Genomic DNA, 282,388 nt, shown 5'->3' with positions numbered 1-282,388 from the left:
TCATTCTTCTTAACGCAGCGACTCGTTTCAGCTTACCGCGGCCCATTCAGCCCGTTTCACAGCCGACCCACCAACTTGCCCGGTTCTTTCGATGGCCAGTCCCTGATCGGCCCCAAAGTGCGTCGCCCACCGGAAAATGCCCGGTATTCCAGATTACCAATCCAGCACTGGAAGTCATAGAGGGTTCATCTCTTTAGTGTTTTTTTTTTTTGTTGTTTTGTTTTTTTGCAGTTTGTTGGAAATAGACCATCAGCATGATCACATTAGGATGATCTTTGTCCCCTTTGGTCAAGTTGGACCCTGTTGACACTCAATTCTCCTCAAGCATGTGTAATTGAAGTACAGGTGTCTTTTTGTGGAGAAATACGTTTATCTAATAATTTACCTAGAATCAGTAATAATCTTTAATTAAATTGTGTTATTTTATAACCTAAATAGTCCATTCCATTGAAAATGAGCTTTTACATCAACAGTTAAATAGCAAATCTGAGTTAAGTCTACTTGCATCTAGTTAGCTTAACTTAAATAGTTGCATTCATTCTATATAAATCACCAAGTTAAGTGAACTTGATTACACAAGTTTTGGAGACACCATTACTCAATTCAGTTGAGGGAATGAGTTTACTCAATTAACAAAGTAAAGTCATCTTATTAGGATTTTAGTATAAAGTGTAAAATGACTGTTAAATTATGTCATGTAACAGGCATCTGCCTGGCCACATTCCTAGCTTAATTTCTGCCTTTTCTCCTCCTCAGTCATTAGATTAACATTTTACAATTGCATTTACTTATAAGTTCCATTCATCCACCTCCTAAACCTGTATTTAAATTCATCAGGGAAGCTCACTTAACTCCAGCCACCCAACCACTATTTACAGCTGTGGCCAAAATTTGGTGTTTTGCAAAGTTTGCTGCTTCAGTATTTGTTGATTATTTTTTCACATGTTTCTATGGTATACTGGAAAACAATGATAAGCATTTCATAAGTTTGAAAGGCTTTTGTTGGCAAAAACATTCAATATATATAAAGTGTTAATATTTACAGTGTTGACCCTTGTTCTTCATAACCTCTGCAATTCGCTCTGGCATGCTGGATATCAGCTTCTGAGCGAAATCCTGACTAATGGCGATCCATTCTTGACTTATTAGTGCTCGGAGTTGATCACAATTTGTGGGCTTCTGCTTGTCCACTCGCCTTTTGAGCATTGACCACGGGTTCTCAATGGGATTAAGATCCGGGGAGTTGCCTGGCCACGGATCCAAAATGTCAATGTAATGATCTCCGAGCCACTTCATTATCACTCTTGCCTTGTGACATGGTGCTCCATCATGCTGGAAAATGCACAGATCATCACCAAATTTCTCCTGGGTTGTTTGGAGAAGTTGCTCTTGCAGGACGTTTTGATACCATTCTTTATTCATAGCAGTGATTTTGGGCAGAACTGTGAGAGAACCAACTCCATTGGAGGAAAAACAACCCCACACATGGATGGTCTCAGGATGCTTCACTGTTGGCACGACACAGGACTCATGGTAGTGTTCACCTTTTCTTCTCCAGACAATCGATTTTCCAGATGTCCCAAACAGGGGACAAGGGGGCTTCATCAGAGAAAATAACTTAGCTCCAGTCTCCTGCTGTCCAATCCAATACTTCCTGCAAAATTTCAGTCTGTCATTGATGTTTTTCTTGGAGAGAAATGGCTTCTTTGCTGCCCTTCTTGACACCAGGCCAAAAGTCTTCATCTCACTGTGTGTGCAGATGCACTCACACCAACCTGCTGCCAATAGTGTGTGACACGATTCCGTAGCTGACTCCTCAGGAGGAGATGGTCCTGGCACATCCCGAAGCCTTCTTCATTGCAGTTGAACCTCTCTCCTTGAAGTTCTTGATGATCCAGTAAATGGTTCTTTCAGGTGCAATATTCTTTGCAGCCATTTTGATGCAAAGCAATGATGGCTGCAAGTCCTTCTTTACCAATATCCATTGCTAACAAGAACACAATGATTGGAAGCACTTCTTCCCTTCTTTTATAGCTATCAGTCTGCACTTATAATCTAATCAGAATGATAGAATGATTTCACCTGACTAGTACTCATTCACACTTTCCCAGGTGTTGCTGATTTGATTAGTAAAATTATGTTAGCTGGTAGCTGTTTGCCATCGTGTAAATATGCTGTGAGTATAGGAATGTCATCGGAGGAAAACTAAAAGGGCAAAACTAAAAGGGACTGATAATCAGAGTTTACCACAACAAAGGTACAAAAGGATTACAGATGGGGCAAATCTACAAGACAGACTGGATGTGGAGTGGGTTGAGTACGGAGCCTACCGACCTGATATAGTTCTCTGCAACCAAGTTGAACTTGAGCCAGCATCGGAAGCTAAGGTGATCTGATCTGCCCGGATTCCAATGTTAACCTCTCCCTCTGCATTCCTGCAGCAGTGCCTCACACACATTCAAGGTACATGCAAGCATGCCCCTCACCCAGCGCGCTCTCATTTCTGCACCCCAGGGTGCCTGAAATTTCTCTCTTACACCCACACCCATTTACACCCTATACACATGCATACAAACTATAACTTTTTGAGTGTTTAATGTTTCATTTATTTAAATTTGATTCCTTTATTGAATTGTTGATTCACGTTTTTGTTTAAAATAAATGTACTAAAGAGTTTGTTTCACAGACACTTATGTTTTCTGGTTTATGGACAATATTTCTTCCTACAAATGCCTATTATTGCTGTGACTGGTGGCTTTATGTGTTTTTGTGAATTTGATTTTATTGACTGGTGTCAGGCTGAGTTCCAACTGAAGAAAATGCATGTTTATCCCTAGATGTCAGCTTATAGGCCTTATGTTAGTTAAGTTGGCCCTAATAATGTTTGATACTGCAAATAAATTACAGTTAATTAGAGGTCATTTAAAAGGTCTGAAAATGTAGCAAATTTGTTTTGACTCAATTGATTCAATCAATTAGGCACTCACCCATAAAAACCTTTTAAATGTATTTTTCAACAGCTCTTTGGACATTAAATTATCACCCATTATTCTTCAACTGATTATTTAAAATAAAATGATTATTTTTTGCTATACATTTTTAAAACAGCTTTTACAAACATGACACAAATGTTTTATTCCATCTATAACTTTTTTGCTTAAAAACTTTATGAAAAAAGTCAGATTAAAGTTTGAATATTTCCAATGACAGAATGTTCAGCTTTCCAATTCAAACTGCCAGTGATATTGCCACAATCAACTTTGGCAGGTGATGATGTCAAGATTTTGTGAATAAGGACTTTTGGACCATATTTTGGTCTGTTTCTCACCCAAAGTGATTATATCACTTCAGATGACATGGATTAAACTACTGGAGTTACATTAGATGGATAAAAAAACACATCCTTTAAAAAAAGTTACATTGAAATTGACATTGATGTCACATAGGATTTCATGTTACTTATGTTGATGTGACATTGTCCACTGTGCTCTCTGATAACCCGGAGACAAACATCTTCTTTGAAAAATATTGCAGATTTCCTTTCTTTGGAGAAATCTTTGAGAAAGTACAGTAAATAATGTAGTCAGCTCAACTGCATCAAGCACAGGTCAGAGTCCAGGACTATTCTAATTCAATTCAACTGAACATCCCTGTAAGGCTTCCAAAGGCATAACATTCAACAGAACATTCAACAGTTGTAGTGTGGTGTGCTTTTCTGCTCATAGTTATCTTGTGTTTAAATACCATACAAGGGGAAGGTAATGTTTCGCTGTCATGAACATAAGAGAAATAAAAAAAATAAAGACGATACGATTTTCGGGTTTTTTTTAAGGTCATAAATAGAGAAACACTGAAATATTTACATGTAGTGCATGCTAAATAATGAATTAATATATTGTCTAACCATAAGTGAGAAAGCACTCTGTCGATCTCATGGAGGTTTTTGTTTTTTTTGGTCTCTTGTAGCACAAGATGAATACACCTGCCAATCCAATAACTCCATACACAAAGAATGTTCCAGACAGACTTACTATCACATCTGTGTATGAAAATGAAAAGTAATTCAAAAATAATTGTTCAAATGATAAATTACATATATTTTCATATAATGGTTAACTTTGTATTTTCATTGTATAGATGTGTTTGACCTTGGTTGTGCATGCCGATTATATTCAAGAAATGAAAAGGTCACAATGAGGTTGGCCCCCAAATTGAAGCTGTTGATGAAAGCAAATGCTCTTCCCTGCACTTTCTTTGGAAATATCTCACATAGCACAAGCCATGTCACTGTAAAGCAAGCTCAGCTCAAATATTGGTAACGCATGTTAAATAACTGTAAACTCATAGAGACAACACTTACTTGGTCCAAAGCTCACTGAGAAAGCACAGACAACTGTCATCATGCAGATAAAACTAAATGCTCATACGTATCATGTGTTTCATGTCCATTCGATAGAGTACTCTGGCTCTTACTATTTGAGTTGTTGTGCAGTTTCTCTTGATTTTCATCTAGTGACGAGAGATTTGATTATGGCTTCAAAGAGTTGCAGTGTCTTGTATCAATTACTGATTGCCCACTTAAGAAACCAGTAGGCATCAATCCTACGGCCATCACTGAGTAATCACCAATCAGCAGTGATCTTCTGCCAACCTTGTCTGAACAAATCATTGCTACTACAGTAGCAATGACTTTGTCTAAACCTAAACCCACCGAGCCAAGAACTGCAGATGCATTGCTCTGGAATCCAACAAAGTAAAGGATGGTAGAAGTGTAGAATAGGACATTTGGGTTACCTGTAAGCTGTTGACTGAGCACCAGCTCAAGACCACTGGCAGTTCTTTCACATTGTCTGGTTGGTTGTGGTTTGAAGTTCCCTCTGCTAATCTGTAGGGTTGCTGGCATTCATCCTCGGTCGTACTGCATGAGGGAAGGTATAGTAGCAATTCCAAACATGTATCTCAATCCTGCTTGGGCACCAGATAAGATTTAGTTAAAAGCATAGGCCAAAAAGATCCCAACAGTAATGTCAACTTCATGGAGGGTCACAATCAAATCTCTGTGTGTTGGAGCAACCATCTCTGAGATGAAGATACAGCAGCTCATGGAAGATATGCTCATAGCAAAGCCAATGACAATCCTACCAAACACTAATGACAGAAAATATGCTCTTGTAGTCAGGATAAGGGTTTCCCCTAAGATTGAGGAAATTGCTCTGCAAAATAGATGCCCTTCTGCCATGACGGTCAATTATCCAGCTACCAACCACAGAGGCCAACAATGCTCCGATCAGAAGAGCGCTAATCACAGCTTCCTGGTGAACACAATCCAGATGAAACTAAGCTCGAAGAGGTGGTAGAGCTCCAGATATTATTGCAAGTTCATAGCCAAACATCAGACCACCAAAAGGGTGGACACAATGATAGTGAGTGCCAGGATGGGGAAACCCAAGAAAAGAAAAACAGTTTAATAATAGAACACATCACAGTATTTGAGTAGTTCACAAATTCCATGGGCATTCATTTTTTTCAAAATCAGGATTTCTATTTCAATTGACAGTATATTGATTTTATAAAGAAAAAGGTATATTTTAGATGCTGTAAATGGTCACTACGCAAACAAGTAGAAGGATCGCGATCTCGGGCCCACTCCCGAGAGTTACTATGTGCCCCCAGGGACCAGGTGCTCAGGCACCTCAGCCGCCTCAGGCTTCAGTTCAACTGGGAAAAGAGCAAGCTCGCTCCGGTTCAGAGCATCTCTTTTCTTGACATGGAGTTAGACTCAGTCTCAATGGTAGTGCGCCTCACCAATGAGCGCACGCAGTCAGTGCTGAAATGCCTCACCTTGTACAGCCAGGCACGGCGGTTCCTCTAAAAACATTTCAAGAGGCTCCTGGTTCCAATGTCGAAGTGAGCAACAGAAGGGTAACGTCTAGGTTACTATTGTAACCTCCATTCCCTGATCGAGGGAACGAGACATTGTGTCCTCCCAGCCACGTTGCTGAACCGAGCCACTGTTACGGCCAAACCTCATTCTCGGTTCCTCATGGCAAAATCCTGAATGGACAGGCGCATTTCCCTCCCTTTATACCTGTATGTCCAGGGCAGGACATGCTAATTCTGTCTGCCAATTTCTCATTGGTCTTTTCTCAAGTTCAGAGATGTGCAAGGCTCTCAAGAGAGACACCTAGTGTCGCTTCTTCGACACAACGTCTCATTCCCTCCTTCAGGGAACGGAGGTTACAATAGTGTCCTAGACGTTTTAAAGGGAAAACGTTCCTTAATTTTCATGTAAATATGTCCTGACGTCTACAAAGGACATCAAAAATAATTTGTTTCAGGGGAATTATATCTTCATAAATTAAAATGAGAGCTTTTTCGTTTGTGTGTATTTTTTTTTAATTCATATGGAGAAAATTAATGTGGAATATCTCGTTCTTTTCCGTGAATGCTCAGTCATTCCCATTGGTGTTCGAGCTGGTATGTCCGGAGCGTTCTTTGCCTTGATTCACTCATTCAGTACTCTTGAGCCTACATTAATAAAAAGTCACGCCAGGACTTAATTTATGAGCAAATTAGCCAACAATGCTGTTTCATAGTTTGTTAATAAAGAAGCCACAACTGCACGATTACACTTTTTAACTTTAATAATAGCCTACTACACATACATTTCTAAATCAGCTACTGCGATAATCAAACATGGACTAGTTGGAGGATACAATTGAAGCATATGAAGTTAAATGAAGGTAAGAAAAATGCAAACGTGTTAAAAAGTGTCTTCACACGTAGACAACATTTTGGAAAGATGATCGGTTACTCCCACCTCCGATCAGATGCCATAAGTACACATTAGCAATGCTTAAGTATGTGTAGGAACGTTTTACATATGATTTTATAAAAAAATATCTCTAATTTCATTTTGGCTCATTGTGTGTTTGTGGCCGACATGAAAATTAACGAACGTAATTTAGGATTTAAGATCATTTATAATATTAAGAATACTTTATTCCGGGGGACTTCCAGGGAGAGGATGTGACAAGTCGCATAGCTCGGTCTCTCTGCCAAATTTAAGCGAAACATAAACGTTAAACCCAAATACAAAGAAAATAGACGCGGTGAAAGATGTCCAAACAGTCAAAGAACTCCGGCTCGGGCAAATCCTCGACAAGTAAGCAATCTAAAATAACGGATTGTGCCTCTCCCGGGAACGTGGCGGCCCAAGCTAGCGCTGCTAGGCTGACGAGGGCAGAGACTGAGGACGCCCGAAAAGACAACACACTCGAAAGGGTGATTGAGAAGCTGGATGATGTGTGCCGTAGTGTGGAGAGATGGAGAGCTGAAATGAGGGCTGAGATTGTCGCTTTGAGGACTGACCTGGGAGGAGTAGAGAGACGTATCCAGACCGCAGAAGCCCGCATCAGCGATACAGAAGACGAACTCCCTGAGTTAAGAGAGCTAAAGGCCTTGAAAGCTGAGGTGGCTCAGATACGCGAGGAAAACGCTCAGTTGAGGGCTGAAAGTGCAACTATAAAAAGAAAGCTCATTGATCTCGAGTCACGGGGATGCAGAAAGACTCTCAGGCTCGTGGGAATTCCGGAGGGAGAAGAACCAACAGAGGTAGAGGGTTTCCTCGAATCGTTGATCCAGGAGCTGGTAGAGGTTCCACAGGTGACAATAGAACGGGCGCACAGGCTTGGCGTGAGAAGAGGAGACGCGGATCCCCCGCGCGGCTTCATAATGAGATTCCTGAATTTCCAGGATAAGGAGCGAGTCATACGCGCCGCCAAGCTTAAGAAAAACATCCAGTACAAGGGGACGAAGATCTACTTTGCCCAGGATTTACCGTATCCCATTCGTCAACAGCGAGCAGAATTCCAACAGGCCTGCGAGGAATTAAGAAGAAGGAAACTAAGGCATGGTTTCGCCTTCCCCACGACATTGCTGCTGACATACGAAGGAAAGAAATACTTGTTTAAATCGCCAACGGAAGCTGAGAGCCTCCTGAAATAAAATGCAACAAAGCAACGCAAAGGACTGAGCAGGTGGACTGAAAGAGATCCGCCAATGGGGGGTATGTGAGTTTGGGTCTACCAGACTTTTTTTGGATCTGGTCACTTATAATCTAACACCCTGTTATTGGCTCAGTAATTATAATTCTTTCGCCGGGCTATGTGTCAACAAATACACTCACCTAAAGGATTATTAGGAACACCTGTTCAATTTCTCATTAATGCAATTATCTAATCAACCAATCACATGGCAGTTGCTTCAATGCATTTAGGGGTGTGGTCCTGGTCAAGACAATCTCCTGAACTCCAAACTGAATGTCAGAATGGGAAAGAAAGGTGATTTAAGCAATTTTGAGCGTGGCATGGTTGTTGGTGCCAGGCGGGCGGTCTGAGTATTTCACAATCTGCTCAGTTACTGGGATTTTCACGCACAACCATTTCTAGGGTTTACAAAGAATGGTATGAAAAGGGAAAAACATCCAGTATGCGGCAGTCCTGTGGGCGCAAATGCCTTGTTGATGCTAGAGGTCAGAGGAGATTGGGCTGACTGATTCAAGCTGATAGAAGAGCAACTTTGCCTGAAATAACCACTCATTACAACCGAGGTATGCAGCAAAGCATTTGTGAAGCCACAACACGCACAAACTTGAGGCGGATGGGCTACAACAGCAGAAGACCCAACCGGGTACCACTCATCTCCACTACAAATAGGAAAAAGAGGCTACAATTTGCAAGAGCTCACCAAAATTGGACAGTTGAAGACTGGAAAAATGTTGCCTGGTCTGATGAGTCTCGATTTCTGTTGAGACATTCAGATGGTAGAGTCAGAATTTGGCGTAAACAGAATGAGAACATGGATCCATCATGCCTTGTTACCACTGTGCAGGCTGGTGGTGGTGGTGTAATGGTGTGGGGGATGTTTTCTTGGCACGCTTTAGGCCCCTTAGTGCCAATTGGGCATCGTTTAAATGCCACGGCCTACCTGAGCATTGTTTCTGACCATGTCCATCCCTTTATGGCCACCATGTACCAATCCTCTGATGGCTACTTCCAGCAGGATAATGCACCATGTCACAAAGCTCGAATCATTTCAAATTGGTTTCTTGAACATGACAATGAGTTCACTGTACTAAAATGGCCCCCACAGTCACCAGATCTCAACCCAATAGAGCATCTTTGGGATGTGGTGGAACGGGAGCTTCGTGTCCTGGATGCGCATCCCACAAATATCTATCAACTGCAAGATGCTATCCTATCAATATGGGCCAACATTTCTAAAGAATGCTTTCAGCACCTTGTTGAATCAATGCCACATAGAATTAAGGCAGTTCTGAAGGTGAAAGGGGGTCAAACACAGTATTAGTATGGTGTTCCTAATAATCCTGTAGGTGAGTGTATATACGGGTTATATACATAAAAGTGGGTTGGGCTTGAGGAAATGTAATATATTACTAATGAAGGCAGCAGAGCATAGAGGCATACTTATGTTATCATGGACTGGATGAACACCAGAAGTCCGGGTATGGAGGGCCCTCATTTAGAGATGGCTCCGCCTCCAAGTTCTGATCTTTTAGTTGATCAGGTTTTGGAATCGTCACCTTTTTTTTGTACGAATCCTTTTTTTTTTTGCTGTTTTTCTTTTACTATGTTAACTGTTATTGCTGTTCTTGTTCTATTGTGTTCTGTTTGACCAGAGAGCTTTACCATATCATTGTTTTAATGGTGGTGAATTCAAATCAAGGGAAACAATGACATCTGATAAGTTAAGAGTAGCATCTTTTAATGTTAACGGCATATTAAACCCAATCAAACGGACAAGAATACTAACGAAAATGAGGAAAGAAAAAATAGACATTATATACTTGCAAGAAACCCATTTAAATGATTCAGAACATCAAAAACTAACTAAACTCGGTTATAATAAACTTTATTTTTCCTCGTTCAAGGGTAGACATAAGAGGGGAGTTGCAATATTGATTTCAAGCCGAATAACTTTCGAACAGAGCCTTGAGTATAAAGATAAAGAGGGCAGATTAATACTCGTTAAGGGTGCTATTAACAGAGAGGTGTTTACTTTTCTAAATGCATATGCTCCTCCTATGAGCGATTTCATTTTCTATACTCATATTATAGACTTGATTGTAAACCACTCAGAGGGAACTCTTATCTGTGTTGGAGTTTGGAATCTTCACCTCCAGCCTACACTGGATGTGTCAAATTCAAAAAACTTAGGAAAAACGATAAACAACAAATTCCGCAAATTGATAAAAAACATAGGACTAATTGACATCTGGAGAGAGATGAATCCCAATGTCCGCCAATACACCCACTTTTCTAACCCACATACAATATATACTAGAATAGACTACTTTTTTGTTTTCAATAAGGACAGATAAAAAATGTATGAGGTGGACATAGGTACAATAGACCTGAGTGACCACGCCCCCATCTACATTACTATAGAATTGGAGGAAAAACGTAAAAATACTCTCTGGCGGTTTAATACTAGTCTGCTTAATGATCCTCAGATGAAGAAAAAACTATCAGATGACGTCAAAATTTACTTAGAGGAAAATGATAATGGTGAAACTTCTCCACCCATCCTCTGGGATGCGGCTAAGTCAGTTTTGAGGGGTAAAATTATCGCCATCGCCTCATCCAAGAAGAAACAAAGACAGAAAAAACTGAATGATCTGCAGGACAGACTAAAACAATTAGAGATCAATCATGCAAAGAATAGAAATCCCCAGTTGCTACAGGAAATTAAAAAGATAAGAGACGACATTAATGAGCTGACCACACAGGAAATAATCAAGAAAATGCTCTTTACCAAACAAAGATATTATGAATCTGGATAAAAATTTACTAAACTACTAGCATGGAAAATTAGAAAACAACAAGCTGAAAGAGCAATCTTTAAAATACGAGAAGGTCAGAATGGTGTAATTTTAACAAAACAAGACCAAATTCAATCAATATTTGAATCTTTCTATAAAAAGCTTTTCTCTAGAATTTTAATAGATAAGGAAGATGAAATAGATTCCTTTCTGGAAACTCTTAAACTGCCTGTTATGACGGAAAAACAAAATAAAAAACTGGGGTCTGAAATTACTGCTCTGGAAATACAGAATGCAATCAAGAGATTAAAAAACAATAAGTCCCCGGGGAGTGATGGGTTCACCTCCGAATGGTATAAAGCATTAAAAGAAACACTTACTCCCCTGCTTTTAACAACTTTTAATTGGGCACTTAAGAAAGCCCAGATCCCCCCAAGTTGGAAAGAAGCCATCGTTTCTCTAATACCCAAAGAAGGGAAAGACCGACTCGACTGTGGATTATCGTATATACACCTCAATTATGTCCAAAAGAATGGAACAAATACTCCTAACTTTAATACATAACGATCAAACAGGGTTTATTAACAATAGACAAACTCAGGACAACATAAGACGATCTCTGCACATAATGAACTATGTACAAAAACAACAAAATGAAGCTGTCATAATCAGTTTGGATGCTGAGAAAGCCTTTGACTCCGTTAACTGGCTCTATCTATTCAAAGTATTAAACAAATTCCAAATGGATGACCAAATAATTAGAAATATAGAGGCTCTCTACGAGGGTCAAACTTCAAGAATCAAAATTAACGGCCACTTAACGGATTCGATGTATCTGGAAAGAGGGGTGAGGCAGGGCTGTACCTGGTCCCCCTACTGTTTGCCTTATACTTGGAACCATTGGCCCAATATTTTAGACAATCAAACACTATCCATGGTGTTACAATCGAACATAAAATTGCATGCTATGCAGATGATGTCCTATTGTTCTTGACTAAACAGGAAATTTCTATACCTAATGTGATGAATTTCCTCAATGATATTGGTCCAATGTCTGGATACAAATTGAATATGCAGAAGACTGAAATTATTTCCTACTGGAGACCTCCGCTGATTTTTAGAAAGACTTATCCATTTAAATGGCAAGCAGAATCTCTCAAATATTTAGGTGTAATTCTCCATAAAGATTTATCAAAAATTCTAAAGAAAAACTATACCCCTCTTTTTTCCAATATTAAGAAAGACCTTGAAAAATGGAATCTTATTCCATACTTAAATCTAAGTCAAAGGATTGAAACAATTAAAATGAATGTTTTGCCCAGATTCCTCTATTTGTTCCAGACTCTCCTAGTTTCCATTCCCAATCGCTTATTTGATGAGTGGAATAAAACAATCTCAAGGTTTATATGGCAAGGCAAAAAACCTTGCATCCGATTTAAAACTGTACAACTTACAAAATAAAAAGGTGGATGGGGTTTACCTTGCCTGAAAGATTACTTTATCTCAGCCCAAATCAGAGCATTGCTGTACTGGTGTGATTCAAAATACGAAGCTCAATGGAAAAACATTGAGTGTAGTGTTTTGCAGGAGGTCCCTGTTCAGGCCTTATTGGCAGATGATAAACGGTTGAGTCATTTGGATGAAATTGAGAACCCATGGGTAAAATCGGTACTTACAACCTGGAAAGAGCTGATCAAAACATACCATCTAAACAAAGATGTTAAAATCTTAAACTGGTTGGCTTATGACCAAGGTTTTGTACCGAACAGAACTGACCGGAGATTTAAGGTCTGGGTCACAAAGGGTATAAAGATTTTTTACCAAATTGAAAAAGAAAACCAAATGAAAAGCTTTGATGAGCTGAGGGAATCCTTTGGCTTGGAAAAACAGGACTTTTACAGGTACTTACAGACAAGGAGTTACTATAACCAAGAAATTAAACAAAAGGATGACCATTATAATCCTCTGATCGAAATCTTTATTAAGGCATATAAATCAGAACTTTCAAGGGGAATAATATCACAAATATATAAATGTCTTAACAATTTGGGAAAACATTTGTCTCGATATATTAAAAATAAATGGGAAAGAGAAGGCAATTTCACTTTGACTGATGAGGAATGGGAGAATATAAGTATAACACAGTGGAGAACTACAAAATCACATGTCTGGAAAGAATTTTGTTGGAAATGTCTATCTCGTTTCTTCATAACACCTTGTCAAAGCGCTCATTTTGCACAGGGAAGTCCTGAGTGTTGGAGAAAGTGTGGTTGTCAGGAGGCGCATCATTATCATGTGTTCTGGGACTGTTTGGTGATTCAAAAATACTGGTTCGAAATCAACAAAGCGCTGCAAATTGTATTTGATGTCCCCATCCTACTGGATTTCAGAACTATGTACCTGGGCCTTAAAACTCCTGCCATGGACACAGCCAATGGATATCTCTGGAGTATACTCCTGGCTGCAGGGAAAAAGGCCATTACAAAAAAATGGATGACTCAAACTGGCCCGACAATCAAGGAATGGGTAGACCTTATTATGGACATAAGGAAAATGGAAAAAATCACATTCGGACTACATTTACAACTTGACAAATTTGAAAGACTTTGGAATAAGTGGGATACGTATACTGATTTACATCCGTCTTAATATTCTTTTGATATGTTGTTCTTGCTGTCTGGTCATGTTTTGTTCTGTTTTGTAAAAAAGAAAAAAACCAAAAAAAAAAGAATACTTTATTCCACAATTTAATTTTAAGGTTTAATATTACAAAGTTTAGCCTGTCTATGCACACAGTCTATATATTATCTATTATCAGTCTATTATATATTATTTATTTCTTTACTTAATTTTGTTTACGTACCATTTTCCTTCAATTCATTCACACACAGCCTATGTAAATCCTATTGACGAAGATGCCATGCACAGTATTCAATGATATGTGTTACATCCCCGGGCTATGTTTAATATTACTGTTTGTTATATTTGTGGTTGTGTTATGGGTATTGTGTTGGTATCTGTTTTGTTGTTTTTGTCTCCCGGTGCTCTATTCTTTGTTTTTTCGCTTCTCCTATTCACTAGCAGGTAAATGACTACCTGTTATTAATTCCTTCTCATCTGCTTTGCGTGGTCCTGTAGAGGAAAAGTGGAGTGTAAGAGACAATCAGTTCCTTCACTCGGGGAGAGCCTGAGGATTTTTCTTTCCACACAAGCTGTCCTTTCTTCTGCACCAGATGGTTGCTTGCCACTCTAAAAGTCCTTTAGTGCAGTGTTGTAAGAGTTGTATTGTTATCTTGGAGTTTTAGTAACTTAAAGTGCTACTTCTAGTACTATGAATTATGTTTTGTGGGATTATTCGTATGGAAGTGAATGCCATTTTGTTTGCGATTGTGAATGAATATCGTCTCCTGTTTCTTGGACCGAAAGGGAGTTAGGGAAGAACATTGTTCATTTTGGTTTCTTTTTGTTTACTGCCATCCCTTTTTTAGGAAGGTTAACTTTTTGTTTTGTTTCTCCTAAAGTTTAATTTTATGTAAATCCCACTGTTTATGAAATAAAAGTTAATTGCTAAACTGTTGTGGACCTTTGTTGCAGTGATTGGACCAGAGACAGGAGAACTCCTGAGATCTCTCCATTCTGTTTGTTACCCTTTCCAATTAAGCCCCTGGACTCGGAACATATGCTCAGAATATGAAAACATGATAGGCAGTGAAAATGCATGTTAGGTCCAGTGTTCAAGACCTCTCTCTCCGTCAGAGGATATTCATATATCAGAGTTCCATTCAAAATCACTAAGATGTGTATCTCAGGATCAGAATGTTGTAGAAACTTCCAGGTTGACTTAATGCTACCAAGTAGCATTGGTAAATATAACCCTCGTAACTGCATAGAAACCAGATGAGTTACCCTAGCAACCAAGTATCAAATCACATATCTCTCCACCAGAAAATCGTAGAGACTTCCGGGTTGATTTATTTCACTCAGGATGACAATGAGCCTTATTGGCTGTCACCTTGGTAATTGCCTAGAAACAAGATGGTGTTACCCTAGCAAACAATTATCAAATCACATATCTCTGCACCAGAAAATTGTACAGAGTTCTGAGTTGACTTATTTCACTCAGGATGGCAAGGAGCTTTGATAAGTATCACACTGTAATCTGCCTAGCAACCAGATGGGGTTACCCTAGCAACCAAGTAACACATCACATATCTCTTCACCAGAAAAATCATAGATACTTCCGGGTTGAGTTATTTCACTCAGGATTGCGAGGAGCCTTGTTGGCTGTCACCTTGGTAACTGCCTAGCAACCAGATGGGGTTACCCTAACAACCAAGTAGCAAATCACATATCTATGCACTAGAAAATCATAGAGAATTCCAGGTTGACTTATTTCACTCAGGATGGCAAGTAGCATTGGAAAGTATCACCCTTGTAACTGCATAGCAACCAGATGGGGTTACCCTAGCAACCAAGTAACAAATCAAATATCTATGCACCAGAAAATCGTAGAGAATTCCGGGTTGACTTAATTTCACTCAGGATGGCAAGTAGCATTGGTAAGTATAACCCTCGTAACTGCATAGAAACCAGATGAGTTACCCTAGCAACCAAGTATCAAATCACATATCTCTGCACCAGAAAATCGTAGAGACTTCCGGGTTGATTTATTTCACTCAGGATGACAATGAGCCTTATTGGCTGTCACCTTGGTAATTGCCTAGAAACAAGATGGTGTTACCCTAGCAACCAATTATCAAATCACATATCTCTGCACCAGAAAATCGTACAGAGTTCTAAGTTGACTTATTTCACTCAGGATGGCAAGGAGCTTTGATAAGTATCACACTGTAATCTGCCTAGCAACCAGATGGGGTTACCCTAGCAACCAAGTAACACATCACATATCACATATAACTGCACTAGAAAATCATAGACATTCAGGTTGACTTATTTCACTCAAGATGGAAAGTAGCCTTGATAAGTATCACCCTGGTAACTGCCTAGCAACCAGATGCAATTATCCTAGCAACCAAGTAATAAATCAAATATCTCTGCACCAGAAAATCATACAGAGTTCTGGGTTGATTTATTTCACTCAGGATGGAACTTTTCCTTGATAACTATCACCCTGAAAACTGCCTAGCAACCAGATGGGGTTACCATAGCAAACTAGTAACAAATCGCATATCTCTTCACCAGAAAATCGTAGAGACTTCCGGGTTGACTTATTTCACTCAGGATGGCGAGGATTCTTGTTGGCTGTCACCTTGGTAACTGCCTAGCAACCAGATGGGGTTACCCTAACAACCAAGTAGCAAATCACATATCTTTGCAACAGAGCATCGTAGAGAATTCCGGGTTGAATTATTTCACTCAGAATGGCAAGTAGCATTGGTAAGTATACTTGTAACTGCATAGCAACCAGATGTGGTTACCCTAGCAACCAAGTAAGAAATCAAATATCTATGCACCAGAAAATCGTAGAGAATTCCAGGTTGACTTATTTCACTCAGGATGGCAAGTAGCATTGGTAAGTATCACGCACGTAACTGATTAGCAACCAGATGGGGTTACCCTAGCAACCAAGTAACAAATCACATATCTCGGAGATATAACATTGTAGAGACTTCAGGATTGAATCATTTCACTCAGGATGGAAAGTAGCATTGGTAAGTATCACTCTGGTATCTGCCTAGCCTGTGGTGGCACCAAAATGGGGGGACCAGGCTTCTGTCATGCCCACCCTCTAGAACAGCCACTGGTCAGTTGGCCTATATTTACCTCAAATTAATTGCAGTCATTGCCATTTGATAAAATACAAAGTTTATCTTCGGTGATTAGATTTGTTGTTAAAGTTAGCAACACTTAGTCATCATAGTAAAAAGAAAGTATAACTGCAGATAGCTAATTACTTTACATATTTTTCTGTTGAAGAGCTGATATGTGAAACCATGGGAGACTGACTTTGATAACCTAGTAAGCCAATTACCTACAAATGATCCAAAAATCAATAAGGTAATTGTCAGAAACAGCTCTCTGTATCCACGAAAATAATCATGAAGTTGAATCAACACCTCTAAACAAGAAAAATGGAATATTATATCCTTCATAAAAATAGGATTTATTGCAGGACTGTTAGACTCTTGTTTTAGCTCAGTGTACCTAATAAACTGGCAGCTGTATATGCATATAGGAATAAATTGAAATACCAAAATTTTATTTAGTAAGAGTAGTGGAGTTCAAATAACTTCGTCATACATACAATAACATTTATAAACTCTCCCCACCCTCAACATTGAACATTCAGGGTAAAGAAAATATATAAATATAAGAATAATATATAATAGTAAGAGTTAAAGTATTATTTTTTATAGGCACTGTCATTTTATTTATCAATTTCACTCATTCATTTAAGCCAAACCACTTTCCAGGAATTTCATAAAGGTGTCCCATATTTGACTGAATTTATCTAATTTCCCTCTGACATAGGTTAATTTCTCCAAAGCAAGGCAGATCGATCTATAAAGTTAGATGTTATGAATACTACTTCAGTTTCCAGAGGAGGTATGCCAATTAACCCCTGCCTGCCTTACAGTAATTGTAGGGTGAGTTTTTCCTTAAATCCTCATGCTAAAATTAACTGTAAATCCATATTATAAAACTGATATTTAAAAAAGTAAAAAAAAAGATGACCCCAGACCCCTAATGAGTTTGCACTCCTGAAAATGAATTGTTTCTGTGTTGTTACTTTTGTTATTAGGGAAATTGCTTGTCACCAGGGACTTCCGCATAGAGGGAACTGTTGAAATGATTCCTGATGGTGAGGAACACACCCCATGTCCACAAAATCTGAACCCTTGTATTTGTATGAATGAGACGTTTAGGTGTTGGGCTAGCCTACAGGTGTAAGGTTGGTTTGGGATTTATACAGATTGATCAATGTATTTGGATAATGACAAAATTGTTGGTTATTTTGGCTCTGTCCTTCAGCACATTGGATTTGAAATGAAACAATGATTAGAAGTTTAAATTGCAGACTTTAGTAAGAGAGTATTATTTGGTCATCAAATTCAAAGAATCTGCAACCAAGTTCTAAATATGATCATTTATTTAGACTTATTGGAACTTGTGCAAAAACTTTTTGTCCTCTGAAATTGTCAGTCTGTCAAATGGCTATAATTACATGGTTCACTTGATACATCTGAAAATACCCATACATTTAAGATGAGAGTTTACTCTTGAAGTCCATAGTCATTATTTAATTTCAGATTCAATGTACTGGACAGAAATCATGCCAATGTCCAAATAAATATGGACCTAACCGTAGCTGTGTACTCTCACTTTAGTAATCCCTATCTCATTAAAATCTTTGGGAAACGTTGGCTTTCAATGTGTATTTAATCCATGTCCTTCAATGTATTAACCTTAACACAGTTTCCTCTATCTTTACTACTCACATTTCTCTCCAGCAGCAACAGGCTCGACTCAACTCAAGACCCGGTCTCCTCTGGGGCCAATTACATGGTCTGCTTCCAATGGTGGAATGTACCTTAAGTACATTCACTCGGGTACTGTAGTTAAGTACAAATTGAGGTACTTGTAATTTACTTGAGTATTTCAATTTAATGCAACTTTAAACTTTTACTCCACTAAATCTCAGAGGGAAATATTGTAGGCTACTTTTACTCCACTACATTTGTCTGACAGCTTTAGTTACTACAGTAGTTACTTTTCAGTTTACAGTTTTTCATACCCTTCCTGTCCAGTGAAAACCATGTAATCTCTGTATACTGTATGATTTTGAATGTTTGTGTTAAACTGAAAGATTAAGCATTCCTTTATGGATTGAGAAAATTCTCTTAAACTAAATAAACCATTTTAAACCCCCCTTGGATTAGCTAGAAAATGCATTGTCACAAAGATGAAAACAGGGCTGTTTTTCTAAGATCATGAAATGTTGACTTTTTAGATATGTGGTTCTCACAGGACAGCGATGCTTCAAATATATGATGATATAATATGTTGCTAGAATGTGATGCATTGCTGTTGATTAAACTACCCAACCAAATATAACGTAGTTCAAATGAATTCAATCTTAAACATTGACAGCAGTAAATTGCAACATACACATTAATGCAGCAGTAATATTAATCTAAGTACATCATATAAAATAGTAAAACACTGACAGGGAAAATCTTTCTGCAGCGTAAGTACTTTTACTTTTTGTACTTTAAGTACATTTTGCTGATAATATTTACATGCTTTTGCTTAAGTAAGGTTTTGAATGCAGGACTTTCACTTGTAGTGGAGTATTTTCACAGTGTGGTATTAGTACTTTAGTACTTAAGTAAAAGATCTGAATACAAATTCGACCACTGCATTACATGTGGCATGGAGTTTTAATGTTTTTGCCATCATTGTATGGATAAGAATTTGACTCTGGTTCTGGCATGTATGTCTGGAGATGTTTTGAGCTGTCATCATTCAGTGAAGTTTATTGTACGCTCATGCCCATGTGTCCAGATCTCCTTTTCTTCCTATTGTTGCAGTGAAAGAAAGAATACAATGGCTATTTGAACACAATTATGCTTTTCCTGGCCTGCTTTCTGCCATCATTCTCTCCCTGTAAGAGGTTGAATGAATTTCTATGAAGACTGCCCATTCAAAGAAAAACGTATCTACCCTCTACCTGAATATATTATATAATAAATTGTTTCGTTGAATGCAATTGGTTGTCTTGTTTATATTGCACTATTCACCAAACTTCTTTCTTGGGTTAAACTGAGCAGTTGCTTGCATTCAATGATATTCAACTGTTGTGCATGCTTATGTGAATGTCTTAATATTTATGATAACATTAGGATGTAAGTAATTATGACCATAGAAGCACGAGAAAAATATGAATACATACTATAAATGTATTCTACGTAATGAGAGCAATAGCCCTTCACTCCAATATTAAACAGAAAAACTGATTAATGCAGTCTCAACATCACTCCCAAGAAAAAAATACAACTATAAATTTAGTCAACGTAGTAATCAATTCACATTATGTGTTAATATTTACCGAAAATTACTGCAAATATATTCGCTGATGTTGTCTGTCCCACTTAAACCCATTTAAATTGGTTGACAGCGTGGATATGTTTGGAACTATTGAGAGCTACATGAACCACGTGGTTAGTTCAAAAAGTGTAGCAACCACTGGTCTATATAACTGGATTGCTCATGATGTCACAGCAGTGAAGCTACTGCCCCGCCATCTTGGTATTCCCTAACATTCTGTATTCCTATGGGTCTCAATGGGAAATCGTCTGTTTTGGTGAGTAATTTTTACCTATCCAGTCACATTAAAAAAAAAATGTATGTCTGAATACACTGCACCACAATGCAATCTTCCTAAATATGTAATTCATTATTTATTTTGACTTTCATTTTTCCCCCCTGTTTATTCTAAGTGTGAGCGTGTTATGTTACTCTTTATTGCAGCAGCATTACGTTTAGTGGCGCACGTGTTACTTCAATAGAAACAAGTTTAAGAAACTGAGGTAAGATATCAGTAGACATTTTCAAACATATTTTTTGCAGGCTTTAAAGTTTTTATTCTGAATACATAATTATGCTTAGTAGCTTTTTTTTTTTACATTGAACGTGCATTGTGGTTATTTTCTTAGGATAAATTAATAACCACAATGAATAACAGTATAACTCACCAAGTTAGCTTTTTTGGTCAAGTTGAATATCTAATTGCAGATCAACACCAGTTACATATGATGAATATAATGTGGGCTTGCATTAATTCTCTGTGTGTGATTTGTACTTTTTGCAGTGCATGCCTGAATACGGCCCAGCTCACGGGCATCATTTATAAAGTGATCATTTGGAATAGACGATGAGCAGGGCATGACTGGTAATCTGGCCTACCGGACATTTTTCCGGTGGACCGACGCACTTTGGGGTCGATCAGGGTGGACTGGCCATCGGGAGAACCGAGCGGGACGCTGTGTCGGCTGCGATAATCTAAAACGAGCCGCCACGTTAGCGAACACTCTCCCCCCAACAACTTTTGGGCCAGTTATGTAAAATCCCGGGCCGATTTCTCTTTCCAGTCCAGCCCTGACAAGGAGCACATGGATATTGTTGAAGTTAAACAAGGTAAGTTTGCTGTTTGAATTTCAATAAACATCCCACTGAATGTTAGATAAAACTGGAATTGGTTTGCAACAGGAGGAAAAGACTGCGGTCAAGCCAGCCGCCACTTCGAAATGAGCGGTCAAACTAGCCGCACCTATATTTCGCGGTGCGCGTATACACTGGTTATTGCGGTATGACCGTCAGAACTAAAACAGGTTAAATTCCTGCGAAGGCAATTTCACATGCATTCATTTATTCTGTCTGTCTGTCAGAAAGAAAGACAGAACGAAAGAAAGAAAGATTTTAGCACACCTCACAACCTGTCACTGCATGATATATTGAATTCCAAAATAAGAACCCCCCCAAAACTCATATATTACCTTTTTTGTCCATACATTCAGAAATCATACAAAATAAAAGTCCTAGCTTCCACAGACCAATTTCACCTCAGGTGGGGAGGACACCTTCTCAAGGTGTGAACTACAATGTTTCAGGACATTCTGATGTTGTCTTGCAAAATAAGAGCCCCCCAAAACTCGAATATTAGATGTTTTGTTTACACTTTCAGAAAATCATAAAAATAAAAGTCCTAGCTTCCACAGACCAATTTCACCTCAGATGGGGAGGACACCTTCTCAAGGTGTGAACTACAGTGTTTCAGGACATTCTGATGTTGTCTTCCAAAATAAGAGCCCCCCAAAACTCATATATTACCTTTTTTGTCCATACATTCAGAAAATCATAAAACTAAAAGTCCTAGCTTCCACAGACCAATTTCACCTCATATGGGGAGGACACCTTCTCAAGGTGTTAACTACAATGTTTCAGGACATTCTGATGTTGTATTCCAAAATAAGAGCCCCCCCCAAAACTCATATATTACCTTTTTTGTCCATACATTCAGAAAATCATAAAAATAAAAGTCCTAGCTTCCACAGACCAATTTCACCTCAGGTGGGGAGGACACCTTCTCAAGGTGTGAACTACAATGTTTCAGGACATTCTGATGTTGTCTTCCAAAATAAGAGCCCCCCAAATCTTAAATATTAGATGTTTTGTTTACACATTCAGAAAATCATAAAAATAAAAGTCCTAGCTTCCACAGACCAATTTCACCTCAGGAGGGGAGCACACCTTCTCAAGGTGTGAACTACAATGTTTCAGGACATTCTGATGTTGTCTTCCAAAATAAGAGCCCCCCAAAACTTAAATATTAGATGTTTTGTTTACACATTCAGAAAATCATAAAAATAAAAGTCCTAGCTTCCACAGACCAATTTCACCTCAGGTGGGGAGGACACCTTCTCAAGGTGTCAACTACAATGTTTCAGGACATTCTGATGTTGAATTACAAAATAAGAGCCCCCCAAATCTTAAATATTAGATGTTTTGTGTACACATTCAGAAAATCATAAAAATGAAAGTCCTAGCTTCCACAGACCAATTTCACCTCAGGAGGGGAGCAACCTTCTCAAGGTGTGAACTACAATGTTTCAGGACATTCTGATGTTGTATTCCAAAATAAGAGCCCCCCAAAACTTAAATATTAGATGTTTTGTTTACACATTCAGAAAATCATAAAAATAAAAGTCCTAGCTTCCACAGACCAATTTCACCTCAGATGGGGAGGACACCTTCTCAAGGTGTGAACTACAATGTTTCAGGACATTCTGATGTTGTCTTCCAAAATAGGAGCCCCCCAAATCTCGAATATTAGATGTTTTGTGTACACATTCAGAAAATCATAAAAATAGAAGTCCTAGCTTCCACAGACCAATTTCACCTCAGGTGAGGAGGACACCTTCTCAAGGTGTGAACTACAATGTTTCAGGACATTCTGATTTTGTCTTCCAAAATAAGAGCCCCCCCAAATCTCGAATATTAGATGTTTTGTTTACACATTCAGAAAATCATAAAAATAAAAGTCCTAGCTTCCACAGACCAATTTCACCTCAGATGGGGAGGACACCTTCTCAAGGTGTCAACTACAACGTTTCAGGACATTCTGATGTTGTCTTCCAAAATAAGAGCCCCCCCCCCCAAAACTCATATATTACCTTTTTTGTCCATACATTCAGAAAATCATAAAAATAAAAGTCCTAGCTTCCACAGACCAATTTCACCTCATTTGGGGAGGACACCTTCTCAAGGTGTTAACTACAATGTTTCAGGACATTCTGATGTTGTATTTTAAAATAAGAGCCCCCCAAAGCTCATATATTACCTTTTTTGTCCATACATTCAGAAAATCATAAAAATAAAAGTCCTAGCTTCCACAGACCAATTTCACCTCAGATGGGGAGGACACCTTCTCAAGGTGTGAACTACAATGTTTCAGGACATTCTGATGTTGAATTCCAAAATAAGAGCCCCCCAAACTCAAATATTAGATGTTTTGTGTACACATTCAGAAAATCATAAAAATAAAAGTCCTAGCTTCCACAGACCAATTACACCTCAGGTGGGGAGGACACCTTCTCAAGGTGTCAACTGCAATGTTTCAGGACATTCTGATTTTGTCTTCCAAAATAAGAGCCCCCCCAAATCTCGAATATTAGATGTTTTGTGTACACATTCAGAAAATCATAAAAATAAAAGTCCTAGCTTCCACAGACCAATTTCACCTCAGATGGAGACGACACCTTCTCAAGGTGTCAACTACAATGTTTCAGGACATTCTGATGTTGTCTTCCAAAATAAGAGCCCCCAAAACTCGAATATTAGATGTTCCCCTTCTGTCGCTCTCTCCACGTTGTGTCAGAGAAGCAAAACTAGGGATCTCTCTTGAGCGCCGATATCCACCTCTGATCTATTAAAAAAGGCCAATGAGAGTTGGCAGCCAGTATTTGCATGTCCCGCCCCCGGACATACGGGTATTTAAGCAGCGCAAATACGGGAGTTCATTCAGAAAATTTCTTCGGAGCCGATGGTCGTGTCTGCAATTGCTGCGTGTTACACACCAAGTTCCTGTCATTCCTCTGCTGCATGCTGTTGGATTCTACGGCGCACGACAGCGGCTTTCTCCTGTTTGCACAGCTGTGCATTTCCTGCCCCTGAGTGCTTCGACAGTGCAGATTATAAAGAACTCTCACGAGTCCTTTTCTTTCATAAAAGAGTGATTTTATTTAAAAGAGTAATTTCCTCTAAAAGAGCAATACACAGCGGCATTGAACGTCCTTTTAAGGACGCGTCTTTATAAAGATGCCTTTCCGCACCTGTGTTGTTCCTGGATGCGGTAGAGTACTCTCCGCTTCCGACAGCCACAGGTGTTGTCTCGTGTGTCTGGGTAGCGATCACACCGAGGCTGCGTTTGTGGATGGTTCATGTTCTCACTGCGAGAACATGACCATGACAACGTTGCGGTCGCGGCTTGCTTACAACCGTAAGCAAGCCACTCCAGCCGCCCCCCGCGTCGCTCCTTCTTCCCATGGGATTGAGGACGATGCGGCTGGCGGTGGAGGCGATTCGGGGTTGTAGCGGGTGCAGCTCCGCAGGGTACGCCCCCTCGGACCACCCGCGCCCCGTCACGCTCATTGACTCCCGTCCCCGCTCGAGGCAGTCACAGCCAGTCTGCCTACCCTCTTGCGATGGAAGCAGACGAGTTCGCCGCGGAATCGTAGGGCGTGGTATCTGATGCTGAGGACTCCTCTGGGCTGCCGCCTTTGGGCCTGCGTGCCCAGGAAGAGGCCGATGCACAGATATCCGATATGCTTTCCCGGGCAGCCAACAGCGTGGGCTTGGATTGGAACCCTCCATCCTCCCCACAGCCATCACGGCTGGACGACTGGTTCCTGGGTGCTGGACGCCGCTCGCAGCCTCGCCCCCCCGGTCCCGTTCTTCCCGGAGGTGCATGATGAGCTGACGTCTTCGTGGAGAGCACCCATCTCCACTCGTCGCACCGCCACCTGCTCATCCGCCCTCGCCAACCTCGATGGCGGAACGCGCCACGGGTACACGGCGATTCCCCAGGTGGATAGGGCTGTTGCGCTCCATCTATGCCTCGGAAGCCATACCACCTGGCGGGGCCGCCCTGTACTCCCTTCCCGGACCTGTAGAGCAACATCCTCGCTGACCGCGAAGGCCTACCAGCCTCTAAGCTCCGTGCTAGGGGCACCAAGGGGACGAGTATTCTCTTGCCCCACTCCGAGGAGCTGGCATACGCACCTCGACGACTGGCTCATTCTGGCCCCCTCGCGAGAGTTACTATGCGCCCACAGAGACCAGGTGCTCAAGCACATCAGCCGTTTGGGGTTTCAGGTCAACTGGGAGAAGAGCAAGCTCACCCCGGTCCAGAGCATCGCTTTTCTCGGTTTGGAGTTAGACTCAGTCTCAATGACAGCACGTCTCTCCAACGAGCGTGCTCAGTCAGTGCTGAAATGCCTCGCTTCCTTCAATCCAGGCACCGTGGTCCCTCTAAAACGTTTCCAACAGCTCCTGGGGCATATGGCATCCTCCGCACAACGTGAAAGTTACCACTGCCTGCCACCAAGCCTTCAAACCCTGGACAGACCTCTGCTTTCGGGCAGGAGTACCCTTGCAGCAGGTGTCCCGACGCGTTCTGGTTACAACTGACGCCTCCAAACTAGGTTGGGGCACCGTGCGCAACGGGCGTGCAGCCGCGGGCCGGTGGAACCGAGGCCCGCTGCGCTGGCACATCAACTGCCTAGAGCTGCTGGCTGTTTTTCTTGCCCTGAAGAGGTTTCTCCCGTTAATTCGGGGCAAGCACGTCCTAGTCAGGACAGACAACACCACAGTGGTAGCCAACATAAACCGCCAAGGCGGAGTACGCTCCCTCCACATGTCACAGCTCGTCTCCTCCTTTGGAGCCAGCAGCGACTCAAGTCACTGCGCGCCACTCACATCCCCGGCAACCTCAATGCGGTAGCAGACGCGCTGTCAAGACAAAGCTTGCCTGGCGGAGAGTGGAGGCTCCACCCCAGTCGGTTCAGCTGATTTGGGACAGGTTCGGCAAGGCCCAGGTAGACCTGTTTGCCTCCCAGGAAACCTCCCACTGCCCGCTCTGGTATGCAAGATGCTCTTGCGCACAGCTGGCCCGCGGGGCTGCGCAAGTACGCATTTCCCCCAGTGAGCCTTCTTGCACAGGTGCTATGCAAGGTCAGGGAGGACGAAGAGCAAGTCACTCTGGTGGCCCCCTACTGGCCCACCCGGGCTTGGTTCTCGGACCTCATGCTCCTCACGACAGCCCCTCCCTGGCGAATTCCCCTGAGGAAGGATCTTCTTTCTCAGGGATGGGGCACGCTCTGGCACCCGCACCCAGACCTCTGGAACCTCCATGTCTGGCCCCTGGACGGGACGCGGAAGATCTAGCCGGCTTACCACCGACCGTCATAGATACTATCAACCAAGCCAGAGCCCCCTCGACCAGGCATCTTTACGCCCTAAAGTGGCGTCTGTTCGCATACTGGTGTTCTTCCCGAGCTGAAGACCCACAGAAGTGCGCGGTTAGGTCAGTGCTCATGTATCTACAGGAGAGGCTGGAGAGGAGGCTGTCCCCCTCCACCCTCAAGGTGTATGTCGCCGCCATCGCGGCTCACCATGACACGGTAGACGGCAAGTCTCTTGGTAAGCACGACTTCATTGTCAGGTTCCTAAAAGGTGCCCGGAGGCTGACTCCCTCCCGGCCTAACCTGTTCCCCTCCTGGGATCTCTCGGTCGTCCTCATGGGCCTCCAGAGACCCCCCTTCGAGCCGCTAGATTCAGCTGGACTCAGGGCCCTCTCTCTCAAGACGCCTCCATCAAGAGGGTCGGGGACCTGCAAGCGTTCTCTGTTAGCGACACTTGCCTGGAGTTCGATCCGGCAGACACTTACGTGATCCTAAGACCGCGACCGGGCTATGTGCCCAAGGTTCCTACCACACCCTTCAGGGATCAGGTAGTGAACCTGCAAGTGCTGCTCCGGGAGGAGGCAGACCCAGCCCTTTCGTTGCTGTGTCCAGTATGTGCTTTGCGTATCTATCTGGACTGCACACAGAGCACTAGATGCTCTGAGCAGCTCTTTGTTTGCTTTGGGGGACAGCGGAAAGGGAACGCTGTCTCCAAACAGAGGTTCACCCACTGTGTTGTCGACGCCATTTCAGTGGCATATCACACCCAGGCCGTGCCCCCCCCTTGCAGGTTCGAGCTCACTCCACCAGGGGTGTTGCGTCCTCGTGGGCACTGGCCAGGGGCACCTCCCTAGCAGACATCTGTAGAGCAGCGGGCTGGGCAACACCTAACACTTTTTCGAGATTCTGCAATCTCTGAGTTGAGTCAGTATCGTCCCGTGTTTTCTCAGGTCCGAGCCCGTAGAACTCGGTAGCACGCTGACGATCTGACCGGGTGAATCGCTTGTGCCTAGCGCCCTTTCCCTCAACCGAGGGAAAACAGTGCGCCTCCGTTCCCAGGAGATCCCATCTTCGGGTCGCTGGTTGACTCCTCCCTAGCCCTCGTGGGTCCGCAGTTCAGCGGAGGAACTCGCCAACCCAAGCCACTGTGGGTACCTCAAGTTACCCTGTACTGGTATAGGTGCTCCACAGGTAAGGCCTCCTGTTCGGACTCCCCCTGTGTGTAATGCCACGGTACTGTCCCCTCACGAGCGGACCCCCGTGTCTCCCTTAGGCAGTTACAGCTGCCTCGGTCGCCATGCTGTTTGCTACCCCCCTACGAGGTTGGGTCTACCACCGCACTAACTTTTCCACATAGGTCCTAAGTTAGGCCATCTGATGTATTTGCCAATTTTTGCCTCCCCTGCCGGGTAGGTGTGGCCTCCGGAGTGTCTTCTCTGCCCTGAAAGAAGGGCTAATACCCCTTCCCTCAATGCGTGTAAGGGCCCCGGCCGTAGTTGCTCTATGCGAGAAACATAGAGAGAAAAGAGGCCCAGCCAGGCTGGCCCATTCCCAGGTTGGGGGCCATCACCTTGTTCCCCCCTCCAGGGTAACGATAAGGAGTCTGATGGCTTGAATGGGGCATTGGAGAAGGGTACGTGCAGCCTGATACAGTTGGTCGTCCTGCACGTAAGAATACCTGCTCGCTCCTGTATCAGCAGTTCACGTACACGGCTCAGCGCATGGCACTTTATAAGTGGACCCCTAGTGTCGCTTCTCTGACACAACGTGGAGAGTGCGACAGAAGGGGAACGTCTAGGTTATGTAGAGTATCCAGGTCAGGTTTGGGGAATGTACAAGTAATTTTAAATGATCGTAATCAATGATTAATCATACGGTTTGAACCAGATAACAATACATAAAAAAACGCCCCAAAAAGGGCTTATATAGTCCAAGAGTCTGCTTCAAATATATATAGATAATTAAACACAACAAATTATAATTAATTAGGAATATACATTATATGCAGACAGGCTATATTAATTTTAATAACACCTTAATGGAATTGACCCGTAGGCTACCGCAATCAGTCAGTTCGTCCAGCAAACCGCTTTGCTAAATACTCCTGATCAATTCTCTTGAAGGTTTATTCTTAGTTATAAGCTAACTCATCAAAGCACGTTAATTTACTTTGATAATATCAGCTCGTAGCTTTAGATCGCACATTAAAGAGGCTTTGTTTTATGACCAACAAACACAGACAATCAAGCGTATAACTGATTTTAATACAAGACACTAGGATATATCACTACACTTGACAACACAAACATTTAACATAGAATAAACATAAAATACGCAAAATAAACACAGTAAGGGAAAGTAAAGAATTATTAGAGGTATGGCAAACTTATTTCAACAATTAACCCTTTGGAGCCAGCGAGGAAATTACACACTGTGATGCATTTGAATTTCAATGGAATAATACTTGCACAATGGACCTATGTGTGGCTGAGCAAGGCTGCGTGGATGTCGCGTCTCCGTGGCGTCCTTGAGATGGGCTTTCCTGTCGGTGTTTCCAGAGTGTGGATTTGAAACTCACTTGAAGAGAGAGTTGAAGGGTTGTTCCGAGAAGTTCGAAGCGTCTTAGAGGGTAACTGTTGAATAGTTGACGGGTGTTCCGGAGGGTTGCAGAAGATTGGGGGAAGAGGGCAGAAGTGTAAGATGGCTTGAAGGGATCCAGAAGAAGTCCAAGGTGAAGAGGTAAGAGAGAGGAAGTGGGGGCAGCAAAAAAGAGAGAGAGTCAATTTTGGATCTGACTTTTAAAGTAGAGAGGTCACACCTCCTTTGGGAGAACTGACCCAATGAGATCCCTCCATTTTGGGCGCGAGATGATTCCTTTGTCCGTCAAGGCTCATTTGCATGTTTTATTGAGCGGGTCCGGCTTTGGCTTGAATAACTCAAAAGATGGTAAAAACATAGCAGAATGCAATTCTAAGGTGATCTTATATTTATATTCAGCTAGGACAAATCGTAAGGTTTAATTTGATACCAAGAAACGTGTATTTGGTACACTTAAAAGTGGATATACACTCTTAGGCTATTAAATATAAGGCCTCAGAGTTTAAACTACACAACTAAGCAGTCTTACTAGTTTGATCTAACAGCAGACATACACAAACATACGGGATTGAACATATTTACTTAAAAATAAACATTTCTGGGTTTTACATGAAAGACACAACTTTTTGTCAACTTTTTCACGTGCCTGGCTCACATGGTACAGCATGGGTTTGGAGTGTAGATTTGAGTCACATGGAAAAGGGGGTTTGTCAATAGCGCATTATACTTCCCAGACTAGCTGGTGCCATTCCAATGGTTAGAGGAGTTTTAACAGTGGGTTCTTTGTATTCCGAATCCATGAGTTAATGATTCGCATTCAGACTCTACAGTTACGTATGTAACCTCCGTTCCCTGATGGAGGGAATGAGACGTTATGTCTCCCCTGCCACGTCACTGAGCCGAGCCACTGTTGTGGCCAGACCATTTCCAGCTTCTCAGAAAAATCCTGAATGAACTCCTGTATTTGCGCCGCTTAAATACCCATATGTCCGGGGGCGGGACATGCAAATACTGACTGCCAACTCTCATTGGCCTTTTTTCATAGATCAGAGGTGGATATCGGCACTCAAGAGAGACCCCTAGTGTCGCTCTGACACAACGTGGAGAGAGCGACAGAAGGGGAACATCTAATATTCGAGTTTTGGGGGCTCTTATTTTGGAAGACAACATCAGAATGTCCTGAAACATTGTAGTTGACACCTTGAGAAGGTGTCTTCTCCATCTGAGGTGAAATTGGTCTGTGGAAGCTAGGACTTTTATTTTTATGATTACTGAATGTGTAAACAAAACATCAAATATTCGAGTTTGGGGGGCTCTTATTTTGGAATTCAACATCAGAATGTCCTGAAACATTGTAGTTGACACCTTGAGAAGGTGTCCTCTCCATCTGAGGTGAAATTGGTCTGTGGAAGCTAGGACTTTTATTTTTATGATTTTCTGAATGTGTAAACAAAACATCTAATATTCGAGTTTGGGGGGGCTCTTATTTTGGAATTCAACATCAGAATGTCCTGAAACATTGTAGTTCACACCTTGAGAAGGTGTCCTCCCCATCTGAGGTGAAATTGGTCTGTGGAAGCTAGGACTTTTATTTTTATGATTTTCTGAATCTATGGACAAAAAAGGTAATATATGAGTTTTGGGGGGCTCTTATTTTGGAAGACAACATCAGAATGTCCTGAGACATTGTAGTTCACACCTTGAGAAGGTGTCCTCACCACCTGAGGTGAAATTGGCCTGTGGAAGCTAGGACGTTTATTTTTATGATTTTCTGAATGTGTACACAAAACATCTAATATTCGAGTTTTGGGGGTCTCTTATTTTGGAAGACAACATCAGAATGTCCTGAAATATTGTAGTTGACACCTTGAGAAGGTGTCCTCTCCACCTGAGGTGAAATTGGTCTGTGGAAGCAAGGACTTTTATTTTTATGATTTTCTGAACGTGTACACAAAACATCTAATATTCGAGTTTTGGTGGGCTCTTATTTTGGAATTCAATATATCATGCAGTGACAGGTTGTGAGGTGTGCTAAAATCTTTCTTTCTTTCGTTCTGTCTTTCTTTCTGACAGACAGACAGAATAAATGAATGCATGTGAAATTGCCTTAACCTGTTTTAGTTCTGACGGTCATACCGCAATAACCAGTGTATACGCGCACCGCGAAATATAGGTGCGGCTAGTTTGACCGCTCATTTCGAAGTGGCGGCTGGCTTGACCGCAGTAGGAAACGCTGTATGAGGAGTCAGCCTGGCTTCACTGAAGAGCTGTTTTAACTGAGTAAAAAAATATTATACTATCTGTTTTTATTTGCAATGAAGATACTTTTGCAAAATGCAGTATAAGTCTCATAAAATTACTGTGTTTCAGATAGTTATAACATTTAATAATAATAGAAAAGTTGACCCAAATATGTAAATTCTGTCATCATATGGTATATATGTATATATACTCAACCTCATGTCCTTCCAAATCCATGTGACTTTCTTTTGCAGAACCCCAAAAATGTATTTTGTATTCCATATAATGAAAGTAAATGGTGAGAAAAATAGCTTGTTTTGGTCACAACGACTTTCATTATATGGACAAAAACATTTTTTAAAATGTCATCTTTTGTGATCCACAGAAAAAGTCATACAGGTTTGGAAGGACATGAGGTTGAGTAAATAGCTGTGCGTAAGGTCTTAAGTTGGGGTATAAAGTTCAAGGCTTCGTAACTACTAGTTAGTTTGCAACTAAGTCGGTGCTTAATTTGGTTGCTCCACCTGGGGCCGGTTGCATAAAACTGTTTTAGACTAGTCTGACTAGTTAGTCGTCTAAAATGTTGGTCTTAATTTTTTCAGTCAGTTGCATAAATACTTAGATCAGTCTAATTAAAGACCAAAATGTAAGATGGCACACCTCAGGCTAACGTTTGTTTACATTCAGCTGAGCCAGTGGGGGCTGAAAGGGGCTTGAGTTGAGACTTGGTTGAAGACTTCATAAATGGTAACAAAATGTTGTTTTTAATTATTTGGTTTAAAATCACTAAATGTGTTCATTAAAATACATTTTGAAGCATTGTAGTCCTCTAATAAGCAAATATTCTCAGCGAATAAAAAATTTATTGAGCGTCCACTGTCGGCCATTTTTTTTAAGCTGTTCAGTGTCTTATTTTTCCCACAATGCAATGCAAATTAGACTGTCTTACTAAAGACAACTGTGAGCTTGTTTTATGCAACAGGCTTTCTATGGCGTCTTTAGCTAGTCAAACTAATTGTTAGATGCAGTCTTAAGTTAATGGCTATGTTTATGCAACCGGCCCAGTAAGTTGTAAACTCTCCATAAAGTGATGCGTAGTCACATAATATGACGTTTACCTGCATTGATCTATTAAGCAGCCTTCATATTTGTACACAGAAGTATTAAAAAGCAATGAACTTCAATTTGATTTTGTTACGGTTGATGTACAAACCTTGTTTGCTCACGTAACTGTCACTGTGGACGTCACAAGAGCAGCTCTCTTGAGAGACATATTTTGATAATTAAGATATTATTTTAATTATTTAACATTTTATACTTTTATATTTATAGTCGCGACCTGACTTCGGATAAGCGGTTGAAGATGGATGGATGGACTTTTATATTTGACTGTCATTCATATGTTTTTGAAGCCTGAAAAGGAAATCATACTCTTATTTTATTATATGACTCAAGCTTGTAAAAATTTGTATAAATGAATTTGTGAGTTTGTATGGTAATTAATCATCATATTTATGAAACACCTAAAACAGGCAATTAATTGTCATAATCACAATTATTTGATTGATGCCTGTCATGCAAAACATGAGCTTATTGATGTCATAAAATATCAGTCTGCTTTTTTATTCCATCAGTTACATCTGCTCTGAGTCTTCCGTAAATATTTAGTTTATACGTAGGGTTACGTTCTACCGAAGTTTAATATTTAGTAGTGCGTAAATTGTGACTCCGTGCCCATTTACGCCACAACTAGGCTAAGTTTAAACTTTCGCATAGCTGGTGCAACCGGCCCCTGATCTTTATATCAAACTTTTCTTTTTTCTTCTATTTTGCAGTACAAGCTTGCCCAGAGTTTTCTTAAGCCGTTTGGAGTGTGATGCAGCACATGTTTCCTTGGCAATGAAGTGGAGGCTGATGTTTGTGCAGCCTTCTGCAATGCACTTTGAGTATGAAGAAGTGATTGTTGTATGGTTCTAGGTTGAACATGTTTGCCTCAAGTTCCTTGAATGCAGAACCACCATGGAGATCCAGAACCTTTGTGGGGACAGAGATGGGCCTTGTGAGTGTGTGCTATTGAAGAAATCTCTCAGCTGTCTTACAGACTTTCAGGACACTGTCTGACGGTCTTATAAATCCACCTCAGGACTTCATGTTGATTAGTGTGTTCATCTTGGGAAGAGCTCTCGACACTGAGTGCTGATAAACAGGTAGTGCACAGAATCATCTTCATAGTTGTTTTAACTTCAAAGCCTGCTATGTACCCCACCACAGCCTCTTTGAACATGGACAAGCTGGGAAGACATACAGTGATGTTTTTCTCTGTGTCTTCTGTTTCAGGCTGAACGTCACTGCCTGAAATGCCAGCATATCAGTAGATGTTGCATCCAGTGTCACTGTGCTATCCAGTGGAGAACTGTTGCCACTAGCTCTGATGGCATGTCTTGCTACCATTCTTTTGAAAGCTGAATAATGTGGGATTGTTGTTATATCCATTAGCAGATTTGTCCCCACATATCTGCAAATTTTTATTGTATTGTTCAGTTTAAGTAAATTTTTTTATGTACTTGGAAGCTTTTGTAATTGAACAAATAAATAGGCCTATGTATGATTTCCTTGAGTGTGCATATGTCAATAAACTTATTTCAAATTATGATTTAAAAGATCAGGGGATTGTTGAAATAATTAAATGCTGGTATGTACATATTCCAGAAATGAATGCAAATGGATAATTCCATTAAGTAAAGGTACCTTTACTTAATGGAATTATCCATTTGCATTCATTTCTGAATATGTACATATATATATATATATATATATATATATATATATATATATATACATGCATACACACACACATAATGCATATGAACTTGTGTGTGTATACTATACAACATTTTTATATTTGGTTCTTCTGGATTTATTCTTAAGAGGTTACAATATCAACACAAAGCTAGTCGTTTTTATTAACAACTTTAAAATGTGTTGATGTGCATGCCCCCCAAATTAGTTCATATTTACTATTTAATCTAGTCAAAAAATGGTTAATAATGTTGGAAAATTATGCAGATGTATAATTTGTCAACATTATGAACAATGAGCATCAACAGATTTAAACTATGAAGGCAGAGAAACATTGCATCCTGTAACAATTTGCAGATGGATAACTTTGCTTTAAAAAGAGGTATTAATACACTTTAGTGTTGTATTTTTACTGTTGATTATTAAAGATTATGATCGTTATGCCCACTCTACATGGGGATGACGACTAATGTGTGCTTAATATATACATAGTCATAAATTACAACCGTAAAGCTGAGGGACTGTCAAGATTAGTATATGCTGCCACTTCACTCGATGTTTCTAAAGAGATGAGTAAAGTCATTGATCCTGCTTTATTTAATTTTCTTTGGAGAAACAAAACACATTATATTAGGAAATCTATAATAATGAATACTTATGAATCAGGTGGATTAAACTTCCTTGATTTTTGTACTCTAAATAATATTTTTAAAATTAATTTTGGAAAGATTTGACCAGATTTATAATTGATAACATTGAACCCACTTTTTCTTTGTTTAGATAACGTTATATTTGGTTTTACTAATATCCCCTCAAATAAAAGGAAAGAATACTATATGATACATTTAATTTAAATTTTTGCTAAATTTCATATACATAAATATAAGTAGGCTACAGTAAATCCCAACCTTTGTTTATGGTTCTTGAAAAAGAAATTCAAATATATATCAAGACTATTTTTAATTCAAATAATAAGAAAGCAATTAAAACTGTTTCTATATGTGAGTCCTTCAATATATTTACATGATATTTAGCCTTCCCCCCTGGCTGTATTTTTCTCTTTATTATATGTTTATTGTAGTTTTGACTGTACATTGACTTTGTTTGTATGAATCTTAATAAAGAAAATAAAAAATTAGAAAAAAAAAAAAAAGTCATAAATTACAACCTGTGGGCACTTTAGACTCATCCTTAATTGAGTGTTGTTTCGCAGCAAACGCCGCACATGCGACAGAGGGCACTCTGTCGGTAGTGTCACTACTCGATCCGTACCGGAAACACGATTGGTACTGCGCATGTGTGAAAATGCGTCTACTTCCTGTCTGAAGTATTTTTTTTATTTTCTTTTTTATTCAAATTTCATAAAAGCTTACAATGACATTTAACATCAAACATAAGACAAACAGATATTGGGGGAAACATAAAACAGATCTTACATTATACAGAGTAAAACATTAAATTCTACAGACAATTTTTTTTCAAAATATGAGATGTTTTTATGCGCTTCTTATTTGTAGTGATTGACTTCAATGAGTCATAAAATATTTTAAGATCTTTACAAAAGAAATTAAATGAGGGTGTTATAGACATTACTTTAGCTTTATGTATATGAAACTTCCCGAGAAGAATTATTAACTTTAATGTGTTATCAATTATATCTGAGCCAGTATTACAATCCAAGAAGAAGATCATAGCCTCATCTATTCTGATAATTTTGTAGAATGCATCAAAAACCATCACAGATACCTGCTTCCAAAAGTCTTCAGAGTATTTACAATTACAAAATAAATGAATGAGAGTTTCAGATTCAAGATTACAAAAACAAAATTGTGATGAGAAGTCTTTTTTAAACGTATTAAGAAATGCATTACAGGGATAATACCTGTGTAGTATTTTGAAATGAGTTTCCTTGACCTTATTTGGCAGTAAAAATGTATTACTTGCGGACCAGATTATCTCAGAAGAGGGTATAGAAGAAAAAAATTGTTTCCATTTCAGAATTGCTTTAGGGTAGCATCTGATATCTTGATTAAGACACTTTCTGATGTAAGAATTATTACACTTCATATCCAAAATATTAACACCTCCAATAACAAGTTTAGGAGTCTGCCGCAACACTGAGTTGTAACTGAGATGGGCTTTCACAAGCTGAAGCAATTTTATGGAAATGTTTTTAACAACCATATGGTAATCTCTACATGTAGATTCAATCCCTGAAAGAGCAAGAAATTGTTGATAATTATAGATCTCACCATTACAATGTAATAAGTCGGAAATAAAAATAATTCCCTTATCAAACCATTCTTTTTTATATATACTTTTTCTATTAGATAATATATGTTGGTTATTCCATATTATACATGTGTGAGGGGAGAAATTATGTTTAAAGGCTATTTTCCATGCATCTAGTGATTACTTGTGAAAGTTAGATAATTTTATGGGAAGTTTACTACATTTAAAGTCACATAATAATAAAAAGTTTAACCCACCACACTTTTCAAAAAACAAATTGGGGATATAAAACCATATAGAATTATTATGGGCCAAGCAATGTTTTATCCAGTTGATTTTAAAAATGGTGTTAAGAGTACTGAAATCAAGAACGTTGAGCCCACCCTCCGAAATAGTTCTAATAATTGTTTTTCGCTTTATATATTCTGTCCTGTTTTTCCAAATGAACTTAAATATGGCCCTGTCAATATCTGTGCACATTTTAGGGTTAACATACAAGGAGAGAGCAGGATATACCAGCCTCGAAATTCCCTCAGCTTTGGAAAGCAGAACACGTCCATGGATAGACAGGTTTCTCTGAGACCAGCAATTAAAAAGTTAAGTTAAGTATGCGAGAAGGAACAAAGTGCAAAACTAATCTCTTTAACCTTCCATATCAAGCATCAAATGGCTTAGAGAATATAAAACTAACGTTAATAGGCCATCATTCAAAAGGAGATGCCATGAGAGAACAAAAAGGACACCATCTTTGCAGAGGTTACATCCACAGGCCTACTTGTAGATAAGGTTCAATGTCACTTTTTTGGTCCATAAAAGGATAGAGGGCAAACGTTAATATGATTCACATATTATCCGCTGTAATCTTCTTTCCATCAATAATGGCAACCGATCCCTTGAACCCAGCTCGTTTTCCATCTTTCCTGGCTTGACTTACCAGCGGCCACAGTTTATTCTGTGCCTCCCTCGCCCGTTGTGTCAGATCTTCTGTTATTTTGATGCCTTTCTGTTTGAGGACTTCAGAGTTTTTCGCGTCCATCCAGATGCGATCCCGATGAGTGCGTGACAAAAACTGCACAATAATCCGCCGTGTACTCGCGCCTTCTGCTCTCGGACCGATTCTGTGTGCAACATCAATGGAAGTCTGAAGAACGTCTCTCAATCCCGGTGAGATTCGAGAATCAATATCCATTGCGATCATTTTCACGTTTTCTCCTGCCTCCTCCGGAATACCATACATTTTCAAATTCCACCGTGTTTTATATGCCTCCAGTTCGTCGATTTTTTCCCACAGTTGTTTGTTTTCAGTGACCTACTTGAACACCTAGTTCGTTAGTTTTAGCTACAGCCCTCTCCGTTTTGTCGGCAACTGAATCAACTTTGGTGGCGAGTTGGGATATCAGGGTCGAACTGGATGTAACAGACCTTTCAATTTCCAGTAGCTTCTCCATGAAATCATCTTGCTTTTTTCCCAACCTCTCAATCGCCTTCAGTATATCATTTAGTATTTCCGTATTTAAGGGCTCAGATACCTGCCGTCGTATCTTCGGAAGAGGGCTGTTAATTGGGGTGTCTGAAGATGGTAAACAATCCATACTTAAATCCTCTTCGACTTCGGGGGTGAGTTTAGCATAACTATGCACACGCTTCACACTTTCCGCCATTCCTTCCATTTATCTCAGGTTATGTTTCAGTCAACGCACTCGACAGGCCGCAACTGTTCAATTCTAACAGTCCCAAAAGGCAAATATTCTCAATTCCAGCTTAAAAATGTTGTAGCATCATTCAAAACATAAAGACATTTGTAGAAGTAACGCAAAAATCAAGGAAGGAAAAAATACACTAAGTTTTGCACAAAAGTTTATGCGAGACAGAAACGGTTCAGCTATGCAGACGCCATCTTGGCGCTCATTTCCTGTCTGAAGTATGTCGAAACAATTTAAAGCTTTTTTTAAAAATTTTTTATTTTTATTAATGCTTAACACAATACACAAATAATAACAGATAACAGAATACAAAAACAACACCAAAAAAATTTAATAAAAAAATAAATAAAAAAAATTAAAATAAATAACAATGGGGGAATGATATAAATTAAACATATTGATACATTATAAGAATTACATGACACTGAAAAAAGGAAAAGAATTACAAACAGATAATGTTTTTAAGGCTTTTTTGTTCTCAGACAACTTAATTGAAAATAGATATTTTTCAAGTTCTTTAATAAATATAAGAAAGAGAGGTTTGGCATTTAGATATTTAGATTTATGAATATGGAATTTTGCTAGTAATAAGATCATATTAATTACGTAAAAATGACCTTTTTTAGATTTATCATAATCAATAAAGCCTAGGACCACATCCTTCCAATACAACACACATTCATTATAGATTTCAGACCTAATAAATCCAAAAACATCTTGCCAAAACATTTTCGTAAATGGACAATACCAAAAAAGATGAACTACAGTTTCGTCAGAGTTGTCACAAAAAGAGCAACTGGAGGAAATATCCTTTTTGAACTTTTTGATTTGCAGGGTAGCTTTTATGAATTATTTTAAAAGAAATCTCTTTTACTTTATTGGTTAAAAAAAGAGATGTGGAAGCATCCATACTTTTTTCCAACAGATATTACCAACTAAACTACTCCAATAAGCGGTCACAGGCGGTAAAGTAACAATGTCTTGCTGAAATAGTGAACGGACTGATCTATTATTGTTTTTATTGGGAGAAGCAAAGCACAATTTGCCAACAGGAGTATTGACCAAACTAAGAGAGACTGGAAGAAGAGAATGAGTTCCTCTCAATAAAGCAAGAGCACCTGATGGGATTGAACCCATAACTATGGAACATTCTTTGGGAGAAACAGGAAATTGAAAATGATCTAGAAATTCTTTATATGAAAACAACAGCCCTTGAGAATTGATTAATTGACTGACTAACAAGATATCTTTATCAAACCAATTCTGAAAAAATATAGATTTATTCTTGTATAAAATATTACAGTTATTCCAAATAAAATATTTATGAGGTGAAAAGTTGTGCTTAAATATCAAAGACCAAGCCAAAAGTGACTGCTTATGAAAAGCAGATAATATTGCTGGTAATTTTTCAATTTTGTAGTTACATAACAGAAGAAAATCCAGACCGCCAAACTGAGAAAAAACATAATTAGGAATAAAGTTCCATAAAGACACTGGGTTCTTTTTAAACTGTTTTATCCAATTCATTTTAAAGGTATAATTTAAAGTACTAAAATCCAAAATATTTAGACCACCCTTTTCACTAATATTCATCACAACGGATTTTCTAATATAATGAATTGAGTTTTTCCACAAAAACTTAAAGAGTATCTGGTCAATCATTTTACCGGGCTTTGACTCCAAATGAACAGATTGAGCAGCATAGATGAGCCTTGAGAGGCCTTCAGCCTTCGTAAGAAGTACCCTGCCTCTCAGAGAGAGATCTCTTTGTAGCCACTGGTTAAATCTCTTCTGAATTTTATCCGTAAGGGGTTGAAAATTAAAAATGCATCTTTCTTTTTGGTCCTTCACTATATAAACTCCTAGATAACAAACCCTTTCTTTCACAGGAATACCGTGAATAAAGGAGTCATTGCAGTTTTTTATGGCCAAAAGCTCACATTTTTGAACATTTTTTTTCAAGACACTGAAAAATAAACCCATGCTCTATAGTGTCGAAAGCTTTGCAAAAATCCAAAAAAAGAACAAAACTATCATCAGAAACTAGACTAGAATAATCTAAGATATCTAAAACTAAACGTATATTATTTGATATGTGTCTATTACTGATGAATCCAGATTGAGCCTCATCTATTATAGAACAGAGCACATGTTTTATTCTTTTGGAAAGTATTTGAGCCAAAATCTTATAATCATTATTTAATAAACTTATTGGGCGCCAATTGTCAATAAAGAGTGTATCTTTGTTCTGTTTAGGAATGAGGGAAATTATTCCTTGAGTCATACTGGGAGGAAGTTTGTGATTTTTAATACTATCGATAAACACTTCCAAGAGAAAAGGGGCAAGAATATCTGAGAATTGTTGGTAGAATTCTGCTGTAATGCCGTCATTGCCAGGTGACTTGTTACATTTGAGATGTTTTATGGCATCAGCTACCTCTTCTAATATTATATCCTGATCACAAAAATCTTTTTCTATAGCACTTATTGAATTTAGACTTTCTAAGGAGTTTAAGAAGAGAGTGGCAGTATCAGCACAATAGCTGGATTTGTAAAGGTTGGCAAAAAGTTATGACAAAAGTGGGAAATAGTTTGACAATCATCCGTAACATGACCATTGATGCTCAGGTGGTGAATTGTGTGAAACAATTTACAGCTGTCACTACTCGATCCGTACCGGAAACACGATTGGTACTGCGCATGTGCGAAAACTCAGATTTGATGTCACTTCCTGTCATCGCCAACGTTTTTACGACAGTCTGCCACGATTTGTACTGCGCATGAGTCGCGGTGGAGAGTGACTGATTTAAATATGGATTATTTTGTGTTGTATGTACATATTCAAGAATTTCTTTTAAAAGGAGAAATTCCCGACAATCCCACAGAGCATCGGAAGGTGAAACGGGCGTCTACGAATTTTACTATTAAAGGTAACTATATACCTAGAGATTTTATAATGAAAAAAGAGAAATGACTGTATGGAACAACCAGGGTCATGTGCTTAATTCACAAATTGTGTTTAAAATATCTTATTAAGCTAATATATTAAGCTATGTTAACTGTACTTGTTCAGCACACGTATCTGGGTATTATAAAGAAAAGTGAATATAATGTAGTTTATAATGTAGTCTTTTTTCTCAAATAACTACTGTCTACCGTTGTCACTACTCGATCCGTACCTGAAACACGATTGGTACTGCGCATGTGCGAAAATGCGTCTACTTCCTGTCTGAACTATGTCGAAACAATTTACGGCAATTGTAGACAGTAGTTATTTGAGAAAATTGTTATGTATATTTTGATAAGTCACTTGTGATTTGTATCCTTTTTTTGGCAATAAAGATGACTTTATTAAGCTTTAAAAAAAAAAAGAAAAAAAAAAAAAGACAGTAGTTATTTGACACTACCCGATCAGTACCGGAGATAGCTTAACTAGTGATTCTCTTGATATAAAGACAATAATTGTATTGTTCTTATTGATGCATATTTCTTATTTCTCCCCTACGAGAGTTTTGTATGTTTTTTCTTGTTAATAATTAAATTAATAAATAAATTAAATTAAATTGATAAAATAAAATATATGGAAATATATATATATATATATATATATATATATATTGTATTGCTTAATGTGAACATTCAGTTCACAGTGTGTTACAACAAAGTTAATACACAACAATAAATATAAAGAATAACAGCAATAAGAATAGTTAAGGAAACTACTTTACCAACACCATAACTCAAAACAGAAACAAAACTAAAATAATAAACAATAAAGAAAAAGAAAATAAGTGGGAATTATTTAAATTAAAAGAAAATTACACATTAATTAAATAAAAATGTTTGTAGGCCGTGCAAATTGTACATGTTCTGAGTGCTTTTTTGTTAAGTGAAGATGAATTTGTAATCAAATACTATTTAGAAATAGGTTTCCAATTAAAAATATTTACATTTATGAATATAAAATCTACATAGAAAAATAATAAAATTTATTATAAAGCAGGCATTTGGATCTGCTTCAACAAATTCAAAAATAACAGTTTTAGGATTCTTTGAAAAACTTCGATTTTTAGATAAACAAACTAACATCTTCCCAAAGTTGCAAAGAATAAATGCAAGACCAAAACAAATGAAGAGAGGTTTCAGTGTCATTCTGACAAAAAGAGCAATTAGTGTCAAAATCAGATCTAAAATGTTTCTTTAAGACATTTTTGACAGGGTAAATATTATGAATTAATTAAAAAGATATTTCTTTTACTTTGTTTGTGAGGAAAAAGCTTTTTTGCAATTTAAATGATCAAAGAGTCCATTCCAATATGAGATTATAGAAGGGCAGAGACAATGTTCTCAAGGAATAGAGCTCTTATTTTATGATTCCTTCCTTTTTTTCAGAGAAACATATCTCACCAATAGGTGTGCTTACAGGTTCAGGAGAGGGTAATGAACCCATAAGAGAGAGTATTATTTTTGAAAATCATGTGTAAGCCAGATGGAATAGCATCCATAACTGTTACATTCTGAAAGAAATTCAGTATACCTAAAAAGCAAACCTTCATTATTAAAGAGCTGTCTTACATGAAATATTCCATTACTGAACCAGTAATTATAGAACAAAGATTTATTCTTAAATAGAATGTTCCTATTGTTCCATATGTAACACAGATGAGGAGAAAAGTTTAGTGCCAAAAGTCCATGCCAAAAGAACTTTTTGGTGAAAGTTAGATAGCTTGACAGGGACTTATTGAATACCACAAATTACAATTGTGAGAAGGCAAGCTGAGGGAAAATATTCCAAATACAGGTGGGATTAAGGAATCTATTATGCCAGTTTTTTTTAATTGTGTTATTTAGTGAGCTGAAATCAATGAAGTTTAAGCCACCCTTTTTGTGAGAATTTAGTATCACTGACTTTTTCAAATAATGGTATTTGTTTTTCCATTAAAATGTAATTAATAACCCATTGATTACTTTACACATGGGCTTATCAATGTACAATGCCTGAGTGGCATAAATTAGGTGAGACAGACCCTCTGATTTAACAAGCAAATCTCTGCCTTTCAACGATAGGTCTCTCTGCAGCCCCGCAATTAAGCCGTTTCATTGTTTATGTAACAATTGTGTTCAAATTAGCAGTGCATATAGAGTTATATTTGGTTATTTGTATACCCAAATATGTAACAGTTTCTAACTGAAATACCACAAATTGTATCGTACTGTTTTTAATCTGAAGTAATTCACATGTATTGAGATTAAGAGGTAAAAGCCTCAGGCTTTAGAAATGACATGAAGAGTACATAGGGCTGCTGTTAAACTAAATAGTTTACATTTGTTAGAACCCATATGGGAAATACAGTTGTGTATATAAGTGTGTGTGCATTTCTTTACATTTAATATTTTATTTTCTAAAGATATGTTCTACTTATTTCAGTATACTTTAACAAATGTCTGCATTTAAGAAACACACAGGATAAAGTTATTTATTCATTCAATTATTTAATAAATTAATGAATTGCTTCCATCCCTCACTCCCTCACTGGAACATGGCATTGACCTTCAGGCCTTGTTCATCAACACAGTATGACAAAAATGTTTCCATGTCCTCTTTACACTGAAATATAAACAAAAAGTTATCCTTTGTATTGGAGAATTCACCCCCCAGAACCTTCCTGAGGGCATTTTGTTGTTCATCACTGTTCATTTGCAGAAACGCAGGCTCTCTCACATCCTCATGGAATACATCTCTGTGATTGTGAACCCAGTGCCAAGCTGTATGAAGGTCTTTTACAATTAGTTTTTTACAAATACCTCACAGCTGTGTAAGTCTTTTTTTGCTGAGGTCATGTAATAAAATCGTATAAGTACTACAGACATTGTTTCCAACTTTGTTGTTTGCACATTTGACGCAAAATGTCCTTACAAACTCTTACTTTTTTAAACCGGCAAATAAGCAGGAGTACTAATCATAACGAAAACCTCCCGTTTCCTTGACAACCAATGTAAATCATGAACACGGATGACCAGGAAGCTGCGTTCTTGAAATTACAATTTTGCTGTTAATCATTAAAAATGTAAATTTAGTTCTGTAGTTCAGTAATACGGAGGTAAAAATGAGGTGTTTTATCCATTTAGCCTCAAATGTAAAAAGCCCTGTAACCCCCCCTTTCCCAGACAAGTTGGGCAAAGATTGTTCAATGTACAAATTTATCGGTGAACCTGCAAACCACAGAGAGTACAGTAGCTGAAAAAGCCGTATTGGCATTTAACTTAAATTTGGCAAGTGATGCATTCATGACATCCCCAAAATAAAAAGGTTGCTGCTCAGAAGTCATTCTGAATATACACATAACCAACATATATTTAGAAAGCCAACCCTTGAGAGTTTACATTTCAAGACTCAATTAACCAGACTGTTATTAATATTGAGATATATAAGCTCAAACATAGAAACAAAAAATATTAAGAATATATTTATAAAATGTATAAAAATATTATGTGAATTTAGGATTGCAAGTCATAACCACAACTAAAACATGGGGATTTTTTAAAGACAATCATCCCGCACATCCTAGTCAATATTATATAATAAAATCAACTAATCGAATATTCGAAAATCGTGACTCATCCCTAATTAATATAGTATTTCAGTGCAAGTGGATGACATGACAAGTAGCAAGAGGCAGTGCAATATGCGTGTAAGTGGGGTCAAATGTTCATAGCAAATTTAAAAATAAAAAAAATAAACCAATGTAGCAGCATCATAGTGTAAACTACCAGTGTATTTGTGCAAGAGTCAATCAGCTGCCCTTAGGTTATTGGAGGGTGGGGGTGGAAGGAAGAGGCTCTCTATGATTCCCCTATAGAAAGTTAAGAGGATGGATTTGTTGGAGATGAGCCTTCCTCAACTGTGGGAGGAAGTGCAGAGGTTTTTGGACTTTCTTGGCCAGGTTCTGTTGGTGGTGTCGATAGATCAAGATGGGTCATCTGTGATGTGGATACTAAGCAACTCCGTGATCTTGACCTGCTCCATTCATGGTGCTGTTGACGTGATGATTGTCAACGATCACCTCTGTAGTCATTTGGGTGTGGAGAGATATGATGTTGTCCTGTCCGTGTCTGTGTGTTAGATAAACAACTGAATTATATTCAGATAAATAAACAGAAAGCACACATTACTAGATAATTTAAATCACATTTTTCATCTTGACATTTGTATTAAGATGCTAACCATCTTAAACGAGCTTGACAAGACTACTGCAGTTCTGACCACAAATAACTGTTAAATAGCTCAAAAACAGCCATCTTTAAATAAAATATTTTTCCACCATATGTGCATAGCTACCATGCACAGAATTGTGTCATTGTATAAACTGTGACAATCAACCATAAATGGCTTATATAACTCCATGACTACCACTATAAAGTTGATTTGAAATAATTTCTTTGTTTTGCTTTGCACTCTTTTTAGCTGATAATTAGTCTAGCTTACTTGTAGCCTAGATAGCTTGCTATAAACCAATCCAACCTTGACATACCTGTCAAATTATTTCCTACGGTCTTCCCGTTTAAATATTTACCTGTAATTATCCCGTATTTGAATAATCTTTGCTTAGTTCATTGTGTATGTACCAAATGATTTGGATAAGCAACATACCTGTTACGAATGGAGGCAGCGAAGCAGACGAGGAGATGCGGATCCAATCGCAGTTCAACTTTATTAAGTAAACAAGCAAGAAAAAACACAAGGAAAACCCTCAATGGGGAAATAAACAAAACTAGAAAACACAGGCAGGGAACACACACACACCAGGCTAACAACATTCAACGAACGACAAGGTGTGAACAAAAAGCAGGGCTTAAATACACAGTGAGTGATGACAGAATGAGACAGGTGAAAACAATGAACAAAATGGCAGTGATAATGGCAGGTGGATTCTGGGAAGTGTAGTTCTAAACAATGACAAGTGAGACAGTGGAGCTAAACAAGGGACAAAAGTGAAAACTATGGAATGCAAAGGTGACAAAAACGGCAGACAGAGGGCAACAGTGAAACAAGACAAGGAATTCCTAACATAGCCCCCCCTCAAGGATCGGATTCCAGACGATCAACATAAAACAAAAAAATGTCCATTGACTGGGGGGGGAGCTTGTGGTGGGCAGACAGACCAAGGGGGGCAACGACGGGCAGACAGGCAGTCCAGGGGGCAACGAAGGGTAGACAGGAAGTCCAAGGGGGCACAAAGGGCAGGCAGGAAGTCCAAGGGGGCACAGATGGCAGGCAGGAAGTCCAAGGGGGCACAGATGGCAGGCAGGAAGTCCAAGGGGGCACAAAGGGCAAGGACAGGTTCAGGTGGTCTGGGAGCTGGCCACCGGGCAAGGACAGGTTTGGGGAACCTGGGAGGAGGCCACTGGACAGGGACTGGGTCTGGGGGCCTGGGAAGAGGCCACAGGACGGGAACAGGGTCAGGAGGCCTGGGAGGAGGCCACAGGACGGGGACCAGGTCAGGAGGCCTTGGGGAAGGCCACAGGACGGGAACAGGGTCAGGAGGCCTGGGAGGAGGCCACAAAAGGCGGTGACCTGGAAGGCTCTGGCGGCGAAGCCGTAGGAGGCTCGGGAGGCGGAGCCGCAGGAGCCGCAGGAGGCTCGGGAGGCGGAGCCGCAGGAGGCTCGGGAGGCGGAGCCGCGGGAGGCTCGGGAGGCGGAGCCGCGGGAATCTCGGGAGGAGGAGCCCTGGCAGACTCGAGAGACTTGAGAGATGGAGCCCTGGGAGGCGGAGCCCTAGGAGGCTTGGGAGGAGGAGCCCTGGGTGGCTCGGGAGACTTGAGAGGCGGAGCCCTGGAAGGCTCGAGAGGCTTGAGAGGCGGAGCCCTGGGAGGCTCAAGAGACTTGAGGGGTGGAGCGCTGGGAGGCTCGAGAGACTTGAGGGGTGGAGCCCTGGGAGGCTCGAGAGACTTGAGGGGTGGAGCCCTGGGAGGCTCGAGAGGCTTGAGAGGCGGAGCACTGGGAGGTTCGAGAGGAGCCCTGGGAGGCTCGGGAGACTTGAGAGGCGGAGCCCTGGGAGGCTCGGGAGACTTGAGAGGCGGAGCCCTGGAAGGCTCGAGAGGAGCCCTGGAAGACTCGAGAGGAGCCCTGGAAGACTCGAGAGGAGCCCTGGAAGACTCGAGAGGAGCCCTGGAAGACTCGAGAGGAGCCCTGGAAGACTCGAGAGGCTCGAGAGGCTTGAGAGGCGGAGCCCTGGGAGGCTTGAGAGGCGGAGCCCTGGGAGGCTTGAGAGGCGGAGCTCTGGAAAGCTCGGGAGGCTCGGAAGGCGGAGCTCTGGAACGCTCGGGAGGCGGAGCTCTGGAAAGCTCGGGAGGCGGAGCTCTGGAAAGCTCGGGAGGCGGAGCTCTGGAAAGCTCGGGAGGCTTGAGGGGCGCAGGCTCTATGACGGGCATGACCATTGGCGCTGGCTTTTGGTCAGTCCAGGCTATTGGCATTAGCCCGTGAACGGTCGAGGCTACAGGCGCTGGCTCAGGGACGGTCGAGGCGACAGGCGCTGGCTCAGGGACGGTCGAGGCGACAGGCGCTGGCTCAGGGACGGTCGAGGCGACAGGCGCTGGCTCAGGGACGGTCGAGGCGACAGGCGCTGGCTCAGGGACCTGAGGTGACAGGCGCTGGCTCAGGGACCTGAGGTGACAGGCGCTGGCTCACTGACTGTGGTATGCGCTGGCTCACTGACTTCTGAGGCGACAGGTACTGGCTCACTGACCTCTGAGGCGACAGGTACTGGCTCACTGACCTCTGAGGCGACAGGCTCTGGCTGGGTGACTGTGGTATGCGCTGGCTTGGGTTCGCTGACCAGGGCTCTGGCTCGCAGACCGGGGCAGGTGAGGGCTCTGGCTCGCTGACCGTAGCTGACGAGGGCTCTGGCTCGCAGACCGGGGCAGGCGTGGGCTCTGGCTCGCTGACCGTGGCAGGCGGAGACTGGGGAGCAGAAGCCTTTCCTCTTCTCCTCCTCCGCCGGGCGGACGAAGCTGGCAACGCTGGCTCGTTGGCCGTGGTAGGCGTGAAGGGACGAACCACGGGCGAAGGGAGAGTTACCACTGTGGGAGGAGTGGCATGGTTCTCCTCGATGATGCCCACAGTAAACGGTGAACCGCAGGCCAGCAGAGTCTCCTCCACGAACACGTGGAGCGTCCAGCCGCGCGTTGCCTGTGGCAACCGCTCCTTGAGCGCACTGTTCAGGCTCGCCCGGAAAAACCCCACCAGGTCGGAGTCAGGGAATTCGGTGGCACTCGCAATCGCGAGGAAATCGCGGATGTGGTCCTCCACTGGACGATTTCCCTGACTAAGGCTGAGCAGCTGACAGCTCGCTTTTCGAACCGCTGGATCCATGTTTGGTCGTTCGTTCTGTTACGAATGGAGGCAGCGAAGCAGACGAGGAGATGCGGATCCAATCGCAGTTCAACTTTATTAAGTAAACAAGCAAGAAAAAACACAAAGGAAAACCCTCAATGGGGAAATAAACATAAAACTAGAAAACACAGGCAGGGAACACACACCAGGCTAACAACATTCAACGAACAACAAGAAGTGAACAAAAAGCAGGGCTTAAATACACAGTGAGTGATGACAGAATGAGACACAGGTGAAAACAATGAACAAAATGGCAGTGATGACGGCAGGTGGATTCTGGGAAGTGTAGTTCTAAACAATGACAAGTGAGACAGTGGAGCTAAACAAGGGACAAAAGTGAAAACTATGGAATGCAAAGGTGACAAAAATGGCAGACAGAGGGCAACAGTGAAACAAGACAAGGAATTCCTAACAATACCGTTAGACCTAGCTTTACTGCTCCACTACCAACATTCTTTCGTGGCTACTGTTCTCATCAACGACAACGCATATATTCACAACGAAGTATAGCTTGCAGTCTTAAATACAACTTATATGAAAAGCATTAAGATATAGGGGTGTATAATCATTGTAAAACAAATCTTACCTTGACGTTGTCTTGCCGAGACACACCGGTCTCTCCAGGTTGGGTTGTAGACTCATTTGGCTTCAGACTGGCCGCGAGTCACGCGACGCCGGTTCAACGAATAGCGTGATTGGCCAAATCAATTCAACAAGGTAACAACACAAGCGTTGATTGGATCTCACTCCGACCAGCGTTTGTGATCAGCTAGCGAAATTAAATCTATTTTTATACTTTAATGTGCAACAATTGGCGTTGGAAACAATCGGTAATCTTTTTGTGAATTATTCATACAGACAAATAAAAAAATGAGCCAGACAGCTGCTGGGTAACTATCAAATCAAAAACTAAGCGAGATAGACGGACTTCGGCCCACCGCCTAAATGGTCGGCTGTTGCACCTGGTGAAATATATATATATATATATATATATATATATATATATATATATATATATATATATAAATGGCATGTAAACTAATTAAACTATTTATCCAGCATGCATGCAACTGCTTGATATATGACCACTAAAATAATTTACCTTATCAGTGTCCTCTTCAACCACAGCTCTTTTGCTGGGCAACAGTTTTGTGGTGGTGGATTTTGACACCCTAAAGACAGGCTCAAGGGTTCCCTGAAGGATTTGGGATGCTTCTTCTGTCCAGTATGCAAATCTCTGTCCATAACTTTGGTAAATATGTAAATGTATATGCACTCTATTTGTAAAACAACTTTCTAGTATGACTTGGCCAACAGTGACTTAATATAGCCAAGATACTGAAATTTTATCTGTAGAGTCTGTCATAACCTTCCTGGCAAAACCTCTCCATCAACCACCACTGGTGAATCAATGGCACCTCCTCCTAAAAACACAAAAATACAAATAAAAAAATGGACATATACCAGTAGTTTGATGGCATACTTGTGTGAAAATCCAACTTACCTCTGTGAATGTTAATGGACATGATGTACAGGTGCTGAGAGCATACTGTGAAATGCAAATAACACTGTAAGACTTTGATTTTATTATCTAACAGCTTTGACAAATTAAACATTCTTACCATCAGCATGTAGACACCACAGGAATTCCCTGAATGGTGATGCTATCTACTGAGGTAGAGAATGCTAAAGTGATAGTGACACTCTGGGCACACATAGACACACACAGTCCCAGAAACATTACATTATCCACATCTCTAAATATACAATGTAACAGTGACATAACAAGAGCTCAGAGAATCAGAATCATAGCAAAGAAAATACATCAGCCTATGCCTAGGTCTAATTCCGATAGTATGTCACTACTTAATTTACCTTTATTATTCAAATACAAACTGTTTCATTAAGAAGTTTCATCATATTGACTCTGGTGTCGATGTCATCTTCCGGGTCAGCAACTTCAAAATCATCTCCCATGGGACAGGCATTCATGACCTCTGGCAGACGTGGGTGTCGATGGAAGAGGAGGAAGTAGGGACTGTGTCTAGTGGAGTACTGATCATATAGGAAGCTTCCCATTAACTATTACATTTGTATTGAAGGGAAAAACTCCACCCTTGACATTACATATTAAATAAATTTATCAATTAAGTTTTACCACTGACAACTAACTGTAGATATTATAAATATAATAAGTAAGCATGTTAAAACACAACCTGCTTTGCAGTGTTGATTCCATACACCACAGCAGGAAGGTGGAGATCCCAGTCATTATGGTTGTCATTCACATACTTCCTGAGAGCACGCTTGATATTCTGATTGGTCCTTTCATCCTGTACATATCAATGCATATATAAAGTTGACGAATAACCACAAGACAACAATAGATCTTACAGAACAGATATCCAAAGAGTTACCTGTCCGTTGGTCTGGGGATGGTAAGCACTGGAGACAGCATGTTTGATTTTCAGCGTACTGAAAATGCTGTTGTTGAGCTGTAGAGGGATTATCAGTTAAATTTGCAAGACTGGAGTAATTGTAGACAACAACATACATGTAGAGACTAAAGTAGGGGGAAAAAACATAATAAACCTTTACAAAACTTCACCTTGTTGACAAACTCCTTCCCTTGGTCTGTAATGATTTTCCTATCCATGCCGAACAAGTACAACTTTGTGGTTATTATTGCAGACACCTCAGCTGCTTTCTTAGATTGCATTGGTTCTGCAATAACCCACTTGGTGTACAGGTCTGTCATGTAAGGACATACTTGTTGTTGCGTGCTGTTTCTGGCAGTGGTCCAATCAAATCCAAACCAAGCACTTCCCAAGATTCTTTTACCTGCATGGCACAAAATTAGCATCAGCCAAATGCTGGGAAAACTGTACACAAGCTTGAGACTAGCTTGTTAGTCTAATCAGTATGCTAAATTATTGTAAGTAGTACCTTAATGGAATGCAAGACTGGCACAACAGTCTTGATGGGGTCATTCAACTGGCAGCGGTGACAAGATCTGACCTAAAAAGCAAAAAAAATGTTTTAACAATGTCTAGAAAATATCCAGTTGATACAAGTTGGTGATGACAATAAATATAACTTCTAAATCAAGGAGGTATTGAACAATCAGAGGTGGCAAAAATAGATACATTCTTAAGTATAGATACTTGTAAAGAAAAAAACTGGAAAAAGTAGAAGTAAAAGAAAAAGAAGAAAGTAAAAGTAAAGTACCACCAATGTAGTACATTACCCATTCTTTCACATCCTGGATAATTGTAGGCCAATAGTAGCCAGCAATAACCCTGTTGAGTGCCTCTGACACCACTGTGATGGCCAGTCCAGGGTTATTGTGGCACTCCATAAGAACAGACCTCTTCTCTTCCTCTGACAGGAAGAGGAAGAGAAGAGTTTTTGTCTTTAGAAAATTTGAGAAAATTGTTATGTATATTTTGATAAGTCACTTGTGATTTGTATCCTTTTTTTTTGGCAATAAAGATGACTTTATTAAGCTTTAAAAAAAAAAAAAGACAGTAGTTATCAGTACCGGAGATAGCTTAACTAGTGATTCTCTTGATATAAAGACAATAATTGTATTGTTCCTATTGATGCATATTTCTTATTTCTCCCCTACGAGAGTTTTGTATGTTTTTTCTTGTTAATAATAAAAAAAAAGAAATTTTTTTTTAAGGTTAATATGTGGCACAAATTAAATTGATAAAATAAAATATATATATATATATATATATATATATATATATATATATATATATATATATATATATATATATATATATTTATTTATTTATTTTTTGTATTGCTTAATGTGAACATTCAGTTCACAGTGTGTTACAACAAAGTTAATACGCAACAATAAATATAAAGAATAACAGCAATAAGATTAGTTAAGGAAACTACTTTACCAACACCATAACTCAAAACAGAAACAAAACTAAAAAGTAACTAAAATAATAAACAAGAAAGAATAAGAAAATAAGTGGGAATTACTTAAATTAAAAGAAAATTACACATTAATTAAATAAAAATGTTTGTAGGCCGTGCAAATTGTACATGTTCTGAGTGCTTTTTTGTTAAGTGAAGATGAATTTGTAATCAAATACTGTTTTATCTCTTGTAAGAATACCAAAGAAATAGGTTTCCAATTAAAACTATTTACATTTATGAATATAAAATCTACATAGGAAAATAATTAAATTTATTATAAAGCAGGCATTTGGATCTGCTTCAACAAATTCAAAAATAACAGTTTTAGGATTCTTTGAAAAATTTCGATTTTTAGATAAACAAACTAACATCTTCCCAAAGTTGCAAAGAATAAATGCAAGACCAAAACAAATGAAGAGAGGTTTCAGTGTCATTCTGACAAAAAGAGCAATTAGTGTCAAAATCAGATCTAAAATGTTTCTTTAAGACATTTTTGACAGGGTAAATATTATGAATTAATTAAAAAGATATTTCTTTTACTTTGTTTGTGAGGAAAAAGCTTTTTTGCAATTTAAATGATCAAAGAGTCCATTCCAATATGAGATTATAGAAGGGGCAGAGACAATGTTCTCAAGGAATAGAGTGTGTAAGCCAGATGGAATAGCATCCATAACTGTTATATTCTGAAAGAAATTCAGTATACCTAAAAAGCAAACCTTCGTTATTAAATAGCTGTCTTACATGAAATATTCCATTACTGAACCAGTAATTATAGAACAAAGATTTATTCTTAAATAGAATGTTCCTATTGTTCCATATGTAACACAGATGAGGAGAAAAGTTTAGTGCCAAAAGTCCATGCCAAAAGAACTTTTTGGTGAAAGTTAGATAGCTTGACAGGGACTTATTGAATACCATAATTACATAAAAAATAAAATTGCACCACCAAGTTGTGAGAAGGCAAGCTGAGGGAAAATATTCCAAATAGAGGTGGGGTTTTTAAGGAATCGATTAAGCCAGTTTTTTTTTAATTGTGTTATTTAGTGAGCTGAAATCAATGACGATAGGTCTTTCTGCAGCCCCGCAATTAAGCCATTTCATTGTTTATGTAACAATTGTGTTCAAATTAGCAGTGCATATAGAATTATATTTGGTTACTTGTATACCCAAATATGTAACAGTTTCTAACTGAAATACCACAAATTGTTTCGTACGGTTTTTAATCTGAAGTAATTCACATGTATTGAGATTAAGAGGTAAAAGCCTCTTTACATTTGTTAGAACCCATTTGGGAAATACAGATGTGTATATAAGTGTGTGTGCATTTCTTTACATTTAATATTTTATTTTCTAAAGATATGTTCTACTTATTTCAGCATACTTTAACAAATGTCTGCATTTAAGAAACACACAGGATAAAGTTATTAATTCATTCAATTTATTTAATAATTTATTTAATTGCTGAAGTAAAAGAAAAATGAGAAAGTAAAAGTAAAGTCCCACCAATGTAGTACATTACCCATTCTTTCACATCCTGGATAATTGTAGACCAATAGTAGCCAGCAATAACCCTGTGGAGTGCCTCTGACACCACTGTGATGGCCAGTCCAGGGTTATTGTGGCACTCCATAAAAAAAAAAAAGTTGGAAAAAGTAAAAAGACTACATTATAAACTACATTATATTCACTTTTCTTTATAATACCCAGATACGTGTGCTGAACAAGTACAGTTAACGTAGCTTAATATATTAGCTTAATAAGATATTTTAAACACAATTTGTGAATTAAGCACATGACCCTGGTTGTTCCATACAGTCATTTCTCTTTTTTCATTATAAAATCTCTAGGTATATAGTTACCTTTAATAGTAAAATTCGTAGACGCCCGTTTCACCTTCCGACGCTCTGTGGGATTGTCGGGAATTTCTCCTTTTAAAAGAAATTCTTGAATTTGTACATACAACACAAAATAATCCATATTTAAATCAGTCACTCTCCACCGGGACTCATGCGCAGTACAAATCGTGGCAGACTGTCGTAAAAACGTTGGCGATGACAGGAAGTGACATCAAATCTGAGTTTTCGCACATGCGCAGTACCAATCGTGTTTCCGGTACGGATCGAGTCTACTCGAATAGTAAGTAGGGAATAGTAAAATGGCTGCCAGAGCACTTCCGGTAGCTTCACCTACTGCTGACAGTTTAGAATTCTATGAGCAATCCAGTTATATATATAGATCAGTGGTAGCAACTCTCTTTTTCAACGGTGCTGCTCCGTTAAAACAATCAACAGACGGTCGGAAAGTGAAATTAAGGAATACTTATGACTAATTTTAGCTATCCTTGCTAACGTGATTTTTATGTGGGTCTTAACTCTAAATGCTTCTTTAAATTATATGCCGGGTCCTTCGAAAATCACTGCATCTTCACAGCTGGAAGGTAAATGACAACTGAACTCTGATCACTGAAATGTTGTTTCACTTTTCTCCATTGAAAAGACAAGAATGTCGGAATTTCCACAAAAATGATAATAGTCTTCCAGTGGCCATTGTGATGAAACCGTACTTTTAAGTGTTTGAACATGTTTGCTTGGAGAGTGCAGTGTTGATGTGAGACAGGTGTTATTTACACATGTGACAGTAAGTGGCGCCAGATTCACGTGAGTCACGAGAGAGAACCAGAAGAGATCTCTAGCCCGCATCTGATCATATATGTACCATTCTCACCTAAAGGATTATTAGGAACACCATACTAATACTGTGTTTGACTCCCTTTCGCCTTCAGAACTGCCTTAATTCTACGTGGCATTGATTCAACAAGGTGCTGAAAGCATTCTTTAGAAATGTTGGCCCATATTGATAGGATAGCATCTTGCAGTTGATGGAGATTTGTGGGATGCACATCCAGGGCACGAAGCTCCCGTTCCACCACATCCCAAAGATGCTCTATTGGGTTGAGATCTGGTGACTGTGGGGGCCATTTTAGTACAGTGAACTCATTGTCATGTTCAAGAAACCAATTTGAAATGATTTGAGCTTTGAGACATGGTGCATTATCCTGCTGGAAGTAGCCATCAGAGGATGGGTACATGGTGGCCATAAAGGGATGGACATGGTCAGAAACAATGCTCAGGTAGGCCGTGGCATTTAAACGATGCCCAATTGGCATTAAGGGGCCTAAAGTGTGCCAAGAAAACATCCCCCACACCATTACACCACCACCACCAGCCTGCATAGTGGTAAGAAGGCATGATGGATCCATGTTCTCATTCTGTTTACGCCAAATTCTGACTCTACCATCTGAATGTCTCAACAGAAATCGAGACTCATCAGACCAGGCAACATTTTTCCAGTCTTCAACTGTCCAATTTTGGTGAGCTCTTGCAAATTGTAGCCTCTTTTTCCTATTTGTAGTGGAGATGAGTGGTACCCGGTGGGGTCTTCTGCTGTTGTAGCCCATCCGCCTCAAGGTTGTGCGTGTTGTGGCTTCACAAATGCTTTGCTGCATACCTCGGTTGTAACGAGTGGTTATTTCAGGCAAAGTTGCTCTTCTATCAGCTTGAATCAGTCGGCCCATTCTCCTCTGACCTCTAGCATCAACAAGGCATTTTCGCCCACAGGACTGCCGCGATACTGGATGTTTTTCCCTTTTCACACCATTCTTTGTAAACCCTAGAAATGGTTGTGCGTGAAAATCCCAGTAACTGAGCAGATTGTGAAATACTCAGACCGGCCCGTCTGGCACCAACAACCATGCCACGCTCAAAATTGCTTAAATCACCTTTCTTTCCCATTTTGACATTCAGTTTGGAGTTCAGGAGATTGTCTTGACCAGGACCACACCCCTAAATGCATTGAAGCAACTGCCATGTGATTGGTTGATTAGATAATTTTATTAATGAGAAATTGAACAGGTGTTCCTAATAATCCTTTAGGTGAGTGTATAGCAAGCAGCGGTCATCACTTTATGTCAGGATCTTTTTTTTCTGTCTTTAAAAAAAAAAAAAATTAACATTGTAATCCTGCTATTAATCCCAATTCTTACCAAATGTAACTGTTATCTGAATGGGTTGAGATTTTATGTAACTGTAATGGATTACAGTTACATATTTTTGTATCCTTATTATGTAACACCACTACTCAGTTATACAGTTACTCCCCATGCCTGACACCTTTGTAATGGCATACTACTATACTACTCTTAATTCTCGAATCGCTTTCACTGTACTTTGATGGTGGTGCTGTCTAAAATCGGACAAAATTTCTAACTGTCATGCGTTGCTTCAAGTCTGGCGCCGATTGAACACACCTATAATTTATGCCATTTGGAACACAGGCTTGGCAGTGATCTTTATATACTGAGATCATTTTTACCATAGGAGAGAGCCTAACAGTCAACTAGCTTGTTACGAATGTAAGGCCCTGTCCCAAATGGCACACTTGATGTTGACTTGCAGTATCAGGGCCTTAATTTGAGAATTCCTGTTAAGTCCACGAGACCGTAGGGTGCCCCATTTTACATTTTAGCACTCAGAAGGGTGCTCATGAGTGCCCCCTTTGCACCCTTCGGCAGAGCCAGGATCGGTGCAAGCTCCTCAGTGGTCCACTATCCAACAGTCCCTGCTGCTGATCCTCTCGACCAATCACAGCGAACTTGAGCTTCCATGCCAGAGGAAACAATATGGCGGACATGGCAGGTTAAATATTGATTTCAGTAATAATTTTTCCCTGATTGTCAATAACGGATCACATTCTTATCTTGTGCATAAAGTATCACTTCTTAGTGTAAAACATTGTTTTATTCAGATTTCTATAGATGGAATTACACCTATTCAGTTTTTATTTAATAGTTTTCTTAAGGAAGTTTTACGTTCTTAAAAGTAACCCAACACTAAACCTTTGTCGTTGTGTCAGAGGAATTTAATATTACTGTGTGTCTCTAAAATGTTAAGGCATGAGAGATTATTGTCCTGTACATAGCTATAGCTTATAAGAATGCATATACAGTATTTATTGATATAGCAACATTCATTCTACTGGCAATACGCCTGCAAAATTGTGGCTGTGTCTAAATATAATGATTTTTGCCATCTATGGCAGTGTGTGAGATCTATGTTCATCTATGTTATACTTTCTATATGTGTTCCTTTACCCTTTCTATCAATGCCATTAATTTTAAAATAATAATTTGTAAAACTGCATGTATACAAAAACATAACTTAAAAATTTTTTTGAATGAAGTCTTGTAGTCTGTCCCAAATTTTTATCACTCTCATGCACCTGCTGACTATCGCCCCATCGGCCCGCATTCTGCTTGACGCAAAAATGCACTCCCGTCTTTGTTGGTTTTGGAAAATTTTATTTTCTTGAGAAGAAAAAGGCATATTACAAAAAGATCAACAGCTTTGAGGAGCGCGTTGTTGGCTCATCTATGCCACCCGTAGGTAAGAAGTTATTAAGACAATATATATTTAGCTGTTACCTAAATAAATGAAGAATAGATCCATTGATCTCCTGGATAATATCTTACAGGATATTTAAAATTCTAGACTTCAGTTTTTAATTTACAGTTGAATGTATTTTGTCTACATAAGATAAACTAATAAAATATAGTGTTCAAAGTTGGTGTTAATAATACACTGACATCAGTAGATAATTTGTGTATCTTATGTTTATATAAATAACTTTTTTTTTAAATGCGCAGAAGAATGGTTCACACATTACCGTACACTATATTATATATATAAAAAATACAAATAACTTTTCAGATCTTTATTGTACAGGGTTTAAACAATGTTTTCCATGCTTGTTCAATGAACCATAAACAAATAATGAACATGCACCTGTGGAACGGGCGTTAAGACACTAACAGCTTATTGACAGACGATTAAGGTAACAGTTATAAAAACTTAGGACACTAAAGAGACCTTTCTACTGACTCTGAAAAACACTAAAGGAAAGATGCCCAGGGTCCCTGCTCATATGCGTGAACGTGCCTGGGGCATTCTGCATGGAGGCATGAGGACTGCAGATGTGGCCAGGGCAATAAATTGCAATGTTCGTACTGAGACGCCAAATACAGCGCTACAGAGAGACAGGGAGGACAGCTGATCGTCCTCGCAGTGGCAGACCACTTGTTACAACGCCTGCACAGGATTGGCACATCCGAATATCATACCTGCGGGACAGATACAGGATGGCAACAACAACTGCCAAAGTTACACAAGGAACGCACAATCTCTCCATCAGTGCTCAGACTGTCCGCAAAAGGCTGAGAGAGACTGGACTGAGGGCTTGTAGGCCTGTTGTAAGGCAAGTCCTCACCAGACATCACCGGCAACAACGTAGCCTATGCGCACAAACCCAACTTCGCTGGACCAGACAGGACTGGCAAAAAGTGGTGTTCACTGACGAGTTGAGGTTTTGTCTCACCAGGGTTGATGGTCGGACTCGCTTTTATCATTGAAGGACATGAGCGTTACACCGAGGCCTGTACTCTGGAGCAGGATCGAATTGGAGGGTCTATCATGGTCTGGGGTGGTGTGTCACAGCATCATCGGACTGAGCTTGCTGTCATTGCAGGCAATCTCAATGCTGTGCGTTACAGGGAAGACATCCTCCTCCCTCATGTGGTACCCTTCCTGCAGGCTCATTCTGACATGACCCTCCTGCATGACAATGCCACCAGCCATACTGCTCGTTCTGTGCATGATTTCCTGAAAGACAGGAATGTCAGTGTTCTGCCATGGCCAGCTAAGAGCCCGGATCTCAATCCCATTGAGCACGTCTGGGACCTGTTGGATGGGAGGGTGAGGGCTAGGGCCAATCCCCCCAGAAGCGCCTTGGAGGAAGAGTGGGGTAACATCTCACAGCAAGAACTGGCAAATCTGGTGCAGTCCATGAGGAGGGTGGGTGGCTTCCTTGGCTCCTAAAAATTATTTAGAAGAGAATGGTATATCTAACAGAAATACATGACATTTTCATATAAAAAGGCTCTGACAGCATAAAGTCATTCAGTATGGTTTTAAAGGAACAGCTCATTCAATAATTATAATTGACTCTTCATTTACTCAACCTTAAGTGTTCTCAAACTTGTATGACTTTCTTCCACGGAGCACAAATAAAATATTTTAGAGATATGATCTGTTTACCTCCATACAATGCAAGGCATAAAGGCGGCAAAAGGTTATGTGTAAGACTAATAGATTTTTTATTACAACAGACAAAACATATTTTTGTTTTACTCCCTTTTCACTATAAATCTTGACATAAGCAGTCTCCTAGCCCTAGATTTCATGCTCAGTTCTCCAAGATTTCAAGTTGTATTACACTTCCTGGGACCATCTACCGTTCTGGCATGCATTAAGCACTATGAAGTGTAATTGAGCTTGAAATCACGATTGGCTAGGAGAATACTGATGTCAAGATAGATAGCGAAAAAGGAGTTACAGTTTGGTCTGTTCTCACACAAAACTGATTGGATCGCTTCAGAAGACAATCATATGTATTACCTTAATGCTGCCTTTATGTCCTTTTTGGAGTGAAAATATTTGGTCACCATTCGCCTGCATTGTGTGAACAAACAGATGTCATATTTCCATTAAAATATCTTTGTTTGAATTCTGTGGAAGAAAATTGTAGGAGTTTGAGATGACATAAGGGTGAGGAAATGATGAGAGAATTACCAAAGATTATCATTTTTGGGTGATCTTTCTGTAATTCAATGCATGATAGTGAGTATACTACTATATTATAATTAAAACTCTAAGCAGAATAAAATATCTTGTCTTAAGGCAAATAGCTGTGCTCAAAGTTTACACCCCCCTTGTATGTTTTTCTTAAAAATGAGCAAAAACAAAAATGTTTTTTTTTTTTTTTTTTTTTATTCAGTATTGTATAACAGATATTAAAGTGCACTCATTTTAAGAAAATAATAATTTATTATTAATAATATTTTAAAAACTATTCATCATTTGTAGCCTTTTGTAATAGTCGATTATGAGCCCCTCAATTGTCCTGAGTGCCAAAGCTGTATCAGCCACTGTGGTTGAGCGATCAAATGAGAAGTTCTATGCACAAACATCACAAAAGGCCACAGTCATTGACCATGAAGGAGGACACATGACATTAAGAACCAATGGCTTGTCAACTTTTTAAAAGGATAATTTGTAAATTTAGATATGATCTAGATCTAAGTTTGTACATATCTGTAATATCAAATAGCTACATTAATGCAGTAAGCTACTTTTATGCATCATTAAAAAAAACATCTTGCAGATGCTGCAAATTATGTAAATTTACAAGCAGAACTGTATATAATATTAAAATGTATTTACCTTGTAGGTTCTTCAATTTTTCCCACTTTTTGGCAGCTTTGGCAGGGGTTCCCACACCAAGCAACCCCATCTCTTTCAGTACAGTTCTGTAGTGCTTGTAATGTAATGATTTAAACATTACTAATTACACATATCAAATGAAACTGATTTCTGAGGAAAAGTAATCTACAAACTGGGCGTTCCTGCTACCAGAGAAGAGATGGCCATTGGCCATCCTGCTCATTATGAGACGCGTTACGTCTACATCCATGCCTAAAACAATAGAAAATCTTCAGTACATTATTTTCTAAGGTGTATGCAAATACAGTAGTTACATATGATAAATAATAAATGTAAAAATCCAACAAGCTGCTGCGTGAAATCTTGACCGTAAAAATTACCTTTGCTAGTTTAGTCAAAAATTGCATTTGGAATTAGTGGACAATTATATAATTATAATCCATCAATATGTATAATTTTACTTAGTTATAGCTTGATACAGATTTATTTGTATTAATAAAATAGTTACTTTTTTTGCACTCTGCCAACGTCTCCGCGTTTGATTATGGGAAATAGGGGTCGGAGAGTGTACATCGTATGTTCCCTCGAAATCAGATTGCATTGTGGGAAATAATGAGTGAACAAATGTAGGGAACGAGTGGCCACCACTACAAAATGGCCGACACCCGAAATAGTGCACTATTTAGTGGATATGGGGCGGTTGCGGACACAAGAAGATGTATGAAGAAGGTATGAAGAAGAGCCGTAAACTGATTCGGTTTCAACGGCAACAACATAAACAAACGTTACTGCGCATGCGCGCTTTAGTGGCCCAAAACTTAACTTCCGGTAGAATCAATAACAACAGAGTTCATCTGTAGAAACCATAGACAGTAAAAGAAACAAAATCCAGATGGGTCACCAAAAACGCTTTTTAAAGCCCTGAAAGTAAGTTATAGTTCATATATCTCTAACAAATCAACTAGTCTAATGTAAAAGATTCAGTACACACACATATATATATATATATATATATATATATGGCAGTGTAGGTAAGGTCTTCTCACCATTTACAGGTGAAACTAGAAAAATTCATGAAAAAAAAGTTCATGTACTTCAGTAATTCAAATTAAAAGGTGAAATTAATATATTTAGTATATATAACTATATACATATGCATGATTATACTTATCAGAGGGCCGACATTTATGTATTTAAAATCCTTTTTGTTATTGATTTCATGTAATATTCAAATTTTCTGAGATTTTGAATTTGGGGTTTTCATAAGCTGTAAGCCATAATCATCAAAATTATAACTTTTGCACGATATTCTAATTTTTTGACTTTCACCTGTATTTTAGGAAGTTGTGCCAGGCTGTGCTCTCTTTTCTGTCATGTGTGACAGCAGTGGGACAGACACAGCCTCTGAGTCAGGTAGTCAGGATTTCACCAGCAGTCAGGGAGAGCATGATGCTCAGGGAGAGGAACTCTACATGTTCAGCAGCTTAGCTCAGCCCCACAGTGAGCATGGTAGTGTTCTGATCTGTCCAAAGTGCACAACATTTTATGATGCCTTCATTAAACTGAACCCAGATCAAGTGGTGGAACTAGAGAGAAACACTAGAAAACAGAGCATAGAACCACTCTGGCATGATGCGCATAACAGCAAGCACAGCCAGCAAGGTGCCTCAGCGTGAGACAACTGACCCGGCTAAGTTTCTCACTGAACACCTCTACCCAAAGTTCCAGGGGAGTGTGGCCACAAGGTTTGGGAAGGAAAGCGAGGGACTTGCTAAGGAGCAGATTAGGGAGAGGAGCTGCATAGTGATGGACAAAGGGTTGGTAGTGTGTGCAAGAGACCCATGGCTGGCAGCAAGCCCTGATGGTATCATTGATGACAAGCTGCTAGAAGTAAAATGCCCTATCACACTCAGTGCTTGCACATCCCTTAATGATGCACTCACTGCCACAAACCAAGACATCAGAGTGGAGGGTGGGCAGTACATTGTGAACCCAAAAGGCCCCAGAGGTTACTACAGGCAGATACAGTTAGGGATGCACTGTCTCAGGCTGAAAACATCCTGTCTTGTTATTTGGACCCCAGTATAGCACCTGGAACTTGATGTGCCTTATGACAATGGTTTTGTCTCCAAATATATGCAAAGGCTACGTAGCTTTTACTTTAAACACATGCTGACAAAAGTTGTGGATGCATTTGTAGAGGGAAGACTGCAGTTGAGTGACAGCTACATGAACATTGTCTCAAAAGCAACTTAATAGTGCTGATCTGAAATCAGTTTTACAAGAAAAATAGTTATGTTTCTTAAAGCATAGGTTGTTCCTGCCTTTTTGAGCAGCAAGCTTTTTCACTTTTTACATCAAATACATAAATACATTAAAAACGGAAATCATAGTCTACAGTACTTTATTCATCAGTCAATAAATCAGTTACTCAATAGTTGGTGTTCATTACTGAATATATCATTGCATTTTATAATTACAATCCATGTGAAACATTGTGATACAAGTGCAACACTACAAATATCAATGCATGTGTTTGGTATTTTAATATATTTAATAATAAAAAAAGTAATTAATTTCTCTCCCTCATTTCGTTCCAAACCTGTAAGACCTTTGATCATCTTCAGAACACATTTTTGATGAAATCCGAGAGCTTTCTGTCCCTCCATTGACAGCCTAAGTAATTAAAAATAGCTTAATTTGTGTTCCAAAGATGAACAAAGGTCTTGCAGGTTTGGAACGGCATGAGGGTTATTAGGTGAACTATCCCTTTAAGTTGTGGTTAAGTCCTGCTTTATTTTGGTACAAGTGGTTTCCCCAGATTTGAAAGTGCTGCACAAACAATTAATATTTAATCTATTGTGCAAAGACTGTTATCATTTCTCCGTTTGACCATACTGACTGGCAGGGTGTTCCGCAGAATTCTGAATGTCTTCAGTTTTCCTATGGCCCTTTCCACGTGGATTCTCACTCGGGACATTTTTCTAGAGTGTGTCACCTCTAATCCTGTCAATTGTTTTCTTCCCTTTGTAGATGCTGGTACAAGAAGACGAACACATTTGGTGGCAAAATATTCAGCAAAATTGAAGCCTCGATCAGCCATTACATGGTCTCCTTGTTCAAGAAGGTCAATTAACCCTGAATTTTTTGTTATAACCTTGTCACTAGCACGACCACCCCAGACTTTTGATAAAAATGTAATAGCTCCTGTTGGACTAATACCAACAAGGAACTTCACAGTATTATGTGATTTGTAGTGGGAGTATGTGACTGCCCGTGTTTGCAAACTAGTTGGCCTCTCAATGAACACTTCAGTACAGTCTATTATACATCTAACTTGTTGGAAACCTGTAGTCTTGAAGAGGGTGGGGAGATTTCTTCTGATATCTTTCCTGGATGGCCACCGGACAAGGCATTGTAACTCTTTAGCCATTACATCGAGCCATTCATAAAAAATGTTTGAGACAGTTCCACAACTCACTCTGAAGCGAAAAGCGAGGTCTTGATGAGTTAAGCCTAGGCGAAGCTTCATCAGGACCACAAGAAACTGCTAGAGAAATAAAATCGGACGAACTGCCAAACATATGATCTTGTAGTCATTTTCTTGAGATTCCAGTTTCTTCTCCAGTGAAGCCATTTTTCTTTTTAATTCAACATTTTCATTTTGTAGCTGGTCAATGTCTGCCATTGACAGATCTGTACCCACAGCAGTGCATCCTTCTTCAGGGTCAGCATGGGTGACCTCTAAGGAAGGTGAATCCGTAGACTCAACCACAGATGGTCTCCTGTGTCTCCTCTGGTATCGCTCCAACTTCTGTGAACCATCAATGGTGTTTTTATGAGCGAAAATTGATGGAACATAATCTGGATGGCATGGGTCCACTGATGGCGCACCTAAAATAAAGACAGAAACAGTTTGTGTTGACAGTATTGCACCTTGCCAAGCATCATACATACATGCTTGGCATAATCCATAACTTTTCTGGTTTCATGTGCATTTCTATGATATTGATTACAACTTATTGATTTAAAAAAATATTAGTAGCCTACTAGTACAATGAAATTAGGTCAAAGTCAAATTTATTTCACAATGCACATCGTTTTAAAGCTGCTTAACAGATAAAATATATCAGTGAAAATGTAGTAAAAGTCCATATTTAGTACTTCATTTAAAGCTTCATTAGAAGAGCTTTATTCAGCATTATTGTATTTATGTCCCCAGGGAACAAGCCAAAGGCGACTGTTAGTTAAATAATGTAGGTTATTTGTAAAGCATTGATGGAAAAACATTGTGGCTCTTATATTTGATAGATATCAGGTATCATAACGCTAGTTTAAATCATAACTAAAGCGTATCAACTACAACATTGGGCTAACGTTACTGTGTAAAATTAATGTATACAATGTTAGCTACGTGTGTAGTAATCAATTTAGTTAATACATAACTATCGCAGGCTTGTTACTGGTCAGCTAGCTATTATCTGTTGCTTATCGTGAGTTTGTTACCTGTGAGTGCTACAGATCCTTGAATTCTTGCCTGGCTGCCAAGCCTCTCTTCGCACAGCGGTGATCCATGCTCGCCGTCTCCCTTCGTTTTTAGGAAACGAAGGTATTTGTTCCAGAGGTCAGGTTGCATCCCACAGCACAACAACCTGAGCCCAACTTCAGTCTACTCATCACCTTAATTTTAACTGCGTTTGTAGTCGGCGCCATACTTTGTTACCGATAAACAAACACAGACCGGAAGTTAACTTCGGGCCAGCGCGTAACCCTGGCAATGCGCGTGCGTCCAGATAAGACAGTTGTCGAACAGCAATTATATCGTAGTACACTCCACACATAGTACAGTCCAAATGGATTGTTTAGTGTCAAACATGTTGAAGATTAGCGGGCAGGCGGTCAGTTCATATTAACTGTTTCCTAACAAAAGCAGTTTATTCAGCACACTGAAGCATCTCCTACCTAGACATCGATCCAAGAAACGGCTTCTGTCTGTTGTCTCACCGCCCACGCATTTTGTTGCTAACCTTGTAGGATCCAATAGTTTTTTTTTTTTTTTTTTTTATTGAATTTTAAGAATTACAATGTCAGTCAGGGGTACAATGAATAAACTAAATAAACAAACATAAAAAGACAAACAAAGCAGTGACAAACTTAAAAGTTAAACAAAAATGTGAAAATGCTTACATATAGATACGCACTTTGCAGCTTACTTATTTTTCAAACCCAGTATTGTTTTTAGGTATTGTTGAATTTCTGCTCTCAAAATTAAAAACAAAGGCTTGTTTCCTCCACATTTACATTTATGAATACTAAATTTAGCTAACAGAAGAAGCAGATTAATTAAGTAGTATTCCTTATGACAAGATTGTAGGATCCAATAGTACAAGGGCTCTGTTGCGACCGTATAGCGTCATCACGTTGGTGATGCTGGTGACGTCATCTCGTTTGTTGGTAACGCTGTGTGTGACGGAGCCGTTAAATCTAAACGCATAGGCCTTCAGGAAGAGAACACATCAAAGACAAACACTTTCCCAGCTTATGGTAACAAATTCTACTTTATTGTTGAATAATGATAAGAAATAATATGTTTGATGATCAGATTTATAAGTACAGTTGACGCAAAGAGTGAGAAAGAGCAAAAAGCGCGTAATACGTTAGCAAATAGATTCAAACACGAGTCACAATCAGACAGTGTGAAAATTAATCAGATAAATTGAAACAATTCATTAAACTCTTGAATCTGACTGAATCTTTATATATAATTCGTGTCGTCAATATGAGTTAATCTTAATCACGACCTCAAATGTATCGCCCTTCATATCTTCAATACACAGAAATAGTAACGTCAAGTTTGTAGTTAAACAACTCATTTTGTTGGCCCGGGGCCAGTGTATGTAAGTTGTCGGAAATGCCCATTACACTGTCGGGCCAGTGCTTTCACAACATCTTATGTAATTTTTTGATAATGTCCATTTGGATTTTGATACATTCAAATTGTTGCTAATTTAAATATGTCACTAAGGAAACAGTATCTAGCTGGCAAGTATAGCGCAGTGAAAAGATTAAGGGCCGTTACATAGTCAACGCGAGCGACGCGCTCCCTTTCATAGTCTAAACAGTGGACGCAAGCAGACGCACGCGTCACGGGCGATGCGTGAAATGCAATACACCGCTCCCGCAACAGGGGGTAGTAGAGTCTGGTGATATTAGTAGAGTCCGTTTTCACCTTATCTACGGGCTTTCCGATCGCGGTTGCAACCTCCCTCCAGGCATTTTCCAACGCTATTTTATTGGAGTGTAATTGCGACGAACTGTCATATAAATGCGGATGTATGCGTATAAGCTCGCATAATTTTTCCTCTTCGCCCGCCATTGTATTCAAATCTTCTTCTGTAAACATAATATACTTGAATTAATGTACAATACTTGCAATGTCGCCCCCACCGACAACGCATAGTATTGCTTGCATCGGTGCGTCGCGTATCAAAAACTAGGACGACACATTTGGCTACGCATCGACGCATAATGGCGGCCGAAGCGTAGCGACGCGTAGCCTTTCAGACGCGTTCGCGTACCGATGCGTTGACTATGTAAGGGCCCTACTAAGACCTTTGCACCCTACGTCGTATCATTTTCCAGCGTGTGAGTTCATAGCTTGTTGTTACATAAATTGTTAACATGAGTTGCATTTGTAGTTGTACAATTTCCAGTTATTTTTGTAATTGTGTGACCATAGGCTTATGTGACCATAAACATGCCGGTGTTATGGATCAACTGGGGATCGTGTTAACAGGGGATGTGCGCATGCAAGTGAATAGATTTACTTGCCTTTTCAACAGATTTGTTTAATGTAAATTGTCAAGGAGCAAAGAAAAGACGTTTTGCACATTATAAAAATTTTTGGTATCAGTATTAACCTTCTTTGTTTCATCAATGTCTGTTCCAATGAATCTGAATACATTTTAAGTGCGATTTTAATGGTTTCACAGGGTAACATGGTTGCCTATGTTAATGTGGGACATTGATTTGAATGGGAACTGACGATTACACTTGTCAGAGCAGTAAATAGCAAGTGGAACTCTTTAATTTGCAACACTAAAGCATCATAGGCTGAAATGTGTCAATAATAGGCATATACTGTAGCAGTAAACATACAAATAGAACCGGGTTCAATTCCCCAGTAAAAATCTGTCAATTTAATAAAATTGATATAATAATATCCTTTACTTTTCAAAGGTTCTGTGCATGATAATGTCATATTTATGATTAGCCATGACACTGCCAAAAGATGATCTTTCAGAAGTGCAATTTTGTTTTAGTGTGGAGACTGGAGAGCATGTACAGAGGCGAAACTGACCAATGATAAATGGTACTCTGAGAAAGCATGAGAAAGTTCTTCAGAAACAATAATTTCATTTCTTTGGAAAAATCTTAAGATTTTATCTTAAATGGATTGTTTGACAATTTATAAAAAGCCTGTAAATTATAGACAGCATAGTTCATAATTTTCTTCTCAGTAATTCAACCATTCTCAGAAAATTCTGTAGGTTATACTGTGTTTACAGGCTGATTCGGTTGAACTTTTGATAGATTTGTTTAAAACAATATAATAAATTGTGTCTGTGTTTTACAAAAAAGTTTTCAATAAACCTATTAAAAGTACATCATAACATGCAGCAAAGATAAAATTGCACTTGATGAACCTGGATTTGAACCCGGGTCGCTGAGTGGTGTATCAGCGTGACTTAACACTGAACTAACGATCCAGTTCTAACTAGAAGATCACTTTAATTTTCAATGGTAGGAGAAAGTTACTTAAACTATCATGGTTAATTTAGCCATTATTCATTATAAAGAAAAAAAAGCACTTGAAAGTATATTATTGACACATCAGCCTATGATGCTTGAGTATTGTATTTAAAAGAATTCCACTTGTGATTTACTGCTCTGACAAGTGTAATCGCAACCAGATGTTACCCTGTGAAACCATGTTAAAATCACTTTAAACTTTGTCAAATTCATTGGAACAGACATCAATAGTACAAAGCGGGTTAATAATGATACCAACATTTCTATATTATGTTTAAAATGCCTTTTCCTGGCTCCTTGGCAATTCACATTGATCGAATCTGATGAAAATGCAAGTTAAATTATTCACGTGCACATCATGAACACCAGTTGATCCATTACACTATAACTACGAAAAATCTGTTTATCCAGAAAATCAGATGACTGTAGATGTTTACATGTCACTTGAAATTATCTGGTTATTATCTGCTTTTGATATCATAACTAAAATAGTCATGCACGCAATACCTGTTCACATTGGATAACCCTGTAAAAACCGCAGTAGGCCTACATTTATTTTCCATGCAACGCAAAATCAGTGTAATGGGCACAAATCTAGATGTGGTGATTGTTTTTTCTCAAGCTGTTTATGACCATAGCCCGATAAAGTATAGCCGTTTAAAGACCATGTTATAGGCTACTTTTGCGATGAACCTATGCAATAGCAGGGTTTCCCGCAGAAAATGTGTTAGTTAAGGTGGTGGTGTTGGGGGGATTTGGAATTGAATAACTCCTGACACAAATTAAGACAAATACTGAAACTTGAGTCATATCTTTTTAAACATGTTCTTTTAACAGAAAAGCTCTGATTTGGGGTTTAAATTATTGAATTCTGGCATTAAACTGAAACGTTCCCACTTCAGACGACAAACTACGCTTGGCTACTATCTTGTTCTGCAATTCACTTGCCTAGTAACCATAGTAACGGTGTGCACGCTTTCGCGCTTTCTGCTTTGACGTGGAGTGCGGGATGCACTCAACGTTGCATGAATTTTTAATTAGCCTGCATTAGTAACAGTTAATTTTGTTATGGTATGAACTTAATCCTAGTAAAGGCAAAAAATATATAATACCTTTGTAACGAAATCCAAGACTTTGTATACCAAATCCAAGGCTTTTAAGGCCTTAATTTGAGATTATTTTTCAATGCTTTTAAGATCCTGCGGGTACCCTGGTTAATGTGTCTTGTCCCCTCACAATGACAGTAAATTAATTATTAGGCTACATTACATCAGTCACGTCACATAGTGGTCTATTTTCAGTTCAAAATGGCGAAAATAGACAAAAGTTTATTAATTTGCCTGATTATTTTTGTGATTCGTTTAACATTTATGACCTAAAAAAACATTTATGTTTAGTTTAGCAACTTACATCTTATCTCGCACTTGACCGACCGTAAACTAAAGCGCGTCGAGTCGCTCCTTTAAGGTGCGTACACACTGCCAGCGACTTTATCGCTGCAGGTCGCCAGTGGCTGGCGGTGAAGTCGCTAGTGGGTGTTCCCACTACTGGTTGCCTAGTAACGTTTATAAATGACATTCACGGATGCCATTCCATTGCTGTTGACAGCGAATCTCTTTTCTTGCCACTAAAAACAAACATTTTGGAGGGAAAAGACTAAATATAAATGGAATCAGTACATAAAATGCTTTATATCAAAGATGAATGAGAAACAAGGCGTGCTGTTTGACATAGCGGCTGTTTATCTGCAGCGAAAATGGAAATGCCGGTCTGTCTGGGTCCATAAAATCCCCACGATCTCAGATACACCTTTCCACGCAGTATTTTTCTTAAAAATGTCCTTGTACGTGGGAAGAGACATATCATAGAGCACTGGAAAATTTCTAACAGCAAGAATTAGCCTTTCATCCATCTTTCCGTTACTGCAGGAGCTGAGAGAGAGCAGGATCACGTGAGCTCTCCCGTCTTCTCTCCTATTGGCTGTCGCTTCCGTTAGTCGCTCCAAAGTTGAACTTTTCTCAACTTTGTCGCGTCGCTGGATACGCCCACATCTAGCGCCAACGGTCGCGACCGCTCGTGTCACCGGAAGTCGCTGTGCTCGCATTGAAAATGAATGGTATTGAGTCGCTGTCGCGCGTGATGTCGCTGGCAGTGTGTATGCACCTTTACTGTGGAGTTGCTCTGCTAAAATTCGCGCTGTGAACATAAAGCCCACCTACTTTGATTTGATTGGTCATCTCAAATATTCTGACATTGACGAGCAGTGACAGACCAATGAGGCTCAGATGAACATACACACACACACGCTCGGCGCCGCTGCGGAAGAACACGCTGATAACAAGACTGAAGCGAACACGAAGGCTTATCACATATTTAAAGATGGAAAGGGAGAAAACAGGACAGGGTAACTCGGCGAATATCGCTCATATATATATTTTTTGACGATGTAGTTAAGGAGGCAGGCGTGTGTTGCTTAGGTGGCCGCCTTAGTTTCAAAGTGCTGCGGGAAACCCTGCAATAGGCTCCGTGTTGAGCCCTACACAGTGATTTTGTATTTATAGTGTTGATGTGCCTGCTTCGTTCTGCGAGAACACAGCAAAAATGTTAGTGTACTAATAGAAAATGCCTTAATATTCATTTCATAAATAAATAAATGCAATTTATTTTGTGGGTTCAAAAGTACTGTATTTGTTAAATTATTGTATCTTAAAACAATTCATCAAAGTATTTGAGCATGTTGAGATTTTGTACATATTATTATTCTATATGTTGTCTGCTATACAGAGAGAAAATACATCAGGCATATACTGTATGCTTGCTCTTGAGTCGCTTAATAATAAATAATTGTTGTGGTATACCTTTGACAGCACTTGCTGAAGAAAAAAAAAAATCATAGGGTTAATTAATAACTACTCGCTTGACTAACACAAAATGGATGTCATTTCAAAGCTCCAAATCTGGACTTTATAAATGCATATAAGCAATATAACCAACTCTGAAAAGGTGCTTTTTAATTTTCTGAAAAAATAGAAGTGTTCCATTTTGATAACTTCTGAAATATCATTATAAACTGTAGGGCTGGATATTGATACAGATTTCCTGATTCGATTCATATTCACAAGCTCTCGATTCAATTCCGACCTCGATTCGATTCTGTATTTTATTAGGTCCCCTGGGGTAGGACACAACAAAAGTAAAAGGAACGAATCCTGCTCAGCCATTAATATTAAAATATTAGAGGACACAAAATATAAATTCAATAACAATGTATTATTGTGTACAGAAATTTGAAAAGCAGCAGGGGAAAAGCCCAAAATAACAAACTACACTCTAATAAAAGAAAGATAAATAATTAACCTAGAAATGTGAAAATAAAGATACAGAAAAACTTACCTACTCTAACAAAAACAGAAGTAAGCTAAATACAACAAAACAGGCAGGTCATCCCTACAAACATGACTGCTTTAAAGGCAGAACACTAGTTGTTATTTCAAGTGTTAAATCCCAAACTGCACATGATGTTACTGCTCTCAGAACTAACATGGCAGAGAACACACTGGATTTTGGTCTGGTGGTTGGCGGAGAGTCGGGAACAGCATGGCCAGTCCAGAGTCTTGACAGCTCGCATCTGAGAGGCGGTGCAGGGATTTTATAAAGCAAACCATCAGGAACTACATATGGACCCTTTTTACAGACCTGTTATGATGCGTTTCCGCCTTCTTTAACAATGTAAATGTAGCAAACGTTTTTTATATTTCCAATTAAATAAAATATTTTGTGTAAATTTATAACATTGTATTATATTACCCTGAAATAAGTTTAAATAAATCAGTTACCATAGCAGTGATGAGGCTTCTAACACTAACACGATTATGCTTCTAGCATTTATTCTTTTGCTGTTGGAACAAACTGTTAAGAGAAAAAAAATTGCTATGGTCCTCCATTCAAGTTTATCCAGCTATGACAACTTCAGCTTTGCGTTCGTGGATGTGTGAAAAGGGTCCATCACCATCTTTGTGGTGGAGCAAACAATTAGCAAATCGGTGGCACCTGGAGCACAAACGAAACACTCAGACAGAGAAAAATAGTCCACAAAACACGGGATGTCACCAATTCAAATGGGTTCATTTCTGTTACATGTCCTTATTGCTTACACACAAAATAAATTATCTCTCAGCTAATGCTCTTAATTATAAAGGAACCTTCTAGGCAACCCTTCTAGCAGCAATTTTATATTTTATTATTAGTTTTTCATCATCTTGGTGAAGTTTTAGCTTATGAAAATTTTTCAAATTCAGTCTATTCCATCAATGAATGTCTTGAAATTACATATTTTATGTTGCATATATATTTTTGTTACATTTGTATTGTTTACTTTCAAAATTGTTACTATTTACAAGTATTTACATTGATATGTAGAATGGTGTTTCCCAACCACTGTGTGCCGTGAAAAATTGTCAGGTGTGCTGTGGAAAATTATAAAATTCCACAAAATAAATAAATGCATGAAAATAAATAATAATTTCAGGGATCCAAACTCCTCAGCTTTCGGAGAAATTCAACATTTTGAAACCATTATCGGTCACTTTTGTGATCGTGAAGAGCAATGATTAATGTGCAAAAGTGACTGGTGTAAAGTGCCATCACTTTGTATATAAATATCAAAGTGTTTTTCAAACACACGTTTTTGCTTCACCGACAACACACTAATGAGAGTACTAACTAACAAGAAATATTTAAAAACTGTCCAAATTTGTGAAGAGACATTGAATGTCTCATAATGTCTTTTAATAAAATATTATCTTATCGTTTATTAATTGTTTTATATCAGAGACCCCATTTATTGAACTAATTTAAATTAATCAAGAAAATGCTTCGACCTGAACATAACATCGAGTCCTTTTATTACTTTCTGCTATCAAAGCAACTGCAAGATTTTGTTCTCTCTTCTAAATACATGTTTTCAATGTTTATTGTGCACACCTCCCCAATTTGTTTTTTTTAGATGGCAAACTCGTAAAATCGCCCCTCGCTGTCTCTCTTTCTGCAACTCTTGTCATGTGGAGGGCAATGAGGCACTTAGCGCTGGGTTCAGCCTCCAGAACCAAATTAAAACTACCACGAGATGTCCGAGGCAAAGATGCAAAATCTAATGACAGTTGCCTTGGAATCAGTCTCCCTTGATGCGTTTGATTACGCACAGGCGAGTTTAAGTCGATGCGGAAAAGGAGGAAGGTTTGAGTTGTCGATTGAGTTCTGTTCATTTTGTACATGTTTGGTTCATATTTTAATCGTATTTGTTTTTTGTAATATTGCGTTGTTCATATTTTAGTGGCCTCTAGTGTCACTGCGGGGAAAAAACATTAATCTGCTTTGTGTGGTGTCTCTGTTGTTCATCTGTTCTGTTCATAATTAAATAAATGCATAATCTGCCATATGCTCATCCTGTGAATTCATGATTAAAAAATGAAAATAACGGTAATAATAGATTATAACAGAATTGTAATGACCCTGTCCGTCAAAACGACGGATGATGAGAGAGTTTGTGACTTTTTTTTTTTTTTTTTGCATTGTCGAATTTCAAACAGTACAAGTAAACACGCTACTAAGATGGACCGATAACATGGACAAGTTCTTGAAGAGTACAAATATTGACGATGGTTCGCCTATGTGGGATAGTGGTGTGCCGTAGAATGTTTTGGTTGTAAAAAGTGTGCCGTGGCAGAACATTTTTGGTAAACACTGATGTAGAACACATGCTTAATCAGTACTGTCTCTTTAAGACTAGCGCATTAGCCAGTTAGCGCATATATTGAGAGAAGTCTTGTGTGGTTTTTTAACGCATCCATGTGGGATTAGAATTACATTTTTCTTTTTAATCAACAACTGACTGTAAAAAAAAAGAGAAAGGATATTCAATTTTAATATCCTTTCAATAATCCTTCAATAATTAAATGATGGTATGTAAAAATGAAAAGAAAATCACTCAACTTTCAGTAAGTTTTTTGAGCTTCATTGAGATTGTTCTTGTCTTCATTTTACAAAATGTCTCCTTTTCTCTGTGTGTTTTTGTAGGTGGTTTCCTGTGAGCAAGATCATTAAAGCAGAAGAAAAATGAATGTGTTTGATAGCAACATAAACTTTGACGCACTCTTTAAGTTCTCTCAAATGTAAGTGTGTCATGCAAGGTTAATTTCCTTTTTTTCTGTCTTATTTTCAATTCGGTTTTGTTTTCATTAATCTCCACTCTGTGGTCATTATTTTCATGACTGGGCTATGCGTAGTGCTACGTGCAGTGACCATGCACCATGTCATCCAATTTTCATGCCAGCGCATGGGTGGGAGTTTTTGTGCTATCTGTGTGCATGTGCGCAAACTGTGGGGTGAATGGAGTGGTACAAAGCACAGTTTGCTACTTTCCTGAGAAATTGGTCATTGCGCTATAACTTCTGAAAACCATGTCTATTCTCAGCGCAAAATCAAAACTCAGTTCCTGGATTTGCAGTTTGGAGATTCCACTAATTCCAAATAAGTTCATGTCCAAACTCTGAAAATATTGTGGAGCATTTAATGATGTCCCTGACAATCACTAGCCATGATTTGCATGTCTGTAGATCAATATGATTAATAGTAATAATATTTTGTATAGCGCTTTTCCAAAGCTCAAGGACACTGTACTGAAATTAGTTGATGCCCAAAAGAACCTAAGACACAAATTATCCATATTTTCTGATGCATTACAGCTCATTTACACTACCAAATTCTTATGAATATGCTGTCTTTATTAATATTGATTTTGCTTGACAGGAACTAGAGTATATAATAGGACACAGTTGGTGCAATAACTGGAAAACAACCTCCAAATTCAATTGCACTTGACAGCCAATTAGCGTTTTGTGCATGCAATTACGCCTTCCTACTTGCACCTAGATTTAGCGCGTGCTTTCACACAAATATCAAAACTTCATTGTGATGCCCACTGACTATGCACGTATGACGTATCGCATAGCACTGAGCTTAAGACTTAACGCTATTAAAGTAGGGCCCCCTATGACTGTTTGTTATATATTAGTTAAATTATTTCAGTATATTTAGTTATTTTTTGTTTTAGTTTAAGCATAAACAGCATTTAGTTAATCTGTTTAAAGGGATGGTTCAGCCAAAAATGAAAATTGTCATTATTTACTCTCCATGTCATTCCATAACTGTTTGACAAAATAAAGGTTTTTGTACACCAAATATGAATTTTCAAATCTATTCACACCTAGAGTGAACATTTGCGAAACAACAAAGCAAGTTTTTTTTACAGTGTGTAAGGTTTTTCTTTTTCTGGCCAGCAATGACATGCCAAGGGCCTCTGGAGTTATCAAAACCTTGTTATATTTTAGGTCCAGCGACTGTAGTAATTACTTCATTTATTATCGTAAATGAAAATGTTTTAATCTCTAAATGGCCTGATGTTTTGTAATTACTGTAAAAAGTATTTTTCTTTCTGAATAATAAAATATGTCTCTCTTACTCTCAATAGCTCTCGCTCGACCCAGCAACACTTGAAGAATGTGTACGCCAGTCTGGCTGTGAGTCTGTTGGTGGCGGCCGCCGGCTCGTACATCTATGTTATCACAAGACTGTTTCAGGTGAGAAAGAAAACTTGGTCTCCTATATATCTTCACAACAGATCTGTAGCAATTCTAAAGTACTGGACAGTCACCTCCTTAACATCATGCATATGGTGTAACTGTGCTGTGCTTTCATGGTAGATGGCTTCATTAGGGGCCAAGCACTGAAGGTACGGACCCCTATTCTATTTGTTAGTGTTCTTCTTTTTCTTTAGGGTTTCAAGCTTTTAGTGCTGAAACCCTATTGTAATTGTAGGGTTTCACTTTTATTAGGGGTTCAAGTCCTAAGGGCTGAAACCCTATTGTAACTGTCAGAATTTTTAGGGGTTCAAGCCCGAAGGGCTGAAACCCTATTGTAATTGTCAGGATTTTTAGGGGTCCAAGCACCGAAGGTGCAGGAACCCTATTGTATTTGTTCTGATTTTCTTATTATTAGGGGTCAAGCCCCGAAGCGGTGAAAGACCCCTATTGTTTTTGTTAGTTTTCTTTTTCTTCCTCCACTCTTGAGTCTATCGCAGCCCATGTAACCGCTTGTGGGAAAGTTATGAAATTTGGCACACAAATAGAGGACAGTCTGATATGTTAGCACATCAAATTTGGCGTCTCTACCTCAAACCCTCTAGTGTCACCAACTGCCCAAACTTGCACACATGTTTATTTTAATAACTTTTGGACCGTGAGTCCTAGAAATTAAATTTTTCCTCTGCTCAAGATGATTCGATTGGACCCTATGACGTAATTTCCATCATGAAAATGATTCTACCATTTGGAATTTTCTGAAAAACATTCTTTTTCAAACTCGTCCTAGGCCATTTGTCTGATTTGCACGAATCTACATAATCTAGGGGCACTCACAACAAAGCATTATTCACAGCATTTTGAAAAACCATACCATTTTTGAATGACGAAGATCTCCGCAATGCTTTGAGGGATTGGAATGAAATTTTGTACGTGTCATCACCATTAAGTCCTGAGGTTACCTGCAGCGTTTTGGCACACTGTCCCCTACTGGTCAGGTGATAGAAAAATTGCCATTTTGGCTTATAACTCTTGAACGCTTTCTTGCATGATAACCATGCAACCAAACTCAGCAGTTTCAGAAAAGTGAACTAGTTATTTTTTTAAATAAATGTTTTTTTTTAATGATTGAAAGTTTACTTTTTCTGACTCCTCATACACTGTTCATTGGACTCTAACCAAACACATGTCACAGCTTCTTTTGCTGCTCATGCGGCCGATAATTGGCTTGACCCCGGTATCGGTGTTTGCAGCTATATTTATTATTTTTATTAACAGGGTCATTTAGAAAACAGGCATGGCAATATGCTCAAGCTTATAAATCCTAAACGAAAAGTCAAAACGTCACAAAAGTAGGTGAGCACATGCAACGTGTAATTCTAAAGAAGCATACATTCTTTTATGGAGATTTGACAATAGGTGGTGCTATAATTGGTCATGCGTTTTAAAAAAACATATATTCCTTAGTAAATTGCCTGTGTTGCATGTAAATTGTCTTTTCCATTTATGATCTAGGTGGTTACATGCTTGCTAAATAAAACAATACATTTTTATGCATGTGCTTAAAGGACTTGAGCTGCTTGAACCCTGTTAATTTCTGCTTGCAGCTATATTTATTATTATTATTCTGCCCCAAAACGGATCATGCTGACCAAACCGTAAGTCGTAGAGAGCTGAAATTTTGTGGGAAGTTAGTCCCCAGAATACTACAGCATATCAAATTTGGGCCCGATCGGCCTCAAGGTGGCAATATAGTCATCATTTTTAAGGTTTTGGCTCATTACTCCTGAACCTTTTGTCGCTCACCAAAGTGTCTTACATTGTTGAATTCCTTGGCTCAAGACAAAAAAACGTATATCTCCCATTTCATTTCCATCATGAAAATTTTCGCCTATACCAGATGTCCAATTTGCACGATAATCTGTGTTTGTCTATTATGGAACCTCCTGACAAAAAGATGTTTGATTCGCCAAAGCGTTACAAAGCTATAAGCCAACAAATTGGTCTGGCGTCGTCCATTTTGTACGTATTGACCAACATCTACCAAACGAAAAGTCCAAATGTTACGAAACTTTATACACACATGCATCTTGTAGAGGCCAATGACTAACATATCCTATAATATAAGTCAGACAAATTAAAAACATGGCAGCCAGTAAAATTAAGCAGCTAGTAACATAAAATCTGAATGGCCGACCATTACGAAACGTGAGATATTTGTACACCATGTCAGAATATGGCTTTTTACAAAGTTTTATAAAAATTGGCCTCAAGGTGCACTATAACAAGGACATTTAAATTTTCACCAATAACGGAGTTAATTAATCTTAAAATAATTTTTTCCTCTAATTTCTTGCACCAAGACTAAAGATATACTAAATGTATATCTTTGTTATATTGCATTTGATAAAATGGTTCCGCTATTCTAATTTTCTAAAAAATAAACTTTTTTTGAACAACTCCTAGGCCGTATATATCCGATTTTCACAAATATTTATGTGTCTACTATGAAGCCTCCTGTCAAAAATATATCAAAGGAATTTTGATTTGTCAAAGCATTGTGAATATATAAGCCAATGAATTGGTCATGCTTCCATTTTGTATGTATTGACCAATATCTATCAAAGGAAAAGGCCAAATGTTATGAAACTTGATACACGTATACAACAGCACATTTTGAGTCTGCATGCAAAATCGTGGAAAAACTAGCCTATAGGGTGCGCTACAGCAAAAAATGCTCATAACGCCGCAATTGTATTATCAATGAAGTTGAAAATTGGTTTGCTTTTTGTAGGGGCCAAATTAGGGTTGTGCCGATGGACGATATCATCGTCCATCGTGATGGCTGACCAACATCACGATGTAGAGCCACCATCGTGATGCCACGCCCCCTTTTGCGAGTCTTGCTAGTGTGACTCACTAATCCTAGTCTCTTCTATAGTTAACCTAAAAACTTTGCAGGGATTGCTCTGTAAATTAAATTGAGAATATAGCTAATGCATATATGCTATTTTAAATACTGTAGTATATGCCAGAGATGTGACGTGTTAGTCTGTGAAAATACCGTGTCAGGCAGGCTATACAAATATTGATCTTGACATTGTTAGCTTCTTGTCTTTTTTTTACATGTCTTACACTGTACATTTAGATTAAAATATGTTATGTTGTAGGCTACAAGAAAATAGCCTTTATTAATTAATTATTAGTAGTTGTTGTGTCTCAGAAAATCTTGCTCATTGTCACATAGCTCTTGTATACACTGAAGCGGCAGTTTAAGATAAACCCAGACCAGCGAACGTCAAATAACTTTTGTCTGGTTAATACTTTTAAAGAAAAATTTCCTTGGCCATAAATCCATAATGTCAAATCAAATGAAAGAAACAAGTTGAATATGAATAACACACATTTATTAAAACATAGAAGAACAACAAATAAAGAACAAGAAAACGGGAACAACACTCAGACCGAAACTTCGGCATTAACATTTCACTTATAATTAGCAGCACAATTAACTTCAGCACAGGCTACAAAATAAATTATGTTATTGAAATATTGTAAAGTGGTCATATGAACTACACAAATGAACGTTTAAAAAATAACATGCAAAATCGAATAGCTCCGCAACGGATGGCGAAAAATGCGTAAAGAAGTCTACTATCTTTCACCATAGACCATGTTTAAATTTCGATGTTTCTGGCCAGAAATACCAACATATTCACTTTATCTGGTTTTAATAAGCTGCGGATTGGAGTAACTACACTGCCCGCTGTGCTGAAGACCCGCTCTGATGGAGTACTGGTAGCACATATGCACAGATATTTCCGTGCTAATCTTGCCATGAACGGAAACCTTTTGTCGTTCATTTTCCACCAAGTCAGCGGGTCCTCTTCCCCATCAATGGTCATTTCTGCCTCGACCTTTTGCTCATCAGTGAGCGTGGCTGTGGCTGCTCTCTTCGCAAGAAGGCTGCCCAAAGACGACTTTTTTTTCTTAGGCGCAATATATTAAAAAAACCCGGATGAGTAGGCTACTAATTAATTGGGCTAGTAAAATAACGGAATTATAGTTTTTCAGTAGAAAAAAAATATATATGTAAAGAGATATATTAAAATAAAAAGTGCACAACTCTTCTTAAGTGGAAGAAATATTTTTCCCCCTTACGTGCAACCTATTGGAAAGCACGGATGAGTCAGTTGGGATAGTAAAATAACGAAATTATAGTTTTTAAGTGGAAAATAGTATTTATGTAAAGAGATGTATTAAAATAAAAAGTGCACAACTCTTCTTAAGTGAAAGCTAAAAAAAAAAGCTTCACGTGTCGTGCAACCTACTGATAAAGCGCCGACGAGTCATTAGTTCGGTTAGTAAAATAACGAAATTATAATTTGTCATATAATTTTTGAAAATTATATGAAATTATATAACCCCCCCCCCCCACCCTGCCCCACCGACGATATCATCGTCCATCGCAATGTTTTACTGTCAACATCGTCAACTGCCAATTTAGGGGACATCGCCCAACCTTAGGCCAAATGCTAACACATTCTACAATATGACTCAGACAAATGAAAAAACGTGGCTGCCAGCAGCCAATCAAGTTTCAGCAAAATTACTGTATAAATGGTGTGTAAATTATTGTATATTATCCAATGTTACCTGCTATGTGAACTACATCTATGACTCCCTAGGTCAATAATTATCAAAGAAAAGTTGACATTTATTTAATTATTTAGGGATTGTATTTATCATGGTGGTTTGACCCAAGTGTATCCAAAAGCCTATAATTCCTAAAATAAATATTCAAACTTTAAAACCTGTTTGGTGATTGAGTGCTTTGTGGATTTATAACAGTTAAAAAGTTAATAAATATTACCACCATATCAAATTAATTGGTAATACGAACATTTTTAAAATACAGAGCATTTTGTGGAATACAAATTGCAGATAAAAAGAACACCGCAATGAAGGGGTTCAACTCATAGACTGTAAAAAAAGATGGACAACGCCCCTTCGCTCTTTTCCATTGGTGAGAACTGAAGCCGCCAGTGTTCCGATATGGCGCTAACATCTTGGGACATGAGTCTGCACAATTGCGATTTCGGGACCAGTGCACTTTTGACTTATGCTGGTGTGAAATAATTCTAGAAATTTAGATATTAAATTTGAAGCTCCAATCTCCTCAGTCCTCCGAAGATCCCGAAAAAAAGTCAGTTGGTGCTTCAGTGACTACTTCGCTCAGAGAACCTGTCAATCACAGCTGTCAATCATGATGTCACCGCACCGTTTTTATAGCATCAAATAACTAACTAAAAACAAACTTATTTTGAAAACAAACACTTGAAATTACATCAACGTGACAGTTTCTGTCATTTACAGTAGTTTCTATCTTTGGGGAAAAAAGATATGTGAAGTGTAATTTAATTGTTTAGTTGGTCTCACGTCCTGTTGAATAAAATGGGGAGGCGGGGTTTATGACCTATACTAGGTCCAGTCACTGGTGGGCGATCGAGATGTTTTGGCTTCACTTTTGAGGGCTTGCGCGGCACACTTGGTTCAACTCTAAAACATCAAGACTGTGTGTTCATGCTTGACTGTAATCTTAATCTAAAAATGCTGCTTAAAATAATAAAAAATAAATAAACTTTAACAAGTAGTTTGATAATGTCTAAATATACATCTAACATAATACAAGTAAATACTATGCCTGAAAAAACTTAAATCAGCAATGTTTGCACAAATCTGTTTACAGTGTATTTATATTGAGCTTTACAAGCTTCTAGAGGCCACACTATAGTATTACATATCATTTTCACAGATGGCACTAATCTGCCTTCATTGGATTTTAAATGCCATTGCTCTATTTTTTTTATTTAAATACAGCATTATTGAAAAATAAACAAATGCGTTTTCCTAATATTTTTAAAATATTAAAAACTTTATGCAAAAAATATATCGTATATAAAAAAAATACTCTAATTGCATTGTCTGTTTTGAATGGCTAACAGTATGTAGGTGTGGCCCAAACCCACTCATACATACACTTTGTCCAAGATACCATCAAGGTCTATGAGCACAGTCGCATATGTTTAAAAACATCTTTGATTGGCTGCCGCCTGCATATAACAGCTTATAACATAAAATCTGAATGGCTGGCCATTATGAAATTTGAGATATTCTTACACTGTATCAAAATGAGGCTGTGTACCAAGTTTTGTGAGAATCAGCCACAAGGTGGCACTATAACAAAAACATTTATATTTTTGCTAATTTGCATCCGAGCGAATTAAAATCAAAATGCTTTTTTACCTCTAAATCCTTGCATCAAATCCTACAAAATGTATATCTCAGTTTTATTTCATTTTATACAAATTTTCTACCATTCTAATTTACTGAAAACCCTACTTCTAACTCCTAGGGCGTTAATCAGATCTTCACCAAACTTGGCCCATGTCAGCGCTAGACCATGCAGGCAAAAAGTTGTCAAAAGAATTTTGATTAAATCATCTAGAAGAAACAATCCGATATATTTGACTAGTGTGGCCCATTATGACTAATATTCCTTTATCTTGTGTGCACAAATGGTAAATTTCACAAAACTATGTAAATATGGAAAACAGGACATTCTGAGGAATCATACTAAATGTCATGGATTTATGATGAATGGGGAGCTAACAGCAATTTTTCAATTATCGGTCTTTTAGCTTTTAACTTATGAAAGCATTTAAGTCCATGGGTTTAATGAGTATATGAATGCATTTAAATTTATTTAAAGAAATGTTGTATACAGACAATATCTTCTGGCTTGTATAATATTAGTTTGCAAATAAATCTGTGATTTCCAAAATTATTATAGATATTAAAATATCACCTTAATTTGTACATATCCTAAAAATATTAAAAACATGTTTGTCAAGTTGCCAGTCTTGATTAACTGTCACATTGTTTTAGGGATCTGTTTGTATGTCTGGAGTTATATTATGTGTTTATTTTTCCATTATCCCCATTTCTGTCAAATGCTGCCTTAAAACCAGCTCAAAAGTGCCCTATGGGCATACTATGGCAATGCTCTTGCCAATGAAAGCAATTGTTTCCTACAATGACAAGACAATACATTTTGAGGGATCATATCTTCCTATCAGAATGTCATAGAGACATAAGGGAAGGCCAATTTCACTTGGGCTACCAATCAGTCTTTAAGTATAATCTTGGAAATGGCCCTAGCTGCCACCCCCATAGACTTCCATTCAAAATGGCTCAGAATGGTATATTCAGAACATAATGTTGTAGACACTTGGCGATTGGATCTTGCAAACTCCATTGACTTCCGTTCAAAATGGCTGAGTGTGATATCTTTGGATCAGAATGTCCTAGAAAAATGACAGTTTGCTTGTTTTACTTGGGTGAGCAATCAGACTTTAGGTATCATCATAGACACTACTTAGCCACACCCTAGCAACCATTTAGAGCTCTCTAGCAAGCAAACCCAATTAACTTTCATTCAAAATGCTTAGATGGTATCTCAGGATCAAAATGTCGTAGATACTTCTGTTTTCATTTATTTAACTCAGGGAAGCAAGGAGCCTTTTGAGTATCACCTTAGTAACTGCCAAGCAACCAGATGGGGTTACCCTAGCAACCGTGTAACACATATCTCTGTACCAGAACATTGTAGACACTTCCGGTTTCTTTAATTTGACTCAGGGTAGCAAGGAGCCTTTTGAATATCACCTTAGTAACTGCCAAGCAACCAGATGGGGTTACCCTAGCAACCGTGTAACACATATCTCTGTACCAGAACATTGTAGACACTTCCGGTTTCTTTAATTTGACTCAGGGTAGCAAGGAGCCTTTTGAATATCACCTTGGTACCTTCCTAGCAACCAGATGGGGTTATCCTGGCAATCATGTAAATAATCACATATCTCTGCACCAGAACATCGTAGACACTTTCGGTTTCTTTAATTTGACTCAGGGTAGCAAGGAGCCTTTGGAATATCACCTTGGTACCTTCCTAGCAACCAGATGGGGTTACCTTAGCAACCAAGTAACAAATCACATTTCCCCCAATTTTCAACAAATTTAGTTTAGGCAGGATCCTTTCTGTATATTTGTATTTGTCATCCACTGAATCATTTTTGTCAATTCTGATTGTTTTGGTTATTTCTTCACATGTGCTTGGACCCCGACGATTGCCACTTGCAGCTATTTTTTTACTTGAAGTAAATCCCCCCCTGAAAGTGCCAAATACCAGTCCATTTTGGCACAAGAACGTTGAAAGCGGAAGCAGAAGCTGAAGACTAATTTCATCTTGTCACAATAATGACCCCAAACAAATGTCTAAGGGCTGTGTAGAGGAAATCCCCTCGCAAAAAATCTAGATCGATCAAATTGAAAGAAAGAGTGGGAAAAATTGACAAATCAAGATGTTTTAAGTTGATAGAATGTTATTCAAAAAGAATGGCTGCTGTATTAAAAGCTAAATGTGCTTCAACCAAGTATTGAGGGGTGTGCACACCAGGTTATTGACTTTTCTATTTTTTTTTTGTGTTAAAGAGTTTCTATTTGTTGTTCACTTGAATTTGGTTGATTGCATTATCACATTAAAGGTGGAAAAAAATATTTGACATTTATCTTAGATTCATGTTTTACATTTCAAAAACCAAAACTTTTTAGACTTTTTATAGCAACTGTATTTCCATTTTATAAGTTGGATTCATGTTTGGGAAAAATATATTTTGTCAGAATACACAACAACTTTGGAATGGCTGTCACAATTGTGCTGTCACAGCATCTACAGAGGCTAACTGGACCAACTCCTGATTCTTTTGAAGGATCTCTCTCATAGCCACTATTATGATAATGTGTTTCAGGGTGGGCTAACCTTGCTGGGCTCTTTGGCCATGATGGGCTGGCTTGCAATGACCCCGCACAGCCCTCAGACTGAGAAGAAGAGGTTGGCCATACTGGTTGCGTTTGCTTTCTTCACAGGTGAGATTTTCATACCATCGGCCCATTCTAGAGCACTTTCTTTGTCAGATCATGTGTACAGTAACACATTACTCTGTGTGTTGAGCAGGTCTTGGACTTGGCCCACTCATGGACTACATCATTACCATCAACCCAAGGTAATATTCCCTCATCATAGGGTCTCACAAACATTCTATTGAACTGATTTAAAAAACAATCAGTTTGATGCTAAAACAGTTGTGCTGGAAACCTGTTAGACATTTAACCGTATAAGACAAATTTTTTAAAATAATGCATTTTAAAACGGGTTACTGTATGTGAGCGGATCAAAGCATTGTGCAATTTCTCTGCTCCATTTCCATTCTGGGTTGTTGACTCGCTCATTGGTCACTGTTGAGAGAAACAAATATACATGTAGTTACCACTCCACTGTAAAGTTGTTTCAATATGGTTTTTGTATATTGTGAACAAAAGATGTATGATATTTACATTGGCTGTGTCTCGTTTGGAAGGATGCATCCTCCAGAGGTCGCATTTGTTGGCCGCATACGTCATCGAGGCTATCTCGTTTCAGTTTTATGTTTTTTACTGGGAATGGAAAAAAGGTTAACCTGTTGATATGCATTTGTTCACACTCGGGAGTGACGTCACTCTGCTTACATATGTCATTTACCGTCTATATATGTAATTAATGTTAACAAATTATACATCTTTTCAAAGGTCTAAGGGTTCAACATTGATATCCGATCTCTATTTCACGATAGCAATGCTCCAGAAACAGCAATTTGTTTATTTGTGCCAGGAGTACAAATGAAAACATGCAATATCAAAACGGGATTTCATACCTTTGTTATGGAATCGCGATCGCCAGATGAATCCTATTCGCCACACTTAGGTCAATTGTGACAAGGGTTCATTGTATAACATCCAATAGCACTTTATTGTCCATAAAATTGATACATCTGAGAAATTGATAATTCTCCATTGTTTACATGAGATCTCGCCTGGATGAATTACCCTTCGTCAAATTCTTCAACAAACTATGCAAGCGGAGCAGCATTCATGTTGTAAAACTGTATATTATCTTATATATTAGAGTGTTATAAACAAAACAAGCCCATCTCCAAAGTCTATTTTTTAAAAATGCGGTGTAGTTTAATTCATAATAGCTGAGCAGTGCCGTAGGAGTTTGTGTTTAGTTTGAGAGGCGGAGCCTTAATTTTACTCTGTATGCTTCCAGTGATTTTACAGAGAAAAAAGATTGCAGGAGCCTCATTTTTTGTTAGATCATTTTCAAATTTGAAACATAACTTCTTTAGACTTGTGGCTTTGAGAACATTGTATTTTTGGGTTGCCTTGGCACTTTTATTATTGTTATTTTTTAATTATAAAAACATATTCAGCACAAAATATTTCATTTACTATAAAATTCATAGTTCTCTAACTTTAAAAAATAACAACATATATTAATTCTGATCATTTCAAAAGATGCTACAACTGTGTCCATACTCCAAAGCAGGGGTGCCCACACTTTTTTGTGTGATGATCTACTTTTAAATGACCAACTCAATAAGATCTACCAACTAAAAAAAACACAGTTTCATTTAAAATAAGAAAATGCTTGTTGGGACTACTGCATGTATCCCTACATGGAATTCATCTTCTAATTAATAAAAAAATATATAATAATGTTCAATGTTGATATCATTCAGTTTTAAAATTAAACCCAAAACACCTACAGCACAATAGATTACAATAGCCAGAGCATTTACCTTATTCTGATGACGAGTCAATATTGACCAGGCGAGGTTTTGTTTATTCAGTTGACATGACAACTCGCGCCTTCCAAGGACTTTTGAAACAGAGCGCGTAATTGCGATGCTACTGCCCGGATTAGGCAAAACTGTCTGATCGACGTATTGGGCACACCTGCTCCAAAGGGTCCAGTAAATACAACCATTTAAGTTCAGGTATGTCATTTTCATGGTTTGTGCTCAAAAAGGGGGCACACATCAACAGGTTAAGGATTGTGTAAATGTAAGTGCATATACATAAAAGGCATTTACAATAGATTAATAATAAGAAAAAGAGAGACGGGAAAAAAAAAGAAACGAAACATCATCGATGACATGTGGCCAAATAGCAAGCAATTTGTCATACAAAGTTCAACAACATTTACAGTGTTGTACTGCCAAGCTCTCATGGTACAACACTTGGTCAGTTGTGAGGGTGATGCATTAGCTTGTTGATATGATTCTTTGAAATTATTTAGAAGTGGAGATAGTGATTTTTGAGTGCATTATTTAATTTGTGAAAGGAACGCTACATAATGTTTTCTCTACATAAGTCTTTAAAATCCACAACAACTCGTTGGTTGCACACACACACTCGCATCTGTTTGACATTAATTTTCACTAAACATTTTGCATTTTTGATCATTGTTGATCTGATAATATTTCACAAATGCTTGGTAATTGGTTCAATTGTATTATTAATTGGAGATTTAGATTCTCTTTGATAAAAGAGGTTGTAGGTAACGTTTTATGTGGAGTACAGTACCCTGATCTGTTGTTTGTTTACAGTATCATTGTGATGGCTTTTCTGGGCACCTCGGTCATCTTCACCTGCTTCACGTTGAGTGCCCTCTATGCCCAGCGCAGGACTTATCTTTTCTTGGGAGGTAAATATAAAGACAATAGTTGGCTCATTTTTCATGTACAGTCGCTGTATGTTTCTTCGGCCTAGGGATGTCAAAAGTACTGGTACTTCTGTAACAAGTCAATGCTTAAAAAAAAAAAAAAAAAAAAAGGAAAGAATACCATTCTGTCTACTGAATCAGAAGCACAGAGTGCTGACTTAATTCGGTACCTATTACACTGTCCGACTGATGCTCACATTTATATTTGCATCCATGCTCCATGAAGAGCAATCAGGCTTTGCAGCTGTGCTTGGCAAAAATGCTCGTCTTGAAGAGGTTTTATGTAAAAAGTAAATTTAAGTGAAATTTACAGGTGAGAATTTTTTTTAATAAAAAATAGTGAAATTTACAGGTGAGAATTTTTTTTTATAAAAAATTATTCAGAGTGCTGAATAAAAATTTCCAATTTAATTTATCAAATGCTTTTTAATTTAAGCATTTAATAATACAATTATAGTTCTGGTTTGTTTTTGATGGGCAAGACTAATTAGGTTGAATAATCTATGGATATTATCTGAAGCATTCCTGTTTTTAATAAAAACCTGTTTGATCATGGTGGATTAACATCGGAATAACTGTTTCGATTCTAGTACCTAGAGTTTTGGTAATGATTTTTAAATCTGTGTTTTCAATAACAGAGGGCGGTAACTAGAAGGATGAATTGGGTCCATGTTTGCTTTTAGTAAGAGTGTCATGGCAGCTGTGTCGGTATATGTGTCGGTATTGTGGATGTAATTTTTATTTCTATAATTTCTCTCTGAAATATTGCGGATAACATTTGCCAAAAGTGTTTATAAAATTTGGCTGGTAGTCCATCAGGTTCAGGTGATTTGTTATTAGGTATTTTATCTAGTTGATAGATACATGAAGGTTTCTATGGGGGGGTGAGCAAGAGACAGACACAGTGGGTGTGGCGTCAGGTCTCGGAGAGGTGTTTATTTTAAATAACAGAATAACAGAAAAAAGTCCAAAAAGGGGGAATAAAGTGTCTAAGGAGAATTGCTGTCGGTCCATCAAGTCAATTTTATTTGTATAGCGCCTTTCACAACACACATAGTTTCAAACAGCTTTACAAAAAATCATGCATTAACAGAAAATTAAACTGTTATATCTATAATTTCTTAATCATCCTTGTGTAGTTTCATAAAATACAATTTTGATTTGTTTAAAAATAAGTAATTCATTGTGTTTAGAAACCCAGTGAGCAAGCAGAAGGAGACTGTGGCAAGCTGCAAAATGACAGCTGAAAAATTATGTAATAATTTTTAATGTAATATTTATTTTTAAATATATTTATTTAATTTTATAAATAGCATTTATTTAATGTTTATACATATTTATATTAATATGTGACTTTAATATTTGAGTGTTCAATGGAATACACTACATGGCCTAAAACTTCTGAGCATCTTCTTCTAATTAACAGTTTTGACTATTCCATTAATTCCAGTGACAAGACAGATGTGACTTTCTAGGGAATTGGGTGCTCCTAATTTTGTTGCAACCGTTTTAGTGACCCTGTGCCCAATCATGGTGAATCATGAAACTTCAAAGGTATTGGTATTGGAACTGTGACAACCCTAATTTATATTGTAATATTTTCTCTTCAAGGCACTCTGATGTCAGGACTGTTTGTTCTTCTGCTGGTGTCATTCTTCAACATGTTCTTCTCCTCAGTTGTGCTTTTTAAGGTATGTTACATGACTGTATAAAAGTAGTTGTTTATGTTATGTGAATGTGTGCATGTAACAGTGTTATGTGAGTGTTTGTGCAATAGTGGAGTGCGGGTGTTTATGTGAGAGTGTTGCATGAGTGTTTGTTTGAATGTGTGCTTTAGTGTCCTCCAGTGTGTCCATAAAGAATCGCCATTGACTTATAAATTTTTGTGGTAACACTTTACATTAAGATTCTATTTATTAGCATTAGTAAATGCATTAGGTATCATGAACTAACAGTGAACACAATTATTTTACCGTATTTATTAATTTAACATAACTAAAGATCAACAGCTTTTTATTTAAAAAATGTATATGTTGGAATTAAGATTAACCAAAATTAATAAACGCTGTAAAATATTGTTTATTGTTTGTTCATGTTAACTAATATAAGCTAATGTTAACTAGATTAAAATGTTTGTAAACAAACTTTGATGTTGGCTTGACAAAGCCAAAAAAAAAAAGTTTAAGAGCTTGGGGTAGGTAGATAGGTAGAGTGTTCTGTATGGTCATTAGGGTGTTGCTAGGTAAGGTAGATGCTATGGTGTTCTGGGTGGTTGCAAGGTGGATGCCAGAGTATTCTAGGTGGTCATTAGGGTTTCTGGGTGGTTTCTAGGCAGTTACTACAGTATTCTGGGTGGTTGTTTGGTGTTTGCGAGTGTGGTCTTGGTGGTTGCTAGGGTATTTCTAGGCAGTTTCTAGGGTGTTAAATATAAAACTTCACTGATCTTCAGGCTCGCATAGAAGAATGTCAACACCCCATACATAAAAATGAATTTACATCATTGATGAAGCTGTAATAGGCATATTCCATCATTAATCTCTTCTTTATAAAACCTCTCAGGGTCTACTCCTTCCCTCCCTTCTACTTATTTTATAGTGCTAACTTTACTGCACCATATAAGAAATTGAATAAAAGCACTTTAGATGTATTTTTTGTTGAATATTTGGCCATACATATACAATGCTTGATTAAAACTTCCTATAAACTGTACACTCCAAATATCTATTAAACTTAAAAATCGACACAAATATGTAAAAACCATTTCAAAACCCTCATCATCTGAAATATTAAAGCATGCTTTGTTCATGTTCGTAGCTAAAATCCCATGTAAAATTCTCCACTGAAGGTCTCCCACCTTTTCAATGGGTCTACCCAATCTTAGTACATCCATAATAAAATAGGGTAAAACGGTAGAAAAGAAAACCGTAGTGTGAGAAGGTAGCCAAAAAATAGACCGAAAACCATTGTGTACTTATTTTAGTTTACCTTTCACATCCCGGCATTTAGCCCTGACCGGTTTTATTTGGTTCAACACTTAACCTTTGTTTCATTAGTCTGCTATACTTTATACAAATAACTTCCACTGTTTGCCACATCAGCACATGAATCGTCATCTCTAAAACTCTCTTCTGTTGCCTCTGACATTTTATCAATTTCGTCACGTTGTCCTACATCCACCTCATTTTCTTATATTAATGCACTACAATAGGTGCCACTAGCATTTTTACTTACACTTTTACTAAAAATAAAAACAGAGAACAAAAGCATCTTTTAAAAATACCTCTAAATATCCTTTACTGAATTTCATGGAAATAAGTTTAAAAAATGTAACTTGAAACTTGTTATTGAGTGTTTTTGTGTTGTTTTAAAAATATCTAAAACCCCTTAAAACAAGATGCATTTACCTGAGAATCAACATAAGATATTTAGACCTGCTTTCAGAGAATATATCATGAATATAAGGGTATTTTGTATAAGTGTATCTTCTCACTTGTTTATGCTTCAAGACAATATACACATACAGTATATTCAAGATTATATTCAACATTCTCAAAGCAAATTTTTATATTTTCTTTTTAGATTTGGTTTTAGATATGTATACAGGAAAACATGCCAAAAAAACTTTTGTTCACTTCAATTTCGATCCAGCTTTAGCTCACAAAAAACAAACTCGCTCTTCTTTATAGAGGTGTGTATCGTAATTTCTTTACGAAATGTTACAAACCGTAACACACACATTATGATTCAGTATTTTGCGAGCCAGCCCGTGTGAGTCCATGAGTCCAAACAGAATTCTGAATAAATCAAAGTTTAAAAATGTATATGCCAGTTAGGAATTCATTCTTTGGATCATATATAATCAATAAAAGCCAATTTGCAAAGATCAGAATTCAACTCAAAGATTCATAAATAGAATACTAGAGGAACATTAGGACTGCACTGGCAATTAGGGCTGCACCTAACACTTATTTTTTTTATCGATTAATCTAACGACTAATTTGCTGGGTTTTTTTATTTGTTTTTTTTTTATTTAATTTTGTATTATTATTTCTTGATTAATATAACAATTAATTAACCCAAAATAAATATAAAAACTTGTCTCATTAATATTTTAATAAATTATCTTCTCTTAAACACAAACAAATGTACAAGAAACAAAGTGTGCACTGCAGGGCATTATACTGCAACAAAAATAGCCCTGTTTTAACTGGTAATCTCCATTTTAAAATCCAACATTTTATTTTGGATATATTTTATGTTGGACTGCTAAACTCGAGGTTGCACAATGTTTTGATATTCCTGCTGAAAGTGACTTGAATTTTAAATTTTTTTCATTTATTTTGTTGTTGGATTGCTAAATGTAGATTCATTTTATTTTATTTTGGAGCGATTTTAATTAAGAACTTGTTCAATTAGAGTAAAAGGAAAGTGCAATCTACATTTTAAAACAAAATAAATTAAACAAAATGTAAAATTCAAGTCACTTTCAGGGGGAATATCAAAACATTGTGCAACCTCGAGTTTAGCAGTCCAACATAAAATTATTTTACAGTAAAATTGGAGCAATTTGAGTAATACTTAAATGTTTTTCTAACAGGAATAACTAAAACTTGTGCATTCTTAATCAACTCTCAGTAAAAGAAACATTTGTAACAAAATTCAAAAGGTAGGAACCTAATAATGAAAAATAGGGGTCACGATTGTGAAATTTCGCTGACAATTAATTGTCAAACAAATAATTGTTATTATGACTACGATTACTGTTTTAGGACTATGATGATTAATTGTCTGTTTTAGGTGTTTCACGAATATGATTAAATACCATACAAACTCACTATGTGTGCTTCATGCACACAACAAAGTCATTTATACAAATTTAGATTGGTCATATAATAAAATAAGGGTATATGATTTCCTTTTCAGGCTTCAAAATTGTATGAATGACTTTATAAAATAATTAAAATAATATTTTAATTATCAAAATATGTCTAAATAACTGAAATATATCTCTTATTTGTCCGATTTACTTTTGATCCATTGGACTTTCAATATTTTGTTTTCTTTTGCTGCTTTTGTAACCCAGCCAACCTGTATAGCAATTATATTATAAAATATTTCTGCCTTAAATTCTTCACTTTCACACATTATTTTAAGGCTCTCTGGTTAACTCACAAGCCCTTATTTCTCATGAAGGAAGACTTTGAGATTCTGTTTCTTGCATTTGATCATCTCCACAGAATTAGAGCAGGGCATCTCCTCTGTCTCACTGCATGTTATAACACTGCATGAATAAACCCACAATGACCACGGATATTTGACATTACATGGCCGTAAAGTGAAACTGGATCGCTTTGCGTTCACAAAACGAATCCGTTTATATTTTCGCGGGAGTTTTGTGCACGCCTCTGTAGATGGCGTGCTCATCCGAGCGCTTGAAGTGGTTCATCTTCACACACTCAAGAGAACTGCTCTTGTGACGTCCGTGGTGCCGTTCCCTGAGATGTTTGGAGTTCAAGTGAATGAGACACAAGTGCTTTTTCCTCTGCGCTCACTGGCGAGTGAAATGTTACATTTTACTTTCCAGTGGCTAATAACAGACGTTTTTGTTCGCATAGTGAGAAATTTACTCGCATATGCGAGTGAGTTACTCGCAATGTAGAGGACTGCATGGCCGTTAAAGTCAACAGAAAATATAAAACGGCCAAATGGTGTAAAGTTACAATAGCAGCAGTGTAGAAATTACTTTTAACGTGGGGCGATGAGGAAAAATTTAGAAAATATATTTTAAGTGACTACTACTAACAGAAACGCATGTTGTAATACTATATCATGTTTGGGTGGGTACAAAAAGTAAACAGGACTTGCGGTGCTGCTGTCTTTACGAGCGTATAGTGTGTGTGTGTGTGTGTATATACATATACACACAGTTTTTACTGGTTGATTTGTAATCAACTGTTGAGAACTGAATGGTTCTTTCATTTCAAATGTTTTTCCATTCAAATGCATTGCATGGATCTCGTTTTTGGATACACATTACAACTAACGATTATTTTGTTAATTGATTAATCTAACAAGTATTAGAATGATTATTTGACTATTCTGCGATTTATTGCAACGATTGATCATTAACTGATTATTCTGCTTGTGTCCCGACTTAAAAGGTTCTAATGTGCTTACTAACAATAAAGACGACAAAATAATTTTTAAAAATACCTCTAAATGACATTCACTGAATTAAAGGTGGGGAAAAAATACTTTTTACAAGTTTAATACAGTAAAAAAAGCAGTGCATTGTTTTCCATTTAAATTTGTCTAATAATCCTTAAAACAAGATACATTTACTTGAGAAGCAACATTTAGACTTGTTTTAAGAGGATGTATCTAATAAATGTAAGCGTATTTTGTATATACAAGTATTTTTTTCACTTGGTTATACTTCTGCGAGTGCAGTAAAGACAAAATATACTTATATTCAAGATCTATTCTCTAAAATGTCTTGCTTCTATCCTGCTTCTCAGGTGAAAGCATCTTTTTTTAAATGATTTTTAAATATTTGTATTTTTTTAAATATTATATTCAGCATTCTCAGATAACATTGCAGTATAGTTCCTAAAGTAAATGGACATTTGTTTTAAATGAGTTTTAGATATTTTTATAGGAAAAAAAGCCAAAACAAATCATAAATATGTTTTGTTGCAGTGTATAATAGAAAATTGCCAATTTTCTTTATGCTAATAAATGCACAGTGACATATATTATGATTCAAGATGTCGCTTGCCATCGCGTTATATTCTAGGTGCATTAAGCATGTGTGCTTGAGGGACGAGCATCCGCGCCCGTGTTCATCACCTGAAGCTGTTTGGAAAGTTTAGAGTGCCTCCAGACTGGGAGCTGTGTAATTCTTCCTCTCCTCTCTGTCAGGCGCGAACTGCAGTGCTGCTCCCACGTGTCATTATTCGAGTTTCATATGATCTCATGTTACGTTAAATGAGATCAAACGACTATTCGACAATGACAATACAAAATTGCTGATAACATTTTTCAAAGTTGTTGATAACGTAGACTTACCGTTTCAGCCCTAATCGCTAGCGAGTGAAATCTGAACATTTACATGGCAATGCCTAATAGCATACATATTTTTAGTTGCATAGTGCAAAAATGTATCACATGTACGAGTGATTTACTGCCATTGTAGAGGGCTGTGTTGCATGAGTGTTTGTAACAGTGTTGTTTGTTTGTGTAACCATGTTGCAAGAGTGGTGTGTGTGTGTGTGTGTGTGTGTGTGTGTGTGTGTGTGTGTGTGTGTGTGTGTGTGTGTGTGTGTGTGTGTGTGTGTGTGTGTGTGTGTGTGTGTGTGTGTGTGTTTCTAACAGTGTTCTGGTTTGTTACAGGCTCATATTTATCTGGGTCTGGTCATCATGTGTGGATTTGTGCTGTTTGACACTCAGCTCATCATTGAGAAGGCAGAGATGGGAGACAAAGATTATATCTGGTAAGACATTTTAGGCATTTGACTGACGCTCTCAAATTAAACAATGGCATTATAAATCTATACTGTTTTGTATACCATCTTACACCCTGATCTGCCCGTTATTGCTTCAAGTGAAAATGTTTTTTAATTATTTAATAACTGCTTGCTTGATAACCACAAAATACTATAGGTGTAAATTAAAAGTTTAGAATATTGACTTTACAATTCATAGTGCTGACCAATTCTTAAGCACTGCTTTTTTAATTTGCTGACAACTCAATGTTTTCATAATTTGAAAATGTGATCACAACAACCATTATTCAGAATTGGTAAAAATATCAAAAAGTGTGTATGTGTGTGTGTGTGTATGTTGTGGATATAGTGATTAATCTCATGTATAAATAGGATGCGTGATGTGAGGTAATTCATTCATTCGGTTTTTTTTGTCAGTGTTTAGCTCTTTCTGTTCACACACCTCAAGTGGGGAAGTACCAAAAATTCTGACTGACTTTCTTCAGCAGAACACGAATGGAGATTTTTAGAAGAATTTCTCAGCTCTTTTGGTTCATACAATGGGTACCAAAATGTTTAAGCTCCAAAAATCACATAGGTCAGCATAAAAGTAATCCATATGACTCCAGTGGTTAAATCGGATGTCTTCAGAAGGGATTTGATAGGTGTGGGTGAGAAACAGATCAATATTCTTATTCTTGTGTTTTTGGTGATTCACATTCTTCATGCATATGAACCTACTAGGCAGGGAGAATACAGTGGGTACGGAAAGTATTCAGACCCCCTTAAATTTTTCACTCTTTGTTATATTGCAGCCATTTGCTAAAATCATTTAAGTTCATTTTTTTCCTCATTATTGTACACACAGCACCCCATATTGACAGAAAAACACAGAATTGTTGACATTTTTGCACATTTATTAAAAAAGAAAAACAGAAATATCACATGGTCCTAAGTATTCAGACCCTTTGCTGTGACACTCATATATTTAACTCAGGTGCTGTCCATTTCTTCTGATCATCCTTGAGATGGTTCTACACCTTCAATTGAGTCCAGCTGTGTTTGATTATACTGATTGGACTTGATTAGGAAAGCCACACACCTGTCTATATAAGACCTTACAGCTCACAGTGCATGTCAGAGCAAATGAGATTCATGAGGTCAAAGGAACTGCCTGAAGAGCTCAGAGACAGAATTGTGGCAAGGCACAGATCTGGCTAAGGTTACAAAACAAATTCTGCTGCCCTTAAGGTTCATAAGAGCACAGTGGCCTCCATAATCCTTAAATGGAAGACGTTTGGGATGACCAGAACCCTTCCTAGTGCTGGCCGTCCGGCCAAACTGAGCTATCGGGGGAGAAGAGCCTTGGTGAGAGAGGTAAAGAGGAGCCCAAATATCACTGGCTGAGCTCCAGAGATGCAGTCGGGAGATGGGAGAAAGTTGTAGTAAGTCAACCATCACTGCAGCCATCCACCAGTCGGGGCTTTATGGCAGAGTGGCCCGACGGAAGCCTCTCCTCAGTGCAAGACACATGAAAGCCCGCATGGAGTTTGCTAAAAAACACCTGAAGAACTCCAAGATGGTGATAAATAAGATTCTCTGGTCTGATGAGACCAAGATAGAACTTTTTGGCCTTAATTCTAAGCGGTATGTGTGGAGAAAACCAGGCACTGCTCATCACCTGTCCAATACAGTCTCAACAGTGAAGCATGGTGGTGGCAGCATCATGCTGTGGGGGTGTTTTTCAGCTGCAGGGACAGGACGACTGGTTGCAATCGAGGGAAAGATGAATGCGGCCAAGTACAGGGATATCCTGGACGAAAACCTTCTCCAGAGTGCTCTGGACCTCAGACTGGGCCGAAAGTTCACCTTCCAACAAGACAATGACCCTAAGCACACCGCTAAAATAACGAAGGAGTGGCTTCACAACAACTCCGTTACTGTTCTTGAATGGCCCAGCCAGAGCCCTGACTTAAACCCAATTGAGCATCTCTGGAGAGACCTGAACATGGCTGTCCACCAACCTTTACCATCCAACCTGACAGAACTGGAGAGGATCTGCAAGGAGGAATGGCAGAGGAAACCCAAATCCAGATGTGAAAAACTTGTTGCATCTTTCCCAAAAAGACTCATGGCTGTATTAGATCAAAAGGGTGCTTCTACTAAATACTGAACAAAGGGTCTGAATACTTAGGACCATGTGATATTTCAGTTTTTCTTTTTTAATAAATGTGCAAAAATGTCAACAATTCTGTGTTTTTCTGTCAATATGGGGTGCTGTGTGTACAATAATGAGGAAAAAAAATGAACTTAAATGATTTTAGCAAATGGCTGCAATATAACAAAGAGTGAAAAATTTAAGGGGGTCTGAATACTTTCCGTACCCACTGTAATTTCTAACAACAATTGACTTAAATATTGATCTGTTTTTCACCATATCATATCACTTCTGAAGATAAGGATTTTACTACTGTCTTATGGATTACTTTTATGCTGCCTTCATGTGCTTTTTGGAGCGTCAACATTTTGGCACCCATTAACTTGCATTGTATGGCCCTACAGAGCTGAAATATTATTCTAATAATCTTAATTTGTGTTCTTCAGAAGAAAAAGTCATACACATTTGGAATGGCATAAGGGTGAGTAAATAAAGAGAATTTTTTTTTTTTTTGGTGAACTTTTCCTTTGATGACAGTAGAGCATAGCAGAGAGCAACATAGATGGATACTGGCATCTTTCACTGAAACACTGCAGAAAATAAGAATTAAGCAAAGTGAAGCAATCTTCAGGTTTGTGTCGGGACCATTTATTGTGGTTCAAGAGCACCTTTGGTCTATACATTTTTTTTTCCTTTATTTCCTTTATTTGTAAAAATGAAATAAAGTTGCCATCATCTCTGGCATGGATGGCAACCAAAACTTCGAAAATACGAGTTCTCTGTTTATGATGAGAACATCTGTCAAGGAGTGGGATACAGTGCATCCAGAAAGTATTCAGAGCGCTTCACTTATTCCACATTTTGTTATGTTACAGCCTTATTCCAAAATGGATTAAGTTAATTATTTTCCAAAAAATTCTACAAACAATACTCCATAATGACAATGTAAAGTAGTTTGTTTGAAATCTTTGCAAATGTATAAAAAATGTAAAAAAAATCACATGTGTATCCTTGAGATGTTTCTACAACTTGATTGGAGTCCACCTGTGGTAAATTCAGTTGATTTGGACATGATTTGGAAAGGCACACACCTGTCTATATAAGGTCCCACAGTTAACCGTGCATGTCAGAGCACAAACCAAGCCATGAAGTCCAAGGAATTGTCTGTAGACCTCCAAGACAGGATTGCATCGAGGCACAGATCTGGGGAAGGGTACAGAAACATTTCTGCAGCATCGAAGGTTCCAACGAGCACAGTGGCCTCCATCATCCGTAAATGGAAGTTGGAACCACCAGGACTCTTCCTAGAGCTGGCCGCCCGGCCAAACTGAGCGATCGGAGGAGAAGGGCCTTAGTCAGGGAGGTGACCAAGAACCCGATGGTCACTCTGAAAGAGCTCCAGCTTTTCTCTGTGGAGAGAGGAGAACCTTCCAGACGAAAAACCGTCTCTGCAGCACTCCACCAATCAGGCCTGTATGGTAGAGTGGCCAGACGGAAGCCACTCCTCAGTAAAAGGCACATGACAGCCCGCCTGGTGTTTGCCAAAAGGCACCTGAAGGAATCTCGGACCATGATAAACAAAATTCTCTGGTCTGATGAAACAATGATTGAACACTTTGGCCTGAATGGCAAGCGTGGATGGAGGAAACCAGGCACCACTCATCACCTGGCCAATACCATCCCTACAGTGAAGCATGGTGGTGGCAGCGTCATGCTGTGGGGACATTTTTCAGCGACAGGAACTGGGAGACTAGTCAGGATCGAGGGAAAGATGAATGCAACAATGTACAGAGACATCCTTGACGAAAACATGCTCCAGAGTGCTCTGGACCTCAGACTGGGATGAAGGTTCATCTTCCAACAGGACAACGACCCCAAGCACACAGCCAAGATAACAAAGGAGTGGCTATGGGACAACTCTGTGAATGTTCTTGAGTGGCCCAGCCAGAGCCCAGACTTGAACCCGATTGAACAAAAAGACTTAAGGCTGTAATTAGTGCCAAAGGTGCTTCAACTAAGTATTGAGCAAAGGCTGTGAAAACAATGTACATGTGATTTTTGTTTTGTTGTTTTTTGTTGTTGTTTTTTTTAATACATTTGCAAAGATTTCAAACAAACTTCCTTCACATTGTCATTAATGGGGTATTGTTTGTAGAATTTTGAGGAAAATAGAAAATATTTTGAGGCTTCTCCGGTACCATTCTCAATGCATGTTATAAGCAAACAATACTATCAAGCATCTGAGATGGAGTTTGTGTGGAGCACTCCCATATTGTGCAGTTCTCGGAGACCTGAAAACAGCAGCGTATCATGAGCTCTGCGCATGCTGTTCTGTGTGATATCTGGATCTGTATCTGCTCCGATTACCAGTTTGGGTATTGGTCCGATGAGATTGATCCAAGTCCGATACTATGTGTTGGTCATTGTCGTGACTGTCAAGCTCCAAATGATTACTTAAAAGAACAATGAAAGCACCATTGAAGTAGTCCAAGTGACATATGCAGTATGTGAGCGCTACACATGAACAACATCTCAGATCTAGATTCGCAATAGTTCGCTTATAACATGCATCGAAAATTGCACATCTGATTTCACCAGATTTTTCATAAGAACCATATGAAACTACTGTGAACTAGGCTACATACACTTTAAAAGACAGGTTTTAAAGTTAAGAAGGCACAATGTATTATAAGGTTGGCTTGAGAAAGCGAATGTACAGAAATCCTATTTAAACTTATTAGTGGTGCTTGCAGAGCAAATCAGCACTATTGTAATCTCATATACTTATTTTTAGTTGTGCGCGTAAAGCATCACTATTGTAATCTCACTTATTATTATTATTAGTGGTGCTTGCGGAGCAAAGCATCACTATTGTAATCTCACATACTTATTATTAGGTTTGCTTGAGAAAGCCAACATACTGAAATTCTATTTAAACTTATTATTATTATGTTGGCTTGAGAATGCCAACTTACTGAAATCCTATTTAAACTTACTATTATTAGGTTGGCTTGAGAAAGCCAACTTCCTGAAATTCTATATAAATTTATTATTAGGTTGGCTTGAAAGAGCCAACCTTCTGATTTTATTTAAACTTTATTATTATGTTGGCTTGAGAGAGCCAACTTTCTGAAATCCTATTTAAACTTATTATTATTATTAGGTTGGCTTGAGAAAGCCAACTTACTGATATTCTATTTAAACTTATTATTATTATTGAAGACATTCCCTTGCTCTCTTATCCTGGTTCCTGCTCCGTTGATGATTCCACAAGTTCTTCTCTGCCTTAGTTTAGTTTTTTTTGTTCTCAATAAACGCAACCTCCGGGTTCTACGCTATCTACGAGTCTGGGTGTCTGTTACAGAAAACCAGACCTACTAAAATCATGAACGTAGCTGGGTCTGACCCCATTCAGGAGCTGGTTGATGCATTCCGGCGTGCAATCACTCACAGTTTGGATCCCCCCACACCACCGATAACCGCCAGCACTTCCACAATTCCTTCTCCGGTCTATTCCGCCAGTCCCGTGGTCAACTCAGCACCCTACTCTGGATCGGCGGAGGACTGCAGCACTAGAAATGCAGCCACAACGATTTCCCACAGAATGAACTAAGGTGGTTTATATAATCTCTTTGTTAACTGGACAAGCCCTGCAATGGGTACAACCTCTCTGGGATCAAAATAGCACAGTAACTCAATCCCTTGATAGTTATACCCAACATTTCCGAGAGGTTTTTGGATGCCCGGTTGGAGATATTTCGGTCTGTGCACAACTATATAACCTCCGTCAGGGTAAGAGCACAATCAACGAGTACACCCTTAAATTCTGCACCCTAGCCGCTTCCAGCGGATGGAATGAACCATCACTCCTAACCATTTACCGCCTGGGATTTGAGCCAAGATTGCGGTTGCATTTTCTTCCTTTATTGATGCCATGGGGCTCGAGCGCTCCATCCAGCTCTCCATCAGAGTGGCAAATAGAATGATGTCCTGCCTCGATGAGTTGCCCGCTTCACAGCTCCCGCCTGTCTCCTCGCAACACCCCTCGACACATACCCCAGAACCAGACAGTGAAGTAATCTAGTTGGATGCTTTCCGTCTGTCCCCTACAGGGCGCCAATGCCGGCTGACCCAGAGGTTGTGTTTGTACTGTGGTAAAAAGGGTCACGTCATCTCTGCGTGTCCCATTCAACCTCCTCACCCACTGGTGAGTCACTTACACACACCTAGGATTTGTTCCTCCCCTCTTTTAACTAATGTGTCGCTTACTGCTTCTGTTTTTTCATTCGTAGTACCCGCACTTCTCGACTCCGGGTCAGCCGGTAACTTAATTTCCTACGCGCTCTGTAACTAGCTCCATCTCCAAAGATGGCCATGTGAACCCAACTTCCATATCCAAACCATAAACGGCAAACCTTTAGGTAGGGGGGTACATCCGTCACTGGGCAGGTCCAGTCAAATTACAAGTTGGATGCTTGCACACTGAAGAAATCACCTTACTGGTTTTAGAAAGCTCACCAGCCGATAAAATGTTGGGGTGTCCTTGGCTCATCCGTCATTCCCTGGTCATCTGCTGGTCAACAGGTGAAGTCCTGAAGTGGGGATTATAATGCTTTCCAACCTGTTTCCCTAACTTGCCTACTCCTAACCACCTTAATTTATTCAAGTAACCTCTTCCCTTCAATCTCAATACCACCACAATTGAAAGCCCAACCAGCTCTCCTGTTGAAATCCCTTCATGCTACTCCAACTTCCAAGATGTTTTCTGCCCCCTACATGCCTCACCGACCATGGGACTGCACAATTGACTACATTGAGGAGGCCCTTTCCCAGGTTTACATCAGTCCGTCCACTTCCCCTGCTGCTTCTAGCTTTTTCTTTGTAGCGAAGAAGATGGAGACCTCCGTCCCTGCGTAGATTACCGCTCCCTCAACAAAATAACCGTGAATTTCCGGTATCCTCTCCCCCTCATTTCTGCTGCCTTAGAATTGTTGAGAGGAGCAACTATTTTCACCAAGCTTGACCTGCGCAGCGCCTATAACCTCATTCGAATCAGGAGGGGAGACGAATGGAAGATTGCCTTTGTGACACCTACAGGTCACTACGAATACAGGGTGATGCCGTACAGCCTGGTCAATGCCCCCTCTTTGTTCCAGGGCTTCATGAATGAGGTTTTCCGTGAGTACCTCCATCGATTCGGCATCGTATATATAGATGACATTCTGGTGTACTCCCAGAACGAGACTGACCATCGCCAACATGTCAAGCTTGTGTTGGAGAAGCTGAGGGAATACCACCTATACCTCAAGGCAGAGAAATGTTCAGTGTAATGTCACAGATCTACCGGACACTCCCAGCACTAATACTCTACAATCCCTCTCCCATGTGTACTGATCATCTGCACCTGTCCCTCGTAACTACATCAATCAGCTCCGCGACATAAAAGCCCAATCCTCCTTTCACTCTTTGTCTGATCTCTACTAAGAATACAGACTTAATACCTGCTACCGCCAATAGTATCCAGCTGCAGACCCGCAGCACCACCAGTTTCAGAACCCCAGTTTCAGAACCCCAGCGCCAGAACCTGAAGTGAGGGGCGGAGCTTACGTTCGAAACAGAGTAGCGCCACCTAACGTTTTGGAGAGTACTTTGCTTTTATTACAAACGAAACATCATACTTTATACGTATGTTATAATGATTCTTTAAGGTACAGTACAATAAGCACTTTAAAACATTGATCTTGTGTAATATAATTGTATATAGTTATCCGTTTCATTGTATTATGAGAGTTACTTCCTGATCATGATGGTGAAAAAAAATGCTTGAAACTTATGGGCATTTTATATAAAATATACTTTATTTCACAAGATTATGTGCAGCATGCATTTTTCTTTATGTAAAATAAAACATGTCAAAAAACTAAAAAGAGAGAAAATTCAGCATAATTTTAAAAGAAACAATAAAAATATATACAACAAATGACCAATTCACCCCTAGGCCCATTTTATCATGACAATCCTGTATAAATTAAACTTAAAATGTATCAAATGAGGAATTCACTCTCAGGCCCATTTTGTCCTTACATTCTTGCTAAAATAAGTCCATGTCATCCCTGAACACAAAATGAAATAGAAAGGGCTCTCTGGAAGCTTCTGACTGTTCCAGGAGATTGTTGCGGGCCTTTTCCTTGTGGTCTTCATTCATTCGAAATGCCTCTACAAGAGATGAAAGCACCACACAATAATCTCAACGTAAAAAAAAACCCATCAACTATAAGGTAACATTAACTCACAAACAATGCATATAACAGAGGAACGTGGAACAAACACTTTAACACCTTCACAAGATGTCTTCAAAACGTCACCGCAAGGCTCATTTACAACACGCAAAAATTTATCGAACCATCCGTAGAATTTTTTTTTTTAATACAGTAAAGTATGACAACATATTCAAGCTTCATTAAGATGATAAAGTTATGCACAAATTAAATATTTAGCAGATAAACGCTGAACTTAATATATGCGATAATTTTTCACAACATGTCAAAAACGTTACACAACTCACCATGCTCTCCGCCATGCTTGTCTCATTGTCAATAACTCCGCCCCTCACTTCAGGTTCTGGCGCTGGGGTTCTGAAACTGGGGTTCTGAAACTGGTGGTGCTGCGGGTCTGCAGCTGGATTTGTCTCGCTACCGCTGGTTACTCCCTGAAGACATTCCCTCACTCTATTCTATGGTTCTATGCTATCTACGAGTCTGGGTGTCTGTTACACTTACTGATATTCTATTTAAACTTATTATTATTATTAGGTTGGCTTGAGAAAGCCAACTTACTGATATAAGGACTTCTCAAGCTCTGCTGCACTGTGCTTCACAGTGCTTCACAGAAACCTGGCTGAGTGAAGCCATTCCGGACAGCGCATTACATCTGCCGGGCTTCCAGCTGTTCAGAGCGGGGAAAACGAGAGGTGATGGAACATGCTTTTACATCAACGAAAGTTGGTGTACAGATGTAACAACGTTAAAGAGGATGTGCTGTCCTAATTTGGAAGTGCTCTTTATTAACTGTAAGCCGTTCTACTCGCCGCGGTAGTTTTCTTAGTTAATTCTGGTGTTTACATTCCTCCAAACGCATCTGGGAACATAGCGCTGCAACAGCTGGCTGATCAAATCACAAACACAGAACAACAATACCCGGACTTGGTTATTATTATTATTTGGGACTTTAACAAAGCAAATCTCACACATGAACTGCCCAAATACAGACCGCACATTACATGCCCCACCAGAGACAGGAATATATTGGATCACTGCTACACAACAATAAAGGATGCATATCGCTCTGTCCCACGTACAGCTTTGGGACTCACTGTTTGGTTCATCACCTTCCAAACTACAGGCAGAAATTAAAATCAACAAAGCCAGTTGTAAGGACTGTAAAGAGGCGGACCAATGAAGCAGAGCTGGAACTACAAGCCTGCTTTGACTGCACTGATTGGAGTGTTTTTGAAGCTGCAGCTACAGACCTGGACGAGCTCACAGATACTGTTACATCATACATCAGTTTCTGCGAGGGCATGTGCATCCCAACTAGGACATTTTTATCATTCAATAATGATAAACCATGGTTCACAGGAAAACTCTGACAGCTTCGTCATGCCAAAGAAGATGCGTACAGGGGTGGGGATAAAGTCTTGTATAATCAGGCCAGGAACAAACTGAATAAGGAAATCTGAGTGGCTAAAAGAAGCTATTCTGAGAAGCTGAAAAACAAGTTTTCAGCTAATGAACCTACATCAGTGTGGAGTGGCCTGAAACAACTTACTAATTACAGGACTCCTACTCCCAACCCTGTGGTGGACCAACGACTGGCTGACGACCTGAATGTGTTCTACTGCAGATTCGAAAGGCCTAATTTCACACCCCACACGCACTCAGACCTTCATTTCACACAAACATTAACACCTCCTTCAACACCCCTCCTGCTACACAACCTGCACTCAAAATCTGTGAAGATGATGTGTGCCATGTCTTTCGGAAGCAAAGGTCAAGGAAGGCTTCAGGCCCAGATGGCGTCCCACCAGCGTGCCTTCGTTCCTGTGCTAACCAACTGGCCCCCATCTTCACACAGATCTTCAATAGATCACTGGAGCAGTGTGAAGACCCATGCTGCTTCAAACGCTCAATTATTATCCCTGTCCCTAAGAAACCAAAAACCACAGGACTTAATGAACTGTTGCCCTGACATCTGTGGTCATGAAGTCATTTGAGAGACTGGTGTTGGCCCACCTGAAGGACATTACTGGACTCTTTCTAGATCCCCTTCAATTTGCTTATTGAGCGAACAGGTCTGTGGATGATGCGGTCAACATGGGATTGTATCATGTCCTGCAACATCTGGACAGACCGCAAGGATCCTTTTTGTGGACTTCAGCTCTGCTTTCAACACAATCATCCCAGCTATTCTCCGGACTAAGTTAAACCAACTGCCTGTTCCCATATCTATCTGTCAGTGGATTACCAGCTTTCTGACAGACAGGCAGCAGCTTGTGAGGCAGGGAAAATTCACTTCCACCACCTGTACTATCAGCACTGATGCCCCCCAGGGATGTGTGCTCTCCCCACTACTCTTCTCCCTCTACACCAATGACTGCACCACCAAGGATGCCTCTGTCAAGCTCCTGAAGTTTGCAGATGAAACCATTGTCATCGGCCTCATCCTAGATGACGATGAGTCTGCATATAGAAAGGAGGTTGAATGGCTGGCTGTCTGGTGCGGTCAAAACAACCTGGAGCTGAACACGCTCAAAATGGTGGATATGATTGGAGTCATCCAGGTTACTGGGCACTACCATCTCACAGGACCTTAAGTGGGAGACACACATTGACTCCATTGTGAAAAAGGCCCAGCAGAGGTTGTATTTCCTTCGCCAGCTGAGGTAGTTCAACCTGCCACAGGCGCTGCTGATACAGTTCTACACAGCAGTCACCCCCCCACCCCCCCCCTCCCCCCCTCCCCCTTCAAGAACTATACACTTCCAGAGTGAGGAAAAAGGCTGGTAAAATCACTCTGGATCAAACTCACCCTGCCCACTACCTTTTTGAACTGTTGCCTTCTGGCCGATGCTCTGGATCAAACTCACCCTGCCCCACTACCTTTTTGAACTGTTGCCTTCTGGCCGACGCTTCAGAGCTCTGAGCACCAGAACCGTCAGGAACAGGAACAGATTTTTAAGCACATAACTGGTAATCTGGTAATCAGAAGGATGCTGGTTCGAGCCCCACAGCCACCACCATTGTGTCCTTGAGCAAGGCACTTAACTCCAGGTTGCTCCAGGGGGATTGTCCCTGCAATAAGGGCTCTGTAAGTCGCTTTGGATGAAAGCGTCTGCCAAATGCATAAATTTAAATTTAAATAATGATATTCTATTTAAACTTTTTATTATTATTATTATTATTCTGAGACTTTATTTTTATTCACCGACCTTCAGACCTTCCCGAATAGTGTGCTATATCTTTTCTAACTGATCAGACTTACGTTTTTCCCACAGCGGATGAATACAGGAAAAATCCCATTTACTTACATTGATGGAATGTTCAGATGAGCCAACTCCAACTGTCAAAATTCAAATATGAGCCATCAACAGAAGGCAATAACATGCTTTTGGCTGCTGCTCTATCAAATCTCTATTTCTATCTGTCTCTTCAAATGCTTAGGGCCACTCTACTGAATCTTTATTTCTATCAAATTCAATCAAACTTTATTTGAATGACTGTTTTTACAATATTGCCATGTCAATACAATATTTCTCTCTATCTGTTTCTTTCCATTTATCCTTTTTCCTCCCTCTATTTGTCATATCCTACTATCCGTCTGACTCAGGATAGCAAGGCGCCTCTTTAAGTATTATCCTGGTAACTGCCTAGCAACCAAGAAATAAATCATATATCTCTGCACCAGAACATCGTAGAGACTTCTGGGTTGACTTATTTCACTCAGGATGGTAAGGAGTCTTGAAAAGTATCACCCTGGTAACTGCCTAGCAACCAGATGGGGTTACACTAGCAACCAAGTAACAAATCGCATATCTTTGCTCCAGAACATCGCAGAGACTTCTGGGTTGACTTATTTAACTCCGTATGGCAAGGAGTCTTGAAAAGTATCACACTGGTAACTGCCTAGCAACCAGATGGGGTTACCCTAGTAACCAAGTATCAACTCGTATCTCTGCACCAGAAAAATGTAGTGACTTCAGGGTTGACTTATTTCACTCAGGATGGCAAGGAGCCTTTTGAGTATAACTTTGGTAACTGCCTAGCAACCAGATGGAGTTACCCTAGCAACCATGTAACAAATCACATATCTCTGCACCAGAAAAATGTAGTGACTTCAGGGTTGACTTATTTCACTCAGGATGGCGAGGAACCTTTTGAGTATCACATATGTAACTGCCTAGCAACCAGATGGGGTTACCCTAGCAACCAAGTAACAATTCATATCTCTGAAACAGAACATTGTGGAGACTTCCGGTTGATTTATTTTGCTCAGGATGGCAAGTAGCCTTGATAAGTTTCACCCTGGTAACTGCCTAGCAACCAGATGTGGTTACCCTTAGCAACCAAGTAACAATTCACATATCTCTGCACCAGAATGTCATGTGAATTATTATTGCTAAAATTCTAGTAAAGTCTAGCGAAGTGCTAAAACATGCTAGCATCATACTAACACTTGCTTGCAATGCCCAGCGAAGTGCTAAAACATGCTAGCATCATACTAACACTTGCTTGCAATGCCTAGCGAAGTGCTAAAACATGCTAGCATCATACTAACACTTGCTTGCAATGCCTAGCGAAGTGTTAAAACGTGCTAAAAACATGCTAGCATAATGTCAACACATGTTAGCAACGACTTGCTAAGTGCTAAAACCTGCTAGCATAATGCCAAAACATGTTTGCAACAAAGTAAAAAAATAACATATCTCTGCACCAGAACAACATAATGACTTCTGGTTTCATTCATTGGACTCATGGTATCAAGGAGTATTTTGAGTATCACGTTTGTTACTGCCTAGCAACCAAATGATCTATCTATCTAATCTGATTGACTGAATGGTCCTATACTCTTTAAACTTTGAACTTTTAAAACTAGTACTTAAACTTGTAACACCTTCAGACTTTTACAACTACTTCAATCTTTCAAGCTAGGCTTTCTCAAGCCAACATCAATGTTTGTCTTGACAAATATTTTTTTTTTTCTAGTTTTTATTCTAATATTTTCTACTGAAGACTTCACTGAAATTACTTTTAATTTTGCTGCTGCATTATCCTGTTGACTAGTTAACAAAGTTTTTCTCAATAGGTTGCACATTTATATTAAAATAATGTGCAGTTAGAGGCTTGTGCTTATATTCATATAAAAGAGTACTCCCAATCAGTTCCACACAGTGAGGTATCTGTATTCTAAACTGATCAAGAAGAAAACAACTCTGGGATTGGATCAAGATCGGTATTGTTCGATACCGAGTGTTCAGATATCAGAATCAAATCATAAGTGATATTTAGTACTGTGTGAAAGGTAAATTCACTTGGAAACTCACCTAATGCTGTTTTTTTTTTTTTTTTTTTTTTTTTTTTAATGAAGGCATAGTGTCAATCTCTTCATGGATTTTGTGACCATCTTCAGAAAGCTTGTCATCATCCTCGCTATGAATGAGAAGGTATTTGAAACCTCATAATTCTGGCAGGATAACAACATACTTTTTCTTTTATTCAGTATTTAATTCTATTTTATTTCTTGTAGGATAAGAAGAAGGAGAAGAAGTAGTTTTCAACAGCATGGAGGGCATCTGTGAGCTGAATTTGGGATGTCATGTCAGCAGCTTCATTAAAAATCTGATTACTTCATTAATTATATGTAATGGGATTTGGTTTGTTGTCTTAATTTTATTAGATTTTTTCTAAGCTTTAAATATGTTGTTTGATAGAGGCTAGTGACCTAATGTTATTTGATTCTACATTTTGAAAGCTCATTTACAAGCTTAAGCTGAACTTCAGTTTCTTTTGTTTTCTGTATCTCAAAAGAGAGGCATAATTTAGAGGTATGTAGAAAAGAAAGATTTCGAAGTCTGTTCATAAAACCTTTTTCACTAATACATTTGGAGCTGATTAAATCTTGTACATAAAATAGGTTTTCGTGTCATTAGGTTGTTAATCATCCAGATAACGTTCTTACCCGATAACAAACATTATATCATAATTAAACAAAATTCCTAATGACAGTTTTACTCAGTAAAACTGCTATAGTTGGGGTCATTGCGTTTAACAATATTTCATTTATCTTTTTGCTGCCAATGTCACATTATATTGTAGCTGCTGTTATTTGCAATTTTATATAGGTTTGCTTGGACTACCATTATTCATTTGACATCACAGATTCATTTTTTATTTTATTCATGAATTTTGTGCTTCTTGATAATTCAATAAATGGTGCCACAGATGGTGTTTGGATTCATGTGGTCCTGCTGCTGTTAGTTTATTTTATAGTGAGCAAGTGACATTTTCAAAGTGTAAATCAATTATGGTCATTACGTTATTTCATGATTTTAAAGTTTTTCTTTTTTCGGTTTGATTAAAAGGAAAACTCTGGGATGTTAAAAAGCAAAAATAAATTTTAGACTGTGGCGGTGTGAAACTGCTCTTTCTTTAAGAGACTCTGCATCCGAAATCACGTACTGTCAATAATATGTACTCCACTTGATCAAGGAAGCACTTTTTGACCAGTAAAAAAAATGGTTCTTTAGGTATGCAGGTGAATACATTCCAGACAAATTTCATGGTCATTGTCCTGTGACTCGAATGAGCCATGAAAATAATCTGCTCTGGTCTTGTTAAACAAGTTTAACTTCAGCACAAGGAACAACCTTCTTGATACAAACACATATCAGCCACAACATTAAAACCATCTGCCTATTATTGTGTAGATCCCCCGCATGCTGCCAAAACAGCACCAACCTGCATCTCAGAATGTTATTCCCCTCAACACAATTGTAGTGGTTATCTGATTTACCGTAGACTTTGTCAGTTCAAACTTAGTCTGGTCTTTCTCTGTTGACTTCTCTCATCAACAAGGTGTTTCTGTCCACAGAACTGCTGCTCACAGGATGTGTTTTGTTTTGGGCACAATTCGGAGTAAATTCTAGAGACTGTTGTGCTTGAATATCCCAGGAGATCAGCAGTTACAGAAATATTCAAATCAGCCCTTTGGCCCTTTCACCCTCTTTTTTTTTTTCCATGGTATCCCTACCTACTACCCCATGTATTACCCCATAACATCCATATGTGCTCCACCCCCCCCCCCCCCCCATGTAAAAATGACACCATGAAAACATGAGAATTTATTTGAACCCTAACAGTAACATACAGCTTTATATGAACTAGCAAAAAGTGGCACGAACAAATGCAAAAAAAAAAAAATACAAAACCTCAGGACCCTCAATTAAGTATACCCTAAAAGAGAGGCTGATTGACAGAAAGAGGGAAATTACATATGGTTAGTTAGTCAGATAGATCTCAGATTGAAGACGTGAATGGTAAAAACATTTGGAACATATGAAAAGAATTTGCTTGGCCCACTCTCTTCTTCCCCCATCATTGTCAGATGCAAGCTGCAGACATCTTTTTATGAAGTTTTCAATGTCTCCATCTGATGCAATGGCAGTACTTGCATTTCTTCACAAAGATTCTTAAAAAAAGAAAGAAAAAATAATTGAACAATCAAGGTGAATATGGCACAAGTTTGCCTGTTCAAACATGCTGCTGATTATCCTAACTTAGCATAAAGACTGGAAAAGATGGGAAAAAACTACGGGGTTATATAGTCGTTTGAAAAAGTATTCAGACCCCTTCTCTTTTTGCAGAATTTATTGTGTTGTAGATTTAATTTTAAATGAATACAATTTACATTTTAAAGTTTCAAAATGACAAAAAAGAAAAAGGCTCAACAAAAGTTTGGGCACCCTGCATGGTCAGTACTTTGACAAGTATAACAGCCTGTAAATTGGTACAGCTTACAGGTATTTTAATAATCAAGTATTCTACCGATTATTATTTTGACTAACCGAGTAATCTGATAAGAAATAGTTTTACTTTAGTAAAGAGCTGTGTATATTGTTAGAATTTTATTCTGTCATGTGAGGTGTATACATGTGAAAGGCAAGCTCTGTGCACTTTGCTAGTTTTAATACTTTTTATGTCATAAACCGGTGAGATTTGTTACATCCTGTTCCATAACTGTTCTAGGAAGACAATATCAAAGAATTAAAAATCCTCAGAATCTGGAGACACTAAAAGACACTTACGTGCTCAAGCTGACGCCCCTGAGGCCCCAAGCGATTTGCTCGCTTTGTGTTTATTCCGCCTATTGGTTGTAGTTTGTTTTATAGATTATCTGTAGTTGTGTAACTCTGTCTCGCAAAATTTGTATAGCAACCCCAGACTTGAACAATCCTATGGCAAATTTGTTGCGGGTGCTCTCGTAGGTGTACATGTACTGTTTGAGTTTAGAGAGATTGACACCAGTCGGCGCTGTTGTACACGTTTTTCTTTTTTCTGTTTGTTTGGTTTTGGTGGAAGTTCAGGGTTTCAATGTTACACTAATGTTGGAATGTGGTCCTTATCATTTGGTTTTTGACACACAATCAATTTTTTCTCATATGTCAAAATGTCAAATGTTAGTATGAGCGGTTTGTCTCTCTCCACGTGAAATGTGAATGGGTTGGGGCACCCCTTAAAAAGAAGGAAGGTTATTTCTCTTCTTAAGCGTAAGAAATATAATATAGAGTTTCTTCTGGAAATGCATCTTTCCCCGTAGGAAGTTGAAAATTTGGGAAGATATGGGAAAGACATGTTTTCTTTAGTGCTGGCTCATGTAAGAGCAGGGGAGTCATTACACTGATAAGTAAGCATCTACAATTCAAATGTCTCAAACAAATTAAGGATAAATTAGGAAGGGTCATTATTGTTTTAGCAGAAATTCAGGGGCAAATTCTTATTATGGCTAATATTTACGCACCTAAGTTGATGATCAGGGCTTTTTTATAGATCTGGAAAGGATGTTGCAAGCTGCTGGCACCCCTCATGATATAATATTGGGAGGAGACTTTAATCATTTGATGGACCCAGTCCTCGATCATAGTGAAGCCCACTAGAGCAACACTGACACTTCACAGGATGTGTAAAAATCTTGGTCTTACAGATATTTGGAGACTTTTGAACCCATCTGGTAGGGACTATACATTTTTTCATCAGTCCATTTCATCTGTTGTTGATTGCTCAATTGGAAACATTTTAGTCTCAGATCATGCTCTGGTGAGTTTAGAGGTGTTGCCACAGTTGGTGCTTTAACGTATCCCTTTTGCAAAATCTCGAATTCCAACAAATAAAGAAATAATTTTTTATATGGAGACCAACTGGTCCTCAGTATCGTCTATGGGCATGGCTTGGGAGGCAATTAAAGCAGTTCTTGCTACAGTCTCTTCCTATAGATGTCCCCCTCTCTTATTTTAAGCAATTTGATAGCATAGAGAAGTCCTTCATTTGGATTGGTAAATGTCCCAGATTACATTTTAATAAATTACATAGGCCGATTGACAAATGTGGTTTGGCCTACCCAAGATTTTGTTTTATTATTATGCATTCGGTCTCAGACATTTGGCTCATTGGTCACTTCCCCTGAGAGAGCTCCTGCCTGGTTTTGTATTGAACAGGAAGTTCTTGCCCCTATTTCGCCTTTGCAAAGGCTTTCTATCAAACGCCCCCCTGTCTCACGGAACCCCTCGAGGACCCGGAAGGCTCCCAGGCGCTCCTGAGACGGACAACCCAGAGCCCAAGACGTTAGCTCCGGAGATGGTAAGACCACTCCATCCCCCGGTGGAGGGCCGGGAGGAGAATCTTTCTTTGAATACTTTTAATTTGCCGCTTCCCTTAACCGGGGCAGCGGTACACAAATTCTCAATAAAAGAGCTATTTCCTTTGTCTCTGGGTCATCTGGCCTCAAATGCCGTTCTCACGGCACTCTGCCACCAGATCTCAACAGTCCCGGCACGCTGGATGCTGTCCCAGATCCGCCTTCAGCCCCACGACTGTTCCCCGGCCGGCCAGTTCTGACGAGTCCAGAGGACGCCATTACAAGACCACCTCCTCAGTCACTAACCCGGCCCCTGCCGGGTGTGCGGAGCAAGGTAAGTGCTTCGAGTCTTTTCTCAGCACCAGAGCCTCGGGATGCGTCCTTGCCTCCCGACGGCATACTACCTGCTCCGCCCCACTGCGAAGCCCCGCCGGGTACGTCAAAAATACCCGTCCCTTTGGTCCCCCTAGCACGGAGATTGGATGCGTGGCTCTCACTTCCCAACCTGTCTCGCTGGCTGGCCCGGACCATCCGACTCCGTTACGCAATTCAGTTTGCCAGGCACCCGCCCCCCTTCGCGGGCTTTACCGCAGTGCATGGCCAACATGCCAAACTCCTGCGCGGAGATTGCTACTCTTCTACTCAAAGACGCGATAGAGCCTGTCCCTCCAACCGAAATGAAGAAGGGTTTCTACCACCCTTACTTCATTGTACCCAAGAAAGGTGGCGGCTTACGACCGATCTTGAACCTGCGAGTTTTCAGTGGAGCGATGCACAAACTCCCGTTCAAAATGCTCACGCACAAGTGTATCTTGACATGCCTCCAGCACCTAGATTGGTTCGCAGCGGTAGACCTGAAGGACGCGTACTTCCACGTCTCAATTCTGCCGCGACACCGACCCTTCCTACGGTTTGCGTTCGACAGCCAGGCTTTCCAGTACAAAGTCCTCCCCTTCGGCATGTCTCTGTCCCCTCGCGTCTTCACGAAAGTCGCAGAGGCAGCTCTTGCCCCGCTCCGAGAAGCCGGCATCCGCATACTCAATTACCTCGACGACTGGCTCATACTGGCCCACTCCCGAGAGTTACTATGCGCTCACAGAGACCAGGTGCTCAGGCACCTCAGCCGCTTGGGGCTTCAGGTCAACCCGAGAAAAGAGCAAGCTCACCCCAGTTCAGAGCATCTCCTTTCTCGGCATGGAGTTAGACTCAGTCTCAATGTGCGCACGTCTCACCAACGAGCGTGCGCTGTCGGTGCTGAGATGCCTCACCAAATTCAGGCTGGGCACAACGGTCCCTCTAAAACCCTTCCAGAGGCTCCTGGGGCATATAGCACCACGCTGCTGGGGTTGATGGATATGAGACCGCTTCAGCACTGGCTTCAGACTCGAGCATGGCGCCGCGGCACGCACCATGTGACAGTCACCCCTGCCTGCCGAAAAGCACTAAAACCCTGGACAGACCTCTGCTTTCTACTGGCAGGTGTGCCCCTGCAGCAGGGGTCCCGACGCGTCCTGGTCACTACCGACACCTCCAGATTGGGTTGGGGCGCTGTGTGCAGCGGGCCTTTGGAGAGGCATATCAATCTGGCATATCAATTGCCTAGAGTTGTTGACTGTTTTCTTTGCCCTGCGGAAGTTTCTCCCGTTAATTCGAGACAAACATGTCCTAATCAGGTCAGACAGCACAACTGCGGTAGCGTACATAAATCGCCAAGGCAGTGAGTCTTCTTGCACAGGTGCTGTGCAAGGTCAGGGAGGATGAGGAACAAGTCACACTAGTGGCTCCCTGTTGTGTGAATGCATAATAATAAAACAAAATCTTGGGTAGGCCTAGCCCACCTTTATCAATCATCCTATGTAACTTATTAAAATGTAATCTAGGATGCTTATCATTCCAAATGATGGACTTCACTATGCTATCAAATTGATTGAAATAATGTAGGGGGACATCTACAGGAAGAGATTGTAGCAGGTAGTTACATTTTGGAATACAATTAATTTTAATAACATTAAGCTTCCCAATCATAGATAAATATTACGAAGCCCACCTGCCCACTAGTGATGGGCATTTTGGTCATTTTGTCTACTCAAGTACTAATTACTTGAGTACTTGCCAAGTACTCAAGGGGTAATTACATGCTCATAACTGTATATATACTGTAGTAACATGTCTGACAAACATCTATGGTTGCTGCATTACGTCTTGTTGTTCCAGTGTATCATCTATTTATTATTATAGGCTGTTATAAAATAGTAGGTTATAAAATGTACAAAAGATTGCATAATCAAAATATAATGCATCATATTTTGTCAATATGTGAAGATTCACTTCCCAAATCTGAAAGAATGTGCACAACGCATGTCTGTCTGTTCTTTCCTTCAGGTTACCATAATAATCTTAGTGAGTACCAGTTTTTTCAGTGACTGTCTGAACAGTATATTTTCAAATAACAGGAGATGCCATAACCAGTGCGTTTTAATATGTGTGTTCATTTGAAGTTCAGTTTTGAAGATGCTGCATTGTGTTCCATTTAACTGCGCTCTGTCTAGCTGTTTGAAACACTTGCCTGCTGTACACTGCCACACGCGCCTGGTGTGTGTGTGTGTGTGTGTGTGTGTGTGTGTGTGTGTGTGTGTGTCCAAAGGTTCACTCATGTGAGGAAAGCCACTATGCTCTGTATTGTTGTTGCTGTGATTCATGAAGCATTCCATTCAACTAGGAGAGTCTGAATTTCCACCTTTCAGCTGAGGATAGTGCAACGGAATGACACTTTATATTGGATATCTTTCTTGGAAACTCATGCGGAAATCTTCATTCATTTTATTGAGATGCAGGTTTGTGTTATATCACACAGGGCAGGGAGGTAACATACATTCACTTTTATTAAATAATATCCATTAACGAGTCAAAGTTCTTACATTAAATGAAAATAAAGCATGTTTAGGAAATGTTTTACAGAGACAGGTTTTCAAAACATAGTTAATTACACTCTCTTTGTTTTGATTATTGTAATGATAGCATTGCAGCATCGTATCAGTTTGTTTGCCATGAGAAGTCTCTGATAATCAGTGTACCCCTCAAAGTCACTACGTAATCAATCTCAAAATTAAAAATAAACTCCCTCTTTGACACATTTGTGTTTAGTTGTCAGGTAATTGTCACTGGATTACGAATTAAGTGAAAAGTCACATCATGTGTGATCACTATCGATCATAATTTTCATGATCGATCATTGCTGCCACATCCGAGTACCCATGTCCTCGGGTACTCGTGCCCATCTCTACTGCCCACATCACTCGAAAAACTTTTGATTAAAAGGTCAAAATTAACTAACTAAATCACACAAATTTTCTGGGAATAAAATGCCCAAATACTTAATGCCCTGTTTGGGCCACTGGAAGGTGCCCGGCTAAAAGCCATGACTGGACAGTACACTGTCAAGAGCCAAAGCTTTGGATTTTGACCAATTAACTCTGTATCCTGAAAATGTAGAAAAGGAATTATCAATTCTGTGGAGGCAAGGCATAGACCTAGTAGGGTAGTAGACGAATAATAAAAAGCAAATGCTTATGACTGTCTTGCCCTAAATAGCCAAAACTCCACCTTCCTCGACAAAATAGTATTATGTCTGTATTTCTATCGTGTCTATTCTCTGAGGCCATCAGACAACATTCAGTGCTTCAGCTCTGCCTCGGCACTTTTAATATTCCCTTCCAACTCAAGTTCTCTTGCTTTTAATTTTTTGGTGAATGAATCATCCTGTATGATCCGGCCCCTAAGAACCACCTTAAGTGTCTCCCAAGCCATGCCCACAGAGGATACTGAAGACCAGTTGGTCTCCATATAAACATTGATTTCAGCCTTTAACATTTGTTGGAATTCAGGATTTTGCAAAAGGGATACATTAAAGCGCCAACTATACGATTTCCTTTTCTCCATATGTGGCAACATTTCTAAACTCACCAGGGCGTGATCTGAGACTAAAATGTTTCCAATTGAGCAATCAACAACAGATGACACGAGGGACTGAGATATATATATAAAAAAAATATATATTCTAGATTAAAAATATGTATAAAATATATATAAATAATATATAAAATGTGTAGCCCCTACCAGATGGGTTCAAAAGTCTCCAAATGTCTGTAAGACCAAGATTTTTACACATCTTGTGAAGCGTCAATGTTGCTCTAGGGGGCTTGCACATTTTTGCTTCATTATGATCAAGGACTGAGTCCATCAAAAGTTTAAAGTCATCCTTCCAATATTATATCATTGCAACATCTCTTGAGGATCTATAAAAAGCCCTGATCATCAATGGTAGGTGCATAAATCTTAGCCAAAATCAACCTTTGCCCCTGAATTTCTGCTAAAACAATAATGACTTGCTAATTTATCATTAATCTGTTTGAGACATTGAATTGTAGATGTTTACTTATCAATTTAATGACTCCCCTACTCTTACTTGAAGCAGCCATAAAGAAAACATGTCCACCCCATATCTTCCCAAAATGTTCTTGAAGAAACACAATATCATAATTCTTATATTTAAGAAAAAATTGGGTTTTTATGGGGTTCCCCAACCCATTCACATTCCACGTGGAGAGAGACAATCCACTCATATTAACATTTGACATTTTTACATAAAATAGATTGTGTCAAAAATAACATTATAAAGACCACCTTCCAACATTATTGTAACTATGAAACACCAAACCACATACCAAACAAACAGGAAAAAGAAAAACGTGCGCATTAACCCCGCGCAAGACAGTGCCAACCGGCCTCCATCCCTCTAAACTCAAACAGTCCATGTACGCCTACAAGAGCCCCCGCAACAACTCTGCCGTCAGATTGCTCAAGTCCAGTGCTTCTGTACAAATTTTGTGAGAGAATTACACAACAGAAAATAATCCATAAAACAAACTCCAGCCAATAGGCAGAATAAACACAAAGAATGTGTAGATTCATCCACATAACTGTCCCGATAGTGTGTTATTCCACAAAACAAACTCCAGCCGCTAGGCGGAACCAGCACAAAAACAACAAGAAAAAAGGCGCTCAATTCCTCGGACAGTCAAAGGAATGTTCAGTGAGCTGGCCCATTCGGCTGCTACATGAGACAAATGACCTAATCACTCCAATGTCTTGCAAGAAATAGTCCACAAAACAAACTCCAGCCAATAGAAGGCATAAGCATAAAAAACATGAAGATTCAGCCACAAAACAGTCCCGAAGAAGTGTTACTCTACAAAACAAACTCCAGCCACTAGGCAAAACCAGCACAAAAAGAAACAAAAAAGATGCTCAGTTTCCTTGAACAGTCAAGTGAATGTTCAGTGAGTCAGTCCACTCAGCCTCAGTTTGAGTAACACAAAATAAATTACTCCATTGACTTTATGAAGGACATCACTTGCTGTGGGGATGTGAATGTTTTATGGCCATTCTTAGCATCTATTCTCCATTTGGCTAGGAACATCAGTGCAAAAGCGACCTTCCGTTGATGTAAGAGTTTCTTGCACTTCTTCAATCGATATAATTTCTCTCTTGTTGAATTCGAAAAGTCTGGAAACAAGAAAATGCTGTGGTTCTTCCAAAAAAGCCTACCTTTACTCTTTGCCTTGTGTAACACAATATCTTTATTGGATGATCTCAGAAATTTGGCCAGAATTAATCTGGGCCTGTCTCCCTCAGTGGATCACTGAGCCGGAAACCTGTGAACTTGCTCTATTTCCAGTTTATGGCCTGTTATGTCAAGCAAATTTGGAAAGAGTCCATCCAGGAATTTCAACATATCCTGACCCTCTTTGGTTTCAAGAATTCCTACGATTCGGACATTATTCTGCAGGCTACGGTACTTTATGTCCTCCAACTTCTCCTAGACATGCTCCAAATCCAACTTTGTCGCTTGTGGATTAGCAGATGATTCCCTCTCCGATGACTCCAGATAATCGATCAGTTTCTCAACATTTCCCACTCTTGTAACCACCTCAGAGAATTTTGTCTCCATGGCAATGATCAATCGACATATTACAGCAAGATCCTCCAAGTCAGCAAGGACCTTCATCAGCATTGCCAAAATGTACAACATCTCTCGCCGAATTTCCCTAATTTCTCCGACCAAATCGACTACCTGGCTCGGGCCTTCTCGGGGGTGTCAGCTTGAGCACATAAGTGTCTTTTAATGCCTCCAAAGCCTGAGGACATGGAATTCTTTGACATATTGTCCTCCTAGAACAGTTATGGAACAGAGGGTATCGAATCTCACCAGTTTATGTCATTAATAGTGTTAAAATTAGAAAAGTGTGCAGAGCTCGCCGTTCAAATGTCCGAACTTCGCATGGCATCACGTGACTCTGCTAAGTGGTATTTTTAAAGTTTGTAAATGAAATTGTAAGGATCAAATGTGCTCTGTTCATTCCACTCTTCCACGATGTTGCACCGGTGTTGTGCTGAAATCTGACTAACCACCATATTCTTACTCCCCACTACCTGACTTGTCCCTATCTCTAAACGATCTCTGAAGCCTGTATGGAATAATAGCAATCTTATTGGCAGATGGTGTTTGACACCACCCCTATTTTCACATATCATTGCAGGCATATAAACCAGAGCACAGTGCTGTCAACATTTTAATTCTTCAGGGTCGCAAATATGTCTCTCTTGCTTTGCAAGCTAGACTCATTGCTTCATCGTTCTGTTGTGTTTCCAACGATAAGTTTATCCTTTTTGCTTCCTGCTTCGCTACTTCCTGGAACAATTTTGCTCACTGATCCATGCTTTGCTACCTTGCTTTTGCAGTTTAATCTTTTTATTTTCATATCAACATTTCAGCACAGAGCTCAAACAACCTAGTTCGGAACCCACACTAAAAACATAGACTTTTGGGACTGAAATGTTACAACAAAAAGTGGATTTTCTGTCAAAGCGGTGTACCAGAATCCTACTACCGACAGTTTACATTCTTTAAATGAGACAACACAGTTGCCTTCACACAGACTGATGAGGAAGAATATACCTTCTTTCGATTCAAATTGCCACAAGCTTCTACAAAAGATTGCCATTCTTGAAACAAAAATACTTGTGGTACTGCCACCCATGAAGGAATATACAGGAGAGTGTCACCGTGGACCCCCACAGCCTACAGCCGGTGAGTCCTGTGAATCCAACTTTCTTCGAAAGGCTAATCTGAGCCTAGATTAACCAGCAGTACGGGTGCTAAAAGTAACTGGTGAAAGTGAGAGCACAAACCGATGGAATAAATGGAGCTAGACACAAAGGTGCTCGAGACATCAGACTGTCAGGAGTATCACATATTGCAGCATTAGCATCATCCACCCCAGACACGACTATGACCTGATCAGCCAATACTGGTGTTCTTCCACCCCGATACGTCTTGAAAATAGATTTTAACCGCTAATGAATGCGTACAAAGAAACCCAGAATGTCATCGGACAAAGATCCCATCAGTCAGCAGATAACATTGCAGCTGGCAGGTGCTCAAGGTTGAGCAGACAGCGGTGTTCTGTTGAGACAGCCAAGCCCAGCACTCTGATATTGGGTGACACCATTATCAGAAACATTGGTAACAGGGCTACCACTACTTGCTGCCTTCCTCGAACAATGGCTTCTGATGTGAATAAGGAACTTTGGTTTTATTATTGCTGGGGATTTCAGCATTCATATAGCTAATCCTGAGCACAGCATTGCAAAAGAATTCACAACAGTTTTAAACACTTTTGATCTGAATCAGTGTGTAGATGGACCCACAAACCATCATGGACACAATCTTGATCTGCTCATTACTAAGTATCTTAACATTTCTTCCACTCTTACTAGGATGTATAGCGCTATTAGACCAATTCTGTATTTTCTTTGAAATATAGATTTGTCCTGCTACGGAAGTTGCATCTGTCTCTGTCAAAAAGAAGAACATAAATGCTAGTGTGCAATTTATGAAGGCTATATCTATAACACCAAGTATAACCGCAAACTGTGTTGATGTTCTCCTCGATAACCTAAACTCAAAAGTTTAAAATTAAATTGATGGCATTGCTCTTGTAAAGGTCAGGAAGATTACTGAAGCATAATGCACCTTAGAGAAATACAACAGCAGTACAAATCTTGAAAAAGAAAATGCAGTAAAGCACAATGAATGTGGCCAAAAACATTATAGTCCATTATAATATCTATCAGACAGCCTTCATGCTTTCAATAAACAATATGTATAATAAAAATAATAATCTATGTAATAAATAATAATAAAAATGAGGTCTTTTCAGTAAATAATAATAATATTAATAATAATATTATTATTATCTTTTTTTTCTTACCAGATGAAGCTGAATATGTAGGATACATTAACTGAGTAATATGTTGTTAATGTCTCGGTTACTGTCGTAACCTCCATTCCCTGATGGAGTCAAATTTGAATTTGAATGCCACTCCCGGGTATAAAATGGAGCTGGAAAGCAGAGTTCATTCAGCATTCAGACATTCCAGCAGGTAGTACAGCCTGTGGCAAGAGGGACACAGTGGGGTTACAACAGTAAACAAGACATTCCCCTTCAGTCACTCACTCAAAGTTGTGTCGATGTAGTGACACTAGGGGTCCCTATATGAAACGCCACAATGGCTGAACTGTGTTACGTGAACTGCCGATGCAAGTGTTAGCAGGTTACCGCGAGTGTCGGAACAGATGTACTCCGACTGCATGTAGCCTTCCCAGATGCCCCAAAAAACGTTGTTTAGTTCCCCATAGCATAATGAAACTTACCTGTTCATACCTGAAAGAACACAGGATGAAACCGTCTCAACACAGAGATTGTAGAATCTCCCGAAGATATTGGGTGTTGCCCAGCCCGCTGCTCTGCAGATGTCTGCTAGAGAGGTGCCATTGGCCAGTGCCCACGAGGATGCCACACTCCTTGTAGAGTGTGCTCAAACCCACGAGGGGGCGGGCACGGCCTGGGTCTGGTAGGCCAATGCAATGGCGTTCCTGATCCAGTGGGCAAGCCTCTGTTTAGAGACAGTGTTCCCTTTCTGCTGTCCACCACACAGGCAAAGAGCTGCTCAGAGAATCTAAAGCTCTGCGTGTGATCCAAGTAGATGTGCAAAGCATGCCTCTAACTCTGGCTAGGTGACTGTGGCGTATATGACCCCCCAATGCATTCCATTTCAAGATCGTAGTCCATCAATAGACCGAGGTGATGCAGGCAGAGATCAGGGATGTGAAACGCAGTTCAACCTGGCCGGTAATTTTGGTGAGGTTCGGTGTGGTCCATCCTAATTCCAAGGTTCAGACAATGGCATATGAAGTATCCCATGTCTTATGGTTGGAGTTGGCATCAGTTCATCCTCCGAAGTCCATCATAATAGACTGAAGTGATGTTTGGCTGGCACCGGCTGCATTTAGTCATCATCATTCAGTGACACGTAGCAGTGGAGTCCAACACAAAGCAGGAATGGTGCTGGATCCAGCCGGTTCTGGTGACCTCAGAATAGGAGTCCCGAGGATGAGACAGGGAAACAAATAAAATAATATAAGCATAGATGCCATTCAATTTATTGCAGTTATAAATCATGATCAATGTTTCTGGTTTCTGGTTCCGGCAGACCCAACTAAAACAGCCTAATTGTGGGTTGGAGGATAAATTTGGTGTATGCCTGGCATAAATAGATGAGTCTTTAGTCTAGACTTAAACTGAGAGAGTGTGTCTGCATCTCGAACAGTGTTAGGGAGACTATTCCATAGTTTAGGAGCCAAATATGAAAAGGATCTTCCTCCTTTTGTGGATTTTGATATTCAAGGAACTATTAACTGGCCAGAATTTTGCGATCGTAATGAACGTGGTGGAATATAGCATGTAGAAGGTCACTTGAGTACTGCGGAGCTAGACCATTCAAAGCTTTGTACATAGTTAACAGAATTTAAAATTAATACGGAATTTAACAGGTAGCCAATGTAACGATGATAAAATGGGGCATATTTCTTGGTTCTCGTTAGCACTCTGGCTGCTTTGCAGATATGGATATACACATGGCCAAAGTTAAAAGACTGACAGATGAGCTCTAATGTGAAATCATCAAGTCAGTTCAGGAATTCAACATAACGCTCAGGTTGGTTTATGGATGCATGCATGGGAATCCTTATGTGTGAATCATGTGAAACATTAACAGACATGGAAAATGTGTATGATATAATATCTTAGTTAATTATTCTTGACAAGCTTTGATTTCTGAGATGCGCATAATAAATGGAGACTGCAACGCAGCCATCTGATCTGAACTTGAAATCACTCCGTGCACATTTTTATTCTTAAAGTTTATACTTTAGTCATATTGTCTTTACAGACTCACCATTTCATTGTCATTTTAGATGTTAAATTTAAAAGTCTATATCCCTGTGTTTGATGTTGGATAATCAGTCTAACAAATAATTTTTCTATAATTCAAAATAATTTGTTACCTGTTTTGACGTCATTAAATGTGCCTTTCCGAATAAGGTATTCGGTTTCGGGCACATCCCTAGTTGCCGGCATTTCTGAAAACTGCCATGTCACAACATGGCAGTGGTTTCTTCACCATGTCGTCTAGCTGTCGTGAGCCATTATTAGTTTGTGGTGTGAGACAGGTAATTTTATTGCCTGTCTGTGCTGATCTTAGTGACATGCCAGAAGACTGCCATTTCGCAACACAGTGATTTAAAACATACAGTGTTTTCTTCCAGAGGCTGGGGGGAAAACACATCTGTGACTTCAATGTTTCCCTCAAATTTGTGACATGACTCAGGTCACTTTGGTGGCAGTTTTTACTGTTGTTAGCAACGTGCCAGATGACTGCCATGTTTAAGAGCATATGCAGTTTTCCAAGCCTCGAGAAGGCCTGAAAAACCACCACTGTGTTTCCATGAGCGGCCCTCTCACTTTCCCCGCTGTCACTTCGATGCCTGTTTTAGCATTATGGGCAGAGTGCCACGCGGCATCTGCCAATAGCGTTGCTGTGATTCCACACGGGCTTCTGAGATTTTCCCTCCTGGGAGAAGTTCCCATAGCGTCAGCCACTGACACAGCATCTCGTTCCCTACTTTCAGTGAACCAAGGTTACAGTTTATAAGCCTTAATACAAATCAACCAGCTTTGAAATGAATCACTTTAAATGATTGAATTCAAAGCAAAAATATTTGAAAATAGAAATAATAGCCTACAAAACTGTCTACTTAGCTTGTTTAAAGTGAGAATTAATTATAGGCTATGCATATAGGTTTAATTGCATAAAGAATTGCAAATGATGTAGGCTAATATACTGTATATACACAATATACAGTACACTCACTGAGCCCTTTATTAGGAACACCAGTACACCTACTTATACATGTTATTATCTAATCAGCCAATCGTGTGGCAGCAGTGCACTGAATAAAATCATGACCTTCAGTTAATATTCACATCAATCAGCAGAATTTAATCTCAGTGATTTCGACCGTGGAATGATTGTTGGTTTGAGTATTTCAGTAACTGTTCATTTCCTGGGATTTTCATGCACAACAGTCTCTAGAGTTTACTCTAAAAACATCCAGTGAGCAGCAGTTCTGTGGACGGAAACATCTTGTTGATGAGAGAGGTCATCGGAGAATGGCCAGACTGGTTTGAGCTAAAAAGGCTATGGTAACTCAGATAACCACACTTGTAATGCAAGTCGAACTTTGAGGTGGATTGGCTACATCAGCAGAAGACCACGTCAAGATCTTTATTAGGACCATTGTGTTCCTAATAAATCCTAATAAAGTGTTCAGTGAGCGTATGTGTATCATATTATCATAGTATTTTCACTTTATAATAATTTTCCTAACTATTCTTATTTGTTACTGACTTAACTAGGAGGAATGACACACTTGAGGTTTCTTTATGGCCTGTCTTTGCTCAAAAAGCATACGTTTATTTATCCCTTGTGTGAATGCAGAAAAATAAAATAAATATACCTGAAGGACTGCTTTGTGCCAAAATTTAGTAATGGCATGCAAAGTCATTAAGCATGTCATAAGTGTAAAGAGCGGAAATGGTGAGTCCCCACCCTCTCTACAAAATGTGTGTCAGTGTTGGTTTCATTTCTGCTTGATGTCTAAAGACCACACTGTTGAAACGTTTCACTGTGGATCAGATCATTTGGATAGGAGTCATGGCTTACCAATTCAAACTGGCTGAGAAACTAGTTATACTCAATGACAGGGGTCAAGGAGTGCTAGTAAGGATGAACCATATTAAAAAGGTAAGAAGAATATGTTTTGTTTAAATATTCACAAACTAGTGGAAAAGTGTAATATAGGGAAGGCTATAATTTTTTCTTTTTAAAAATGCAATCAATATGCAATTCATTTTCAATCGATTGAAGCCGAATTAGTTTCTTTGCATTTTTGTAACATTCTATGTAAACAAGAATAAAAACAAAATGCACAAATTTTATGCTGCATTTTTTAAATGTATTTATTGATCAGCTTTAGGTCTGTATTGTATTTCTGGTTATAAATAGGGTTTGAAGTATTTGTATTTATTATTTTTATTTATATACTTTTTATTTGATAGTTTTTTTCTTAATTTTGTCACATTTATAAGAAGAAAGTATGTTCTGTCTGAATTTTGAAGATAAAGAGGAAGTTCATACAGGAAACGAACAGGCTTTGTCAGCTCTCTCTGTAAACCACATCTCTCTCACACAGTTAAGCATTTCCTCATTTCCTCTTTGTCTGAGAACATAATGTAACACATAGTCACACTGCAGGGTAGTGGTGGACGAATTATACTTAAGTATCAAAATTAAAAGTACTATTTTAGGACTATTTAGGAATTATAATTTTTTGCTCTGCACTAGCTCACTGCAAATAATGTCTACAGTTTTTGGTTACTGGCATCCGAAACCAAAAAGTATTGTTTTGCATGATGCAGCATCCACATTACTACTGTTTCCAAGTCGACTGCCATCTGCCAGCGTAACATAAGCAAAAAATTACTGAGCGACCTTTTTACTTAATTTACAGTTGTGTACCAAACGTACCCCGACCAGACAGTAAGGTCACACAATTAATAGTATTTTAACCACGATCACAGTTTCTGCCTCTCATGGCTATTAAAGCATAACCGTCTTTAATTAGTGAGCTAGCAAGCAGAAATGATAAGCCAGGTAAATATTCAAATTGTTGTTAATTTTCATTATATGCTGTCTACGGATGATCACAAGCTCTTTCGAAGTCCATTTTCACCTAGACCGAGCCATCACGCTCTCTTCAGATGTTCACCACTAACCAATCTCTGTTCACTTTCGAGCACGCTCTAAAATATCTTGTCGCAGAAGTTTATGGGTGCTTCTCAATACCCTAATGTTTCCATGTTTCCTCACTCCTCCGTTCTCAAGCTCATGACCCAGAAGCTGATCAGAGTCCACCATTATGATGGATGTATCTATTTCCTAAATGTTCAGAGAAGAGGAAACATGTTGAGGAAGCTTGAACAAGAATAAACTTGTGGATCTTGTTTAGTCTTTTTTGGTGAAACACCTGAAACACATAATTTATCCTCCTCCTTCACATCTGGCACAACAGTTTTAATTCATGTTTCACCTTTGTGGTTTTGTAGGACATTTTTAGAATTAGCCCCTAAGTATTAAGTCAGGTCTGCAGTCGCTGTCTCATCCGGATACTCATGAGGGGAGAAAGAATTGACACCAGAACATATCAGATCATTCTCCAATTAGTAACATAACAAATTACAAGAGGTAATCCAGAGCTATACGATTCTGTTTAGTCATTTCACTTGCGCCATTTAATTGTTCTTTTACCAAATCGAAGGCCCGTTTAGTTTTATTAAAGAAACTTTACTGATTATAATATAAGTAATTGATCCACTCAGTGTTTTTATTTGGGGATATCCATAAAAAAATTGATTCAAAATCACTAGCAATTTCGTTTCGGGCTTTGAACTGGTTTTGAATACCTCTAGGCTGTCCAACACTGTCTAGCTATACTTCAGGGTCACTTGAGGTGTCACAAAAGACACAAACACACACACACATGATGGTCAGCTGCCCGTAAACGTTCTCTCTCTCTCTCCTGCGCCACCACCATCCACAGGCTTAATTAGCCTGATAAGGGACCAGGTGTGTAAAATCACGACCCAGCCCCCCCTCCACCCTGTCACATTCTTCCCTCGTTCTCTCAGGCCGGGGAGCCCCTGGCATGATGTACATCCCCCCCTCTTTCCCTGGGGGAGGGCATGCCCTAAGCCCCATCTGCCGGCAGAGGTTCTCCCGCTCCAGGCGGTCGGCAGTGAGCCCCTCCCTGCTCGTGGTCGGCGGTCACTCAGTGGTGGGGCCACTTTTCAGCGGTTGGTAGGGGTCTCCTCTGCCCCTGACCGCTCCTGGCCCAGCTAGGAGCCCCTTCTCCCCTCGTGGTCGGTGACCAATTCCTCCGCTTCCGAGTTCCTCTGTCCCCCGGAAGATGGCCGCGGCTGCTCCGTTGGGGTTGTTGGTAGTGGCGAGAACTACAGTATGGCGTATCCCTCCTCCTTCCTGGGTTTCGGCACCAGTGTAAAGGGAGTTCAATGGAAAAAAGGAGGCGAGAACCGGCTTGACAATATAAATAATATTTTAAAGAAAAACTTGAACAAAAGACACAAACACACCATAGCGGTCAGCTGCCCGTAAACATTCTCTCTCGCTCCTGCACCACGATCTGCCGTCAGCCTTTATCCCTCTCGGAGGCTTAATTAGGCTGATAAGGGACCGGGAGTGTAAAATCACAACCCGGCCCCGCCCTCCGCCCTGTCCCAGAATGATAGAGTGATTTCACCTGACTACATTTACATTTACATTTATGCATTTGGCAGACGCTTTTATCCAAAGTGACTTACAGTGCACTTATTACAGGGACAATTCTCCCACAGCAACCTGGAGTTAAGTGCCTTGCTTAAGGACACAATGGTGGTGGCCGAACCTGCAACCTTCTGATTACCAGTTATGTGCTTTAGCCCAATACGCCACCACCACTCCACTGACTAGTACTCGTTCACACTTTCCCAGGTGCTGCTGATATGATTAGTGAAATTATGTTAGCTGGTAATTTTGTGCCAGGGCCAAAAAACTGTGAAATTTGGGTTTTTGTGATAAAGTTCATTTTTTTGGCAAATTAAGCTTTTTGCAATTATTTAAAATGCATCTGATCACTCTGCACAATAATCTAGAAACAATGTGAATCAACACCAAAACAACTGAAGCAGAAAACTTTGCGAAACACAACATTTATAGTAGGTCACTGCCAATACTTTTGGCCACGGCTGTAGACCAAACAGCTCAAAAGTTAGAAGCAAAAGGAAAGTTATTGGTTTTGTTCTGGTTGTGGTGCTATAGAGTTTGGCCTAGAGACCCAAACCTGTTCTGGGGGCTATTCATAACAACCCCTATCAGCGTGCCAAACATGATCATTTTCCTACGTGTGCTTCATAGTTCTGCCTTTAACTTCCATTAAGGAGGAGAGTTCTAGAAGAAGAACAATAAGAAAGCAGCAGCAACTACTGGGCCAAGCAAATATGCCAACCTCTGCACAACACATAGAACGCATATGATATACAAAGCAAGCACACACCACATGATAAGTTGCCCCAGGACAGATTCAAACTACTGGAACAATCCACTGGACTACAGAGCCATAACTTTGTCAGTCACAAAAGGGCCAAACGAAGCTTAGAACAACAAAGCCAAATGTACAGTCATTAAAATCAACTTTGTATTCATGTAACGTTTCAATAAAGATGATAATCACAATTGTTTGGGGAAATCCCTGCAACCATTCAGTAAGCACAATACAAAAATGTGCCACTCAGTCAACATCTTATCCAAGGCAAAGAGAGATGCCGATTTTAAAGTCAGAAGTAAATTTAAATAATGTGCTAACAAGCTATACGTGGTCATAATATGCACCGATTACACTCTGTTATTTATTTATTGACACTGATACTACTGCAAAGATGGGTGTATAAAAGAGTGTTAATCTGTAGTATAAAGACAAACAATTAGTTACATATCTTACTATGGGCAGATGGCACATGAGTGCACCAGCACCAGAACCAGTTTTTAAGTGGCTAGTTGTGACTTAATCACAACAACATTCCACATCAATATGCAGATTGTGTTTTATACCCAATTTATACCAGACCAGCTTCCAAGATTGTCAAAATCATGGTGACTGTGTAGTGATTTATCTACATAAACATTTGTCAAAAAATGTCTCCTTGAATGTTGACATAATCAAACTAAAGAGATTAAAATATGCTTCCTCACCAGCACAGAGAGAGACTGGCACAGGGTTCCAAACAGGATAAATCACCCTACGAAAGGCACTTTGAAGGGTAACAATTATGATAGTCATGCTGTAAGATCGCTTGAAAAAGGATTTTCAATAAATTTACTTAAATTGCATTGCGAATGACACTTATTTTTGAGCCCCACCCCACAACTTTTACCATGAAAGTTGATGTTAAAGTCTTCAAAGGAAATAGAGCATGGTGATGATCACTTCTGATTGGATCACACCCTGGGTATGCACAGTTCACAAAAAAGTTCAACAACATGTTTATTTTGTGTAGCAAACATTAACTATACTTAACATACTTACACTACACTAAGAGAGAAATTGTTTATGAGGATGCATTTAATCATAGCCTTTTTTCATAGCAGTACAAAAAACTTACTATGGGGCACATGCAGGGTAGGCATATTTAGAACGCAAGTGAAAAATGCTTGTGCCATGTTTGTTAACTTCATTTTACACCACAGAAGGGAGGCACATCACGCTTGAAGACGGGACTATTCGGACAGGATTAGATTTCCGGACATATGTTCATAAAGTAATTATTACAGTGGACGTCTTTAATATTTACCGTTGATTCGTACGGGATACGCAATGTCTGTAAAAATCGCAGAGATGGGTGTGTCTACAGTATTTACACACTGCTGTCACGTGTAACTGACCTACAGTGCTGGGCGGATTACTTGTGAATTGTAATAAGGTACTGATTACAAATTACATGACAAAAATACAACCAGTAATGCAATCTCATAGATTACATTTTTGGTGTAATCTAACCTAATTCTATTTTATTTTATGTCACATGCATTTAAGTACAGTAGGTTAATCATTTTAACATATAAGTACAAAAGAGGAAGAAAACTTATTTCATTCTTTATAACTAACAAAAAGAGCCTCACAAAAAGAGCTCCTAAAGATATTTTTAAATAGTGCATTAAACATTACATGAATTAAATAAACATTAAATCTAAAAGCAATTACAGTGCATGGCCAAAGTTTATAATTAAAACTGAGACATAAAGTTAATTTTAAATGCATGAAACAATAGCAGCATTACAAAAATGACCAAAAAAATCAACAACTACAATGTTGGCTAAGTCAAAGCTTTCACCTAAAAACACAGAAACACTTTTAACCCTTACTGCTTACTGATAGTCCATCACCTATTCCAAAGCTGAGGTGCGGCCGGTAGGCGACTCCTGCGCCCCTGGCAGCGACCCTGACCGCTGCAGGCGGTCGGTTAGGAGCCCCCTCTCCCCTCGCGGTCGGCGGCCATTGTCCTCTTCCAGGTGGCTGGGCTCCTCGTCCCCCGGATGATGGCCACGGCTGTTCCAGTGGGGGGGACGGTAGTGGCGAGAACTCTACTACGGCGAATCCCTCCTCCTTCCTGGGTTTCAGCACCAGTGTAAAGTATTAAATGGAAGGGAGGAGGCGAGAACCGGCTTGATGATATAAATAATGGTTTAATATGAAACTTAAACAAAAGGCAAACACACATATGACAGACATGTCCGTAAACTATCTCTCTCTCCCGCACGATCCCCTGCAGTCGACCTTTATCCCTCTCGAAGGCTTGATTAGCCTAATACGGGACCGGGTGTGTAGGATCACGGCCCGGCCCCGCCCTCTGCCCTGCCACAAATATATATATATATATATATATATATATATATATATATATATATATATATATATATATATACACTCACCTAAAGGATTATTAGGAACACCTGTTCAATTTCTCATTAATGCAATTATCTAATCAACCAATCACATGGCAGTTGCTTCAATGCATTTAGGGGTGTGGTCCTGGTCAAGACAATCTCCTGAACTCCAAACTGAATGTCAGAATGGGAAAGAAAGGTGATTTAAGCAATTTTGAGCGTGGCATGGTTGTTGGTGCCAGACGGGCCGGTCTGAGTATTTCACAATCTGCTCAGTTACTGAGATTTTCACGCACAACCATTTCTAGGGTTTACAAAGAATGGTGTGAAAAGGGAAAAACATCCAGTATGCGGCAGTCCTGTGGGTGAAAATGCCTTGTTGATGCTAGAGGTCAGAGGAGAATGGGCCGACTGATTCAAGCTGATAGAAGAGCAACTTTGCCTGAAATAACCACTCGTTACAACCGAGGTATGCAGCAAAGCATTTGTGAAGCCACAACATGCACAACCTTGAGGCGGATGGGCTACAACAGCAGAAGACCCCACCGGGTACCACTCATCTCCACTACGAATAGGAAAAAGAGGCTACAATTTGCAAGAGCTCACCAAAATTGGACAGTTTAAGACTGGAAAAATGCTGTCTGCTCTGATGAGTCTCAATTTCTGTTGAGACATTCAGATGGTAGAGCCAGAATTTGGCGTAAACAGAATGAGAACATGGATCCATCATGGCTTGTTACCACTGTGCAGGCTGGTGGTGGTGGTGTAATGGTGTGGGGGATGTTTTCTTGGCACAGTTTAGGCCCCTTAGTGCCAATTGGGCATCGTTTAAATGCCACGGCCTACCTGAGCATTGTTTCTGACCATGTCCATCCCTTTATGGCCACCATGTACCCATCCTCTGATGGCTACTTCCAGCAGGATAAGGCACCATGTCACAAAGCTCGAATCATTTCAAATTGGTTTCTTGAACATGACAATGAGTTCACTGTACTAAAATGGCCCCCACAGTCACCAGATCTCAACCCAATATAGCATCTTTGGGATGTGGTGGAACGGGAGCTTCGTGCCCTGGATGTGCATCCCACAAATCTCCATCAACTGCAAGATGTTATCCTATCAATATGTGCCAACATTTCTAAAGAATGCTTTCAGCACCTTGTTGAATCAATGCCATGTAGAATTAAGGCAGTTCTGAAGGCGAAAGGTGGTCAAACACAGTATTAGTATGGTGTTCCTAATAATCCTTTAGGTGAGTGTGTTTAAGTAATATCAAGAGTGCGATATGGCCCTACATCAGCAATGCTGTGATTCGGCCGCAGGCCAAGTGCCATAGGTAATTACAGCAATGCTGATGTAGGTATATATATATATATATATATATATATATATATTTTTTTTCTTTTGTTTTTTTTTCTTTCTTTTTAAACCATACAGTATCTAGTTCATTTTAAGTGCATAAAACAATAGAAACATTACATGAACAAACAGTACTGAACCTAAAATAAACAGCAATGATTCTGATAGGTCAAAGATAACAGCTAAAAAATCTATCTGAGGTGCATATCTTAATGTTGTTACATAAAAGGAGCATGTTCTTAAAATGTTCATCTGTGAGACTATTACTCTTTGAGGCAAGAATATGATGATGCTGATATGAAAATGAGCAATTATATACAATTTACTGCTGTTGCCTTGTTAATATGTAATCATGTAATCTATAAAAAGGTAACTGTAGTCCAATTGCGAGTATTATAAAATGTAATTTAATCCGATTACAAGTACTTGTTTTTGTATCCTGATTACATAATCCATTTAACATGTAATCTGTTACTACCCAGCACTGCTGACCTATTACTATGTTGATTAAGTCTGTGATTATTAGAAATTGATCTTAATGTCTGTCTAAATACAACAGTCTGTGATTATTAGAAATTGATCTTAATGTCTGTCTAAATACAACAGGACTACAATCTTATATTACACTCTTGAATTAAAAACATGGACAATGTCTTCACATTGTGTAATTTTATTTGTCCCTCTGGAATATATGTTCAGAAACACAGAGCTCAACACAATTTCCCACACTCAGTGTTCCTTCTAATTTTCCTAACCTAAAGAAAACACACTTGTTTCTTTCTTTTTTTCTTACATGGGTAAATAAAAACTTGACAGCATAAAATGCTTGAGAAGAACATGCATCAGTCCAAATGAAACAGCCAGCGTTATCTGACGTTGTGACGCACATCTTACATTTTCTGGTGTCTTCTCTTGACAACATCTACTTCAGACACTCAGAGAATTTATGAAACAATATTTAAAGGGCTCAAGGGCTGGAAAGTGCAGATTTACAGGCTTTTTTACCAACATGTCAATTCACGTGGGATTAATATTACCATGGGTTATTTGTACATTGCGTTTTATAGTAGGTAAAAAACATTTTTAAAAAACCCATCCGAATAGGGGGACTATGGAGATTTGAGGAGGATTTGTCACCGGTTCAGCGTCTCATTTGGTGGAGATTGTGGTGAGGAGGGGGCGTGTAATGCTGATGATTATCCCTGCCAGGCACACGTCGCTCATTGAGATCAATTGCTTTTGTGGAAGTTGACGCCGATCCCCTCTCCTCCCTATCTAGCAAGGATAGGATACAGAGTAAGGAGAATATTAGGGTGATTACCGCCGGCTTGAGCCCACATCGCTTCTCTTCTCAAGAATATACTTTTATTGAAAGGCACAAGAAGCACATATTTAAACGTCAGCCGAAGTTCAGTTGAGATTTGTGAATTCAAGTGACATCATCCTCCACTCCATAATCGGTTGTTTTAACATTGTGACTCTTTATTTTATAATGCAAATATCTCCATAAGTTGAACACCTAGAAGACTGAAACCTGTAATGTGTGTTATGTTTCCCTAAGTGCTGGCCACTAGATGGCGTCATTACTCACCTTGTGTTTTTCCTTTGGTCTGTGATTGATTGGTTAATTGTTTTGCTTCCCTTATTTAAAGCCTGTCATTTGTTCAGTCATTACTCAGTCTTGGTTGATTTAGAGATTATCCTGTTTTAAGTTTCCCCTCGCGACTGCTAAGTAGCTCATTTTGCAACTGGTTTTTCTGCTTTTTTGACTGTTTTATTTAATGAACTTTTGAAGCTGACTTTTGTGTCTGGAAGACTTCTTTTTCAAGTAAAAACGTTTTTGTGTGCTGTTTTTTGTATCCCATGTCTCGTTTTAGAGGAATCTCTGCAACTCTAGTCCAAACAAAGACTTAATTTATTGGTGGTTTAGTGGTTAATTTGCCTATCCATTGACAACAGAGACCTTGGTTCGAATCTGGGGTTCACCATGTGTCAGAAACCACTCTCATCTTGACCAGTGAAATTTGTGAATTTTTTCACAGCAGTTTTTTGTCTGTCATCCCTTGTTATGTCCACGAGTCAATAAGGTGAAAATAAGCAATTCCTATTAAATATGCATTCTGGTTTCATGAAAATGAACTTGTTTTAGATAGAGCCTGATTTGTGAAAACTTCCACAATTTGCATTTGATTTGAGATTTACTGCTTTATCCCCTTTGCCTTGTGTAACAGGATTTATGGAAAGGAGGAGGCGAGAACCGACTTGACAATATAAATGATATTTAATTAAGAACATACACCAAAAGACACAAACACACACATATGATGGACAGCTGCCTGTAAACGCACTCTCTCTGTTTGTTATGATTGTGGGAATGCAGGAGAAGCAGTTGGTCTTTATCACTCTCGGATGCTTGATTAGCCTGATAAGAGGCTGGGTGTGTAGAATCACTACCCGGCCTCGCACTCCTCCCTGTCACACCTTGTTTAATAACATCATATAAGCTCAATTGATAACAGTCAAAACCATTAGATAAAATCACAAGTTTCAGAAGAAACTAGATTTGTGAAAACTTTTACAGATTGATTTTACTAATTTTGATGGCTTCATACATATTGGCATTATGAAATATTAAGTATATGAGACATAAAAGTAAATAAAGCTGCAAGCAGCAATTACCAGGCTGAGCACTTAAGCAGCAGAATTAGCATCTTAGCAAGCATAACCGGCTCATCCAATGAGGTCAAAATCATAATTTTAGATCAAGCAGTATAAAGGCAGATTGCACATAGAACCATTTATGATAACTTCTGATCACTAGATTAATTGATTCACAGTGAAGTTTTTGTTTCTTAACCCTTGATGAAGCTCTCAATAAATATATGTCGACCCTCATTTAGGTTTCTGAGTCAACAGCTCATAAGCAGAGAAAAACGTCTAGGTTACGTATGTAACCTTCGTTCCCCGATGGAGGGAATGAGACATTGTGTCAGAGAAGCGACACTAGGGGTCTCTCTTGAGCGCCGATATTCACCTCTGAACTATGAAAAAAGGCCAATGAGAGTTGGCACCCAGTATTTGCATGTCCCGCCCCCGGACATACGGGTATTTAAGCGGCGCAAATATGGGAGTTCATTCAGGATTTTTCTGAGGAGCCGGAAATGGTCCGGCCACAACAGTGGCTCGGCTCAGCGACGTGGCAGGGGAGACACAAAGTCTCGTTCCCTCCATCGGGGAACGGAGGTTACATACATAACCTAGATGTTCCCCTTCTGTCACTCTCTCCACGTTGTGTCAGAGAAGCGACACTAGGGGTCCACTTATAAAAGTGCCATGCGCTGAGCCGTGTACGTGAACTGCTGATACAGGAGCGAGCAGGTATTCTTACGTGCAGGACTGTATCAGGCTGCACGTACCCTTCCCCAATGCCCCATTTAAGCCATCAGGATTTCTTATCGTTACCCTAGAGGTGGGAACAAGGTGCTGGCCGCCAACCTGGGAACGGTCCAAGCCTGGCCGGGCCTCTTTTCTCTCTATGTTTCCCGCATAGAGCAACTAAGGCCGGGGCCCTTACACGCATTGAGGGAAGGGGGTCTTAGTCCTTATTCAGGGTGGAGAAGACCCTGCGGAGGCCACGCCTACCCGAGAGGGGAGGCAAGTTTAAGTGGCAAAACCATCAGAGGCCTGACTTAGGGCCTATGTGGAAAAGTTGGTGTGGTGGTGGATCCAGCCTCATAGAGGGGGGAACATACAGCACGGCAACCGAGGCAGCCGTGACTGCCTAAGGGAAACACGGGAGTCCGCTCGCCAGAGGGGACAGAACCGTGGTGTTACACACAGGGGGAGTCCGAAGGAGGCCTTACCTGTGGAGCACCTATACCACTACAGGTAGCTTGCGGTACCCGCAGTGGCTTGGGTCGGCGAGTTCCTCCGCTGAACTGCGACCCACGAGGGCTAGGGAGGAATCAACCAGTGTCCCACGCCTGGGATCTCCTGGGAATGAAGGCGCACTGTTTCCCCTGGTTAGGGGGAAAGGCGCTAGGTGCAAGCGATTCACCCGGTCAGATCGTGGGCGTGCTACCGAGTTCTACGGGCTCGGTACCTGAGAAAACACGGGATGATACTGACTCAACTCGGAGATTGTAGAATCTCGCGAAAGTGTTAGGTGTTGCCCAGCCCGCTGCTCTACAAATGTCTGCTAGGGCAGTGCCCCTAGCCAGTGCCCATGAGGACGCTACACTCCCGGTGGAGTGGACTTGGACCCGCAAGGGGGGGGGCACGGCCTGGGTGTGATAAGCCAGGGAAATGACGTCGACAACCCAGTGGGCGAGTCTCTGCTTGGAGACAGCATTCCCTTTCTGCTGTCCCCCAAAGCAGACGAAGAGCTGCTCACAGCGTCTGGTGCTCTGTGTGCGGTCCAGATAAATCCGTAAAGCACGTACTGGACACAGCAGTGAAAGGGCTGGATCTGCCTCCTCCAGGGCAGCGCTTGCAGGTTCACCACCTGATTCCTGAAGGGTGTGGTAGGAACCTTGGGCACATAGCCCGGTCGCGGTCTTAGGATCACGAAAGTGTCTGCCGGACCGAACTCCAGGCAAGCGTCGCTAACAGAGAACGCATGCAGGTCCCCAACCCTCTTGATGGAAGCGAGCGCGATCAGCAGGGCAGTCTTGCTTTAGAGAGGGCCCTGAGTCCAACTGAGTCAAGCGGCTCAGGGGGGTCTCTGGAGTCCCGTAAGGATGACCGAGAGATCCCAGGAGGGGAACAGGTTAGGCCGGGAGGGAGTTATCCTCCGGGCACCTTTTAGGAACCTGACGATTAAGTCGTGCTTACCAAGAGACTTGCCGTCTACCATGTCGTGGTGGGCCGCGATAGCGGCGACATACACCTTGAGGGTGGAGGGGGACAGCCTCCTCTCCAGCCTCTCCTGAAGAAACACGAGCACTGACCTAACTGCGCACTTCTGCGGGTCTTCGGCTCGGGAAGAACACCAGTCCGCGAACAGATGCCGCTTCAGAGCGTAAAGATGCCTGGTAGAGGGGGCTCTGACTTGATTGATTGTATCTATGACGGTCGATGGTAGGCCGGCTAGATCTTCCGCATCCCGTCCAAGGGCCAGACGTGGAGGTTAAAAACTCACAGGTCCAAGATCGGTCGTAAGCCGCCGCCTTTCTTGGGTACAACGAAGTAAGGGCTGTAGACACCCTTCTTCGTTTCGGTTGGAGGGACAGGCTCTATCGTGTCCTTTAATAGAAGGGAGGCAATTTCTTCGCGCAGGAAATGGGCATGTTGGCCGTGTACTGCGGAAAAATTTATGCCCACGAAGGGGGGCGGAGACCTGGCAAACTGAATTGCGTAACCGAGTCGAATGGTCCGGTGCAGCCAGCGTGACGGGTTGGGCAGTGAAGGCCACGCCTCTAAGCTCCGTGCTAGGGGCACTAAGGGGACGAGTTTTTTGGACGTACTCGGCGGGGCTTCGCAGCGGTGCGGAACAGGTAACGCGGCGTCGGGAGGCAACATGGCGTCCCGAGGCTCTGGTGCTGAGAATAAACTCAAAGCACTTACCTTGCTCCGCGCACCCGGCAGGGGGCGGGTTCGTGACTGAGGAGGAGGTCTGATGCTGGCGTCCTCTGAACTCGTCTGAACTGGCCGGCCAGGGAACAGTCGTAGGGCTGAGGGCGGGGATACCGCGTCTGGGAAGCCGGGACCGTTGAGGCCTGAAAGCAGAGTGCCGTGAGAACGGCATTTGCGGGCCAGGTGACCCCAGAGACAACAAGGAAATAGCTCTATAGAGTGTAAAGAATTTAACCAAAAATTCTCCTCCCGGCCCTCCACCGGGGAATGGAGTGGTCTTACCAGCTCCGGAGCTAACGTCTCGGTCTCTGGGTCTGTCATCTCAGGAGCGCCTGGGAGCCTTCTGGGTCCTCAAGGGGATCCGTGAGACGATGGGCGTCCAACTTCTGCAGGGAGCTCAACGCTGGGGCTGAGAGCTGGGCCCACTCACTTGTTAGTTGAGGCGGAGCACCACTTTCTTTCTTTCTTGAAAGCTGCAGGAGGACGCCCTCGGCGAGCAGACAGGGCATGGCCTGTGGCGGCAGGTTTGCGGCAGGGCAGGATGCTTTTTTTTTTTTTGCTTGAAAATAGCCTTCGTCTGTTTCTTCACCACTGAGGACTGCTGGGCGAAGTCGTCAAGTGGTGTCGCCGAATGGACGGAGCTGGGAGATGGGGGCGTTTGAGAAAGCGTGCTTTGTCTGCCTCCCGTACTGCCTGTCCATCATTGCGTTTCTGGACCACGGAGTGGCCATCGCCTGTTTGAGTGCAGTTCCTGCAGCACGTCAATAACAGGACCACCCAAGTGCAGATTTTGAAGTGCCCTGGCCCGGTGGACTTGCAGGAGGGGGCCATGGCGTGCAGGGGGGAGCGGTCTGGGAGCGTTCTACCACCGAGGGTAGCGAGAGCGGAGGAGCGAGGAAGCTGGGCTTGCTCAGCTCGTCATGCAAGTCCGGCAAGGAATCTGGGGGGGGGTGCGGCTGTGAGCGGCGCACATGCCCGCGGAACCAATTAAGCCCGGGGAAGCATAGCGGACCTTCTTGCGTCAGGCTCAGACTGGGCGGAGACCCGAAGGTGGCGGCCCAGGCGAGTTATCCGCATCCGACGCCGCTGTTACACTCTCCGATGCAGCGGTGATGTCATCATCCAATGCCGGGGAGCTCGAGGGACCGGACGGTAGGCTGTTAAGTGGACCGCACTAATCCCGAGCTTGGGGGAAGCAGGCAAGCGTGCCGGGGAGGCGGGAGGTTTTCGAGGGGATTTACCCGGCGAAAGCATCCCGTTATTCTCCCCAGATCGTTCTCCATCGCCCGCAGCGCCTGCCTCAATCCCGTAGGAAGGGCGTGGGGGGCGGCTGAAATGGCTCTTTCTCACTACAAGAGAAAGCAGAGATCGCAACGCTGCCGCTGTTATGTTCTCACACTGAAAACATAACCCATTGGAGAGAATGCTCATCCCGAGCTTGGACGGAAACAAGCAAGCGTGCCGGGGAGGCGGGGGGTTTCGAGGGGGTTCACCCGGCGAAACGGAGCCCGTCACTGTCCCCAGATCGTTTTCATCGCCATGCGCCTGCCTCAATCCCGTAGAAAGGAGGCGGGCTGAAGCGGCTTTTTCTCACTACAAGAAAAAGCCTACGACCACAATGCTGTCATGGCTATGTTCTCGTACTGAAAACATAGACCATTCATAAAAACGCTGCCTGCCTGTGATCGCAACCCAGGAATGCAAGGCAGCTTTTATGGCCATCAGAGGTGGGGAGAATCAACGCATACAGAAACTACACAGAGGCGGAAAATCGTCTTTAAAAAGACGCGTCCTGAGAAGGACGTTCAACGCCGCTGTGTTTTGCTCTTTTAGAGCGAAATTCACTCTTTTAGAATAACTCTTTCGAGTTGTCTGCGCTGTCGAAGAGCCCAGGGGCAAGAGGCCCAGGGGCACAGCCATGCACGAATGAGAAAGCCACTGTTATGCGCCGTCAGGTCCAACAACATGCAGAGCGTCAGAGGATTAAACAGGAATTGGGTGTGTAACTCGCAGCAGACTGCATGCACGACCATCGGCTCCGAAGAAATGTTCTGAATGAACTCCCGTATTTGCGCCGCTTAAATACCCGTATGTCCGGGGGCGGGACATGCAAATACTGGGTGCCAACTCTCATTGGCCTTTTTTCATAGTTCAGAGGTGAATATCGGCGCTCAAGAGAGACCCCTAGTGTCGCTTCTCTGACACAACGTGGAGAGAGCGACAGAAGGGGAACCCTAGTTTCAGACAAAACTGAATTTGTGAAAACTTTCAAAAATGTATTTTTCTCATTTACTCATGGTATCATACTTATTTGCATTGTGAAATATGAATAAACTAAGCCATAAATATAAAAATAAATGTCTTATAATTCTACAAAATGACCACCAAGCTGGGTCACACTTAAATAGACCATCCTAATCTGTGAATTATTTTACAGTACAGTTTTTGTCATTTAACCCTTATTTGATTGTTCAGTTAAACTGTTCAAACTGATTCAAGAACTCAAACAAGAGTTAAATTACAAAAATGGTACAGTGATAGCCATAAAAATGAGTAAAAATCAAATTGTGAACGTTTTCACAAATCCAGTTTTGTCATTGTTATAGGTAGTGTTCCTCATGAATATGGCTTCCTAAAAGTCACACTGATTTTTTTTTTTTTCTGGAAGCTTATTGACAGGGATTTAAACAAGGATTAATAGCTATTACCTGAACTGTGAAACATTTCACAGATCATGAAGGTCTAATTGAGCCTGCTATGTGTGGCTGGTTGCACTACTTTTATGGCATGGATCTTTCAACCTGCCAATATGTATGAAGCCATCAAACAGAGTAAAATAAATCTGTGAAAGTTTTCACAAATCCAGTTTTGTCTTTTGTCACAAATCAAAAGACAAAACAGTTCACAAATCAGACTGGTCAAGATGAGAGTGGTTTCATTCTGCTAGGTGATCAACATATGGAGATATTTGCATTATACTCTAAAATAAAGAGTCACAATGTTTATCAACCGATTGTGGAGCACAGGGTGATGTCACAAATCTGAATTTCAAACTATCTTTACTGTGGCTTTATTTGGAGTTTTGAAAGTCATGTGACTTAGCCAGAAATACTGAGCTCCAAGTGTATCTCAGAAATGAAGAGCACTCTGAATTTATTATTTACCCTTCACCCCTATCTGCTGACCATTTGAGACTTAGTGATTCAGAATAATCAACGTTATGTCTCTAAATAACAGCTTTTATGTAAAGTTCACCAGGTTTGGATAGTTTCCATAAATATCTGTATTGTTAACCTATCAGAAGCTGTAAAGATGAGGTCAATTTGTTTGCACATGCCTTTAATTTCTGTTGTTTCGGTAATCTAAGTTAGTTTGAGGTTAGAGCCTCAGCTCATTTTCAGTTTCTGTCTTCTGCCTTTGGAAATGTGGTGAACTTTGTCTTCGGTAAACTCTCCCTCAAATGATTGAAACTCAATTTTGACTCCTGGTATTCATTAGTCATACTTTTCTCTCTAATGGGTCTAGCTGTATTGCCCTACACTTATTATGTGATTTTGCAGTCTTGTGTCTTATTTCAGATTTGTACAGATTCAAAACGAAGACCATTCTACCTTACTGACAAAAGCATGGAGTCTGCCATAAAATACATAAACAGAAAATTTCCCAACATCGACTTCAGGGGAAGCAGTGTGAGTATTTAAAATATTCATTATTTATGGATTTGAAATTGGGCTAGTGTTGTTTCTCAAATGCTGAATAATTATTTGACTTATTGCATCACAAAATATTTCTGCAGCAACATCTGAGTGGCATTCAGAAGCAGAAATCTGCTGTTGTGGATGGTCTCCACAGTTACTATGAGTCCTTCATTGATGTCATGGAGTTCAGGGTGAGAATTTGAACTACTGTCACCAATTGTCCTTTTCAAAGCAAATCAGTTAAATTGGTTGCCAACTCAGTAAGGCCCCTGGGCAACTATTTTCTCATACAGCTCCCATTTACTTGCGTAATGTATATGGCAAATGCTTTTATCCAAAGCGACTTAAAGTGCATTCAATGTATACATTTTATCAGTTTGTGTAATCCTTGGTAATCAAACCGATGTTCCTTGCATCGCTAGCGCCATGCTCTACCAGTGTTCTACAGGAACCCTTGAATGGATAAAGGATATCTTCAAAGCTGTTGGTCAAGTTATGTTTCAGAAACATGGGTTACCAATAAAGTCTGACAACAATGGTATAATAAATAATGCATTTTATTTGCCTGTTTCACGTTGATCCAGCTAATGTGAATATATTTCATGCTTAAAAAAAAAAATAAAAAATTTAAATAGCTAGAATGCTGGTTTGCTGGTCTCAGCTGTTTTTAAAGGGGTTTTTAGTACTTGTCAGCTGGTTAGGCTCAGTGACCAGCTAAAAAGAGGCATGCCAGCTTGTCCAGGCTGAGAGACGATCAAACCATCCGAGGTATCCTAGCGTTTTTGTTTGTTTGTTTTTTCAAACAAGTTGGGAGTAAGGATTGTCGTAATGCCTAAAATGTGATTGGCTCTATTGAACTTCCTGTCCTACAGTGCCAAATTAAGCATTTAGATTTCTCCCATTTATTTCTCAACAAATGGTCTGTCTCCTCTTTATATTGTCTTGGACTAGTATGAGTAGATCACGAATATGAGCTATATTGAACTGATGTCATAATGCACCTGTGAAAATTCCTGGAACTTAGTCTTAATGAACTGATTCACATCTTAGGGAACTTTCACACCGGCAGGAACAACTGTACTCTGATTCGGACAGCAAAAAACATGCCCAGTATGAAAACCTTCTCAGACTAACCAAAATTCACCACATCTGCACCTTTATACTTCCTTTAGAGAGAGGCTGAGGACAATTGTCACTTTCACAGTACCACCAAATACCCCTGTGCAGGGTGGTTCTGCATATGGGATAATCTTTAGATGAAATATATATATATATATATATATATATATATATATATATATATATATATATATATATATATATATTACTAGAGCTATAACCTCAAATACAAGGTTTTGCATTTTATCACTCTATGTATTTTAAACTGCAGTAATAATAATAATAATAATAATAATAAAAAAACATGAAGTTGAGTAAATGATGACATAATTTTCATTATATGTGAACCATCCATTTATATTTTTTACAGATCCATTCTTTCTTCTGTGGAACACAAAAGGAGATCTTGGGCAGCATGTTAGACTCGTTCACCATTTACTTTCACCATGTCTTTTTTCATACAATGAAAGTGAATTGTGACTGAAGCTGCCATTTTACCAAACATCTCCTTTCACAGAAGAAAGAAAGTCATACAGGTTTGGAACAAGATCAGGGTGACAAAATTAAAAAATAGGATATAAAAAATAGATTGGGAAATAATGGTATAAAACATTTTTATCATTATACAATTTTTTTGTTTTCAGGATCATGTTTATGAGTTGCTCAACACAATAGACGCATGCCAGTGCTTCTTTAACATTGTAAGTATTACACTTGAAGACAAGATTGGAATTAAAAAGAAGGCAGAAGAGTTTTCTATGTTTGTTCATCTGTGTACATGATTTCTTTCAGGCTGTGAATTTTGACCTCACCAAGAACTACCTGGATCTTATCATCACTTACGCCTCAGTCATATACATGTTGTCTCGTATTGACGACAAGAAAGCTATTGTGGGAATGTATAACTGTGCATATGAACTGTCCAAAGGAAACAGGTAATGTGATGACATTTTGAAAAACAAAATTTCACAATGACAATTACAAATGTCACACATTTACTCGTAATCTTCTAAAAATATTTATACAATAGATAGCAAGGATCAAAATTTATATTTTAATACAAACAGATGAGACATTTTGACAGACTGTTCCTTGCAGAAAAAATCTGTACATATACAGTATATATATATATATATATATATATATATATATATATATATATATATATATATATGCACACACACACAGGTGCTGGTCATATAATTAGAATATCATAAAAAAGTTGATTTATTTCAGTAATTCCATTCAAAAAGTGAAACTTGGATATTATATTCATTCATTACACACAGACTGATATATTTCAAATGTTTATTTCATTTAATTGTGATGATTAATACTGACAACTAATGCAAATCCCAAATTCAGTATCTCCGAAAATTAGAACAATGCGGCGTGGCATGGAGTTGATCAATCTGTGGCACTGCTCGGGTGTTATGAGAGCCCAGGTTGCTCTGATAGTGGCCTTCAGCTCTTCTGCATTGTTGGGTCTGGCGTATCGCATCTTCCTCTTCACAATACCCCATCGATTTTCTATAGGGTTAATGTCAGGCTTGCTGGCCAATTAAGAACAGGGATACCATGTTCCTTAAACCAGGTACTGGTAGCTTTGGCACTGTGTGCAGGTGCCAAGTCCTGTTGGAAAATGAAATCTGCATCTCCATAAAGTTGGTCATCAGCAGGAAGCATGAAGTGCTCTAAAACTTCCTGGTAGACGGCTGCGTTGACCTTGGACCTCAGAAAACACAGTGGACCAACACCAGCAGATGACATGGCACCCCAAACCATCACTGACTGTGGAAACTTTACACTGGACTTCAAGCAACGTGGATTCTGTGCCTCTCCTCTCTTCCTCCAGACTCTGGGACCTTGATTTCCAAAGGAAATGCAAAATTTACTTTCATCAGAGAACATAACTTTGGACCACTCAGCAGCAGTCCAGTCCTTTTTGTCTTTAGCCCAGGCGAGACGCTTCTGACACTGTGTCTTGTTCAAGAGTGGCTTGACACAAGGAATGCGACAGCTGAAACCCATGTCTTGCATACGCCTGTGCATGGTGGTTCTTGAAGCACTGACTCCAGCTGCAGTCCACTCTTTGTGAATCTCCCCCACATTTTTGAATGGGTTTTGTTTCACAATCCTCTCCAGGGTGCGGTTATCCCTATTGCTTGTACACTTTTTTCCTACCACATCTTTTCCTTCCCTTCGCCTCTCTATTAATGTGCTTGGACACAGAGCTCTGTGAACAGCCAGCCTCTTTAGCAATGACCTTTTGTGTCTTGCCCTCCTTGTGCAAGGTGTCAATGGTCGTCTTTTGGACAGCTGTCAAGTCAGCAGTATTCCCCATGATTGTGTAACCTACAGAACTAGACTGAGAGACCATTTAAAGGCCTTTGCAGGTGTTTTGAGTTAATTAGCTGATTACAGTGTAGCACCCGGTGTCTTCAATATTGAACCTTTTCACAATACTCTAATTTTCTGAGATACTGATTTTGGGGTTTTTTATTAGTTGTCAGTTATAATCATCAAAATTAAAAGGAATGAACACTCGAAATATATCAGTCTGTGTGGAATGAATGTATACATTATCCAAGTTTCACTTTTTGAATGGAATTACTGAAATAAATAAACTTTTTGATGATATTCTAATTATATGACCAGCACCTGTATATACAGGGTTGGGAGGGTTACTTTTGAAATGTATTCCACTACAGATTACAGAATACATGCAATACAAAATGTACTTTGTAATGTATTTTGTTAGATTACTCAAGGTCAGTAATGTATTCTAAATACTTTAATTAATTCTTCAGAACTGGTAGATTTTTTCACTTGTTTTGACTACAGAAATTCTGCCAGTATGGTAAGACAAAATACACATGTTAAAAATGCATTTTCTGGAAAACGTCTCTATTACTGTCGTAACCTCCGTTCCCTAATGGAGGGAACGAGACGTTGTGTCGATGTAGAGACACTAGGGGTCTCTCTTGAGAGCCTCGGTTACCTCTTATCTGTGAGAAAATGCCAATGAGAATTGGCGTACAGAATTTGCCTTCATTAGTTTATTAGTCTTTATTCTCTGCTGAGCATTACTTGTCTTGACAGCGCGTACGCTGTGGTGTTTAGGTTTTCCGGGATATGAGTGGCATGCAACGACCTTAGCCGCTGCTGACTCCAAAGGAGGAGATGGTGGGCGAGTTGCAACATGCGACTAGAGGGAACACCACCCTGGTGATTTATATACACTTCTGTCGCTGTGTTGTCTGAGAGAATCAACATGTGCTTACCGCGGATCAATGGCGGAAATCTGTGCAGTGCAAGAATTACAGCCAGCAACTCTAGACAATTGATGTGCCAACCCAGCTTGGGCCCCATCCAGAAGCAAGCGGCTGTGTTCCCATTGCACACGACGCACCAGCCCAACTGGGAGGCATCCGTAATAACTATGACATGTCTGAACACCTGCTGTAGGGGGACTCTTGTCCAAGGGCAGAATGAGTGACGGCAGGAAGGGGTGAGGGTCACACAGTATGTGCCGTGGCACCATGCCATCTCAGGACTCGAGTCTGAAGCCAGTGCTGAAGTGGTCTCATATGCCTCAACCCGAGCGGCACGACCGTTGCTGAGGATGCCATATGACCCAGGAGCCTCTGAAATTGTTTCAGTGGAACCGCTGTTCCTGGTCTGAACGTACTCCACCAACGTACTCGCTTGTGAGGCGCGCTGTCATTGAGACTGAGTCAAACTCCATGCCAAGAAAAGAGATGCTCTGAACCTGGAAGAGCTTGCTCTTTTCCCAATTGCCCCAAAGCCCTAAATGGCTGAGGTGCATGAGCACCAGGTCCCTGTGTGCACAGAGCAACTGTCGAGAATGTGCTAAGATTAGCCAGTCGTCGAGGTAGTTGAGTAAGCGAATGCCCACTTCCCTTGGGCAAGTGCTGCCTCTTCGGATTTCGTGAAGACGCGAGGGGACAGGGAAAGACCGAAGGGTTGACCTTGTTCTGATATGCCTGGCCGTCGAAAGTGAACCGTAGAAAGGGTCTGTGACGGGGTAATATTGAGACGTGAAAATATGTGTCCTTCATGTCTACTGCCACAAACCAATCTTGATGCTGGACGCATGTCAGAATACGTTTCTGCATCAGCATCTTGAACGGGAGCTTGTGTAAGGCCCGGTTCAGAACTCGCAGGTCCAAGATTGGCCGTAACCCACTGCCTTTCTTGGGTATGGTGAAGTAAGGACTGTAGAATCCCTTCTCCATCTTGGCTTGAGGGACAGGCTCTATTGCGTCCTTGCGCAGAAGGGTTGTGATCTCCGCATGCAGGGAGGAGGCATTTTCGCCCTGCAGTGAGGACGCTACTGAAGCGTGGCGAGTGCCTGGCGAACTTAATTGTGTAGCCGAGTCGGATGGTCCTGGCTAGCCACCGCGACAGTTGGAATACGAAAGCCATGCGTCCAAGCTCCGGGCTAGGGACACCAAGGGCAGGTGGGGGGGAGCAGGCGATGTCACGTCGGGGAGCGTTGCTACATCCCTAGGTGGTCGTGCTGAGGAGAATCTGGAAGCACTTACCTTGCTCCGCGTACACAGCCTGGGGTGGGTAGGCGACTGAGGAGGAGGTTCTGTAGAGATGACCTCTAGACTCGTCACCACCTGCCGGCCTGAAGTACGAGTGTGGTGCAGTTGGGCATGTGAAGGCGGAAGGTTTGCGTTCACGGGAGCCTGACTGCAAGTGCTCGGTGTCTGATCGCCGTGAAAACGCCGGTTGTGGGCACTGGCTAATTGACCCAGGGAGTGAGGAAACTGCTTCCTTTGTGACAACGTGGGTATTGCAGCCCGTTGGGGGGGTGCAGCAAACAAAAAATTCTCAGGGGGATGGAGTGGTCTGGATAACAGCTCCGTGGCAGACTTCTCTCTCCCTGGGTTGCCTGTCTCCAGAGTGCTTGGGAGCCTTCTGGGTCTGGGAGGTGGTTTGTGAGACAGGGGGCAACCGCTTCCTGCGGGGACTGGGGTGGAGCTGCCTGGGGTTTCACTGCCACAGGGGGACGCCCTCGGCAAGCAAACGGAACATGGGATCTTGAGCCACGGCGGGGCAAGAAGTGTTGAATGGCCTCCGTCTGTTTCTTCACTGCCGAGAACTGCTGGGTTAAGTCCTCAATGGTGTCACTGAATAGGCCGATCTGGGAGATGGGGGCATCGAGAAAGCGAGTCTTGTCGAAGTCCCTCAACTTGACCAAATTCATCCACAGGTGGCGTTCCTGGACCACGAGGGTGGCCATCACTTGTCTGAGTGCACGTGCTGTGACCTTCGTGACCCGGAGGGCAAGGTCGGTCGCCGAGCGCAGTTCCTGCAGCACATCAGGATCACGACTACCCAGGGGCAGATCTTTTGGTGCCTTGGCCTGGTGGACTTGCAGGGGGACCATGGCATGCAGGGCGGAGGCGGCCTGTCCAGTGGCGTATGTGCACCATAACTACCTTATCCACCTGGTGGAGTTCTGTGTACCCATGGACCACACCGCCATCAAGGGTAGTGAGAGCGGACGAGCGAGGAAGTCGGTTTCGAGCCGTGAAATGTGCCCTCCATGACTTCATCAGATCTTCATGCACCTCCACGAAGAAAGGAACTGACGCCCCAAATCCAGGAACCAGTCGTCTAGCCATGAAGGCTGAGGGAAGGATGGAGGGTTCCAGTCAGGCCATCACTCACGTAAGGTAAGCATAGCAGACAGCTCAGCGTCGGCCTCAGACTGGGCCTGAACACCCGAAGGCGCTATCTCAGTCAAGTCCTAAGTGTTGGAGTCCACCAAGACAATCTCCGATGCAGCGGTGAAACTCTCATCCAACTTGGGGGCTCCGAAAGAGATATCAGGCCGTAAGGTGAGCCGGTCTCATCTCGGAACCGGACGGGGGCAAACGAGCATGCTGGGGAACGGGTGGTCCGTGGGGATTTACCTGCCGAAACCGCACCCGCTAAATTCCCAAAATAACCTCCAGCGCCAGCCGCACTGGCCCTATACCCATGGGTAGAAGGGGCGCCACGGGGGCTAGAGGGGCTTTCCCAGAAAAGCAACGTTGTCATGGTCATGTTCTCGCAGTGAGAACATGAGCCGTCCACAAACACTGCCTCTGTGTGATCTCTGCCCAGACACAAGAGGCAGCGCCCGTGGCCGTCAGAAGCGGTAATGACCGCATCCAGGAATGATACAAAGACGGAAGGGCATTTTAAAAAAGTTGCGTCTTTAAAAAGACGTTCAGCGTCAACGTGTTAACTCTTTTAGAGAAATATTTATATATACAATTTTAGAGGGCTGTCGAAATGCACAGGGGCGTAGACTGCACTGGCGTGCAGAAGAAGAGAAAAGCCGCTGAAATGCGCCCTATTTCCAACAGCGTATGCTCTTTAGAGGTGAGTGGAACAGCAGTGGGTTTTACTCAGCTCACTGAAACACAACCGCTCGGCTCCGAAGGAAAAATCTGTTTGAACAGACCTTCCCTCCTTTTATACTCCTTTGTCCGGGGGAGGGGCATGCAAATTCTGTTTGCCGTTTCTCATTGGCCTTTTCTCAAAAATAAGAGGTAATCGTGGCTCTTTCTCAAGACCCCTAGTGTCACTACATCGACACAATGTCGAGTGAGTGACAGAAGGGGATCCTAAATATCTTACGCAGTGTTGTTTCTAAAACAAAATAAATCAAAATGATCTTGTTTTAAGGAATTTTAGATATTTTTACAGGAAAACAATTAAAAAATTATTATCAAGAATACAATTTGTGCCCTAATATCAAAGGTCTTACTTGAAAACATAAATTATGATCTAGCATGAATTTTCTTGATAAAAAAAAATATGATCCTGCCTGGTATCATGTGCATGTAAAATGGCTAGAAAATGCATTTTAACTTAGAGTAAAGCTGACAATTTAAACAAGGTGCAATTTCTTCTGCTTCAAACGTACTTCTCTGTCTGCCCATATGAATGTAACACATCATAAGTGTTTCACCGCCGCTCAAATGCTCTTTGGATCTTATCATTTGTATGTATAAATGTTTTCCATCTGAAAGGACTAAATATTAAATGAAACAAATGACAATAAAATGCAAAGTAATCTCTTCAGTTACAATGTACAAAGGACCAATGATTAGGGGTTCAAGCCTGAAGGGCTGAAACCCTATTGTTTTTGCTAACATTTTTTATTATTATTAGGGGTTCAAGCACGAAGTGTTAGAAACCTATTGTTTTTGCTAGGATTTTTAGGGTTCAAAGAAAATTGCTAGAAACCTATTGTTTTTGCTAAGATTTTTATTATTATTATTCTGCCATAAAACTGACCGGGCAGAGCAAACCGTAAGACCTAGAGACTTGAAACTTGGTCAGATGGTAGTAGTATTGCTCGCTACTCAGAAACTCAGATGCTTTATATTATTGGAATCCTTGGCTCAATCCAAACAACATGTATATCTCCGATTTGATTTCCATCTATAAAAACTTTCTGCCATCTTGTATTTTTCGTAAAACCTACTTTTGCAAACTAGTCCTAGGTTTTTCGTCTGATCGGGACCAAAGCAGTGCCAAACGATTCTATGGAGTCTCTTTATCAAAAGTTATCGAAAAATGTTTTGACTCGAGATGGCTACGGTATGTGTGAGTGGTCAATTTTACATAAAGAGCTATAACTCTTGAAGGAAATTAGATATCTTCACCAAACTTGGCATGCTTATGTAAGAGGTTAATGTTTGGTCGCCCAGAAAGGTTGTTACCACATGGTGGCCTATAACACAAAAAAACTTTAAATTGGCTGTAACTACGCAACCGTTAGTCTGATTGAGTTGAAATCATGCAGTGTCTTAGTCCAAGGTGCCATGACTGTCTATGAGGACATTGGCGTATCTAAAAAAACATGGCCGCCATCGGCCAATGAAGTTTGAGCACCTATTAAACAAGGTTAACAGAGTCCGATTGGCACAAAACTCTTTTCCTCAAGTAGCACTGCTGTCAATCAAATCGTTCATTAAAATTCACGATTATGAAAAAATATACTTTTGCGAACTAGTCCTAGGTTTTTAGCTCAAACTCAATAAAACTTATGCAGTAAAATTCTCTGGACTCTCTACGTCAATAGTTATAAAAAAAAATTAAACTTTACCCATTGGATAGCTATAACAGGGTCATTTAGAAAATGGGCGTGGCAAAAAAATACTCAAAAGCCTTTAAATCCTAAAGGAAAAGTCAAAACTTCACGAAAGTAGGTGAGCACATGCAACACATTTCTAAAGAAGCATATACACTTTTTTGGAAATTGGACAATAGGTGGCGCTATTACTGTTAAAAAAACTTTAAAAACCATATATTTCCATAGTAAATTACTTGTATTTGCTGTAAATTGTCTTTTCCATCTATGATCTAGGTGATTACATGCTTGCTAAGTAAAACAAATACCTTTTTACGCATGTGTGTAAAGGCCTTAAACCGCTTGAACCCCATAAAACTGCTGTTTGCAGCTATATTTATTATTATTATTTTGTATTATTCTGTCCTAAAGCTAATCGTGCAGACCAAACCTTAAGTCGTAGAGAGCTGAAACTTTCAGGGAAGGTAGTCCCCATAGTACTACAGCATATTTTCCAGCCCGATCGGCCTCAAGGTGGCGCTATAGTGATCATGTTTACGTTATGGCCCATAAATCCTAAACCGTTTGTCACACACTCAAGTGTCTTATGTTCCTTAGCTCAAGACACACAAAACGTATATCTCCGATTTCCTTTCTGTCATGAAAATGTTCATGCTAATTTGCATAATTCGAAAAAAGTATTTTTTCGAACTCCTCCTATGCCGCATGTCTGATTTGCACGAAAATTGCTGTGTGCCTGCTATGAAACCTCCTGACAAAAATGTATTAAAGGATATTTTGATTCGTCGAAGGTTTGTGAAGATATAAGCCAACGAATTGGTCAGGCGTCATCCATTTTGTATGTATTGACCAATATCAACCAAACAAATAGGCCAAATGTTACGAAACTTGACAAACATAGACAACAGGACATTCTGAGGATACATGCAAAATCATGAAAAATGTATATATATATATTCTGCTGTTCCCATTCAATGATCCATAAAACCATAAAGGCAAATAGCTGAAGCCTAGGATTAAAGGAAGCAGAATTTAAGACAATAATTGTTCATTTATTTAATTTATTTTATTGTGTATGTGTGTGTGGGTGAGTTTGGGTTGTTCATTTTTTTAGGTTACAAACTGGTAATTACAAGGGTATTATGCCATAAATGGGGTTTATGAGGACATTTCTAGTGTCCCCATATTCCAAATCGCTTAAAAATCGCTTGTTTTTTTTGAAAATGTAAAAAGGCAGAAATGTTTTTGTGAGGGTTAGGTTTAGGGGTAGAGTTAAGGTTAGGGGATGAAACTATAGCTTGTATAGTATAAAAAGCATATGTCTATGGAGAGTCCTCATAAGGATAGCCACACCAACATGTGTGTGTTTGTGTGTGTGTGTGTGCAGTGATCCTGCATACCCTCGACTTGGACAGATGTTCTTAGAGTATGATCATCCCTGGAAGAAACTCTCAGAGGAGTTTGGTCCTCACACCAAGGTGCGTCACCTGTACATTTTGGGTGCTTTGGCTCCTCCAGTCTGTGACATAATCAAAGTCCACCATCATGAAGGATATATCGATTCTCTAAATTTTGATTACATATGTTGTTTAAATAACATATAAATGTCACATACTCCTACAGCTTTATTAAGATTTATAAGAACATTTGTTATTAAGTTTCATCTACACAACTAGATATTGTTGTGTAGAATTTTTGTATAGTAATTGTACAGTATAGTGATGTCTGATTTGTTAGAGAGAATTATTCTTCTGTTGATAATTTTAAATTAATTGGATGAACTGGTTCACAAATTGGTCTTAACGATTCATTAAAAAAATGCTCTTATTCAAAGTTATTTTTCAAACCCTTATCCAGTAATCACAAATGACTGGAAAGGTCTTAGAAAAGTTATGGAAATTGACTGGTTAAAATATGTGGGGACACTGAAAATATGTGAGAACACTAGTTCTTTAAAGAGGAATACAAACCTGTTATTTAATAATTAATATAAGGCATGAAACACAAATGGGCTACATTTCATTTGAATGTCTGTGTCTCTTTACTGTTGGTCAGTCTGTGACAGAAGCTCTGCTCTCACTGCACCTGGTGTATCCCCGGAGGAACCTGACAGCAGAACAGTGTCGCAGTGCTCAACTCCTGTCACTCCTGGCATCTCCTGCAGCCATGCTCAGTCCTGCGTGCTGTGAAACTGTATGTACTGCCTCCACTGCAGCTCCTGCATATGTGTTCACACTAGATCTGACTGTAAACACCACTATGATAACAATATTTCAGTATACTTATTATATTATATTCTTTATATTATATTTCACAGGGCAGGTTTATTTTTGAAAATACATTTATTTATTTCTGTATTTAAAGTAAATTTGTGTCTTGGCTACACAACAGCTTTGGAACATTTCCACCATTATTACCCAGAAAAAAAAGATAAACTTCAGTGAACAAAAACTGATCTTATGTGACAGGGCATTTTGATACACTATATGGGGTAAGTTGTGATAAAGGAACCTGCAATTAAGCAGCCTATTATTGGATTTCAAAAATGTAAACAGCAAAACAAAAACATTTGTACCATGCACAAATGTTAAACCATTGCTGTGACCAACAAGTCAGGATCCTGTCCTGGGGGCCTGTACCATGAAGCTAGTTGAACATATACAGGACTGGGTTACAGGATTGTTTCGACCAATCAGTAAGGCTCAACTGGTAACATGCAGGGGCATAGAAACATGGTGGCCTGTTGCGCAAAGCACTCTGACCACACTGACAGCTGACTTTTTTTCCCGCTCAAAGTCCTATGATGTTGACATCATAGAAAATATGTCATGTGATGACATCATGTGATGATGGTCACATAGTCTGGGCTACAGATATTGTTCACCGAGGCTATTTCCAGTCCACACCATTGAGCATTTGTTGTGTATAGAAACTTGTGGTATAGCCTTTATCAATAGCAGCAACAGGATGGAATGATTGTTGCTTGAATGATTCCTCAGAAATACTTAATCTAAACAATTCTACCTCGGATTCCAATGATTCCCTGGAATGATGAAACAAAAAAAATAGTTTTATGTTAATCAACTGTATGAAAGCACACATTTTGTGGTTTAATATTAGGCTATTATTGAATATTCTGTTCATTCATTATGAATCAACAAATGCTTCACCGTCTGTCGCTCACTCGACGTTGTGTTGAATGAAGCAACACTAGGGGACTTTCTTGAAGGCCTCGGTTACCCCTGAACTTGAGAAAAGGCCAATGAGAATTTGGCAGACAGAATTTGCATGTCCCTCCCCCGGACATACGGGTATAACAGGATTTCTTCTTCAGAGCCAAGTAGTTGTGCGATCACTTCTGTTTCACTCACCTCTGTAGAGCATTTGCTGTTGTATCTACAGCGCATATCAGCAGCTTTCGCCTTCTCTGCACGACAGTACAGCTTTGCCCCTGGGTGCTTCTAATAGAGACTATTTCCCTAAAAGAGACTATTTCCCTAAAAGAGTTTCTTCCTCTAAAAGAGCACACACAGCAGGCATTGCACGTCCTTTTCAGGACCCGTCTTTTTAAAGATGCCCTTCTGTCCCTGTGTAGTTAATGGATGCGGTCTCTCCGCTCCTGATGGTCATAGACGCTGACTAGTGTGTCTGGGCCATGATCACACTGAGGCGGCATTTGTGGATGGTTCATGTTCTCACTGCGAGAAACTAACCATGGCAACGTGCAGTTGCGGCTTTCCTTCCTAAAAAGGAACCCCACTCCAGCCGTACCCCCGCATCACTCCTTCTTCCCACTGGATTGAGGACGACCCGGCTGACGATGGAGGCGATTTGGGGATGGCTGTGGGCTCTAATTCGCCGGGTAGATGCCCACGAACCACTCGGCCCCCGGCACGCTCGTTGACTTCCGTCCTGGCTCACCTCACGGCCAGTCTGTTTACTCCCTCGGACCCGCTGAGCTGGATGATGAATTTGCCACTGCATCGGAGAGCATCCTGGCGTCTGATGCAGTAGACTCCACTGGACTGACAACTTCAGGTCGGCATGCCCAGTCTGAGGCTGACACCCAGATGGCCGACATACTTGCCCGGGACGTCGTGAGCGTGGGGTTGGACTGGAACCCTCCGTCCTCCCCGCAGCCCTCAAGGCTAGATGATTGGTTCCTCGGGTCTGGGTGCAGCCACCCCCCCATGGTCCCTTTCTTTCTGGAGGTGCATGATGAGCTGACGAGGTCATGGAGGGCACCTTTCACTGCCCACAACCGACCTCCTCGCTCATCCACTCTCACTACCCTCAACAGCGGTGTGGCCCATTGGTACTCTGAGGTCCCCCAGGTGGACAGAAAATGCCACCACCTGGTGGGATTGCCCGGTGCTCCCCTCCAAGGCTTGTAGGATGACATTGTCACTGACCGCCAAAGCCTACAGCACCACCGGTCAAGCTGCCTCCGCCCTGCATGCCATGGCCCTCCTGCAAGTTCACCAGGCCAAGGCACTTAAAGATTTGCACTTGCGTAATCCTGACCCCGATGTGTTGCAGAAACTGCGCTCTGTGACCGACCTCGCCCTCTGGGCCATGAAGATCACAGCGCAGACACTCGGGCAGGCAATGGCCACCCTTGTGGTCCAGGAACATCACCTGTGGCTGAACCTGGTCGAGATGCAGGATGTACACTGCAAAAAATGATTTTCTAGACAAGTATTTTTGTCTTGTATTCCTGTCAAATTATCTAAACTTTCTTAAAACACGATTTATTTACTTGTCAAGCAAAATGGGATAAGATATTAAGTCTTGTTTTAAGATAAATCTAACTAAATTTAGTGAACTTTAGACTCAAAACAAGAAAAAAAATCTGCCAATGGGATAAGCAAAATAAACTTGTTTTCCTTTTAAATTAAGTTTATTTTGCTTACCACATTGGCAGATTTTTTTTCTTGTTTTGAGTCTAAAGTTCACTAAATTTAGTCAGATTTATCTTAAAACAAGACTTAATATCTTATCCCATTTTGCTTGACAAGTAAATAAATCGTGTTTTAAGAAAGTTTAGATAATTTGACAGGAATACAAGACAAAAATACTTGTCAAGAAAATCATTTTTTGCAGTGTAGACAAAGCCTGCTTTCTCAATGCCCCTGTCTCCCAGCTCAGCCTATTCGGCGACACAGTCGATGACTTTGCCCAGCAGTTTTCTGCAGTGAAGATACAGACGGAGGCCATAACCCACATAATGCCCCGCCGTCGTTCCAGCATGGGCCATGCTATGTCTGCTCGCTGAGGGCGTCCCCCTGTGGCTTCCAAACACCAGGAAGCTCCGCCTCAACCTGGGCCCAGCTCTAAGCCCCACAGGAAGCGCATGCCCCCTGTCTCTGGAAAACAGACCACTTTGTCCCCTGGTGGAGGGCTGGAAGGAGAATCCTTATTTACCCTTATTTCCTTTGCCAAACCCCCTTCAGGCTGTGGTACCCACATTTTCAATAAAATAGTGATTTCCACATTCCCTGGGTCATCTGTCAAATGCCATTTTCACGGCAACCAGGTGCCACAATCCGGCAGTCCCGGCACTCCGGATGCAGACCCCTCGCCTCTGGACCCACGACTGCTGTCCCCTGGCCGGCCGGTACTGACGAAACTTGAGGACATTTTAACGCAGTTCAAATGAAGGAGGAGGCGAGAACCGGCTTGGCAATATAAATAATATTTTAATGATAAACGGACATGCCCGTAAACAATCTCTCTCTCCCACACCATCTTCCACAGTCGGCATTTATCCCTCTCGGAGGCTTGATTAGCCTGATAAGGGACCGGGTGTGTAGAATCAGCACCCGGCCCCGCCCTCCACCCTGCCACATTCCTCCCTTGTTCTCTCAGGCTGGGGAGCCCCCGGCATGACGTACACCCCCCCTTCTTTCCCTGGGGAGGGGTGTGCCTTCTGCCCCGTCTGCCGGCAGATCATCTCCATCTACCTGGTTGAGGGAAGGGACAAGGGGAGAGAAACAGAAATAATTAAATAGGGGGGTACTTCCTGCAACAGTGTAGTACCCCCCCCCAAAAAAACACTGTAAAATTTAAAAGAGAGGGAAAAGGCCAATGCGGAGTGGCAGTGAGAGAGAGAGAGGAGAGAGAGAGATAGGTACTCGCCTGTTCTCTGATACACCGCCGCATGATCCTCGATCACTCCTCCACCCTCTCAAGCGGACGACTGCCACTCCTCCCCTGGCAGACTGGAGTCAGACCCACGATCCCAGGTGGACAGAATGCCCCTCCGCGTTCCCGGCGACTCGTGGGGACACTCCTCCGCCCCTGGCAGTGGCCCTACGGCTCCAGGCGGTTGGGGAGTCACTTCCCTCCTCCCCTTAAGGACAGCAGTCTTCTTTCAACCCCTCCGCATTTCTGGGGGATCACCACCCGGCCCCGCCCTCTGCCCTGCCACAGACACCAACACAGGACCTCCTCACGTGCTTTTGCCTCCCAACACGAGACTACCTGTTCCGCCGCGCTGCTCTGCCTCGCTAGGTACATAAAAAATACCCTTACTTCATTGTACCCAAGAAAGGCAGCGGCTTACGGCCGATCCTGGACTTTTCAACCGGGCCTTGCACAAACTCCCATTCAAGGTGCTCACGCAAAGACACATTCTAACATGTATCCGGCATCAGGATTGGTTCGCAGCGGTAGACCTGAAGGACGCATACTTCTCTATCTTGCCTCGACACCGACCCTTTCTACGGTTCGTGTTCGACGGCCAGGCGTTTCAGTACAAGGTCCTCCCCTTCTGTCTGTTCCCATCCCCTTGCATCTTCGTGAAGGTCGTAGAGGCAGCCCTTGCCCCACTAAGGGAAGTGGGCATATGCATACTTAATTACCTCGATGACTGGCTCATCCTAGACCACTCTCGAGAGTCACTGTGCGCCCACCTCAGCCAGGTCAACTGGGAAAAGAGCAAGCTCGTCCTGGTTCAGAGCATCTCTTTTCTCGGCATGGAGTCTCAATGACAGCGCGCCTCACCAATGAGCATACGCAGTCGGTGCTGAAATGCCTCACCTTATTCAAGCCAGGCACAGCGGTTCCTCTAAAAAATTCCAGAGGCTCCTGGGGCATATGGCATCCTCCGCGGCGGTTGCATCATGCCACTAGGGTTGATGCATATGTGACCGCTTCAGCACTGGGTTCAGACTAAAGTTCTGAAATGGGCATGGCGCCGCGGCACATACCGTGTGTTCATCACCCCCGCCTGCCACCAGACTTTCAACCCCTGGACAGGCCTCTGTTTTCTCCTCCTTTGGAGCCATCAGCGACTCAGGTCGTTGCGCGCCACTCATATCCCGGGCAACCTCAACAAGTCAGCAGTACAGCTGATTTGGGAGCAGTTCGGCAAATTACAGGTAGACCTGTTTGCTTCCCGGAGTCTCCCCTTGGGATAGACATGCTGGCACAGAGCTGGCCCCGGGGGCTGTGCAAGTATGCATTTCCCCCAGTGAGCCTACTTGCACGGGTGCTGTGCAAGGTCAGGGAGGATGAGGAACAAGTCACTCTAGTGGCCCCCTATTGGCTCACACAGACTATCGGATCTCACTCTCCTTGGTACAGCCCCTCCCTGGCAAATTCCACTAAGGAAGGAGCCATAGCTCCCTCTACCAGGCAACTTTAAGCCCTGAAGTGGCGCTTGTTCACAAATTGGTGTTATTCCCGATTTGAAGACCCGCAGAGATGTGCAGTTGGGCCAGTGCTCTCATTCCTGTAGGAGAGGCTGGAGGGGAGGCTGTCCCCCTCCACCTTGAAGGTTTATGTAGCCGCCATATCAGCTCACCACGACGCAGTGGATGGTACGTCCCTAGGGAAGCACGATCCGATCATCATGTTCCTTAGAGGCGCCCGGAGGCTGAACCCTCCCAGGCCATGCCTGTTCCCCTCATGGGATCTCTCTGAGGTCCTTTCAGGCCTTCAGAGACCCACCTTCGAGCTGCTAGAATCAGTCGAGCTCAGAGCCCTCTCCTTGAAGATGGCCCTTCTGATCGTGCTCGCCTCTATCAAGAGGGTTGGGGACCTGCAAACTTTCTCTGTCATCGACACTTGTCTGAAGTTAGGTCCGGCAGACACCCATGTCCTCCTAAGACCTCGACCGGGCCAAGGTTCCTACGACTCCCTTCAGGGACCAGGTTGTGAACCTGCAAGTGCTACCCCATGCCGCTCACATGCATGGTTCAGCGCATGGCGTGATTGAATAGGGACCCCTAGTGTCGCTTCATTCGACACAACGTTGAGTGAGCGACAGATGGGAAACATCTAGGTTACTGTTGTAAACTCCGTTCCCTGATGGAGGGAACTAGACGTGTGTCTCCCCGGTCCCCAGAGCCACTGTAACGGCCGAACCTTATTCTCGGCTCCTCAGTGCAAAACCTGAATGAACAGATGCACGATTCCCTCCTTTTATACCCCTATGTCCGGGGGAGGGACATGCAAACTCTGTCTGCCAAATTCTCATTGCCCTTTTTTCAAGTTCAGAGGTAACCGAGGCCTTCAAGAGAGTCCCCTAGTGTCATTCGACACAACGTCTCGTTCCCTCCATCAGGGAACGGAGGTTACAACAATAACCAAGATGATTTCTTTATTAATAAATGTATGTATTTTATTGTGTAAACGATCGTCTCTTTCATGTTTCGTTATTTAATTTTTTTTTTGTCAGACTCTGTGAACTACTGCTTACATTAGTATACACACTCCCCCTTGAAACCACAAATGCATGCTTTCATCCAGTCATATAACATAAAAATCTTTGTTTCATCATCTCCTTAAAATAATTTGAACCCGAGGAAGGGTTGTTTAGATTAAGTATTTCATATTAATCGTACATTAAAGCAACAACAATTCCGTCCTGTGGTCGCTACTATTGATAAAGTCTATACCGGACATTTCTATACCTAACAAACCCTCAACGGAGAAGAGTGGAACTAGCCTGCGACATTGTGTGAAAATGGTATATTAGGCCAGATTCACATACTGTATACTCCGTGAGCAGGGCATGAGCGAGACATGAGCAGCACGTTTTTGTTTCGGTGCCCATATTAAAAGATCACAGTAAACAAACTGCAGTGTGAGTTGCGAGGCGATGCGTCCCAAACGTGGCAGTGTGCGGATAGTTTCGGCTTTGAGCCTATTCAGCCTATTTCTCTGGTTTGCATTGAAGTTACTGAAAAGATTCGATAAAAATGGATCACGTGTGGGAGCACAGTTAAATTTAATTGTAGCCTACGTGTAATTCTGCTTAATATTTTTCTTAATAATTTGTGATAAAATTTGTAATTAACATGAAATTTCAAACAGTGACAGCTCGTATTATTTCACATGCAAGTTCATGACATTAAAGAAAATTAAATTTGTACTTTTTAAAATGAATTTGTCCCACTACATTTTTTAAAGGCTTGAATATGATTAAAACTGTAAATGTAATATAAAATAACATTTGACACTTTCACATGTATATGCCCACTGATCAGCCACAACATTAAAACCACCTGCTTAATATTGTGTAGGTCACCCTCGTGCCACCAAAACAGTGCCAATCCGCATCTCAAATAGCATTCGAATAGCATGAGTCCACAGAACTGCCCCTCACTGAATGTTTTTTTTTTTTTGGCACAATTCTGAGTAAATTCTAAATTCTAAATTCTAGAAACTTAATATCTTTTAATTCTGTTACAAATTCATATAGGCTACTATTGAACAACTAAACAGTGAGCACTCAGAATACTTGTGCAATAATAAGACATTTACACAACTACTCCTGTTCCTTTGAGACATCATAAAGCTTTTAATATGAGATAGATTATCTGTTGGCTATATAAAGTGCAGTTTTCTCCAGGTTTGCTTGTCTTTGGGTGAGAGCTTGCTCAAGACCACTCTAGGTGAAACATTTTGTGAGGTAAACGCAAGGTAGTATGAAAGCTCAAGAGCTTTTGCTGTTTCGCCACGTCTCTGTATTTATTTCAGCATCTATCACAGCATCTCCTCCCTTGACCAATCAGAAACTAAATGGTATGATGTATAGTGAATGCTGAAAACTATTTTTATATTCCCTGGCATCACTCAAGTGCTTGCCACTATTTAAATTAGTCCCTTGATCTGGGTGTGGCACTCTGGGGGCGGCTACCAGCTATATGACCCCAGCCTAGAGAATAGAGGATGGGGCTGCTAGTTCACCTCAGGGAACCATGTGGCTCTACAAGTTGGGTGTGTCCTGCAGGACCCTTTTAATTATATTTAGGAACAAAAGTGTTTGCATTTATAGCCTTTATTACACATATGAGCAAAAGTTATCATAATTAGGAACATTTCGGACCAAATGTTATTATTTTTACATTATTTTTAGGGTATTTATTACATTTAGGACGAAAAGTTATATAGCTTTTATATTTAGGGGTTCAAGCACGAACAAGCAAATCATACATTTTGTGCCACAACTTTTTCATGGCCTATAAACAAAATTCTTTCCTGTGATTTCTTGGGTCATGATGATTCTTAATGCCCTCTGTCCAATTTTAGCTCTGACCTCTAGATTTCCGCCATTTTTAATTGTTTGAAAAACCTACCTATTGAACTAGTCCTAGGCAATATGTCCGATTGGCATGAAATTTGTTGTGTATCATCTTAACCATTTCGAAAGGTTTTGATAGACATTACTGTTTTTGAATAACGCTTCAACAAATAAGACAGATGGATGTTAGGCTTTATCTTAGCAAGTGTACTGACATGAAACTTTCATCACAAACATGACCTGAGTGTACCTGCAAAGTTTCAGTTTAGCTACACCTAGTGGTCAAGAGATATTAAATATTGCTATATTTGCTTATAATTTAGGAATAGTTTGACCTTAAATCATGAGACATATCGGGGCATATCAAGTCGAATGATACCCTCTTTTCCTATGTCGGCCATATTGAACATCAGCCATTATAAAGTTTGTCATAAAATAGTATCTTTTAGGAACGCATGGGTGTATCATTACAAAACTTGGTATGCATCATCGGCACCATGCCCTGAGGGTACCTATAAAGTTTGGGGCCAGCACCACCTTGTGGTCAAAAGTTATAATTAAAAAAATATATATATATACTAATAACTTTGGATTAATTTGGCCTATCATCCTGTGACTGCTCTCATTAGATTCCTTGGGTCATGTAAAGTATGTTAATACCCAATTTGCTATGTTCGGCCATACTTCCAGTTTTAATTTCTTTGAAAACCTACTTTTTCGAGATCCTCTTATGTCATAAGTCTGATTTGCATGAAATTTCTTGTGACTCATCTATGGACATCTATGTACTCTCATGATAAAAAGTTATAAAGATAGACCAAATGGTTCTCGAATAGAGTGCCAAGGAATAGATGGCAAGAAGCTAAAAAAGGATCTAAGGCTGTATTGGACACTCAAATTTCATAGTTACTGAGATAAAGCCCTCGTGACAACTATGCAGGGTTTAGTTTCCCATACAATGCCATAACTCACTGTTTGACTAGCATAGTATGATGCAACATTGGAGAAATTCGCAAGCTAATCACAACTGTTTCCCAAAACCGTAGTAACTTTGTCCATACATGGAGGGTGAATGAAGCGGTTCGCACCAACAATGTTATGCAACGATGAATCAAAGTTTTGAAAGATACAGTAAAATCCAGTAAAGAGAGACTTCTTCACAAGTTCAAGGAATGTTTCTGATGACATTTTCACCAAAGTCATACAGTGCTGTTCGAGTTTGATTGGGACTTTTTGATTGATTATTAATGTGAATGGATGTATAAATAAAGGGAATGTTAAAAACTTGTATAAACTAATTTTTGATGCGTCAATCATCAAATAAATATGTTTAAATCCAAGAATTACACTACTTAATTTAATATTTGTTAAGGTTTTTTATAATTATTTCAGAAATTAAGACATTCTCCTTGTGCATGCAAGCAGCAATTGGCTGTAGCCACTCAAGCAATGTTAGATGAATTCAGCCGCAGATACTGATATAAATTCTGCATTTACCTTCTCGCTAGTAAGGTTTGGAAAATGCTCCGTCCATTACTTTGGCATATCTGTTGTTCAAACCATGTTTGCTCAACAATATAGAGCTGTCGATAAATATTTTATGACATATTAATTAAATATTAGTGAGTGGAGTAATAATTTCTGCAAAATTTGAATGCATGTCAAATTCTAGCATGTTTAGCTGGACACCAGAAAGACGTTTATTTCAAGAAAGCAGCTTAAGACACGGACATGGCATTCATGTTTTTATGCACTGTGTAATCAGCATTCTCTTTACCCCATATACATGCAGCTCGGTACATTTTTTAATGATACATTTCAGCACATACAAACATGCGTACTCTTCAAAAACCTATAAGAATGTTGCATATGTTAACATGGTCACATAAGTGTATTTTGACAGAAACCTAGGTGTGTTAGATCACTTACTCTTAATTCCTCAATTGGTTTAGAGAAAACGGCTGCACTTCCATAATGTTTTAGAATGCGCTTTCTGCAAAAACCCAGACACAAAACCTTGTTCACATGCACTTAAAAAATGCTTTAAGGGATCACGACATGAGGAATACAATTTTCCTTAATCTTTTGATATATATGTTGTCACCGTACTATTTAAAAAAATGACTAAGTTTCAGAACTGAAAACTTCTCCTAAATAAAAAAAGAGCATTTAACTAAACCAAGCTGCAAAAACATCTCATTTGGAAATTGTGGATCTTGTGACATCACAAGGACCAAATACATCTGCATATGCAACGCCTATTTTTCCGTCATTACACCCTTGGCCCCATCCACTGGTTCTCAGTCAGTTACACAGTTGAAGTGGAGAGAGATGGGGCCTGTCATGGGAGATTCTAAATTGACTTACACAGGACACCTTCATGTTCCTGTCTGGATTTAAATGTTTACTACATAAAAATGCACAGACAGATGTCTTTGACCACTTGATACATATCTTGGGCTGCTTTGTAAAGACGCAGTGTCAAGTTACAACTCTGAAGAGGAGAAACTTTCTGTCTTGGATGTTCTTTCGCCCATCTGCACTATTTTTAGTTATTGGTTGTGTCGGCGGGGGCATGGTCGTGGATTCGTCCAGAGAGAGAGAAAGCGGTAAAGGTGCAGACACCTGAGCCAGATGGTAAATGGTCTGCACTTATATAGCGCTTTTTTAACCTTAGAGGTTACCAAAGCGCTTTACACTGACCCAATCACACTTTCACACAAACTCATACACCAATGTTGGCAGAGCTGCCATGCAAAGTGCTAGCCTGCCATTGGGAGCAACTTGGGGTTCAGTGTCATGCCCAAGGACACTTCGTGTGGAGTCGTGTGGGCCTGGAATCGAACCACCAACCCTGTGATTAGATAATGATTAACACCTGTTTCCAATTGCAGTAAGCTTGGGGAGAGTAGTATAAAAGGAACAGGAAAAGGAAGGCAAGTGGGGAGAAGAGCTACATGTCTGAAAAGACTGTTGTGCTAATGTGTGTTTGAAGCTGTAAAGCGCTTGAGTTTTTTAATTAAAAGCCATACCTGTGAGTGGAAGATTTCAGTTCCCTGTGTCCTTTTTCCCCTCCCTGCATGAAGTTTGTTACATTGGTGCCAAAACCTGGGATGAAATCGAAGGAGGTATGCCTCATGGAGTCCTCGCCAATGGCTGAAGTCCTCAAGTCTCTCACTGGCCTGCATCACTCCCACCAACAGACCCTGCTTGGGCTTCGACGGGACCAAGATTGCCGCTTCCACGAGATCCTCAGAGCTGAAGTAGAGGACCGAAGGTGATCTGGAGCATCCTCAGCCAGGAGAAGATGGGAGAGGAAGATTATCCAGAAGCCTCTTTAAGTGAACTGCTGAGATCTGGGCAGCCCGGCTCATTCGTTTGTTGTCCAGGGAAGCCCTTCTTGAAGCTCAACCACTGCCAGCGGCTAGTCTCGTTGTTCAGATAATTGAAGAAGACCATCCTGCAGTGGGTTGGCTGGAGTCCAGAACAGTACCTTCAGCTCTTCCAGTCAATGAAGTTGGAAAGGACCGGCCACCCATTTGCCTTCTCTAAATGACTCTGGGATGTTGGAAATGGCTGCTGGCAGGGAACCATGACATCGAGGGAGTTGTTGACCAGGTGGTGCTGGAGAAGCTGATCCGTCGGCTTCTGAAAGAGATGGTGGAATGGGTTCAGTGCCATCGCCCAGCATCGGTGGAGGAAGCGGTCCAACTGGTGAAGGACCATATGATGGTGTACACGAGGGTGGAAGAGCCCTCACACTCTCTCTCCCCTCCCCCTGTGTTTTCCTCGATCTCTTCTTCCTCCCCCCTCTCACTCTGGTCTCCCTCCACACAGTGCCATGGAGGCGTGGTATTCTACTGCCGAAGCCTGCTCCCCATTTGCGGGGCTTTGTCCCCCCCCCGCCCCCATAAATTCAGTGCCTCACCGCTCTCCCTTCAGGTGGATGCTAAGTGTCAAGGGGAGTACTCATTAAGCCTTGGTGGACACGGGTTGCAACCAGACCACTATCCACCAATGCTTGGTTCAACACGAGGCTGTGGGCACAACCAAGATGGTGCAGGTAAGCAGTGTGCATGGGGATATTCACAACTACCCTATAGTGACCTTCGTTATCACATTTTTGGGAAAAAATCATAGAGTGGAAGTGGCGGTTAGTTCCTGCCTCACCCATCCACTAATTCTGGGAACTAATTGGCCAGAGTTTTAAAATGTATTAAAGGGAATATATTCCCTTCAGAATGACGTGAGGGAGAGGGAGGCGTCAGCCCCTCTCACCATTTGGGGGTTTCCTGAAAGGGATCTCCCTCTGGAGCAGTCGAGAGATGAGACCCATAGGCATGCTATTGATGGTCTCCAGCCAAATGTCACACTTTCATATCCTTATTTTGCCATAATAAAAGAGCGGTTGTATCGAGTGACGCAGGATGCTCGAACAAAAGAGGATACAACCCAGCTGTTAATATGCAGAGCTGCCGGGAAATGTTATTCCAGAAAGCTATAATCCAATGGCGGGTCACTTATGGGAAAGGAAAACACTGGACCGTCTAATGGCCCATTTTTATTGAATGGGCATTCACGGGGATATCCGCAGGTGGTGTGCGGCTTGCCGTGAATGTCGGCGTTCACCCTGCGTTGCGGGGAGACATCCAGCCTGAGTCAGGCGGTGGCGATATGTGGCGGCGGGGGCATGGTCGAGTGTTCGTTCGGAGAGAAAGTGGTAAGGGTGCATACACCTGAGCCAGATAATGACTAATGCCTGTTTCCAATTGCAGTACGCTTGGGGAGAGTGGTATAAATGGAACCACGCCAGTGGCAAGTGGGGAGAAGAGCTACATGTCTGAAAAGACTGTTGTGTTAATGTGTGTGTGAAGCTGTAAAGCGCTTGAGTTTGTTCATTAAAAGCCTAACTTTGAGTGGAAGAATCCAGTTCCCTGTGTCCTCCTTCCCCTCCCTGCATGAAGTTTGTTACATTGGTGTATGAAAACATAAAGAAATGTGTAAAGGGATCAATGGAAAGGAGAAGGCGAGAACCGGCTTGACAATATAAATAATAGTTTTAATGATAAACTTAAAAGACAAACACACACACATGACGGACATGTCCGTAAACTATCTATCTCTCGTCGCACCACCGTCTGTCATCGGCCTTTATCCCTCTCGGACGCTTAATTTGCCTGATAAGGGACCGGGTGTGTATGATCACGACCCGGCCCCGCCCTCCACCCTGCCACAGAATGATACTGGAAACTGGATGTGTCTTCAGTGTATTTTATAGTGGATTGTATGTTCGGCTCATACCAATATGATTCAAACTCTGTAAATTAACTGTTATTGAAGATGGGGCAGTTAAAACACTTGGACATGATAGCAAAAACCTTGAGTAAACAGTTTAATCCTTTAATATTTCATATGCCATGACTGTGTGATAGTTTATAGTGCTGACATCCTGTTTACACTGGACGCACCAATTGACGAGATGCAATGGGTGAACACCGGGTGCGGAGACACAAATTTTCTAAACCATTTAGTTGTGTTGTTGTCAGTATTAGCGCCACCGCTTGCAGTGCAAAATGGAACCGGACATCTGTTTACTGTCGGTGTAATGAGACACGCCGCAACGGACACTTAATAGTAGACAACATCATTGATTATAACAGGTTCTATTGCTTTTGATGTGTAAACCCTGACATTTAGTTTTATAACATTGTTGAGCTGGTTTATTCTCTTCCGTTTAAAAAATGACTCTATTCGAGAGGCTGATAGATGTTAGCCAATCATAACAGTGGGCATTTACATTGAAGTTTTAAGGAGGTGCTTATGCCAAAAAAGAGCATTTGAGACAGAGCCTAAAAACAGGGTGGAAAATTTTACTAACATTATCAGTGGACCTGAGGGAAGATAATAAAACAAAAAAAGAGCATTTTATGACCCCTTTAAGTCTTATAGAATGAAACACACACACACACACACACACACACACACACACACACACACACACACACACACACACACACACACACACACACACACACACACATATATATATATATATATATATATATATATATATATATATATATATATATATATGTGTGTGTGTGTATATATATATATATATATATATATATATATATATATATATATATATATATATATATATATATATATATATATATATATATACATACATACATACACAATGAACCATGGAATAAGCAGTTTAAGTACATGTAAATTAGGTTTTAAGTCTTAAAGATATACACAGTATTTAGGATGAAAGATATCAAATCAAATTAGCAAATTAGCCTTAGCGAAATCAAATTATGTTGACTCCATAAACTAACAAGAAACTATGCATCTAAGCACAGGTGAGGAGAGATCGAACCACACAACTTTGCGATGCTGTTTGCTAATGTTTGTTGGAACTATGGTTTCGGAAAACACCATATTTTTTAACTATAGTGGTAACGAGGGAACTTGTGAGGTATAGTATATTTGGCTAATGATGCTTTAAGGAAATGCACCCCTGTGTGACAACTTGCCCCAGTCTTCCCTATATAGATACATAGATATACTGATTAAGCTGGGGGGAAAGGTAAAGTTATATGAAAATAACTGACTTAGCTGCATAAAAAATGACTTTTGATGTTATACTGTATTGTAAATGGCTGTTTGTGTTAAGTACTGGCTGTGAATGTTGTTTATAGATGGCTTGTGAGTATCTGTCTATGGAGGTGATGGAACGCTGGATTCTTAGTGAGTATCTCTGATTGACGTGCACACAAGCTTCATGAAATTTATAATTTCGTCTGCTAGTCTGTTAGATTGCAAAGTTAAATTACAAGAGCTCAAATGTGCCGCATAAAGAGACAATACTTTTATTTCAATTCATTTAAATTAATAGTTCATGCAAAAAATGTAATTATTTCATTATTTACTCACTCTCATGTCAAAATGCCTTTAAATAGTTGCTAAGGTCTTGCTGATGTACTGTATGCAAAAATATATTTCCATTGTTACCTGCCTTAAGTGAGGAGTTAATGTGGGTGTGTTATTTTGTTATAAATGTTTAGAGAACAGAAATGTCAACATACACTACATTTGTAATGCAATTTTTGTCTTATGATTGTCAGTTGGCTTCCTGTTGTGCCATAGCAGTCTACATACAAACACTGCCTCCCAGAATTTATGGAAGATGGCTCTTCGTAATGGTCTGTACATCACGGTCATCAGAGATGAGGTGTTGAACATACACAAGGTCTCAGAGGACATCTTTGATGGTCAAAAAGGGTAACACATGAACATTATACAATACGTACAGTGTACCTGACAGAAATGTAATGATTCTCAGTATTTTCTTTCCTCATTAAAAAATATTTCACAAAAAAAATTGCACATTTGAAAACTCCATTTAAATGTACAGTCACATGAGATTCTAGTCATATCAAAAGCCTAATAAAAGCTTCTACACGGAGTAGACAGACATGTTGAGATCACATTATCAGCTGAATACTCATTTTATCTTGGTAACCAAGTCAAGTAAATTTTATTTGTATAGCACATTTCACAAAACACATAATTTTAAAGCATCTTTACAGAAGGTCATGCCTTAATGTCCCCAGTAAACAGCTTTATAGAAAATCATGCCTTATTATCTTTAAGCCCCCAGTGAGCAAGTCGACTGTGGCAAGGGAAAAAAAACTTTATACAATGTTAGTTAGCAGAGGGAAAACTCCATTATATATTTAGTAAGTGGAAAGAAAAACCTTGGGCCTCATTCATAAAACTTTGTAAATATACATGTAAATTTGGAGTAATTTGCAGGCAAAATGGACCTTTCCGACAACTTCTCTCTGCATTCACAAATGCTGTACATCCCAGATTTGTTAGTAAAAGGGATAGTTCACCAAAAAATTTAAATGAATTCATTATTTAGTCACCCTTGCGTTGTTCTAAACCCATATTATCATCTTTTTTGGAACACAAAAGAAGAAATTTGGGAAAATCCATTTTTGTCCATACAATGGCAGTGGATAGTGACCATCTCTTCAAGCTTCATGTGACTCCTGCATTGTTCTGAAAGCATATGATAAGATTTGGTGTGAAATGAGCCAAAATATTATTTATTAAGTGAAAATCTAGACTGGCCTTTGCTCTCCTGGGTGTTTTCATGAGAGTGCATGAGAGCAGCAGTTCACATAGCCCCTGTTAGCGAGATGGGGCATTCAAGTGAAAATTTGCTCTGTTGTTGCTACAACCATAACACTGCAGCGATATTCACAATAGAGAACACAACACAGCTGCACACATACCAGTGAAGTTCAATTTCCGAGTACTCCGGTTCATACAAATAAACCTGGGGACAGAAATGCATCTCCTCTTCCACTTCAAACTCTTCAGACATGTTTTGTAACGTTGGTTTACTGGTTTGTGTGCAGCTGTGTTCTCTGTTGTGAATATCACTATGGTGTTCCGGTTGTAGCAACAACAAAGTAAATTCTCGCTTGATCGCCACATCTCACAGTGAGGGCTGTGTGAACTGCTGCTCTCAACCTGCACAGGAGAGCAATGACCGGTCAAGATTTTCACCAGATAATTACATTTGATTTGTTGTGTGGAAAATTGCCAGAGCCGATTTACCGGTATTTTTCAATGGGTCATGTCCACACAAGATTTTTAAACAAAAATTCTGTTGATTTTTTGGAAAAGGCCTTTGTGTGTTAAAGGGACTGTTGACAAAGTGATGGGTGCCATGTTATTGGAAGTTTAGTCATGGGTCGGAAGGGTGCTTCAGGCCGTGTAGTTCCAGAGGGGGTCATTCCTCCAATGTCACCTGTCACCTTGGAGCAAAACTACTCTCACTCTGGTTTAACAACAGTTCTGGTGGCCAGTCATGGCATGAGAAATTTGCTGATTTGTGTTGCTTGCTTAATTCTGTTTGTAGATTAAAGCTTCTAGCTAGCCCCCAGCTGGGTTACTCCTGCCTTCCTTGCTGCCTTCGAGACCTTGGTCCCATATCACCTTGGATTTTGATTTTGGGCATCCCCCATCCATGGCAACACTGTTTTAACAGAAGTCTACAGATTCTCCTAGACCACACATTCATCCCTCTGCCCAAACTTCCCTCATCAAGAGAGATGACTACCACTGTCAGTGGACGTGGTCTCCAATAGTTTGTGTCTCACTTTTAGAGGGAGTTTTGCAGACAGCTGGGGGCAACTTTTAGTCTCACTTCAGGGTTTCACCCCCAATCTAACATCCAGACTGAGCGTGCAAACCAAGACCTGGAAAGAGTGTTTCTATACCTGGCTTCCCAGAACCCTTCCTCCTAAGCTCAGCAGCTGACATGGGTTGAGTACACACATAACTCATTGCCCGTGTCTTCTACGGGACTATCCCCTTTTCAGTGCTGCCTAGGTTACCTGTCTCCTCTGTTTCCGGCCGGTTGCGTATCAGTTCCCACCACCAACGTCTTTATCCAGCATTGCCGTCACACCTGCAGAAGGATGAGGGTGGCCCTTGTTAAGACTAGGGGTTATGTTAATGCCTGGGCTGATTGCCATCATTCTAAACCTCCTAGTTGTGTCATGGGTCAAAAATTTTGGTTGTCCACCAAGGTAATTCCTCTTAAAGACTACTTCTCACAAGCTGGCCTCTAAATGTATGGAACTTTTTCTCATTGTCAAGGTCCTCAGCCCTGTCACTGTCTGCCTTGTTCTTCCTGGATCTCTCAAACGGATCCATCCCCTTTTCCATGTTTCACATACAAATACAACCCCAATTGTGAAAAAGTTGGGACTGTATGTAAAAGGCCAATAGAAACAAAAAGGAGTGATTTGTAAATTTACTTTGACTTGTATTCAAACAAAAACAGTATAAGTGTAGTGGACAGCAAGAATACAAAGGCATTTGGTAAAAATTTATAATAATTTAATTAATAACTAATTTACAAACATTATATAATGCTTTACAGATAATTAGTTAAAGTATATTTAGTTAGGATATGAGAAAATGTGCCTGTTAATATTTAATAATGAATTTAACTAACATTAACTAATGATCTGTTAAGCATTATGTAATGTAAATTCAAAACAATGTTTACAAATGTTATTCCTATATGGCTTTGCACATTTTATCATCTATAAATATATATATATTTTTAATTTTCTCCCCTTTTCTCCCCAATATCACATGCCCAGTTCCCAATGCGTGCTAAGTCCTCGTGGTGGCATAGTGATTCACTTCAATCCAGGTGGTGGAGGATGAATCTCTGAGACCGTCGATCCGTGCATCTTATCATGTGGCTTGTTGAGCGCATTACTGCGGAGACATAGCATGCACAACTCACCACGTGCCCCACTGAGAGCGAGAACCACATTATAGCGACCATGAGGAGGTTAACCCAACATAACTCTACCCAACCTAGCAATCTGGCCAATTAATTGCCTGACTGGTGTCACTCAGCATGCCCTGGATTTGAACTTGTGACTCCAGGTGTGGTATTCAGCGTCTTTAATTGCTGAGCTAACAGGCCCCCAACATCTATAAATGATTGCAAAATGATGAACAGATCATTTGTTAATGCAACTTTGAATGCTTATAAATATATATGACACTTTTTCATAAATTATTTATAAATGAGCTCATGTGAATTTTTTACATTTACAAATTCTTTCAGAAATTCTTAGTATTTTTCACCACTTCATGTTTACAAATTATTCATTAATGTCCAGCTGAATAGTAACCAACTGTCAGAGAATGCAGAAGTAAGACCCAAAAGCAGAGTTAAAATAAGGGGGTATATTTAAACAAAAACAAAGGCTAAATCCAACATAAACTACCCCATAAGGGAAACAGACAATCCAGGCTGGGGCAGAGAAGAATGGGGCAAAGGACTGACCGGACTGAGCTGGAACGAAACAGGACCGACAAACAGGAATGACATAGGTGAACAAACAAGACTGGAAACAAGACGATCTGGCACTGGACAGCAAACACGAGTACTATTCATAAATTCTAGATGTTTCTAAAGTTTTACTAAAGATTATTTTGCACCTTCATGGGCATTTGACTTTGAACTACTGTAACAAAGTTTGTGTAAGGGGTGTTTGTTCAATTTAGTTGTATGCTTGATACAGACATCAACAACAACAACACACAATAACAAGAACAGCCTACATTGATAGAAAAAAGTGTATTGCCTTAATAACAGATGTGTGATTAAAAAAAGAAAAGAAAAAAGAACAGGACTCAAATGTGCCATATCACAGTAGTAGTAGTAGTAGTAGTAGTAGTAATAATAATAATAATATACATTGGAGGGCAAAATTTTGGAATAATGTAGGGATTTTGAACTTATGGAAAGAAATTGGTACTTTTATTCACCAAAGTGGTATTCAACTGATCACAATGTATAGTCAGGACATTAATAATGTGAAAAATTACTATTACAATTAGAAAGAAAATGTTCAGAACTTACAAAACTCACAAAATCCTCCACATGCAGCAATGACAGCTTTGCAGATCCTTGGCTTTCTAGCTGTCAGTTTGTCCAGATACTCAGGTGACGTTTCATCCCACGCTTCCTGTAGCACTTTCCATAGATGTGGCTGTCTTGTCAGGCCCTTCTCATGCACCTTGCAGTCCAGCTGACCCCACAAATGCTCGATGGGGTTAAGATCCATAACACTCTTTTCCAATTATCTGTTGTCCAATGTGTTTCTTTGCCCACTCTAACTTTTCTTTTTGTTTTTCTGTTTCAAAAGTGGCTTTTACTTTGCAATTCTTCCCATAAGGACTACACCCCTGAGTCTTGTCTTTACTGGTGTTGAGTGGGTAAAATTCAATGAAGCTGTGTGCTGAGCACATGTGAGGTGTCTATTTCTCAAACTAGAGACTCTGATGAACTTATCCTCTTGTTTAGTTGTACATCTGGCCTGTCTCATCTCTTTTTGACCTTATTGGAGCCAGTTATACTTTGTCTTTGAAGACTGCAGTGTACACCTTTGTATGACATCTTCAGTTTCTGGCAAGTGATTTTCTAGTACCAAATTAGCAATTTAGAATGATTACTCAAGAGTGATGGCTGCTGGAAATGAGGCCTGTCTAGATTGAATAAAAAATTACTTTTTTCAAATAGTGATGGTGCTGTTTTACATCCGTAATATCCTGACTATACTTTGTGATCAGTTAAATGCCACTTTGGTGAGTTAAAGTACCAATTTTCTTCAGAAACAGCCAAATCCGTACATTATTCCAAACCACCAGTGTAAATACACATCAATCTTTCAATGTTTTTTTCATGAAAAATATTTACCAATACAGATTCGGATTAACAAATACATGTTGTTTTCTGGATCTTTTGAGCAGGTTCAGCAGGTCTTGCAATAAACCGGAATTACACAAAAGTTAAAGGAATTAACTTCTATTGACAGAAACATCCTGGTTACTTCCGTAACCTCCATTCACTGATGGAGTGAACGAGACGTTGTGTCGATGAAGTGACACTAGGGGTCACTCTTGGGGGCCTGAGATACATCTGATCTTTGATAAAATGCCAATGGGAATTGGCAAGTGGTATTTACATGCCACTCCTCCAGACATACAGGTTTAAAGGAGCTGGCGTGCGAACAGGTTTTTTGTCGGAAGTGAGTCATGTGGAGAGGTCCCATGGTAGGTCCTACCCAATGGAGTTTCTACAAACATGGTGACTGGGGCAGAGGGCCCTCTGCCCAAGGAAGATGCAATTTAGCGGAAGATATACATTGCACGGGGTTACCTACGGGGAACCGGCACATGTGGAGTACCTACCCCAGTACAGGGCTTAGTTAGCACATATACTGAGCAGGCAGCGAGTTTCTCTGCAAACTCGTCTTCCACAGGGCGAGGAGGATGTTGTCCAGGGAATACATCTTGTGAACACTACTGGGAGTCAACAGCGCACGTCTTCAGCTCACTATGTGCAAGCGATACACCGGGCCAACTGTCCTAGACTTACCTATTTGTTCCTGCTAAGACACGGGACAAACCGAAGATTGTAGAACCTTGCAAAGGTGTTGCCCAGCCCGCTGCTCTGCAAATGTCTGTTAGAGAGGCGCCACTGGTCAGGGCGCAGGAGGCCGCCACACTCCTGGTAGAATGGGCTCGTAGCCCTGCGGGGGGCAGCACGTGCTGGGCATGGAATGCCATAGCTATGGCGTCAATGATCCAGTGGGCGATCCTCTGCTTGGAGACAGCGCTTCCTTTCCGCTGTCCACCAAAACAGACAAAGAGCTGCTCAGAGACTCTAAAGCTCTGCATGCAATCCAATTAGATGTGTAAAGCATACACTGGACACAGCAATGTCAAGGCTGGGTCTGCCTCCTCCTGGGGAAGCTCTTGCAGGTTCACCACCTGATCCCTGAATGGGGTCATGGGAACCTTGGGCACATAGCCTGGTCGGGGTCTCAGGATCACGTGGGCTCAAAGGGGGCTCCCTGTAGACACCGAAGGACTACAGAGAAGGTCCCATGAGGGAACGAGGCACGGTCTGGAGGGGTTCAACCTCCTGGTGCCTCTCAGGAACCTGATGATCAGGTTGTGCTTCCCTAAGGACGTCCACTGTGTCGTGGTGTGCTGCTATAGTGGCTATATACACATTCAAGCTGGACGGAGAGAGCCCTGCAGGAAGGAAAGCACCGATCCGACTGCACATCTCTGGGGGTCTTTGCATCGGGAAGAACACCACTTAGTGAACAGACACCACTTCAAGGCATACAGGTGCCTTGTAGAGAGAGCCCTAGCCTGAGTGATCATGTCTACCATGGCGGGTGGTAGGCCACTTAGGTCTTCCACGCCCCATCCAAGGACCAGATGTGCAGATTCCAGTCCCTGAGAAAGAAGTCCTTCTTCAGGGGAATTTGCTAAGGGGGGGGTGGTGGGGGGGTTGACGCGAGGAGCATGAGGTCCTAGAACCAAGACTGGGTGGGCCAGTAGGGTGCTACTAGGATGACCTACTCCTCATCCTCCCTTACCTTGCACAGGGTCTGTGCAAGTAGACTCACTGGGGAAACACATAATTGCTGAGTCCAGGTGGCCAGCTGTGTGTCAGTGCTTCTATACCGAGGGGCACCTCGGTCAGGGCATACTAAAGCGGGCAGTGGGAGAATTCTGGGTAGGTGCCTTGACGGTTGATGTATGCCACTGTCATCATGTTGTCTGTCCGAGCTATCACATGCTTGCCCTGGATCAAGCACCATAACCTCCACAGGGCGAGCAGTATTGCCAACACAGCAGTTGATGTGCCAAAGACCGACGTTATAGCCACGCAATATATCCTGTGGCACCATGCCCATCTCGGGACTCGAATCCGAAGTCAGTGCTGAAGCAGTATCATATGCATCAACCCGAGCGGTGTGGCTACCGCTGAGGATGCCATATGACCCAGGAGCCTCTGAAACAATTTTTTCTTCTGTCTGAATGCCTTCAAACATGTCAGCACTGACTTGGCGCGCTCGTTTGTGAGGCGTGCCATCATCAAGACTGAGTCCAACTCCAAGCCAATAAAAGAGATGCTTTTAACGGCTTGGAGGAGCTTGCTCTTTTCCCAGTTGACCTGAAGCCCTAGTCTACTGAGGTGAGAGAGCACCAGGTCCCTGTGTGCAAACAACACATCTCGAGAGTGAGCTAGGATGAGCCAGTCATCGAGATAGTTGAGGATGCGAATAACCACTTTCCTTAACGGGGCAAGAGCTGCCTCTGCGAACTTCGTGAAGATGCGAGGGGACAGGGACAGGCCGAAAGGGAGGACCTTGTAATGGTATGACAGACCTTTGAACGTAAACCGCAGGAAGGGTCTGTGCCGAGGTAGAATCGAGACAAAAAATTTGTATGTGTCCTTCAGTTCTACCGCCGCAAACCAATCTTGATGCCTGATGCTTGCTAGAATGAGTTTTTGCATCAGCATCTTGAATGAGAGTCTGTGTAGAGCCCGGTCCAGTACTCGCAAGTCCAAGATTGGCCGCAACCCACCGCCTTTCTTTGGTACAATGTAGTAGGGGCTGTAAAACCCCTTCTTCATCTCGGCAGGAGGGATAAGCTCTATCGCACCCTTCTATAGAAGTTCACTGAAGGGAGGTGGACGCCGCTGAAACTGGACTAAGCTCCAGGCAAGGGGGACCAAGGGGACAATCTCATCGGACATACCACCAGATAGGGCTTTGCGGTGGGGCGGAGCCAGAGGCGCCACATTGACGTGGCTTGGGCCCTGTGGCCGTGCTGAGACGAGGGACATCGAAGCACTTACCTGGCTCCTGATACCTACCAGCGGATTGGTCGGGGATGGGGGAGGTGGTACATCGTCCCCACGGTCCATCGAAACCCATGGGCACGCAGGGGTGGGGGGCCACCACTGGAGCGCTGAACCTGCCAGAATGAAATGGTGGGCGGTGGTCATAATCACAGCCGTTCACACCGGGTATGTGATCCAGGGAATGAGAAAACTGCTCTTTTGTTGAGTTTTGGGTACCGCAGCTACTTGAGCGTGCGACGAATTTAAATGAGAATGAAACAAAGGATTCTCCTCCCGGCCCTCCACCGGAGGATGGAGTGGTCTGTCTTCCAGCTCCGGAACAGCAGGTCTCCTCGTCCATGGGTCGCCCATCTCAGGGGCACTTCAATGTCTTCTTCTTAGCATCCAGCTGTGAGACGGGTGGTGTCTGCTTCCTGTGGGGGGCTCAGGAGGACGCCTTGGTGACGAGCAGACGGGGTGTGGGATCTTGAGCCGTGCCGGGACAGGATGTGTTGAATGGCCTCCGTCTGCTGCTTTACTGCCGAGAACTGCTGGGCAAAGTCATCGACGGTGTCGCCGAATAGGCCAGCCTGGGAAATGGGGGTGTTAAAGAACCATGCCTTGTCGGCCTCTCACATCTGACTAGGTTGACGAAAAGCACCCCAGCACAACCAGTGGAAGACATCTCCATCACTGAGCTCATCACTTAAATGAGCAAGCAGAATGTTCATATCACTATCCAAACTTCTTTCCAGAGACCTTGACATTATTGTAGACTATCAGTTTATGATGTTTTAATGTTCTGGGTATTGCTTAACTGACATCAGATGTCTAGCAAATAATCTTGACTTGTTTGATTATAGATATGGTCTTCATCTTATTAGTTTACAGTGGAACAGCAGTTCATACTTACTACACCGTGCCGTAGCTACATCCAACTTAACCATTTGTATCTTTCCATCCAGTGCAGTTTTTCTTATCCATTCATAGTATCTTTTAGCATATTAGTACCATTTGTTTTTCTTGTTTATTTTGCTGTAAATAAAATGAATTTATTACAACTGTGTTTCCCTTGTGTTGATAAAACAGTAGAGGCTCTAAAGTTTAGGCAGAATCTCAAAAGTCCTTCAAATTAGATGACCCACTCCCTCCAATTTACATATATCTCATTTATTGACTGGTCCATTTGAATCATTCTTATACTGTTAAGCTGAAATTCTTTAGCTGGTGCTCAGATTCATAAATGGTGGGAGGGGTAATCTGACATTCATGACATATACATTGAGTGGCCATGTGATTATCTCTACAAAAGTATTTACATATTTTTTTTAATATATGCCTGCAACACATTCCAAAAAAGTTGAAACATGGGCCATTTAGGACTAATAACAATCTGGCAAGTAGAAAAAACAAGGTGATGTGAAACAGGTGATGTTAAACATGCGAGGCAATCATGTTATATAAGAGCCTACAAAAAGCCTAGTCCTTCAAGAGCAAGGATGGGTTGAGCTGTGCCAATTAGCCAACAGAAGTGTCAGCAAATAATCCAACGCTTTAAGAACAATGCTCCCCAAAGACAAATTTGAAGGATTTTGGTCATTTCACCCTCTACAGTACACAATATAGTTAATAGTTTCAAGCAATTTGGTAAAATCTCGGTCCAAAAATCCCTTCTGAATGAACGTAATCCCCTATCCCTCAAACGTCACTGTCTTAAAAACGTCAAATGGATATCATGACATGGGTTCAAGAATACTTTGGTAAACCTTTGTCCGGCAAAACCATTTGCCTTTGCATCAACAGATGCAAGTTAATTCTTTACTATGCAAAGCAGAAGTCATCCATACACATTATCCAGAAGTGCTCCCGACTTCTCTGGGCTCGGTCTCATCTAAGATGGAAAGTAGATCAGTGGAATTTAGTTTTGTGGTCTGACGAGTCCACGTTTCAAATCCATAATGTTCTCTGGGCCAAAGAGGAAAAGGTCCATCCAAGCTGTTATCTGTATCAGGTCCAAAAGCTAGTGTCTTTTATGGTGTGGAGGTGTGTCAGTGCCCATTGCATCTGGCCCATGGTAACTCTGTGAGGGCAACATTAATGCAGAAAGATATGTACAAATTTTGGAACAAGATATGCTGACATCCAGACATCCCTGCATTTCCAGCAGGACAACGGCAAACCACATACTGGCTGGATTACAAAGCTGCATAACTAGAGAATGCAGGTGCTAGATTGGCCTACCTGCAGTCCTGACCTGTCTTCAATTGAGAATGTGTAGCGCATTATAATGCGCAAAATAAAGCACCGTACAATTGTGCAGCTGAAGACATGCATAATGGATGAATGAGGGAAAATTCCACTTGCTAAACTTAAACTTGTGTCTTCAATGCTCAAATGCTTAATAAGTGTTATTAGAAGAAATGTTGATGTTACACAGTAGTAAACACTCAATTGTTCCAACATTTTTGGAGCATGTTGCAATCATGTGATTTAAAATGAGTACATATTTAAAACAAAAAACTATTCGATTTTTAAGTTGTTTAAAAGATGTTTAAAAGTTTAAACATCAAATAATTTGTCATTGTAGTGCTTTCAATGTACCACAAGGTTAATGTAATTTACATATCACTCCTTTTTGGTTTTATTAGCATTTTGCATACTGTTTCAACTTTTTTGGAATTGGGGTTGTATTAAGACGGAGTGTTGTTTCTCCCTAGCCTGGAGGCGCTCCTGAGAGGAGGGGTACTGTCAGGGATTTAGAATGATCGTTCTGGGAGGTTTCCCTGCAGGGGCTGATTAGTCATGGACATATACTTCATCAGCAGCACCTGTTTGATATCCTTCTCCCTGTATAACCTCCTCATGTCTTCAGTTCTGTGTCAGATTGTTCCTTGTGTACAGTCACGGCCGTTTGCTTTTGAACTTTGGTTGGTCAGTCCTTGTTTTCTGCCAATCTGTTTGCTGGTCCTGTCCTGTCTATCCTGTGTGTTTGTCTCCATCCCAAACTTCTTAGTTCTCTGCTCCAGACGTCTGACCAGCCTGGTTCTTTGTACCTGTCATCATCTCCAGTGATCGTCTTCCCAGTGACTGGACCCCTACTGTTGGGATTGGTTCTCTTACCCATTTACCTCTTTTGTTGCTCCAGTCCCCTTCCTTTGGCCTTTCATTTCTCCTGGTCTGTGTCTGGTCCATGGCTTTTTGGGTGGATTCATGATGCCAGTTATTTCACCATCATTTTCCATTCCACCATTTCCCCACTGGGCCGCTGCCTACACATCTGTTCAAACCCTGCTCCAGTTACATTTACCCACCTGCAGTTCAATAAACAGACCTGTTAATTGTCACTCTCCAGTTATTGTCTTCATTCGCAGTCCTAACAACTCTTCCTATTTCTTTGGTCTGGATGACGAGTGAGTTGAGTGGTAGGGTGAATATGAAGGAAAGGGATGGAGAATCACACAAAATGGGTTGAGATTAAATTATTGGTTGCAATTATTAGTGTGTTTTTAAATTTTAGATAAGGACAATCCAGGTAAATAATGGCAGAATAATCCTGCATCATCCAATGATGTTTGTGGCAAAGCTGCTGACAGCAAAAGTTACAAAGTATTTAAAAGTAGCCATTAAACATGCTTGAATCCATATGACTCCAGTTTTAGTTAAGGATAGCTCTTCATTTGTTTTTGATTAGTCAATATCTAGTCAACATCATACATCATCATCATTAATTCATGCTAAAGTAGGTATTAATTAAGGTATTAATTCATGATTATTCATGTACCCTTATGATAAATTGTAATCAGTACACCTTTTATAAATTAATATGTGTAATAATTTATGATAATAAGCTTCAATGTACAGTGTAACACATTTATTTATATTCACAGATGCAGCAAGCGCATTGCTGACATTAAAGAATGCAAAGAGTTTGCCATTGTTAACTGGTGAGTGTCTTAAATATGAAAGTCATAAGTAAAATGCAATTAATAGTGTATCAAGCTTTCTACAGTGCCCCTAGAAACAACTGCACACAAATATTCACCCATGTCAATGTTATTTCAGTGGGGCATTGCGAAGAGAGAAGCGTAGTTTCCTAAGAAACGCCCTGAAAGAACTTACCAAGATTTTGGAGGATGAACCTGCACTGCTTGGACCCAAGGTTTCTATAACTCTATCATTGCCATTTATTCACATTTTTAAATGGCAGTAAAATGACTGAGTGGAAATATTGCTCAATAGCTCTGTGGCATTAACTGTTTTAATTAATATTCTTATGAGAGTTATCCCTGTTATGCAGTATCTTTTGAACTCTATAACTTAAAATTGTAGGTATGCTTTGTAATTTAGGAAAGTATTGCTATTAAAGCTTATCGTATATTTTAGAAATATACTTAAATTATAACTTGATTTTTTTTACTATATAGCATACAAATAAAATGAGTTTAAAGTGTGAGAAACCACCTAATACCACATAATATCACAAAATTCCTCAAATTAATTGCTAATACTTATTTACGTTTGTAGTGTTGTTTTACCAATAAAAATGATGTCACTTCTTAGAGGATTATGCTATTAATGAAATGGCTTTTATTAGTTTATGGAATTTTACTTTTAAAAGAGTAACAGAATGGATACTGGCATTGAATACATAGAGGGAAATTAGATTTCCAAAAAAACATAAAATTATTAGAGAAAGGAAAAATTAAGATCTCTTTCAAGATATATTTATAAATAAGCAGTTTTTCATGTTAAATTAGTGCACAGTACCTGGGGACATGGCAAAAATGTAGTGATGTTTAGTTCATGAATAAATCAGCCATTTTTAACAAATCTTTATGTGAACAAATCATTCTATATATAAAATATACTGTAGAGCAAGAGAGAGAGAGTCTAATATTTTAGCCATTATGTTGAGACATATATGATGGGGGCATAAAAATATATTGCATAACAGGAATGATATATGACATAGCTGTGATACTCCCTGTGAATCATTATATGTATCTCTTGAAGGTGTTATATGTGTTCATGGCACTGTCGTTCTCGCGTGATGAAGTGCTCTGGCTTGTGCGTCATGCAGAGAACATCCCAAAGACCAAGACACCTGAGGATTATGCTGATTCGTAAGTGTCATATTAGGAGCAGTGCCCAGTTGCTTGAAGTGTCATTTTCCCTTAAGATCACCCAAAAGTTTCCCTTCATTTTAAGGGTGTTACAGAAAATAACCTGTAAGGGAGTTAAGATGGGTAAGGAGGAGGTGAGAACTGGCTTGTCAATATAAACAATAATTTAATGAAAACTTAAACCAAAACACACAAACATAAACACACACAAACATAACACTCTCTCGAACTCGTCACCGGCCGCCTTTATCCCTTGCGCGCCCCATCAGGCCGATTGGGGACCGGGCGTGCGACATTCCAGCCCGGCCCCGCCCCCCTCCGCTCCACACTCCTCCCGGCGTTACCTCAGGCTGGGGTGCCACCGGCATGACATAAACCCCCCCTCTTTCCCTGGGGAGGGGCATGGTTTGAGCCCGTCTTCCTCGACCTGGGAGGAGACAGGAGAGGAAAACAACAACAAAAACGAAATAGGCGAGGGAAAAGGCCAACACAGTGCGAAAGAGAGAGAGAGAGAGGAGAGAGAGAAAAAGCTCACTCACCGGTTCTCTGATGTACCGTCGTGTGGTCCTCGAACACTCCTCCACACTCTCCGGCGGATGACAGCCGCTCCCCTCCGGGGAACCGGAATCAAACCTCCGACCCCCAGCGGACAGAACGCCCCTCCGCTTTTCTGGCGGCACATTGGGACATTCCTCCGGCCCTGGCAGTGGCTCCCTCGCTCCTGGCGGTCGGGGAATCCAGTCCCCACTCGCCCCACGGACCGTGGCCGTTCCCCGCGGTCGGGCTACTCCATCACCCGGCAGATGGCAGCGGCGCTCCCCTGGGTGGACGGCAGTGTCGAGGACTCTGTGACGGGCATCCCTCCTCCTTCCCGGGTTTTGACACCAATGTACATATTTAAGATGGGAAAGGAGGAGGCGAGAACCAGCTTGTCAATATAAATAATAATTTTATGAAAAATTAAACCAAAACACACAAACATAAACACACACATGACGGACATGCCTGTAATTCTCTCTCTCTCGAACCGTCGTGACCGGCTGCCTTTATCCCTCGCACGCCCCATCATGCCCTGCCCCCCTCCCCTCCACATAACCGTTGAGTGTTACTTAAGGGATTTTATTAGTAAAACTTCATAATCCCTGATGGTTTCCGTTAAGTATTTATTCCTTTACTTAAGAATGCCCTTAAAACACGTTAAGTTGCAGAAAGCCCTTTAAGTGCTATTTTCCTTAGGAAACCTTAATTTTGGGAAAACTTCACCTTAAGTGTACGTTAAGAGTTACAAGGTTTCTAAAAAAAAGATGGCTTAATTTATAGAACCAATTGAAGAGTACAGTGAATCAAGGAGATTTTTTGATGACATGAAAACTATTTATTAGCTGCTGCAGGAGTACATATTTGACCGTCACACAATATGGGAGATCGCAAACAAGCTGGTGGGTGATCTAGTAGGAACACACGCAGAAGTGTGTTTCTGCTCTCTGCATATTTATAAACTGTATAAATGGATGCATTAAAATCATGGCGCAAGTTCATTTGCGATATATCTCATGAATATATACAGTATATAGGCTACCACCATCCACCCCTTACCTGGCACAGTCATTCAAACTCAAAGGTGTCTTTCTCAGGATGGTGCTTACCGACCTGCGTGAAGTTGGCCCCCCACCCAATGCAAAACGTCTGTTTGTGCTTCGTTTGTGCTGGTTTGTGCTGTAAAAACTTTAGTTTGTGCTGCTTCGGTTTTTTAGATATTAAAAGAATATTTATAGGTCATTCTGAGGTCACTCAGCCCCCCACATGCTCCAAATTCACCCCAAATAGTCTCATTTGTTTGTGCTTCGTTTGTGCTGGTTTGTGCCGGTAACATTTTTGTTTGTGCTGCTTCGGTTTTTTAAATACTAGACATTGAATAATAGGCGATGACGTCACCAGCCCCCCCACATGCTCTAAATTTACCCAAAATAGTCTCAATCGTTTGTGCTTGTAAAAGTTTTGATTGTGCTGCTTTGGTTTTTTAAATATTAGACATTGAATTATTGGCGATGACGCCACGCAGCCCCCACATGCTCTAAATTCACCCAAAATAGTCTCAATCATTTGTGCTTCGTTTATGCTGGTTTGTGCTGTAAATTTTTTTATTTGTGCTGCTTCAGTTTTTTAGATATTAAAATAATATGTATAGGTCATTCTGAGGTCACTCAGCCCCCCCACATGCTTCAAATTCACCCCAAATAGTCTTGTTTGTTTGTGCTTCGTTTGTGCTGGTTTGTGCCGCTAAAATTGTCATTTGTGCTGCTTCGGTTTTTAAAATATTAGACATTGAATTACAGGTGAATTATAAATGCTGATATTTATTGACTACAATACTGACAGAATAAAACAGATCACTCAATGGTCACAAAAATCATAGGTTAGTAGCAGTCTCTGTCATTTTGATATATTAGGCTCCATTATTATATATTTCTAAAATAGGTCTAACTAGTTTTGTGTGTAGTCCTTACGGTTTATGAGCAGTGCGGGTTTGTTATTTCAGCTCTTGGCATGAGAACAAAAGCGCAAATCTCCTCAATGTGAACACACTTGAGTCGAATTTCCGAAGAATTTCTGTCCAGACTAATCATCACATCATTTGTTCAATAAACAATTTTTCAATAAACAATCTTTACTTCATTCACTGGTGTTTCCTGATTGAACTTTTTATTTATTTACATGGAGTATCATCTGCTACACTTCACTGCCACCACTAGGCACAAGTGACACTTCTGTTCAAGATGGAAATTAGTGTAGGAAATCTTGTGGAAATTAGTGTAGAGTAAGTAGAGAAAAAGTCAACATAAATCAAACTACAAAAGTCGTTACTAAATCAAATTTCTGGCCAATGTAAGTACAATGTTTAAACACTGTCAGTTACAATAGTATTTGTTAACTTCAAGAATAATGGTACACCATTCAAGAGAACTAATATTGACAAAGTTTATTGAACAGAAAACTCGTTGCTAATACAAATACATGCTAATTAGTTTTACATGTGACACATGTTAGTTTTTTGAATACATTGTGCATCTAGGGGTCAACATTACCATATTGGTCCTAATATAAGATACATTATCCTTATATATTAATACTATATTATATTATCCATTACAAATACAGTAATACGTGAAAACAATTTAAATTTTGTAGGTGATTATGAAAAAAGTGGGTAATTATGTTCTGCTTATGCCAGATGCCCAAGAAACCAGCAGTTGACAGATTCCATTTTCACAGTCTTGTGTTCATCAAAAGAGGCCATAGTCCAAAATGGCAACATAGCTACTCCTAATCAGAGCATCTGGACAGAGCTAGAAGCAGCTAGAAAACAAGATCACTGCAAAGGCTATGCACTTTTCTTAAATAGACACAACATCTGGACTGCTTTAGGGTTTACTCATGAATGTGATCATGAAACAAATGACAGTAGTGATGACACTAATTTTGAGCCAGGGTCCCTTTCACCCAAACCAAAAGATTGCTGGACTTTTGATATTGAAGTTCCATTTCAGAAATGGATTGAATTCAAGCCTGAAATGGTTAAATACAACAACAAGTTCTCTAAAACACAAAAAAAGGAATACAAAATTTCAAAGCCTGGCATCTGGACACATGTGATAAATAATCACATTTGGCAAGAAGTGAAATGTCCCTGAACATTTGCCTTTAAAAGAGCCAAGGTCTATCCATAATCCACAGAGAAATACATAGAAATCAAAGGCAACTATAAAGAGTGTCGTGGCCACATACACATAAAATGTGACAGAGAGCCTGAAATTAACAGCCCAATGGTGCTAAAGTGTTTAATTAAAAACACTGATGACTCCCTGCACACTGGCTGTTCCAAGCATGTGATGTCTGGTAACTTGCGTGTGGAGATAAAGAACTGTGTTAGGGTAGAATGGAACCCCAAGTATGGAGGGCATCAGAGGCAACAAAGCTGATGGATTTTGGAGAACCTGAGCCAAGTCATCTTCCTAATTTGGCCACCCTGTGCAAAGCAAAGCAAGAGAGAAATTATTTAGAATTAGGTGACAAGGATCCCATTGTGTCACTGCATTTGTTAAAATACAGTGTACCTCACAGCGGTAGCATTAAAGACATTGGACTGGACAAGTTTTTCTGTCACTATTGGGGTCAAACACAAATATATATATATATGTACAAGTCTATATCAAAAACATCTACTAACCCCACTTTGAGTTTTGATGCAACTGGCTCAGTAGTGAGGAAACTACAGAGACCAAATGGCAAGTCTGGCCATATATTCTTATATCAGGGCATTCTGGCAGGGGATGAGAACTCAAGTGTCCCAGTGGTGCAAATTCTGTCAGAGAGACAAGACGTTAATGCAATAACACATTGGCTGACAGAATGGATACGCGCAGGTGCACCAACTCCAAAAGAGGTTGTTAGTGACTTTTCTCTGGCTTTGCTTGGAGCTCTGGTCAAGGCTTTTACTCCTCATCCTGATCTAAAGACCTACATCAATGAGTGTTGTGGTGTCTTACTCAGTAAAAAATCAGTGCCACCTTTTGTTCGGGTTGATGTTGCACACTGCATCAAGATGATCTGCCAGTGGGACTGCTTGAAGAAAAAACCACATCGCATTAAAGATTTCTTTGTGAGGTCAATGGCACAGCTTCTCATGTCACATTCCATGGATGATGCAAAAGAGCTACTACGCAGTATTACTGTTGTGGCTCTCAGTGAAGCAGAGGGCAATGACAGCTCTGGAGCCCCCCTCATATCAGAAAGGTGCAAGAAATACCTGAAAGCCTGAATTGCAGAAGAGTGTGTCATCATTCCAGATGTAGAGGGTGATGACCTGGAAGTGGAACCAAACACAGACAGACCTATGTCAGTGGGTAACAGACATATGTGAGGAGAGCAGGTCACTTAATGTAGCTCATGGGGATCATGATAATATGCACTTCCTCCCTGAGATTATTCCCAATATAATCTGGCTTGCAAGTTACATACCACTCTGGACAGGAGTAATGATCCCTCACTTTCGGAGCACCAACATCACCGCAAGTTCAGCCAATGTTGAAGCAGAGTTCAAAAACATAAAACGTGGCCTTTTCAAGCATGAAAACTTGCCTATTCGGGTGGATCGATTCATTGCTCGACATCTGTCCTTCATTGAAGGCAACATGCAAATTTGTTCTGCAAAACAAAGAGGTGAGGAAAAAAGTGAAGAGGATGCAGCTGTTGCAACAGTGATCATCACAGGAGCCAATCCACTACCCACCAGAACTTGCAGTGTAGATGGAAAACCAGAAATTTATGCTTCCTGTTCTGGGAAATCTGACAATGTCACAAACATCCATCCAACAGACGAAGATGCTGTTGAAAACTGGAGAGGCCTAGCAGTTCCACCCAAAAAGAGGAAGAGGAATTCATACCTCTCTCCTTGTCCTGAATGGCTCCATGCTGATCCATCTGTGAGGGGGAAAAGACTGAGAGTGGATCTGTTGAAAAATGGAAATAATCAACAGCCTGTTAAACTCAGGAAATCAAGAATCTCTGTACTGAACACATGTGCATTTGATACTTTTTGTCAATGCTTATGCTGTGCTTTCTGCGATAGTGTCACTTTTGAAAATATTGTTTGCGGTGAGGATTCCAACAACCTCCTCGAGCTAGTAAAATCCATCACCACAAAGGGTTTGAATGCACAGGCTTACACACAGAGGGCAGAGCTGCTCTGTGAAATATTCGAAGCTGTCCGATTGAAGACTGGTGCTCTCCAAATCAATGCACAGTGCCACATCTCCATGATCATTGAAAAGACAAAACGTGCATGTGTTTCCTTAACAAAACAGTGCTCCTCACAGTATTGTGGTCTCAGCACACAAGTCACCCGGGAAGTTCCATTTGTTTGTACTTCTGTTGCTGTACTGCAGGCTTCTGGCATGGCTCATCTTCAGATCGCAGTGGAAGAAGGCCTTACCCTTCCGGAGTCCCCCTGCCTCAGGCCAATACAAAGTCCCTCACAGTGTCCCTCTGCATTCAAGACAGATACCTCAGGAAAAGTGCTCTGTGCAGGGAAAGTTTCTCACAGCTACAGTCTGGGGGAAATTTTGTGGATTGACACTGACCTGGGAAGCAACTCCACAGAATTTCCTTTGTGTGAATTTCCCTCCAATCTGATGCTACAAGGAGAGCAATCATTGCTTTCAAAGGAGACTTAACCCAGGATGCTCTAGTGATCGACAAGAAGAAGAAGACCCAGGATGCTCTTGGACATTATGTAGCCTACTACAGGAGGTCTCCATGTGTCTGGGAGATGTATGACGACCTGAGAAGTGGAGTGACAGGAGTGTCAGAAAAAAACTAAATATGCCCACATGCTGTTTTATACACAAAAGACTGATTGCATGGTTTAAATTTAATTTCACAAATGTTTTATGCCACACACCCTTGTTTTCCTTCTCCTGTTTGGAGAAGTAGTATCTGCTTTTCTGGAAGTCAGGCTTGATGTTGTTTGCACTCAAGTCTGTTATTCTGGTTTGGTTTGAAGACAGATAGTGGCTTGTCAGTATTAAGTGTTTTTAAGTTTATGTTTTTAAAGGTCCATTATTTGTGTTAATGGATGTTCAATAGTACACAGTAATTTAATTCAAAAGTAAAATCATTTTGGATTAATTCTTAATTCATTGAGTCACGAGTTTCCACATACATACACACACATATACAGTGCATCCGGAAAGTATTCACAGCGCTTCATTTTTTCCACATTTTGTTATGTTACAGCCTTATCCCAAAATGGATTAAATTCATTATTTTCCTCAAAATTATACAAACAATACCCCATAAAGACAATGTGAAAGAAGATTGTTTGACATTTTTACAAATGTATAAAACATTTTTTTTTTTTTTTATAAATAAATCACATGTACATAAGTGTTCACAGCCTTTGCTCACTACTTTGTTGAAGCACATTTGGCACCAATTACAGCCTCAAGTCTTTTTGAGTATGATGCTACAAGCTTGGTACACCTATTTTTGGGCAGTTTTGAGCTCAAACTGCATCAGGTTGAATGGGGAACATCGGTGCACAGCCATTTTCAGATCTCTCCAGAGATGTTCAATCAGGTTCAAGTCTGGGCTCTGACTGGGCCACTCAAGGACATTCACAGAGTTGTCCCATAGCCACTCCTTTGTTATCTTGGCTATGTGCTTAGGGTCGTTGTCCTGTTGGAAGATGAACCTTCACCCCAGTCTGAGGTCCAGAGCGCTCTGGAGCAGGTTTTCATCAAGGATGTCTCTGTACATTGCTGCATTCATCTTTCCCACAATCCTGACTAGTCTCCCAGTTCCTGCCACTGAAAAACATCCCCACAGCATGATGCTGCCACCACCATGGTATGGTACCAGGATGGTATTGGCCAGGTGATGAGCGGTACCTGGATTCCTCCAGACATGTTGCTTGAAGATTCAATCTTTGTTTCATCAGACCAGAGAATTTTGTTTCTCACGGTTTGAGAGTAATTCATTCAGATGCCTTTTTGGCAAACACCAGGCGGGATGTCATGTGCCTTTTACTGAGGAGTGGCTTCCGTCTGGCCACTCTACCATACAGGCCTGATTGGTGGAGTGCTGCACAGATGGTTGTTCTTCTGGAAGGTTCTCCTCTCTCCACAGAGAAACGCTGGAGCTCTGTCAGAGTGACCATCAGGTTCTTGGTCACCTCTCTGTCTAGGGCCCTTCTCCCCCGATCGCTCAGTTTGGCCGGGCGGCCATTTCTAGGAAGAGTCCCGGTGGTTCCAAACTTCTTCCATTTACGGATGATGGAGGCCACTGTGCTCATTGAGACCTTCAATGCTGCAGAAAGTTTTCTGTACCCTTGCCCAGATCTGTGCCTCGATACAATCCTGTCTTGGAGGTCTACAGACAATTCCTGGGACTTCATGGCTTGGTTTGTGCTCTGACATGCACTGTTAACTGTGGGACCTTATATAGACAGGTGTGTGCCTTTCCAAATCATGCCTGGTGACGTCATCGCCAATAATTTATTGTCTAATATAAAAACATCCGAAGCAGCACAAATGAAACTTTTACCGGCACAAACCAGCACAAACGAAGCACAAACGATTGAGACTATTTTTGGTAAATTTAGAGCATGTGGGGGGTGGGGGGGGGGGGGGTGCTGGTGATGTCATCGTCAATAATTCAATGTCTAATATTTAAAAATCCGAAGCAGCACGAACGAAACATTTACCGGCACAAACCAGCACAAACAAACGAGACTATTTGGGGTGAATTTGGAGCATGCTGAGTGACCTCAGAATGACCTATAAATATTCTTTTAATATCTAAAAAACTGAAGCAGCACAAATGAAAATTTTTACAGCACAAACCAGCACAAACGAAGCACAAACGATTGAGACTATTTTGCAGACGTTTTGCGTTGGGTGGGGGGGCCAACTTCACGCAGGTTGCTTATGGGCCGTAAAAGCAGAACACTTCAGTAATTAGTACGCATGCAAAACATTTTTTTTACTTACACTGGAAATATTTGAACACAAATAAGTGTTTGGATCTATTAATTTCGAGGACTGTACTTTATTCAAATGGAAATCCACCCATCGTCTCCAGAAATTAGTTTGAAAAAAATATTTAAAAAGTAATCACAAACGACTGTGATTGGTGCAGCTTGAAAAGTGCTGAGAAACCTACAGCTGTCACATGATAACGCTTCCCTCAGTCAGACAATAATTTACACATTAATAATGACACTGAGAAACTTGAAAGTAAAATAAAAACAAAGTATAAAGTATTTTCTATGTGGTAAAATTGCCCAAATGTTGGTCGGTACATTTTCGATCATCTGAAAGTTGGTAATCCATGGTAACAGTAGAACTGTATTACGGAAAAACATCTCAGTTACTGTCGTAACCTCCGAACGAGATGTTGTGTCGATGTAGTGACACTAGGGGTCTCTCTTGAGTGCCTCCATTACCTCTTATCTTTGATAAAAGTCCAATGAGAATTGGTGAACAGAATTTGCATGTCCCTCCCCCGGACATTCGGGTATAAAAGGAGGGAATCTGTTCAGACAGGTTTTGAGCTGAGGAGACGAGAGTAAGGTCCCGGCCATTTCAGTGGCTTAGTTCAGTGTTGTGGCAAGAGTGACACAACGTCTCGTTCCCTCCATCAGGGAACGGAGGTTACGACAGTAACTGAGATGTTCCCCTTCTGTCACTCACTCGACATTGTGTCGATGTAGTGACACTAGGGGTCCCTATCTAAAAACGCCACACCACTGAACGTGTTACGTGGACTGCTGATGCAGGTGCAAGCAAGCTGCTGCTTTTCTCTCTCTATGTTTTCTCTCCATAGAGTGTTAGATGCGGCTGGGGCCATCTAGCGCTATAACATGCATCGAGGAAGGACTCTAGGCAGTTGATGTGCCAACCCAGCCGGGGCCCCATCCAGGAGCCAGCGGCTGTGTGCCCAATGCACACAGTGCCCCAGCCCGACTGGAAGGAGTCCTTAGTAACTACGACACGTCTGAACACCTGCTGTAGGGGGACTCCTGCCCGTAGAAAACAGAGGTCTGTACAAGGGCTGAATATGTGACGGCAGGAAGGGGTGAGGGTCACACGGTATGTGCCGTGGCGCCATGCCCATCTCGGGACTCGAGTCTAAAGCCAGTGCTGAAGCGGCCTCATATGCATCATCCCGAGCAGCGCGACCATTGCTGAGGTGCCCATCTCGGGACTCGAGTCTAAAGCCAGTGCTGAAGTGGCCTCATATGCATCATCACGAGCAGCGCAACCATTGCTGAGGATGCCATATGCCCCAGGAGCCTCTGAAATTGTTTCAGTGGAACCGCTGTGCCTGGTCTAAATGAGCTCAGACAGTTCAACACTGACAGCATGCATTATTGACTCATTGAGACTGAGTCAAACTCCATGCCGAGAAAAGAGATGCTCTTCCCAGTTGACCCGAAGCCCTAAACGGCTGAGATGCTTGAGCACCAGGTCCTTGTGTGCACAGAGCAACTGTCGAGAGTGCGCTAAGATTAGCCAGTCATTGAGGTAGATGAGTATGCAAATGCCCACTTCCCTTAACGGGGCAAGAGCTGCCTCTGCGACTTTCGTGACGATGCGAGGGAACAGGGACAGATCGAAGGGGAGGATCTTGTACTGACACACCTGGCTGTCGAAAGCGAACCGTAGAAAGGGTCTGTGATGGGGTAATATTGAGACGTGAAAGTATGCATACTTCGGTGGTTGTGGGCACCAACAAAGTGACACAGGGAGTGAGGAAATTTCCTTTTTGACAAATTGGGTATCGCAGCCCATTGGTGGTGCGGCAAGCAAAGGAAACAAAAGATGCTCTACCCGGCCTTCCACCGGGGAATGGAGTGGTCTGGATACCAACTCCATGGCAGACGTCTCTCTCCCTGGGATGCCCATCTCTGGAGCGCTTGGGAGCCTTCTGGGTCCGAGAAGAGGTTCGTGAGACGGGTTGCGTCTGCTTCCTGCGGAGCTGCCTGGGGTTTCACTGCCGCAGGGGGACGCCCTCAGCGAGCAGACAGAATGTGGGATCTTGACAAGATTCAGCTGACGATGGCGTTCCTGGACCACGAGGGTGCATGCGCCATGACCTTTGTGGCCCGGAGGGTGAGGTCGGTTGCCGAGCGCAGTTCCTGCAGAACATCAGGTTCAGGACTACCCAAGTGCAGATCCCTTATCGCCTTGGCCTGGTGGACTTTCAGGAGGGCCATGGCGTGCAGGGTGGAGGCAGCCTGTCCAGCGGCGCTGTAGGCCTTGGTCGCCACAGATGATGTCAACCTACAGGCCTTGGAGGGGAGTTACTGTCGATCCCGCCAGGTGGCTGGGCACAGGTGCACCACAACTGCCTTATCCAGCTGGGGGAAATCCATGTACCCGTGGACCACCTGGTGTCAAGCGTAGTGAGAGCAGACAAGCGAGGAAGTCCTTTCAGGCAGTGAAAGGTGCCCTCCATGACTTCGTCAGCTCATCATGCACTTTCGGGAAGAAAGGAACCGGGAGGGGTGTGGGGGGCGTGGCTGAGAGCAGAGCCCCAAACCCAGGAACCAATCACCTAGCCGCTAGGGCTGAGGGGAGGACGGAGGGTTCCAGTCCAGGCCAACACTCGCGTCGGCCCGGGTAAGCATAGCGGACAGCTCGGCATCGGCCTCATACTGCGCCGGCACACCGTAGGTGCTAGCTCAGTCAAGTCCTCAGTGTCAGAGTCCGCTAAGATGCTCTTCGATGCATCGCCGAAACTCTCATCCAGCTCAGGGCTCCGAAAGAGACATCAGACTGGCCGTAAGGTGAGCCGGTCTCATCTCTGAACCAGATGGGGGCAAACGAGCGTGCTGGGGTATGGGTGGTCCGCAGGGATTTACCAGTCAAAACCTGGTTAAATTCCCAAAATCAACTCCATCGCCCCCACGCTGGGGCGGCTACAGTGGCTTTCCCATGGAAAAAGGAGAGCCGCAACGTTGCCATGGTCATGTTCTCGCAGTGAGAACATGAGCCGTCCACAAACGCTGCCTCTGTGTAAACTCTTCCCAGACACGAGAGGCAGCGCCCATGGCCATCAGAAGTGGAGAGGTAACGACCGCATCCAGGAATGGCACAAAGATGGAAGGGCATCTTGAAAAAAAGATGTTTAAGGGCAATGTATTTTACACTTTTAGTGAAATATATACTCTTTTAGAGGGCTGTCGAAGCGTTCAGGGTCGAAGTCTGCACTGGCGTGCAGAAGAAGTGAAAAGCCGGTGAAATGCGGCCTATTTCCAACGGCGTGTACTCTTTAGAGGTGAGTGGTACAGCAGTAGGTTTTACTCAGCTACGCTTCCCTCCTTTTATACCCGTTTGTCCGGGGAAGGGCATGCAAATTCTGTTCGTTAATTCTCATTGGCCTTTTCTCAAAGACAAGATGTAACCGAGGCTATCAAGAGAGATCCCTAGTGTCACTACATCGTCACAATTTCAAGTGAGTGACAGAAGGGAAACCTGGCTTACTGTAGTAAATCCCTCAATGGTTTCCCATTAGATAAGAGAAGAGTTATATGCTACACCTTCAAGTCATTTCGGGAGTGCTTTGATGTCCCTAGACTCGGCAGATGTTGTGCAAGGTCAGGGAGGATGAGGAGCAGGTCACGAAGACCCCCAGAGATGCGCAGTCGGATCAGTGCTTTCCTTTCTGCAGGAGAGGCTGGAGGGGCTGCTTTCCCCCTCAACCTTGAAGGTGTATGTTGCCAATAAATTGGCACATCATTATGCAGTAGAAGGTAAGTATTTAGGGAGCACGACTTGATCATCAGTTTCCTGATAGACCCAAGGAGGTTAAACCCCCACAGACTGTGCCTCGTTCCCTCGTGGGACCTCTCCGTGGTCCTTCGGGGCCTACGGGGAGCTCCATTTGAGCCCCTAAAGCCAGTTGAGTTAAAGGCGCTCTCTTTGAAGACAGCCCTACTGACAGTGCTCACCTCCATCAAGAGGGTAGGGGACCTGCAGGCTTCTCTGTCAGTGAATCGTTCCTGGGGTTCGGTCTGGGTTACTCTCACATGATCCTGAGGCCCTGACAGGGCTATGTGTCCAATGTTCCCATGACCCCGTTCAGGGATCAGGTAGTGAACCTGCAATCGTTCCACCAGGGTTGTAGCGGCCTTATGGGCTCTGACCAATGGTGCCTCTCTAGCAGACATTTGTAGAGAAGCGGGCTGGGCAACACCTAACACATTTGTGAGGTTCTACACCCTCCAGGTAGAGCCGGTTTAATCCCGTGTTTTGTCAGGTACGAACAGGTACGTTTGGTAATGCAGGACAGCTGGCCGGGTGTATCGCTTGCATATAGTGCCTTTCCCCTCCATGAGGTGAAGACGTGCGTTCTCTCTCCCAGTCGCATTCACAAAAGTGTGGACCCTGGATGTCCTTCCTCCTTAGCCCTGTGGCTGGGTAGTTTTCTGAGAAACTTGCTGCCAGGCCAGTAAGTGTGCTAATTAGGTCCTGTACTGGGGTAGGTGATCCACATGCACTGGTTACCTCATACCGTGTGATGTATTGTCCACAAAGTGGTTTGCCAAAGTTTGATTCTGACTTGTGAATTCATATGACGAGAAGGCGTGTAACCAATAAATCGAAACATCACTTATTGACCTCTGGGCTCAATACAAAGAAAACAAATTTGCTTGTTTTTATTGTTGCGTGAAAGTGGAGAAAATGCTATATTTTAACATTATAAATGCAATATTATTTGTTATTTCTGATTTATTATGTAATAAAAGTAAGCCTTAGAGCAACATATGGCCCTCCACAGGGTTTAATGTGGCCCGCGGCTCATTTATCTTTATCGGATATTTCAGTTAACTTGCATTGGGACCTAAATGTGTCTCCACAAGTGTTTAAAATGCTCAGGATTGCCAGATAAGAGACGCAACACCCCCAGTTTGAGATTTATACTTGTGCAATTTGGAAATATTCTGCCTAATGTTATACTTATTTTGTGAAATCTGGCAACCATGCACACGAGTGCGCTTTTCTATCTCGCTGTCGTCTTTGAACAAACTTCTGTAAAGTGCAAAAATCTGCAGCGCAATATTCTGCTTAAGGAAAAGTGTTATACGGCTACTCTATGTATATTCTTGAGGCTGCTTGTGATGTTTGGTGCTACTTTGCAGGTAAACCTTCTCAGTGATTAAATTAAATATAAAAGTAGATCTCGGCATCGTTGACATGCGAGCAAAAGCAAGCCAGAGACGAATATGTATATGTATTTTTTATTTGTGCAATTTAGAAATGTTGAAGTCCCTTCGCACCTGTATGTTAATCTAACTCTTGCAGTAATCATTTATCATACTCATGCAGCCGGTGTTATTCTGTTGCGTGCTGAAAGTCAAACCATCGAGGAGACCCGCATCATGACCCTTTTAGCATGTAAACAGGTAATGTTTTAGAAAAAATAAATAAACTTGCCCGCTTTGCCCAATCATTAAAAGTTCTATAAATTTAACTTTTTTTTTATTTTAATATAACAGACCCCTAATGTAGATAGAGATTGTTAAATTGAATAATAAATTAACAAAGAAGTAGATATGGTCAAATAAATTTATAAGCTCAGCCTTTATTCAGTTTTTTAATGCCTGATAGAAAATTATCTACCTTTGTAGAGCAATACAATACTTTAGGCAATTCCAGAATAGTCCCATTAGTCACAGATACACTTCAGAGTACACAACTGTTTCTAGGCTTAAAAGTTACAAAAACCAAATCAATGCATAAAGGGATCTCAAAAGGAATACAATGTGGCCCCTCATGCACTACTTAAAGCCCGAAGTGGCCCCTTAACCAAAATAGTTGCCCACCCCTGCCTTAGAGCATAACATTATAGCTCATTTCAGGGTCCAATGTAAATTTGCATAGTTGAAGTTTAGTGTTACCTTGAATTAAGGCTATGCACCGCTAATCTTATAAAATTTTCATGAGAGCGTAAAATCTGAAAAAAAAAAAAAAAACAGTTGTATGTTGCTCACCAATCAAAAATATTTGTCTAGCACATGTTAACATAGAAAAACAATGGAAAAATAGCACAGACACTCGCACAACAGGGCCCTTAATTAGCTATTTTTAAGAGAATTTGGCATTACGTTAACGTTATGTCAAGTCTCATTCTTTTTTCTCAGTGCAATGTCTAAAATTAATTCTTGCATTTGCATTTTGAGGATTCTATTCAGGAGGTGCTATCAAAGAACATGTCCAAACTCTAGATTTACAGTGGAACATAAACTTAGTCACTGCTACAGTTAAAATTAGGGATGGAGTTGTTTTTTAGTAGATCAATATGATAAATTAGTTCTTTATAATTTACAAATTTAGCAGTTATATACAATTATAGACAATTATATTGTATGTGACATATATACTTAAATTCACTATTAAATCTGATTTAATGGTGCCTACATCCAATTAGTTTTGACAAGCACCACCTTTTCCATGTGTAAAGAGCATGTCATAGACATTCAAGAAGAACTACAAAAAATAGCGCAAGACACAAATGGTTTATATTACTTCTTCTAATGTATTGCATACAGTCATAGGTGCCGATCCATGCGCAATATGTTTATATAAGCAAATTAATTTAATACATTTATGTGCAGTTAACATTTGATAACCATGTTTCTGATATCCATCAGTCTTTTTTTTTTCCATAGCATTTGATCGATCGCTATTCATATCCAGTGGTGCCTTGCACACACAAAAAGCAAAATAAATCATTGTTTGTTTGAGCATCATGACAAGCCCAGCATGGCAATATTTGCTCAACTAATGGTTTGAGATTGGGTTGGACTATCTGTTTGTCTGACCAATGAAATGTGGGTGGAGTGTTCAGGAAAAGTCATTTGGAAACAATCACTATTTTTGCAATTCCATATAGTGAAGCTACTGGTGCAGAAATTCCACACTTAAATTGTAAAGGAATGCTCTAGGTTGAATACAAATTAAGCTTTGTGTCCATTATTTGTCCATTAGTTTGTAAAAACTTATTTAGCAGGAATTAGGAGTGGCAATATGACTTACTGTCACTGTGATGCTCATAATCTATACATGAAAAGAGAAGCATTGGTGATTTTGTAAACGAAAAAATATTAAAATTGAAACAATCTATTCCCCAGATTGGTTTGGGAAATGCTCCATCATAATAATGAAACTTTTGTTCATATGTTACATGTATTTGTTATGCAGAAGGATTGCAGAGCTCGTGTACTACATGGAGAAGCTGCGAGCGCTTTTGACTCAACACAGTTATGTCATACAGCGTTATCATCTTCAGTACCTGTCACAGTATGATGCTCTAGCGCTCAATGATACCATTCAGGTACTCAATCATGGATTCTTTTTCTATACAGTTTTCTCTAACATTTTCTCAGAAGGCTTATAGGCAGTTTGAGTGTTTCCTCAATTTCAGGGTATGCTCGTCTGTCCAGAGGAAGAGTCTGTTCTGATGTCATCATTTGTCTCAACTCTGTCTGCAATGAGTCTCAAACACTGTAAGTGCTCTTTCCATCTTATAGATGACCTATACTGCACTGTAAAGACCAAATGTAGTAACTGCACATTCTGTCAATTACAACTGAAATCATGTTTATTAGACTATGTACTGTCCTGTGACAGAGGGGTTTGGCTCATCTTTGCAAATAAAAAAGTGCAACAAACCATATAACCAACTACAACCCCAATTCCAAAAATGTTCGGGCAGTATACAAAATGACAATAAAACAAAAATGAGTGATTTGTAAATGTACTTTGACTTGTACTCAAACAAAAACAGTATAAAGACAAAGTATTTAATGTTTTACTGAACAGCACTGCTTTTTGAAGATATAATATTTATTTTCTGAAATTGATGCCAGCAACACATTACAAAAACGTTGATACAGGGGCAATTTAGGACTAATAACATTCTGATGAGTTGAAATAACAAGGTGATGTGAAAATGGTGATGTTAAACAGGTGAGGCAATTATGTTATAGTATATAAGGAGCTTCCAAAAAAAAAGCCTAGTCCTTCAAGAGCACAGGTGGGTCTAGGCTAGCCAATTTGCAAACAGATGCGTCAGCAAATAATACAGCGTTTATGTTCCTCAAAGACAAATTGGAAGTATTTTTAGGGATTTCACCTTCTAAGGTGCACAATATAGTTAAAAGAATCAAGAAATCCTGTCAAATCTGGGTGCATAAAGGGCAAGGCCAAACACTACTTCTTAATGCAAGTGATCTCCGATCCCTCAAACATCTTAAAATCGTCATGCATCTGTAATGGATATCATGACATGGGCTCAGGAATACATTGGTGAACCTTTGTCAGTTAACACCATTTGCCACTTCATCTACAGATGCAAGTTAAGGCTTTACTCTGCAAAGCAGAAGCCATTTATCAACACTGTCCATTAGTGCCACCAACTTCTCTGGGTTCTGCATCATATGAGATGGAAAGTAGAACAGTTGAATCGTGTTTTGTGGTCCGACGAGTCCAAATTTTAAAACGTTTTTTGGGAAAAACAGCCACCATGTTCTCCAGGCCAAAGAGGAAAAGGACAATCCAAGCTGTTATCAGCATCAGGTCCAAAAGCCTGTGTCTGTCATAGTATAGGGGTATGTCATGGCATGAGTAACTTGCACATCTGTGAGGGCACCATTATTGCAGAAAGATATGCAAACATTTTGGAGCAACAGATGCTTCCATCCAGATGCCATCTTTCCAGGGACGTCCCTGCAATTTCCAGCAGGAAACATCAAGCCACATTTTGCCCGGATTACAAGTACATGGCTATGTAAGCAGAGTGTGGGTGCTAGAATGGCTGATAATTCATACAATACGACAACGTAGGCCTCATACAATTGCACAGCTAATGACCAGCATAATGGATGAATGGGAGGAAATTCCGTTTGCTAAAGCACTGATATAACCTCCCCATCGTATTTTGAAACAGAAAGAAATACTTATATAATAAACCATTTATGGTAATAGTACGTTTCCATCCAAGGATTTTTTGCAAAAACGTTTTTGTGTCGACATATTTTTCCGTTTGACTCTAGCGCATAAACTATATGTCGATACTTCAAATGTCGCGAAAAACTGGTTTGGAAACACCTTTTGTCAAGAAAATTGGCATTAAAGCAAAAATGTAGTCACATGACAGAATTTACTCCAGTCCTTAGCCTGTGTTAATCATGACGACAAGGTATACATCCTTGAAAGCCAATTTATTGTATGTGATTATGGATTGATCTTAACGGCATACCTGCACAGATCCGATGCTGCAAACATGACACTTTCAGGAGTGCCAACACAAATATCTTGTATCATGCACATCGAAAAATTAATGGAGAACAAATTAATGGCCACCGTTTTTGGTTAATTTAATCGCGGTATTTAGGCTTTTTTTAAAAAAAAATTTAAAAAAATTTATTTAGGCTATAAATTTTTCTTTTCCACACCATTCAAAATAATGGACAGCAGTCATGGAATTAGCCCAAAATACAAAAAAAAAAAAACATAATTTCTGTGCACAAAGATGTTTTAAATTAAAAAAGAAATACTTAATACTAGGAGAAATGCATCAGTGTGCTTTTTTGGAACACTAACATATAGCCCAATTCTATAAAATTATAGTTTAGCTTACTTTTGAAAAAATGCTGGCAAAATTCCCTGTATTAAATTAAATAAATAACCAAATGAATAAAGAATTTAATTAAAATAATGAATTACCAAATGAAAAAAAGAATATTGTTAGGCCTATATTGCCTTTTCTTTACACAAACTTAAATTAGCCTTACCCTGTTCTGTAGATGAAAAAAGTCAGCTGAATGACATTCTCAGAATGTTCTACACTTTTTTCAAGACTATAAACTGTCAGAACTATTTGTCCAATGTGGAGTTCACTTACAGAAAATTAGCTTTTGAACATTTTAAAACTTTTAAATATTTTAAATCTAACCCTCTTTACCTCGGATCACATTTGCTGAGCTTCTTCAGAAGAAGTACATTGCATTATGATGCTAAAATACATTTTAGATAACAATAAAGTTCAGTTGGTTGTTAAAAGTTGCTGAAAAATATGAGGGACATGATGCAGTTATGATGGCAATGCTTTAGATTAAATTATTGTTCAAAATAGCCTATTGAATATCAAGAATGTAGCATATATGTAAACCCAAATATTACACCACATCAGTTTTATTTTAATAGCTGTGCACACAGCATATACACATCCATGGATGGTCCTTAGACTAAGAACGAAAGTTTCCCCCACTACTTGGTGCAGGTTGCCAGCTTGAGTTGAGTTGAACCGTTGGCACCGTTGGCAACCTGCGATAGGTGCAACATCAGAACCTATATTACAGTCCTATCACAAGGGGAATTGTTCTCTTTTGATTGCAATTACTCCTCTACTGATTGCATTTATTTGTGAAACTAAAATGACAGTAAGCTGTCTAATTTCAATGAATTGTCTCAATACTCTCCCCATTTGACCAAAACTTTGGAGGAAAACAATTAGGGGCATTTGGGAGGTGAAAGGTACACAATTAGCGATAAACACACATTTCTACGGAAACGGCTTAAAACAGATTTCTTTTACAATAAACCAAAACTTATGCGACATTTTTTTAGGCATGACATAATTTTTTAGGCAGGCACACCATTTTTATCGATAAAAGGCCATTTGAATGTAAACTGGTAGAAGACGGCAAATTTCCCAAAAACGCTTTATGCATTTTCAGTTTGTCGTTAATAAAATAGTGCGAAAAGTGGATGGAAATTAGGTTAATGACACTAACCATTCCAGGTAGTGAAACACAGTTCAGAAAACGACTTCACATACAGTGGTAAGGGAAGAGATAAAATGGTCATAGATGGGGAACGTAATACATTGCTACTAGCCGAGAGAGTAGTGAACCAATGAAAATAATAACTCTTCATGGAAATAGCGGAAGAGAGAAGATGACATGGTCATTAGACCAGTCTTTAAATGGCATTCAAAGCAGATAAAAAGCTGTTCAGATAGCCTGAATTGACTCGTTTGGTTAATATATACTCACTGAGCACTTTATTAGGAACACTATGTTGTGGTCTTCTGCTGTTGTAGCCCATCCGCCTATGCTAATCTGCTCACTACAAGTGTACAGACTGGTTATCTGAGTTTCCATCCACAGAACTGCTGCTCACTGGATGTTTTTTGTTTTTTGGAACTATTCTGAGAATAGCTCTAGAGACTGTTGTGTGTGCAAATCCAAGGAGATCAGCAGTTACAGAGGTACTCAAACCAGCCCGTGCCACAGTCAAAATCACTGATGGTTGATGTTAAAATTAACTGAAGCTCCTGAATTGTATCTGCATGATTTTATGCATTTCACTGCTGCTACATGATTGGCTGATTAGATAATCGCATGAACATTTAGGTGTATAGGTGTTCCTAATAAAGTGCTCAGTGATTGTACATGCGTCATACCCTCATAAGGCAGAGCATGTGAAGTCTTTTAGCCTCATCTGAGTCAAAGGGAGAAATAGAGAAAGCTTGTAGAGTGACCCAGGGTGCACCCTGCAATCAGAGGCAGAAAACCAGTCAGCAAAAAGTTGCCACTTTTAGTTATACAACCACCCTTTGTTGAGGGGGACTTGGCCTGTTATATGGGGTGGAGCAATGGCTGCAACAGCCCAAGTGTTTCAGACGAGTCCCATTCAGGGGCAAACCATGAAATTTCCACAGCTCCATTTGAGGATGCCAGATCATGCTTCGAGCTTACGAGAGCAGTTCCCTCCCTAAGAGAATTTACTATGTGGGAGTATCCAACAGCACTGGGAACACCTCCCAAAACCCATTACCCTGGCCTGACTCTCTGACGCGAGACGTTCAGATGTACAGGGATGTGCGATGCATGTAATGTTAGGAGATGAGACTCACACCAGGGGAGAATTTGAACAAATAAACATGCATATACAAATCTAGGTGTATGTGAGTCATGACAATCAGATGTTGTGTTGAGCGATAGAGACTGTTTGAGCGATCATGAGCACATCCGCTCTCCCCGTGCTCACTGGAATTAGAGACAGGTGTTAGACATAATTTAGCTCAGGTGTAAGTGCCCTTACCGATTCTCTCTCTCCGGACAGGCACTTGACCATGCCCCCGCTGCCACAATTATGTTGTAATGCCAGTAATGTCTTCATTGAGCAGATTCATTGACAAAAATGATTGAAAATCATGCCTTAAGTGATTTGTCTTTAGGCCGGCAGAGAGCAAGCCAAGGCCATCTGTGGTAAGGAACCCAAAACTCCATAAGATATTAGTAAATAATTAAAAAAAAGAACCTAGGGATAAATCAGGCTCAGCTGGGGGAGCCAGTTCCCCTCTGACTATAATATTAGTTATCAAGAAACAATTGGCAAACTGAGTAGATTTTGGTGGGCAATGTTTAAAACCAAAATATATTTATTGAACTTAGTGCATCCTTAGATCAAGATGATGCAAGTGGTGGTCAGTGAGGTATGCCTTGCAGTCCCGCTGGAAATGGCAGTTCATTTTCTGAAAAGTGCATCCTAAGTTCAAGGTGCAGGCAGTGGCCAGTGAAGTATCCTTTGTTATACGGATGGAGTTGGCAGCAGTTAATTCTCTGTGAAGTCCTTCAGAGTAGACTAAAGTAATGCAGACAGTGGTCATCAAAGTGCCCTATGCTGTCTAGATAACACAGGCTGAAGTCAGTTGTCATCTTTCAGCAACACAGCAACAGCCATTGAAAGATCAAGTGAAGATGACTGCAACATATCTGAAAGCAGTCTTGCTTCTCCAAAGAGTTTGCATAGTGTAACAAAATGCACAATGAATTTCAAGTCTAACTGTGCAAGCAGACCTTGTGCTTCAACAGACCTGTTACCATTGTGTTCCTCAACTACCTCCTGCATAACTCTCTTAATGGCAGACAATCTATCCAAGGTATTACGCAATGAAATATAATGACATGCCCACTGAGTATTGCTTAGTCTCTGAAGTTCTCTAGTAGCACCTTCATTTCTCTGCACAGCAAGCCATTTTTTATTCACATGTGACCCAGTCATGAACACATAAAGCCTTTCCTGCAGTTAGAAAAATCTGTCAGCCTCAGGGAATGCTTTGAATGTGTCGACTAGTACCAAATTTAGACAGTGTGCACTACAGTGAATGTAAATGGCATGCTTCGCCACCTATTTAATTTGTGCCTCTACACCTGTATGCTTGCCACTCATAACAGATGCGCCATCATAGGCTTGACCTAGTAAATTTTCTCTGTATTCTAGACCATGGGTTTCTAACATGTGGATAATCTTTTCAGTGAACCTAGCTGCGTCTACATGATCAGCCGATTCAAATGGAGAAAACTCTCATGGATGGCTCCACTATAATAGTACCTGAGTACCAAGGATATATGTTTCTTTTTTTAATGTCTTGTGTTTCATCAGCCATAGTACTGAAAACTCTGTTTTACTTCTATTATTTGTGTTCTAACATGTCTGCCAAACAACTCAAAACCTCATTCTGAAATGCTTTGCTGGTGTTTTTGGCATTATGGATAGAATCCAAACTTCTTTTCAGAGTTTTGTCATGTTTGGCAATTGTTTCCAAGATTGCTATGAGGCAATGCCCTGTTGTCTGACCCTGCTGACTCATTGTGTCCTCTTTGAGCAATGTTCTGTGTGCCAGTTAGTAGGAGTACTTCAGCTATTGTTTTCAAATTATCCTAGTTTTCTTTAATCTGCTTGTCATGTTCTTTGTTTAAGGCATTTAGCAAAGTTCTGTTGTTTTTCACTGCTGTCTCATAGTCTTTAAATGCAACCATGGCTTACTTGTGACGCTTTGATCTTGCATGAATTGCAAATCCCCCTTCCTTGTAGGTTGCCTTCTTCCAGTTTTATTTTGAACTTTCTATCCATCAAATAATCTTTTCAACATTGATATTAATAATAAATAATAATTATTAGCAGCCTATCAGAACGATTTCTGAAGGATCATGTGACACTGAAGACGGGAGTAATAATGCTGAAAATTCAGCTTAATATCACAGGAATAAATTGGAAAATATTTGTTTTAAATTTGAATTGTTTTAATTAAAAGTAGACATTTTAAGCTTTCTTTATACATATGTTTCATGTTTGTGTTATAAGTATTTGTGGGTTTCAGCTCATTTTTGTGACGTGTTTCAGAAAAATGCTTGCGGAGGCAGAGACGTCTGAAAGCGCAACCTGTTTATTTTCTTTATTTTACACAAGATTTTTTGTTATTGTGAGTGTACACAAAGAAAAGTAGACCCTTTATCGTTTCAAATTATGTCTTACACTTATACTTTTGCCCAAAAATGATGGAGTATTTTTAGTTGTTTCCCCTGTTATGAGGAAAAATCCATCTGGGCGCGTCCATCGTCCTCTGAAGGTTAAATCTAAATTCTGGAATTCTAACATCTCATTCATTGAGTGATTGACAAATCCTTCATAATTAATAAAAGACTTACCAGATTTTGTCTTCACACTTTCGTCTGCTTCACATCACCTTCTAAAAAGGCAATTAATGTAGGCAAAAGCGTAAAATACAAGTTAAATATTACCTTGTTTTAAGAGCGTGACTGAAAATTTCTTTAAGGTGTTACATCTGTTCTCTGGTATCTGCTGACTCTTTATATATATATATATATATATATATATATATATATATATATATATATATATATATATATATTTTGCAATATCACACTCGTAATCGTGCTATATGGCCCTACATCAGCACTGCTGCAGTTACCTCGTGTCTGCGGCCAAATCACAGCAGTGCTGATGTAGGGCCATATCGCACTCTTGCTTGTGGGATATTGCTTAAATATATATATATATATATATATATATATATATATATATATATATATATATATATATATATATATATATATATAAACAGCAGTGTGAACATGTTGGCAAGAGTTGATCAAAATATTAACCTGACTACTTGTCAGACAAAGTAAAAATAGTGGGAAAAAAGCATGCTGATATGCATGTGCGACTGCATGAGATCTCATATAGTGGTTAACAGCACCTGTCATTAGTACTAGTGAATGCTTTGTATGCTTGAAAGAGTACTGTATAAACTATTGCTGGCACTGAGCCCACTGTGATGGGCATGGTAAAAAGGTTTAGAAAATAAAGTTTTAGAAAACATTTAATTTTTTCATACTTGCTTTATTTTTTTTAAATTAATTTTGAACTTGAATACTGTGATTTACAGCTTGTGAAACGGTAATACGAGCAACAAAATATACAGTATATAAAACTTTCTGACAATTAACAGGCAATATCATCCGGGGCTAGATGAAGCATTTTTACTCAAGAGCTCTGTGAGGTGTGCTCTGTTACGACCACCTGATTGATAAACTACTTGTTTAACATACAGCATTTAGTTTCTATGTTGAAGCCTCGTAAAATCTATTCTCAGCTCCAATAATTCGGAATCCCACTTTAAAATATGTATTAATCTCTGACTGCTTGCTGTGTGAAAATACTAAATTAAAGGAGCTGCATAGTGAGGTAATCTCAAAGTCTAAAAGAGGAAAAACCTTTGTGGGAGAACCAGGTTGAAACTCTAAAGTGTGTCAGGATAAAATGTTTTGAACATACTTTTACAGAAAACAACAATTTAAGTGGCAGTTGCCATAGCCACAAAAGATTAAAAATAGTGAGCTGCTGTGGCATCTTCTGTTAAATGACAATTAATTGAGAAGGTGGAGCTTTATCTGATGAGGGAAAATGCTTCAAGCAGAGTATTGAGGTATTCAAGTCTTTTGCGGGTAAGTGGGTGGGGCCAAATGCCAGAAGGATTTTCACAGCAGTGTGGTAAGCAGTTGTTTATATATGCTTTACCTAGTGTTTTCATTGGACAGACTAAATGAAAATGCTCCTCACAAATTTTGTTTGAAAACTCCATTTAAAATCTGGATCCTGATGCAAAATTAGTTGAGACACAGATCTAGATCCTTAAATATATTTGAATTTATGATTGATGATTTTGTTTACTGATTTATTTGGCTTTCTAATTCTTTGGTAATCTTTTTTTAAAACAGTGGACAGCAGAGAAGAATTTGACTTCAAACCATTTAGACTGGACTGGTTAAGACTGCAGGTACTGTTTCAACAAAGTTCAATAAATTTTAAGCCAAAAGTAAAAAAAATCTAAAATGTTTGATATAGTTTTATACATATAATCTTCTTGTGACAGGAAGGAAGGCAGGAAAAGAATGAGGATCAAAATGCAGCTTTATTAACAAAAGAATACACAAACTAACTTAGAATAAAATGCAAACCAGAACAGAGCATAATACAATACAAGCAAAGACTTACAAATTAACCAGGGCTTAAATAAACAAGGGAAAACAAGAAATACCTGGGGAAACAATAAGGGAATGAGGAACACTTGGGGAAACAATCAAGGGACCAATCATAAAATGAAACTACAAAGGACTACAAAAATAACACAGGGAACAGGGAACAAAACAAGAATTTCATCATAAAAGTCTAGACAAAGACAGGGAATATGACACTGCTAGTGAGACACCCACATTCGACTCAATCCCTATACTCCTTCAAAGTTACATACAAATATTACATTTTTAATGACTCAAAGTTTTGTATTTTTCAGGCATACACCAGTATTGGAAAAGCTCCTCTGGCACTGAAGGACTATCCTGACCTTGCCAAGATCATGAACATGACACAGTTTCACACCAGAATGATGGACAGTGTAAATGAACTTCTCTATGAAACAGCAGATCTCTCTATTCTGTGGTGAGTTGTACTATATGTGTCATTCTTTATGATTTAGGGCTGTAACTATCAACAAACATTTCATTAAATGCTTCCTAATAAAAGCAGATGACAACATGGTGTATAAGGAAGTCAATGATTTGTTTTTTTGTCAGTATTAATCATCTGAATACATTAGGGGTGGGAATCAGCAGGGACCTGGCTATTTTATATTTTATTGATATCTGGGACACAATACGATAATATAGCAATTCTTTATGTATAATGTATAGTGATTCAAATCTGTGATACATTGGAATTGTTTACTCATTACTCGTTCATCTTAATTTGATTTGGCTGCATTGTGCAACAAGTGCTGAACAGCCTTCTTTTCTACATAGTAGAAGTAGTGTAGAGCATATGCACTTCAATGGCAGTAAATATTATTATTATATTTTTTTTTTTTTTGAGGGAATCTGTACAGACATGTAAAGCACGTTGTAGACTTATACTTAGCTTGAGTTTACATTTTGTTTGAATGTAAATATGTCAGTGTGCATAGACCCATGCTGCAGTATGTACTCTCAAAGCAGTATGTAATATTTCTCCTGCTTTTATGTGTATGTGATCTTTCAGTTTCCATGCACGTGTGTTTGAGAAGCTGTTTTCTCAGTGCAGTGAGGACGTGTTGATGCAGCGACACCTCATGGCATTTCCGCTTGTCTGTTCTCACTTCAGTGAGTGTCTACACCTGCTGTGCCCAGAGGAGGTAAGCACATCCACACCAGTTGAGTGTGGTGGATTAAAAGGTTATGGAACACTATTTGCCTTATACTATTAACAAGCAATAATAATAATACAGTGTGTTTTGTAATTGTTTTAAAGTGACATCAAAATCTCATACATTTTCTAATCAAGGGGAAATGTTAAAAATGCTGCAAAATCTGTAAACTAAGGGGGCAGTAAGTGGCCACTGGTTTGAACCCCAAACAGACCAACATTGAGTGAGGGTTGGCCATTTGCAGAAGTAATGGCTGACAGATAGTCAAAGACTAAGCCCCAAAATTAAGAAAGGGCAGGGCAGGGAAGGGCAGGTTCAGAACATATGAATTATAGTGGCTGGTCCTGAATGACACATATTGCAGTCAGACTGCAGTGTAACAGTTATACTGAATAGATTAGGTTAGATTATACTTTATTTTGTCCTATCACTGAGAAATTGTTCTTGGACCTTCATGTTAAAAAAACATACACACAAACATCACAGATAGCATCAAGCTGGAAAGGATTACAAAGTCATCTCAAAGAGCTTAAATATAAATCTGTTAGACAAATAGCCTATAAATTGAGACAATTTAGTACTGTAGCTATTCTCCCTAGAAGTGGCTGTCCAGCCAATATGACTCAAAGGGCACACCACAGAATGCTCAATGAGGTATAAAAGAACCCTAAAGTGACAGCTAAAGACTTGAAGGAATCATTGGAACTGGTAAACATCACTGTTAGTGAGTATATTATATGAAAAACATTAAACTGGCATAGTGCCCATGGCAGGACAACATGAAGGAAGCCTTTATGTGGGCCAGCTGAAGCTCAGTAGAAGTTGGGTGATGCAGCTTGACATTGACCCTAAACATAATAGTAAATCCACAACAGAATGGCTTAAATAAAAGAAAATCCACATTTTGGAGTGGTCGATTCAGAGCCCAGACCTTAACCCAATATAGATGCTGTGGAATGACCTCAAGAAAGCCGTTCACACCAGACATACTAAGAATATGGCTGAGATGAAGCAGTTCTGTAGTTCCTTCTGAATGTTGTGCAGGTCTAATCCACAGCTACTGGAAACACTTGGTTGAGGTTATTGCTGCCAAAGTAGAATTGACCAGTTATTACCACTAGGTCATTCAATTGACACATCTCCGCAATGGTAAAGAGACATGAACAATTTAGATTCAGCAAACAAAGTGTTCTAAGCATGCTAAGTGAATGCTAAGTGAATGCTACCTATGGATAACATTATTATCAATTAGTCTTTAAAAACAGAATATCCTACAGTTAGCATGCTAACCCTTTAGCATTTCTCAGGTTCCCTCAGGACATGATGTCGGTGACACATACAAATTTTAATTTAAATCCCACAAAGCATTCAAAAGATATATCACTTTATAATAAAAATCAAAATGGTAGAGAGGCAATATGGCTGATGTTGGAAAATTTGGTATCATGAAAATTGGAATCGATAGACACCAACCTAATGATTGAAATTTGTTCAAAATGTATTGGCAAAAATAGCCATTTTCACATTACTTGACCCATAGGAGGCACTGTCTCTAAACGTGAAATTTTCCCTCATATGGTCCTAATGAATCATACAAAGTTTTGTTTCGATATGATAAAGTGCCGAGATGCAGCCTGACTTCCTGTTTTACATCGACATCTTTAATTTGCACTAGTGTAACTTTTCAGCAATGGTGAGAATGAAAATTCTTTAGGTATTTTCTCTGGGGCTCAGTCTGAAGATCTTCTTGGAAGATTTTTTTTGTGTAAATCAGATGACATTTGTAATAGAAGTAATGAAAAATTTATCTGAATAATAATAATAATAATAACAAATATATCTGCAAGCAGCAATTACAGCGCAAAGCACCAACATGGCAACCATTGCACAACCCAAAGAAAACACAGAGTACATATGACAAAGAGCAAACACACACTAAATTATAAGTCGCCACAGGAATGATATGAACCTACGACTTTCCGTTCCACAGTTCAGTGCATGATCTACTGCACATGGGTGGTGCCCATGGTGAGATATCTTTCGTGGATGTGTCATGTTGTCATTGCGAGGACATGACCATGGCAACGGTGCGGTCGCGGCTTGCCTTCATAAGAAAGCAAGCCACCCCAGTTGCTACCTGCCTCAGTCCTTCTACCCACAGGTATGAGGCCAGGGGGCAATTTGGGGACCACAATGGGACCACCTACGCTGGGTAAATCCCCGTGGACCTCTCATTCCCCGGCACGCTCTTTTGCTCTGGTTAGGCTTCCGGATGAGTGAACCGGCTCGTCTCAGGGCGAGACTGACCTCTTGTTCGGTACCCGCAAAGGTGATGAGTTTTGAGCGCAGCATCGGAGAGGTGAGTTCGCCCAGGCACACGCTGATGTGGAAATGACGGACGTACTTTCCCGGGCAACCGCGAATGTCGGGCTAGAGTGGAACTCTCCGCTCTCCCCTGAACCCTCATGGCTCGATGATTTGTATCTGTCGTCCGCTGGAGAGTGTGGAGTGTTCGAGGACCACGCGACGGTACATCGGAGAACCGGTGAGTGAGCTTCCATTCTTCCTGGAAGTGCATGAGGAGCTGACAAGAGGGTAGTCCCACCCTGGGATTGATGCAGGAACTGCGCTCAGACTTTACCCAGCAGTTCTCGGCAGTGAAGCAGCAGACGAAGACCATCCTGCCCAGAAAGCGCCGTGGTTCAAGACCCGCACTCCATCTGCTCGTCCTCCCCCCTCCTCGACCGATCCACTGGTGAGTATCAGGAGTCAGATGAGTGTTTCGATGTCTCTCGACTCAGCACCGCCACAGGGCTCAAACCCTGTTAATGTGGCCTCCCTGGCTCAGGCCCCACCCGCCGGTACGTACAACCAAATTGTTCCCCTGGTCCCCCTCGCCCGGAGCTTGGATGCTTTCCAACCCGTCGTGATGGCTGACCCAGCCAGTCCAGACACCCGCCCAGGTTTGCCAACAACTTGCACGTGGAAATCGACACCCTTCTACGGTTACGCACCCCTCACTTGTCACGACTCACCCGCCGTCTCCACCTCTGGAGTCAGCAGCACCTCAAGTTGCTGTGAGCCACTCACATCCCGGGCAACCTCAACACCATGACGGCTGAGCTGTCACGACATGTCACCCGCAAAGGAGAGTGGAGACTCCACCCTCAGGTAGTTCAGCTAATCTGGAGTCGATACGGGCAGGCACGGGTAGACTTGTTCGCCTCCCCGGGATCCTCCCATTGCCCGCTCTGGTATGCCCTGATCATGGCTCCCATTGGTATAGACGTGTTGGCACACAGCTGGCTGCCTGGACAATTTAAGTATGAGTTCCCCCCAGTGAGCCTGCTTGCACAGACCCTGTGCAAGGTCAGGGAGGACGATGAGCAGGTCACCCTAGTGGCTCCCTACTGGCCCCCCCAGACTTTGTTCTCGGACCTCACGCTCCTCGCGTCAGCCCCTTCCTGGCAAATTCCCCTGAGGAAGGACCTTCTTTCTCAGGGATGGGGCACCATCTGGCACATGAGACCAGACCTCTGCCGGGGGCAGAGGAGTGCCCTGCTGTCCCCAGAGACGAGTAGGGGTCGAGGGAAGACCAACATTCACGAGGGGAGGAGGGAAGAAACTCCTCGACCGCCTGGTGCAGTAGGGCCGCTGCCAGGGGCGGAGGAGTGTCCCCACGTGTCGCCAGAAAAGCGGAGGGGCGTTCTGTCCGCTGGGGGTCGGAGGTTTGACTCCGGTTCGCCCGGAGAGGAGCGGCTGTCATCCGCCGGAGAGTGTGGAATGTTCAAGGACCACGCGACGGTACATCAGAGAACCGGTGAGTGAGCTTCTTCTCTCTCTCCTCTCTCTCTCTCTGTTGCACCATGTTTGCATTTTCCCTTGCCTATTTATTTTGTTGTTGTTGTTTTTCCCCTCCCTTGAGCTGATGATGTGCGTTGTTGATTCCCAGTAGAGTTCACAAGTGTGTTCCCTGGTGTATTTTCTCCTAGCCCTGCGGCAGATGAGTTTGCGGAGATACTCACTGTCAGCCCAGTAATTGTGCTAACTAAGCCCTGTACTAGGACAGGTGCTCTGCATGCGCTGGTTCCCCATAAGAAACCCCTTGCGACATATATTCAGCTGAAAAATGTTTCCCTGTTGGCAAACTGCATCTTCCTTGAGCAGAGGCCCCTCTGCCCCAGTCTCTATGCTCGTAGAGCCTCCTCCCCTATTGGGAAAGACCTACCATGGGACTTCTCCACATAACATACTTCCGACTAGACTCGGCAAGAACATGTAACGTATTTCCACTTAATACCCCCCCCCTCTCTCTCTCGGCAGGGTGTGGTCTCCGCGGTGTCTTCCCCTTGGGAGTGACACCCTTTCCTGATGTGGACACTGGCGTCCCGGTTGGTTTTTTTCTCTCTTTTTCTGGGGAGAAAACAAAAAAAGAGAGATGAGAGGCATGACTCGGACAAGCCTGTCCCTATCCTTTGGGTAGTCGACTCATCTCCAAAAGGGTTGTTCAGCCCTCATACTAGTGTCAGGGGAGCTTACGTGCCGGCCCGGTGCGCTGGCTACGCGGCACACAGCAATCTGCCCGTCTCGCACGTAACCCAGTTCAGCTAGTTGTGCCGTTTTTGTAGGGGACCCCTAGTGTAACTACATCAACACAACATCGAGTGAGTGACAGATAGGGAACATCAATGAATGGCCAGGACCTTATTCTCGGCTCCTCAGTACAAAACCCCCTCATTTATACCCATATGTCCAGGGGAGGGGCATGCAAATACCACTCGCCAATTCCCATTGGCCTTTTATCAAAGATCAGAGGTGTCTCGGGCTCCCAAGAGTGACCCCTAGTGTCACTACATCGACACAACATCTCGTTCCCTCCATCAGGGAATGGAGGCTATGGAAGTAACAGTTTTTCAGGGTCAGTAGATAAACCCATTGAGAACACATTTAGGGATACATGGTAAAGCTACACGTGACTGATATCCACCTCGCTGCAGCCCACTTCTGTCAGTCTGATCTGCTTGGGGGAGGGGGGATAGGTGAGACCTTGCATGTTTGCCATATTATCTATCTTTAATATAGCTTTTGGGTGAATTTATCTTGATGTTGGTATAGAAGCAGCAGAGTGTCTCTTCTGTCTCAGCAGCATCAAGTTTTTGTGCCAACAGCTGCAGCATATTGACTCATGTCGTGCAGCAGCATTCATAAAGCAGATCTAGTCTGCCAAGACTAAGCTTACTTCACTGTCATTATAATCAATAAAAACCTTTAATCTATCTCAGAAAGTTAGGAAACTCTACAGGCACGGCTCTCAAGTGCACCTCGTCCTATGAACCCAGTCAAAGCTTTTCCCTTGTGTCAAAATATATAAAGCGAAATGCTACAGCAGCACAGTATGTGTAGTGTTATCCTCCATTTCCCCAGCACCATATGTCTAGATCTGCTTTACAGTGAATTTATCTTGATGTTGGTACAGTAGCAGCAGCATGTTTTTTCTGTCTCAGCAGCATATTGACTCATATCAAGCAGCAGCAGCAGCATGCTTAAAGCAGATCAATATAGCATCTTTATATTTGACACACAGCTTTAGAACATCAGGGCTGTAATCCTCATAGATACGGATCCTTTAGCTTTGGTACATTAGATCACCCTTTCTGTGAGATTTGCTGAAGACCAAATCCTTCCCTTGGAAGTGATAAAATCGCATAATGCCAGGCGAAGGTCTCTGCCCCGGAGCAGGTTTGGGTGCAAGGCTATGGTGAGCTCTATCCAACTTGGGCACCGAAGATAGAACCTGAGGGTTGAGAACACCAACTAGGAGCTAGGAGAAGGAAGCAGTTTGACACAGATCTTTGAAGCCCACAATTCAAATGCTCTGGCATCAGCTACAATCATCAAGGTCCAAAACTTTAACCTCCAGCCACTTGTTGTCCTTCTGTAGCACAGAACATGTGGCCTCAAGATGCTGACCAACCTCTGTTGCGTTAAAATCGAGAGACACAATGCAATGATTACGATCTGCCGCTGCAGATTAAATGTTGTCCAGCTTTGTTGCTAAATTTGATAAGATACTTTAAAGTCTGCATCAAGAGAAGCTCTGAGTTTATCATGCAGTGTGCAAAGTTCAGCTAGTGTGATGATAGCGGCAGGTGGTTAAGTGCCTACTTTTTGGACATGTCTTCTAATTTTAGAACCACAAAGATTTGTCAAACAAATGCTACCTAAAAGCTAAGAAAGTTGAGGTTTGAAAAGTAAATATAGAAAAGATATTCCGAGAGAGCCGCACACACAACTACTCCTCAGGCAATCATATTGTCAAAATCAAAAAATCAAATCACTTTATTGTCACACTACCATGTACACAAGTGCAACAGTAGGTGAAATTCTTGTGTACAGTTCCGAGCAACATAGCAGTCATGACAGTGACGAGACATTTACCAATTACAGTAAACAACATACTTACACAACAACAATTTACATATCAAATGTACACATACTTACACAACACAATAATTATATACAATGCACAGTAAACAATACACACAATATAGAATACACAATATACAATAAGTGGGAGTATATGAAATATATATAAGTAGTTGAATTGAGCAGAATATGTTGACAGTCCAGTGTGAGATTATAGATTATAAAGTGCAGTGCTAATTATTGATCCTGATAGATCAAGTGTTCAACAGTCTGACTGCTTGGGGGAAGAAGCTGTCATGTAGTCGGCTGGTGCGGGTCCTGATGCTGCGATACCACCTGCCTGATGGTAGCAGTGAGAACAGACCATGACTCGGGTGGCTGGAGTCTCTGATGATCCTCCGAGCTTTTTTCACACACCGCCTTGTGTATATGTCCTAGAGGGAGGGAAGCTCACCTCCGATGATGTTTCTGGCAGTTCGCACCACCCTTTGCAGGGCTTTGCAGTTGTGGGTGGTGCTATTGCCGTACCAGGCGGTGATGCAGCCAGTCAGGATGCTCTCTACAGTACTAGTGTAGAACCGTGTGAGGATGTGGTGGTTCATTCCAAACTTCCTCAGCCGTCTCAGGAAGAAGAGGCGCTGGTGAGCCTTCTTCATAACGGCCTCAGTGTGGATGGACCATGTGAGTTCCTCAGTAATGTGGACACCGAGGAACTTGAAACTGCTGACTCTCTCCACCGGTGCTCCATTAATGGTGATGGGGCTGTGTACTCTGTCTTTTCTCCTGAAGTCCACTACAAGCTCTTTGGTTTTACTGACGTTGAGGGAAAGGTTGTGCTCCTGACACCAGCGTGTCAGAGTGTGCACCTCCTCTCTGTAGGCTCTTTCATCATTGTCAGTGATCAGACCTACCACCGTCGTATCGTCAGCAAACTTAATGATGGTATTGGAGCTATGTGTTGCCACACAGTCATGCGTGTATAGGGAATACAGGAGAGGGCTAAGAACACAGCCCTGCGGGGCTCCAGTGTTGAGGGTCAGTGATGAGGAGGTGTTGCTGCCAGTTCTAACCACCTGACGTCTGCCTGACAGGAAATCCTGGATCCAGCTGCACAGTGAGCTGTTTAAGCCCAGAGCCCGGAGTTTCATATCAAGCTTGGAGGGCACTATGGTGTTGAATGCTGAGCTGTAGTCTACAAACAGCATTCTCACATATGTGTTCCTTTTTTCCAGATGGGAGAGAGCAGTGTGTAGTGTAGATGCAATGGCATCATCAGTGGAGCGGTTGTTACGGTAGGCAAACTGCAATGGGTCCAAAGAGGTGGGCAGAACAGAGCAGATGTAATCTCTGATTAACCTCTCAAAGCATTTGCTGATGATGGGGGTCAGAGCAACAGGACGCCAGTCATTTAAGCAAGTGATTGTGGCTTGCTTCGGTACAGGCACAATGGTTGATGTTTTGAAGCATGTGGGGACTACAGACAGGGAGAGGGACAGATTGAAAATGTCCGTAAAAACACCAGCCAGTTGATTCGCGCACGCTCTGATGACGCGGCCCGGAATGCCGTCTGGACCCGCGGCTTTACGGATGTTCACCCGTCGGAAGGATCGGGTTACATTCACAACAGAGACGGAGAGTGAACCAACCTCTGTAGCGTCAGCTGCGAATACTCTCTCCGCGAGGGCGGTGTTATTGTCCTCAAAACGAGCATAAAATTTATTACGTTCGTCCGGGAGAGATGCAGCGATGTTTATGGCGGAGTCTTTATTCCGTTTGTAGTCCGTGATGGTGTTAATTCCCTATTATCCTGATATGTTGAGAAATACTGCAATTGCTCTTGGAAATTGACACATAAAAATTCATACACACTGAATATATTTTATTTAGTGACAAAATCAAGCAGGCTTCCTGTTGAGTACCATGGATAAAATTTAATTAATAGAATTATTGCTTTCTTGTGGCATTTTCATGTTTAATGAAGACAGGCTGAATTAATGTTAACATTTTTTATTCAGTTTCATTAACAATATTAGCAATGTGACCAGCAGTCTAAAAAGTAAGTTCAAAACAAGGATAGAATATATAAATATAAATGGAAAAAGTAAAACAAATGCATGTGTTTCTATAGTTTCAATGCTGACTGACTTATGCCTACTTCCTGTGTGTGTTTGTGTGCATGAATAGACTGAAGAACTGGAGAGGCAGAGTTTGAAGCTGTGTGTGACATTCCTGGAGGAAATCGCTCGTCAAGCATGTACAGTTGTGTTGGAGATCTGTGCTGAACAGTGTAACCTACATGAGAAGGTACCAGAAATGTATTTAACCCTTACTGAACCAACATCTGCTCAGTTTACTATATTAAATCATGACTTGTATTTCACATAGATAACTAATACTGGGATTATATTTATGCTGTTTAGCCAGAGGGGAACTGGCTCCCCTGATGGAGGGAATGAAACATTGTGTTGATGTAGTGACACTAGGGGTCGCACTTGGGAGCCCCAAAACCCTCTGATCTTTCAGAAAATTCCAATGTGAATTGGCAAGTAGAATTTGCATACCATTCCCCGGACATACGGGTATAAACGGAGCTGGCTCACAACCACTCATTCAGGTTTTGTGCTGAGGAGCCGAGACGTAGTCCCGTACATTTCAGCAGGTAGTACAGCAAGAGGGACACAACGTCTCGTTCCATCCATCAGGGAACAGAGGTTATGATAGCAACCAAGATGTTTCCTATCTGTCACTCACTCAACGTTGTGTGAATGTAGTTACACTAGGGGTCTCTATACCACCACAACTAGCTGAACTGTGTTACGTGGACTGCCTATGCAGGTGCAAGCAAGCTGCTGAGTGTGTAATAGTAGGTGCACCGGTCTGCAAAAGACGTCATGTAGTTCCCCACATCCCTGACGTAACTAGTACGGGAGATAATTCCTGAGGTGACAGGGACAAGCCAAAGGGGCAGATCTTGTACTGATATGCCCGGGCCTCGAAAGCAAACCGTAGGAAGGGTCTGTGTAGATGTAGAACCAAGACATGGAAGTTCAGGCTCAGGGATGGATGGAGGGTTCCGCTCCAGCCGGACACTCACAGCAGCACGGACAAGCATGGCGGTCAGCTCCACGTCGGCCTCAGACTGGGCGCCACCCCACCCCACACCCCACCCCAAGTTGCAGCCCAGTCGAGTCCTCGCCGTCCGACATCACAAACGCGCTCTCTAATGCTGCTGTCTTCATCCATCTTGTGAGTTCCGAAAGAGACATTAGGCTGGCACTGAAGCGAGCTGCCTATCTTATCCCAGAATTGGACCGGTACAAACGAGCATGCTGGGAATGGGCGGTCCGCTGGGGATTACCCGACGGAACTGTACCCATTGGAGCCCCAAAATTGCCTCCAGCATCAACCGACCCGGCCTCGTACCTGTAGGTAGAAGGCCAGGCGTGGGGGGCGGCTGGAGTGGCTTTCCTCCGGATGAAGGGAAGCCATGACCACAACGTTTCCATGGTGATGTTCTTGCAATGAATTCTGTTCTGCCTCAACTTGATTAGGGCCCAGGCACTTTAGGCAGCGAACGTGGCCGTCGGAGGTGGAGAGATAATGACTGCACCCAGGAATTACACAGAGATGGAAAGGCATTTTTAAAAAGACGCTGTCCGTCAATGCATGCTCTTTTAGAGGAAAATATACCCTTTGCTCAGAATATATACTCTTTTAGAGCTGTCCTAGTGCCCAGGGTCGTACTCTGCACTGATCGCACATTGGGAGAGAAAGCCGCTGAAATGCGTCATATATGCTTCTTAAAGTGGTGAATGGACCGGCAGTGGAATTCTGCTCTTTGCGAATCAACCGCTTGGCTCTGAAGAAAAAATCTGAATGAGTGGTTGCGAGCCAGCTCCTTTTATACCCGTAGGTCAGGGGGAGTGGCATGCAAATTCCACTCGCCAATTCTCATTGGCCTTTTCTTAAGATCAGGGGTGTTTGGGGCTCCCAAGAGCGACTCCTAGGGTCACTGCATTGACACAACATCGAGTGAGTGACAGATAGGGAACAAATTATTTTTAAGGCACAATCTACATTCATTTAAAGGGGACATATTATGCAAAATTCACTTTTACATGCCGTTTGTACATAAATGTGAGTCAGCAGTGTGTGTACACAACCAACCTACAATGTTAAAAGTCCACCCACTCCTCTTTCTTATATTTTTATTAATCAAAAACAGTGTGTCAAAATGAATGGTTTTCGTTCCTGCTCTAAAGTGACGTCACGTTATAGCAGGCCTCGCCAACGACTGGTGACTGACTCCACCCTATTACACTGATCCTCCCCTGAGAGATCTACACACAATCCACCATTTTTTTCCGCATTGGAGCAGATACAGTGAGAATAATAATGTCTCAGTTTCGTAAGCGTCATATGTGTTCTGTTGTTGGCTGTAAAAGTAAACATAAGAGTGTTCGTGCACTCCCGGCATCAGAGCCACTGAAAACGCAGTGGACAAGTTTTGTTTTTGAAGGAAATGTGCCCCAAAATGTAAAAAATAGGTGTATGTTTGTGCAAATCATTTTACGCTTTGACTGCTTTGTGAATCAGGATTTTCAAAAAAATCTATTCTCAAGCATGGATCAGTACCAACTGTTCATGTTCCAGCTAAAGCTAAAGTTACCATTGTCTTTAATTGTATTCATGGAGACCAGAGCTATGTCGTTATTTAGAATTTTTAACCCCAAAATGCTTACTGTCAGTTACCATTGTCCTGATTGTATTCATGGAGACCAGAGCTATGTCGTTATTTTTAGCTTACTATCTGCATAATTCATAACCACACCTTTTAAGTATTATGCACAATACATTATGTAATTTTTCTGTGAACATGTTAATTTGTGTTCATTCTCACAATTGTGACTTCTGCCGGAGTCTCTCCTTCATCAGTGTCCAACTCTGGTTCATACATTTATGGCTGAACTCAGGCATTCACGCTGTAAGTCATATTTGTTCTGATTTGTTGTTGCTGTAATTTGCTGTAATATCTGAAGCACGAGCTGTAAAGACACAGCCCTCTTCCAGAAAGGGGGTGGGGAGCAGCAGCTAATTTGCATTTAAAGAGACCACCCAAAAAGAGACATTTACAACATGATATAATAAATGATCTGAGGGGTATTTTGAAACTTCACAGACACATTCTGGGGACACCTGAGACCTATATTACAGCTTGTAAAAAGGGGCATAATAGGTCTCATTTAAACTGCACAATGATGACTTTAAGACATTACAGACATTACAGCTTCCTTACTCTGTTACAGCATGATTTTCTGTAAAGCTGCTTTAAACGATGTGTGTTGTGGAAAGTGCTGCAAATAAAAATGACTTATCAGGTGAATTTAACTGGTTTTAAAGATGTTTTGATATTTATTGAAAAAAATTCCCAATGATTTTTTACAGTGTGCTGCTTCCATATGTTTTTTATTGAGATACATGTTGTTGTGTTGTGATAGTGTGTTTCTCAGCCTTGTGTTGTTGTATTTTAGTTATTGGCCAAACACAGTGCTGAGACCATCAGTACAGCACGCAATAAAAAACTGAGGAAACCCGTAGCAAAGAAAGGTGATGTGCCCAAGGAAAAACCAGGAACAGAGAGCCACAGGAAGGACAGAGCCATCATCACAAAGTATGTAACAAGTCACAACACCAGTATGAGAACAATCCAACCAGGCTTGGTTTCCAGATATTGTGGAAACGTACACATTTAAGATCATCTTAATTAACACTGCATGTTATTTTATGATGAAGTTTTCCAAAACAGCACATACATTACTTGTTATTTAGTAGAACTGAAGTGCTATGTAAAGGGAGCTGCCAAGTCTAAAAAAGTTCTGAACTGAAAGTACTGAACTAAAGGCATAGCTTTCACCAATATGTACATAAGTTTGTCTTATCAACATTAAAATAGTGCAGAAATACTGGATAACATAGAAACTGCATGTAAACTTGTCAAGTCGTTAAAAGTTATGAGAGGAATTATTTACACCAAAAGTTATAATTCTCTCATCATTTACTCACCCTCATGCCATTTCAACCTTCTATGACTTTATTTATTATGCAGAACACAAACCAAGATATTTTGAATGATATATAAGGTGTTTTGTCCATACATTGTAAGATCAAAAACATTGACCAATATTTTTTTCTTAATTCCAACAAAACCATTTAAATTTAATGCAACAGTTTTCATGTAAACCATCTTTAATTGACATCTCTCTCTCTCTTTATGTGTTTGTGTTTTTTTTTGTGTGTGTGTGTGTGTGAGAGAGAGAGAGAGAGAGAGAGAGAGAGAGAGAGAGAGGTATCTGTATAACTATATAGCCTAATGAAAATAGATTGTTATTGAATGGTGTTCTCAGGACAAGGGTATATTTCATAAACATCACAGTTGCTTTGTGTGTTTAAAATTGTATATATTTATACAATGTATTAATTATAATATGTGTTTCCAAAACAATAATTTGTTAATTTTGAATGTTATATTTATTAATTGTTTTCTGTTTAATAATTTTATTGGTTAAAATTTAGCTGAAAAGCCAAAATATGATGATTAATGCCAGGTTCCCATTGTGACATCATGCCCCATTGTCTTACCATATGCTTGAACCTGGCCTCATTCATCACAGTCAAGACGATGCAGGGTAGTTTTGAGTTGATTGATCTGGGTTCTCGCATATGAAGTGGATATGTAATGTGTAAACTTATTTTTATGCCACAAAAACTGCCCCATAAAATGTCCTCCCTTGGCTACGGCCCTGGCCATCTTTTGTAACCCCATGCCACACTTTTGGGTCAACTTATTAAATGGAAATGTTCAACAGCTTTTTTTGTTGCCAATACTTTAAGGTCTGTGCCTATATAAAAGCTGACTCAAAATTACATTTTTGCGAGAAATATTCACTGGCATTAGAGTTATGTTTTTCTCAAGAGATCAGTACTAAGCTGTAGTTTTGTGTCTGTTCTCTTTCAGTCTGGATAAGATGCACCAGACACTCACAGAGCTGTGTGCCTCCTACAGTATTTGCACTGACTTCACAGTGTTCAAACACATCATCATACCATCAGAGTTCCTGCTTTCACAGCTGGAGATCAGACTTACCAAGTATTGATCGCTTTTCAACTATTTGCTATTAAAGTATACAGTTTAGACCACAAGATATGCATAGGTCTAGATTTTTGGAGTTTGTTGAAAATCATCTCACATTCTGCCTTAAAGACCACATAAAATACCTTGTCAAGTGCTGTTTTATGTACTGTGATTTTATGTCCCTTTGAAACAGGAAGTTTATGGGTGGAACATATTTAAGGGATCTTCCACTTTTTTGTAATGGCCAGTAGACTTTAATTACTTTACAGCCATGAACCTTGCTAGTCAGTTGCAGGCAGCGGTGGCCCGTGCATTTTTTTTTTTATTTCTCTTTTCTCCCCAATTTGGAATGCCCAATTCCCAATGCGCTCTAAGTCCTCGTAGTAGCATCGTGACTTGCCTAAATCTGGGTGGCAGGGGATGAATCTCAGTTGCCTCCATGTCTGAGACCATCAATCCACGGATCTTATTATGTTGCTTGTTGAGTGCGTTACCATGGAGATGTTGCGCATCCACGGACAACTCACCACGTGCCCCACCAAGAGCGAGAATCCCATTATAGACCACAAGGAGCTTAAATCAATGTGACTCTACCCACCCTAGCATCCAGGCCAATTGGTTGCTTAGGAAGCCTGACTGGAGTCACTTAGCACGCCCTGGATTCGAACTTGTGACTCCAGGTGTGGTAGTCAGCGTCTTTATTTGCTGAGCAAATACTTTAAAGTCTAGGGGTGCTTCTCAATTCTCTAAATGATGCTTCCTCATTTCTTCGCTCCTCTGTCCTTCAGCCCATGACCTGGAACTGATCAATGTGCACTGCATAAATGACATATCAATTCTCTAAATAAGCAGTTTTCAAACTGGGGGGGCGCAGCTCAACAGACTAAGCTTACACTGTTGATGTTAAGGATGTGGTATAGTGAGGAAGAAAATACATACCAAAGTTACCGGAGGCGATATTTGGCAGTAACTTTGAGAAATTGCTGTATAATACATGGTTTAATTAACATTATAAGAACAGAAGTTTGAATGTTGCTCTTTGTTGTAAGAGAAGTGAGTAAATGAAATTACCTACAAATCATCTAATTAAAAATTGTTGCGAAGAAAATTACCTTTTGAAGTGTATCTACGATGCATACAAATTGTTTTATCTCCAGAATCCGAAAATATATGCAGTAAAACAATAAAAGTTTTTGTGACAGGCACAGTTTCACATTGACACAGAGACTTGTGATGCTGCGAGTTTATCACAATAGTGTATGCAAATAAATAATCCCATTGTCATGAAGACAAAAATGAATTTTTAATGGGAATAATGCAAAATACAGTTTCATATTTTAAGTGGCCATTAATTATGCTCAACAGTGTATGCCGACTGAGTCTGTTAGACTGAATTGAAGGGCATAATTACTGAATTGCTCCTGAAATATGGTGAATTATGCCTGATATATGATGAATTTTGATAAAATAATACTGAAGGGCAGTACCTCATAAAACTTTTAAATAAATGACCAAAGAGTTGTGTATATATACAGGTATGTGACCACATTGGGCTCAAAGTGTAAATGCTTATCAGTTCAAATGCATTCAAACAGCAGCAAAGCCACCTACTCACCTTTCATTCACTAGCTTTGACATTTTCTGGTTACCTGTGGTTTTGATAGGAAATAACTTTCCAACCGGAGCATTTAAAAAAAAAAAAATGCATATATGCAATATGTAGTGGCACACCCACCAAAATAACACAAGCTGATAGAACAAGCATTTCCACCCATGTCCAGTAGTGTTAACCTGGCACAAAATTACACTATAATGCTCACAAAAATTGGATAAGGTGCAGCTTTAGGTTGTAACACACAGCGCATGGATGCATGAATTAGGCCCATTAACCTTTTGTGGGGTCTTTGAGGCTTCCTTTAGTATAGACCAATTTTAATGACTAAAATGTTTATTTAAAAAAATTGGCCCACTCATTAAGCATTAACATATAGCACTAATTTGTTTGGTCAGCATTACCTCAGACTAACGGATAAATATTTCCAGGGTGATTGTTCAAATGGCCAGTTATAACCAGAGCAATCAGGATATTGCCAGACCCTCTGATCTACTGGCTGGGATTCAAGCATATGTCACCACTCTGCACAGTCTTGGCTGCTACATCAACATTGATGTATCACGGCTGGTGAAGAATGTGCTGTTGCAGCAGACGCAACCGTTGGACTCATATGGAGCTCAGACCATCACAACACTCTATACAAACTGGTAAGACCTCATGACCTTGATATTTGGGAGGTTCCTGTGACTCAAATGAGGCTAGCATCGCCGAGGTCATGGTTTTGATTCTGAAGGAACTCTGAAATTGATTCATTTTATACCTTGAATGCACTGTAAGTGGCTTTGGATAAAAGGAAAATGGCACAAGCACTACAAGCATAACATTTTATTTTTAGATTCCCATGTGGTGAATATTTTTTGTTAAAAATATATAGCTAGCGTGCAATTTCAAGTGAACCATCATTATGCTTGCAGTTTTATGCCAATAATAATATGTGGAATTTGTGCTCAGTTTAACAATTAAATATCTGGGGCTGTATGTATAAAACTTCTCAGAAATGCTCTTAAGAATAGCCTTAATCTTTGACTTAAGTGTCGAGAAATTCTTAGCAAAGAGTAGGACTTTTTATAAAGATGATAAAAGCAACTTTCAGCAAAAGTCTAAGACTGATTCTAAAGTGCTGACTAATGTGACACTTAAGTGTTGTGAAATAAGGACTACAATGATGTAGACCCAAAAATGGCCACCCTTAAACACTGAATCAGATAACAGTGAGCTTGCAAGAGTAATATGTCCCAGCTGGTATGACACTAGTCATTCATTAATTTATTCATGATTCAATACAACCCCGTATAAAACAATATTTTGAAATTAGTTATTTCTGTCAATTAATTCTTTCATTAATGATACAGCCACATTTAATTTCTTGTATTTTAAAACATTGCTCCAGATCTTGCCAAATGTTGTCCTTAAATAATGAAATACAAAATCTTGCAATATAAATTTTTATATATGAAGCTTTTCACATTATAAAAAAAACATTACTCCACAAGGACTATTTAAATCATTGAATGTTATGATAATAAAACAAACAACAAATATATATATATATATATATAAAATGCTGCAATTAAAAACAATTATATTGATGGATTTAATAAACATTATTTTAACTAAAATAAACATTTGCCAAAATTCCACTACCATAAGCCAAACACATTCCTTCTTTGTTGTAGAGCAGACATGGGCCCTCCACTTGGTTTAATGTGGCCCACGGCTCATTTATCGTAAAAGCGTTTTTATTTTTCATTGGATATTTCAGTTGACTTGCATTGGGACCTAATAAGATAAGAGACGCAACACCCCAAGTTTGAGATTTATACTTGCCCAAATTGGAAATATTCTGCCTAATGTTATACTTATTTTGTGCAATCTGGCAACCACGCACGTGAGCGTGCTTTTTTTTTTTTTTTATCTCGCTTTCCCCTTTGAACAAAATTAGCGATCTGTACTGCAATATTCTATAATAATAAGGAAAAGAGTTATACGGCTGCTCTGTGTCCATTCTTGAGGCTGCTTGTGATGTTTGGTGCTACTTTGCAGGTAAACCTTCTCAGTGATTAAATTAAATATAAAAGTAGGTCTCGGCATCATTGACATGCGAGCAAAAGCAAGCCAGAGACAAATATGTAAATGTATTTTTTATTTGTGCAATTTAGAAATGTTGAAGTCCCTTCGCACCTGTATGTTAATCTAACTCTTGCAGTAATCATTTATCATACTCATGCAGCCGGTGTTATTCTGTTGTGTGCTGAAAGTCAAACCATCGAGGAGACCCGCATCATGACCCCTTTAGCATGTAAATGGGTAATGTTTTAGGAAAAAATAAGTAAACTCGCCCGCTTTGCGACAAACATTAAAAGTTCTATAAATTTCATTATTTTTTTTTATTATCAAAACAGACCCCTGATGTAGAAATTGTTAAATTAAATAATAAATTAACAGGGAAGTAGAGATGAAAAAATAAATGTATAAGCTCAGCCTTTATTCAGTTTTTTAATGGCTGATAAAAAAGTATCTACCTTTGTAGAGCAATATAATACTTCAGGCTATTGCAGAATAGTCCCATTAGTCACAGATACACTTCAGAAAATTGAGTACACAACTATTTCTGGGCTTTAAAGTTACAAAAACCAAATCAGTGCAGAACATTGTATCTCAAAAGGAATACAGTGTGGCCCCCCATGCACTACTTAAAGCCCGATGTGGCCCCTTTACCAAAATAGTTGCCCACCCCTGTTGTAGATTGTGTTGTCACCACTGAACACAGTTATTGTGCTACTCCTAACTAGTTTAGGATGACTCTCCAGAACAATTTAGGAGCTGAGATCTAGTCTTAACACTTATGAACCTTTATGAATTACACTTATTCTTAAGTATAGAAATAAAATAAAAATAAAATAGAAATCAGTAAATCACTCATAATTTAAAACAACACATTATAAAACAATATGATAATAGGCTATTTTCTGTTGATTCATTCTTTGATTGATCAAATGAGAAAGCCACATTTTATTTCCTTTATTTTAAAACATTATTCCATATCTTGCCATATGTTTTCCTCAAACAATGCAAACTGAAAAAAAATTATATAGAGGGCAATATAAATCACGAAATGAAATGATAATAAAACAAACTGTTAAAATTCCATTACAGCAACATATAAGATTTCCATTAAACACAGTTCAATTTAGTGATAAATTTGATGTTCAGCATATCAACAATATTTTATTGTGGCACTCCGTTTGGTTCCTTCACTACACGAAGTAAGCCTATTTTATTTATTTATGTATTTATTTATTTTTTACCTATTTGAAGTAATAATAACTTGCCTGCTGTTTTGGACAAGTTGTTTTGCAAATTGGCAATTGAAACTTGCATGACTTTGAATTCATAAATCAGTAAAATGTAAATTATGAGCTGGAGTTAAACATCTCTCAAGCTCTCAGAAATCTGTCAAAGCATCTGACAACCAACACAAAAATATGAGCTCATTAAACTTTTTATATAGTGTTTGGTTTGGGCTCTTTGAGATGCAACTCTGTACCATTTTTCCCATAGAAACAGGTCACTGAGTTTTTCAGTGCTAGTGCAAAGATATTCAACTGATCATAATTTAATTAATTGTTGACATTTTCATCCTTGATTTTTTATAATTTTATTGATATTTAGATTTTATTAATTAGTTGTTGCAATCCTCTGAAAGCTTAGGCTTGAAAGCTTCAAATGCTTAATTCACATCAGTGAGTTTCAATGTTTTCATTAAATGAAAAAAGTTTCTGCAATTACAAAATTATATTGGTAGATTTCATTCGCTCAACTGCAAAGACATGTTTGCCCAAATTCTACTATCATAAGTCCCATGCATTGTATCTTTGTGGCTGAGTTTGTTGTCTCAGTGGAATACAGTCATTGTGCTATTCCTAAGAATCAGAATCAGAAAAAGCTTTATTGCCAAGTAAGTTTTTTACGCATACAAGGAATTTGTTGTGGTGTAGTGTTAAGGTGCGTTCACGCAATCTCTAAATATATGAACAAGAATTAAAATATAAGCAATATAAATATAAATATGTCCACGCAGTATCAATTAAAAATATGTATAAAATAAAAGAGAGCAGAGTAGTGCAGTGCAGTGAAATGTAGAGCCAGAGGTGGAGTGTGGAGAGTGTCAGGGTGGGTACCGGGCATTGTTGATAAGGCAAGTGGCAGTTAGGATTAGGATACCTAACTAGGTTAGGATATCTCTACAGCACTCTTAAACAATTTAGGAGCTGAGACCAAGTGTTAACACTTATGAACCTTTATGAATCACATTTATTCTTAAATCTAGGTATAACGGTAAAATTACATAATTTTTTGAATTTCGACACTCTTAAGACTTAAATTTTACACTAAGTGACTTTATACATATGACCCCTGGGCAAGTAATAAGAAGTTGGCAGTTGCAGAGGGACTGTTATATGTATAATGGTTTTTTTTTCATGCTTTATGATTGTTGCTTTTCAGATTGTATGACATGACCCTGTTGAGATATTGGGTAAATTCCAAGGCAGACATATACGGTCATTTATGTCAGAGTGTACAATATACAGTAAATTTCATAAATGTTGTTTGATTTTGTTTTGACATGTTCATTGATAAAATGAAATAGGGACCCAAGCAATGTTTTGACAACATTTTCTCAAACTGCACAATTGTAACAAAAATAGAGGGGAACCTGATAAGGGAATGAACAATTTATGTAGGTAGCAATAAATGGTGTTGACTATAGTGTTTTTAATCGAACAGTGGTCCACAAATGCATAATATTGTTGTCAAAGTGTAAATATGATTTTGGTTGAGAAAATAGCAAGTTGTAGCAACAAAACATGCATAGTATTTTATTATGTAGAGCATTGTCTGAATGAGTAAGAACTATGTTCATAAGGTTTATCTCTAGTTTATAAGGGTTTCGGGTCTCTGGTTTAAAAATACAGTATTTCCGGTCTTTGGTTTAAATAGGTTTCTGGTCTTTTATTCTCACAGGTTTCTGGAGGGTCTCTTGCGTCAGGCCAGCAGTGCTCTCATAGTCCACTGTCCCACCATTCAATGTTTTATAAACCAGAATATTGAGAATGTGCAGAGCTTTCGTGCTGAGGAATACTCTGACATTTGTGGTAAGACGAAAATTATGAATATATTTTATAGAACACATTTTTATTCATTTACTGCATATTTCTGAACTACCAGCATTCATATATATATATATGTGTGTGTGTGTGTGTATGTGTGTGTGTCTGTGTGTGTTTATCAGATAAATATACAGTAAGATGTTTACTGATTTAGTAAAGAGAAAAACAATATATGGGTTATGACTGTAACCTTGGTTCCCTGAAAGGAGGGAACGAGATGCTGACACTATGGGAACATTGCAGTTCAAGGTGACAAAGCGATGAGTCAGGCTTGCAGAACATAAAAGATGTAATCACGAACCTAAAGAAAAACAAATCTGATGATATGGCGCTGTGCTCTGGTTTCTATGCTCCTCCATATGGGCTTCAGAGATAATTCAGAGTCACTACTGGGAGGAGTTCCCATAGTGTCAGCAACTGTTGCAGCGTTGAACTTACCGACTTGAAAGGGGAACCCTAATAATATTTAACAAAAGAAGCATGGGCGGCACTAGGGCTGGGCTTCCTGGGCTTAAGCCCTGAATGTTTTTTGTAAAGTCCCAATATTTTATCATCTGCCAGAGATGTCAAAAGTACTAGTACAAGTTCCAAGTCGATACTAAAATATAAAGTAGCATGTGAAAACAGTTGTAAATTAACAAGAACCTCAGGCCAATCATTAGTCCATAATGTGCTACTTAAATGTATTTTTCTTGCATGTTTCACAGTTTAATAAAATAATTTAATGCTTTATAGTCGTATTGGTTACACTTTATTTTAGAGATCAGAAATTAGGCTTGTAATGGACTAGTAACAGACCCGTTTAGAATTATTTGTTATTAGGCCTTTGTTCACTGATACTTATCCTTGCCTAATAGCCTCTTTACATTTGTTTTTCCTAACAATGAACTTATTAGGTAAAAACAAAACATACCTATAGCTAGTAAGGAGAAAAATACATAATTTATAGGTTCTCATTACATTGAGTGAATATGCAGCTTAAAAGTATAAATTAAATAGAAGACAAAGACTTTTGTTGCTTAGTGTAAAAAGCAACAAAAAGCATCTTCTTTGCATAAAGTGCAAATGGTGTTAGATGCTATTTGCACCCCTAATCAAATACTACCATACAGTAAGGGGGCATCACTGCAGCATGTTAATTGTGTTTATTTAGAGTCTCAAACTACACCAACCCCTAAACCTAACCCTAAACTTCCCTGCTTTGTTGAAATACTATATGCATTCTCCATGTATTTTATAATTACAGTATAAGCCTCACATTCACACAGAGTACTGAGAAGCTATAAAGGATGTCATTTGTGGCATATTAGCTATTGATATGTTTTGTTTTTAGCTAATAAATTCATTGTTATGACAAAAGCAAATGTAAAGAGGCAATAAAGCAAGAATAAGAATTCAGCCAATAAAGGCTTAATAAATATTTTATAATGTCAAACAATCCATCACTAGTCATTTATAAGTGTATTTATTAGTCATGAATAACTGTCTAATTTCTGATCCCTAAAATAAAGTGTTACCGTTGTATTTTAGGAGATCAATATTTAAAAATAAATAAATCACAATTAAAACAATAGGTAGCCTGATAATACAATTTAACATTATGTTGACCTTCATTAATAAGCATAACTGGTAGCAATAGCGAGATGATTTGTTGTGATTAATCATATAGATTTCACAAGAAATCATGTTTGACTCTGCTGTTTAAAACTTAAATAGTCCTAAATAAATACCACCATGTTGTTTATACTGCAATGTTGCATGGGATTCTGAGTTCGTCAAGCATGGATGGTTCTGTAAAACTTAGTCCTTCCTCTTGTTGCCCCTGGAAGTGTTGAGAGTCAGTGATGGATGGAATAGGAGAATGCTAATGTGGACTAAGTAGTTTATTCATTCTTTGTTTGACATTAGAATAAAAAAAAAGTCAGCGCAGATGGTAATGGCTTTGAAGTTTAATTTTGTGATTATTTGTATGTTTGTAACATAAAAAAGATATTGTGATGTTGAAACGATTGTTTGAGAAGCTGTTTCGTTATAGCAACCGCTTCAGTCCCTCTCTGCTGGTAAACAGCAGCATGCATGCAGATCACACCGGTTGGATTGCATGCCTCTAAACCTAGCCTAATGTTATTCCTCCAGTTTGATCGGACATGCCAAGAGGTTAATAGCGGCCAATTTACTTTCTGGGTTACTCCATTGTAAAATAACATACAACATTAGTTAAAATTATCGTAAAAGGGTTAGTTGCAATATTTTCGATGAGTCAGTATCAGTAATACCAAATACCAATTCTGGGTACTCGCATGCTTGCTTGCAGATGTTTTCCAGCACTTGTGCGCATTTGCACACATGAAGAACGCTTGTGACTCACGCTTTGCATCTGTATGTGTAAAAGGTCAAAAGGCCTGTCTTAATGAGATATTGAAAACTGTGTTGACTTTAGTCCATACAAATGCAATAAGTATCAAATATTTAGATACATAACCCTGACAACAAAGAGTAATATGCGGATGCGCTCAATTTACTACCTTTAAGTCACAAGTCAGGGCATTTGCATTTTTTACAAAACTCTTTTTTTTAAGACACGGTTGGGCACTGTCACTTTAAGGTGCATTGTTTTGCATGGGTCAAGTGATTTGCATATTTATGAGTCAATACAGAAGTGAAAGTGAAAGCGCATCATTCGGGCTAACCCCCTCGGCCTCAATGCATTTGAACAGGGGAGTTTTCACAGCAGTTTGAACGGGAGAACCCACGATACAAATAAATGTGAGTTAGCTTATACTGCATTTGCATGGGAGAGTCCACACTGTGATCTGAACAGGAGAGCCCTTGAATGCTTGTAAGTGGGAGGGCCTTCACAGCGGTACAATCTGGTGGATGGCTACCCAAAATGTTTGACCCAAGTTAAACAATATAAAGGCAATGCTGCCAAATACCAACAAAGTGTATGTAAACTTCTGACCCACTGGAAATGTGATGAAATAAATAAAAACTGAAAGAAATAATTCTCTCTATTTTTCTGACATTTCACATTTTTTAAATAAAGTAGTGATCCTATCTGACCTAACTGTTTGAATGTAAAAAGCCCCCGTCCGTGTCATTGCTGTGTTTGGATGAAATGGGCAATGTGTTCAGCTAAAATGAGCCAGTGAGTCTGAACAGCAAATCCATCATTGTGAACAAAGAAATATGCTATTTTAATTTATTTACAATATTGCTAGTAGTGATGTCTGGTTCGTGAACGGATCGTTCTTTTGAACCTGTTCTTTTTAGAGAAATGGATTAACCTGTTCACCAAATCGGACTGAATTGTCTGAAAACGTTTGTGGCTCGAGTCAACACTGATCCACAATTTACTCAATCAAAACTCACTTTTGGACATTCCTGACAGTCACTCCCACTCGAAATGAGCCAATATCCCGGAGTATATAATCCTATAATGCTGGTTTTTGCCAACTCTACTTATTATCAGCGCTCCAGTTACTCCAACAGTACGCTGAACTGAACAGTAGGCTGTCTCCAGCTGCGCAAACTGAGCATGCGTGTACCGAGGGTTGGAGTATGTAGGGACTAAATTAAAGCTTCTTTTGTACAGAGCAGCATATACGGATAATAACACATAAACATTCTGGAAATATGTTGTGTCATAATTGTCATAGTAATATCGACAATTATCTGGTTGCAAAAATTCACATCAACATTAAATTGACAGTCGCGAGTCTCTGATAGCTCGCAAGCCAATAAACAGTATACACTGAAATGTGAACTGTCTATTTTGGATGTGTCTGAAGAACCGATGAGAACATTACACTGTGGAGTGATGGTGGCGTAGTGGGCTAAAGCACATAAGCTAAAGCACGTAACTGTTAATCAGAAGGTTGCTGGTTCGATCCCCACAGCCACCACCATTTTGTCCTTGAGCAAGGCACTTAACTCCAGAATGCACCGGGGGATTGTCCCTGTAATAAGTGCGCTGTAAGTCGCTTTGGATAAAAGCGTCTGCCAAATGCATAAATGTAAATGTAAATGTACACTGAACTGAGAACAGTATCTCAAACTGCTGCTTGAAACTGAGCATGTGTGTACTGAGGGTTGGAGTGTGTAGGGACAAAATGAAAGCTTTTTATGTACAGAGCAGCATATAAGGATACTAACATATAAAAAATTCTGGAAATAGGTTGTGTCATAGTTTTATCAACAATTATCTCGACAGTCACGAGACTCTGACAGCTCACGAACCAGTACACAGTACACACTGAACTGAGAGCTGTCTCTTTCAGACATGTCTGCTGAGAACCAATGAGCTGCTGATTCGGAGAACAACAGTTCTCGAGTCACTAGTACACTGAACTAAGAAAACAGTTCAGACTCTTGAGTTTCAGACATGTTCGCTGAGAACCGATGAGCTGCTGATAACGAGCATGCATGAACCGGTGACTTGAATGAGGGGGTGAAATGTATGTTCCCCGTCTGTCGCTCACTCGACGTTGTGTCGAATGAAGCAACAATAGGGGTCTTTCTTAAAGGCCTCGGTTACCTCTGAACTTGAGAAAAGGCCAATGAGAAATTGGCAGACAGAATTTTCATGTCATACGGGTATAAAAGGAGGGAATCGTGCCTCTGTCCATTCAGATTTATTCTTCAACCGAACCGAGTGGTTGTGTGTTCAGCAATCTGGTGTTCCACTACTGTTCCACTCACTTCTAAGAGCATTGCTGTTGGATCATACGCCGCATTACCAGCGGCATTCTCCCTTCTCTGCATGCCAGTGCAGTCCACGCCCCTGAGCACTTTGACATTTTTTCTTAAAGAGCAAATAGACTAGTAAAAGAGTATATTTTCTCTAAAAGCGTTTTATGAATGGTTTATTTTCTACGGGATTGGAAAAAGAGAGCGGTTTCCTCACTCCTTCGGTCACCTAATCGGTACCCCCACACGCCATTCTCAGGGAGGTCTGGCGCCAAACCCCTACAGTCACGGCCCCATGGACGCGGTCCCTTCACCTCCACGCCTTCGACTGTAGACTCCCGGCAGGCCGGTTCTGACAAGTCTAGAGGACGCCTCCATAGGACCTCCTCCTCAGTCACTTTCCCACCCCCAGCCGGGTATGCAGAGCAAGGTAAGTGCTTTGAGTTCTCTTCTGTTTTGGGACACAACTTTGCTCCCCAACATAATATTACCTGCTCCCCCATTGCAAAGCCCCACCGGGTATGTCATACGTGATCATCCCTTTAGTGCCCCCCGATCGGAGCTTGGACACGTTGCTTACGCTTCTCCCCGTTTCAGAGCATCTCTATTCTCGGCATGGAGTTAAACTTAATGACAGTGTGCCTCACAAGCGAGTGAATGCAGCCGGTGCTGAACAGCCTAAGTTAGCTCATATAAGTCTGGTTCCACTGCAGTCGATCCAGAAGCTCCGGGGCATTTGACATTCTCAGCGGAAGCTGCGCCGCTAGGGTTGACGTGTATGAGACTGCTTCAGCACTGACTTCAGTGGCTGCATGCCACTCATATCCCAGGCAGCCTCAACACGGCAGCGGACGCGCTGTCACGACAGGGCACGATCAGCGGAGTGTGGAGGTTCCACCCCCAGATGGTCCAGCTGATTTGGGTGCGGTTTGTCAAAGCACAGGTGGACCTGTTTGCTTCCTAAGAGACCACCCACTGCCCGCTCTGGTCCTCCCTAATGCAGGCGCCCTTGGGACAGATGCGCCAACAGATGCATTTCCCTCAGTGAGCCTACTTGCACAGGTGCTGTGCAAGGCCAGGGAGGACGAGGAACAAGTCAGCCTAGTGGCCCCCTAGTGGCCCACTCGGACTTGGTTCTCGAATCTTACGCTCTTCGTGACAGCACCTCCCTGGCAGATTCCCCTGAGAAGGGACCTTCTTTCTCAGGGCGGGCACCCTATGGCATCCGCACCCAGACCTCTGGAACCTCCAAGTCTGGCCCTCAGACGGGCTGCTGAAGATCCAAGTGGCCTACCACCTGCTGTTGTAGACACAATAAACAAAGCCAGATCTCCCTCTACCAGGCAGCTTTACGCCCTGAAATGGCGCATGTTCACGAATTGATGTTCTTCCTGATCTGAAGACCCGCAGAGATGCCCTGTCGGGTCAGTGCTCTTATGTCTGCAGGAGAGGCTGGAGGGGAGGCTGTCCCCCTCCACCTTTAAGGTCTATGTAGACCTCACCACAATGCAGTGGACAGAAAGTCCTTATGGAAGCACAACCTGATCATCAGGTTCCTTAGAGGTGCCCGGAGGCTGAACGCTCCTGTGGTCCTTTTGGGCCTTCAGAGACTCCACTTCGAGCCGCTAGAGACAGTCGTGCTTAAAGCCTTCTCCTTAAAGATGGCCCTCCTGATTGCGCTCGCTTCCATCAAGAGGGTTGGGGACCTATGAGCGTTTTTTGTCAGCGACACTTGCCTGGAGTCTGGTCCGACAGATGCTCACATCATCCAAAGACCTCGACCAGGCTACGTGCCCAAGGTTCCTACAACTTTCTCAGAAGTAGTGAACCTGCAAGCGAAGCTGTGGCAGACAGCGGAAAGGGGCGCTGTCTCCAACAGAGATTGCCCACTGGGTCCTCAACACCATGGCTGGCCTATCAGACCCAGGCCCTGTCCGCCCCCTTGGGGGTTCGAGCACACTCTATGTGCAGTGTGGCATTCTCATGGGCACTGGCCAACGGCACCTCCCTAGCCGACATCTGCAGAGCAGCGGGCTGAGCAAAACCCAATACATTTATGAAATTCTACAATCTCAGGGTTGAGTTGTCTCATCCCGTATTTTCTCCAGTCCGAGCACATAGAACGGCTGACCGGATGTTCCACTTGCACATAGCGCCCTTCCCCTCCACTGAGGCAATCACGTGCACTCTTTCTCACAGGAGAGTCCACTAAACTCGCGCTCCCTGGATGTCTTTCCTCCCTAGACCTCTGGTCTGTGAATTCAGCGGAAGAGTTCTCGACCAGACCCACTACGGGTATTAAATACTCTCTACTGGAATAGGTGATCCACTGGGTTTGGCCATCACGGATTAATCCCCCTGTGTGTATTTTCAGTGATACGGTCCCCCTGGCAGCGGATCCGCGTCTCCCTTGGGCAGTCCCCTCTGCCCTCCGGTTGCTGTGTTTGCGGCAACTCCTCCCTCGCTAGGTAGGATCTACCACCGCGGCACTTCCACATGTGGCCTGAAAACCCATGCAACGTATTCGCCACATTTAACCTCCCCACAGCCTGGGCAGGATGTGGTCTCCACGTTTTTTTCCCCTTGAAAGAATAGAAGTTTGAAAAGAATGCCTTCCCCAATGCATGTTATAGCATTAAATGGCCCCAGCTGCTTTAACTCTATGCGAGAAACATAGAGAGAGAGAAAAGGCGCGGCCTGCTCCCATGCTTGTCACTTCGCAGGGAGCGGAGGTTACTATAGTAACCTAGATGTTTCTTTATGGTTTCTCATGGTATCTGTGAAAAGTTGTGTTGATTAAGAAGACATTTTTACATTATACAGGTGCTGGTCATATAATTAGAATATCATCAAAAAGTTGATTTATTTCAGTAATTCCATTCAAAAAGTGAAACTTGGATATTATATTCATTCATTACACACAGACTGATATATTTCAAATGTTTATTTCATTTAATTGTGATGATTATAACTGACAACTAATGAAAATCCCAAATTCAGTATCTCCGAAAATTAGAATATTACTTAAGACCAATACAAAAAATGGATTTTTAGAAATGTTGGCCAACTGAAAATTATGAACATGAAAAGTATGAGCATGTACAGCACTCAATACTTAGTTGGGGCTCCTTTTGCCTGAATTACTGCTGCAATGCGGCGTGGCATGGAGTCGATCAGTCTGTGGCACTGCTCGGGTATTATGAGAACCCAGGTTGCTTTGATAGTGGCCTTCAGCTCTTCTGCATTGTTGGGTCTGGCGTATCGCATCTTCCTCTTCACAATACCCCATAGATTTTCTATAGGGTTAAGGTCAGGCAAGTTTGCTGGCCAAATAAGAACAGGGATACCATGGTCCTTAAACCAGGTACTGGTAACTTTGGCACTGTGTGCAGGTGCCAAGTCCTGTTGGAAAATGAAATCTGCATCTCCATAAAGTTGGTCAGCAGCAGGAAGCATGAAGTGCTCTAAAACTTCCTGGTAGACGGCTGCGTTGACCCTGGACCTCAGAAAACACAGTGGACCAACACCAGCAGATGACATGGCACCCCAAACCATGCATGGACACAGAGCTCTGTGAACAGCCAGCCTCTTTAGCAATGACCTTTTGTGTCATTGCTAAACGTCAATTAAACCCTCCTTGTGCAAGGTGTCAATGGTCGTCTTTTGGACAGCTGTCAAGTCAGCAGTCTTCCCCATGATTGTGTAGCCTACAGAACTAGACTGAGAGGCCATTTAAAGGCCTTTGCAGGTGTTTTGAGTTAATTAGCTGATTAGAGTGTGGTACCCGGTGTCAATATTCAATATTGAACCTTTTCACAATATTCTAATTTTCTGAGATACTGATACCGACCATGTCTGTCCATCACTGACTGCGTGACTCCGGCACTTCCTGGGCATGTATATTTTTTTTTTTTCTGCGACCAGCCGACCATTCAAAACTTGGTCAAACAAGACTCTTCTCATCGACTTATGTTTGGTCGACTATTAGGGGCAGCCCTAATTATATCCTACATTTATTTCAATTTCTGTGGAAAGCACACTCACGCTCTATTTCTCTCTCACTCTTACCCACACTCACACACACATGGAAGGAGCTTCCACAAGACTGTTAGCAAAGGGTTACAGCAATGCTGCCTTCAGAGTGGCCACATCAAAAGCTCTGTCCTTGGGAGTGAGTAGGGCATATGGATGATCTTTGATCTTAGGATGAACTTTTGATTGGAATTTGCCATAGACACACATAGACACTTTTGAGCAAGACCCATAGCCTTGATGTTAACGTACCCCTGCAACGCAATTAAACAGTTGTTTAACAACGCAAAAGCCATGGTACTCCTGAGAAGTCTACTTAAACTAACATATTGGTGATTGGAAGCAATGTTACATCTGACAAGAGCTGTGGCAAACACAAGTAATCCAACATGCAATCTCTCTTTCTTTCATTCTTTCTTTCTTTCTTACTCTCTCTCTCTCTCTCTCTCGCTCTCATGCACACACACTCAAACGCATGCACGCAGTACCTTGCTACTTCAATAAGTGCTTAAAAGCAGTAAAAGCCTCCGTTGCTAGCTCTAAAGTTATGTTTTCGAACAAGCAACCAATGCAAGATGCTGAATCCGTGGCGGATGTCTTGAGATAAAACCCTAAAAGATATAAGGTGTGGTAACCATGGTATAAGCAGAATAACTGATTCCGGCCCGTTGAATTACACCCGAAGTGTAACGGCCGCATTAGCACATCTGGGTGTGCATTATTTCTCAATAATTCAATGGTCCGTTATCAATTATTCCTTACTTAAATCCTGAATGTCTGATATTCATATGTAAACATTAAAAATATTATTTTATGTTAAATATAAACTGTTATTGTTTTCATCAGATTTTAATTTGAATGCTGCTTTTATCTCAGAACGTAATGTCTGTTGGGTAATGGAACAAAATTCTAGCACACATCGTTTGGGAAACTAAATTCTACGAGCCAAGAAATGCTTGCAGCCATTATAAAGCATACTCCCTCCTTATTGATGTCATGGGAAGTCTTCCAAAAACATTTTCAATTTTACAGCTTATATTTTATTGCCTGTTTTAAAATATTTACATAAAATTAATATAATAATACATCAACCGGATGATGAATGGATGAGTTGAGAGCTTAACTTTTTATTAAGTTAATTATTTTAATTAACTTAATAAGTTAATTAGTTTATTAAGTAATGTGATGTATTAAATAAAAAACTGAGTTTGGAATCAGTCAGTTCAGTTAATTTTGTGGATTGTGCGCACATACAGTATATACACCAAGTTTATTTTTTTAAACCCTAATGTGTGCTTATGCACATTTCAATGCCCATTTTGTGCGCTTATACATCAGGCCGCATGTGTGTTTGCCTATAAGCCAACACTTTTTTTTGTATTTAGAATTTTTCATGATTTTGGACAAATCAATTTGGGATTTGACTGTGTCATAATTTTCTGTAGAGTTGAGCTCTTTGGCTGAACTGATTGGCCCCTATGGATTGAAGTTTTTAAATGAGAACCTCATGTGGCACATCATATCCCAAGTTGGAGAACTGAAGGTAAGACATCTTTTAAAATTAAGAAATTATTTTTGACATGATGTTATAGTAATTTTGTAAATACTGTACTGTATACTGAAATAACACAACAAATAATTGAATGAAAATGTTTTTTGTTTGTTTTTGTTTTTTCAGAAACTTGTAAGTGACAACATGGATGTCCTAGTGCAAATGAGAGCTAACTTTGAGAAACCTGAAGCAATGACTGAACTTCAAAAGAAACTGACAGGTACCTTGTAGTCTCGCGTAGGTATACAATTGACTACGGCATGAAGTCTGGTCCATTTTGTAGCCCACTAAGGCAGAAAAAGACTGTCTGGATCATAACACAATAATAGACAGCTATGGAACAAATTAATTCAAAATGTTGTGCCGATCTTCGTGAAGTAAAATAGCATATAAAAATAGGTATAGGTTTTGTTATAGAAAACTACAAGAAAAGCACAAACTTAAAATAAAGACAAAACATACAGCAATTTCATAAAATAATACAGAGCAAAGCAAAACATAAGCAAATTAGCCACACATGCAAACCACAAGCCCCCTGCCCTGACTGCACCACGAGCAATGCTTGTGACAGTGCATTCAATACAGGCAAATTAATTCAGAGCTTTGGAATGGATGTCAAAACATGACCGTGCAAAATAAAAATATTTGTTTGGCAAAACAAATAGCAAGACAACAATATCAAAAAGAAAATTCATGCATTAAATACTTATACATTCCTCACCATTCTAATCAACAAAATAATTGAGTAAAGGATTTAATACAGTTATCTGCTCATCGTGATCAGGACGCAGGCGCAGAGCAGAGGGTATCAAACTAAGAGTTTATTTTGCAAAAATAACAGATATTTTCCCATTACATGACTTTTTACCAAATAAATACATAATTGGACATGAAATATTGAGTTTAAATTGTTATTATATAAGAAAGAGAGCACCTCTAGAAACTCTGAATTCAACCTGCGGTTTCCATCTGCTCTGATGAACCTGTTTATGTTTATCTTGTGAAAATGATCTGATGATGATCAGCTTACATGTAGAGATCACACAGTGGTAAGAGAGAACAGGAACACATAACATTTATTCGCAATATCTCGCTGACTGATCAAATATCAGTTTTAGCCCAGATGCACAATTTTTATTCAGAAATATTTGACTGCTAACAACAATTGACCGAACAGAATTGTGTATTTCAGAGAGCCATGTAATAATACCCTTTTAACCCACTGTCATTTTCCTAATTCATCCATGTCTGCTTTACAAACTGTAAAAAATTATCAAGAAAACATCACAGTCGCTATTATGGCATACATAATGTGACAAATGTGGTTAATGGTAATACAATAATTGATTATATTAAAACAATAAATTGAATAATGATTATTAATTAATCAAATCTACAACCATTACCTCTGATAATCATCAAATAATAATTATTATCCAAAGAATAACCATTACCCTCATGTTTTTCCCCTTTAGATAATTATTCACTCAAGTTTAACCATCAAGCCATTGTCCTGTCTCTATTATAATCAACCACTGAATTATCACTTGTTGTATTATCACCTTGTGGCTATGCAATTAGATGGGCTTACTTCGGTGTGGCACATTCAATTTCATTGGTTTACAGGCTGTTGAATGCTATAACAGTACATGCAGTAAACATGATTGTGAATGTGAACATGAACGTGAATGTGAACTCTGAACTCTGTGAGCTCGAAACATCTACAGGCCTCTTCCTTTACAAATTTTAATACACCTTATAAAAGGTTCCATTTCTGGCCGATATAGTAAAGGGTATACCAAAACATGCAAAGGATACTTCTAAGGACATTCAGAACAAAATCAATGAAACACTGGCTGATATGGTGCTTTCTGAGATTAAGTGCAGATACACAGATGATGACTCAGCAGGGTTCTGCCTTAAAAGTGGGACACAAGACAAGTGCAATGTGGAAAACTTGTCTGTAATGATTAGGTTTGTATGCAGTTCCTTACCAGAGGAGCATTTGTTTGGATTGCTTACATTTACATTTACATTTATGCATTTGGCAGACGCTTTTATCCAAAGCGACTTACAGTGCAATTATTACAGGGACAATCCCCCTGGAGCAACCTGGAGTTAAGTGCCTTGCTCAAGGACACAATGGTGGTGGCTGTGGGGCTCGAACCAGTGTCTTTTTGATTACCAGATTACCAGTTATGTGCTTAGACCACTACACCACCACCATTCCATATTGCTTGACTTGCATCAACTATATGCTGAATAAATTTCCACTCAAATATTAAGCCACCTCTCAGCTGTTGCTACAATGCTGACAACATAGTTAGTCAGTGCTATGATGGTGCCTCAGTGATGAGTGAGGTATGAGGCAGTGTACAAGCCCTGCTGCAAAACAAGCTTGATCGGTATATACCTTATATTCATTGTTATAACCACCAGATACATTTAGCAGTTGTGCATGCCATCCAGTGTGATCCATGTGGGAACACATTTTTTGACTTTGCCAGTTCCCTATACAACTTGTTCCATTACCACTAAGTGGCTGAGAAGTATGATGGTCCTTGTCTTAAATGATTATTGGAAATTCAATGGACAAGCCATTATGATTTGACAAGGTGTAAATTTTTAATCCAAATCAAAAGGCACAATTCTTTTGAAACAGGGACATTTCTAGTCCAGGTATTTGGTGTCCTGAAACTAGCTAATGCTATTCTCCAGTCTCAGACAGTGGGCATGTGTAAAGCTGGTGAGGTTGTCAGTGCATCGTTGGAGTCCCTAAAGGCAATTCGCAGAGATGAGTTTCAGATATGTGGTGATTTACACCCTTCCAAGAGAAGAAGAACACTGAACGCACAACTCGATGACAGTGTTGTGTATTCAACAGTGGGCCACACTGACTGCTAATTATACAATACTCCCCAGTCAGTGTCTGAAGAGATCCTTGCTTTCCATTCTCGACAGAGCCATTGTTGAAATGGATAATAGATTTTCCACAAAAAAATTTGACTTGTTGAAAGCTGTTTCTTGCCTTGTGCCAACATCTAGTGCATTTCTAGATGCCCTCTACGTTTGCTTGCTCGCACTGCAGATAGTGTAAGTCTGGCAAATGAATTCTTGTTGCCAAACCTATGCTTACAAAAAAATTTCCTGGTGAAACCAACTTTGTGCAAACACTTGCAAAATTACAAAGATGCATTTCCAGAGCTACATAAATTGTATGTAACTGCACTTGTCATTTTGGTGTCCTCAGAATCATGTTAGAGTTCCTTTTCAACTCTGTCACGGGTTCTGACCCCTTTTCGTTGCTGTATGTTACACCAAAGAAAGAGTCATTTTTTGATTTTTGCCCATGAGAAGTCCATCACTAGTAACTTAGATATCGATGAATTTGTTAGGACCTTTGCTAGACAAAACAGGAGACTGATGCTGTAGATGCATATATGATATTGTATCATTGAAGTAGTATCTCCTCAAAACAATCTTTCTATTTGTTTTCTATAAACTCAATACAATGTAATATAATCCAATCATTAAACAAAATACATACACTTAGAAGTTAGTTGTAGTAATAGTTGCTAATTTATTGTTTATCACTGCATTACACTTTTTCCCATGAAATAGCCACCAAAGTAGCAAAAAAAAAAAAAAAAAAATATATATATATATATATATATATATATATATATATATATATATATATATATATATATATATATATATAATTATTTTTTGTGCTACTTTGGTGGCTATTTCATGGAAAAAATAAAAGGCAGTGATAATGATTTAAAAATCTTTAAAAAATATCTATCTATCTAAAGTACGATTACAGTCATAGTGAACATTGAAATCTGCGTTGGCGCTGCCACTGATCCAAAGAGAGAGCATTTGTCATGTCAAACAGTTTCACAAATAGTCTTTTCAACAACACAGTATAATTATTTCTGTGTTACAATAATTCTAATTATTACTGAAGTACAGGGATCAAAGTTTATAGTTCGGATATAAACACTGATGTCTACAGAATTGATCAAAATAGAGTAAATCTCCTTGATGATTCAAATAACGATTGTATCAACTACATTGTTACACCAGTAACTGTTAAACAAGTGACTGTTAAAAATGTATAATTTGTCATTGAATTATTCATTCAAGGGATTTGTTCAAAAACACTGATTTATCCAGTAGTGAAAACAGTGAAGACTTTATGAGAGTCATTGAATCATTCATTCAAACTGATTAAATTTTTTTTTATTCTAATTAATTAAATATTTTTAAACGGACTGCAGCAATTAACATTTTGTCAGAAACTCCAGTAAATGACATGTTTTGTTTAGTTGTCTATTCAGAATAATGGGAGAATCGTGATCTGTATTTAAAAAAAGAAATCAATTTATCCTCACAATTGCCCACCCAGGATATCTGCCAGCCCACCCTTCCATAGCTGGCAAGAAACGGGTCTGCCTGTACATCTATTATTCATGCGTTTGTCTAATCAGTCAATTGTCTGGCAGCAGTGTAATGTATAAAATCAGGCATATATGGGTCAGGAGCTTCAGTAAATGTTCACATCAACCATCAGAATGCGGAAATGTGATCTCAGTGATTTAGATCGTGGCATGATTGTTGGTGTCAGATGGGCTGGTTTGTGTATTTCTGTAACTGCTGATCTCCTAGGATTTTCACACACAACAGCAGGGGTCAGGAAACTTTTTTCACTAATGAGCCAATTTTTTTTATATTTGGTTGATGCATTTTTTTCAAAAGAGCCATACCACAAACGAACAATTTACTATTTTCAAAACCAAAGTTTCTCAATAAAATCAAATGTTTATATTGCCCATAGACTACTCAAAAACATACAAATAGGCAAAAATTAATAGGTAACATGTTGCAATATGGAATAGAGTTCACGTGTTTGTGTCCATAAAATTACGTAATTTTTTAATTGTTCATGAAAAATGTAACTTCTCTTCTGGGCTGGGCAATATGTTAAAAATATTTGAATGATAATCGCATTTAAAATATCTCTATATCCGATTACATGGTCAAACCTCAATTTATTGAAGGGTGTTCATTTGCAGGTGTTCATTTCAAACCTTGTTCACCAGGAGTAGGGTGTACGAGTGTGATGGGCTACAGCAGCAGAAGACCCCTTCAGGTACCACTACTGTCAGCTTAGAACAGAAAACTGAGGCTGCAGTGGGCACTGGCTCACCATAACTGGACAGTATTGTAGACGATTGGAAAAACATCTCCTGGTCTGACAAATCTGGATTTCTGCTGAGGTACACAAATTGTTGGCCCACTGCAGCCTCAGTTTTCTGTTCTTGGTTGACAGAAGTGGAACCCAACATGGTCTTCTGTTGTTGTAGCCCATCCGTCTCAAGGTTTGACATGTTGTGCATTCTGAGATGCTATTCTGCTCGCTACAGTTGTACAGAGGGGTTATCTGAGTTACTGTAGCCTTTCTTATCTTATTCTTATCTTCCTATCTTCTGTCAGCTCAAACCAGTCTGGCCATTCTCTGTTGACCTCTATTATTAACAAGGTGTTTTTGTCAACAGAAACTGCCGCTCACTAGTTGTTTTATGTTTTTCTCACCGTTCTCTATACACTCTAGAGACTGTTGCATGTGAAAATCCCAGGATATCAGCAGTTACAGAAATATTAAAACCAGCCCATCTGGCACCAACAAGCATGCCACAATCGAAATAACTGAGATCACATTTTTTCCCCATACTGATGGTTAATGTGAAAATTAACTGAAGCTTCTGACCCATATCTGCCTAATTTTATACATTACACTGCTGCCACACGATTGGCTGATTAGATAATTGTATGAATAAGCATGAGCAGCTTAGCTTGGAGGAGCTGTGTGAGATTTTTTTTTATTGGCCCTATTGGGGATTTGTGGACCACGTATGCTGGCTCAGAGAGATGAAGGTCCATCTCAGGGAAAGAACCTCAACTCAACCGGAGGTGCCGCCCTCCTCGCTGCAGCTTATCTGGTGGCGTTCGCCCTCAAGAATTTAGCTCCCTTCAAGGTGCCCGCCCTCGCTGAGCTCCATTGGAGGCCCCTGCCCTTGACACTGCTGCTCCTCTGGGGGCGGTCATCCTATACATTGCAGTTTCCTTGTACATGCCCGGCCTCACTGCAGCTTCCCTGAAGGCACCCACATTCACTTCAGCTCCCTTCTTGGAGGCCCCTCGGTCCTCTAAGGTCCCAGTCCACCTCCTTTCCAGCCCTTTCCCCTGCAGCCACGGCTAACACAACCCTCTTCCCCTGTGTCCTCCACAACCCAGTCTTTTCCTCAGTAGTAGACACCAATCAATCCCTGTCCCCAGTGGCTGCTGCCGACCACCCCCTCTCTTCACCGGCTGTTCTCTTGGACCTTACTCCAATGTCTTCCCCGCAAAACCTCACTCCCCTGTCTGCCCAACTTGGTTCTGCTCGATCCTAAACTATTGTGGTTTTCCCCATATGATTCCCCTTTGTTGCAGCCTTCAGAGTTCGCTCCGGACCTGCTGGACCTCATAGCTGCACATAGATACATTGATTACACTTTTCCCCACATATATCTTCAAATGAAACTCATTTAATGAAAATAATCAAATAAATTTGACCAAATTAAATAAAATGTACTTCTTTCAATACAACCTTTTAAAATAATGTTAATTAATACATTCAGCATAAATAAATGTTGCCCATTTATGTGTCTGTCTGTTCTACAACTGCCTATAATATTCCCTAATATTTCTTCCTCAAAAGTACTAAAATAATTGTCAGTGGAATTGTTAAGAAACACAAATTGTTAAGAGGACTGTTTAATGTGTTTTCTTATTCAGAATTGTACTCTTCTTATGCAACTGTGCGTTTCACTGTGAATGTAATGAAATGTTGATTTGTCAAATGTTTCCCATCAGGCAGTGAGAATGTGTTGAAGAGAATGACCATTATTGGTGTGATTCTGTCGTTTAGGAACATGGTTCAAGATGCTCTGCAGAAGGTGAATGGCTCTACTTCTATTCATTAATGATGATGGACACACAACATCATAACATTTTTTTTATTTATTTTTTTACAATTCTATATATAGAAATTGTATCTAACAACATTGTAAATATAACATCAGAGATAAAATGTCAATAAATATTTGTTAGTTACTTTTAAGCAGTAAAATACTACTTTGTAAAATAACAATTACAGAAGGGGAAAGAGCATGGTATATGCACAGTGCATGTATTTTAGTTTTGTACTACATATTAAATTGTATTGTTGTGTTTTAGTCCAATTTTGGATGGATCACAGGACATAAAGTATTGATAATTTTCCTCTGTAGATCATGGACAAGCACTGCCCATATCTAATGAGACCAATCAAATGCCTGAAGGACTTTATCTACCCTGACACTGACATAAAGGTAAAGCAGTTTTGTATTGTATTACTACTATTGGTTTAACATGTCTTCAGATAACTTGTATCTCTCTGTAGGAATAAGGAACAGTAAGTTAAATATACATTTATATTCAAAGCACAAGAGCCATGTGACAAGTTAAAATGCTGTTATTTAATGTTATTTAAGTTTCTTTTTTTTAGTGTTGTCAATATTGTTTTTTAATTGTGTTGAATTTTTTTTTAAATACTTAATTTCACAATAATTGCACAGATTCATACCTGTGGATTGAAATCTGCCCTAGCAGTATCTATAAAAATAATTCTTTAAAATCTTCATCCAGTAATAAAAATCGATTGTGATTGATCCATACTGACCAGCTCTGAGAAAATGATCAGGTACCACGTAATAGTGCTGTTTATGTGCTGCTTTAGCACCTGTCTATAACTCTGGACAATTATTTAGACACATTTAATGATCCTTAAGAACTTGAATAACCATTAAATTAAAAATTAAATGCTATGCACTGTATGGTGAGCTTGCCGGATTTTAATGGACATAAGGCAATTAAAAAATTGCCTTCGCGTGGTGCCACCATGGACATGGTTCCTCTGCATGTGCCCAATTGCCCTTCAGTGTTACTTCCAAAATGTAATACATTATAGATTACTAGTTACTGTCATTTGAGAGTAATTAGTTATATTACAATATTACTGTATCTGAATTGTAATGCTTTACTCTACTTTTGCGTTACTTTTGAGTTACTTTTACCAAAATAACCACAGAAGTATGACTTGGCATTCTAAAATGGCAAAATTGAGTTTATTGAAGCTCATTATAAATGAGGGCAATGTCGTATAGCATATGACTGTGTAGGCTCCTAAGGCTACTAACAACTTAATATTATGTGAAGTGAAGTCTCATGGCACAATTCAATAAGTAACAATCATTGTCAGAATCACAAAAACAGACAAAGGATCAAAGTCTGGTAAATTATGATAGAGAAATTGTAAATATTTATAGTCTAGGCCTATTCATATGAAACACAACAGAGCTAGAACCCACTATTATGTAACATATCACCTAATGACATGACAAGATGTACAATCTTTTTTTTTATTATTTCTATTCTTTTATTCTCTTAAAGTTCAAAGTACAAAGTTGGCATGCATAGGATGGACATAGCTTATCCTTTATCAAGAATCAAAAAGTGCTCTTGGAGAATTAGGCATCCAGGAATATGACTAATTTCAGTCCAACTTCACATTTAACATGTAGACTAAACATAGCCTACAACTGCTAAGAAACAAAACGCAAGCCAAACAGAGGAACCCTGATATGTTTGTACTGTATTTTATTTTATTCTATATTCTAAACTGTTTCAATTATTCTTAATTTTTTTTTTTATTCTTATTTTAATCTCTTCTATGTAAAGCACTTTGAATTACCATTGTGTATGAAATGTGCTATATAAATAAACTTGCCTTGCCTTGCCTTGCCTTGATATTTGCCAAAAAATTACTAAAACATAGGCTACCAAATAAAGGCTAGTAAAATTTAAATCACTTCTAGCTAGACCTATAGCTAACAGCTCTGTGAGTCTAGCCACATTTTGCAAGAATACAAAAAAATAAAGTAAAAGTGCTTGGGCCTATTACACCTCATAAGAAATACAGCTCAGTTATTTAAGTCAAACTTCACAAAAAAATTTAATCTTGGCTAAACACACACACAGGCAATTTTAAAATAAAAAGACAAAGTCTAAACAGGAAACCTGTTACTGCCAAATATACAACAGAGATAGCATGCAGCCAAACAAGGCAGGTAAAATAAATAGAACTATGAAGGCACTTATGGCCTAGACCTATATAGCCTACTTATGGTTCTATGGTGGTGGGGCTAGCCTATTCCACTACCCACTTGACAGAAATATCTGTTGAAGCGCATCAGGAGAAGGCACTGAAAGCGTCCATCACCAAGATGGTTGCGTTTTGGGGTGAGCACAAGACTCCCGAGACTGAAAAGTCTTTCTACTGGTGCACTGGATGGAGTTGGGGCGTTATAGCGTAGTGCGATTTATTTATTTATTTAAAAAAAAAAATTAATTCTTGGAAACTGGTGCAGGCTTTCCATCACAGGGGCAGAACTGAAATAAGACATTATCTCTGTTTCCAATTACATGGGCGCATCAGCTGTAGCATTGGGCAGGGCGTCAAGAAAAAAAGTAATCCTCGCTGGAGGCGACAGCAGAAGGTTGAGGGTCATCAGGCATCAGGGCTGCAGGCTCTTCTGTTGTTAGGGAGCGGCACTCCGTCGTGAGGAGAAACTTGATGTGGTCTCTTCTGGCTTCTTCCTTTACCCAGCGCAGCTTGAACTTGGGCAGTGAGACGACGGCCAATAGCGTATCCTTGGAGTCAATTGTTGTGGCAAATCGAGTTTTAATTGCTCCCACAATAACCTCAGGCAGCCCAGTGGTCATTTGCGACCATTTTTCATTGCTAAGGTTTTGGCCATTATAACTTCTAGCGTTGGTTGAAGCGTTCCATAAAAACAAGTGTCCTCACCCTGTAGGATGGCCAGTGCAACTGTGAAAGGCTTCATAATGGAACAGTATTTCTTGAGAAACTGGTATTCCCTGTCATTCATAAATTTAATCTGAAGCTGTGTGCAAAGGTTATTGATGTCAGTGAGGGGCATTTCTGTGATCCGAGCATAGGCGTCATAGAATGAGTTCCACTGTGTTACAGTGGGCACAGTCAACTTTCTATCACTGACCTCTTCCAGGCACTCTGATGCGACTGTAGAGCGGCTGGACTTTGTCCATAGTGCTGAACATTTGGCTGTGGCACTACGATAAACAGCCCTCGATTCTGGATTAGATGCTAGCCATTTATCAACCTCATTGTTTGCAATTAGATTAAGTGTATGGGCTGCGCATCTATGGCGTCTAAGTTGCTAGTGTAATTTCACGATGTATAGAGTTCCCTCAGTGTAGCACATAGATTGCACTTGACTATAATGTTCTTATCCTTGTCCCTGACGAACTGAAAATAATGGGAGTATGTCCATCTCGCAAACGTGGAATCAGTCTCCGCAGTCATCATCTCAAACATCGAATTACGGCAACAGGAAATAACGTTACTCTTTTACTCACTGATTGTTTTATCTTGTGCCGAAATGTTTCGTGGTGTTGGTGAATTCTTAAAAAAACAAAACACCACTTAATATAAAATTAAAATATGTTGTAACACGCACATATATGTTGTTACTGAGATTGTAACGGGTATAATAATACCAAAATTGTATTAGTAATGCGTTATATTACTGCGTTACTGCAAAAAGCAATACATTATTGTAATTGCGTTACTCCCAACACTGTTGCCCATATGGTTAATCTAGCTTTTTGCATAACCTTATGTAGTCAGGTTTAGTCAGACATGTTAAATTATATACATTTTTAAAAAATTTTAGGTTAACTTTTTTTCAGTGTAATTTGTGTGGATGACATACTTTATACAACAGAACTCTTTATGTATTTACTTGCACAAAACACAACAGATTCTATTTTCTCATAGTGCATCACAATCCTGAACTCAAACCTGCAAGTTCTCAATAACACTCAAATAGATCGAACACTCGATAGATAAACAGACACCAATGCTGCACACTCGACTCGCTCTCTCTCTCCCTTCTCTGGCATGTTTGGCTGCTTTTAAGTGCTCTCTCCGCCATCACTGTAATGAGAAACAGCTGTTAGAAATTATGCAAACTAGCTTGACGAGCCACACCACTCCCTCTCTCCCACAAACAGACACATGACCACGCCCCCATCCTCACACACCCCCACCTCCTGACTCAGGCCGGGCAACATCCACATTTTATCCATGAGACGCTGGAATGTGGCGGTGGCCCCGAACAAACCAAACAAGTCACTAATTGGCCGAATGGTGTGGAAAACCCATTTTTTTCTTGGGAGATTGGAGTTAAGGTGATCTGCATATAACCCTTTGTTAAATCTAGTGTTGAATAAAATTTAGCCGCACCTAATCGATTGAGCAATTCATCAATCAAGCATTGGGTATGCATCAAATTTGGTTCCACCACCTCTTGTTTTCCCAGATGATTCTCCAACACTTTCCGCCCTGAACAGCCAGAAGCCCAGCAGATGTAGTGCACTGTCCAGGATGGCTTCATTCAGCCAAACACAGAGCAGCAGACTCACTGCTCACTGCCCTCACTTGCGTCTCTTGGAGCACTTGTAGAACACTGCTGCACCTCCAACTAAGATGTCAAATAAAATGTCATAATAATCAAACACCGGCAAAAATTATCAGGCGTGCTCTGCCGATTGATGAAACTGACAAAATACAAGACAAACAAACAAAAGTAAAAAAAAATGCTAGAGCTCCACACCGAAGCAGCCATCCACGGCGCCATCTTGAAATGCGTGCAGCATTTATATAGCACATTTCATTCACAATGGTAATTCAAAGTGCATTACATGGAAATTATAAAGAAAATAAAAGATACACAAAAGTTAATCATAAAATAACTTAAGAACAAGAAAATAAGAATACGATATTAGACATAAGAATTTAAAACTAAGTTTGGGGCACCCCTTCATTGGAAACGCTGAACAGGTTCCCCAGGAATCTGAAAGTCGTTCACCCTGTGATATTTAAATAGCCACCGCCATGACTTTTAATAAACACCTTCCTGAGGTCCTAACATCTATCCTCCCATGAATTTGAATTACTTACGTTAAAGTTAATAACCCCCCACCATTCTTGATCAGGTGTTTCCACCAGGTATTTAAATGAAATAAAATTATACAGTGCAATTAGTAAGAATAATAAATAAAAAAAGATTTTGACACTGAGTTTGGGCACCCCTTATCTGAGTAGAAACACTGAAAAGGTGCCCCATGGGTCTGAATGACTAACCTCTTCTGGAAGCTGGTTCCAGCCATGGGTGACATAATACCTGTCTCAACTTGTTTTGAGTGAACCTGTGATATTTCTTACAGATTTTATCCTAATGATCTGAGAGGTCTATTAGGTGTATATTCAACAAGCATATATTCAATGTCTTTAGGTCCTAGGCCATTGAGGGATTTATAAACTAGTAATAGTACTTTCAAAATAAATTATAAATGTGAAGCCAGTGTAAAGACCTGAAGACTGGAGTAATATGCTCAGATTTGTTTTGTTCTGGTCAGAATTCTGATCGCAGCATTCTAAATTAGCTGCAGCTGTCAAATTATCTTTTTGGGAAGGTAAGTGAGGAGTCAATTGCTATAGTCGATGCTGGTAATGAAAGCATGAACACATTTCTAAGTCTTGACTGCATACAAAACCTCTAATTCTCACTATATTTTTTAGTTTAAAGTAGGCTGATTTAGTTATTTAATTTGACTACTGAAACTAAGGTCTGATTCCAAAATTACACTAAGAATTGTGACTTGATTTTTTGTCTCAAGACACCTGGAGTCAAGGTATGTATACACCTTGCGACTGTCATCTTTGTTGCAAAATACAATAACTTCTGTTTTGTCTTTGTTTAACTGAAGGAAGTTTCGCACATCCAACTGTTAATTTAGTCAATGAACTGGCACAGAGTTTATGGGGCTGTAGTCATTTGGTGATAGGGCTAGGTAGATCTGGGTGTCGTATGCATTGCAATGGTACCAAATTGGTTCCATTTCATAATTTGGCAAAGTGGAAGCATAATCGGGAATACAGGAAGAAAACAGCAAGAAAACAGGATCAGTGAAATAATTGAGCCTTGTGGGACTCTAGATGTCATGGATTTCCACTCAGATTCATAGTTTCATATGTTCACATAGTAACCCCTCCATCAAGATATTACCTGAACCATCTAGGACTATGTCTTTTAGTATGTTGTGGTCAGTAGTGTCAAAGGCTAGTAATACCAGCACTAATATTTCAGCATTTAAGTAAATATCATTAAATATCTTTATGAGCACCATCTCTGTGTTATGATTCGGTCAGAAACCAGACTGAAAATTTTCCAAGAAGCTGTTTGAATTTAATAATTTGTTTTGTTGATTGAAAATTACCTTTTCCATTATCTTGCCTAAGGAAGGGTCTCAACAAATTTAATTTTCAGAGACTTTAGAAAAGTGCCTGAAAGTAGTGAGTCATTTACTATTTCTGACTGATCTTTGTCTAGACAGTTAAAAACATTTGTGAAAAATTATGTGGGGATTGTATCAAGACACATGGATATTTAAGATGTTGTGGTGGGCGCTGCCTGACCGTGCAGCATGAGGATGAGCTGATCGCCATTCTAATATCATAAATTTTCTTCATGAAAAAAAGATGCAAACTTCTTGAATTTGCTGTCAGAGAGCATTTCACAGGAAACCTGTGTTGGGGGGATAGTTAGTCTCACTACAATAGCAAAAATGTGCGTGTGTTGTATAAATTGCTGTTTGTAATGTTTGAGAAGAAAGTATTTTCTTAGTTCCACATTAAAGTCAAGTGAAGAGGTTTTTATTGTTGTTCAACCATGTACAGTTAGTACTGTACATAGCGAAACGAGACAACGTTCCTCCAGGACCATGTCAAGTCAAGTCAATTTTATTTGTATAGCGCCTTTCACAACACACAACATTTCAAAGCAGATTTACAGAAGATCAGCATTAACGGATGATAAAACTGTAATGTCTATAAAGTCGATGAATCATCAGTGTGTAATTAGATAAAATACGATTCTTAATCGTGTTTAAATATAATTAAATAATAGTTGTATTAATAACTCCAGTGAGCAGGCTGTAGGCGACTGTGGCAAGGAACACAAAACTCAATAAGATGTAGATTAATGGAGAAAAATAACCTTGGGAGAAACCAGACTCACTGTGGGGGCCAGTTCCCCTCTGGCTAACATCATGAATATAATGTAAATATAACTTATGTATAGTTAAAGTCATGGTTTAAAATTATTAAACTAAGTAAGTGTTAAGGGTCAGTGTTTAATCATCGATTGTGTTTGAACTAAAGATTAATGACCAATGTCTTTTGAAGTCCATCCTTGATTAATTGCAGAAGTTCACATAGATGCAATTGTCCTTATTAATTGGCTGATGAAGGCTTTTGTTGGCAATAGTTAGTCTATGCATTCCATTTCAAGATCGTAGTCCATCAATAGACCGAGGTGATTCAGGTTGGAGTTGGCACCAGTTCATCCTCTGAAGTCCATCATAATAGACTGAAGTGATTTTAGGCTGGCACCGGCTGCATTTAGTCATCATCATTCAGCGACACGTAACAGTGGAGTCCAACACGAAGCAGGAATGGAGCTGGATCCAGCCGATTCTGGTGACCTCAGGATAGGAGTCCCGAGGTTGAGACATGGAAACAAATAAAATAATATTAGCATAGATGCTCAATGTTTCTGGTTTCTGGTCCCGGCAGACCCAACTAAAGCAGACTAATTGTGGGTTGGAGGATAAGTTAGGTGTATGCCTGGCTAAATAGATGAGTCTTTAGGCTAGACTTAAACTGAGAGAGTGTGTCTGAATCTCGAACAGTGTTAGGGAGACTATTCCATAGTTTAGGAGCCAAATATGAAAAGGATCTACCTCCTTTTGTGGATTTTGATATTCTAGGAACTATTAACAGGCCAGAATTTTGTGATCTTAATGAACGTGTTGGAATATAGCGTGGTAGAAGATCAATTAAGTACTGCGGAGCTAGACCATTCAAAGCTTTGTACGTAGTTAACAGAATTTTAAAATTAATACGGAATTTAACAGGTAGCCAATGTAACGATGATAAAATGGGGCTAATATGATCATATTTCTTGGTTCTTGTTAGCACTCTGGCTGCTGCATTTTTAACCAATTGAAGTTTATTTATTGATCTTGCTGGACATCCTCCCAGTAATGCATTACAATAATCTAGTCTTGAGGTCATGAATGCATGAATTCATTTTTCGGCATCAGCAACAGAGAGCATGTGCCTTAATTTAGCAATATTTCTTAGGTGGAAGAATGCTGTTCTACAAACATTTGTAAATTGATTTTCAAAGGACAGATTGGTATCAAATATAACACCTAAGTTCTTCGCTGTTGAAGATGATGTAACAGTACATCCATCTAGAGTCAAATTATATTTTAGCGGTTTATTTTTTTTTTAGAGTTTTTTGGTCCAATAATTAGTACCTCTGTTTTGTCAGAATTCAGTAGAAGGACATTTCTGGCAATCCAACCTTTTATTTCATTGAAACACTCTGTTAATTTAGAGAATTGTGATATCTCATCAGGTTTTGAAGAAATATAAAGTTGTGTATCGTCAGCATAGCAGTGGAAACGTATTCCATGATTCCTGATAATATCTCCCAGGGGAAGCATATACAAAGAGAAAAGCAGAGGCCCTAAAACGGATCCCTGTGGCACTCCATATTTTACCTTTGTTTGGTTTGACAATTCCTCATTTACATAAACAAAATGGTAGCCATCTGCTAAATATGACCTAAACCATGCTAATGCAACTCCACAAATTCCAACATAATTCTCCAGCCTATTCAAGAGAATGTCGTAATCATGGTGCTACATAAAACTAATACAGAACCACATGAGACTACACAGACTAAATAACATTCCTACATAAAGTGCATGTGCAACGTGTGCAAAAAGTACAATAATTACTAAAAGGAACACGACAATAGGCACAGTGATAGACTAGTACACATTTGTAATCGAGTAGTGCAAAAATATGACACGTTCTAAAAATGCCAAATGGAAACATAATATACTATGAAATAGAGTTCTATGGACATAGCAGTTATTGAGGTAGCAGCCAGGTATAAAGTGAAAATTAATTAAGTGCAACTCTGGACATGTGCAAAAGTTGTATGGTGTACAGGTGTGTGTGTGTCAGTCCAGTCTCTAATTAATGAGGAGTCTGATGGATTGGGGGAAGAATCTGTTACACAGTCTGGCCGTGAGGGCCAGAATGCTTCAAAGGGTGAAGAGTTTGTGTGAGGGGTGTGTGGGGTCATCCACAATGCTGGTTCCTTTGCTGATGCAGCGTTTGGTGTAAATATTTTTGATGGAGGGAAGAGAGACCCAGATGATCATCTCAGCTGTCCTCACTATACTCTTCAGGGCTTTGCGGTCTGAAACGGTGCAAGCCCCAAACCAGAATTAAAAATGAAAGAATTAAAAGCATGAAGGCTGACTTTATAGATGTTATAATGGACTTTCTTTCTGCTTTCCTGTGCTTTAAACTTACCAGTAATCTTCCAAACCTTTACAGGAGCAATGTCATCAATAGCAACTTTTAAGTTAAATTTATCAAGGAGAACGTCAACATATTCTGCGAATATGCTTGGTGTCATAGATATAGCCTATAAGCACACTACTATTGGCAGTTATGTACCTCTTTTTGACAGAAACAGATCTAACTTCAGTGGCAGGAGAAATGTATATATCAAAGAAAATACAGAAATGGTCAGATAGTGATATTTCCTTAATAACAATGGAAGAAATCATTTTTCACTTGTCGTCGATGCAATTAAATGACGAGCATGGCCCTCCCCAAGTATGCACAGTGGTACAAGTCCAGGAAGGGAGCCGGTAACTGTGATGCCATCAACCAAACCAGCCCATGACCTATTCCTCTTACTGAGAGCATGTGTCAGTGGACAGGCAAAGGTCAAATCCAGGTAAGCAGTCCAAACAAAATAACAAATCAAAGTCGGTAATCAAAGGGGTAATCCAAGGGACAGGCAATAATCAATGCAGTTAGTAGATAAAGATGTGGATGAGTTTATCTCAGCCTTTGCCTCTGAGGACTTCCTTCATGCCAGCCTGAAGACAATAATACTCCCTCACCGGCAATGGACGGGGTGGCTGCTCGTCCTATCGCACTGAGGAAGAGAAGATGGGCTGCTGCACCCAAGTCCGCTGCAGGCCGGCAAGAGGCGGAGGAGCCCGCTGCGAACTGCCCTGCTCTGTCTGATCCCACACTGTTTGCTCTGTGGTCCCTGTCTGTTTTGTGTGTGTGTGTGTGTGTGTGTGTGTTTGTCATGTGTATGAGCAGTTGGCTGTGTCTGTGTTAGCCATGCTTTCTCCTGACCCCACTTCCTTATTGTCAAGATAATTGCCTTCACCTGTTCCTCATGTGCTTCGCCTCTATATATTGTGTCCTCTTCCCTCTTGTCAGATCATTTTGTGAGTTGGTTTGTTTGTTCCAGTCATGTTCCTTTTTACGGTAGTTTCTGGTATATACATTTTTCTGGTTTATGTTTTGTTTGTTTCCTCTCCCTCATGAGAGTTTTGTTTTGCTTGTTTGTTTCTGTTGTTTAATAATAATAAAAAAGTTCACTCTTTCCTACATTTGGGTCCTCATTCCTGCTAAATCCATGTAAGAGTAGCTATACACACATAAAACGCACACTATCCATTAGCAATAAAGTGCTTTGTGAAGTATTGCTACCTTGATTTCATACCTCCCAATTGTAGTCTGGTATTATGGATTTAACATTCTTTAATTAATGTACAGTTTAATTGTATCAAATTGACACAGAAAATGGCAACTACCATGTCATAGGTGTTTGAGGTAAAATGTCAAATCTTGAGGCTAAACATTTTCTGATTAAAAAATAGCAAAATTCAACATGTGTTTTAACCCTGCAAATTAGGCTTTTCAGTTTTATGTGCAAAATGAGTTGCAGAGACTGTGATCCACAATTACTCGACAGAGACCCAATGTCTCGAATAGTGGCAGAACTAATTGACTGTGCAACCTCCTAAAACACACAAACAATTTTGCTGCCATAATTGTTTTCACAGGAGATACTTAATCTTTGCCTGTTATATTCATATGTGTTAAAACATATTAAGACTTTTCTAATATATTTATGTTTTTTTATTGTCTTCTCATCTTTGATCATGCAGGTGACTCTCGGTGTATACGAAATAGCCTCCGCAGCTGGTTTGCCATGTGAAATCGACCCTGCGCTGGTTTCAGCAATAGCTAACATGCAGACAGGTGAAGACCTGATAAATGATGCCATCTGTCTAAAACATGTTTCATGTTAATTCATTTCTTATTTTTCACTATAATATGTTTTTGGGAATAAGTTACTAAAAGTAGCAAAGATAATTTTTTTTAGTAGTGTGACAGTAGCTCAACTGTTTTCAAAATTATGTAGTTCCCTTTCTGTCACTCACTCGACGTTGTGTCTGTGAAGTGAAACTAGGGGTCTCTCTTGAGAGCCTCAGTTGCCCCTGAGCTTTGAGAAAAGGCCAATGAGAATTGGCGAACAGAATTTGCATGTCCCTCCCACGGACATACGGCTATAAAAGGAGGGAATCGGCATCTGTTTTGTCAGATTTGTTCTTCAGAGCCGAGCAGTTGTGTGTCCAGAGACCTGTTGTTCCATGACTGTTCCACTCACCTCTACAGAGCTTTTTCTGTTGGACCTTACGGCACTATACCAGCACCCTTCTCTGCACGCCAGTCCTTCTAAAAGAGCAAAATCCTCTAAAAGAGCATTCATTTCAACTCAAAAGACTAACACATTTGGCGTCGAACATCTTTTTAAAGGCGCGTCTTTTTTGCCCTTCTGCATTTATGTAGTTCCTGGATGCATCAGATATCTCTCCGCCTATGATGGTCATAGACACTGCCTTGTGTGTCTGGGCTGTGATCACACTGAGGCAGCGTTTGTGGATTCTTGTTCTCACTGCGAGAACTTAACCATGGTAACGTGGTGGTTGCGGCTTTCCTTTCTGAAAGGAAACACTACTCCAGTCGCCCCTTGCATCGCATCTTCTTCCCACAGGATGGAGGTAGACCCGGCTGGCGATGGAGGCAATTTGGGGAGTTCAGCAGGCACGGTTTCGCCAGGTAAAACCCCAAGAACCACCCACCCCACAGCACGCTCGCTTGCTTCCGTCCGGGTCCTAGGTGAGACCGACTCGTCCCACAACCAGTCTAATGCCTCCTTCGGACCCCATGAGCTGGATGATGACATTGAGTCCGGTTCTGACGAGTCCAGAGGACGTCTCCACAGGACCTCCTCCTCTGTCACCAACCCAACCCCTGCCGGGTACGCGGAGCAGGGTAAGTGCTTTGAGTCTTCCCTCAGCACAGGTGCCCCAGGACGCAACTTTGCCTCCCGACGCAATACTACCTGCTCCCCCCAACTGCGAAGCCCCACCAGGTACGTCAAATGTGGTCATTCCCTTAGTGCCCCTCGCACGGTACTTGGACGCTTGGCATTCGCTTTCCAACCCGTCGCGCTGGCTGGCCAAGACCATCCGACTCAGCTGCATGATTCAGTTCACCAAGCGACCGCTCCACTTTAGCGGTATCCGCTTCACCCTCGGTGCATGGCGAGAATGCCAACACCCTACGGGCGGTAGTCGCTACCCTGCTACACAAGGACGCGATAGAGCCTTTCCCTCCATTCGAGATGAAGAAGGGATTCTACAGCCCTTACTTCATCATACCTAAGAAAGGCAGTGGGTTGCAGCCAGTCTTGGACCTACGATTAATTAACTGGCCCTTACACAAACTCACGTTCAAGATGCTCACGCAGAGACATATCATAACATACGTTCGGCATCAAGATTGGTTTGCAGCGGTAGACCTGAAGGACGCGTACATCCACGTCTCAATATTGCCCTGACACAGACCCTTCCTACGGTTCGCGTTCCAGGGCCAGATGTATCAGTACAAGGTCCTCCCCTTTGGCTTGTCCTAGTACCCTTGAGTCTTCACGAAGATCACAGAGGCAGCCCTTGCCCCGTTAAGGGAAGCGGGCATCTACATTCTCAATTACCTCGATGACTGGCTGATCCTAGCTCACTCTCAAGAGTCACCTTATTCAAATCAGGCACTGCGACCCTTCTAAAGCAGTTCCAGAGGCTCCTGGGGAATATGGCATCCTCAGCGGTGGTCACGCCTCTTGGGTTGATGCATACGAGACACCTACAGCACTGCCTTCAGACTCGAGTCCCAAGTTGGGCATGGTGCCACGGCACATACCATGTTATTTTCACCCCTCTCTGCCATCAGCTACTCAACCTCTGAACAGACCTCTGCTTGCTGCGGACAGGCGTCCCCCTGCAGCAGGTGTCCAGACGTGTTGTGGTCACCACAGATGCCTCCAAACTGGGTTGGGTGCCGTGTGCAACGGGCACGCAGCCACCTGTTCCTTGACAGGAACATGACTGCGTTGGCGACTGGAGTCACTGCATGCCACTCATATCCCGGGCAGCCTCAACATGACAGCGGACATGCTATCACGACAGGCCACACTCAGCGGAGAGTGGAGGCTCCACCCCCAGATGGTCCAGCTGATTTGGGACCAATACAGCAAAGATTTGGGACCAATGGAGCTTCCCAGAAAAACTCCCACTGCCCATTATGGTTCTCCTTGTTTGAGGCTCCCCTCGGGACAGGCACATAGTGGCACCCTACTGGCCCACTCGGACTTGGTTCTCGGACCTTACGCTCCTTGCGACAGCACCTCCCTGGCACATTCCTCTTAGGAAGGACCTAATTTCTCAGGGATGGTGCACCCATCTAAAGATCTAAAGTATTCTACCACCTGCTGTTGTAGACATGATCAACCAAGCCAGAGCTCCCTTGACCAGGCAGCTCTACGCCCTAAAGTGGCGTCTGTACACAACTGGTGCTCTTCCCGATCAGAAGACCCGCAGAAGTGCGCAGTCGGGTCAGTGCTCTAATTTCTGCACAGGATGTTGGAGGGGCGGCTATCCCCCTCCACCTTGAATGTGTTGTAGCCACTATACCGGCCCACCACGATGCAGTAGACGCTAAGCCCTTGGGGAGCATGACCTGGTCATCTGGTCCCTTAAGAGGCACCCGGAGGCTGAATCCTCCCAGGCCATGCCTGCTCCCCTCATGGGTTCTCTCCGTGCTTCCTGTGGGCCCTCAGAGAACCCCCTAGTTGAGCTATGTGTCCTCCTCTGAAGATGGCCCTCCTGATTCCACTCACTTCCATGAAGAAGGTCAGTGACCTGCAACCGCCCTCTGTCAGCGACACTTGCATGGAGCTCAGTCCGGCAGACGCTCAGGTCATGCTAAGATCCCGACTGGGCAACAAGCCCAAGGTTCCTATTGCCCCCCTTCAGGGCCAGGCAGTGAACCTGCAAGTGACTGCCTTGTCGTTGCTGTGTCCGGTGAGTGCTTTGTGCACCTATTTGGACCGCACACGGAGCTCTAGGTGAGTCCAAGCAGCTCTTTGTTTGCTTTGGCAGACAGCAAAAAGGGGCTATCCCCCAACAGAGGCTTCGACGCCCTTGCCAGGCCTATTAGACCCAGGCCATGCACGCCCCCTTGCAGGTTCAAGCACGCTCTATGAGGAGCATGGCATTCTCGTGGGCACTGGCCAACGGCGCCTCTCTAGCAGACATTGGCAGAGCAGCGGGCTGGGCAACACCTAATACCTTTGCAAGATCAATAACCTCTGAGGGTTGAGTCGGTCCTGGCCCGTCTTTCAGGTCCGAGCACGTAGAACTGTGTAATACGGGACAGCTGACCGGATGTACTGCTTGCAGATAGTGCCTTTCACCTCTTCCAAGGTGAACCTGTGCACTTTTACCCCCTGGTGAGTCCACAAAAGCTTGCGCTCCCTGGATGTCTTTCCTCCATAGCCCTCTGGCTCGCGAATTCAGCTGAGTAATTCCCGACCAGACCCACTACGGGTACTAATTATTCTGTACTGGAATAGGTGCTCCACTGGTATCAGTCATCACAATTACCTCCTGTGTTGTATTTTCCATGGTACGGTCCCCCCGTCAGCGGACCCGCGTCACCCTTGGGCAGCTCCCTCTGCCCTCGGTTGCTGTGTTTGTAGAGCTCCTCCCTCACCAGGTAGGACCTACCACCGTGCCACTTTCATGTGTGGCTCATAAGCCCATGTGACATATTTGCCGCATGTGCCCTCCCCAGCCTGTGCAGGATGTGGTCTCCATTGGATCTTTTCCCCCTGAAAGAATAGAATATTAATAGAACACCTTTCCCGATGCATGTTATAGCATTGGATGGCCCCAGCCACTTCTAACAGCCTATGGTTAACATAGAGAGAGAAAAGGCCGTGGCTGGCACTGGCTGCTCCCATGCTTGGCACATCGCTTGTTCTCCCCCCAAGAGAAGAGGGATGCCGGGAACCTAAAAAGTGTATGATGTTTTTGTGGGGCGTTGGGGAAGGTTACGTGCAGCCTGGCGCGGGCTGCTCTTTTGGCACGCAACAGCTTGCTTGCACCCGCATCAGCAGTTCACAAAACACAGTTCAGTGTTGTGGCGTTATTGGATAGGGACACCTAGTGTCACTTCACCGACACAACGTTGAGTGACAGAAGGGGAATGTCTAGGTTAATGTCGTAACCCCCAATTCCTGATGGAGGGAATGAGACGTTGTGTCCCTCTTGCCACAACACCGTACCAACCACTGTAAAGGCTGTACCATATTCTTGGCTCCTCAGTGCAAAAACCTGACTAAACAGATGCACGATTCCCTCCTTTTACACGTATCTCCAGGGGAGGGTCATGCAAATTCTGTTCGCCGATTCTCATTGGCCTTTTCTCAAAGCTCAGAGGCAACTGAGGCTCTCAATAGAGACCCCTAGTGTCACTTCACTGACGCAAATTCTCGTTCCCTCCATCAGGGAACGGGGGTTTCGACAGTAACCTAGACGATTTTTTTAGTAACAAGTTAATTTTCAACAACAACATAGTGTAGCGAGAAAATATATAAAAAAAAAAAAACATTTTTTATGGCACATTGTGTGTCTTCTCTCATATGTAGTCGGGTGGCTGTGGCTCAGGTGGTAGAGCGGGTCGTCCAGTAATTGCAGGGTTGGCGGTTCGATTCCTGGCCCACATGACTCCACATGCCGAAGTGTCCTTGGGCGAATGTGTGATTGTGAATGGGTGAATGGGACATCGTGTAAAGCGCTTTGGTAACCGCTAAGGTTAAAAAGGCGCTATATAAGTGCAGACCATTTACCATTTAGTGTTGATTTGAAGTCTGATTTATTTTAGTAAATTGGTTCATTTGGACATTTCATGAAAATTGGTTCTAAAAGAAACAATTCGCAGAAATCCCTGATCAGCTTTAATAGCAGTATTTAAGTAAGAATTTAATCAAACGCTGATGTTTATCACAGTTTTTGGCTCAGTTATTATTAGATTTTTTTTTTAGCATTAATATTCTGTGTAAATTGATCTGTTCAATCGTCCCCCTAATGGAGATTAATTCATTCTAAAACCCTCATTGTTTTTGAGCCAGACAACTACTGCTCTCATTAAACTGTAAATTATGTAATCTGTTTTAAAAGATATCGCTCCTTCTTAGAAGCATGTAGTGTATCTATCTACTTCTTCAAAAGAGTACTTTGACTATAGTTGAACTACTGTAGATCATGAATTTTGGTCCCATTTTCTGACCCACAAGCTACAGTTTTAAAGTAGCTTCCCCAACACTGATTACATGTTACTTGCCTTGCCAGACAACTCATCCATTGAGGAGGAGTTCAAAATCACCTGCCTGCTGCTGGTCTATATAGCTGTGTCTTTACCCACCCTATGTCTGGATCCAAACTCCTTCTACAGCCGAGAACATGGAGGTAATATTGGGTAGAAGAACAGGAGTCATTCCTTGTTTAACTATAATTTTTTTGCACAAGGGCAATGCAAATATGTCCTAAAAACATCTGAGTAAACAAACTTTCTACAGTACAAAGAACATTAGATAATTAAATGTTGGGGTCATTTTATGAAACAGGTGCCTTTTTCAGTTTGATTAGGTGATATTTAAAATAAATTTTAGTAAGATTTTAAACATTGTATCAGTTCTACAGTATAATGTGTTTAAGTGTTAATTTTTATTGTACATCATGAAGTGAGCACGATAAGTATTCTAAACATCCTCCTCATAACATTTGTTAAATGTACAGTAGTGGCCAAAAATATTGGCACACTTGGGAAATATGCGCAAAGAAGGCTGTGAAAACAAATCTGCATTGTTTTGCCTTTTGATCTTTCATTAAAAAAATTCACAAAAATCGAAACTTTAATTGAAATAAAACTATCGAAACAGGGAAATATCTCATTATTAAATACATATTTGTATCCAAAATGCATTGGCCATAATTATTGGCACCCTTTTATTCAATACTTTTTGCAACCAACCTTTGCCAAGATAACAGTTCTGAGTTTTCTCTTGTAATGCCTAATGAGGTTGGAGAACACCAGTCAAGGTGAACATTCATCCATAAAGAATCTCTACAGATCCTTCAAATTCAGAGCACAACAAGGTTCCAGGTCCCTGTGTGCACAAAACAACTCTCAAGAGTGTGCTAGGATCAGCCAGTCATCGAGGTAGTTGAGTATGCGGATGCCCACTTCCCTTAACGTGGCACGAGCTGTCTCTGTGAACTTCGTGAAGATGCGAGGGGACAGGCTGAAGGGGAGGACCTTGTACTGAAGGGTCTGTGTCGAGGTAAAACCGAGATGTGAAGGTACGTATCCTTCAGGTCTACCGCCACAAACCAATATTGATGCTAGATGCATAGTCAGCATCTTGAACGGAAAGTCTGGGTAAGGCCTGGTTTAGAACTTGCAGGTCCAAGATTGGCCACAACCCACCATCTTTCATTGGCACAGTGAAGTAAGGGCTGTAGAACCCTTTCCTCATCTCAGCTGGAGAGACAGTCTCTATCGCGCCCTTGCGCAGAATGGTCGCAATATCCGCCCCTAGGGTGGTGACGTTCTCGACCTGCGCCTGATGAATTGAATCGCATTGCCAAGTCAGATGGTCCTGGCCAGCCACCGCGATGGGTTGGAAAGTGCTAGCCATGTGTCCAAGCTCCAGGTGGGGGGGAGCAGGCAATGCCACTTCGAGGAACGTTGCTTCAACCCGAGGTGGCTGCGCTGAGGGGAACCTCAAAGAACTTATGTTGCTCCGCGTACCTGTTTGCTTTGTCAGACTCCGAGTTAGCGACTTAGTAGGATGGCCTCTTGGTCACAACCGGATGGCCGTGGTGTAGGTGCAATGCGGTTAGGCTGGGCGCGCATAGGTGGGGGGCCTGCAGTTTATTATTTTCTTAAGCTTTGTTGGTTAAACAATATTACCAGTTGTGAATATAAATTAAATAAATGGCACATCCTAGGTTAAGTGAACAATTTGGTATTACAATTTCAACATGTCAGTGTTTACATAATGTCAGTGAAAAACTCAAATTAAAGCTTCAAAGTGCCTATGTGGCTTAAAATGGAAATACAAACTGCCGGCTTCTGCATATTATTATATTCCATTTAAGTCAAGTAAACATTTCTGCATTACAAAATGCAGTATTCCTGTACTATAACTAAAATGGGCCAAACAACCAAACAATAATGTATTAAATATGACCATGTTTACGCAGAAAGTGAATATAAAAGTTTTTATTCAATTTGTTAACAATATCCTTAATTGCACTACTATATTTAATCAATTGTAAGTCAAGTAAGCATTTATGCCTACTTTTGCCTGCAAGATTTAATCTCAGGGTACTCACAGAAACCATTAAATTCTGATGACATTCAGTGGAAGGGTCGGTGTCGAGGCAAGAGGGTCGGAAGTTTGTGCAAGGCCCGGTTGAAAACTTGCAAGTCCAAGATCGGTCGTAAGCTACTGCCTTTCTTGGGTATGATGAAGTAAGGGCTTTAGAAACCCTTCTTCATCTCAGCTGTAGGGACAGGCTCCTTCGCGTCTTTGAGAAAAAGGGTCGCAATCTCCGCATCCAGGGTGTTGGCATCTTCGGCGTGCACCGAGGTAATGCGGATGCCAGCAAAAGGGGGTGGGGCCTGGAAAATTGAATCGTGTAGCCGAGTCGGATGGTCCTGGCCAACCACCGCGACGGGTTGGGAAGTGAGAACTACGTGTCCCAGCTCCGTGTGAGGGGCACTAAGGGGACGATAGTTTTTGATGTACCTGGCGAGGCTTCACAGCGGGGCGGAGCAGGTAGTGTAGCGTCGGGAGGCAGAAGCATGTCCCGAGGCTTTGGTGCTGAGAGAAGACTCGAAGCAATTACCTTGCTCCACTCAAGGTGACTGAGGATGAGGTCCCATGCAGGCATCCTCTGGACTCATCAGAACCGACCAGCCGGGGGGCAGCAGTTGCATGAAGGCTGTTGGGAGGACGGAGGGTTCCAGTCCAACCCCACGCTGACGGTGGCCCAGGCAAGCATGTCGGCCATCTGGGTGTCAGCCTCAGACTGGGTGTTCCGACCCGAAGGCAGCAGTCAAGTCGATTCTTCTGCGTCAGATACCGGAATGTTCTCCGATGCAGCGGCAAACTCATCATCCAGGCCGGGCGGCTCGAGGGAGTAATCAGACTGGCCGTGAGGTGAGCTGCTCTCACCTTGAGCTTGGACGGAGGTCAACGAGTGTACCGGGGGCGGGTAGTTCGTGGGGATCTACCTGGCGAAACCGAGCCTGCTGCCATCCCCAAATCGCCTCCATCACCAACCGGGCTGTCCTCAATCCCGTGGGAAGAAGGAGCAATGCGGGGGGCGGCTGTAGTGCCATTCCACTTTAAGAAGGAAAGCCGCGACCGCAATGCTGCAATGGTGAGGTTCTCGCAGTGAGAACACGAACCATCCACAAATACTGCCTCGGTGTGATCGCTGCCTAGACACATGAGGCAGCGTCTGTGACCGTCAGGAGTGGAGAGAAACCGACTGCATCCAGGAACTGCACAGGGGTAGAAGGGCATCTTCATAAAGATGTTTCCAGAAAGGACGTTCAACGCCAGCTGTGTATTGCTCTTTTAGAGAAATTAAACTCTTTTACAGAAAATATTATCTTTTAGAAGCGCCCAGGGTCAAAGCATCACTGCCGTGTAGAGCCGGGGAAAGCCGCTGATATGTGCCATAGATCCAACAGCATACGCTCTACAGAGATGAGTGGAACAGTAAGTGATTTCAGCTCGCTGATCACACAACCGCTCGGCTCCAAATAAGAAACCTGAATGGACAGACGCATGATTCCCTCCATTTATACCCGTCCGGGTAAGGGACATGCAAATTCTGTCTGGCAATTTCTTATTGGCCTTTTCTCAAGTTCAGAGGTAACCGAGGACTTCAAAGAAGACCACTAGTGTCGCTTCATTTAGGACACAGTCCTAAAGCAATCCCCACCCCCTTATGTTGTCATCGATTTGGCAATCACAACTAAAATAATCAAAATCATTACTTCTTACCATTTAATTATAAAACTGCCTCCACATGCTATTGTAATTCTCATAAATAAATGTTTAATACTCTGTAGTTGCAAAAGAATGCCCTCACAATTCGTAATTATGAATTGAGAATTATGAATATTGGGAAATTTTGAGTTAATTTTGATAACCTGAGTTTCCAAGTTGGGAGAAGCAGCTTGTTATTGCTTGATGTTTCAAGGCACAGAGAAAATAGCATGTATTTTACCCAAAATCCATTATCTTGACCAACATGTTTAATTAATTCCATTAACATTAATGGTGTGAAAATTAAGAGTTCCCAAAGAAATGTGCTAAAATAAACTGGGTGTCCTCCTGTTTCCTATTTTTGCCTGACAACAAAGCACTCGAAATTTGGCATACTTGTTATTACAACTTCAGATGTGGGAATAAGGATAATTACAATGGCATGTCAAGTCAGCATAAGGACCAAAGCTGGGTGGAATTATGGTATCATGCAATAGTAAAATAATTTCAGTTGGTAGAGTTCTGATATACCATTTTTACCACAATAAATCTGACTCCAAACAGAACGCAATACTGTACTCAGCAAACTGTGTCACAGATGGGCACTTCTAGCATTATTTAATACATTGGCAGCAATTTAGATTTGACATGATGTAATGCTCATCTCAGGAAATTTGGCACATTATTTAGTTTAAATGATGTGCTGTCAAACTGACACAGGAGTAAATATGTTGCCTATTTTACATGGCTTCAAACATGGCTCATATAATCAGATATTTATTTTCCATGTTTTGTTTTTAACTTTTAACACAATGTGAAGCTGTTTTTGCACTGATAACAGATGTATCATTCCTTATGAATGCCCATATCTTTCAAATAAACACAATAAGGTGAGAAAGTATCTTTCATTTGTAAAGTATCTAATTCTCTAAATGATATACAGTATACTGTTACCATGATATAGCATTACTCATTCCGTGATATTGGTAATGCACACCATACAGTACATACTCTATATACAGTATACACACACATTTATATATATATATATTATATAATAAAAAAAATAATATATATATATATATATATATATATATATATATATATATATATATATATTTTTTTTTTTTGTGGAAATTGTATTTTGATACTGGACTAAATTTGACTTGTTCTTCAATAGGTCATCAAAACAACATCCACTGTTTGGCCACTGCAATAAACCAACTTGCTGCAGCTATGCTCACTGTCCAGAGGAAAAACATCCAGATACATCTGCAAGAGTTCCTGAAGGTGAGAGACAGCGACTCAAATAGGAGGATGCGAGAACCAGCATGACAATATAAATAATAGTTTTAAAAAAACGTAAACCAAAAGACACAAACACACACATATGATGGACAGCTGCCCATAAACGCTCTTTCTCTCGCACCACCATCCGCAGTCGGCTTTTATCCTGGCTTGATTAGTCTGATAAGGGACCGGTTGTGTGGAATCACGTCCCGGCACCGCCCTCCGCCCTGTCACATTCATGACTCTTTCCCTGGGGGAGGGTGTGCCTTAAGCCCCATCTGCTGGTAGATCATCCCCGCCTTCCTGAATCTGGGAGGGGACAGGGGGAGGGAAACAATAATGATTAAAATAGGGGGTACTTCCTGTAACAGTGTAGTACCCCGAACAAAAAAAACACTGTAAAATTTAAAAGACAGGGAAAAGGCCTACCCGGAGCGGCAGTGGGGGAGAGAGAGGAGAAGTTTTTTTTTTAAAACACTTAATCGACGGTTCTCCAATACGCCGTTGCTTGGTCCTCGGCCACTCCTCCACCCTCTAACGGATGACAGCCGCACCTCCCCGGGTGGATCGGAGACAGTCCTCCGGTCCCTGGCAACGGAACACCCTGCCGCGTTCTCGAGGATCAGAAGGGGTCTCCCCCACCCCTGGCAGCAGTTCCCCCGCTGACCAGGGTGATGGCCACGGCTGCTCCGTTGGGGTGGATGGTGGGGGAGAACTCTCCTCCTTCCGGGATTTCGGCACCAATGTAAAGGGATTAATGGAAAGGAGGATGAGAGAACTGGCATGACAATATAAACAATATTTAATTAAATAAAAAGACACACACAGACACACATGGGGCAGCTGCCCGTAAATGCCGTTCCACAATCCGCAGTCGGCCTTTATCCCTCTTGGAGGCTTGATTAGCCTGATAAGGGACCGGGTGTGTAGAATCACGACCTGGCCCCACCCTCAGCCCTGTCACAGTCTGATTTCTAATTTACTGGCATGATCCTGACACATATATACTGTTGTTTCTTTTTTTGTTATTTTGAGTCCATGTGTTCCTCTGCCCAACCAGTTTCTGTTCTCTGTCTTGTTCCCTGGCCCAACTCCCTTGGTTCTCTGATCTTCTGTTTATTTGCACCACCTGCCCCTCTTGTTTTCTACCTGATTTCTCAATCTTTATATTTCCCTTGTGTGCTCTGTCCTGTGCTGGATTCTTCCTCATGTTGTCCCCACTGTTCAGTCATGTTTCCCTGTTGGTCTGGTTAGTTCTTTTTTTCTCTCTTTTGTTTGTTTCTCTAGTTTGTTTAGTGTTTTGGTCTAGTTCTGTTGTGTCCCTCACATGGTATTTTTGGTTTATAGCCCCTCTCCAGGATTATTTGCATTCAGTTTTGCATCCTTTTTTGTGTTTTGTCTAAATGAAAGACTTTTGAAGACCTTGGCAGTCTGCATTTGGGTTAGGTGCAGGATATTGAGCCGCGGCGGGGCAAGATATGTTGGATGGCCCATGTCAGCTTCTTCACCACCGAGAACTCTGTGGTGTCACCGAATAGGCCGATCTATGAGATGGGGCGTTGAGAAAGTGAGCCTTGTCGGGGTCCTGCATCTCGACCAGATTCAGCCACAGATAACATTCCTGAAAGGTGCCCTCCACGACTTCGTCAGCCCATTGTGCACCTTGGTAAGAAAGGAACTGTGGTGGGGGGCATGGCTGTGAGCGGCACCCCGTGCCCAGGAACCAATCGTCTAGCCTCGAAGGCTGAGGGGAGGATGGAGGGTTTCAGTCCAGCCCAACACTCGCGGCGACCCGGGCAAGCATAGCGTACAGCTCGGCACACACGAAGGCGTCAGCCATGTCGAGTCCTCAGCATCTGAGTCCGCCAAGATGCTCTCCGATGCAGCGGCGAAACTGTCATCCAGCTGGCCGTAAGGTGAGCCGGTCTCATCTTGGACCTGGATGGAGGCAGACGTACATGCTGGGGAACGGGTGGTCCACGGGGATTTAGCCGGCGAAACCGCGCCCGTTGAACTCCCGAAATCGCATCCAGCGCCTGCTGCGCCGGCCCTATACCTGTGGGTAGAAGGCGCGACTAGATTGGCTTTCCCCCGGAAGAAGGAAAGCCGCGACCGCAATATTGCCATAGTAATGTACTCACAGTGAGAACATGAACCATCCACACGCGCTGCCTCAGTGTGTTCTCTGCCCAGACACGTGAGGCAGCGCCCGTTGCTGCCTGAAGTGGAGAGGTAACGACCGCATCCAGGAATAACACAAGGACGGAAGGGCATTTTGAAAAAGATGTATCTTTAAAATGACATTCAACGTCCAAGTGTTGCTTTTTTACTGAATATACTCTTTTAGGTGGCTGTCGAAGCACCCAGGGGTGTAGTCTGCACTGGGGTGCAGAGAAGAGAAAAGCCGCTGATTTGCGCCGTATCTCCAACAGCATACGCTCTTGCAGAGGTGAGTGGAACAGCAGTGGATTTATTCAGCTCGCTGAAACACAATTTATTCGGCTCCGAAGAATAAATCTGTCTGAGCAGATGCACGCTTCCCTCCTTTTATACCTGTATGTCCAGGGGAGAGGCATGCAAATTCTCATTGGCCTTTTCTCAAAGATAGAGGTAACCGAGACTCTCAAGAGAGACAATATCGAGTCGACACAACGTCAAGTGAGTGACAGAAGCGGAACATTAAACAGGCATGGTTTCCTTGGCAGGACACTATGACGAAAGCTGCTGCTTTCTAACAAAAACATTGCTGCATGCCTGAAGTTTGTCCAAGACACCCCACAACGCTACTGGGAAAATGTGTTGTGGACTGATGAAGTGTGGCTGTGCACTAGTGTTCATTTCATTAACGAAAACTATGCCGAACTATAAAACTATACTCCTTACGTCAACCAAACCTTGTCCCCCCTCTTGAGTTGGAAGATACAGAGCTGCTGCAGGAATCCAATGCTGTCCTGACCAAAAGAACTCCACCAGTTTCCTCTGGATACTTTTAACAATGTTATCTGGTGGCTCTAAAACGTTGAGCCTGTGCCATAACATGGAGGCGGCCAGGTTATTCGTAACCAAAACTCTACCCCTGTAGGATAGCTCTGGCAATAGCCATTTCCATTTAGACAACGTAGCAGACACCTTCTCCAGCAAACCCTCCCAGTTCTTTTCTCTATAATTTTCTACTCCTAAAAACACTCCAAGAATTTTAATACCTTCTCTTCCCCAATGCAATCCCCCAGGAAGTGGAGGTGGCCCACCATTTTCCCACTGGCCCACAATAAAACCATTACTTTTCCCCCAATTTACTTTAGCTGAAGACGCTTTCTCGTAGACATCCAAACTCTCACATAATATTTGCATATATTATTGCCCAGTGACAAAAATAGTTACATCATCAGCATAAGCCGACACAAAAAATCTTGACTCCCTTGGGTCACCTGGGACCATAAAACTCCTTAATCCATTTCTTAATTTGCATAACAGGGGCTCAATTGCTAGGCTATAGAGTTGCCCTGAGAGAGGACACCCCTGTCGAATACCTCTTTTCACCGGCAATGGATAAGTCAAACCATTCCCCATCTTAAGCATTATTGAAGCCCCTTTATACATCAATTGGATCCATGAAATAAAACAATTCCCAAACCCAAAAGATTCCAAGACTTTAAAAATGTACTCATGACACACCCGATCAAAAGCTTTCTCCTGATCAATAGACAAAAAACCAACATTGCAATTTTCATTGATAGACACATCAATAACATCTCTTATTAAAAACAGATTGTCCATGATTGTACGACCCGGAATACAATACGTTTGCTCTCCTTTGACCACAATATGTAAGTGGTTTTTTAACCTATTGGCTAAAACTTTTGCAAATATTTTATAGTCCGAGCACATCAAAGAAACAGGGTGCCAATTTTTTAAAAAACCTAGATCTCCATTTTTTGGTAAGAGAGAGATCACAGCCCTCTGACAGCTAGTTGGCAACATTCCCTTTTCAAAACATTCGCAACAAACTTCATAAAAGTCTTCACCTAAAACAGTCCAAAAAGTCTTGTAAAATTCGGCAGGCAAACCATCTATTCCTGGCGCACGCCCTGTGGAGAGTTGCTGAACTGCATCTGAAAGTTCGTTGAGGCTGATCATGGTGTCAAGCTTTTTGTTATCCTCAGGTTGCAACTTTGGAAGTCCTTGTAATAATTGTGCCATGTTCTCAGAGTCACAGTCAGTATGTCCATACAAATCAGCATAAAAATCCATTGCCATTTTCCTCATTTCTGTTGGATTTGATGTTAAAGTTCCATTTTCCTTGCGCAGGTGAAGTATGCACTTTTGTTGTGCGACTTTCCGCTCAAGATTAAAAAAATAAGAAGTGGGAGAGTCGATGTCCTTGATGGAAGAAATTCTTGCTCTAATTAAAGCGCCCTTCGCTCTTTCCTCTAAGATGGATCTTAATTCAGGTTTCTTATTCCTTAAATCATTGGATACACCCAAAACATTTACATCCATCACATTTTCCATACCAATGATTTCTTTCTCCAACTGCTCAATTTTCTTTTTAACACACACAGTAGTATTGTAGGAAACATTTTGACAAAAAACCTTTATCTGTGCTTTCCCCACCTCCCACCATTGTGTTATTTTTTCAAAATTACCTTTATTCAACTGCCACAATTTCCAAAAATCACCAAACTTTTCTCAAAAAGACCAATCCTGCAGCAATTTAGTATTGAAATGCCAGTAAAACCTTGGACGTGCTAAAGTAATAATGTTAAAATCTATGGTTGCAATATGATGATCCGAAAAAGCGTTAGGAAAAATATTAGCATTAGATACTCTATTCATACTTGTTTTACTTATATATATCCTATCTAATCTTGCTCCAGTTACATTAGAGTCTAGTATTTTAACCCATGTATACTGTCTAATTCTCTTATTCATGTTCCTCCACACATCCATCAACTCAAACTCATTAATAATATTCTGACGAGCATTACTAGATGGTGGATGAGACTCCTCTCTGTTCCTGTCTAAAAGAAAATTTGTAGTGCAATTCCAATCCCCACCCATTATGATGCAAGAATCATTATCATATTTTCTTAATGCACTCTGCAACTTCCTAAACACTTCCACACGATCTGAGCCATTGTTTGGAGCATAAACATTTATAAAAATAAATTTTAAATCATCTATTTCTCCAGCAACCATTAAAACGCTACCCTTATCTATTTCTTCAGTTGACAAAATTTTCAGGTTAAAATTTTTTGAGAAAAGAATAGCTACTCCAGCACTCAAATTTGAGCCGTGACTGAGGATGCTCTCCCCCTCCCACCATCTACACCACTCTACTTCATTATTACAGTCTGTATGTGTTTCTTGCAAAAAAGAAACACTTACATTCTTAATATTAATTAATTCTGCCACCATTGCTCTCTTGCTCCTATCTCTCCCTCCGTTAATATTTAAAGAAGCTACCCTTATCATCTCCATAGAAATTATAAAGAGATAGAAAAGAGAGACAGAAAAAAATAAAGAGTGTAGTAAAGTCATCCTGAATGATATGTAAACCATTGATTCAATTATTTGAATTTACGTTTTATAGGGGTTTTACCCCTTCGCAGTTTTGCAAGAAACTTTTTTAAACGAAATCTCTTTCGCCGACTGAGTTCATCTTCTCCAACCTTCCTCTGCCAATAACGAACAGAAGTCTCAAACCTCTTCAGATCAGAAAAATGATTCCGTACATCAACAGGTTTTCCAAAGGTATCGTCTAGGAATTTATTTATTTCATCTAGTGAATAAACCTGCTCACAGCTTAATTGTAAAACATCTGACACATCTGAGAAATCAGATAACCCACCACCATCGTCATCATCATCATCATCATCATCACCATCGTCATCCGTCTCCTCATCAACCATATCTGATTGCACCTTCTTAATCAAAGATACTATCTTTCCTCTTTCAAAAACATCACCTTTCAAACCGCTTGCATCATCATTCGTCTGGCTTGTATTCTCTGAACTCTCCACAGTATCACCCTGATCAGACCCCTGTACCACAGTATCACCCTGCCCAGACCCCTGTACCACAGTGCTTCCCTCAACAGCCACATCGGTTACAACATTAACTTTCTTCATTTTTCCTTGTTTTGTCTTACTACCAGAAGCTTCCTCTGTATCTTTCTCATTATTAGGGGACGGGTCTTCCATTATCATTCCTTCCTTCAAGTTTGAATCCACATTCTGATCCTCATTATTCACCACTGCTGCTTCATTTGGATTTGGTACACTACTCTTTTGCACTTCATTTTCCTTCCTCTTATCTGAAATATTGCTAGGGCCTGCTTCATTCTCAAGTTCAGCTCTATGAGGACAAGACAGCCTAACATGTCCAATACTCCTGCACTCAAAACACCGCATCTCTCCCGTGCTCGCGTACATCATGTACGACTTGCCCTCAAAAACACAGCGAAAGGAGATATTCAGCGTCGGTTCATTTAAAAATATGTACACCTGTCGCCTAAACGACAACACATGTTTTAAAGCGGCATTTTTACACCCAAGTGAAACCGTTCTAATTCCACTGGCAAGTTTTCCAAATCGAGAAAGCTCTCGCTCAATGTCAGCATCAGGAATAAAAGTCGAACGTTAGAAACCGTCACCTTCGTCGTGATTGAAACTAAAGGTTGAACAGAAACAAAAGTGCCACTTACCGATATCCCGCTCTCGATCAAACCATGAACCAGATTCTCTTCCTTCAAAAATACCACTACGGCCTTGTTCATCCGAGACGCCGAAATTATGTTCTCATGCCCCACGCGCTCTGCCACGTCCAGCAACACATCCTCTACAGGCACACCTGCCTGGGTCACACACCTTATCCCATGCCGGAGCGACAGGCCTGACGCCTGCACACTCGCGTGAGTGTGAGACGTCATCCCTTCCTCCGACACGGGACAACTCTCGCGGAAAACAAACTCAGTTTTTTTTTTTCTTTCTTTGTACTTTTTTCTTTATCAATTAAAATAATCGAATACAAGAAAAAGCAAGAAAGTGAAAATTTTTGAAAATTCCCTCTCACCTAGATCACCCTCCCATGCATTCCTTTCCCAATTCACAGCATGCACCAGACACAGAGAGAGAGAGAGAGAGAGAGAGATCAATAGATAGATATTGACCCTCAGATAGAAAGTTAGATAGAAAGACAGATAGACAGACAGATTGATTGATTGATTGATTGATTGATTGATCGATTGATCGACCGATCGATCCTTGCTACCCTGAGTCCCATGAACAAAGCCAGAAGTCTTTATTTTGTTCTGGTGCTATGACAGATATGTGATTTGTTACTCGGTTGCTAGGGTAACCCCATCTGGTTGCTAGGCAGTTACCATAGTGATACTTATCAAGTCTGCTTGCCATCCTAATTGAAATAAATCAACCCAGAATTCTCTATGACTTTCTGCTGCAGAGATATGTGATTTGTTGCTTGGTTGCTAGGGTAACCCCATCTGGTTGCTAGGAAGTTACCAAGGTGACAGCCAACAATGCTCCTTGCCATCCTGAGTGAAATAAGTCAACTCAAATCTCTATGATTTTCTAGTGCAGAAATATTTGATTTGTTACTTGGTTGCTAGGGTAACCCCATCCAAAAAGAGGAGACAAAATATTATAGTCTGTTTTTTTCAGAATTATTTATATATATATTCGGCACGTTTCGCAGACCGCCAGTGTGTTGGCCACGAAATGTGCCGAAAGGGCCGCGATAAGCAAAAGTTAGCCACCGCATTATGCAGAACGCGGACCACAAAACAGCGCCGCAATAAAATAATGACAGCAACAGTTGGACTTGGGAGAAGGAGACAATGGTATGAAGTCTAACCACAAAGAAGGTAGGTTAACGTCTGGGTGGTAATGTTAGGTGGTTGTTGTTTTTTTTTAAGATATATTAAGTAACTAGTGACAACTATATTAGACAACTTAATACGCTATATTAAGACAAGGCGGTGGCGTTACATTATGTAGGCTGTGTTTTTTAGCTAAACCGAACTCATAAAGCTAATAGGCTAGCAAATTGTTGTGAAGTAGCTGTCCTAACAAGGACATCTGACACAGGACTAACCGTGTCTTCAGACCAGAGGCGTCGAGAGCATCAAAATGACCGGAAGTCATTCATTTTCTATGACAGCCAGCGTCTCTCGGCGGCAAGAAGCGGTGCGGCGAGTCTTGGTTGGTGTGGGCGTCAGAGGAAAGTTCAAGTGCAGCCAACTTTATGGTAATGAGCTTTGACGCGGTTCAGCGGCAACCTATTGGAATATAGAAGTGCTCCACTCTAGCGAAGTCTAGAGAACACAACCGTGTAAACTTTGGTTCCCACCAAACATTAGTTTTCCCGTAATATTTTATCTGCCCCTGTTTGCTTACAGGGTTATAAATAAAATAAAAAAACGATGAGTGGACAAAGGTGTCTGAGGTGTTAGTGTGCCAGGTGAGTTGATGAAGTGGATATTATGGTTTATATAATATTATTTAATAATATATTCAAATATTTCATAAGGAATGTGGCAGGGCGTGATCGTACACACCCGGTCCCATATTAGGCTAATCAAGCCTCCCGAGAGGGATAAAGGTCGACTGCAGAGGATCGTGCGGGAGAGAGAGATAGTTTACGGACATGTCCGTCATCTGTGTTTGTCTTTTAAGTTTATCATTAAAACTATTAAATGGCCCATTTAAATATAGTTCACAAAACCATGCATTCTCAACGAACGTTGCCGCCTATTTCAAATATGTCAAAGCATCCATTAATTTTTTTGATAGCGTTGTTGGCAGGGCAGCCAGAGTGAATTTTGACACTCTCGCCGCCTCTGGTCTGAACGCACGGTAAGACTAAGACTATATTAAAAAAATGCTGACAAAATGAACACTATTGCTCAGTAGAAGTTGGGTGATGCACCACGACAATGACCCTAAACTTTGAAGTAAATCCAATACAGAATGGCTTCAAAAAAAGAAAATCCACCTTGGAGTGTCCCTGGAACAGCCCTGATCTTAACCCAATAGAGATGCTGTGGAATGACCTTGAGAGCCATTCACACCAGAAATCCTAAGAATATGGCTGAGCTGAAGAAGTTCTGTAAGGAAGAATGTTCTAAATTTCCATCTGAACATTGTGCAGGTCTGATCTGCAACTGCCGGAAACACATGGTTGAGGTTATTGCTGCCAAAGGAGCATCGACTAGTTATTAAATCTAAGGGTTCTCTTTCTTTTTCCACAGCACTGTGAATTTTAAATGGAATGTGCTCAGTAAAGACATGAAAGATTATAAATGTTTGTGTGTTGTTAGCTTAAGCACTTTGTGTTTTTCTATACTTTGATGAAGATGAGATCACATTTTATGACCGAATTATGCCGAAACCCAGCTAATTCCAAAGGATTCACATATTTTCTTGCCACTGTACATCATTTCTAAGCACTCAAATAGACATAAAATGGGAGCATTTGGACCACCACACTCAAATTATTTTTGTTCAATATCACACAACCCTACCCCACACCCAGTGGTATTTTTCAGAAGTAAGCATTTTCTGACCATTTTTTAACAACTTTGGCCGGCAAGGTCCAGATCATCCTAGACATATGTATATATGGTTTGCAACATATGGAATACAAAGTGCCTGTTTTAAGTTCATATTGTAACTAAACAAAAAAATTTAATTAAGAAGAAGTTTATATTTTTGCATACAATAGATTCCGCAAAACTTAGAATGCATTCAAACAGAATCATTCACAGTTCTAATAAAGAGCAATTAAACCTGCTGTTATCTGAGTTGTTTTGGAAATAAACTCTCTGAAATTCAGAAATCCTTGCCATCAAGTCATTGTTTATTAATCTGTTCTAACAAATAAACATGCATTTGAGGACTCTTTTGCAGCAAATGCACAGAGCATGGCAGCAATGCATGATGCTGAGGAGGGATAAAGATACATCAAATTAAAAATTATAATAAACTGATTGAAGGTGAAAAAAATTATTACCAGAATGCATATATGTACATCATGATGACAATATTAAAATTTGAATGACCACTTAAACTTTTGTGACCTTTTGCTGAGAAAACTCCTGCTGATTGGGAATAAGTAGAGTGCGCAAACTCCCCAAACCCGAGGGGCAAAAGGAAAACCAAATAAGGCAATTGTGATTGGAATCACACAATTAATGTATAAATGTACATCTGCTTCACTGCCAAACAATTAATGAACTTGACGTAAGCAATATTGTCCAATATAAAATCAAACAGAGCAAGACTCTTGATAGTCTTAGACATAAGGATGCCTCGATTCTGATTCCCAGTCTTCACAATTTTTCTTATCACTTTACTCTGTAATTAAGTTTATTTTTTATAAAAAAATATCAGATAAAACATACTTTACAATGTCTCACTTAATCCCAGCCCATGTAATAAAAAAATAAAAAAACAATTCTATCAGATTTTTACCACTTTATAAACACACTTTTCAGAATATTGTGCTTTTTATGGAAATCTCCAATTAATTTGAGATGGGACATTCTGTTAAATTTGTCTGACCAACGAGATTGAGCTAAACGAAAGGTCAATTGCATTAAACTAGAGATTTTTATTTAACTAGATTTGGTGATACACAATTGCTTCATAAGATTTCACAATGTTTAATGCAAAAAAATCTATCATTATGTGTATATTCATACATATTTCATTAGAGAAATTAATCTAGTATGGGATGATATTAATGTAGCCATTTGGATTATATTTTAAAATCAACAGCAATGACGAATTATCAGAAAGTGTCCCTCTGTTCACCCTAGATATTTTAACCATACATTGAAATTAAATCCACTGCATACGTTTCTTGAACATCAAATGTCTGCCTTCTTGTAGGTGGCGTCCTCTGTCTTACTGCAGCTTGGTCAGAATATGGAGCGACTGGAAATTAAGAACAGAGATTCAGTTTATCTCCTTCTACACATGGTAATAACTGAGTCTATATTTACTTCAGAAGATGTATTATGGCTCTCTCAAAATGTAAAAATTAGGGCTGTCTATTTAACTTTTATTTGGACAGCTGTACAAAGCACAAAAAAACTCTGACACTGTGTCTTAAAAATTTGCTCATGATGTGTGACCCTGAAAAAACCTGTGGGACTCAATGCTGTGGCCTAAGATGCGAGTCTGACGGAACATAGGAAACGTACCTATGTCTACCTCGGAGATGCTGACAACTTAGTTCAATTGCAATATGGATCGGTGTGGACTGTAGGCCAGCGACGGGCTTGTTCGATAACAATTAAATGAAACAAACATACATTTAACCATCCTCAGATGTTTTGCTGGCCTTATCTGGTCCCCCAGCATATTCAAGCCGGACTGTTAGCTGGTTTTAGAGTTGTTTGGGGCACTTTGATGTTATTTTTCAGCAAAGGCTTTAGAATTAAAGTTGATGTAATTTTTTTTGTATTATGTTAAAATACTCATATAACTCTTTTATATATGCAGAGATAACAGATAAGTAAGCCATTTACACACAAAAATAGGTTCTGGATCACTTGATAGCTCTAAGAAACATGCTTCATACAAATGTTGCCAATTTAATGCTCTTTGTGTTTTAGATATCTAAGGAGTCACCATTCTTGAGTCAAGACATGCTGGAAATGTGTTTTCCATATGTTCTCCTGCGAAACGCTTACAGAGAGGTGCATAAGACCTTCGTCCACACTATGGGATAAATGGAGTGACAAGACTTATGAGGATATAAAATCATGATTTCATTTTTAAATGTATCATCATTAATGGCATGCATAACTGATTTCTGCATGTTGTGTTGTGTTACTAATTTTAAAAAAAAATCTAATTTCAACGCTTCTAATCATCATCCATACTGTAAACCCTATTCGTTTTTTAAACATTTTGGAGGAAAAAAAAGGAACTAATTTGAATAAATCTGTATATATGGGGCATCAATTATTTCAGGAAATATAGAGTTTTGAGTCAAAAGTCCAGTGGTTTGCTGGTTGCAAACACCTATTTCAAAATAATATTAGAAACATTTTTGTCCTCCAAACTAAAATGTCAATATCAGCATATTTTTGCTATAGCTGTTAACTAAAGAAGTTAACAATAAAACCACAGTGATATACATGCAGTCTAGAGTCAACTACTGAATGTAATGAAGGTAGATTTGAACTGAAAGATTGAATGTTTTCAGGACATGGGTACAGTGTATTACATAAATGTCAGGTCGGGGCTTGTCACATGTGTTTTAAATGTGATAAATGTATACAATATATGAATTACAGTATTTTTTGGCCAAACAATTGTTTGATATTTTTGTATGTTACATTTTCCATTTTTGTTGTTTCATTAATTGTTTTATGCTTCATATTTGCATGTTGGAATAAAATGAGTGACAACAAGCCTCTTGTCTCCCCTTCATATTTCAGAGTAAATTCTACTTTAGGGTCAAAATTTACCCAAGACATATAATGAATGTCAACAAAAAACTTTAAACCCCAACAAGTTGAATCAATGACTTGTTCTAACCAGATGCAATAAGAGATGAAAGGTATCTCTTCCATGTTAATCAGAGTTCTTGGACTAACCAGCCATGACAGGACATTTTGCTGATCGTTTGGTTTCAATTTCTGTGGCGTCACAAGTAATAATAATTCTTCTTGATAGCAAGTAAGCATCACTGATGTGTAAATGTGGGTCTTTGTGTGTACAAATGTATCCATCTATCTGACTTCAAATCTGACATTTTACAGCCTAGTTTCAATAAATGCTCTTTTTGGAATGGAGAGGAAGCTTTTGAGTTCTGAAAGTTATAGTATGTATTCATAATGAACAAAGGAAAATCTTTTTAATTAAAGACTTGAGACTGTGGTCTTATTTGAGACAACAGGCCGCGACTGAGATCCAGACCAAGACACAGAGTAACGAATGTATGTCTGTGATAACTAACAAGTGATAACAGTGTTTCTAAATAATAAGTGTGCTTTCATTGTAAATTAGTTTTCTAATTAAAATAGTTATTTGTTTAAAATAATTTTAATGAAGAAGTGTGTTATTTCTGTGCTTCTATTGATACCAAACAGGAGAGCAAAAATAAAGGTTCCTGATGTCTACCTAAACAAGCACCTCACCTAACAGAATGTGAACACAACCAGCCAGGCAAGCATGCATTTTAAAAAAGCTAATTAAAATACAAGCAATGTAGACATGGTGTAATGCATCTGATGTTTAGATTAGTCACATGATGATTCACATGATGTTTAGAGGTATCACATGATGTTTTCTTTTTAATGATTACATTTTTTTTATTTTATTGATTCATCCATTAAACAAAGAAAAGCCAAACTTATACAAACAGAATCAATACTTTGATACGAGAGCCCGCCAAAAATGCCAGATATTTGCCTCATTTCCCCACAAACAAGTCTAAATTCCCCAGTCTTCTGGATGACCCCTCTTCAAAAGCTGCCTCCCTGCCCATCTCCGAGCACAACTCCTGAAATGGAGGCACTTCAGCCGACTTCCATCCCCTTAAAACTATTTGTCTGGCGATCATAACTACTCTCAAAAACAGTAAAGAGCAGGTGGCGCAGCTGTAAATACTTACAGAACTGATATGTGAATCTCAAAATGTTGACCCAAATTTTCAAAGGATCTCAACACTCCACTCTCAAATAGGTCACAGAGTATAGTAACCCCCCTCACGATCCACTCTGACCAGCAAAAAGGGGACTTATTAATACATAATTTGGGATTCAGCCATATGCTCGAGGTAACATTTAAATATATGTTCGAATTAAACACTCTGGACACTTTTGTCCATACCGAGTGCAAATACGAGATAACGGGGTGTAACTTAACTTCTCCGGTTTGATAGAAAGGATTTGCAATGGCGAAATAAGGGTAAAAACTTCCTATTCAATACAAAACCAGGGAGTTGCTCTCTCAAGTGGAAGCGACCAATGTGCCAAATGTCTGAAATCAAATGCATAATAATAACTTAAAATCTTGGGTAGGCCAAGCCCACCTTTTTCAATTGGCCTATGTAACTTATTGAAATGTAATCTGGGATGCTTACATTCCAAATGAAGGACTTCCACCACTATGCTATCAAATTGCTTGAAATAAGAGAGGGGGACATCTGCAGAGGGAAACTGTAGCAGGTAGTCAAGCCCACCTGCATACATCACTCGAAAAACTTTTTGTTTAGAGATCAAAATTTACTTAACTAAATCAGACAAATTTGCTGGGAATAAAATGCCCAAATACTTAATGCCCTGTTTGGGCCACTGGAAGGTGTCCAGCTGAAAAGCCGTTGCTGGGCAGTGCACTGTCAAAGCCAAAGCTTTGGATTAGACCAATTGACTGAGAATAAATCTGTGAAGGAAAGGCATAGATCTAGTGGTGTCAGAGATGAATAATAAAATATTATCTGTGAAAAGCAAAAGCTTATGTGCCATACCTCCTGCCACGACCCCTAGAAAATCATCTTCTCTTCTTATCGTGGCTGCTAATGGTTCCAGGGCAAGACAAAACAATAATGGGCAAAGAGGGCAACCCTTCCGGGTGCCCCTATCCAGAGTAAAATAATCTGAAATTAATTCATTTGTTTGTACCACCGCTACCGGTTGTTTGTAAAGTAACTTAATCC

The 282,388-nt window shown here is 40.5% G+C and overlaps 3 protein-coding genes and 1 long non-coding RNA gene across 4 annotated transcripts; 2 read left to right on the top strand and 2 right to left on the bottom strand.

Annotated features, from left to right (window-relative positions):
• Positions 1-4,126: 4,126 nt before the first annotated feature.
• slc2a10 (solute carrier family 2 member 10) lies at positions 4,127-5,449 on the bottom strand (the record flags this gene model as incomplete). The annotated part of the gene is given in 5 exon segments (XM_052101495.1): positions 4,127-4,287; positions 4,361-4,408; positions 4,411-5,200; positions 5,202-5,402; positions 5,405-5,449. Coding segments are annotated over 5 exon segments (1,245 nt in total), but the record flags the coding sequence as incomplete, so codon positions are not given.
• A 45,126-nt stretch (positions 5,450-50,575) lies between these two features.
• LOC127625610 (uncharacterized) lies at positions 50,576-51,593 on the bottom strand. The gene is made up of 5 exons (XR_007968323.1): positions 51,539-51,593; positions 51,238-51,309; positions 50,900-51,132; positions 50,709-50,786; positions 50,576-50,624 (listed from the first exon to the last, which is right to left on the bottom strand). It is a non-coding gene; the product is annotated as an uncharacterized LOC127625610 (long non-coding RNA).
• Positions 51,594-65,985: 14,392 nt separating this feature from the next.
• tegt (testis enhanced gene transcript (BAX inhibitor 1)) lies at positions 65,986-109,832 on the top strand. Its single transcript, XM_052102043.1, has 10 exons — positions 65,986-66,107; positions 74,451-74,545; positions 75,904-76,012; positions 84,883-85,000; positions 85,089-85,137; positions 87,562-87,659; positions 89,289-89,368; positions 95,070-95,170; positions 108,963-109,038; positions 109,122-109,832. Exons 2-10 carry the CDS (start codon positions 74,490-74,492, stop codon positions 109,143-109,145), a joined length of 711 nt encoding a protein of 236 aa, XP_051958003.1. The 5' UTR covers positions 65,986-66,107; positions 74,451-74,489; the 3' UTR covers positions 109,146-109,832.
• Positions 109,833-125,351: 15,519 nt separating this feature from the next.
• nckap1l (NCK associated protein 1 like) lies at positions 125,352-280,131 on the top strand. Its single transcript, XM_052101348.1, has 31 exons — positions 125,352-125,492; positions 141,755-141,865; positions 141,973-142,065; positions 143,638-143,694; positions 143,786-143,928; positions 152,506-152,596; positions 153,174-153,311; positions 168,360-168,408; positions 168,786-168,942; positions 180,808-180,864; positions 180,983-181,079; positions 181,934-182,043; positions 197,811-197,943; positions 198,034-198,115; positions 206,702-206,760; positions 207,277-207,422; positions 208,017-208,149; positions 216,772-216,891; positions 220,119-220,258; positions 221,603-221,734; positions 223,763-223,981; positions 228,360-228,490; positions 238,672-238,769; positions 238,905-238,998; positions 245,703-245,785; positions 246,119-246,199; positions 257,097-257,190; positions 262,686-262,802; positions 267,585-267,694; positions 278,608-278,697; positions 279,336-280,131. The coding sequence occupies exons 1-31, from the start codon at positions 125,403-125,405 to the stop codon at positions 279,450-279,452; spliced, it is 3,372 nt and encodes a 1,123-aa protein (XP_051957308.1). The 5' UTR covers positions 125,352-125,402; the 3' UTR covers positions 279,453-280,131.
• Positions 280,132-282,388: the final 2,257 nt, after the last annotated feature.

Source organism: Xyrauchen texanus, chromosome 32 (assembly GCF_025860055.1).
Source record: "Xyrauchen texanus isolate HMW12.3.18 chromosome 32, RBS_HiC_50CHRs, whole genome shotgun sequence".
Lineage (NCBI taxonomy): Eukaryota > Metazoa > Chordata > Actinopteri > Cypriniformes > Catostomidae > Xyrauchen > Xyrauchen texanus.
Note: the sequence above shows the minus strand (reverse complement) of the source record. Positions and strands in the feature narration are given on the sequence as shown.

Bases quoted from the DNA above. Each gene is read 5' to 3' on its own strand.
- nckap1l (XM_052101348.1), top strand. From the start codon at position 125,403: ATGGCTTACCAATTCAAACTGGCTGAGAAACTAGTTATACTCAATGAC. The intron at 143,929-152,505 runs GTAATGTGATGA...GTGTGTGTGCAG, and splicing joins GAACTGTCCAAAGGAAACAG to TGATCCTGCATACCCTCGAC. The intron at 153,312-168,359 runs GTATGTACTGCC...TGTTGTTTATAG, and splicing joins GTCCTGCGTGCTGTGAAACT to ATGGCTTGTGAGTATCTGTC.
- tegt (XM_052102043.1), top strand. From the start codon at position 74,490: ATGAATGTGTTTGATAGCAACATAAACTTTGACGCACTCTTTAAGTTC. The intron at 74,546-75,903 runs GTAAGTGTGTCA...TACTCTCAATAG, and splicing joins CTCTTTAAGTTCTCTCAAAT to CTCTCGCTCGACCCAGCAAC. The intron at 95,171-108,962 runs GTAAGACATTTT...TTTTTAATGAAG, and splicing joins GGAGACAAAGATTATATCTG to GCATAGTGTCAATCTCTTCA.